General features: G+C 35.4%; 1 protein-coding gene across 3 annotated transcripts; it reads right to left on the reverse strand.

Moving 5' to 3' along the window:
• Positions 1-21,610: 21,610 nt before the first annotated feature.
• CDH8 (cadherin 8) lies at positions 21,611-145,373 on the reverse strand. 3 transcript variants are annotated; one of them, XM_042877037.1, is made up of 11 exons: positions 145,111-145,373; positions 107,379-107,673; positions 91,805-91,924; positions 80,506-80,673; positions 76,037-76,224; positions 73,070-73,323; positions 69,518-69,654; positions 52,965-53,086; positions 46,716-46,833; positions 23,620-23,871; positions 21,611-22,572 (listed from the first exon to the last, which is right to left on the reverse strand). In XM_042877037.1, the coding sequence occupies exons 1-11, from the start codon at positions 145,360-145,362 to the stop codon at positions 22,079-22,081; spliced, it is 2,400 nt and encodes a 799-aa protein (XP_042732971.1). In that variant the 5' UTR covers positions 145,363-145,373; the 3' UTR covers positions 21,611-22,078. The 3 variants fall into 3 exon arrangements, with proteins under 3 accessions (XP_042732971.1, XP_042732972.1, XP_042732973.1); XM_042877038.1 differs by lacking the exon at positions 91,805-91,924 and having other exon boundaries at positions 145,111-145,179; XM_042877039.1 differs by lacking the exons at positions 46,716-46,833; positions 52,965-53,086; positions 69,518-69,654; ... (4 more) ...; positions 107,379-107,673; positions 145,111-145,373 and adding exons at positions 38,612-38,736; positions 43,652-43,696.
• Between the last annotated feature and the right edge of the window lie 142,985 nt (positions 145,374-288,358).

The following is a 288,358-nucleotide window of genomic DNA, read 5'->3' on the forward strand; positions in this document are numbered from 1 at the left end:
TCATTGAAATAGTCTGCTTGGTTCCAATCAGTTATAATCGTACACTAGGTTACAGAGGAGACAACAGGGGCCTAATTCAGCAAACTGTCTCTTTACTGCTAATAATAATGCTTGAGATGGCGAAAGAAAATCCACCTGTGTGAATCTCAGAATACAGCCTGAGTTTTCCGTACTGTCAGCTAGGTTCCCATTCTGGAGAGTAATACAGTGTGTAAAGACCCATCAGGTTGCAATAACAACTGCTGAAATGCACCACCCACCACCTCAGTGTGCTAATGTGTGCTGCTTGGCCTCAAAAACCGTTCATCAAGCATTGATGAATGTCAGTGGGTACAATTTTTTTCTGCATGGAGGTATTGAATTCCATACCTTTGCTTAATCCATACTTTCACATCAGATGCCATTTTGTTGGACCACCTCTCTACTGCAACCTGTCACATGGCAACCAAATTTAAAGGAGTGTTTTTGAGGAGGTTCAACTTCTGCTGCCCTACCTCCAATATTGCCCCTGATGCCATGGACCAACATTATAAAATAGGAGGCATTACTTTCGGAGCAGCCCTCCTACATTGTAATTGGATGGCCCTATTCTTAGCTGCAGTGGCAGTCAGTGTCTTGGAAACAGTACAAAATTCAGTAGGTGGTATTGATCTGACCTAAAATAAACTAAGCTAAATTATAAAAGTCTAAGCTAAACTCATACAATATACTACAACGTTAAAGGTTGTAACCTATCACATATAATGGATTTCTTGTGGTTCCTAAGTAAGCTTCAAGTATTGACTGTTCGTAATAGAATCTAGCACAAATTAGGGCGACAGAGGAGTCTCAACAGACTCCAAATTCTAAAATACTCTGCATTTTCAAAAAATATGCAGGAAGCTTCCTTACAAAAGAATTAAATAAAAGCAAGAAACAAGGAAGAAATTAAAGAATGCTTTCTGGGAAATTTCAACATAATGATACTTTAGCCTCACTAATAAGCAGAGGACTGACTTACCCAATTCTGAGAGATATCCTCCCACTTCATACAAGAATAACGTTTCTAGCAAATACCTAGGAAATGAAATTATTTCCCTTCTGCTACCACACTTTCTACAACTTATGTGAAGTTCTTCACAAAATTCACTCCGTATAAGGATTTGTTTCCATTAGGAAAACCACATTTCCCTGGAGAAGGCATTAAGGATGTCTTATCTGCTATGGCCAACGTTAGAAGAATATGCAGTATGTCTTAATTTGCCCTTACACTCCCAAAATGTGAAATAAACAGTTTTTACAGTAGCTGAAGACTTAAAAACAGAACTCTGAAACCAGAAGCAAATATTCTCTACTTACTCATACGAAATCTTAGCAATACAACTAAACTGTTCTCTTGTCCTCAGGATACTTTCATAAAAATTTCTCTCCATTACAGTTCATTACACAGAAGACTCTATCTGAGTAAGACATCATTTTACCTTACAGAGATGAACTACTGTTAACTTTTACATTTCTTCTTCTCTTACATACTTCTCCAAACTTTGGAAATGATTCCGTTTTTTATTTCGACCTGTGAAAGAAGGATGAGACCTAAAAGCTACTAAAATGCTACATTATAATAAGAGACTCAGCAGTTTAATTAAAGCTATTATTTCTCCCAATAGACCTTGATTCTCTTATGTTCTTACACAAATCTCAGTATGACTACTGCACTCTTTAAAGTTACTTTTCTGCTTAGAATAACCATACATTTAAATCTGCATTTTAAGTAGTGTGACAAGCTTCTGTCACTTCAACATACTGAAATCAACATCTTTCAGGAGCTCAAAAAATACTGTCATCTTCCTTCAAAGAGAACCAATTTCCTTGATTATAACTGAACCTCAGTAAACTTCACCTTATTCTCCTCACTTTGTTACTAGCCAGTGCCCATAGGAGAACAGCGTGATATATAAACAATTTTTTTCTCACTTAAGATCAATAAATATGATCAAATAAACAGATTAACTGGGTAATGAAACTGCCACTTTCATAACTACCTGTCAGGTGAAATCAAAGTTGGGAACACTTCACAGTGATGTTTTAAATATCTCTGCAAATATGTACTTCCACTGCCCAATTTTTCTCATTGTTAAGCACTTTTTTTCCTAATGTCTGATTTAAATATTTCCTTTTATGCGGTAATTTCACGCTATTGCTCCTTATTATGCCATTTCCAGCCTCTACCAATAACACAACAGGGATTCTTGCTGCTCAATTATTTGTAGACAGTTATGTCCCTATCATAGCCCTCCCCCCCCCTTTGACTCCTTTTCTCTTGGTTCTGCATATCAAAGTGTGATTCTGTCTGCAAAGTGTAAAGTATATATAATGAGATATGGTATTTATCATCTATCATTTGTTTTTTGTACAAAAATGATACAACATTTGCATGTCAAAAGCCTTTCTCCCACTTCTCCAACTGCTAGAGCAGCAAACTCAGTCTGGGCTCTGAAAGTCAAGCTGTGTTCCTTCTGCTTCATACATCATCTTTCTAATAAAAGTGAGACCCAGCTGCAATTCTGCTGATGACGCATGCAACAAAATATATACCAGCTCATAATACCATTGGCTCTACAGTCATAACAGAAGTAAAAACTAGCTGTCATTCAGTGACTGTGAGTGACATGAATTAATCACCTGGGACCAAGCAATGTTGTCAGTACCTTATGCCTAGTATCTAGCAGAAGTCTTTCCTGTAGACAATTTAATTTCTGGAGCTTAGTACTGTGTACAAAAGAATGGAGAGGAAATAGTTTCAAAACCTTTTCACTGGGTTGAAGGAGTGTTTCATATTTTGCTGTTTTCTCCTGAGTTGGTTTCCAACCTTTCAAAACTGTCATTAAATATAGTGCCTTCTTTAATGCGGACTCTCACTGCGGGGTTTAAAAAACGCTCTTCTGACATATAATGGAAAAAACGAAGAGAATCTTAACCAACAGCCTGTTTCATTTAATTCATCTGAGAGCTACCCCACAGTACAGAGCACAGGTCTTTTTAAAAACTTTCTGCCAGGATGAAGATTACCAGCAGCCATCCACAGGTAGTGTTCAACCACTAGCAAAATGGTGATTCTCTTTGCTGCTGTAGGTACTGGAGGCCCTGCATTGTTCCCAAGTTTTCCCTTTTATAGCAATATTAAAGCATATCCATTACTTGAGAAACTGTCCTGAATATGATTAGGAACATTCTAACTTGTATTGTGTAGACTGTGCTAAATGTTAGAAGGAGTCAGAGAAGTATAGACCATATCCTTCTTACTATGAAAACTTCATATCCTCCTTGACTTCTTGCTAGTCTGTAGATAGATTTACCTTGACATGGAAGCACAGGAGTAAGCCCCCACAGTTCACGAACCAATGACTCTTTGATGACGTATCTATTAGTTCCTATAATCTACTTTGTGAAACTTCGTTGACTGTGGTTTTATTTTTGGTATACTGACTTAAATGGGGGATAAGAAGTCTTCTGTCTTCATTCATGCGACTTATCTGTAAGCTAAGTTGCAGATAGAGACAAGCATTTATCTTTTCTGTTAACAAATTGGTACTGTAGGAAGCATGAGCTAAAGCTGGAATGATCCAGAAAATGCCACTGAATGAGCTTTAAGCTGCGACTGAAAATTTTCACCCTAGATAGTGCTGTGGGATGTATACAGAGTGGCTTTATACTTACTGTCAAACAGAATTTGAAGTCAAAACACCACATTAGACAAATCCTTAATCAATGTAACATCTTAAAGAGGAAATACTGATTATAAAATTGGAATTAAAACTCAGCAATATTCATTCTGGTGACTGCCAAACAGTCACTGCAGCCAGATCTTCAAGTTACTGAGAACATTAGAAGTTTTTTTTAAGTGTTTTTGTTTGTTTGTTGTTTGTTTGACAGTCCAGTACAGGTTATTAATGTACTTATCTGTTTCATCCTATATAATCCTGTAAAGCCCTTCTATCAAGTTGAAGTTGTGAAGAATTACATTTTTTTCTATAGTAATGCTGGAGCAAGTATTTCCTGTCAGAACTTGATTTTGCATTCTGCAACTCAAGGCAAAGCAATGTATCTTGCTTACCTAACAAAATCAACCAAGCAACTCTCCCAAAAAAACAAACAGCTGGTGCCTTACCCAAAATCTGCAGAAGTTTCTATTATTTCTCCCTGTTTACTTCTCCCACATTGAGTGTATATACTGTGCAGGCAGACATATCTGTGTGAAAATATTTAAGATGATACAATCTAAGGAATCCAAGGCTTTTATCAGAGCTGATGGCTTCCTTTCCTCCTTTTGAACTCTGTCACAGCTTTGCAGAACCAGTACATTCACTAGACATAAAGTTCTCCCTGCAAATTAGTGAGTATATATTCATACTATGTGATGAATTAGAATATTTTTATGGGACATTTTGCATCCTGCAAGACATTTTTGGTGCACTTGTCATGAATTTAAGCATAAGGTTAGCAAGTAGACTGGATGTTGGTAATGTTCCATGTTACAGGATCACCAGACTTCTCAAAAAATTACAGACTTTCATTAAAGATGTGAAATTAATTAATTGATTGAAATTGATTATGGTCCCATACGTTAAGGTCTCTGAGGTTTGCTGACTTGTTTAGAGTATGACACAGATTATTTATAAAAGATTTCATAAATTACATTTAGTTCCTATGAAAAGTGACTGAACATTTTTTCACTTGCACTTAAAATATCATGTTGGTTGGGTTTTTTTGTTGCTTTCTTCCTCCTTAAGCATCTAACAACACAAATAAAATAATAAAACTGGAAAAGTCTGTGGGTTTTTTTGTCTTGAGTAAGCATCTAACTCTGGCTATCTTTTCCAGAAACAGTTGACTATAAGGAACTTTGGAATTCACAGAGGCAGCCTTCTATTTCTCTGCCTACACATACAGCAACATAAAGCGGTCAGAACGAACACAAAGAACAGTGAGTAACAAAAGATGATTTTATTTGGAGTCATTATGATGCAAATGTTCCTAAAGGAAAAATAAAATATTAGGATTGGACTGTTTCCTTCACAAAGACAATAGTGAAAAGTTAAAAGCAGAAAAGTGAGGGGAGCTGAAATAGTGGAAAAATAACTTAGAATTATCAATGTAGTACATAATTTGAATAAAACAAAAACTGTACAATTTGTATGAGAAGGCTAGTACTTACAAATGAAGTATCTGAAAAAATGATGTCCGAAATATTACATCAAAGTGTGTAAAATAAACAGTCCCTGCGATGAAGTGCTTGTACACTTAAGTCACTGCAAAACAGCATCATTAGGCATGTTAGGAATCTGGTCTGTGTACTTTTAAGAACATAGCACATATGATGTCACAATGTATTTATTTATTTTCTCAACAACTTGCTTGGGCTGCCAGGTTATTTCAAACAATACTACTGTTTTCAAAATGCAAAGATGAAATCCTTTCCTAAAGGTATCTTCTCAGATTATTGTTTCTTAAATATATTTAATAAAAATTGTTAATGGAGACTGTAAATGCACTACTGAGTTACTTTCTATTTGTGGTATCTTAAATTTGATTGAAAACAATTAGCAGAAAAGAGAGATGCCTGTGTGCATTCATTAAAATGAGGCTTGTGGATTGTGACTGCTGAATTTTCACTGTGCATCTGGAGCTTTTACACTGATGGCACAGTTTTTTGTCATAATAAAAAAGGGATTGTTCACTGTAAAGGTAAGACTGGCAAAAAATAAAATGTATTAAATCCTTCCAAAACTTCCCATTGAAAAAGCAGCATCTTGTTATCCAGGGGGAGTTTCTATATCAGATGATGATGGCTCATGGACAATTTAATTTGTTGTTTAGTTTAACAGCTTGTAAATTCCTGTCCTATAAACAACATCCAGTTGTAAAAGTTGACTGCCAATGAGATGGTTGACCCTAAAGGTTATGATAGCACAGTCCCCCATTGTTTGCTTAAGGATTTTCATTTCATCTAACTACATTCAAACATAATGTGATGAGAAATGGAATACATATAGAGAGATAAACATATATATAGATGTACTTTACTGGTAGAACTATGCTATTGTTTTTTCTTTGGGAAAAATCTTCTGGTTTGTATTGAAATGCTACTAAGGCAATGAGCTGATGAACACGTGGCTCTCAAATAGACTGTAGGAAGAAATAACTACACTGAACGTTATATTAAACAAACAAAAACAAAGGAATACATGGAAAAAGTAGGCTGTTTTTAAACAAGATAACTTTGTTCAAGATTCCATCTTTTGATTACACATTTGAAAATGCAATTGTGCTTTAAATGGGCAATCCATGCCTTTTAGTTCATAGCAAATTAACGTATGCTAACAAAAAGGCTAAAATCAGAAGTAGTACTAAAAAATTATCTGACAAAAATTACAGGCTGTATGTAGGTAGATGATACCTCATTTTTACATTTATGCATATTCTGAACTTAATAAGAGCTGTGTGCTCTGCATGTCCCATTTACATCTCTAAAGGTACAACAGGGTATTCAGAATTCAAGGTCTCTATGGCAATGACATGGGTTGAACATCTTTTTGCTCTGAATTAAAAAAAATATTAAAAACTATGGCCGTATTTTTGTTCTACTTGGCATTGGTTATCTCTGAGCACAGTCACAGCTCAGATTTCTTCTCAAGAAGAAATTCTTGATTTCTTCATCATATTTTCCCTTATATACATTTTTTCTTAGAAGAGATCATATTAATTGTTAGAAAGGAAAAACAAAAACTGCTTGACAGAAAAAAAGGGTGAAGATTACAATAATTTTCAGAAAAGGTCTAGTTATATTCTTGAATTTCCTGTTCAAAGGTAATCAGATATTCAAATGAGTTCAATTTCTTTTTTAATTTGGAGACATTCAGTGACAGGCAAGCAGTATCACTTTTTCTTATTCTTTTTTTGCCTAATTTTCAGCAGAAGGGCTGCTTTTTTCCACAGTTTCATTCTCCACATTGGTATTTTGTTTAGAAATTGTATAGAGATGCCTTAAACATCCATAGCACTACTGCATTAAATGCAACTCCTAGACTCTTTTAGGAGTTTGCTTCTTACCTTGCTGGTGTCTTGCACAGCCAAGATTTCACACTGTTGTCCCTCTATTTAGGACTTTACAGTTCTGCTTCTGAGGACTTCTTCTGTTTCTCTATCTTCTTTTCCCCTCTCCTTAATAAAAGAGAAGATCACAACATGAGAAGACCAACTAGACTGAAACTTGTATTTCTCAGAATAAAGCTGCTGTAAAATGAATATTTTCAATTTCCTTGAAATTTGTCCCATTTTACTGCCCTAGAAACAGGAAACAGGAAACGGGTTTTGTGGACTGAAACCTGGAAAGGAGTAAAGAACGAGAGGTGAAAGTATCACAGGCAAACATAGGTGTTTCAGCCAAAATAGTGCTCCTTTCTGAATGCCATTTGACTTCTAAAAAGTCATGTGTTTTTTATCAGAAGGCTAAAAAAAATTTAACTTTCAACAGTTTTTTTCTGATACTTTTGATTTTTAGTGAAACACTGCCGGTGATTTCCATTCCTTTGCCATTTTGAATATAGCATATATGGACACTTCATTATGTCTCTGCATATCTGTTTGGAGTTCTTAATATAATGAACTACATTTATACTGCTGCAGAAAACAACAAATAATACCATCAAGGAAAATGTATTTCTATGCACCATATTTATGGCAGAAATTTCTGGTAAAATGAAGAATTGTCTGCAAACAATATTTAAATGTAAAGAGCAATTGAAATATTTTCATGACAAGAATTGATTGTTCAGTGTTATTGGAGAAAATAAAATAATCTGCAAGTTTTTGTGTTATAACTATTTGAATAGTGCATATGAGAGATAGCGAGATTGAGAAAGAATTGGACACTGATAAGTACTATACAGAGGCCTTATGATTTTCTTCAGTACCAAAAATTTACATTAAATCTCAAGTCACCAGAGTTCCCATTAGATGCCAGAATGGAAACAAGCTCACTGACTCTGTCCAGTGTGTATTTGAAGATTCTCCCACAGCTCAGTCATGTCAGCTCCTTCCTAGCAAACATCGCACTTCAGCAGTTTCACATGGCAGTATTGAAGATACGAGAACGAATAGAAATACAATAGAAAATCCTTCCATGTGTCACAACTGGATGAATCCAATTTACTTGTGTAAGGGCAAGTCAAATCAAGAAGGGGGTCACATCTCAGCTTTGATGGCACATTGGCAGTATGCAGAAGAATCTTTGCAATAGGTTGAGTTTATCTTAATGATCCCTTTCCTACCAGATGTAGGTGCTGCTTTGGCTTATCTTGGTTCAGCAGAAAGACCATTGTTAGATGCTGATTTACAGCGCAGTTATGCAAACAATGTGATCTCTTTACAGAGCTGTTCTTCTCTTTCTTCTTAATGAAAATTGTCTTCTAGTTAAATAATAATGGCCTCGATCAAAGCTGCCCAGTTGTTAGCATTTTTTAGAGTAGGAGTTGTTAACTGCTTGTTCTCTGCTCAGGAGTATGTTGTTAGGTCAGAGCCTTCATTTATAGATCAGACTGAGAAACCTAAAAAAGCACAATAAAGACCTTGAGTGTTTTTACCAATAAGAAAATAAGTATCTGTGTCTTGGATAATTCTTTTATTTGTAGGCTAGCAACACAGTGTAATACTTCATCTGAAAGAATTATACAAATGATTTTATTGGACTAATGGGAGCCCCTGGTGAACAGACCTAATTACAAAACTGCCATGGAAACATCAGCACAGTTCCCAGTGATTGATAACTTCTCTTATTTCCAAAACACAGAGAACAGGGAGTAGGAAATATTTAGGTAAACAAATAACAGGGAAATGTCATACCTTTAAAGAATGTAACTCTTCAAGGAGCTACTCTTATCCTTTTATCTATAATCATCACAAAAAGCAAAGAAGAAGTCATTTGAAGACATTCTCTCCAGGCCTGCTGTTTTTCCTTAAAAGACTCAGGAATAGTAGGAATAGTACCTAGGACCTTTTCTTACATGGGACAAATGAAAAAAAAATATGATGAAAGCAAAATTGCTATCAAGGATAGCATTTGTTACACAGATGTTTCCAGGGATCAGTGTCCATATAGGGGCATGATTACACTGATGTAAATTGAGAAGTAGGATAGTAGGCAAGCTCACTGATGTCAGGTTTCTTTTTTTAATTGGCTTCAGCTAGTTTTGGATCACAAATTCACTTCATTGACATTACTGAAGATTTATATTTGTGTAAGAAATGGGTAGGAATCTGGAAAGATTATGGAATTTCACGTGTCTAGAAGGCTGTTGTTTCATCCACTTTCTGTAGGCTAGTTTTCAGCCTGACACATTGTAACAAAACAGAAGACTAGCAAGGTTGTCATGCATGTTGTATTGCAAAGATTTAAATGCAAAATTTCTTGCAGTTTTACAAGGACTGTGTTATTTCCTTTCACAAAGACACACCCTTTGTGTTGTTTCCCCCCAAATAAGGTATCCTGTGTTACCTGCTTGCAAATCAGCTAAGAACAAGTGATAATGGTCATTTGTCCAAGAACTCCATGTGTCAAAGCAGCTCAGTCCCTAGCATAGCTCCTTGATGTTTATGCCAGTCAACTTCAGAGTAGATGCTCAGAGGGGCTGAATTACCCAAGGATTCGTCACATTCATAGTGCATGCAGGGCAGAGCTAAGCTGGATGTTGCTGTTGTTTAGAAGTCTTTCCTTCTCTATTCTTCATTCCCTCAGGAATGGGAATGACTAACCCATAATAAGTATATTTATTCTCTGGCTTGTGGGCAGCACATTCTGGATTCGGGGCATGCTCAAATCACTACTTATCTGTATGTCTTATATCTAAAGTACAAGTGTGTCATTGAAGTGTAAAACTTCTAAGCATAGGAATGGAAGCCTTTGCCACATTATCTCCACAGAGATTGCTTCAGAGTGAATAAAAGACAAATTCAAACTAATGTGAAAAAGAAATAATTTTAAATAGAGCAACCTTCATCTTCATTTTATCTCATTGATGTGATGCAGAAAAGTCCTTTTAGGATGCAAGGATGATTCTAAAATTTTTGAAGGCATTTTTCACATGCATTTCAAATGCTTGTCCAAAGCATCTTTTTGGTATAAAGAGCAAGCCAGAGTCATTTTCTCATCTATCGAGACTACCATCCCCATTTGGACTATTTTTCTACACAGTTCCATCCTACTCAGGTGCCCCAGAGTGCAGACATGCAAATTATTAATAAAAAATAAATGAATAAAATCAGGATTTTGAAGCAAGCACAAAATTTTAGATACGAGGCAGATCATACATCTGAACAGTGATCTACCATTAATCAGTCAGTTGCACTGACATTAAACTCAGCAGAGGACTACTCTTCAGTAGAAGTGGGAGAACATCACAACAACATTTAAAAGAATAGATTCCTGTTATACTTTCGGTGTATTTTGTTGAGTAGTTTAAGCTGATGTAATAAACAAACAACAGACAGAATGGTATTTGCCTTAGTAAAATGCATCTACCTGTGTGTCAGAGAACAGGGTAAAGATTGACAGGGAGAGGAGAATTGGCAAGGGAGGGGATTTTTTTTTTTTTGCCACTTCCCATTAAATGAAAGGTTCGGTATCCAATACATTCTACAGGAATATCAACAAAGCACACAAACAAGCCAGAAATAGTTTTTGAAAGAATAACACATAAAATAGGACAGCACAGAGTAAAAGGTAATGAGAAATTGACCATTGTTCGGAAGTATCTACTTGGGAACTATATAAATCCTCCTTATTGATCCATGTATTACAGTGACAATTCCTAGTCAAAAATTCAAGTTATTTATAGTACCATAACTTCTTTAAGCTTACTGCATATGCATCTATATATATATATATTTCTTTTTTAACAAAACAAGACCTGAAAACAAGATCTTTCTTAAATCTCAAAAGGAATTAATCTTGCAACAGACTAGAAACATTGTTTCTTATCTTCTGTGGCTCTGATTCTGATGACTTTACTCACACTTAGTTATGCACTCAGTGCTACTGTGAGAACAAAGTCATTTTCAGGTCTCCTGATGAGACAGGATAATGCTTTTTGACCAACCTGAACTCATTTATGCTAATCTAAATAGACAATGCCAAGAATGCTTCTATGATTCACAGTCCTACTTCCATGTACAGCCTGTCCTCATGCACTGATTTCCATGTAAAATCATTCCAGACTCATCAGGAAGCCACTACATAGTTTGGACTTACTTGGAACTTGTACCAACTGGGTGCAAATCTCTATATATATCTGAGAATCTTTCCCTTCCTCTTCCCATACTTAACTGAGATGCAGGATTCTTGGTGAATTGATTTCCACTTTTCTTTTTCTGACTTCTTCTTGAAAATTTTTAATACTTCTTCAGGTACATGAACACTAATTTCCCCATTAGCCTTCTCTTTTCCATGGTAAAAAGTGTTTTTTATTCTCCAGCATGATTTTCACAAGTGAACAGAATATTTATATATGCAACTAAAAAGGGCTTGCAGAGGGTTGGATGCACAGAGAAGTCATGTAATGTTGGATATTTTCAGGATTTAACTACATAAATTCCTGAACATTTTCTAATTTTGAAGTTTTGGTCTTTGAACAGGAGATTTGAATAGAGACCTCAAGAGGTCCCCTTCCAAAATACAATTATTATGATTCTATAGAAGAAAGAAGAACGCTCTCTGGCACCATGCTTCTGTGGTATTCACTACCTGCTATGCACAGGCAGCTGTGCAGTATGGATGCTTATAACTCATAACTCAGTCATAGTCCTGTCCACTGTCTGTGTATTACTCTGAAGAACTCATTGTCAACCAAGATCATTCTTAAACCTAGAACTTCAAGAAAAATTCTGAATTGCCCCTCTCTTTTCTAGTGTCGATATTAACATCAGGATCATTGTAGCTCTCCCTGGTGTGAGTACAGATTAGTGTTGCCAGGGAAATCCATCTGTTTTTGAAGACGATTCCGTTTTAAGCAGCATAAAAATATATATATATATCCTCAGATATATTTCCTTCAGGTTGCAACAGGAAAAAACAAACAAACAAACAAACAAACTGTATAAATATCAAATCAGAGATGAAATACCAAAACATCAGAAAGAAATAAGGATGTTTGATTGTCACTACCCTCTGATGAGAGGCAACCTGAAATATGAAACCCTGTTTGAAGCTTGATTAGATGACCAGATGTATTTTAGTGCTCAGATTAACTGTGATGGTGACTTGTTTTAAAACAAGAAAACTAGAAATTGCTTGTTTTACAAATAAGAGCAGTGAATTAAAAAGCTTAAGCAGGCTCTAAAATTTTCAATTGTTAGCTACTTAGAAAGGAAATATTCAATGATTGTGGAAGCCAGACTTTTATTCCTGCTTATAAAGACAGAATGTCAGGACATTAAACGTTCATGCTTACAATTATTTTTCAAATTATTTTTCTTTGTTATTCTCTCCTATATTCTGCACGCATACTCCCTTACACTTTAGTATATTTGGGAGAAAGAAATTCATACTATGCTATTCTCTTTTATTCTGCTTTCTGCTCTGCTACTCATGCCAGAAATCACTACATTCCCAATCTGTTTTGGGTTTTACTGCATACACACTAAAAACAATTATATTCAGACTCAGATTGCAACACAGTGATTTGATTATAAGTGACACCTTATGTTTTAGATGTTTGTTCACTTTCAACTCTTGTACATTATTTGAATTCTCACCAGCTGACTGGCACAATTTTGAACATTTTCAGCTTATACTGCACTACAGAATTGTAAAGCCACTGAGTAAAGGCATGGAAGTTACAATGATATATGAGACTGCCAACATAACGGCAATAGCCTGCAAGTTTGAAGCTTATTCTCTACGTTTATGTCCTCAGAGAAAATCATTGTAGTGCTGAGGGCTTAAGAGTTGTGGTTTTAAGTCTTAATTAAGTGGTATATAGGTCTCAGCCTGTTTCCTTGAACAGGGAAGTTTTATGATTTCAGCCAGGTGAACAAGTCACAGCAGGGTTGAATTTTTGGGGGTGGTTCTGTTGTTTTCTCCCAGCTGCACCCCTTTTTCAGTCGCCCTCCACAACTTCTAGAAATGTGTTAGAATGTTTTACATGAATCATCTAGAGCCATGAATATAAACCACATTATCTACATGCTGAAAGATATTCTTAATTTGAATTTCAGCTTTGAAAAAAAAAATAATAATAATTCGCTGTGCTGTTACGTGATTGTGCATTGCATCAGATCAAGATATGCTGTACTATGACTGGCTTATACCAGTTTTTTTTTCTTGATCCGTTTATTGTGCTTCACATTCCCCATAAAAGCAATCAAAAGCAAATATCAAAACACAAGTCTGTGGTTAGCATTTTTCAGGCTAAAATACTCACACTTTTGTGCAATGGGCCCTTGATAGGACTACTAAATTTGTTACCCTGTTACTCATCAGTCACTCCTCTCTTTTAGGATGCTAAGTAACAAAATGCTTACTTAGGACCCCAAATTTATAACTGATAGAATCCTAAGTTCACTTCTTGAAATACTGATCAGCCTGCTGCTTTCTAGACCCATACGGAAATAGAAAATTAGCATCAGGAAGTTTATAACAGCATACAGGAGCACTACCTAATTTTTAGTTATTTAAGCAACAGTGCCAACAGATTACTGAAAACTGCCACCACTCCAGTAAAATTCTTCTCATTTTGGAAAGAAATCATAACCATCTGTGTCTTCCCAACATTTCTTTCCTATATTCTGTAAACCTGTTTTATCTGAAGTTTTCACAGCTTTTACCTGTCCTGACTTCCAGCAACCCAGTGTAACCAAACTATCCTTGAGGACTAGAGGTCACACAATTCCTTTCTGAATACCAAATAGATATAGGGCTATCATTTTTCATAATCCATATACAAGGATCATTTGCAGCAATAATGTGTGTTCCTTTAATGTAAGTAATGTTTCAGTGACTGTCAGTACCTCCACTAATTCCCACAGAATATTCCACAAATCACACTTACAATATGATTCTGTAGTCACTGCTCAATCTTTCTTAAAGACACTAGATTTCAGTTTGCAAAAGAATTGTGTGTATACTGGTGCTCATAATTAGGTTTGAATGATGTAGGAACAACGCAGCAATGGCAACGTGGTTTTCAATATAAAATGCATTTACCTGAACTCTGATAGGTCAGTCTGAAAATAATGCCACAACCATGGCTTATTTCCATGGAAACTACTATAGCTGTAAAGAGCACAGTAACACTATTTCATAGAGCTAATTCTCATCTACAAAGCATTAGTTTTCAGCGTAGTCACTGTTAGCTGATTTGCATATATGATCTGACTGAAATACTCTTCATTTCTTGATATGAAAGCTTTACATGGTGTTCTAGAATATGGCTTGTTAGTCACTGTCATCACTGCTGAAATGCACCACCCACCACCTCACTGCCCTCGCATCCACTCTTCTGTCTTCATAAATATTCAGCAAGCATCAATGAATGTCAATGGGGGGCAATTTTGTCCACATGGAGGAATTCAGTTCCACATCTTTGCTTCTTACACCATTGCATGTCAGACACCATTCTGTCAGGCTGTCCCTCTGCTGCCATCTGTTGCACAGCATCAAAATTTAAGGGAATATTGCTAGGAAAGTTCAACCTCTACTGCCATACCACCAACATCTGCCTCTGATGTTGTGGCCCAACATAATAAAATAGGAGGCAGTACTTTCAGAGCATTGTGTTACCTTCTGAGTACAGAATAAGGAATTTATTTGTGTACTCTGTTCTACAATGCAAACATTTGGTTTAGCATTTATTTCTTGGGGCAGTTAGCCAGCAACTATGGATTTTGCTACATGTAGCTTCTAGAACTGGAATTTATATGTGGAGTTCAAATTGAAACTGGACAGAATCATTCTGAAGATTTAGGAGAAGTTATCTTTTATTATTGTTTTTTAATGTCTTCTACTTTTCTTCTTTCCATTATCAACTAGAAATCTGTTTGTGACAAAAACAAAACAAAACCAAACAAGAGCTCTTCCCATCATTTTTTCCTCATCTGACAATCACAGTAACATAAAGAGAAGTAAATTTTCCTCGTTAATAGATTCTGTTTGTGCCACATTAGGGTTGACAGAAAAAAAAAAGAAAAAAAAAGAAAAAAAAGAAAAAAAAAATAACAACCAAAAAACCACTCACCTAATTCTTTCTTGTATGTTTAACTGATAAAATATATTCAGAAACAGAAACTGTGAAAAAACATGAAAAGCAGTTATTGAGGCAATCACAAATTCGTAAGAAATTGCTTTTCTTCCCTGTTATTAACACACTGCCTGAAAGGAAGGGTTCTTAACAGAATCTGAGTCAAACAGCTCTAAAATGAGCTATCATGTGGAAAAGACAAGACAATGCTAAACATAATTAATGGCTAAAACAAGACAGAAGTGTTCATGAAGATGGGACAGAGAGAAGTCAGTAATGTAGTCTTCTGCTCTGATCAGATGTTGTTCTGATTCTATACCATCATGGGTATAGAATGGAAAAAAATCCAGTTCGCTTTGTAAATTATAAAAGAAGAATAGCAGGCACTGTGACAGTCTACATAGAGACCTTTTATCATCAGTTGTTGCTTTTATTTAAAGAAGAAATATTATGTACAATAAAATAAATGGCTGCTGTTTCATGTGAAAAAAGGGTTGGAAAATATCTGTTAAAACCCTACAGCATCTGATGATTCATACTTGGCCTTTTTCTGTAGGGATTAATTGTATCTCCTGCTCTGTGTTGCGATGACATTTTACCTAACAATACTCTGCCTTTATTTGGTATAACAGGTTATACTGTATTGCTACAGCTTGGAACAGTTAGACCTGAAACTGCAAAAATTGAAAAGAAGCCAGTGCTGACTGGAAGACTGTAAGAACTGCGTTAATACAAAGACTAAAAGGCTACATCCGCACCTTTGTAGACATCAGACTCTTGGCTACCTTCACCACTTTGGAACTTCCCTGGCAGAAGCCTAGATAACCTCCTTCAGTAGCCTATAAAATAAGCATTCACTTGATTGCTGCAACAAGAGCAGTCTGTGTGGAGGGGGTGAGCATCGTATGCATTGCCAGAACAATCTGTCACTTACCTTCAATTATTTTTCTACTTGCTTGTGTCACACAGCTGAGATCAGGACTTTGGTATTCAGCTGTGGATTATACTTGTACATGTGACCGTGAGTCTGAAACTATAGTTTTGTTCATCATAAAGCCATCTTTTTCTTTGACCACAGCTTTAAGTCATGATGTACTTCTTTGATAACATATAGCTAACCTATTTCTCAACAACATCTAAGGGAACAAGTTACCTGTGCTGTCTGCCTTCTGTCTTCCTGTTTTTTCCAGATATCACAAATCAAAACCTTTCTACCACAGTAAAGAAACACAGCTACGTGTTCATGAGCACCATGGAGTGAGTCTGTATATGGATATATTCCAGAGAACAAATTTCATGAATGGGAATTTGAGATGCCAGTATTTAAAGAGTTGTTTGGAAATGCACAGGAAAAGAACAGTTCTGTTTTGTATATGCTGAAGAGAATTTTTCCTTGGATATATGTGGGGTGTTGACAATGCCCAAGAAGAACTTTTCTAGAGTTTCTATTTTGAGTGAATTTTAAGTAGAGCGTACTACTGCCCTCAAAATAGAAATGGTCCATTCATATAAGGAAAGAGGTAACCTCTACTCATCCATTCCGTCTGCCTGTTATTATCACATAGATTTCATTCATGCAAGCCTCTGAAATACTGGAAGGAAAAGAAAGGGAATATTGTAAATTATTACAGATTCCCTCTGAAGGAAGGCTGAAATTTTCATTTTGTTCATTTCATTGGTTTAATTTTTGTAATGGGTGAGGTAGAAAGAGGGATAAGAGAAGAAAAAAGAAAAAATAGTTGTGTTGCAATGCTAATGAGCACATTTAGAAGGCTCTGCCAGAAACTGTGTGCTTCAGCTTGCTTTTATTAGCCATTTTGAAAGATATCTTACTTGCAGTTGTACAAAAAGCATTGTCAGTGCTTTTATATTTTCTCATTTAGAATGCTATGACATTATTTGGAGAAGGACTAGTTCTGCAGTACATAAGCCAGTATCAGTATTGTATAATGCAGCAGCTAGACTCATTTTGCAGTGTGATTACAAAACCCATCACAGTGAATTATACTGCAAGTTAAATTGGTTTCCACCTTCTTCAAAGCCAGAATATTATCTTGCACAAATAGTGGACAAATGTAGAAATAATACAAGTCCAACTTATCTGAATGATAGACTACAGAAAGCTTCTACTGTTCACTCCATCACTCTGTGCTGCTAACGACACCTGCTACATTCTGAAAACTAACAATGGTGAATGGTCCCACATTTTTTTCTTTATTAAGCTTCAATTTACCAGGGCAGCCTACCACTGCAAAAAACTCTCCAACTCTGAAAATTATTATTTTTTTTTTCAGTAACCTCCTTTCATTTCTCTTGGTCAGAAATACCTGTGAACATGTGATGCTGCTGTATATTCTTTCAATGAACAAAACATTACCATCATTGGCTTTGGATTTTTCAGCATCATTTTAGGCACAGAAGCAGTTCTTTGGTATAAGTAACCAAGACTGTGAACTCTAAGTTCTCCTACAACAGGCTTTGTACTGCTTCCAATCATGGTGGGTTTTGTTGTTGTTGTTTTGGTGGTTTTGTTTTCATATTTTTTAAATGTGGTGCTTGAACTCCCTGAAGTGACAGCACAGCCCTGTGACTACATCTGAAAAGCAAGTTGCTTGTATTACAGAATAAAAATATACACCTGTAGTTAAAAAAATTCAAATAGAATAAGAGAGATTTAAAATAGTTTTGTGAAAGTGACTGCTCTGGCTTACCTGTTTGCTTCCAGTTACTGAACATCATCTGAAACTGGCTGAAAAGAAGAGCTATGTGGTCATATTGAACTTACTGACATTACATTCATGGTATCACAGCTGAAGACAATGGAGGGGCAGGGAGGAGAGAAGCAGTCAAACAGCTCAATTAAGACAGAGGTTATATTCCAAGAAAAAACATACACAGCACACAGCAATTTCCTAAAGCTGGACAGATCTTGGAAAAGCTTTGTAAAATCCATCTATTCCTTTCTAGCATGTAATGACAATGCAGGCAGTTAAAATAGTAATAATTAAAAAAAGAATCCATACAAACAGAGGTATATATACAACTGCATGCATAGAATATAGTTGATTTAGTCTTCTCTATCAAAATCAGCAGGTTTATCTGTAGTCGAGCTGTACAAATAAATGTTTTTAGAACGTACTATTTTGCAGACATTTTGTCTGATCTCCAGATTGAGAATTGTTACTGCGACGCTGAGATACAGTTGATGGTATTTGGAGTTGCCATAGTGTTAAATGCTTCTTCTGTGATCAGCAACTGCTGATTTAAATGAAAATCTTCAGCCATTTTCTCTGCTGCATATTTCACAGTCATTTCAAATTCATCATAGACAAAAAGGTATAAATGATACCAGATAAAAAATACATTATATCTAAATGAGCTTTCCATGATTTGTTTTCAAGGTCACGGCGCACAAATAGCATCTGCTTTCAGCTGCTTTACAGAACAGAACATGTTGAAGAACTTCAGTCATCTGAGTTATAATTAGTAAAAATGTACATGTTCACTTCACAGCAGTTCCATATTTAAATGCCTGAGCTGAATTTCTGGTCTGGACAATGTCCAGGCCAAAAATGCATAATCCCAGCTTTAATGTGTGGGATGATTTACTTTAGCAGTTCTGACAAATGCGTGTGAGGCATAGCTAGGTAAAGGCAAGCCAGAATCAATGGGATTCTAAGGCGCTTGGCACTTGTAAAAGATTTTCAGAATTAAATTCTCAAATTTATCAGTATTAATAATTCTAATTTAATGCATTTTCCTTGTCACTTACAATGACTCAACTGCTAATTAAAAGTTGTTGAAGAAGATGAATTACCATTCTACATGCTTAAAAAGAATGTTACTAATATGTCTAAATCTAGATGTCAAATGTAGAGTGGCATGATTCTAATCCCCCTAAATACCATTGTTATCCAAAACAATTTTACACTGAATTAATTTCATTGTCAAAGAAAGGAGCAAATATTGGACAACTCAGTGATCCACATTTAAACTTCTACTATGTACTGCTCTAAGATTTATATTCAAATGACATTGAATTCGTTTGCAGAATGAGTCTTTTTCCTTTGGTGGGGTAGCAATGACTCAAAAAAATAGCATGTGGCTATTGGCAGAGTCCATACATTTATTACATTTTTTCTCCCTTGTGCATTTTAAATATTCATGTTTAAAGCCTGTATAAATGCACAGTTTAAAGCTATGCCTACCAAAGTAACTACCATCTCTGTTTGACTGACAATGATGAGATTTCTGTCATGCTTTGCCTCTCCCACAGTGCCAGTGATGGGATTTTTTTTCTGAAAATCTTATTACTGGATGTGCTGTCAAGGTCTCAGATGGAACTTTCAATCAAAATGGCAATCAGAAGGTTATCTATTTGTGAGTTTTTCTACAAAGGATTTTTGCAAAACTCTACAGTGAATACTACATAACACATAGTCAGAGCTACTAGTCCTAAATGATTACATGACTATAAACAGTAATGTGATCCATATCTCACAGCACCTTCCATTGTCCCAGGGTTGATGAGTTAATAGTATTATTAAAATTGCTTAGAGATTCTCAGATACAGAGCTTTTAAACAATACATAATTTAAATGAATTAGATGCCTCATTCAAATAAAATTAATATAGAAGTGGTGTTAGCATATAAGTTGTCTGCAGTCTGGAGTCATTAACACCTGACATGCCAAAGCTGAAGCAAATTCTTTTTTTGTTTTGAAAGATAGATAAACTTGGGGATGATGCATCCAGATGTTTACCTCTGTGGAACAGATGTTTCTCAGGAACCTAAGGAGGAAATGTTGTTTTTATTTCCACTACTTGAAAAAAGAGAGGAGAGGAGCGGAGAGGAGCGGAGAGGAGAGGAGAGGAGAGGAGAGGAGAGGAGAGGAGAGGAGAGGAGAGGAGAGAAAAAAGAAAAGAAAAAAGAAAAGAAAAAAGAAAAGAAAAGAAAAGAAAAGAAAAGAAAAGAAAAGAAAAGAAAAGAAAAGAAAGGTTATTTTTCAGCATGGTGCAGTAAATTAGACACACATAACTCCTGTGGTCACAGCCTGCTGCATATCTAATTTTCCAAACACTGTCAAAAATTGCTTCAAACATTCTCCTTTTTATTTTGACTGTATTCATCTAATAAATAAATGATTTTGGAGAAGCTACATTCCTCCACAGACTATGAAGTTATTCAAGCAGATTCCTTTCTGCAGTGTACAGGTAGAACTGAAAGAAAAGCAATAACAAGAAAAGTATTTATAAAAATATATTTCACAAAGTAGGAAACAATACAGGAGTTTCTCTGAATACAATACATGGAGTAAATAAACAAACAGTAATATAGCATCAAAACAAAGTAGAAAATTAAAATGATTTGCATGTAATACATAGTTTTATTATACAATTGCTACTTCTAAATGGCAAGTTTGCATTACAAATTGAGTATGCTTGCAACTTCTAGTGCTGTTCTTTCTCTGTGTGCAAGAGCCCTGGTGCATCACTATGAATATTATAGAAAAGAAATGCTAATAACATAAGCAGTAAAATTATGTACACACTGGTTCCTGCTCTAATACAGTGGAGAACTATAAGCATGTTTTTTTTTTACTGTACTGTGTTATGTGTGGATTTCTAAAAGTCTATAGTTTAAATATTCACATGAACCAGTTTACTTCCAGCTGTTTGTGCTTGTATTAAAAACACCAGGTATTAGATTTATGAAGAAGATACAAAACTGTCAAAAGTTTTTTTTCTGGGAAAGTTTTATTTCCTGCCATCAATCTCTTAAAATTCTGCTACTGCAAATGGAGAGGTTACTGCTTTAACCTACAGCAATTTGTCATTTTTCTTCTCAAAATGTACATGTAGTAAACATTCACTATATATAGAAAAAAATCTAAATGATACAATTTAGTTTTCTTTATAATCTTATTCTATAGATTATCAATCTTCATAAATAAAAGCAGTAATGGACACCGATAAAATATTTATTTCAAAGATTAAACAAATAAATCCGATCTTTAGCAATAAAATCAGTAATTCTTTCATATATGTAAGTCCATCCCCTTTCACAGTTTTTCTTTCCTTTCAGAAGTACAGGATTGATCCTTCTTTTAGAAAAAAGCTCCTTTCGTAAAGCAAGGTTTTGGACCCCTGCATCTGAATCTTTGCACGTGAGTAGGATTTATTACCCATAACTGGAATGGATTAAGAACATGTGAATATTTTAAGGCTTGACACAATATTTAAAGATGATATTCAGTCTGTGGTTATGTGGCCAACAATTACTGTATGTACAATGCATGGTCACTGCACAGTAGAAGCCAGTAAGGATTTCCAATGCTATTTCTATTCAGCATTGCTAAGAAGACCAAGATATTGCTTTTAACATTTCTGAGTCAGGATCTTTGTTGGCAATGCAGAAACAAACCATTAGCTTTACACATACTGGCAGGAGCTACTGTTCAACAGTAAAATCCCTGCAAGTCCATTTCCTAAGAAAGCACCAATTCATTCTTTTCAATTCACTGAAGATAATCAAAGATCTAAATCTCCATCTTCAGAGTGGTCAAGTGAATATCAAATATCCAAAGACTTCTAGACACTCCACATACTTTACTTCACACTCCACAAGACTTAACCTCCTAACATATACTTTTTTATTTGGTTCAACATTACAATGTAGTTGATTTTATAGATGACTGGCGCTAAACTTGCCTCTAAAACAAAAAGCCACATTAGTTTTAACTAACAGCAGTGGCCCTAGAATATTACATGATCGTTAAGTCAACAGTGAAAAAGTTTGTAATCCACTGTCAAGTCTCTTTGTCACTTTCTCCAACTGAGTAAAGTTCTCCAAGTCTTTTAAAGCGAGGACCCCATTCACTGAGGTAGTCAAAATTCTGATCTGAGTCTGATGCAGAGGACTCCAATGAACTAAGGGAACCAGCAGCTGAACCTCTTCCTTCATAGCCATAAATCTGGATAGAGTCATATGGTGGAGCTGTGGGATCATTATCAGCTTCATGAAGCCTTACATTAATAAATTCATCAACATCAACACCATTAGGAACAGGCGCAAGACCCTGCCTGGGCATAAATTGAAGATCAGGTTTAATATCCTTACGAGGCAAAAATCCATTAATTCCATCTGGATTTTGCAGCGTTGCAATGTCAAAAGCTTCTGTATCTTCTTCTCCACCTCCTTCATCATCATAGCGAATAATATTTTCTCTCACATCTTCATCATCTTTGATGATTAAAGGCTCATTCTTATGTCTTCTTAGTGTTACAAACAGCACTACAATGACTGCAAAAAAACATCACAAGCCAATTAAGTAAAAAAAATTCATAAAATTCAAAAAAAATAGTTAGGGATGATAATAGGTTGCTTTTTGTGAAAATAAACGTAATAAGGGTAGAAAAAAGAAGAAAGAGCACTTCACTGAAGTGATGAAAATTTGATCAGAACCTCTGGTTTGTCCTGTTTTTTATTATCAGTTCAAATTTACATTTGATACTCAATTTTTAACAAGCAATAAGATAATGTACAGTTCCACTTTCGAATCTCAAATTTAAGCAACTTTTCCCTTTTTCCATTTGAAAAAAGATACAATCTAGGTAACGTCAAACTAACATCATTCAATGAACTTCAGTCTATAGTTGTCCGCACTTAGGATGAAGTTTTCAAGAATTTGAGGGTGCTTTTCTGAAAACAGAGCCCTAATGACAGAAGGAAATTGGTGTTTCTGATATAATTGAAAAGAAAATAAAACAGCAAGAGAGAAAGAAAGATCTCAGATACATCAGTTCCAGAATCATGGACAGATGCATAAGCTCTGAATTGGTTATACTTGCTGTTTTGAAGTTTAATGTTAAAATTTCAGTTGCTAAAGTAAATCTCCATTATAAACTGAAGCTGCTAAGTACAGAAACTGTCTTTCACTGTTCTATCAGACATGTTTTATTTAATTAAAATACACAGTGCTTCTTACCTTTTAAAACTGTAATATCTCTTATGCCATTACAATCCAGAGTAAACTCATACAGGTCTAACAGGTATAACAAAACTATTTTCATTTGGTGCAGTTTACACTCTGTTCACCTTTTTACTTATGTGAATTGGCTTTTGGTCTCGTAATTTTTTAATGTATTTTATATGTAACACCCTTTCAATCTGGGATTTTTTTGGTATGCCTTTCTTCAGTTCTTAGTACAGAAGAGGCACAGTTCTGAAATGTCCTTCAGTACTGCTGCAGATTCCATTAGATTCTATGTCCTTATACGTGACTTCTCTGCTTACAGCTGCCTATGAATCAGAAAAATTTTGAACATCCGGTGTGAAATGAATACTTACCTAATAGCAAAATGATGCATGCTAATATTGCAATTAGGGCTCCCATGCTGAGTCCAATAGGAAGTACATATGCTTCAACATTACAGGACTGGACAATACCATCACTGCTGCAACCACAGACTCTAATAGTAAGAGTGCTAGTACTGCTCATGGGAGGATTTCCACTATCGCTTATTATGATTGGCAGTAGGTACACTTCTTGTTTCTGCCGACTGAATCCATTGTGCTTTGCCAAAATGCTGAGAGTATTATCTGAAAGAGGGAAAATTTGCATTGTTTCACTGCATAGCATAACTGCTAAAGCCACTGCTTTTTTGTAACACATTCATCAAAACCTCTACGCAAACAAATGCATTACACAATACTCATCAAATCATCAGCATGTGATAGAGTAGCCATTCCCCTCCCTGTCTGGCTTGCCCTGCCCCGATTGAATAAGTGCAACATATGCATTGTTGTGTCAAGAGTAATGAACCTAATGGCAATTCCTCACTTTCCTCTCTGTGCACATCCTTACTGATGTTTTTTCATCATTATTCATCACTGATTTTTTGAGTTACGCAGTCATGTGTATGCTTGTTTTTACTTAGATGCACTTGTTTTCTTTTTTCTTAATGGTTTAATACCATTTTAGTAAGGTACTAAGTTGAACTTTTTACAAGATGCCAACAGAGCATCTTAAGTTCAGCCTTAGAGCTAAATACAGCAATGACTGGAGACGTGATGGTATTAAGACTGAGTCCATTTACTTGCAAATGCAGACATTTGCTTTTTCTGTGTGTCAAGCTGAACATTTGATGTGTTAACTATACATGTACGTTTTCCCTCTTTCTCCTACACAGTTAAATTTCTTATAATCACACCGATCTCAGTGTCATTCAAACATGGTATCTCTGATACTTTAAATGCTATTTGAAATACTAAAAATTGTAATTGATTGCTCCAATAAATTATCCCAATAAATTTGATTTTGCTTAGAGAAATCATATAGGTTATATCATATATGGAATCATAGAATCATAGAATCACCAAGGTTGGAAAAGACCTATATATGTATATATATATATACACCTGAGATCTTCTAGTGTCTTTAGGTAATTAAAGGTTCTAGCAATTTAACAACATACTCCTTTCAAATATCAATGGTCAGTGAGCATGTCAAATATGCAAGCCACTGACTTGTTTATTTATTTGCTCACTTGGAAACATGAAGTAGTTTAGAGATGTTTTATTTGCACTGATTATGATCACCACAAACATTTCTGACAGCCCATGGTATTTGTGCAGCATATATCACTCCCACAACATGAAAGACACAAGTATGTTCCAAAGAGCTGGCTGTTCATGAAGTACAAAAGAAAGATGCAGAGAAAGAAGGGGAAAACATTCAGAAAAAATAATACTGTATAGACGTTTTTAACACTACAGCCTCTCTCCCCCTCCAACAACAACAACAAAAATTACATGCAATATCTTATTCTTGATGTCTTTTGGATATATATTAGTAAGGAAAATAACAGCAGTTACAGAATATGGTTACTAAATATTATCACGGTTTGGACCTGTATCAAGTTGAACCTGTATCAGTGGACAACTGTTAATTTATTACTGACATAAAACCGAAGATGAAGGAAAACTTTATGATAGTTAAGAATATGGGGGAGCTGATTCTCACAAAGGAACACAGGAGGCTTGCTTTCTCATTCAGTGACCATGAAACTGAACTTTAAACAGTCTTCATCTGAAGTTCAGGGTCTTTGGTTTTTCTGTCTTTCTGTCTCCCTTCCTTGGTGGAAGAACTTACCAATCACATTCAGACAACCTAGAGAAGTTCTTCCTACAACTTACTTACATCACAAGTTACATATTGGTATCAGAGATATTCATAGCATTTAGAATGCATAACAAGTGAAGATCTACCTACAAATTAACTACTTTGTAAAGAGGTATTCATATGAAGACTTCAGAATTCCTTTGCAGAACAAAAAGAATTCTGAAGACTTTTCTTTCCAGGAATGCAGAGTTTTTATCTATTCCAAGTTAGAAGCAGTCACATCACAACTGATAGCACCCTGGGGCTAAGTAAATAGACCAGTCCTTTCTTGTGCTCTTTTTAAAATTAAAGGAAGCATATGTTTCTACTACAGATAAATTTCAGAGAGTGAGCTCTTAAGGATTCTGACAATTCAAGCAGGATGCAACTCCTTGATGATAGCCCATTATTTTATCTGCTTCTATGATGAAGTAGAAAAGACAAGTATGTTTCAAGTCAAAAAACTAGCACACCTTTCAAATTAAGAAAAACCTGCACTCCTTCTTGCTGGCTGAATGTATTGATGATTTAATGCATGCATGTGAAAGACATACCAGTCTCAAAAAGTTATGTTTTCCTGAATATCAGTATATAGCTTTACCAAAATACGTGACTAATGTGCACTTCTTATGGGATAGCATTCTTTTCCTCCTCAGCACTCACACATCATTTTCAAACATTGAAAAATTTGCCTGTCCACTTGACTGTCTCCTGAAAAATTAAAAATATCTCAGCATGAGTTGCAACCTTAATCCTTTCACTTTAACCTTTTAAGAGAGAAAATGGTGTGAGGCTCAGTTTACAGCTCTCTGTGAGAAGTCCCACTCAGAATACACATCTGTAGTCATTTATTCAGAACTCCAAAGACTTCTACAGTTATATTACACAGAGATTTTATGTTCTGGAAATCCACACCAATATAGCTTCTTCCTTCCTATAAGCCTGGTACAGTTCTTATCTGTCCAAGACAGAAGAATGGATTGATATGCTGAACACTCGCATCTTTGCCCTTTACAGACATGTTGAAGAGGTATGGCACCTCATTTAGAGAGAAGTGACAAAAACCCTGCTCTTGTTGATGACAACTTTACTTTCTGAATCACTCGCTGCTATTCAGCTTGGTTCAGAAAAATCTAGTAAGCCAGAAGAAGAGAGTAAAAAGAAAAAAGAAAAAAGGAAGATTATTATAAGTGACAAAAACAAGAGGACTGAAGTGGGATAGGGAAAACAAAGTGCCTATTTCTGCCAACCAGTGAAGCTATGCTGTGTATTACAAACTACCAAGCACCTGTAATGGTTATCAATTCTGGTTCAGAAGAAATGAGATAAGGAAGTTATTTGGGACATCTATCCCCATTATTTAAGTGTAAAAGATGTTATAATGGCTGAATAGTTAATATCATATAATAAGGTATCAAGAGAATAGAAGAAAAAAACTACTGTGTTAGACAATTTGTTTTCTCAAGAGAGGAAATAAGCAATAGCAGTAAGAAGGAGCCAACAGGAAAAGAAAAAACAAAACAAAACAAAAAACAACCAATCAAACAAGCAAAAAAGCAAAACTAACCAAATAACTTTGTCAATGATTTTGTTTAGCAACAAATGTTTTCCCCTTCTTTGCTGTCTTCTAAGACTAAATATCCTTTGATGCTGCTGGAAATAGGACTCTTGAGTGAAGAACAATGACTCTCCAATTGACTTTTTAGTTGATTCTCAGAACTTGCAAATAAATTCTAGCAGCTGATTTGCAATAAACTCAATTTATCTGATTTGCTTTCTATTCTCTGTGGACATTCTCTTTACCCATAGCTGAGAAAACAGCAGGAATCTCCTCCAGGAATAACCTCCAGCACTGCTGCATGAATTAACTTGGCAGCAGGTTCTCAGCAGGAGAGGGGACGATCACTTTCCACTCATCTTTCCAATTAACCTGCTGATCCTTCATTGTAGCGCTGTTCAGGTTACTTATTTATTCACGTTACTTTTAACAAAGCGGGGAAAATCACACATAGACAAAAAACCTCAACCCTCTCTATTAACAAAGCTCTGAGGCAACCTGCCACTGGTAGAGAGAGACATTAAGTCCTTACTGACAGGCAGGCATATTCAGAAAGTTCTTTGACATTCTCAGTATCAAAGTAAGCCTCCCTAAATGCTCTACTCTTCTATAAGTGAAAGGACTGAAGAACTTGATTGAAATGCCACAGTCCTTTTAAATTCCATTTCACTGATCGTGTACCAAATCCACAGAATGGACTAGTATCTGTATTCCATCTCTCAAGCTTAAAGGATAGTAAGTTAAGTGATCTTAATAATTTTCTTAACTCATCACAATTTTTTCCATCAGCATGAGGTCACATAAAACACATCTCCAAAAATACATAACTAGAACTTTGACCTGCAGCTCATTTTTACCATGTTCTTTAAACTTAAAATCAAATCAGTCATTTAGATAACTCTCAGTTTCCAAAATCTACAGTTAATACAAAAGAGCTGACTAGGACACCACGATATCTGTGGATCATGCTGTAAGCTACTTCTCTCAGAGGATGATGTTGGTATACTAGTAATGCATTCAGCGAATTTCACACTGTTTCCTTTATTTTATGCAGACTAACGTCTGAAATTATTTGTTGTGTTTTGAAGTGTTTTGCTGATTTCTGAATGGCTGAATTATTTTCCATGCTATTAAACAAAGAAACATTTAGGAGGTAGAATTATTTTTTTATCAAGGAATACTTCAACCAAAAATGAAGGAAGTAAAAAACTTATGAGCAATTAGAGGGTGAAACTGTCAGGCACTGTTATTTATTCCAGTTCTATAATAAATTAACTAACTGCATACAGTAACTAGCCGTACCTTACAGTTTTCCCCAAATCTTGGTTTAAAATCAAGATCAATGAATACATTTCAGTTTTCTCTGGAGTCTGCTTCTACTAGATCTGCCTACAAGCAGATTTGTGAAACAACCATTAAATAGACTGCTGTGGGAATATCTCTGTCACAGCTGAAACAAAGCGTGACAGTATGGTAGCTCTTCAGAAGATGCCCAGTGTGATTTCTAGATAAAAGTGGTTTCAATAAGCATAACTGAGGCCATGCTTAAAACAGCGCCATGTGCTTAATGCAGATTTCCAACTGTTCTCAAGAATCCCTGATCTCTTTTGAGAATTTTGGATAAAATATTTTGAAAGTAAATGTAATATCTTTAATACAAAGCAACTTTTGTATTTTTCAGACATGAGTGACTCTAATGGCATTGACACCAAGCTTGATGTGAAATTAAGAGTCAGGAGTCAACTTTTTCATCTCCCACTTTGCACTAGACACATATGTTGCAAGTTTAAGTCAGATAATAAAATGGTAGAACAACAACAGAAAAAGAAAAACGAAAACAGAAGCACTCACTTTATATCCTAGTGTCATTTTCTCTGCACACACTACTGCAATTCTTTAATTTCCTGACGATTGCTATAATACTTTTGAGATGAGCGGACTTTCCTGATGTTCAACCTTATAACTACACAGCCATTTTTCTTTCTTTTTCTCTATCTGTATAATTTTCTCAGAAAGATCAAATCATTAATGGTATTAATCGTGGTAGAAATCTATGCTGCCTATGTTACTTACATGAAGAAAGAAAATCGTAGTTGGAAACTTCACAGCTACATAATCCAGAAGAAAATTAATGTGTTTCTTTATGTTTATTAGATCTTCAAAACTATTTTCAGAAGTCATTATCTTAAGGGCGTTTTGTGTACATGTTTAGTGTAAAAACAGAGGGTGATTTGGCAAAAATAGAAGAGCAGAAGGAATATCCATATTTGCCTTTATTCTGGCAATAACAAGAGCAGTGTGAAAGAATATTCAGTACCTGCTGATCTAGCACAAAAACAGAGGAGGCAACACAAAGCATCAATTGTACATCATGGAGAAAAGAAAGCTGTGGGGAAACCACAGTGTTGCCTTTGTATACATATACTGCACTTGTGAGAAAGACACTGAAAGGCTTACAGTAACTGGAGAAGGGGCAATGGTTTTAAACCGTTCAGTGTAGATTCGCTATCAGCAGGAAATTTTTCATGATGAAAGTGGATAGACACTGGAGCAGGTTCCCCAGAACAGCTGTGGATGCCCCATCATTGCAAGTGTTCAAACTCAGGCTGGACAGGGCTTTGAGTATTTTGATCTAGTGAAAGATGTGCTCCTGGACGGGACTAGATGACCTTTAAGGCTTCCTTTCAATCCAAACCATTCTACATCAGTAACATCAGTAACTTGCTTCCAAAATAATGCTTTTAATGTGTTTTGAAAGATACAACCGTGTTTGTGTTTGAAGACAGGACACATTTTGTTCTGTCTTTGGCTGTAACACTACAAGAATACCTTATTAAAAGGGAGTGATTCTAAGTTTGCTTGTTAAAAGGTTACCAATCATTAGTAGGTGAAGAAAACATTATTTGTCCATTAGTATAACAGTTTTGTTTTATAACTAAACACAGTACATATATCAACATTGGTGTATATATTCACAAAATACAAAATTTCTATAGAACTTATGTTCACAACTGTTGTGTGAAATTTGACATATGTGCTAGAGTATGACCAGAGAGCATCTCAAAATAATAATAATAAAAGGATATTGTTCAAACAGGCACGCTTTTTATGAATGTCAAAAACCTGTGATATCTTCCAAAAACTAGATTGATGACTGCTATCGTGTTTGATTGCAGATGTCAGGTTCAAAAGTAAAAAAGCTTTTGTGCTGATCAAACTCTTGGCCGCGCCGTACCAATGCACAGCGACAATTCACAAAACATGCCTGTGACGTACTATCAAACATCTTAATGAGCTTCTATTTTTCTAGTTATCTAGGCTTTCTATACTCATTTTAGACATGAATAAGAACACAAGAAAAGAAAATATTTCATGGCAGAAAATATATTGATGAGGTAAAGAATCAGAACGTGGAATGCATTTTGTATTTTGATTTTTTTCTTTACCAACTGAGCGAAGTAATGATAGCCTATCCCAGAATTGAACTGCTGAATCGAGTAGTGAATAAAGCAACCAAGCACATTTTCTTTGCAGAAATAAAAAGTGCTGTGGAGAATTTAGGATCATGAGCAAAATAATATTCAATCATGTACAAGGTTACATCGTTACATTAAAATTTCTTGAAGAGGGAATAATCACGTTAAAACTAATGTCACACAGAACGTGCAGTAAATAAATTCTTGAGAGAATTAAAAAACAAACACAAAACCAGACATATAACAGCAAAGGGATGGCATAGGCATTTCCCCCTACCTTTTTCCTTTGAAAAATGTGAACTTTAGATAATGGTCTGTATAATTTCTAGTTCTGTTCCTTTGGAAAAGTCTGAACTTTAGATAATTGTCTCTTAAGTATTCTAAAACTTTCCTTTGACCTTTAGTACAGCAGAGCTATAATCAAACATATCTATATGGTCACTTGCTGTGCAACAGCAACTATTGGATTTTTGTACTTTGGTTTTTTTTAACCCACTGAAGGAAGGAAAATCCCAGTTGCTGAAATAATCATGTTGAGGCATGCATGGAATGAAATATTACTAGTTTTATTATTAACAGGGAAGAGAAATAATTAGGATAAAATACTTCTTTTCCCTCTCTCTTTCAATTTACAGGTAATAATGGCAAGTCAGAAAAGGAAACCTTGGGCTCTGGGTCTGTTCAAGCTATACAGTTACCACAGTTCTCACTGAACTTTACTCACCAGCCATGATTTCAATCTCATCCACTTTGATTTTATGCCTGTTTATCTCTTCCAAGTTCCATTGTGCCAGTTATGATTGACACATATCTGAAGAAAATTCAGGCCAGTGAAGATGCAGGATACGCTAAAACAGCACTGGCTTTTGCCTCTCATTTTTCTGCTTTGGATTCAACAAGCCAGTCACAAACTTGTTTACTAATAATCACATTGCTATGACATGCTTTATTTTATTCAGATCACATCACTACATGGCATGTGCATTGAATGTTACATCTGTAAAGTATAAGAATTAACGCAGGTTGCCAAGCTCCAGTTTAGAAAGAGAGATGAAATGGCTGTCAAATGTGCTTAGCATTAAAAATACATTATTAACACAGCAATTTGCATAGACTGATGGATCATTTTTGAAATCTACATATTCTAGTTAATTCCATTATCTTGTTATTTTAACCAAAAAGTTTCAGAAAGTAATACTGTGTATTGTGATGCTTTGATGGAATAATGGCAATATTTTCCATTTAAACCAAGAATTCTTTTTTATTGTTTTACCAGACTCCAATAGGATACTTAGAAGATAAATAGAGCCAAAACATTCCTAGGGTTTGTCATCTGTATTTCTCTTTATAGATAATAGATTCTTGTGCTTTCTATAACTGCTTACTTACAAGTGCAATCTAGGAAGTGAAAGAAACTAATGAAAGACAGATATTTAAGCCCTTTAGGTCACAAAGATTTACAGTTTTACACATTACGTTGACTTGGAGATCTATTATGTGTAATGATAAATCTCAAGGAGATTCAGTGAAATTTATACTATTTTTGATAGCTGATGGAAGAGTTCCAAGGATCCTATGTTCCTCACCTTCCTCCATTCTCAATCCAGTGATTTAATTCCTGCATCCACAAAAGTTCAGAGTTTTCAGGAAAATTAATGCAATCACAGATGTTTGAGATGAATTCTTTTCTAGAATTTAAACTATGAATACAACATTAAAAAGAAAACAATAAAAGTAGGAGTATCTCTAGTTTTAAAATGTGACACGTTTTTGGCATTTAAGTGAAGTAGTTTCCCACTAACAAAATTAACATGCACTTCCCCATGCCACAATGATTATTTTTTCCATCCCTATGCTGTGGAACATGCATATGCACACCACAAGAGTTTAGACTAATTCACTGGTAGATCATTTAACACTCCTTTAAAACTGAATCTGGAATTAGACCTATGAACATAGAACTAGTTATAAGTCATAGACATATATTCAGGCCACACCAACGTACTTCCATTATGATGTGGGGTTTTTTCTAACCATGGATTTGTTAGGAAAAAAAGAAACACTCAAGAAAACCCCGATCAAACGAACATAATTAGCATCTACAGGAATGCTGCCTACTGGTATTGGTGCAATAAAGGTCTTGTCAGAATCTCCATTACAAAACAACAATTTTCTAATATTTATTAATCTGACATAACAACTTGCTATGAGAAGAAATCTAGAATGTGTGCTCTCTGCCAAAGAGCACTGAAAGCTAAATGCAACTTACTTTGGCTGAGGCCCTTTAAATCAAAAAAATTACTTAACATTTTCTTCAAATGGAGTGGCTTAAGAAAAAGCGTGGCTTTGATTTTAAAAAGTGCCAGGCCATGCAGTTTCTGTATACACAGAACTCCCTTTAACTTCAATGAGAAAAATTTCTGTGAGAGGCCTGAAAGAAGTGCTATAATATGTTTTTGTAAATGTCATCAAGAGTTACATTAGCTTTCTGTAATTTGAAAGACTTAAATGCTATGGTAGAAGATTGCCCCCGGGCACACAGGCAGACTGATAATGACTTTTTGAAGACAGTCTTATATGCAGATTGCATATAACAATAACAATTTTTTATCATCATAACATTAATAGCAGTAATTTATACTCCTGTCTTACACCTAAAGCATCCACAGTAAGTTATTATGTGCACACCTCTCAGTGAGGACAAGTCTCCTATGGTAAAGATTAATGTTCGGTTGAAAGACTGGCCACGGTAAAATACATCTAAGGGAATATCAGTAAGTGGGAAAAAAACATTCCTGCATGTAGAGTGGAATATATGGTATTACATTTCCAAACAAAACATCCCAGATGCTCTCAGGAATACTTGTACACCCTGTAAGCATTATGTACAGACATAGCCAGAAACTCCAAGCGAGTACGCAAAGGTTACTGAGGTCCACAGGAACATATGGGCACATCTGTAAATTTCAAGACCCATTCCTACTATAGGACCCTAACTTTGCATACATGCTATAAACACCATAGCTAGGAAAGAAGGAGAGAAGAGATGCCGGCATTCGAATTCTACATCAAGCCATGGAGTTATTACAAACTCAGTGCTTATATTGATAAATATTATAGCTCTGCAAGCCAATTTATAGCATTAGTCCATAAGATCTAGAATTTTCACAGAATCAAATTGTGTTTAAGCAGGGCATCTACAGCAGGAGAGTGTCCACATGCCTTTTAATATCCCCAGTGACGGAGATTCTGCAAATAGTAAAGACTGTCAGTCACAGTTGAAATACGCATGCAACAAAACAGAAAAAAAAATGTTCAGTCATTTTCTTCACATGAATCTGAGGATTAATAAGGGAAAAATTCATAATACATCTCCATGCAAAGAGAAAAGTTGTATATCACAGTGAAATTGTTTCCTGTTGTCTTCTAATTCATGATGAAGAGTCTGCCAAAGCATAAATTAAGTGTATAGGCAAGAGCTGCAGTAAAAATATGAAGCAGGGTCATGTAATAGCATCACAAGAAACTGGGCAATTCTACTGCAAAGGAGAATACATCTCAGTATAGCAAAGACAATTATGATTGTGAAAGAAGACTGCAGAAGTGCAAACAGAGAGCAGAAAAAACAACAGACACTTTGAGAAAGATAAGTTTCTTTGCTGCGAAAAAAAAAAAAGGAAAAGAAAAAAGATGAATAAAAATGGAATTAAGTCTAGAATAAGCCAAGTTCTTTATACAAAGTTTTGAAGCAAGTGGTTCTGGTAGACAGATTGTCCTTAAACCCCACAAAGTTTTTAGCAAATACATCTGTGTGTTAGAGAAGCACAAAACAAAGGAAATATGTTTTAAGACATTATTTTTCTAATTAAAAATAGAAAATGGTTGCACAAGGACAGAAGCTGTGGGATAGATAAAGACAACGTAAAAGGTGACAGATGGTGTAGAACTGAGTTTAAAGTACCTTCCTCTGAATTTAGTATTCCAGGTTTTCAGTCTGGTCTCCGTCATTTCCCTACTTGAGCTATAGAATCACTTTTACATGTTTTCAAATTGGGAGATTCAGAAACAAAAACCAAAAAAGACACCATCACGCACTCTTGAAAATCTCATTCCTTAGTGATGTATAGGGAGCAGCTAATAGGTGCTATTTATGTCATATGTGAGCATCAGAAAAACCTTTTAAAAGAACATCTGTACTGTATGCATGGCACAATGACAAACACAGATTTTACAACTAGGCTAATAGCCTACAGAGTACAAGCAGAGTACTTGCATCATCATTCCGTGATTATTCCTAATGTTCCTTTTTAAGGTTTATGACTGCAATGCTTACACCATTCATAACTACGCATAATACTTTATTTCTTATTATAGAACCAAATCCATGAAAAAATTACTGTAGTATAACAGTTACTCCACAACATAGCCCTCAACATACAGCAAACGTGAAGTTTATTTACCTGAGCACACAATTAGAGGTTAGATGAAGCGAAGTGATGTGACTTTCCTATCTTAATATGGCCAGACAGCTACAACTGCTCAGCTGATTCATGTTAATCTGGCTACATATCCATTCATGCTACATTCCAAGGATCCCACTAGCTCTTCCACTCCAACACTACCAAGCTGAAGTCTGGAGCTTTTCTTGAAGTTCTTCTATTTATCTCTCCTTAATAAGCTGCCTTATTACCTCACTTCAAACAAGGGCCCATCTTCAATCCCTGTAATCGGCACTGATTATCAAGTATGCACATCTTATCACGTTAGCTACTCTCTCTGCCTAAACTAGAGAAGTCAACTTCTTTTTCATTTACTTTCTGTATTTGGTACAGAATGTAAAATGTTGGCAATCAGGAACATCAAATCTCCTACCTTCTTTCCACCAGAATGCATCCTAATTAGAATTAAATGAAGACCAACAGTGTGACTCATTTTATAACAAGACCACCTAAACAAAGTAAAAAATCATAAGTTACTGGAAAAATATTATAAGTGGCACAAAAAGAAAAAAGAAAAACAAATACAAGAACCTAAATAACCAAAGGGGGCTTTGTCTCTCTTATTCTTTAAAGCTTGGCATATGAAAAACTGGCCAACATGTTTAAAAAAGGAAAAGTCACTGCTGTATTTTTTCTTGGTGGAGAAATACAGCCCTTTGCTAAATAGTCATTTCTAAGGGAGTGAGGGTGAAATGTGACTATATGAGACAACCTCAGGAGAGTGCACAGACGCAGAGTTCAAATAATAATGAACGTAATAGTCACCCCCTATGAAGAATGACTATAATTGAAATAATTCCTTCCTTGCTATACATCACTTGTGTAATTGGTTCAATATGAGATGCAAACTGGAACATATTCTTATTTCTTTTAATTCGCATTAAACTGTTTTGCAGTAGTTTATCTAGACGATCCTTTAGGCTAAGAGAGAAAAATGAGTGCCTTTTACCTTAATGGAGGAACCATGTGCAAATAGTCTGTATGCTTTACATTTTCTGTATGGTGGATTTATTAAAATTGTTTTATAAAATGAGAATTTCACTAATTAGTGGAAATCTTTAATAGTTAATAGGTGATGTTCTCCTCTTATGTTGTTTTAATTTTTAGCCTTTTTAGATTCTTGCTGTAGTGGAAGAGTGGGTGTTTTCTTAATCTTTACTATAGGTGAAACTTTCTAATTAATCAACAGGATAAATATTCAATTAAAGTAAATAATAAATTAATTGCATTTTTTCCTAAACAGAATGTATTAGAGCATGACGGAACAAAGTATGCCGTAATGTGAGCAACCAGTACATTTATGAGGTTCAAAATCAGGAAGAATAGGGCTTTGTACTATCATTACCAATAAGCTACTTAGAAAATGCATATATTCAAAACAGAACAAAACAAAACACAACAGTGAACTGAAAGCTAAGGAGAACTATTAAAATAACAAGGTTATATTGTTTAGATGGTGAATATATTAAGATATTAAGATGGTGAAAGGGTAGGTTGATGCCCTACCAGAAACTTCAGCTCTAGGACATCATTACTCCTACACAGCGAATCAAACCTATTTGCACTGCAGGAGGTGTTTCCTGCAAAAAAATGTGGAAGAATGAGATCTATCTACAAAAGCAAAATTGCTACTTTGGCAAACAGCTGATTAAAATTGTATAAACTTCTCTCCAAATATTCTACACGCAATTAATAATAAAACAACAATAAAACACAAACAACCAAGAAAAAATATACAAGGAATGGTGGAGAGGATTTCTCCTGCATAGTCTGAGTTCTAAATGACACAATTCATTTTGGAGATTCTAAAATTCTCTTCAACAGATCCTGTGATTTATTTTGGTGAGAAAGATATTTCTTTTTAGTAAGAACCTTATATTCTCAATGCAAACTGTCAGCTAGCAGAAGAAATACTTATATCATTCAGAGAACCTATTAATCCTACCCAACATGACAAATGATGGCACAGAACAATTATCAGGCTTCTCCTTTCACTGTCATTTGATTAAGACCTGTGCATTCAGAAAATTGATCTGCCTGCCCATGTAGGACAACAATTTGGCTAATTCTCCTAACATCAAAGCAACATGTATGTCAGAACATTTTTGAATGTAATGAGATAATACCAAGCTTACTAGCCTGCATATATAATCATAGTTAGAACACTTGTGAAATGCAAAGAGCCATGTAACTGCTGTAGACATTGGAAACTGTCCAAACAGATATTACCATGTTAAAAAGACTGGAACTTGTTTTCCAGCTTCTACATGCATAAATTTTTGTTCTGTCTTGTTTGCTTGTGTAAGAAAAATAAATAAATTTAACATTCATAATAAAGCAATGAATTGAGAAGCAAGAAGAAAGAGAAAGAAAATTCCATTTTGATACGCAAAAATATTTCACAAAATAGATGTGTTTGGTGTCATATTTGACTAGAGATTGGTGATTTTAAAAGTTGATGTACATAAGAGAAGAGGTAAATACTGCTATGGAATACCTTTAAAGTCCTAGAATGTAACTAGTCATGGTTGTTTTTTTTTTGTTTCAAGAAGTTATGTTTTACAGGAGCCTTTAAAAATTCCAGAGAGCTGGTACTGTGAATCCTGCTGTTGTCTTGATAACTCTTAGCTTAGAAGTTTTGTGGTCGGTAAGGACAAGGACTTTCTGCTAAGTACTGCAGTCTCAAGACACTCTATTATTACTATTATTTTCTCCACTATGTTGCTGAAATTGTCATACTGAAGATTTTATTTGTACCTCTATTATTTCTTTCATCCATGTTCTACATAATCACTACTAAAATACTTTTATTTTTGTGTTAATTATCTGACCAAAATCTTCTCTTTTTTTCTGTAACCTTTTATCACTTACTTGCTTTTTTTTAAAAGTAATGTCAGCATTGCTTACCTCCCTTTACTTTTGTTGTGAAATTAAAGAAATAAGCTCAAAAAAGAGAAGTACGTGACACCTTCTGGGCATGATAAAACTCCTACAGCAGGAAAATTCACAGCTGTCCAATCCATCTCTTCATCATGAGTAAGCACTGTCATACATATGGTGCACAACACTGACCTCAGATCTTTTTCATTCAGTTTACATCTGGTTCTTAATTAGTTTGATTTAAAAGATGAAACATAACTGATGCCTTTGCAGCATTATGTTAGTAGCAGCACAATTAATAAAATACAAATACGTGAAGTAAAAGTCTCTTTGGTGATGTATACGTAACGGTATACGGCATATATACACTATTATCTTGTGTTTCATCACTCACATTTTCTGCTGCTTGAGCTGGGTCATGTTTACACAAATGTACCAAAATATCTACCTAATTGTGATTGATTCATAGGATAAAAAATGCTTTTGCTGCAAGAATATGATGCTGTGGAAATGAGTTTTACTTTCCACTCTGTACATATAACTCTTCTCTAGTTGTAGAAAAGTTTACATTTGTGAGGGTTGGAAAGAAGTTGTCATCACAGAGATAAACTAAAACAGCACTGAAAAGTTAAACAGCATTAGGAACAGAACTGCTCCAAAAGAATTGCATTGCCAGCAACAATACTGTGAAAGTACAGATGTGCTGGGGAACACAGAAGAGCTGAGGAAGAGCCTAAAGATGCCTAAAAGTGGACAATTGGCTTACCAGATGGCCCCCTCCTTGCTGGTTCATTCATCAGGTTGGCCTTTCCAGTCGAATGAAGACTTGATGGATCACTTCTGGCTTAGGGCGGAGGAGAGAGGGAATCTGTCTGTCTGGAGCCCTGCATCCTGAATACAGGAGAGGAGTGAATAAGGTTTCAGATGGACAGAATAGGCAGAATGGTCAAAGCGTGGAGGAAGCTGGTAGCTGAGTTAGCCTTTGAGGAGCTGATCCTATTTTTCTGACATACACATTCAGCTAGAGTAGCTATGTGCACCAAGAAGAGTTCACCTCTTTTTTAGCTTTTTATCAAAGTGGTGAAAGCACATAACCATTGTAAGAATGTGAAAACCATCTGGATAAGGCTGAAAAGTATGTTTGCAGAGGAACTGCACTTAGTCTTCACCTGCTCTATGCTTCTAATTAGACGGGAATCCAGAAAGAGCAGTGATCTGCATGCAAGAAGAAAGATGGGAAAGACAGCAGAAGCAGGTGTCAGTGGAGGAAGTGGCACGAAAAGAACTGGAGTAGAAAAATGCTGGTTTCCCATCCACATTAACGGAATCTTCACTTCAGAATATAACATCACATCCTTCTATGCCAGCAAAGTTGTTTCAAATAGCACTCAATTGATATTCAACATCAAGGGAAAACAGAACATCAGAGAACAACAGAACACAGTCAATAGTGATGATAGTAAAGAAAGAAAGGGAAAAGGAAGCAGAAAGCTATTAGCTATGAAAGATATATACTGAGAATATTTTCACTGGCATTCTTAGACTAGATGGGACTAATAGTGCTCCACCATGGAAAACAAAACCTTGCTAGGACTGCAAAACAGTATAGTTGAAAGGAGTTGAGTACAGTACTTCAACAGGAATATGAAATCGTACAATGGTAATGGAAATGCATTCACTATCTGGGAAGACAGAACTTCTGAGTGCTACTGGAATGCATTGGGGTCCCAGGTTAATATTACAATTACCTCAAAATTCTGCTCTCCTCTAGCATTTTAGAACACTTTAAAGACTTCTAGTACTGAAATCCACCTTGTTTCACTTATCGCCTTATCATTAGCAGAAAGGGCTCATCTCTTTCAGTCATTAAACTTAGTCTACTACTTTACAAGTTGACATTACAACTTAGAATTCTGTCAGATATGTATACAAGAAAATTATTACTTTTCCTACAAAGAATGACTTAACGTATTTTCTGATCCAAATCAGTTTCAATATGGCCAACTAAGAATGAAGGAATCTAAAGTTTAGAAATATGGAACTGCATTTCCTCTGTTGTAAAAACAAATTATTCTAGGGATCCAAATCTTACCACCTAAGGCACAACAACTGTCTAGGAAAAGTATTTGCACTGGCTGAATATCACTTCATGAAATTAACGGATTGGAAGCTAGAATCTGTCCTTTCCTGTCAAGCCAGGATCTCTGTCTGCCTGCTCCAGTTGTGAAGGAGGTAAGGTAGCACAGTGTTTTCTTACCACCACACCACTGGATTACAATTATTACCTGCTTTCCAGCATGTAGACCAAGAAAGATTTGAGACATTTTTCTATGAAAGGTGCTTGGATCCTGGAGTGCAATCTAACTAGTAGATCATCCATAGAACATGGTGGTTGGAGCCAATAAGTCACATTTTTATTTTTTAATCAGAAAGTTAATTATGTATCCAAAATGTACATAAGAGCTTTCAGAAATACAATTTCACATCAGAGTATTCTGAGTTGACAAAACTAAAATGTTTCATGGAACTTCACTATCTATTACATTTTTTGTTTGGGTAAAACTGAGCCCTTTGTACTCAGAAAAACATCAACATCATCCTTGTACCTTCATCTTCTAAATTCTGTAATATATCATTTATAATAAAACAAATTAAAGTGCTTATAAAAACTTTCAACCAAATTAAAATAGAAGTATTTTAATAATTTGATATTAATCAGTACATCATTAACTGTACTGCTCCTAAAAATAGAAATAATCTCTTAACCTCTATTTATATAAATGTTAAACTTTGCTATTTACACAGCTCTGGTTTTAATACCATGCTGAGGAAAAAATTGATAGTATGATATTTATAATATCAATTTTTACTCTATGAGCAACTCCTGGAAGAAACATGACCTGTGTCTGTGGATGGCAGACCTGGAACAGAAATGCCAGATTATAGAGCAGTTTGTACTTGTTGATTGTTAACACATAGGCATAATTTATTTTTAACTCTGCTACTTTTACAATGGCTATGCAAGTGTTCCCTGTGATTTCCATTGACAAAACTACATCCATTAAGGGAGAGGTTGATCAATATCGTACCTCAGATTATGCAACACATTCCTTTATAATTTTAGCTATGGCCTTTTAAAATGCAATTCCATGCCCCTAATACTGATAGAAAAATAGTTTGTAAGAAATAGCACTAATTATTAATTTTACTTTTCAAGAAAACAACAAGAACGTAATTTGGCACATTTTAGAATCATACTTTGAAAGTCCGGATATTTATGTATAAAAAATGATGATGATAATTATATACATCAGAAATGTATAAGCATGTGCTTTCCCTGGAGAACTGCCATCATGAAACATCCTCTGGCACGGATGGCAGCTGGGCCATGAAGTTTCCTGAAGCTCATGAAAAATTGCATGAAACTGTAAAAAAAGAGAGGATTTACAGCTAATATCTAAGGGACCATATGGGTGTTGTTATTCCAGATGCTCACTGTACATCCATCAAGAAATGATGGGTTTAATGATGTCTTTGCTAAGGCAATTTGTACCAGAGGTCAGTGGGTTAACTTTGAAATTGGGCAAAGTGGAAGGAGGACAACGAAGTAGTGGTGCCACCTCTTAGCTCTGAGGTACATATTTGGAAAGAAAAGTCAATCAAAACCACAGAAGGCACTTTAGCTCTAGCTGAGACAATGGCAGAGAGACTTATGAAGAAATGCGAAAGGCAGGGAAAGAAACTCATTTAGCATGAGTTACTCTCGTGGGAACAAAAGATTTGCCCTCCAAATATGCATTTGACAGACGTTGCTAAAAATATTTTCAGGAAAAGATGTGGAAAAATTCTTGGTTTCATTATATTAAAAACACAGTGATATAGAAGAGTGTCAAAAACTAATCTGTTTTTTTTTTTTAATTATTATTTAGAATATCAAAAAGAATGGTTGCATATATCATGTTTCTGGCTATTTCTGAACAGTTTAGAAACATTTTTTTATCAGTAGCAAAGAGGTGACGAGAAATAGCAAATTTTGAATAAGATGTGCAATATTATAGAAATGCATGCAAGCCTGTTAGTGACTGAAGTTATTATGCTACTACGTTATTTCCTTTTAAGTGAGTGACATTTTGCCTACTACTTTCAAGACACCACAGATCAAATGACAGATTAGACTTGCTGGATGGTAAGCACAAAAGAAATGGACATTTAAACATGAATATTCTTGGAGCTTTTATAGATATCCTAAGTATTATAGACTATGCATGGTTGAGAATAAAGTTCGATACAGAGAATCAACAAAACAATTAATCACTGAAGTATATATAATACTTCAATAAAAAATAATAATAATACTTAAAAGGCAAACTAACAACCATTTTCATTTTTACTCCCAAAAATCAAATTGGCCGAAATTCAGAGCTCAAATCTCCAGACACACATTGAGTATTCTAGTTAGAGGACAGGCTGATTACTTACAAAGCTACTGAAGTTTTGCAGGAATACAAATGCATGCCATTAAGGTGGTTCATAAGGGTAAGGTCTGCCCATGTTCCCAAAAACCCTGTGGTTACTGCTGCCCATATGAGTCCTAGTTTTAGGTACATAATACCACATTTATACAGTAGTGATGCACCATTACTTCTGTCAGAAGAGCTGCGCATCAAAGGCACCGTAGAACATTTGATTCAGAGTTTATTCCATTCCAGGAAACAGAATTTGGCATGAGAAAAATGGAAATGCAATGGAAACACCTTTTGGGAAAAACTTGAAGTCACTTTACGGCAAAGATGTATTTGCTAGCTTTTGAAAGAAAAATTGCATTGGCAGCATATCAAAATGTTTACATCTGTGGAGAAGCTTTTAGCACAAAATTCTGTTCTCACTTGAACAAACTAAAGAAACCATAAGAATAGTAGGAAGTGAATGCTGACAACAGGTACTGCTGTAAGCATATTGTTTGGAATGCAGGAGACAATCCATCTACTGGCATTAGGTTTTAGGTTACACTTTGTGAAGATTACTCACCTTAAAAAAAAGCAATGCCAACAAATGCTAATTCCATTTCTAGAGGCCTCATTTCAATTTTCTGATGCCATGACCGTACAAAATACTTAACAGTCATCTGAATTCCCATCAGTTTTTTTGTTATTCATTGTGCTCCTACAGCTTTTCAGAAGGGTTAATTACATTCAGCTATGGATTCAACGACACATTGCTAGAGTATATCAATTCTGTCTAAACATCAGATATTTCAATGTGAAGTTTTAGGTTCTTGCTGGTTTGAATTTTGTCAGAAGCACTACACAAAGCACTTACTCTCATTTTTCACACTTCTGCTTCTACATACTGGCCCAGCGCAAAGAAAAGTGAAAAGTAAATGATCACTGTCTGAGCACGCAGTCAAGGCATTGATATGGCATAGACTCACAGGTTTAGTCACCTGCATTAACACAGATAGTATTACATGACTTCTGTTGTATTAACTTCTTACATTTTTACCACAATTTCATTATTTATCTCCTGATGGGCCTGAATTTTATGCATCTGGCAAGATAAACGAGCATCGTTCCTTGCAAACCAGTTTGAGACAGTACGTAGGATCAATTGATTCCATATTAGTAGCTGCCTATTTAGACATGGCACAAAACCTAAGAAAAACTACTCTGTAATAGACATTTGAGCTGGAAAAAGAACAGGAAGAACAGATCAGGAGCTATGAGAAATAAACACAGCTGAGAGATGACGTACAGACATTTGATGAGATGTACGATGACAGTTAAACTTACATTTTTACATTACTTACTTCGGAAAGGCACTACAGCCTCTACGGTTCTTTTAGGACATCCTGTCTACACAGAAGAGATTGTAAATATGCAAGTTTAACAGTGGAAACAAAGAAAGTATGCCAGTATATCAATTAAAGGAACAGATTCTACTACAATCATGGGGTAATTTCTATAAAATAACTTAATTTTAGATAAATATTTGGGTTTTTTTTTTTTTTTTAATTTTTTAAAATTTTTGTTTCTGATGAAGATACACCATTTTGTCATGCCAGTAAACATATTTGTTAATGACAAAGTAGTTACCAGAATATTTGTAGCATAATTGGGCAGCACAGTTAATTACTGAAGTATCTTGTGAATTTGCCTTGGGGCAATCTGGAAAGATTTAACAACAGAATTATCCCATAGGCAACAAACTAAATGAATTAATTGTTGTGGTTATGGCCCAAATAGCAGAATAAAATTCCAAAATATATTTCTCTTAAATATTCTTCTGTATGAAGGATGGAAACAGAGCATTAGACTTCTTCCCACAGAAGAAGCCAGATTGCATAGTTTGCATACTAATGCCATCAGATAAATAATGTCATTATTTCATGAAGTACAGAAGTAATTGCCAAATGCCACAAAACAACAACAATAACAACAGAAACACAAAGTAAGAATCCAAAAGGGTAATACCATTTCAGAAAAGCTCTTCAGGGGTGTTTTTGTTTACCTCTGCTCTGGAGAGAATTTTGTAGGAAGGCAAAACTTGAAAAACAATTTAAATAAATTTAAAAAAATCATTAATGCTGGCAAATAAAAAATGATATTTCTGTATTAGATTTCCTGACATAATGGAATTAATCTGTAAGATCCAGAAGAAGATAGCATTTCTTCAGCAGCCATCATGGTACTCTCTACTGCCTTGAAGAAATCCACCAGGAGGCCAAGAAAAGGGGAGGAAGGCAAAGCTGTGATGTCAGAGGAAGATGTGAAGAAATTTGCCCACCAGCATGAGGAAATGTTTTTCAGTTCCAAACCTAAGCAGCTTGTGCACTGATCTAATCCTCAGAAAGAAAATTCTTCAGAAATCAGAACAGGTTTTGTTATAGGCATTTCCTTACAAAGCAAACTGGCTTTTGGACAGCCCATACATGCGTTAGTATGAATAAGGAGAATTTTGACTTGTCACTTCAGTTTTCTTTTTTTTTTTTTTAAAGGCACAATGGACTTTTTCAATACAAATAATTGCTCATGCTTATCTGGCAGATATATGCAATACAAAGATATGATCAAGTTCAGTCTTTAAGTGGCATAACTAAATAATTTATTAGAGATTTATTATATTTAAATGACAAGAAACCTCACTTCAACCAAATTACACTCTGATTTGGATTTAACAGGAATACCTGATTCTTGTGGGAGATCATGTTCTAGCATCAGCCATGGACTGAATCACTTGCTGAGTGATCTTGATAGAAAAGAGTGGTATGAGTAGAGGAAATTTTATTAATGGATAATGAAAGATTAAATCAGAAAAGTCTCTTGAAGTGGACTTTTACTTTTGAGAGATTTCAGGTGGTAGTTATAAAATTATTTACATATTTAACCAATTAAAATGCATTAAAATGTATCAGTGCAAAACTGAGTAGTGATGTGGCAATAAAACTGGACTTATTTTTTTAGAATGTTGTACAGAAAGGTTCCTCACTCCTACTCAGGTCAGGTGCACTGTGACGAGAAGTAAGAGTCAGTCTTAAATACGTAGCAGATTGGAAGGACAAAGCTAATTAGTTATGGGAGCTAAGTATTTAAACATGATGAGAAATGCTAAGACCTTTGTGGATTTTATGCAAAGCAAGCCACCTAACATTCACGATGCTTAATTCAATTTATGTTACACTACTGATGATTATGAAATGGATTTTGAAGAGAATTTTTAATCTTCTTCAGTAAATGCAGAAAACATTGAGACATTTCCCACGTGAAGTACAGGTATAAGTAGAGATATACTTAGTGAATGCTGCAAGAGAAAACATCTAATGAAAGGAAAAAAAAAATCTGTATATATTTAAACATTTTTAAGAATTTAGGTTTTTACAGTAGCATTTAAAAAGGATGCCATCATTCTTCTTCGTTGGAACGGCTAGAATAATAAAAATGAAAGCAACAGTTTCTTTTTATTTGACATTGAATACATTACTCTTACACCTGTGCACATATGCTGCATAAATACATATTATAACAAGGATTTCCTCCACTGTCCTTGCAAATAAGAGAAATAATAGAGTGAACTTAACTAAAATTCCCAACTGGGTAACATTTATTTTAAAACAAAACAAAAATCCAAAATGGAAGAACTTTTTTGAATATTCACTTAAGTACAAATACATAAAGCACTGTTTGTAACATTCTTGTGATCATTCCCAGCTCTTTCTCATATGACCTTTAAGTATGTGTGTCAAAAAAAAAGGATCAGTCTAATGCTGCTGTTTAACAATATTAAATGGGTATTTTTTCAATTGTGCATGAAATTCCACTTCTGTAGTACTACAAAATGATATCATGCCCTTTCAGAAGAGCTCTAAAGCACAATGATACAAAGTGCCTTTCGGGGCTTTGATGACTAAGCAAATTCCTCTTTCTAGTAAAAATGCTCAACTGAAATACTCTGGAACCCTTATGCAGACAATGAACAGGCTTAAAATGTGTTTCTTCTGTGGGATTTAATAGATATTTCTAGTTATTCTCCCATCTACATCCCTGTAAGACCATTTGATGATATTTATCAACAGTTTCAGAATTTCATTTTAGAGTTTATCTCTGGAATTTCAACTTACTAGAAATACAGTTGATTCTTTAAAATCTTATTTAAAACAATGAGCTGTTTGCTGGATCTTAATTTTGCATACATTATACTTTCTTTTTATCCACACTAAAGATACCAGGAATGGTGTAAAAGATGCAATTAAGGTACCACTCAATATAATACCTACACTGATACTGCCCAAGGAACAAACTGGTAAATAAACTTGAAGTCAGTCAAATAATTCAAAACAGTTATTCAGGTATATAAAACATATATTTTATATTTACCTTCATTTTTCTTGATAGTAAAATTTGGATTGTTGACCATTTCAGGAAGAAGACTATACAAGAAATAATGCCCATTTTTAGGATCATCTTTGTCAACAGCACTGATAATCTGAATTACCTATAACAGAAAATAGTTTCATAAATTCACACTCAATAAACATACAGTATTGCAAAGAACACTTCATTCTGTAGGACATATCCTTGCTTCTTTACACGACAGGCTAAAACTGCAAATGTATAAGCCTGCTAGGTTGTTAAAGGTGTTGGATTAAACATTTGGAAAATGGAGAGTAGATCTAGCCCATTACATTGTTTTTGGAAAAAGGAGGTTGAGAATAAGGAGAGATGGGTACATAAAAGGGGGCAGCTAAGACTGCTGAAGTTTAGGCAAGTAATAAATTATTATTCATTAATAAAGAAGAGACAGAGTGTTTCAGAAACACTGTATTTGGAATTTAGAAGAAAATAGGATTTTTTTTCCTTAATTTTAATGAAACCTCAACTATTGCTATACTAGGAATGCAGGTGGATTTTTATTTTTTTTTTAATATTATTGTCAGCATGTGATTCCCAGAATAATGCAGGATACTAAAGTTAGAATAGGAACAAGTTTGGATAGGCTGAATACCTTTGAATAACTCTGTATGAAGTACCTTGTACGATTTATATGATCAACCACAGCATCTGCAGTGCATGTACCTCAACTATCTACAGCATCACTGACATTGTTCACCTCCAGCACTACTCAGAATGATACTGCAGTTGATCATCTTCAAATCATACAAGGCTGTATGGAAAAAGAAGGGATGAAAAAACATTTTAAAATAATCACTAAAGTGTTTTGATATATATATTTTAATACAATAATGCAGTTGCTTCTCATTCCATGTGATTTTCTATTGGAGTAGAAACAAAGAAAACTATGAATCTATATCCAGCGTTCAGACATGAATTTCAGTGGTGGTTAGTTCATGCTAGAAGGGGTTTATTAGACATTTAATGAGAATTATTGAATTTTGACATGTTTGTTGAGTTTAACAACATTTCTTTCTTGTGTATTTATTTCTGTAATGACTGAAGCCGTTTACCAATAATTTCTTGGACAATTAATTTCAAATTACAAAACAGTACAAATTTCATTTTTAAAGATTAGAACAAAAAATGTAAACAAATTAACATACTTCAGATCTTCAAAGCTTCAATAAAACATGCTAGAATTATGACTATTCAACATGTATGTTACATATAAGATAGCACTCAGTATCACACTTTGTCTTCTATGTTCTTCAAGTCTCAAAGAAAGCACAAAATCTTACTAGACAAACACAAGGACCAGCATCAAAACATAAATATTTAATATTATGTATGTAAAAATATTTGAGCAGGTTCTGATATAAGGATTCATAATGTGTAGGATGTTCTAGGAAAAAATCCAAGCAGTGAATTCCTTCGTTGCCAAATATTACATTCTGGACAGGGCAGACTTATGATCAAAAAAGTATTGGAAAAAAATGTCGATGGTTTAAATACCCTTTTTTTGGGGGGGTGGGGGGGAGAGTTAAATCTATCTGCCAAGTTTAAACCTTTGATTGTCATGATTTCAAATGCATGTATTAGAAGATACTGGGGAAAAAAAAAAATCAAGCTTTTGGTTAAAGAAGCAGGTCTCCAATTTAATAACTGCATAATGAGTACTAGAGAGCTAGGATTTCACCTAGAGTGTGATAAAATGTAACTGGCTGAAAAACTATATGCAGACACTCCATTTACAGGTGTGGAACATTCTCAGCTTGCTCCTTGCAGACACATATGGTACTGAAATAGCTATGTGTGTCTGTCTCCAGGTTGAGACTAGGTACCACAAATTCTGCATCTTAGGTAAGTACAATCTGGAATGAAATTTCAAACAGGTAGTTTTTAGACATGTATGTTTTAGAATCATTCAAGTTCTCAAACACTGCTAGAATGTGGCAGCATAAAGGAAAAAGGAAAATGGCACAGTGAAGTGCACTTAATAGGCACAGTTTTTCCAATGGTTTTGCAATTTAATCTTCACTGTTTACATCAGTGTTAATTCTTTCTTGCATTATTCTAGACTGGAAATTTTCAAGAAATAGAATCTGAATATATATATATATATATATATATATATATATATATGTATATGTGTATATTGTTACAGGAAAAAGAGATATCCCTCAATTTTTCCAACAATTCCTCTCACTGTTTACCAAATCATTTGTTCTCTAAAAATGTACATAACATCATGTGCAAAAGACAAGCTTAGTGAAATACTACAGTTGTTGGGTTACATGCACACATAAAGGAATTAAGAGTTAGTGTTCCCATAGCAACCTTATTTTTGTGTGTGCTTGCATTAACACGAGGGTTTAAAAAAAAAAAAAAAAAAAAAAGACGTGAGTAAAGTCCAGTGGTACTCATGACTACATTCTAGTATGCTGATGAGCATGATTTATTGGTCACTGCTGTGTAATCATTTAATGAAATATTATTTAAGTAACACTCCAACTCTTGACTTGTTGTTCATAACATGGTAGATTGCTTTTTTTTTTTACATGTAATAGCATACAGAACAAATGCGTGTTACTATAATAAAAACGATCAATAGTAACCAAATGAGAACAGATTTTTGCATTGCTTATCTCTAAGAACTGGACTGGAAGTTTATATCTCTTTAGCTGTTCAATCTTGACATTTCTGAAATTATCCCATATAAAATTTCAACTTTGATGTTGTATTAAAAATTCATGTATATATTTGATTCTGTACATATACTTACTGGGAAAACAGTAAATGAGCATATTTTGCTCAACAAGCAACTTAGGATTGAAAATAATAGTTAAATGATCCCCTAGGACAACTCATCATTATAGTCTGCAAATTTGTGTTGCATTTCTACAAAGCCACTGTGAAATAATACCTATAAAAAGATTACCTGTATAATGAGAATGAATGATGCAGAAGGATAAATAGAAAAACAAAGTTATCACCAGTGTTATCAATGCATTATAAATATTACCTACGTGTGACTGTTATATGTGGTACTGTTTAAAAGTCCTTCCTTGTGATGCAGCTCAGCAGATTGAATATTTCCTAATAATTAGTACATTGTTCTTCCAACTCTGAAAATACTTCTGAAGTGACAGTATTGTACATGATTATTTTTAATTACTTTGCAGGTCCATAATACTATGAGCAGTAGACTTATGATAGCATTTATACTTTACTTTGCATGTAGAGCCAACCCTCTACAAGGATCTACAACGATCTATCTGACAATTTCTAACATTAGAAAAAGCCAATCTAATAAAATAGATTAGAAGAACTAATTAAAAAGTGACAGAGGCTGAGAGAGAATTGTATTCTGTTTTATACTGCTCTAGTTTACACACAGGTTTGCACTCTGGTACATCACTGCCTATGCAATTGAAGTGGTTGAAATTCTTGTACCTTAGTTTTGAGGAAACGGCACTTTACTGTGCAGGAGGAACCAGCAAAACCATGAATGTTCTGGCTTGAGTTAGTGACTTGTGTGAAAAACGTAATAAAGGGAGAATTATGAGCTGCTTTATTGCTAAATTGGAAGTATTGTAACATTATGTTCAAGTCTTTTTTCCTGAGACCGACAGAAAACACTTATGACAACTTTCCTTTGTGTGCAAAAATGTGCAAGGAGCACATGAGAACAGAAGAACACATCTCCTCCCCCCCACTTCCACTTCACCCCTCGTCATCTCCTACTGGCAATACTACCGTTACAGGTAGGATAAAACAAAGCACACACATCTGGTAACATTATATGTCAACAGTTTTTAAAACATTCTGTCACATCATCAGCAGCTGCACTTGCCACTTGCAATTATATCAGAACCCAAACCAGAACACTTAAGAAACTGAACTGGATGGTTCAGTCGACACACGTAGGGGCTGCAAATAGGGTTCCATAAAAGGTTTGGATATAATTCCTTTATGTTGATTCAAATACGATTTAAAGTTATATTTAATTTTATAAATCTAAATATATTGAAATATCAAAACTTGATTGTGCCTTTCCTGTACCTGTAATATTTCAGTTTAAACTTTGGAGAACTATCCAAATTAGGCTTTTGCTCCTGTGTGAAAAGGTATTTCTACTCACATTTTGTAGCCGAGACATACTTCGTTTTTGGAATTCTACAGCTTGACTGATTAATAGGATTTATTCCTATATGAATATAGAGAAAATTTGAATATAAAATACTAAGCAGGTGAAAAACTAATCCAGTGGTGCAGATACTAAACCCTTTACAGGAGCAAATAAATTTTAAATGACAAATTCAGAATCTAACCTTGATTACTTGGGACTGGTGCATGCTTAATGTTCTCGTAATTTTGTTTGTTTAAAACATTGAATTGCAGAATTGGTGTCACCTCATCCATGCTGTCAGCCAAATACTGAAAAACCACCTATAAGGTTCACAAAAGAATTCACGCTCAACAGACATCTGCCATCAGAATGAGAGCATGAGGTAGATGGTAAGTCGAACATATTTCTTAACACAAGTTGTCCATAAGTGCTTAAACAAAAGCCTCTTTTATGAGCTTACTCCCAATCATCTTTTATTTTTCAAATAAAAATTTGGTTTTATTACAAAGTGAAAATGTTGGGAAGGTTTTTCAAGTTTTTTAAGCCATCTGAAGGCTGATAAATATATTCAGAATACACTATGCAGCTGAATTTCTGAGTTGAAGGAAGCTTACCAAGTTCTGGATTAAAAAAATTAAAGAAGTATACTCATAGCAATTTAGGATAGCATACAAAACATAACTATTCAGCCTCTGAAATCCACCTGAGCTAAACAGAAACCCACTCTGAGCTAGAGGAGCTTCAGTACCAACAGTAACATAACTGTTTCCTGAGAAATGTCTGCCCATAAGGGCACATTCCAATCTTTTCAGTGGGTAGAAAGCATTCTTATTTCTTAAGTGACACACGTTTGACATCTTTTTATTAAACAAATAGAGGTGCTAGAAAGTTAAATCAACAGTAACAATCCAGCCTTGGTAGAGGTAGATTGTCATGTACTACAATGGAGTTGTCATTTAGTACTAGTAAAAGAAAATCATTTCTAATTCTATTGTCAGGTAACCTACTTTGGAAAATAGTGAATTCAATGCCTAACACCCACATGAGACACAGGAATAGTTGGATTAACAAGTCTAGTGTCATGCTGTCAGCTGCTGTTTATTTAAATAAAATGTCACAAGCCAGAAATAAATTAGAAAGTTTCAAAACAGCAAATTGCTGTAACATGCTGTTTTCCTCAAGATGGACAAAAGTTAAATCTTTATTATGCTGCTTTACTTTCTAAGTTTGAATATTTTCTTGAATTTTTATCTTGCAGTTTATTTGGATATGATACATTCTTCCCTAACTCTGTGCACTTGTCTACAAAATAAATGCCTTTTAAGAAATCTGCTTGATTTCCTTTGAAAAAGGCTACACAGGTTAAACTTCACTTTTGAAGTCTAGCTAGGCATATTTCACCTTGTAGGGTGTTGTATACATTTCTCTGCTAGCACTCTAATTTCATCAAATTATGAAGGAAATAACCTGCTAAATCAGTTTTCTTTTTCTCCTCTGAGATATAAGGAAAATCTCAAACTCAAGTTCTCCAACACTCTGTCCCTCTTTAGATACTTTAAACTCAGTTACAAATCACTTGACTTTCCATCAAACTCTGTTTGGCTTGCTTGATTTCTTTTTTCTTCCCAATTATCTTGGAAAAGTGAGTAAGAATTAGATAGACAGAGACATAGGCAAGGGAAAATGGTTTGATTGTTTTAAGCGTTACTCCTAAATTATATATGGGACAAGCAGCAATCCAGTTCATTCCCTGAGATTCAGGCTGGATTACACTTTTAGCTATTAAAGTACATGAACTTACGAAGGAATGAGCTCCATCAAGAATACTGGAAACATGGGAAGCTTACAGACACTCAGCATTTTTTCTGGATATTGTTTCAAGATACCAACCTCACCTTAAAAATCTATATTTCAAAAACATATATGTTCATATATAAGGAGACATACCAGGGAATGATTATAGATATATCTTAAAGGAATGTTAACAGTTACCATGAACAAATAGGCACATATTTTTGGATTAAAGATAAAACGACAGGGAGAAACTGCACCCCATTCTAACACTCTAAATTATACAGCATAAAAAACATGGAGATATTTACTTGTCCAGGCTTCCCATTCTCACATAAAAAGGCTTCATGCTCTGATGCAAATTCAGGAGCGTTGTCATTTACATCAAGAACTTTGATAGTAACAGGCACCCGGGACACTTGACTGTGGTTCCCTAAGAAAAGAAATCATAGCATAAAAGGTAAGTATATTTTATTTGGGTTTTATATATAAATTCTTAACTAGAAACCATATTCTTTCTTTCCTTCCTTAATTGAGTTGTCTTATCTGTAATGCTGTAACTGATCTGTAATGATGTGACTTGTAGTTGGAGCATGAGATAAAGAAGGATGGCCAGTATCTTGTGGCTGAAAAGAATAAATACATCCCTACTGCAAACAGTATTTGTTGGAGATTATCTCCATGAAGACCTTTCTTGGACTAAATTGGTAAGATTTTTCTTTGATGAAGTTTGTATTGTTTTATTGATAAAGTCCATTATACATGGAAAAAGGAAAGGCTGTAAACAACATAGATTTATTTCTTTGTTTATCTTTCACAGAGCACAGAATGCTTTACTCTATTAGTTGTTCAGACTGCACATCTATTATTTCTCCATTATAAATACTATTAATGTGAAAACACACAGTGAAAAAGAAACTGCAGATTGACATAGGTAAAACTAGATTGTACTTTGGATAAGTTCTGATTCATCTACAGCTATCCAAGAATATGACCTGTGAACTTCTTTCTTTGCTGAAGTAAAGTCTCATAATTTGTAGTGTAAAGCCATTTTGCGTAAAGAATTTTTTTTCATTGCAGAGTAGAATAATCTTATTAAGCTGTAAGGAAAGAAAAGCTAAAGCAACAGTTCACATTCCACTTTGAATAAATTTCACAGTCACATCCCACTGTCTTTCCTCCAGTTCAGCATAATCATTCTAAGGGATTATTAATAAATATTTTAAATTTTATGATTTTTCTTCAAAAAGCAAATACATGAATTCCTTATAAACTCAGGTGATCAGCTGATCTGAGGACTCAAGAAATGTTCTATAGGACATGCGTACATTTACAAGTAATCCAATCCTAGTTTCAAAATCCATCTCTTACTGAATATTATTTTACAAACACAATATCTTGGTTGCGTCATCAAGAGTTCTAATAATTGCATACTGCAAATTAAACTGTAGGTTGGACTTTTTATTTAACTATATGCTTTTGCCTGAATTGTTACCGCAGGCAAGAAAGCTCCTGCATCAAGTCAGGCTGTTAATGTATGCACAGCTGTGATAACTTAGCAGTCCATTTGGGTTCTAGTCTCTGGCAGTGCAGAAATAGCTTAGGAGAAGACAGCGTTAATTCTGGGGGCAAGACAAAAACTATTGATTTATACTCAATAGAACTGTAAAAAGAAGTGTCAAAAAATAGAACTAGTTAGGCTATGCCAGTGGGCTGGAGGCTAGTAATGTGACTTGTAGCAGCTCTACAATTTGTAGAGGTGAGTAGAGGAAGAAACCACAGTGTGTATTTTTTTGTGATTTTGATTCAAGTTAACTGTACTGTAACCTAAGCATATCCTATGTCTTGCATTCTTTTTTTCCTTGTATGTTAAAACAAGACATTATTTTGAGGTTTCACTGACAAATCTAAATTCGTGTAAATTTCAATATCTCTAATAACATTAATTTTAAATAATATAAAATTCTCTATTTCAAAAAATAAAATCACATTACCACTAAATGTACTTGTGCTACAAATAAGGCCTATACATTTTCTAGATAGATGGAAATACACAAATTCTATCCATGTAGGATATGGAAGATTACAAGGCATCAAATTTTAAATGCTTTCTAGTCATAGGACTCACAAGTTTTAATTTAGAAAGAGATGTGTCACAGAAGAAAAAGAAATCCCTATCAAAATACTGTAATAGTAATATTTATGTCAGTTTCACGTGATATGATTTTCTTTATTAACAGGTGAAGTGAACATACATGTCATCAAATAAACACTAATATGAAAATCAAGAAACTGAAAATATAAAACTCTTTTTAAAATCTTGATAAAAATACAGACTATAAAATCTCTAGCTTATCAGAATTCTAAGCACTAGTGTCATATTTGAACACTAAAGATTTGCTTTTATCTAAATTAAAGAAATGATGGCAGTTCAAATTTTAAAGACATTACAGAGAAATGTAATTAATTAGATAAGCTTCTAAAGAAATTATTCATGTCTCTTATGACTGCCCCCAAAATGTTTGTCTTTCATCAGAAATACAAACACTAAATTTAAAGATATTATAATTAGAAACTTGATGAGAATTCATTAAATAAATTAATTTACTAAACACAAGTGAGACCCAACTGGTTTGGAAATGTCTGAACAAGGGGATATCCACTACCTATTAGGGTTCTGGTGACTATGATGAAGTTTATTGCTGAGAAAGAGAGGGAAATCTTATCTACTGCTTGTACTGCCCACCACACTGAATACATAACATTATTTTGTCATTGTAACGTTTTCAATATTATTCACTTCATGCTAAATGAAAAATAATTAATAATTAAATAAGGATCACAGTAAATAAAAAACACCCCATGTATACGTATTATGGCAAGTAAGTACCAAGCACTGACAAGACAAAATGGTTTCACCTGCCTGTTTTCAAACTTAAAATGACTGCAAAGTTCGAAGCAGTAAAACACTTTGAGAGCTCACTAAGAATTTCAACCAATTCCACTGAAGCAAACTTGATTAGTTTCACAAAAACAAGGTCAAATATCCCTCTAGTTTTATGGTTTTGCTGCTCTCTTTTCTTTATGTTTTAATAAAAAATATACAGAAAAAAATACATATCCACTATACTGCAGCTGAAGACAATTGCCCTTCACTCATTTGTGGCCCAGGCAAGCAAAAAGGTTGGAAACCCGTTATGTGAAGTATATCCCTACATACTCCCAGCAGTGAATGAAGAGAATGCTAGATCCTTGCCATTGTATACAGCTTGTCTTCACACTGATCAGTAACGTTCCTTATTTGTGAATAGTCAGTTATACTCTAAAATAATGACAAAATTAAATTTCAAATATTTTTTTAAATTTAATATCTTGTTTGTTTGCTTGCTTTTCCATTGAGCCACAAAGTCATCTGAATTAGAATTAGACTAAATCATTCATTTTTCAGGTAGATTGTAAGACTGGTTACCGAAGTTGCAAAGAGTATAAAGATAGTCATTATCTGTTAACAAACTAACTGAATTTGTAAAGATTTCATCAGCTGTATTTATGGTGATGCACAACTTAGACACCTACCTTTGGTCTTGCAAAACAAGTGCATCACTGGGACTGTCACCTGAGAAGCAAAAGCTTGGTTTGAAAGTTTAGAACATTGAGATGAAATATCTGAAAATATTAAGCATATCTCTACTTGATAGTCACTGGTCTTAAAAAGCAGTGCTCACTAAGAAACAGAATTGTTGTCTGTCAAAATAATGTAAGTTCATCATTTATTTAACAAAAAGAAATCCAGTTTGATCCACTTTTCCCTCATTTAATTAAAGCACCCATAATCACATCAAGGTTCTCTTTAAAAAGTCATAAACCGTCTTGCATTTTAAGTAAAATGAAGTACCTGTATAGAAGTAGACTCTTGCAGAATAATATGTATTTTATTGATAGTATCATCATCATATGGTCTTGGAAATGGTTATTTCATGCTTCTCTGATTCAGTGAAATTTCTACTCTAATAATATTTTAAATTAGAAGTCCTAGTTCTAACAGAGAAATCAAAACAAAATCTGAATCACTGACTTAATAAAAACAACAGCACTTGCTTTATATCTCTCATACTTCAAACTTATTAAGTTGTATTTTAACTGTTCTATTCCCCAAGCCTTTATCAAAGTTTTATCCAATGACATTAGTAAGGCAGTCTAAATGCAGGACAAACTTATCTTCCCTTTATGTTTTTAAGTTGTTGCTTTCTTTGTGCAACCCTTTATCTCTGTAATACTGCTTCTACAATTCTTTTGCCATATGAAACTGGCAAGTCTAACTTCAAGTATCCTGAGAAGCAGAGATGATACTGTAAAACAGAAATTTTATTTGTGTTGATGTTTAACTGTAGAAATCACATACTGCAGTAAAAGCTGTGCTCATTTGTCTGAAGTGTTGCATAATGATCTGATTCAAAAGAGATTGACTGCCTGAAACAGACTCTGAAATTGTCAGGAAAAAAACAACAGTAATTGGCATAACTTCTTTTAAAAAGAACGGACCATAAGCTATTTCTCAATTAGGATAAAATGTAACCTTCAAACCATAAAACAGACAAACAAATGGGTCTCCATGAAGATTTCAAACCTCACAAAACATTCTTAAATTTTTAAAGAACAAGAAAATACTGAGAGTTGTTGAATATCCGTATGTGCATAGATCACATCAATGCATAGTAGAATGGCTTCTCTGTATGAAGCTGAGACAAGAAACAAGCTCTTCTTCAAAATTAATCTTCAATTTATATTTATTTCAGCTCACTGGGACAGATTGTGGTGAATCTCTGCATGTACAAGTGTGTAGGAGGGAGGGAGGAAGAAAAAGATGTGAAACATATTTATCAGATTTGTTCCATAAGTCATTCTTTGGAAGAAAAATAACAATGGCTTTCAAAAGTTTTGCCATCTTTCAATTGATCCCTCAGTTTATTTCTTATGGTCTCCAGAAGAAACAAAGAATAAATTAAGAACAAAGCTACATTAAATTCTGCTTCTATTTCAGCACTGACGAACTGTTGCAAGTTTCACCAAGGACTTGCTCAACACCTCTATCTCTTTCGTTTTTGTTCACTTTTCTACCTCTATGCCATGAAAAATAATCAGAAAATGCATGTTCTCACAACAACGATGGCCGCCCAGCTAACATGTGAGAAGTGTATTTTGACTGCATATCCTGGACAGGACAAGGAGAAGGGGAAACTGAGGACAGAGCATATTTTCAAGTAAATGACTTCAAAACTAAATATATACTTAAAAGGTTTCCAGATCTCAGTAGCTCCATCTGTAAAGACTGACTAAGATAGGCCACCTACCTACTTTAATCAATACGTAGATGTATGATTTGGGATAAAAGGCCATATTACTCTTTAGGCTTGCTGCTAACACAAAAACAAAGAGTAAAATTTCTGTGATAGATGCAAAAGCAATGACAGAAAATGTTACTTACAGAAATTCATATTATTCAGGCCTTGTTTAGACAAAGTCTTCACTTTCATTTTCTGTGGGCTTTTTTTTTTTCATGTAAGACAAAAATTATTTAATACAGCCCATAAAGAATAGAAAATTTGAAGCAGTTACCATGAATTTGCAGAAAAATGAAACGTCTGCAAAAAGACCAAAAAGATCATTTTCTTATTTGTGACACTCACCTAACCCAGCGCAGAGTTCTCTGCTTGCTATTGTAGTAGCCAAATAACTCAAACTGACTGCATTTGTATTTGTTTCTCCCTTTCACTTCAAGGCCTGATTTCAATTCTGCTGAGGTTAATCAGCTCTCTTCTACTCTGGATGCTTAATCCAGTCCTTATGTTTAATTACATTTCCTTACATTACATTACATTACCTATTTCCTAAATGTTAAATAATACAAGATTTAAAATTTAAATACAATTTAAATTAAAACCAGGACCTCAACTGGGTACTTTGTTAAATTCAAAAATTTATGAAACTGTATCCTCTGTATCAAAGAACGCTTTTTAAAATATTCATATATTATTTTCATATAGACACAATATATATTGATGGAAACGGTTAGCTCCCATTTTGCATAACTGGAGGTAGGCTATAATTTGATATTCAAATGCAACCTCTTTGTTATTTTTCATATTCATTAAGCTGTGCAGTTATTCAGCAGCCTAACACATAGTTACTCCATAATTACCTCTGATCCTCAGTAAATTGAAAGATCCGTTTGCATAACTGGGAAATATTCGTAATTTTTTGTAGAAGTTCCATATTTTGATTGGTGTGTATGAATGGCATTGTCTTCTTTGAATGTACGAGATAGATAAAAGAGCCTTGGGAAGGCAAAACTAGCTTAGAACAGCAAAAGAACACTCAAATGTAGTTTACAGCTGTGAAGAAGGTTTCTTCTACCAGAACTCTAGCTATAAGAGGAAATCAAAAAACATCGCTTTGTTTAAATTTAACTATGCAAGTTAAGAGAGGAAAAGTTCTCTGCTGCTGCAGTGTGTCAGAGAAGAGAGGCCATGGTGAGCTATAGTTTTGTCCTTAAAGGAGCTGAAGTAAACAACTGATACTAAACTACATTGTATTCACCTAAGAGCTGGAGGCAAATGTCAAGCCTATGCAACTCTCCAGCATATCCAACAACCCAGAAACTCAAATTTCAGGTTATTATAAATCACATTGAATGGTGACCTCCCTTAAATCACCATACTTGTGTTTCAAAAAATCCAGTGAAAAATCACCTCTATTTTTTCTCAGACTTTGTAATGAAGTAGACAAAGTAAATAGTAGATGTACTAGGTAACATGAGTCTCATTACATGTAATCTACATACTCCATTACAAGTGACTGCATTGGAGAAGCACTAGGAGAGAAGGGCAGTTATTAAATTTGGGGGAACAAAGAGATGGGGTAAGGCTTGAAAAAAGATTTAGAAGGGGCATCCTAATCAGGAACTGTAGCACCTTTTCAATATTTGAGTACCAATTATGGGTACTTGTCTCTTGTCAGAAGCTCTGCTTGCAAATAGTATGTCCTTAGAGACTGTACTTCTGCATATCTAATTTTGACCACAGTGAGCTTTATATTCACAGTGACACATAATCAAGATATATGTGACACATCAATATGAGTAAACAAATACATAATTCAAAATAAATTATTAGTATAGCTGCTTGAGCGGGTTGTATTTGAAGCTGCTACAGTCACGTCAGCTATTTGACAATGAAAACAATGCTGTTTTATTCACAGATCCTAAATAAATCCTTAGGAAAAAAAAAAGTACACTGCTAACATCCTTCCACCCACACATCTATCCAGAAACCATGCTAAAACAAATGTTGGCAGAAAACAATCTGTATTTCCGATACAGTATTGCATTGTTGAAAATTATTTTTTCTGTTGAGAATGCAAGCCAACCTGCAGATTGCAATTATGCCACTTTCAGTAAATTAACTGTGTTACATATGTAAGTGGTGAACTGTTAAGGAGTACAGAAATTAAAAGTATGGTCTAAGGCTTAACAACCATTAATAGTGGACTTGCAAGCCATAAAGAAAGGCAAGCTAGAAATGTTTGAAGTTTTTTTTTTTTTTTTTTTTTTTTTTTTTTCCTCAAAAGCAATGTAAATAAAAGAAAAATCAAGTTTGTTTAACATTATAAGTTACTTCAAGAATAAGCAACAGCAAAACTAACCACAACTGTGATCTCTGGATGCATTTGCTAGTAGGACAATTTTACAGTTTCACAGGCCCATAATTGTAACAGAAGGCAGAGCCCACTATAGGCTTCTGAAAAGTTGTTTTCCTTCATCCTTTCGGCGTCTACCAGTAAGGACAAAAGAGTCAGACAACAGGAAACCACATCTATCTGCTACCTTTATTACGTAAGCTTCCAATAGCAACAGCACAATGGAAATGCTGCTAGATCTTTGCTTCTTATAAATCACCACAACCACAAACTAATTAAGATTTCAGAATTTCTGAGGCAGTGTAACGTGTAAATTGTTGCTAGGAAGTTGTAAGTTTTCATTTCTAAATATCACACTGAGAAGATGTCCAGAAAATATGGTACTACTGAGTAACTGAATAGGATCGGTCTCAAAAAAACAAACCAGCAAACAGGCTGGAAGCAAACTGACGAAAAGTTTAAGATGAAACAAATGTACAATGGCATGATTTGCTTGATTCCAAGTTAATCAAGAGCGTTGCGCTAGCATAGAAAAGTCAGGAATCTGGCCCACACTTTAGAGCAAATACATTGTTAATATGCTAATGCCTCATGCATATTAAAATGTTATAAAATATTGACTCAGATATGCAAGGTCTTACTGTCAATTTTAATTAGCTTTGAAATTTTGTAATGACTAGCAGCAATAATAACAACAATAAGCAGAGTGATTGAGAACGTTGGGAATATTTGGGGATTTTGATTTTAAATGATTTCATGATTAAAGAATAATAGTTAATAGTTTAAATTAAACCCCTCTTTTTCTTACTGTTAGACAAAACATCAAAACGCTTTAATAAAACTTTTTATCAAACATGTCTTTATTACAGAAGTATTTAAATTTCATCATTTTCAGAGTTCATATTTATTTCTTAGCAGTGCTATTCACTGATTTTATGTTTCCTTCATGGATAAAACTTTGCTAGATGTGCTAGATATTAAATCAGGTTCAGAATTAAACAATTTTTACTTGCACATCAATGGCAAAAAGACCTCATTAACATATCAGTATGTATCTTTACAAATCCTCTGTTTGTCAGCCTGACAACACCATCATTGCCATCCAGCAACTTCACATGCTTCCCTGACTCTTTATTCTAGAAAAAAAAAAAAAGTTCTCAAAGAAGATTGACTAAAGCAAGTCTACTCAAAAACCTCTACTCTGACTTACTCTCATACTTCAGTCTTACAGGAAAAAAAATAGATGATAGTCACATCAGTTCTTATCAAAATAGAAGAATACTGCACATGATTTTTAAGAAGAAGAATATTTGCTAGAACTAAGATATCTAGGCCTGAGAACAAAGATGAAAGGAGCTAGACTCTTGATGCAGATCTCTCTGTTCTTATGTTTACTACCTCTTCAATTTTTCACCCTTTTAATTACTCAGATGCTTTATTTGTAGCTGTCTTACATTCTTTTCTCTGAAATCAGAGATTACAGTCTTTTATTTTGTTCCTCATACCTGGATTTTAATTCTATATTCTAAACTAATGAGTCTACTTTATATACAGATTGTTTCATTAGTGCCCTCCTTTCCTATTCATATTCCTTCATAATACAGCCACTCCCATACTATTATCCATGTGGATCCTATTTACTGCCATTCATGAGCTATGAAAAACACTGATGGGAAAGCCTGCTGCATATCTTAATGTCATTTAATAGCTAAGACCAGCCAACTACTTTACACATCATGCCACTCCTCCACTGAATGATTCTCTGCAACCCACTAGAACCTATGGAGTTCAGTGTAGTCCTCTATTTACACGCCAACGAATATAAACCACCGTGCTACACTCTGTTAGTGCAAAAATGATGTATTATCTAGTTTGAGTTCCAGTAAGTCAGAAAAAAGAAGTGAAGTGAAAAAGGTTAATATTCTTACTCAGAGGTTGGTGAGGCCGTGGCAAAGGCTGCCCAGAGAAGTTGTGGATGACCTATCCCGGAAGGATCTCAAAGCCAGGTTAGGCGGGACCCTGGGCAGCCTGATCTGGTGGCTGGCATCCAGTCCAAGGCACCATTCACCTGTTTATACCTCCATAATGGCTTATTTCCTTATCTTTTTAAAACTTACTGAGATTTACTCAGCTCTAAATTAGTGGCAATTACATAATACACCAAACTAACCCCTTAAAATGTTGGAATTATTGCAAAGAATGCCTATAGTCATTTTTACAATAAAAGGCTAAATAAAATAAATGAAAGCATGAGCAAAGGTTTTCATGGCATTTAAATACATCATAGCTGAAGGCATATTCTAAAGAGTAATTATGTCTCTTTTCCTTTTTAATTATTGCCTTTGTATTTTTTAAGGTAATATAAAATGTAGATAACTTTATTAGTGCATGTGTTAGGCGATGATTCAATTATTGCATTTATATTCTTGGTAAACCATAAAAAGTCTTCTTGGCTTTATGCCTTTTCCCATTACGTGATAAAATTGCCTCATACTTCTTCATTTCAAAAGAATGCAGTTGGTATATGGGTAATTACCTTCGTCAAATAGAACCCGCAGCTTTGTCCTTGAGATTCCTATTCTCCATGCTTGGAAAATATTTTATATGGTCAAATCACCATTTTGATTTCAAGATTTTGTCTTTATTTTCATCCTCTGCTTTGATTAATAATTCACCAGAATTTCCACTAGTTGGGGCAGCTCTGGTACTTTGCCAGACATTTTGGTGGAGGGAGATGGACGCTAACAAGCCAGTGGCATGCTTTTTGTTTGGCAAGTGTAGCTGCATAACAAGGGTCTCTTGATAAAAGCAGTCAATCAACATCAAAATAATAGCTCCATGACTACATTGTCTGGAGTGTAAGGAAAACAGAAATTCAATTAAAAACCCTCATTCATAGATTTACAACTCAGCTAAAAGGATTGCTTTAGGCTAACAAATATCTTCTCCCATGCAGTCCTGCACTAGGCTTGGAATTGCCCCAGTGACTGATTTGCTGCATGTCTGTGCATGTGTGAGAAAAGAGAAATTCTGGAAGAGACTTTGTGTAATCTAATGAAGCTCAAATGGATGCACACTTCATCCCTCTATCTCCTACTATATCTGAAAAGGCTGGAGTCTATACTAATTATAAAAGAACTTGTCTATGCTTGAATATGCTCACAGGGGTGTATCTCATAAACTGTTACAGAGATTTGGTCTGAATGCAATCGAAGAAATCCAGTACTGCAAATGGTCAGAAGAAGGTTGGGAAGAAAACACCAATCTCAAACTCTCAATCCACCCAGTGCTACACCAGAAAGCTTGGGAAATATAAAGGTATCATCATTTAGTTCTGTGTAGAGTCTGTGAGCTATGATTTCTGCCATTTGTTGGTGTGCTTTTCACAAATCTCACAGACTACAAATTGAAATATGTTTAGAAAATTTCTAGTTAAATCTGTGATATTATTCAATAAATTCCCACTGCGTAGTACACACATGCTTGAGAAAAGGTTTACTTCACTTTTAAAAGAGAACTTCAGGTAAACAGGATTCATTCTAGCATACTTAAAAAAAAAAAAAAATAAATAGAATCCTGTATCAAGCAGATCTCAGATATAGTTTAAGAGGGATGAAAATGCAAATATCAGGATATTCATATTTAAGTTGGAGGAATATTAATTGCATTATGTTACTAATACACACCTCTCTTGCCTAAGTTAGCTCTTCAGGGATAAATCTTGGTTTTAGTTTCATTACTTCTCCACTTATTGTTGCTCTTGATATATCAATTAATCACTGAAGTACAGGGTGTTCCTTACTATTAATGAGTAACACAGTGAGGACACTGAGGAAATATCGTCAGTGTAGTTAATGGAAATGGGAATCCATGGAGATGGAGGCATATAGTTGACAGAGTATAATTACTATATGCTTTGTGCATGTATGACAATTTGATAGCTTGCATGATCTGGATGAACTCCATTCAGAATCTGTGCAAACTGTAGCAAAAATGTTCTAATAAATAAATCATGTCTATTTGATTTTCCTGTAGTAGCTGAGAACCATTGACAACACATAACTCCATAAGTACTGCAAAACCTATATAAGAACCTGAGAGAATACTGAGGAGGTTAGCTCAGCTTGAACTCTGCTCTGCTTCGCTGCCCAGCAAAATTGCCAACTAGTTAATGCAAGCAACACAAGCATGTCAATGTGAACAGTAGTTACAGCTATAATTGTACCTTATACAAACTAAAAGCTGTATTTATGTGTTCAGATGAGTAGGCTTACATATGACTATATGGATCCCCACTTTTCTAGACTTTCCTGAATGCCAGAAATTCCATTACAAAAAAGTACCAAGTAACAAAAATGTGATATGCCTTTGTGGACATACATACATTTAAAAAAAAAGACAACAAAAGAAATGTCTGTAAGTTAATCATTCATACCTACTGCACTGCAGTTCAGACTACTTGTGTATGCCCACAGATTTTTTCTCTGTTCGGAACTTAGCTTCAGAGGGCCCAAACATATGAGAAGTAGATACAGCCCTGACTTACAAGGCAAGGCTATATCCATTCATCGTTCTCTCAAGCATCCAGCTCAAAAAACCTCACAACTGTGGCAAACAACTTTAAGCTCCTTAGCCTTCAGTCATATAAGTCCTAACCATACAACAACAACAAAAAATCTCATTAATTCAGTATTTAAAATCCAATCAGAGACTGAAAATAAAGTTCACCTCTCACATCCACAGATCAGAAGGTATATTCAAAGGAAGAGTCATTTTGCCAATGAGCCTGTTTCATATATGCTGTGAGCTCCTAGATACTCACACTCTAGACTCGTTCAGCAGGGTAAACTTGGCTGCATGCCAATGTAGAAAGAAAATTTAAGAATCAATTCAAAGGTTTAATAATTTTGGATATCTCTCTTGCAATAAGCATTAATCTGTGTATTTCTTCAGTGAATTCTAAGTTGTATTTAAGAGTCATTTTTCAAAGAGGTCAAGGTTCTTTTAACATTCTCTTTTCTTACCAATCCTGTGATATAATTCATCAATATAGTGGCGTCACTACATGGCCAGAGAGAAAAAAATTCAAACCACAAACAAGAAAATATTAATTTAAATATATAATGAAGAATGTAAGGATTTATTTACATTTATTTATTGGATATTAGGAGAAACTTTTTCTCTCAAAGGGTGGTCAGGCAGTGGAATGGCCTGCCCAGGGAGGTGGTGCAGTCGCCGTCCCTGGTAGTGTTCAAGAGGCGCCTGGATGAGGAGCTACGAGAAATGGTTTAGTAGCTTGTGACACTGATAGGAATGGGAGGGTGGTTGGACTAGATGATCTTGCAGGTCGTTTCCAACCTTGTGATTCTGTGATTCTGTAATTTACATTAAATATGGAGATCAGTGACGAGTGGTGCCCCGCAGGGGTGAGTACTGTGGCCCTTTAATATCGTTATCAATGATATCATCAGTGGGGTCAAGTGCACAAAAAAAGTATGGCCAGTAGGTCATGGAAGGTGCTCCTGCCCTCTGCTTTGAGCTGGTGAGACCTCACCGGGAGTAGTGTGTCCAGATGTGTAGTCCTCAGGAGACACATGGATCTGCTGCAGCACATCCAGAGGAAGGCCACATAAATGATCCAAGGGATGGAACACCTTTACAAGGACAGATTGAAAGAGCTGAGGCTATTCAGCATGGAGAAGAGAAAGCTCTTGGGAGACCTGATAATGGCCTTTCATTATATAAGTGAGGGCTATAAGAAAGAAGGGGATAGACTCTTTAGCAGGGACTGTTGTGATAGGACAAAGGGAAATGGGTTCAAACTAAAACAGGGGAGTTTTAGACTGGTTATAAGGAAAAGATTTTTTATTACGAGGGTAATAAGGCACTAGCAAAGGTTGTCCAGAGAGATGATAGATGCTCCACCCCTGCAGACACACAAGGTCAGGCTGGATGGGGCTCCAAGCACCTGATGGAGATGTAGGTGTCCCTGTTTATTGCAGGGGAGTTGAACTAGATGACATTTAAAGGTCCTTCCAAACTCAAGTATTCTATGGTTCTATACAATGAAAGCAACTAGAAATCACTTCACAGAGGCTAGAAGGTGTCTTCCAATGATGGGAAAAAAGCAGGGAAATGCTTCCAAAATCTACCACTTTGCACAGGTCTCAGAATAGGAAGGTAATACTATATGTGACACCAGTAGTACAAATATATTTGAATTAGAGCTAGAAAGATGCTTGCCTGTGAATAGAAAATGTTCTTGTGAATGAAAATAAACTAAATCACTTTTTTGCCTGCCAACTACTTACATTAAAAAGTCCCCATTAGCTCATGCTTTCTGCTCCTAGTTTCTGCTTCTAGTTTTGCTAGACAAGGAAGGTTTAGATTACCATCTGGGAACTCAGAAAGAATAAAATCAAGTAACATTTAAAATTATCTGAATTTTAATCTCTCCATCCTCAAGCTAAATGAGGTAACTTCTGAAAATGCAGAGGTAATCTCAGTCCATCCAGAGCAATCTCATCCAGAAAGATTCCAATTCAGGACAGTGGTTGAGGGTTGATATAAAAGAATAGCTCTGTAAAGCTGACAGCAGAAAACTTCAAAAGTCTTTCTTAAGGCACAAATGTAGGTGCAGGAAATGTACCAGCACAAAGTTCCAAAAAAATTATTTAAGTTTTGGCAATACTTGGTGTCTATCTATGAAAGCGTTGATAAGTCAGGATGTATGCCCATTGTGTTGGCATTCATGATGAAAAAAAACCCCACTACTTATGATTGGTAAGCAGTTATGATGGCAATGAAATGGTCCAATCATTGCCTGTATGAATAGAGGTGAGCCCTGAACTGAACCTGGAAAGGAGCCTGGTAAGGAAGAGAAAATGCTCCTGTATGAATGATAGAGATATATTTATGGGAGAGATAAGCAGTACATTAATGTTACTCTCAGTAAAAGCATAGAGATGACACTGTTTGTATTTTCATTTGCTGCCTGTATCTGCCTTTAACAGATTTCTGCTATTTTATAGCAGAGATCTTGCTTATTACTGTGTTGTAAAAAAATTTGAAAATGACCATTTTACCCTGCTTTACAATTCTATGAACACATTTAGTTTCTGCATCAGGAGTTTATAGTATTGTCTCTTAAAGAAGCAGACATAGCAGTCTATGAAATTCAGCTCTTGTATTATGTAAAGGTCAGATAATCATATTAGGAATGTAAAAACAAAGCCAAAACAACAATAAAAACCCAACTCAATCAACTCAGTCATGAGCAGGAACTCAAAAGCTTAGCTCTGAATTGGCATTATTATTTTCATAGCCAGTCTGAAAAGAAGCAATTTTACAACACTGATAGGTGTTGAGGCTCCAACAAAGTTTAATGATAAGGCTTACTTCTTGAATACAATAATAATTCTTAAATACAATTACATTTTTTAAATCTGAAGAAGGCAGACTTTATTCTGATCTGACTTAGAAAAGTGGAATTCTGTTAACTTTGTTCTGGTACACGCATATAGAGGAGGTCAAAGAAGTGAATTGGATTACTTTCTTGAAAAATTATTCTTTTTATTTTTTCCTTTTCAGACTTTCGGAAGTAACTTTTAAAGTTACTTCACTTTACATCTTTTGATGTCTCAAATGATTTGAATTACAGATTAACAATTCTTCTCTTGATGCTATTGGTAAATCCTACAATCCGAGATTGCTCAAGTCTTGGGAAAACTGGCATGGAGCTTTTTATACCTTTCTCCTTCAAAACTAGCTGAATTATTAAGTGGCTTGATATCAACTTGGCAATTGTTAAACTGCCAGTTTAAGAAAACTGGAGCTTGCTTTCTTTCTTTATGCAATTTAATTGTCTTGCCTTGGCTTTCCTGCCAGTATTGTCACAAATTTATCAAGATAGTGTTTACACATAAGATTTAATAATAATTATTGAAGCATTGTTGGTATTATTGCACTGTTAGCAATGAAATGCACAGATTATTAAGATAGATCACAGTTTACAGAGGTTATAAATGGAGAGCTTATTTTATATTCAGACATCTCTCTCTCATATATACATGCATTTCAGTTATCCCTCACAGATCCCTAACATGTTTGTATCTAAAAGCAAGTACCATCAAAAAATATTGGAAAAGTAATCATCCAATATGAGCCAAGTAAGCAGCTTTTATTCTCCCATTCATTCATACGTTCATAGGTACAGCACTATGATATTGAGCACTTAAAGTTTTGGATCATAACACTATATACTCAAAAAAGATACTCTGGGTGAAAAGAAAGCATCAAAATCATCTTGTTTTCTATACGCAAGGATTAGCAGCACAGTTCATCAAGCTCTAATTATTCTCACAACAATGTGTCCAGTGTGCACGTTCTTATGAGAATTATATATACTGATTGCTGAATAAATACTTTAGCAGAAATATTTTCTTAGTTTGTGTTTCAGACAGATGACAGACCTACTTCCAGAATCCGTTTTTTGCTGCGCTATGACTGCAAAATTTATAGTATAAAATATAGAGCTAATATTAATCATAAATTATGGTGGCTTATCAGATCCTGCCAACAGCATGAATTAATCAAGAACTCTTCTGGATTACAAATCTAGGACCCATATTCCTAGGCAGGGTGACTCTCCTGGCTCATGCCTTGGCTTGAGAATACTGATCAGTCTCAATAATGCGTGTTCTTGTCTACAGCTGTGTAATTTATTCATAGGCATCAAAGAGAGCTACTTTCATTCACTATTACCCATGTACTTAATCATTTATTGTATTGAAACAAAATATTTTTCAGTGTAACGAAACTGTGGGTTGAATCTATGCTCTACTTCCACAGTATCAAAGCTTTATTTCTTCTGTCTTATAATAAAAACTCACTGTGACGTTTTTTTCTTCATTTACCCTATAAAACCTCTACAAATGTCATCATGTATCTCTTCAAACTCTATATACTTTATTCACTGAAACAAACGCAGTTTTGAAGAGCTAAAAGAAACAGACCTTCAGCAGAAATTGTTCTCTTAAAAAGGAAAAAAAAAAAGTTGTACTTAAAAATTCAGTTTCACTTTTTACAGTTATGTATTGTTTCCACTGCACACACTATTAGAAGTAATGGCAATAAAACCAACCAAACTCCAGTATATACAAATACTTACTAGTTTCAGTAGCTACAATCGTTATATTGTGCCACATATTTGTTTCTCTGTCAAGTGGTGTTGCCAACGTTATTTTTCCATCTTCTGCATTAATGTTGAACTGTCTCTCAAGGTCAGTATGACGATCAATGGAAAACCTGCAAAATACACATCCCTGTAATCTACTTAATGAAGTTAATGAATCCATACAATCACAATACATTTTATGGAGCCCTCTGAGATCTGCAGTTTTATAGCCAAATGGATTGAAAAGCTCAATAGAATAATAATTTATAAGACAATATGACAAACTCAGACTAAAAAACTTATAAATTATTGCCCAAGGAGTGATTAGCCATATGGAACCAGTATGAAGGTCATAAAATGCCCTCAGGTTCACTAGGTAACATCTTTGAAAGACAGTGCCGATCAAGAGTTAATTACATAATCCATCATATTTATTAGACAGTTTCTATGACATTTCACAGTAACTGCTGATAATTTCAAGTGTAATGCATTAAGCACACAAAAATAGTGGACTTCGTGGTTATTTTTAAAAAGGATGAAAAATATTATTTTAATAATAAATTTCAGAGTAACGATCTGTGAACTATTCACCACACCAATTATTTGGTTACAAATCAAGTGGCTCCATGGGCAGAAGTCAGTCAGTGAATCACTGCTTACCTGTAGAACACTTGAAATGCTGAAGGAGTGATTGTTTTATAGATTGACATCACTGTTTTTTAAGAAAACAAGTTTTCTCTGACCGGTAGTCAGTTTGCAAATGTAAATTTCTAGGTAAATTATGCAGCCGAAACAGAGCCAAAGAATGTTGCATTTAGATGTTTGTGCAATGCATTTTAAATACAACTCACTTTCAAAAATTAGTTCAAAGTTATAGTGTAAATGTTTAAAGACTGTGTTTATTAGCAAGGCTAGCATAACCACACTGGTGAGGTGTGATAGGACTTAAGAATGAAAACCCATTTAACTAGGAAGTTTGATCTGCTACACACTGAAGTTTTCTGTTTTTAAACTATCAGAAGAACAAATTTTACTCTTAAAAATGAGGTGTTTCATAAAAAAGTATGATAAAAAATATGAATTCTAATTTGAAGTGCATGTGCCTAAAGCTAGGCACACACATATTTGGACATTCAAGTAAACTGATTTTCTAGAGAACTTCACACATTCAGTACTCAACAGTTTCCTACAAACTGTACTATCCTCAGCAGTTCTGAAAATGAGGTCACTTCTGTGGAGGAATAAAGCTGCAGGTGCCTAACCTTAGGCAATCACATTTGAAGATGTATCTTAACCTTACTTTAATGTCTCCTTAGTTCCTAGGTAAGTATTACAAGTGGAAACTGTGATACTAGTAAAGTTAGTACAAAAAAAATATCTTACAGAATTATATGTTTAAACTTACAGGTCTAAAATTTCATTCAAGAAAATTAGACAAAGACAGCAATTGAGATAATTATTTTAAAGATACCATTACGTAAACCTAATTTTTTAGTTCTTGCAGTTTATGTAAGGCTGCAGAAATGACTACCACAGCTCTGGTAACAAACTTTTATGAAATTCTTACATTACATAAATGAAATAAAACATGAAATGCTTATATGCTATTTAGTTGACTTGGGCTTGACGTAAATTCCATTAAGACACATTTTTTTCTCCAAGAGTCAGTGCGTTTTTAAACTTCCATTCGCAGTCTTCCTTGCAGTACATTTTCTGAAGTTACAGAGGTGTGAGTGTAACATCTGTGAGTTTGTTGTACTGCACTTTATCTCATCCCAACAGTATGTATTCACAATGCAAAAACAGCATTCGAAAAGAAAGTTTTGTAACATCAGTTACTCAGGTTTACAAGACCATGAAGAGGTAAAATGCTCTTCTGATTTCAATTTGATAAATATTTGGTACAAAATAGAATAAAACAAAATAAAAAATCTGCCAAGTCATAAATGTGGGAAAACTAATAATACATTCGCAGTTTCCTTTTCATGCTAATTGTATTATAACTCTTTTTAATGAGAGCGTATTGTCAGATCCATAAGCTAAACATAAAATGTACATTTCTCTAAAAATGAGAGAAGAATATCTTGGGACATAATATCTGTTTTCAAATTGCCATAAAACCAGCACAAGTTATTGAGAAGTTTGAGTTAGTTTATGGATCTGGTATGGCAATTATAGGAACAACTCCAAAGTGGTTTAACAGAAGACTTAAAGTGATTCTCAGTCCTTCTGCACTATTAATACTGCTGTTATGACTTATTTTGGTCTATTCTTTATCTGCACAAATGTACATAAGAGCAAGAACTATTTTTGCTGCACCTACTGAGATTCAAATCAGAAGACTGCTACATTGTCAGTGTTTAATCACCACTGTCAGTTAATGACAGGCAGACAGGACATGCTACTTAGTGACAGATAAATGGCTGTGCTGTTACAGAGGCAGAAAATATAGAATCTAGGTTTTTAAGGACTGCTGTAAATTAAGAAAATGATCCACTACTGCTGGAGATGAAATCTCTTCCAATATGAATGGGGAAAACCTGCCACTGTGAAGCTTATCTCTCCACAGAGAAAGACACTGAAAGGCAGTGATTTATAGGAGGGCAGAGACAGCATAGGAGGAATGATTATTACTCATGCTTTTTGCTACGCACTTGGATCAAGCTTTATCCAAGATAATTAATAAGACAATAAGCCAGAATTTACCACCCTTAGTAAACTACAGCAAAGCTCTACAAGTAGCTCAGCTGAGAATTCACTGTGTCCTTTTCCAAAGGGAGATGCATGTAGTCTATATGCGGTAAGAGGTGAGCCTGGAGACACGACAACACATGCTTCTGAAATGCATATACTGGAATAAGACCACTAACCAATTATTAACTACATCAGTACACCTTTTTTCCCCCAAATTTACTTTTACTATAAATATGATGCTATGCTGTTTGTTTTCATAATGTTTTTTGCAGTACAATGCATAGGAAATAAAATATGGTTTGGTAACAGACACCCATGCTATCATGGAAATGAGACAAATGACACAGATCTAATGAAACTGGAACAATAGATTTTGTTCAAAATAGATAACAAGGGAAATCATACAAAACGAAAGTGCAAAAGTCATATGGGCATCATAATTTCTGATTTCCTTTAACAAAACCAGGGAAGAGTTTCGTCAAATGAATACTGAATATGATTTTACAGTCTTACAGCTGCATGGAACAAACTCAGTATTGTTAGTGTAGAAACTAGCAGATTATTTAAAATAAATACATTGAAAATTCAACCTATCAGACCTCTTACCCCTTATTTTTTAATTTCATTGCATTCCTACTGTTTGGTAAGATTATTTGTGTGGAAAGGAATATTTTTGTGATTTTGAAAATGATACAAACTGATACGTCTAAATTCATAAGGCGATGAAATCCTATACAAGCATTTTATAGAATGAGAACAGATGGAGAACAGCATCATACATACAGTGTATAGAAAAATATACTTAGTACTCTGCCAGCAGTTTTTTCTATGAGAACTTTAAAGCAGCACTACCTTATAGGACTGGAAGACACGTCAGGGTCATGGGCTGTCACCTGACCAATCACAGAGTTAATAGCAGCATTTTCATGCACTTCCAGTAGGTATGTAGGTGATGAAAAGACTGGTGGCTCATCAGCATCCTCTACTACAATTTTTACTGTTGCTGTATCCTTGAAAGGTCCTCCACTGATGAAGCGAGGATCAATATGAATGTTGGCTGCTTCTACCTTCAGAGTATAGGATTTTTTGGTCTCAAAGTCCAGGGGCTGTTAAGAATGACAAAGATAAATGTCTTTTACTAATGGCCGCAGAGAAAGAGCAAATTAATATAATGCTGATGGATGAAAGTTATGTGCATTTAAGCACATTCAGTGAGTTTTTATGCAACCACTTCCTACTCCCAAAAATCCAAACGGCAAATTTTCTAGGCATATATTGATACTTGTTTATTAACCAGCCTCAAAGAAAACAAGACTCTGTTTTCTTGCTTTTCACTATGAACTTATCACAATACTCTCTTTCATGAATTATACTACTACAATTACATACCAGATAAATAGAGCGAATTTGTTGGTGGTGATGTGACTTGCATAATAATCATGCATTTAATCAGTGCTTTGTTAGTTGTAGATAAGAAAATACTGTATACAAGATATTATTGCCATGAGGAATAAATATTTAATTATTTCCAGAACTACATAAGAAAGGCAAATATCTAGCAGTTATAATTTGTTGGACATGAGAGGCATTAGATGGAAAAACTTAGAGCTAATCATATAAGAATGTACTTCAATATTATTACACTTCAGATAACTCTGCATTTCTGTTTAAAAGGGTAAATGAGGAAGACATCTCTCAGGAATTTCTTCCAACTGTAGCAATTCCTATTTCTACATGCTATATTTTTTTTCAGAGGTAGAAACACGAAACTGATTACTTTATTCTACCAATATATCTGCCATGTCACCACTGTTTTTACTATTTTACAGCCACATATTAAAACAGAGAAGATGAAAACACAGTGGATTTAAAGAAACGAAATGCCAAATAAAAACCAAATCTGAAACAGTTCTGAATTATAGAATTTTTCATTATATGAGATTCAAGTTTGTATCTTGAAGCACACCAGTATATTCACTGTATTATTCTCTTGTGTCTCACAATGATTCAAGTTTCAAAGATGCAAATTGCCAAGCACTGGAAAGATATTAAGATTTGCATTACAATGTCCCAGGGATAGAAAGAAAAAGACATAGAAACTCTGAATCTGCAATGCAAATACCAGCAAGAACACAAATAGGAAAAGCAAATCTTTCTGTCAAAGCATTAAATATGTGCACTTTTGAATTTTGTTGATTTTTTTTTTTTTTCAGGTATAAATCAAAGTCTAATGGGATTTGCTCTTTCACACAAACTCTAGTAAACATGAGAAAACCATGCTTCTTTAGTAGGTCTTAAATTAGCAAGCTTTAAAACTTATGAATTGTGATTTATAAATCCAATATTCACAATTTGCCAATCATAGCTCCTGTATCATTTCTTCAATTGCATTTCACATGCTTTATAGAAATGACAGCACCTCAATACACGTAGCCATTCTTAATCAGACTACCATATCGAAAATTTACTCTTAATTGTCTAAAACCCACAAATTTGTGCTGGAGAAATTCTACTGGTGAACAATACCCTACATCCATCACCTACTGCGGTAGAACCAAATTGCCGTCAAAATGAATATTTGAAACAACATCATCTTAGAGACGTATTATGAAATGAAGTCAAGGGAACTGGGGCAAAAGGCTAATTGCCTTAGTTTAGAAAGGAAACCACAACATACGATAAATCACAAAAAGGAAGATCAGGGATGTATATCATCATTTACTCTTTATGAAAACAGATCTAAATTTAGACATACACCATATTATTATTTTTCTAGGGTGCTAACTGCCTCACTGAGAAACAGACAGCATAAACTTCTGACAGCTATTCTGTCTGACCTCTTTAATCACAGGTAAAACTTGAATATTCGTTAGCAGTACTCACTGGATTCCTCTTTTGTATTGGGATGTCATGTTTTCTTTTTCACTTGTTTTTATTTATTTTAAACAAGGAATCATTTACTGTGCTTTATGCTACATATTTAAAACTCTTCATACCAGCACTATGAGTTATACTCAAATCCTTCCTTAGAACAGAGCATGAGTATCTGCTCTGCTCTCCTTCCACAGAAAATAATAAAAATCAATCCTGCAATTACTATATCATTGACCTTACTAGCCACATTGTGTTCTAGATTTGCTGTATCCCACAATATTTATGTATATAATTGAATGCCCCTTTGGTTCTGTACACGTAAATACCACACCACACATACATTAAGACTGTAAGCATAGAAAAGGAAACAGAGATGTAGTTTTTCCTCAGGCCCAAATTTGGCAGTCCTCATTTTAAAATTGAAAAGGTTCACTGAAATCACTATTCCTTGAGCAAATAGAGTTCAACAAAATAAAATTTAGAAGACTGAGCCTATTATACATCGGGCAATTTACATAATAAGGTATGATACTTTTTTTTTCTCTAAGCAGTATTTGACCAGTAATATAGCAAATGAAATAAGTGAGAGAAGCATTTGATGAGTACTCATCTAAGATTTTATGAAAATTTACATCACCAACTAGGCAAATTCTGATACACTCTTCCCTTTCAGAACCAAGGAAGAAAAACATTATCATCTGAGCACATGAAGCAGTGGCTGGACTCAGGAAGCCCAAAGCAGATTCAGTCACGCCCACAATAGAAAATACTGCCATGGAAATCTTCCCAGCTGCCACCTAAACAGCAGTTCCGATGGACATTGCTTATACATCCCTACTTTTATCAGTGTGGTTTGACATCTCGTTCATAGATTAAAGGACCTTTGGAAATCCAGCATGTTCCCATAGTCTTAGAATAAACTTTTACTTAAGAGATACAATTTACCTTTCTCACTCTAATAACGCCATCTTGAGTTTGGGCATCTGTAGTGATTTCAAATATATCCATTCCATCGCCCTCAATAATATCATACGATGATTTAGCATTTTCTCCAATATCCAGGTCATTTGCTTTCACCCTTCCTATGGGTTCACCAAGAGCAACATCTTCCATTACTGAGAAGTGATACAGACCTTAAGAATAAGAGGAAAAGACTAAACATTACATCTGATTCCAATATCTCTGGTGTGCTCTTCATTTGTTTGTATTTCCCCAATACAAACTCCTGAGATGTGCAAATGATACAAATCATATTTACAGGAGTTCTTTACTGAAAGCAGCAAAACGTGTTTCTTTCATAGGAATACTCAGTTTACTGCACATGAATGTTCTTTTCATTACAATTGCATTCCGCCTCCTATTGCACGGATGCTCACTGTTGCTGAACATAAATATTAAGCTAATTTCAACACCACAAATATGTCATATGTCATCTACTGCAGGTACTGGTGAACTTACCTTTGTATTTACAGGCTTGCAGCTATGGTTTTGATGGAACTCAAATACAAAACTTTGGTTTTTTACACAGTAGTACTGTAAAGATGTCATTTACAATTTCTGATCTTTATTAACCTTTTTACCCTTAACTTTCACTTTGATCTGGTTTTGGCTTCAATCACTTTCTATGTCACTTCTGTAGTAAAAATTACTCAATAAATGTTCAAGGAAAGTGTCACGGAGTTGACCAGATCAATCTATGTCCATGACAGGGGCGACAGGCCTCTGCCCTCCCCCCCCCCACCCCAGTCCCACAAAATGGGAAGGAAGGAAGGGAGGAAAAGAGCAGCGGCAACAATCTATGGAGGAAAACTTATTTTACTATAATATCGGAATACAAGATAACACAATATATACAATTTAATTGAAATTGGGATTAATAAATCAGACAAGATGAGAGAGAGAGTTCCCGGGACCGATTCAAACCTCAAAAGCTTGGAACGGCCAGGAAAGCACCTCCAGCACCCACTGCAAGGCAGCAAGAGAGCGCCCCCCCCCACCCGGAAGGGCCAGATCCCGTGACTGCTGTAATGTACAGGGATAGGTAGCTGGGATTGGGCATTAACACTTTAATACCCCGTACACTACATGATGTTTTGATGTGGAATACTGAAACCCAAAAACAAAAAAACAAAAACAAAAACATAGAACCATGACAGAAAGCCACCAACTTTATACTGTAAAAGAAACAATAACTTCTCATTCTGTTGATTACTGCATTTATTATTTGTAGATTTTGACTAAAGTCTGATAGAAAGGGCTGTTCAAATCCTCAGCAATTTTTTTTTGTACCACACTCTTTAACCCATCTGACTTAAAAAGGCACATGCATGTTTTACATTAAAAAAGTTTTACAGAATGCCTTTTTTAAAAAACTCGATCTTAATGATGTGATGGTTAATATACAATCCAACCAACTGCAGTGATACTTAGTAGCTAAATTAGTCAATAAAGAACTGAAGTTTGGGAGGTAAGACTGTTAAGAACAATATCAACACACTTTGAAGCTGGACTCGTTTTTTTTGTCACAGAAGTTCTACGAAATCTTGTAACGTGCAACTGCAAGTTTTCTAAAACCAGATGTTTTCCAATGCTTTCGTTTAAAGTGTTTGTGGGCTGATTACCACAGCAACAGTAGAAAATAGGAAAGAAACCATAAGAAATGCACAAATCAATACATGAGCTTTATGTATAGCCTTTTCTAAGGTGATTTCTGTTTCATTTCAATTTCTAGGCTAAATTACTGGAGATAATTTGGAGACTATCAAAATTGCTCCAGAACATTCAGAATGGCTCACTAACAGGAAGCTGGTAAGCAGCCCTAGTACAGAAAGTGCCTCCGTACACGAAATTATGTATTGTAATTTATGCTGCTACCCATGATTTGTGGATTAACTCTCCAGATAGGTGGCTGCATTTTTGGTTGATACATTTTTTCTCAGATTTACTAATATAGTTTACAAAGTACTGTAAAAATGTTATTATTATGATGCAGGTGACTCTTTTATATAAATTATTCTCAAGTATTATGAAATGTCCTGTCAAGATATCACAGTTCAGAGCTGACCAAAAATAAACATTATGCATCTCTGAAAAGCTTTGATTTTCACAGCAGTTCACATTTCTTCTCAGTATAATCTATGGTAAACTGCCAGGTTAAAAACTTCAACGACTTTTAAAATGCCTCTAAAGTGATTTTAGAGAGATCATAGAAGTAGTGAAAGTTCATCTTTTTCATTTCTAAAACCCAGGAGGCTAACACTCTTTGAAATCTAACTATAAATATACATTTCTGTCCTGCCTGGAAACAATAAACCTATAAAACACACTGCTTTCTGAGTTCATTACAATTTATTGTGAAAGCAGCATGTATTACATCTTATGAATTTCTATTTCATTCTGGTTAGACTCTATTGTAAGTTTGATCCTTTCTTATTTTCCTTTCCAGGCAAATGCAAACTGTGCTTTAACAATGTAAAAAATGTTACAGACTTGATCAGATCTTCTGCAAGGTTAGAATCATGACTAATCTGTAACGTTTGGCAGCATGCTTGGAATACTCAGTTTTAAAAGCAGAATTTGTAATAGGATCTACTTATAGAATTTACTACAGCATGCTCTCATTAAATGCATTATATACATATTATAAAGCTATAGTACACACAATTTTCTTTTTCTAATGAAGTTTTACAATCATCAGCATTGTAACAAAGTTGTTATTCCTAGATGGCAGTTTGAATTCTATGCTGCAACCCACTTGCTATAACAGCTTTGAAGACAGCAATTCACTCTTTGTTGAAGGAAAACTAAACTACATTTTCCATGCAGAAAATATATTTCAGGGATTTGTGATGCAGCTTTCCTCATCCTACCCAGTCAACATGTCACTGTATGCAAACTATAGGAGAACAGATATGAGTAAACTGCACAGGGAAAATACAGTTTCATCTCCATATGCATTCAATCCTGTGCTTCCTGCTGAGCCCTTCAGCAAATGTACCAACTAGCATCACTTCTGTTGCTGACTTTTTGATCAGCTTGTTTCAAACTGGCTGGCAAAGGCTTTTTCACACAGAAGGTAGTGATACAAATACAAAAGCCAGGCAAGTTGGTAGAAGTAGATCCACAATCACAGGTAGAGCTACTGTACACTGCTGGTGTAAAAGAAGTGTTCCTCTGCTTTCTGGTGATATGATTCAACCAGGAATCTCATCTTTAGATGTGTATGTTATTAGGGGACTTGTCATCATGTGTTGAAAAACAGTACTCCACAAGTGCAAGCCATGCATTCTCAGAATAAAAAATACATGCATTCATCTTTTATAAAGAGAAAACCATTTACTGTGCATAGAGTTATCTGTTAAAAAACACTTCAATGTGTTAATTTTCTTTTTTTTCCTTTTTTTTGCAAATAGTTTTTACCTCTGCTTATTTATTTTATAATACTTCTATGTATATATTTTTATGTGCTTTTTTATGGGGTTAACATTTATCACATGCTGAGTAATGAGTCAAGTCCATTTCTCTCTTTGTGCCTTCAGAACACCACAAAAGTGGACTTTAATTGATGTACTTATGGAGAAGAAATAATTTTACATATGGTGTATAAGTACCTTGTTACAAAAATATGCTTCTACAAAAGAAAAAATTACACAAAGTTGAGATGTAAACACTCTCCTAACCCAATACAGACTCTTAATATTATACAAGTTTTTTCAGAACAAATTGGATAACAAGGTAAGTTTCTGATAGTGTATTAGATTGTACCTGTTCCAAACAAAATCGAACCAGTCATTATGCTCTTTCCTTTTCTATTTTTCTTTTTGTCTTCATCTTTGAAATAGACTACAAAGCTTGTTGAGAATCTCAGCAGGATGCCAAATCATTTTAACCTGGCCCAGCAAGATACGTATTGGAACCACAGAAGTAAATATGGATTTTGAATTAGACATCAACAATTATCTAGATTCAGACTTACTTTGTTTTCTTCACTGTTACCTAATTAGTCAAATCTTTCTTTCTTTTTATCAGTTACATATGTCTTTTACTGGTACTGTCCTTCGTCTGCATGAGATGGAAGCACATATAAAAGCAACTAAAACTGCACTGAAAGGAAAACCACCATAATAAAAAAAATGGAAAAAAAAACAACCCGAGGTCTTTTGTATGTATACATAAGAGATAAGAAGGAAGACAGAGGACTGTGTACATTGTAATGGGCATAATCCCTTCCTTCCTTATGCTATTAATCAGATAAAGGACTATTAAACTTTCTCTGGTACCAGCTACATATTTTTAAATTACATTACAAACCCAGACAATATGATGATTAAAAAAACATCTAGATTAAAAACAATTATGAAAAGTGCTATATAACATTCTTATAAAAGAGAATATATATACATAATGGCACTTACTCTGTGCAAACTTAGGTGGATTGTCATTAACATCAGTGAGTGTAATTGTCACCGTTGTAGTTCCAGAAAGTCCTCCCATATGTCCTCCCATGTCTTTTGCTTGGATAACCACAAAGTATTCTTCTTTGGCTTCTCTGTCCATGTTGGGAAGAGCTGTCTTAATTATAGCTAGAATAAGGACAGGGGAAGAAGACCATCAGCTAGAGATCCAAATTCATTTTTGCAGGTAATTTTATGTACATAGGTAAATTTTGGTATAAAAACACTAAAGGTCCAGTTAAGTTGTCTTTTAGTTCCAAGGACAAAGAAGAAATTCACGTTTTTTAAAACAGTGTATTAGTGGTTTTTTGCTTTGATTTAATTAAAAAGGCAAGGAAATTATAGTCAAAACTGAGAATCTTTTTTCTTGATAAACACTTTGGTTCCTTTCCTATCCCTCACAGAAATCAATCATTTTCCCACAGAATTAAAAAATTAGGAATAATAATGATCCACCCTGCAATTCACAGTTTTAAATGAGTTTGCCATCAGAATTTGGTCTACGTTAATTTTTTTCCTTAGTAGACCTGAAACATTATTTCAATTAGTTTTGTATTAAGCCTATTAGAAGTTTTTTCCATTATTGTTTTTAGGCAGACAGTTTTACTGTTTTTATTTTATGTCTTAAAAAACCAACACTGTAATTTACATTGTAAAACCAGGCCTACAAAGGACTTATTAAAAAGATGCCACATTTACTGTTCTTCATTTTACTCTAAGACTCAAGTTAACTCAAGTTAACTATTTCAATGAAGTGATCATTTTTTCCTAGGCTTGTATTTTAATTTGTCATTTGATGTATAAAACTCTACACCCCTTGTCTATGGCATGAAAGATAAAAGAAAGATTAAAATACCTTAAAAAGTATCTGCATCAGAATTCCAGCATGCAACTTTTAAAGAAAAAAGTTTTAGTTTCTGTAGTTTAAAAGTGAGATAAGAGAATTACTAAAAAACTAATTTAAGGCACATAGACGATGTTGAAAATTGTATTCAGAAAAGTTATCAATGGCTTACTGTCAAAATGGACAGAGGGATGAAGTGGTTCATATGGTTTTTTCTGCTTCTAGAATCACTCAGTGTTTATTGAATGATGGAAGACAGCAAAAACTTATCAAGTCTTTCAGATGGCACAAAGTTGGGAGTAGTTGCAATCACTGGAAGAACAGGATTAGAGTTCAAATAATTCTGACAGATTGGCTAGTCTAAAAAAGTAGGGTGTAACTCAGTTTGGCAAGTAAAAAGTATTTTGTGTGGGTGGAACAATTAACTTCACAACTACAATGGAGCAGATGACTCATGAGAAAGAAAAGAATGTGGTGTCAAAAAGAGCTGAATATGAGTCAACTGCATTTTGTTGTAAAAAATGTTCAAACCTTTTCTGATGATATATTATCTAGAATGTAATGTGCAAGAACGGTGGAACAATCTTTTCAGTCCACTTATATTGGTAACCCTACAGCTGGAACAGCATGTCCAGTTTTGGGTGTTTCTCTTCTCTATTGCAACTGACAAGGAGCGTCCAAGCCCATGAGAAAAAAAAATCTTCTCTGCATCATTTGGGGAACAATGAACATAGACTCTGCAGCCAAATATGTGAAAATTACTGAAAGCTACTTTCCTATCCCACTGAGGATAAGAGGGAAAATGATGGACCTAAAAAGTAAATGAAAAAATGGGTTTAAACTGAAGCATATCAGATTTTACTAGAACATTAGAACACTTTCAACCAGAGAAGGCTAAGTAAGTACAGATGGAAAAGGCTGCTTGCAGAATTTATAGCATTTCCATCACTGAAGGTCTTTTAAGAACCTAACAGACCAGTATAGGTTGAGAATGAGAAGGGGCAGATCTGATGATCTGGGGGTAAGGGTGCTCACTATGCAGTGAGGCCTGTCTTCTTAAGGTCTCTTCATTTTGTTTAAGATAAGGCTTCGTCTCTTTGTGCTCTAAAATAATTTACAAACCTTTGGTCTCCGAAAAAATGCAATGGACATGTAGGCCAAGGAATTACAATTTGGCTACAGATCCTCTAACTAAAGCTGGAAACATGAGGAAATGGGCTGGAAAATAAATCAGGAATATACTTGAACGCCAAAACTGGGCACACAAGAATATAGTGAAATGTAACAGGGGCAAGTGCAAGGTGTTGCACTTGTGTCAAGGCAATCCCAGATATGAATACAGACTGGGAAAAGAACTGAGACCTTGGGCAGCCAGATCTGGTGGCCAGCAACTCTTCGCCTGGCAGGAAGTATCCAACTAGATGATGGTGCCCTCCAACTTATGTGATCTATGATTCAAAGCTATTTCTTCAAATAATGAGAATATCCTCAATCTTTGAAGTTACTCTTTCTTTTTTTTTTTTCACCGACTTGCTTTGCCTAAACAGCTATTGGTGTCACACTGCTCAATAGCAAATAAAACAGCTGCAGAATGGGATTTACTTTTACAGTGATCCTAAATACACACACTGAGCAATTCACACAATCTGCCTCACAACTTGAATCGGTTAAAATGCTCCCCTGTGGACTACTTTCAAGAAGCTATTTGGAAAAATATACACCGTCTCACACTGAAAAAGATCAGGGGAAAAGAAGCAATGTTACAGAGGCGATAACTGGTGAAGAGGAAGAGAAGCAAGAAGAACGACAGGAGAAGGGATTTGTTTTCCACTTTTCAATTTCCTCTTCTTTTTTTTAAGAATCTCTTTATAATAACACTAAAAAGGTACACATAATAATAATTGAGAACATGGAATAAATCCAAGCAAGCACTATGCAAAATTGGAATCTGACCCTGAAAGGTGGCCTTAAGAATCTCATTTGTCTCACGTGTTTTGATAAAGACTTCCTGCTATTTCAACTAGCATGCTTTGGAACTTTCCCTTCTTCATTTTGGAAGAGCTAAGTAATTACTTTGATCTTCCATGCTAAAAACTTCATAGAGTTTCTTATTAAATACAACAGCCATTTAGGACCAAAACTTCTGCAAAATCAATCTTGTGATTTCTTCAGAGAGCTACAAGATACATTCTTTGTTCTCCCCTGAAACACACTGAGTTCAGATATTTTAGAGCCCATAAAAAAATATTCACTTTGAGACCTCTGGAAAACCAGTAATATAATTCCTAAGAAGTGAATAGAGCACAACTAAGTTTCTTGAAATTTAAAGAAATTCAAGTCCTTTGAGGATGCCATACAAGCATGCTTCTACTATTTTAAAATTCAATTTACCCTTCAAATAAATCATAATCTTTTAAATAAAAATTATCATCAAATATTCACATTTCTTACTAAGTTTTAATGCCTCTAGGACTTTTATTCTAGGAAGACAAGAAAAATATCTGTATTTGCTACATAAGTTGGTTAACTTTGTAGAAAAATTATCAATTACAGGAGTATCTGAACTACCTTCAGATGGAGATGTATTTAAAATCAAAGCCATTAAATATATTAAAAATAGTGAGTAGGAGAGGAATTGAATGCTATGTTACACCATTCCATGTGGAGTGATTCTGTGACATCTTAAAAATTATTTTAAGAGAGAAGCTAACAGTGTGCATAATTTATTAAAATGTTTACTTTTTAAAATTGTATGGGGAAGGTGGCACCATCTGTCTCTCTGCTAAACAAAGAGAGGAAGGTCGAATATTGTTCTATTATGTCTGTTACTTCTTATGTTACCTACAAACTATTTTATCTTCTTTTTCAGTTCACATTACCTCCATTTATGCATTTTTTCTATTTTCACTTTCTTTTTGAAGTAGACCTTGCAAGCTTGCCATTGTGAATAAATGAACACTACCTTTCTTTCACTAGATATGTTATTGTTCAAGAATATCACAATCAGAAAGAACCTACTATAGTACTGCCATTTCCATTTCAGATGATCTTGGATCTGAGTTTTATAGCAAGGAAAAAATGCTTTCATCTCCTACTAGAAAGTTACCAGTTCTTTTTCCCTGGGAACAAGTTTTCATTGGCATAGTGAAAGGGTCACCCTCTCACCAATCGGGAATGAGTGCAGTAAATAACCATACAGCACAGCACTTAGAAACTTGCTTTTTTAGGATTTCATTTCTCATGATTTTCTAACAATTCTCCTAGACACTTTACAGAAAGTAGCTTTTGCTTCTTTTTCAGATGTTTTCCAAATCTAGCTGTGTAGCTCAATTCCACTCTCTCTTTCAGCCTCTTGAAAGTCATTATTTATATATAAATCCCCTGTTTTTCTTCTCAGCATGAGGAAAATTGTCACACTAATTATCTCACTAGCTTTCTAAAGTGATCGAGGTATTACTCTGAAATGCAAGACATAAATGTGGTATCCATTTTTTTGCTACTACTATTATTAGATATACTCTAGGTGCAGAAATCACATTTTTCAAATGTCAGTCTGTCTTGATCTTAAGTCACTCATCTTTGCCAACCACAGCCTGTCAAAACTGTTTTCAGATCACTCCAGAATGATGTTACATTTTCTTCATTAATCAGAAAAGACAACTTTTCCCACTGTTGAAGGACCCAATCCTACAAACCTTGCCCATAATGGTTGCACTTTACAAGTAAAAAGCAAGAACTGTAGGGCTGACCCTTGGGTCTGCTGCACCAGCAGTTTATCACTACAATTCTCTCTCTAATGGGCTGTCACCAAGACAACTCTCAGAATCATCAACAGTTCTCTGTACAAACACCCTGCCACAACTCCAAATGCTGCACAGCATATTCAGCATGTAATGATAAGAAAAGGTTCCTACTAGTTTGAAAAAATACTCTGAATATACTCTGTTTGCATTATTGCACCTAAATGCAGTAAGTTCTACACAGACAGAATGAAAGGTGCTGTAAGCAAGTGTTAGTGATCAAATATATAAACTCCAGAAATCCAGCATGTGTTGGAGGTGATCCTGCTACATTGGGAACAACACTATTAGGGCTGCATGAACCTATTTTTCATATGCTAATGCACACATCTGCCTTCTTGCCCAGGAAATTCGTTCGTACATCTTACTAGCTAAGACAGAACAACATCTACCCATCCCAGCTTGTACTTCCACAATTGTTTCAGTTAAAGATTAGTAATTGGCAGGGATATCACAGCTGCTCCAGTTAATGTACAAGGCAGTAGTTTAATCCAGGCTGTGACTAAAATTGAGCAAGTTCTATCTCTCCACCAATCTCACCAGAGTTTAAAGCTAAACTATACGGAAATCAAGCTATTTAGAAGAAGTCTGTTGACCATGAATTAGCTCTGTTCCTAAAAAAATCATGACTTCTCTTACAGCTGAATGTTATTTCCTGTATCAAAACTATTTTCCTCTCTCTCTGTAATCTGAAAGTGCTACCTTGTCATTTTATGATTAGTAACTACAGAAACAGTCTCCATGCCTCTCTTTTCCTAACACCTCTCAAATATTTGTAGAGTGATTTTATATTCTCCTTCAATCACCTTTTACCCAGTTTATACAAATTAAGTACAATCAATCTTGTATTCTAAGTCATGTTACTTCATCCCTCTCACCTTAGCTATACTGCTTTGAACTATCTTCAGCATCTCAGTACTTTTTATGATGATGATGTGCTTCATCAGCACTACATACAGTACTGTGAGGGCAGCTTGTACTACTATTGATACTAGCATTAATAAAATGGGCATTGAGAATTGGATAGAGAGACAGTACATAATATCACAAAAACACCAGAAGCTCAAAAGTTGCGGACACTTACTCTCATTACCTTAGTTTTATTCTGCTGAATTGTATTTCAAGGACTCGATATAGGAAGATAATAAAGACTGCAAATAAAAACAGAACATTCAGACCTGACTCCAGCTGAATGCCATTTTCAGTCCTCCTTGGCCTACAATCTTATATTCTAAATTTCAGAACCACGGGGAGTCTCACATTAAACACTGTGGTCCAGACAGGGCCATTAAAAGTACTGCTGAACATCTCTGTTGGTGATCTGGATGAGGGAATCAAGTGCACACTCAGTAAATTTACAGATGACACTAATTTGGAAGGAAGTGTTAATCTGCTTGAGGGTAAGAAGGGCCTATGGAGGAATCTGGACTATCTGAATCAGTGGGCTGAGGCAATTGCATGAGATTCAACATAACAGTCAGGTTTTGCACACTGGTCACAACAATCCCATGCAACAATACACGTTTGGGATGGAGTGGCTGGAAAGCTGGGGATCTGGGGATATTAGTCAAGAGTTCTTGACAGTTGGCTGAACATGAGCCAGCAGTGTGCCTAGGTGGCCTAGAAGGCGAACCGCATCCTTGCTTGCAGTGTAGTCAGCAAAACTAAGAAGGTGATTGTCCCTCTGTACTTGGCACTAATGAGGCTGCACTTCATATACTTTGTTTAGTTTTGGGTCTCTCACTATAAGAAAGAAATTGAGGCTCTGGAGTGTTTCTAATAAGGACAACCAAGCTGGTGAACAGTCTGGAACATAAGTCTTATGAAGAGCAGATGAGGGAACCTCTTTCAGGAGGCTGTAGAGAATGATAAGCTCTCCTCTGAGCCACCCAAAAGGAGTTTGTAGAGGAGCAGGATTTGACCTCCCAGGTAACTAGTGATAGGACAAGATGTAATGGCTTTAATTGCACTAAGGGAGGTGCAAGTGGATATTAAGAAAAAAAATTTCTGAAAAGGACACTGAAATACTGTCACAGGCTGCCCAGGGAAGTGGCAGAGTCACCATCCCTGAAGATTTTCAAGAGAAGCATAGATGTGGCACTGAGGGACATGGTTTAGTTGGCATGGTGATGATAGGTTAATGGTTGGACAAGGTGATCTTAGTGTTCTTTTCCAACCTCAATAATTCTATGATTCTATGATTTTAAATCTGCTCTTTTTCATATATTGTAAGGCTTTATTCATGAATAATACATTGCATTTTCCAGTGCGTTTTGTGTAATTTGCCTTGTTCATATATTTCATGTATGTGTAGGAGTGACATTATTTAAGTAAGTTCATGTGAAATGTAAATAAGTGAGATACAGCCAAAAATGTATTTTCTCTGCCATTTCTATATTGTAGAACACAGTGTCACTTCATATTATGTTCCATTATGGTAATCTTATTTTGAAGTTGACAGTCATGATTTAATACATTTGAAAAAGCTTAGAAATGAGAAGTATACTTCAGTTACTTCTAGGAAGCCCCCCTCTCAGCATTTTGACTGTCAGTGTTTTGATGACAAGAGAATACACACAACTTGTATAATAATACACAGCAGTCAGCAAACCTGACATCAGTTAGTCAGATGAAACAATAATGACTATATTTTAGTTCACTGTGAGTTCTGTTATTCATATGATATCACCAAATTGCAAGCACAGCTTTCCATAGAAAATCTGAATCTTTGTAATGCATTATTTATGTTTTCTCTCTAACCAATGGTCACATTATAATTCACCTGTGATAAGGGTAAAAATATTCAGAACAAGCCATTAAAAAAGCATTTACCCTAAGCCATATTCAGAGTACTGAGTGAAAAATAACTTCTGAATTACCTTCTTTCATGTGCCTATAACTCATACCAAAGAATTTGCAAACTAGAACTGCAGCAGTATATGTATTTTTCATCTACAGTAATGGAAAATTATTGTTTTATGGGTCACTTACCAGTAATTCTTTCTGCACACCCAGTATTATAGAATTGTTTCTGTAAGGAGGTTGAGAGTACTGCTAAAATTTGAACCAAGAATTGACTTACACAGGAACTAAACCTAGTTAATGTTAAGTTAGCAAGAGAAAAAAAAGAAAAAAGCAGAAGAGTATATAACTGCTTCCTTCTTTGGATTTATCCTCAGGTGTTGCAGCTCTTTCTACCATAGGCATCAAGGATGCCATAGGCATCTCAGACCTCTACTCCCTCTTTTTGATGATGCTCAAGTACTATGGAAGAGAAACTTTGAACTATTCCTGGTGGAGTACTGTCTGTGTGCCATTAAAACAAAGCAGGGAGGTAAGATGATCTTTACTTTGAGCCAGCAAAAAATTATAGGTTATCTATAGGTAATCTATAGGTTATTATAGCTTATCTATGCCTATCCTGGTGTTGGTAGCTGCACAAGGTCTAAATCTAGTCTTGATTTCTACTAAACAAAGCTAATAAAAGTCCATTTGTCTAGAAAAAGAGTTAGTAAGTAGCTATACTTCAACATTTGAAGCACTCCTATAAATGAAAGAAAACATCTACATCCTTAAGGGGATCACTTTAACACAGTCCACTTCTTTGAATACTGATTCAGTTCTGGGGAAGACAATATCTGTGTTCAAAATCAATTTTGTTTCAAATGTATTGGAAAGACTTCCTACTTAAGAAAGCTCCTAACTTTTCTGGTCTTTCACCATAGTGTCTAAGCACATTCCCACATGGAAAATTTAACTGGGTTCCTTAGTGCTACAAATGAATGCGTAATATAATGCTCTTTCTTGGCCTACTTACTAGGAGAAAAAATACTAGTTGTGGTTCACACTGCTGGTGTTAGATAAATATGAGGAAACAATTGAATACCTATATACTTTCTGTTTCTTTTGGAAATATTCTTTCTGTTAAAATGCACCTTCTACCCTGTCTGTCCATGGTAACAGCAACACTGTCCAAATAATACAGCTGCTAAACAAGTGCATGCATTTTATGCATCACTACCTCTAAAAGGTAAAATATTCGGTGCCACAAGATACTGCAAAGCTATCTTAGTTATCTTAGTATAGTACTGCTAGCATTTTGAGACTGTATGTAACAAATCACAAACTCTGTCTGGTATATAATAAACCTTATTATACCCTTGCTCTAAAATTCACTTATTACCAAGAAAACGAACTGTGTGGTCATATTCTTCTGAAATACTTCAGACAAACCAAAGACTTAGGTTGGCTGCCTTTTAAAGCAATCCATTTCATCATGCACAGTATATGGCTGCAGTATCTACAGGACTACCTACAACTGGTTTGCTTAGATTTTTATGTATGTTTGTTGTTCATAAAGTCTAGACAACAAATGGATGCTGGAGGTCTATCCCTATTTTTACATTTAGTATAGCTAACAGATTGCTAATTCTCCAAGTATTTAAAGATACGTCACAAATTTTGAAAAATTTAAAACATTAAGCATTACAAACAATGAATAAAACCTTTGAATATGACAGAAACAGCTGCATGCTCTTCAGTTTAGCAAACCGTCCTGCGTGCAGCTGTAAGAGTAGTACTGTAGTTGTATTACAGATGAAGACTGCTACATGTAGATGGCAAAGAAAGAGAAGATGGTCTCAGTACATAAACTTATCCAGTTGTAATGATTTACAGAAGAACATAATCAATGCTCTACCAAAATCTAAAAAAACGGGGAATCAGGAACCATTTATTCATTCCAAAGCAGCTCCATTATATGGAGCCACTTACTCAGAGACTGTGGCAAATTCAACAGAGACTCTGTTGAATTCTTTATGATTACATTCCCTTTGGAAAGTAACATGTTATTTTCATGGTAGCTGAACTGCTACTGAAAGGCATATTTATAACTGGAAATGAAGGTAGGAGGAGGAACTTAATGCTAGTGAAACAGGAGAAAAATCATGATTTTCAGGTTCACCAAAAAGCTTTGAGTTTTCTCTGGCTTTCATGATAATGTAAATGACTTTCCAGTGCAATGAACGGTTATTTTGTTGGATTAAGCATAAGTTTTTAACACAATGCAAATAATAAACCAGAGTCAAATTAAACAGTTTTTTAGGTCTGGGAAATTTTCTTTCAGGCTATTTCATGTGAAAGGATTGAAAAATGTTTTAAGTAGTTGGAGAATATACTCCATTTCAACTGATGTGAAGGGTTAAAGCAATAACAGTAAGTAATTTATGAACTTTCCATGGTAGAAACTGTGAAAGAGCCTATAGTTAATTCTCCTCTAATTAATACAGCTAACACAAGCCATTACTGTAGACAATAATTTGTAGTAGAAATGAAAATAAAATCATGTAATTTGACATTTGATGTCAGCGAACTTAGCATAGCTGTATTTCCACGTGACATTTGACAAGTCAGTCAGTATCAGCTTCACTGATAATAACCTCTTGATGCACATATTTTTGGAATAAGCAAATGTTTCTTCACAGCACTGTGCTGGAATTATCTTTTGCAGAACTCTTCTTTTACATTCAGCATAAAATCAAGTAATGAATTACGTTTCTGAGACTGTTTTTAGACTCAGAACAGTTTTCCTTCAGCCAGAAGAAAATAATTTAATGGATGAATCCCATTTATTGATCTACACTACTTACCTTTTTCCTACACAGTCTCAATAAAAAGTATTAAAGATATCCAGATTTTAAAGAGCGCTCTTGTTCAGAAAATCGTGCACATTTGATCTATCAAAATATCCTTTAATAATTTATCCTAGTATTTGTTTCATAACCCTGTTAATCTGCACAAGCACACGAATATTTACTTCTGCTTTACTTCTTTATGGCTGCATAAATTCCGTTGATTTTCTGGTATGCTATAAAGTGAGTTATAGTTTTATTCTCTTTAGGAGACTACAGCTGCTTTACTCAGAGTGATTAAAAGCAGCATCAAGTAACAAATGAAAGAATATAACAAATAATATTATATGGCTTTAAAAGAACACTTCTCAGATATAACTAAGTGAATTCTCTTTAAGTGTGACATATGTACAGCAAATGGACAGGAATGGATTTATTACCACCTCTTTCAGATGAGTCACTCAAGACTTTAAAATCACAGAGAAATAAAGTCATGCATGCTAAATGCATGCTAATAAAACTTCATATATTCTGTACCATGTTCTTTCTTTCTTCAGATCCATCCAGTCAAGAAAGAAAAATATTTTTAATAAGAACACACAACATATTCAATGAAATTCCCACGCTAAACAGTACTTTAGCTGGAAATACTACTGTCTCTTTTTGAAAATCACATTGTGTTCATTAAATTCCTCAGGCCAAGTCTTCTGTACGTAATCACTTATAAGTCACACAGCACTTCCACTACCTTCAGTTTTGCTTCAGTAACTTCTGTAATAATATCATTTCTATTACTTGCATTATCATTAATACAGATTTTGCTTTGTCTTTTTACATGATCAGTCTCTAAGTGTGAGACATGTTATAACTCAGTAATGCTGACAGACATATACTTACGCTCCCTGATCATGCGCATTATATGTACCATGTAAGAAGTACAGTCATTTGAGTAAATATAACCCATGGAATCATATTCAGTTGCCTACCTGTATGTGGTTCAATAGAAAAGTAAGGCTGTCCTTCCAGAATGCTATAAACCAGCTTGGCACTGTTTCCATAAACTGGATCATCAGCATCTGTAGCTGTTACTTTAGTAACAAAGGTGCCTAAATAGAAAGAATGGATATGATTAACTTTTACAGTCTTCCTAGATATGTGCCTAATTTATTCTAAAATAATTCATTTATTTGAAGCTCTAAAGAAATGTGTAAGGTATACAAAGATTAAAAATAAAGAAAATCCACAATAATAACCTAAAACAATATTCACTGAACTCAAACGTAACGTTTTCCTTCCAGATGATATATGCCACTAGACTGAATTTCTGAGCGAAGGAAAAAACTTTCTAGAACCTGTATCATTTAAGGTTTCTTTGTAGAATGAATTTAAAGCTACCTGGTAGATCTGTATAGACTTCAAGAATCCTATCAAAGGAATATGAAATACAAGGTTAATAATACAATATAATATGCTACATTTAAGATTTGCAAAATTACATTTGAAAGAACCTTGCAAAGTTACAGTGACTGCACAGAAAAGCAATAATGAAAGGGATTCTTTTTCTTCTCTTGGCTTACAGCCATATAAATGGTTTGATGTGGCCACAGTAACAGTGTAAGGACAACATTTATTGTTTCTGAAATGAGTTGCCGCCACTGAGGGGTCCATTGCCTAGCCAGAGTCATAAATTCCACTCTATCCAAAAACAAGGAAGAAAAATTTAAAGAAATTACCCTATTTACTTTTAGGCAACATAGCATATTCAATTTATATAATTAGCAAAACTGAATAAAACTCAGCAGATTCCGTTAAGCTTGGTGCAGAAAGCTTTTCTTTTTTTAATTTTTATGATGACTTAAAAAGACAATGATGACATTAATTAGACTAGCAATAAAGACAGTCTCTACAGTGGACAATAGTAGGAAAGAGCTTCAAGGCAGAATCACATTTCTCATGTTTAAAAATACTTATAGCTCCCAACAAAATAATTTCCCTTTCTAGATGTGCCTGTAAAATGCCTCTTCTTCCTTCTTAAACTTTGTGCTGCTGAATCCAAGTTATACCTCCTTTTTGGGCAGGAACAGTAAACTAGAAGTGGAAGTAGATCCCTTTGGCATGTTACTGCATTGTGTTCTTCTCGCTCCGTATGTCACATTGCTGCCATGGTTTTGGACAGTTCTGAGTATTAGAGTGCATGCAAATTATTCAGAGAATATTTGCATATTTTGAGATAATTTGCATCCCAACCAATAGCTTCCATTTCAGGATTTCATATTTGTCCATTTCAAGCAGTAGGGCAAAATATACGGCTGACAGGATTTGGCCACAATGCTCATGGATTGGAAGTTCTGCAGAGCCTGAAGTTGTGGAAGGTTTGCTGCATGAGATAATTTCCAGGGGAGAGAATATGGGTAGAAGAGTGGAAGAAACATAGCTCATTAGAGAGGGGGAGAAAAAAAAAAAAAAAAACAAGCACTGTATTGGTCACTAATTTTGGCTACAAATTTATTCAGTCTTTCAAGAGGGAAAGATCATCAGCCAGCTGTCATGCAAGCTCTACCATGGCCCCATCAGGGAAGAAAGTGCCCCACCAACTTCTCTCCTGCTGCTCACTAGTGTCCTGAAGAATCAAGGTGGCCTGCAGCAGTTGTACACAATGTGGAAGAGGAACACAATGCTGATGAATATCAAATTGCTTCTGGCTTAGACAGATATTTGCAGATTCTGTACACAAAAACTTCTACAGGTTATCAGTTTTGAGGCTTAGCAATTTCTGATGTTGAAAGTTGGGCAGCTTACCCTTTAACCTTCCACTGGGCACAATGAAAGGACTTTATCCTCAAGTTGATAGTTTGATTGTATGGAATTAACACTGGAAGTTTGTTCTCTGACCAACTACAAATTACAAACAGAGAATACCTGCAACAAATACAGTACCTACAGACTACAGATGATGAATGACATACAGGAGAAGAAAAACAGTGACAGGGAAACAACCACGAGGCACACTCAGAGGCCATCGTGCAGGCTACAGTAAATGAATGAAATGGGTGACAATGGAGAAGAAGTATGTATTAAACTTGAATTTGGATACTGCAGGACCAGAGGAATAAAAGGATCCTCTGTGACTTGACCACGGTAGTCTCAAAGCATGAAAAGTTACTAGAATTGTCTCACATATTTAAATTGTGTTGGTTCACCTTATACAACTCATATTCCAACTGAAAATTTGTTACTTTGTAGTTCCTACAGAAAGCAATCTCCTATCAGTTTGTGCTTTCACTTATGCAGAATTCAGTCTACAGCCCTAATAACCCAGCAATACATGTCCCACAGTTCAGAGCTGCTGTCCTGCATGTAATGCTAATTATGATTACAGAAGTCAGTGCTTCAACACTGAATGAAAACAGGTGATGTTTCTGTGGGAGTGGCAGCTATTATGAAATTTTTGTTTTGTAACCTAATAAAACAGAAGATGTTCATGAAGAACATCATACAATGGGACACGGCTGGAATATGATAAGGTTCATTCACAGAACAATGAACTTTTTTGCTAGTGTATTTTCTCTAGTGGCTGCACCATTTTGTTTCCATGATATTCAATTCTATACACAAAGGAAAATAAAGAATTGAAATAGTTGACTTCTTTGAGACTGTGTTTGATTTTCTTAGCTGGCTTTCATTTCAGAGGACTTTAGAAATAATTACATTGCTTGTTTAGAAAGATTTGATATATAATGTCTTTTCTTTTCTTATTTCACTAGAGAATTCCATAAGACTTTTAGAGATATTTGTTTCAAGATTTCAAAACTTAAATGGGTATGCTGATTCTTTGATAAATGCATCCTTTATCCCAAGTGTTCGTTAGACATTAAAGTTGAATGTCTTAATAAAACAAGCAATCAGCGTCTAGCAGCTTTTCCAATTCTGATATTCCAATATTAAGATTTTTTTCTTGTGATAGAAAATAATGTAATCCCTTACCGAAGCACCAAGCTAATCCAGAATTTATACATATATAAAAACATACATAAAACTGAGTATTCCCATTCACTGTTCGTTATATAGATAAGAGGAGGCAAAAAATAGCATACCCTTCTTTTCCTTTTCCAGGTCACTTGAAGTGTGGCTATAATCTTGCCTAATAAAACTAATGAAGGGAAGAGAAAAATAAAGTATTCTCCCAGCTCCTAAAACCAAACTTTTTGACTGCCAGTCTCTGCCACTCTGCACTTCATTTCCTACTATCATACACTGTTCTGAAGTGTCTGAAATTCAGTTGTTTGCTCCCCACAATCATATAGATAAGAATTGTTTATAAAAGCAATCATGAAACAAAAATTAATTACCTCTACTACTGAAATTAGATAGTTAAAATTTAAGCTACGTTAAATCTTATCACCTTCCATGAGAACTTTTGGTTTATGCTATTATTCATGTCTTGTGCAGATGTGAAACATGCCACATAAGTATATTCACACTGGCAATAGTAAGTACATAAAGGAGCAAACTAGGTTCCATTTGTAGATGCAGAGTATGTTGCTACATAGTGCTGCCCTGGTCCCACTGCAAGATGCTCAGGGTCCAGAAGAAATAGCACCTTATGCCACTGAGTGACAGAGCCTTTTTCAGCCAAGCATGAACTGAAGATTTGGAGAATTGAAATCAGAACTGAGGGTGCAAAATAACACAAAAGAAAAAAAAAAAAAAGAAAGAAAGAAAGAAAAAAAAGGAACTCAGCCACCATAGATATTAAGCCATCTCTAATGCAGCAGAACTCCCTATGCCTTGGACTAGATTTTTGGATTATCAATATTTAAAAAGCATTTTACAGCCCTATAGACACTGTAGTTAGAAACTACATGTACAGAAATATTTTTACATGCATAATGTACTTAAAGTTTTAAAGATAAAACTTTTGCATTGAAAAAGCAGTAAGAATCCATTTCTGTAGTAAATGCTCTTTAAAAAGCAATGTTCTGCTGTCTACTCAACAAATAAAAAGCTAAGGTTTCTGTTTCTGTTTAATTTTGACTGCATTTGGCTTGTGTTTGCTTCTTCATCAATGCTACAACAAACTCATTTAGCTAGGGACTATAAATTTGAAATGGTGCCATTTTTACAAGAAAGCTGCTATTATAGTCCAAGTCACTGTTGCCCTAATTACAGTAATACAGCAGGTTTATATAATCTGGCCCAACAACCTAATCACTATTACTTCTTTTTTTATATACTTAATATTGTCTTATGTAATATAAAACATTTTTTTTTTTTTAGATAAATGATGCAAATTTTAAGATATTCAGTTAAAAACTTTCTGCATTTTTTTCTAAGGTACACTTTTGCAATGCTAATGACCCTGCGATTAAGTATGGACTGTGAGGAGTTTAATCAGATTTTAATTAATGAACACTTCTAACATGATTTAGCCATAAACCATTGCTGGATGTTTTACCCTGTTAGAGTCAGGTTTCATAGCTTCTCTTTGCAACAGGCTAGCAATCAGAGACAATTAAAAATAAAGGCATTTTTATATGGTTAGGTAAGAAAATCTGTGTTTGCTGGCAAACAAAGATTAAAAGCCTTCATAAAAGTAAGATGTGTGCTCAGCCAGAGCTCTTCTGTTGTTGTGCATGTGTTTTTATGTGCAAGTCAGATACAGATTCTGCACATTAGTCAGAAAGAAAAATGCATATGCTGCCACACAGAGTAGGAAAGCAAAGATTTTTTTGAGTGGAATGAAACAAGTGCACTGAAAAGAAATCAAACTTGCATGTTTAGAGGATGTAACATACAGTCAGTGCCGAAAATTTACATGAATCCATATTCAATGAGCCAACCATTTTGCTGAAAGACTGCAATGGCTGGTAGAACTGAAAAATGTGGCCATGATGCAAGTTAGTAGGACTATGTTTTCTCATTTTCCACGGTACTTCTGTTTTCTTTGCTTTTCTGACGTCCTTTTTAGTCTGCTTTCTCTCTCTCCTTTTCAGACCTTGATGGGCCAAAATCTCCGTTTCATTCAAGAGATCTGATTACAAATCTGACAGGGCATTAAGAGTATATTTGCATGAAAAAGAACTACCATTATTTAACAACTGTTTTGTTTTTCTAAGAGGATCATTGTGCTTCAAAATCTCCAGCTACATTTTGAGTTTGACTGATAGTAGCCATGCAATCATCAACGGTCAAAGCAAAGCATTGTTTGTATTCAGCAGGTCAGATAAGCATTCTTTCCAAAATGAAGCTTTTTCTTCACTGTCCTTCTTTGCTATAATCTCACAGGTAGCATGACAGTTGTTGTCATGGTAACTATTTTTTATTGAATAAAACTACAATAATCTCATAAAAACCTGTATAACTTCTTGACATGTAAATTATTACTGCCTCAAAGCTGGAGAAAGTTATTCTTATTTGTTTTTTTTGCTGTCACTGATTTTTTTAAAATATAAAACCATAGTTTTAAGCTTTATTGTCCTATGTTATTCTGCAGGAGGCCATTTCTTAAACACAAAATCTATGAATTAGAATTTTCACTAGCCAAATAAAGAGTTTACATATGGAATAGAAATCTGCATAATGCACTTTAGCACTTCCTAACATATGCAAAATACACACATAATATTATGACTGATATTTTAAATTGCATATCTTGGTGCGTATGCAGATACATACGCATATTTGAAGCACAAACTATGTAAACATGCATATTATGCAGGTACACTGTATGAGTGTTTAAGGGCTCTTTTGTATGTTATTTCAATTCTACCTTCTAAATCAGTCCTTTAACTTATTTTTGTTATTATTAAGAGCTTTTTCATTTCAAAGGTCTAAAAGCCCAAGACATGCATCAGATCTCACAGTGCAAGTCCTCTCCCAAAGATTCTGTGAGCTGAGTACCAGGAAAGGCTAACTGAGACGGCAGAAGAGAGACAAAGAGATGACAAGAAGATGCAAATCACTCAGGGAAGCAATGCTGCCAGCACACTATGGTGCTGCTTGACCTACCTCTCAGGTAGAGCTGCCGATACGTAGGCATTATGGAAGATTTTTAAGGATTGATTGAAAGCAAATGACAGAACCCTTCTATAAGTTTTTCAGGAGATCACTGCACAGTTAGAGCAAATAAATAGAAAGGTATTTGCTTTTCAAGTGTCCAGCAGACACTTTGCAGTGCTGGAGATTTAATGCTGGTGGAAGAGGGAACTCTGAGAGGTGGTAAGGAGTAGAGTTATGGGCCAGAATGGTCCATAAAAAACAAACAAACAAACAAAGGACAACGTATGCTTGTCATGCTAGAAAGAATGGAGGCAAAGATCAAAAATCTGTACTATTATATCTATAGTAGAATCCTGTACACAGCCACCCTTAGAGGGAGAAACGAGAAGGAAAATTTGTGTACTTTACAGACGCAATGGTGTTATGTGGGTGATGAGAACCATATAAATACATAGATAGATACAAGCATTCACTTAATCTTCTGCAAAGAGAAAAACAACAGCAAAATCTTCCCTACAATGAGATATTGTACAAGGAGAAATAACTCCCCAAGGGAAATAACAGAATCCTTCTCACAACTCACTGGAAAGTTCACTTTATTGCACAGGATGCTAGATAATGTGTTCTAAAGGAAAACCCTAGAAAGACAGGAAAATTAACTAATAGAGTAATTTGTCTTTCCTGGCTATAATTTATTTGACTCTAAGTAGTGAAATACTGTGATGCTGTCATGAACTTGTTTATGATGATTAAGGAAAGGAAGGAGGAAAAGAGCATTATTCATACAACGCAGCTTAGGCTCAACTGGCTAAATTAGACATCTGGTTGTACTCAGCTTCTTCTATATCCAAGGGAGGGAGAAAGAATTTATCTGTTTCTTGGTTGACCATATATAAACCAAAATTACTGCTCAGATAACACAAATGACTAAGTTTGAGTTGTATGTCTACTCTTTTATATGCATATATATCAAAATAGATCATACCAGTCCATAACACCTCCCAGAACTTCATTCAAGTATGCTGTCACACCAGCATGCAAGTGCAAATATTGCAATAGTTTCATTTACATTATATTCCATATATACATACCTATGGGAATTTACATACTAATACAAACACATACATATTTTCTAAAATGGACTGCATTTGATATATTTAATAATCAATTAAAAATTAATCTTAAACATTCAAGCAACAAAGTACTGTTTGCTCGTTTTGAGATTTGAGAAATCAGTACACCACAGACCTACAGACAATGGTAGATACCAAAAAAAAAAAAAAGCGAGTTTAAGAATTTAAGAAAAGAAAAGAGAGTTTAAAGCAGAAGTTTGAGTACATCCACAGCCTCGATTAACAGAGAGACCTGGATCAAACAGGATCAGCTTGGTCACTAGCCAAAATTATCACTATGATAAACTGTGAAATAACACGAAGGCAAATTAAATAAACTGTTTCCACTGGGAAAACTTTTTCATGAGTGTGGAAACTAAGTCAGGATTAGATTCTTAATGAGGAGAGGAATCCAAGTTTGCTTCCTCTAGATTGCTTACAAAGCTAATGAAATGTTTTTAAAATGTTAATGTGCAGCTCATGTGTAAGTCAAGATCTCTGAAAAACTGAATACTTTACAACATGTTAGAAACTTTCTAGATTGCTCATATATGATTTTAAGGATGTTTGATCATGCAAGGCAAATTATGAATAATATACTGTATGTAAATACGTAAGTGTAGAGGTATGAAAGATAATTACTAAGCATAGGAGAAAAATCCCTTCTGTACATCCCACAGACAATGGAGCAAACTGGCAGCCTTCAGCATTTTGTGGCTGTATAATGAGGACTGTAGGAAGCATGACTGTAAAATCTAATAAGCTGCATATTTTACAATGTTTTTATGCATAAATTAATTGTTTTGAGAACTCTGATGTTTCCTTTTTAACAGTACCTTCTGGGAAATAAAATTGTTTTACACTGAAAACACATTTTTAGATCTAACGATAGAAATAATTCTTTGGCAATTATCCTTACTAATGTTACTTACTGCTCGGATTTACCTCACATATATCTAATAAGAAAGGACACTATTTTCAGTTTTAGGATTGACAGCTTGTTCCTGTTGCAACTTATAAAATGGTGCTATTAGAGAGCCTGCAGGTATTCCTTTATAAATTCTCCTGGGTAACTGTAAGGATTAGAATAAAGTTTGTAACACCAGTAACAGCAGAAGTGTAAAATACATTCTATATTCAACTATAAGAGTTATGTTTTCTTTTCAGTTACTATTTATTCTCCGCTAAGATATCACCTTCACTATGGAATATTAATTGAAATTCGCAAAAAATGTGGGAAACAGTTGTTCTTTTGTTCAGGACTTTTGGAAAGATTGTTTGTCTCTAATCAATTGGCTGTTTCATCAGCATTCAGTCTGTGTGAGGTCCCCAGGCGAAGACAGTAAAATTGGACAATCACTGTACACTTTATTTCCAAGCAGAAAAAATGTACCATAAGGCTTGCTGACTTCAATGGAAGTTTCAGGTTATGCTCAGGTGTATTATATAAAGAAATAGAAATAAATTAAAAAGCAGTCCTGGCTGTTTACAGCAGAAATTCTTTCATTTATATCTTTCTGTTGTGGAAAGAGCAAGCGACTGGTATAATCTTGCAGCTTTTTTATGACGTGCTTGCTTTGTTTGGTAGAGTGTAGCCCAAAATGCCAGCAGTGATAACCCAGGTTGCAACAGCAGAGTCTGAACTATTGGTTCCTCAGGTCATTGTGAAGCAGGCACATGGCAGCAGAAACCACTGCCCCTGGGAAAGGTGCAGTTGAATCAGCTGCCCAGCAGTATTCTACTGGGCAATTCATGAGAAAGCCATAGTGACATCAGATCCACAGGCAATTGCTTATCTGTATTCAAGAAGAAACATTAAGTACTGCAGATTCAGCAACTAAACAAAGAAAGAAGTACCAGTTCAGGGGAGGGGTGACAGAAAAAAATGGACTCTAAATTGCATCTGAATCCCATTTTCCCAAATGTCAAGAGTGTCCATCAAAGAGATGCCTAAAAAACTCAGGTCATCTGAATTAGCAGTGCTAGAGGGGTACTGGTTTTCAGTGCTGTAAGGCTAAATCTTTCACATTAATAGAATGACGTAAGTAATCCTAATGAAAGTTTCTATGAGAATACTACCACACTGAACATAATTTTCTGACAGAACTTTCTACCCTGTAGTTAGACTACTTTCCTGCAATCAAAAAACTAAGAGAACAAATTCCAGCCCTTAGTTCTGTGGCATTTAAAAGAACCTCAGTATGGCAGAAATCTGCACTGGTCTGCTTCCTCTCATCTGTCTGTTTTCCACTCAAGCATTATCCATTGGCCAGCAAATGGGCTCATGTCACAAGCATATCTGTCCAGAAGATGGAATGGCAAACTTTCAAAATCAACAAAATAAGAACCCCATTACCTCTTTAAACATTTTTTTTTAATTAAGATTTGGAATTTGAAAAAATTGTTGCAAAGAATGGATTTAAAGTTGTAGCCAAAAGAGAATGAATCAGAAATCTGAGTCAAGGATTTATTTTTGCATTGTCACAGAGCAGAAATTCAAGCATGTAGAAATGAAAGCAACCACAAAGATGGAATTTCAGATGCAGAACACTAAGAACAAACTGTGACTGTGTGAATACAAGAATCTTCTGAAAAAAAAAAGAAAGAAAAAAAAAAAAAGATTGTAGAACAGATTACAGATTCTTGTCGATTACAGAGAACTGGAGAGGGATGTACCTAAGACTGCCAAAATTCTCTCTGCTCTGGCATCATATGATCAATGTACAGCTATGTCTGTCTGTCTTTCCTCATTCTGTGTAACCAGAGCACTACAGGAAGACAGATTCCCCTACAGGGAATGCCAGAAGGAGCTATGACATTGATATGATTCAAATGGCTTTTTCTTGATGAGTTGATGGAAAGACAGAGGCAAGTTCTGTCAAAGAAACCAATGTATGAAGTCAGTGAAAGAGTTTGATGTGTTGAGGACTATATAGGTTGGTAAAAGTAAAGGGTAATATTACAAATCCCCAAAGAGAAATATCATAGCCCCATGCTCATAATGGTAATTTAAAACCAATAAAAAGATAATGATGTATTCAATCAGATCTCATGAGAAATGGAGAGCACACAAACAAAAGCAAATACTTGGAAATAAGTTTTTATAAGCCTCAATAACCAGTCAAACCTGGGAGAAGACAGCCCTGGTACTGAATATATCCTAACCAATTTCCTAAGGTTATTTGTGATTGTACCTTGGCAATTGTCTCAACCGCACAGAACGTACAGAAAATTTTAAACACATGCACAATCCCTAAAGAAATCTCTAATGTAAAATGTTCTTCAGGAACACAGATCGTGAAGCTGATTATGCACAAGAGAAACAAGCAGAGGAACAAGACTACAGGAGAATATACATTTTCCAACAGCTGTTACATTGTTGCCATATTTTACAACATCTGCTGCTTTCCTCCTTAGCTTTTGCACACCCTTTTACATTTACCCTTTGGGCTAATTTGTAATTGACCCCACTAATACAGTCCTTTTACTCTACAATTTTGTGACAAACTATCATTGATTTAACAGTCATGCTCAGTGCCTTAAAAATCAATGAATACATAGGAGGGAAAAAATGAACACAGTAGGAGTGTGGTGGACTTCGATAACATTTCAGGTCAGATTTTTATCACAACACTCTGATGTACAAGTTACTTTATCACTATTCATACCAGACACTGCACGTTGATATCATAGTATTCAGCAGATTCTGTTCTTTTGCAAGCATTTTGTAAGAGAAATAACAGGTTTGGGAGAATGAAAAAGAAAAACTGTGCTATGTACTTGTGCTTCTAAAAAAAAAAAGGTTGCTAAGTAGATGTGCTCATTCCAAACTGGAAATTGTTATCCTGACTCAACCAAAACTCTGGACTCTTTCTCATAAAGACATCCTCCCAGGGTGAACAGTTTTCATGGAAGCACTTAAGGACGGAGATATTGTTCCAGCTTTTTCACTTTTTTAATATTTCCAAGTGTTAAAGGGGCATTTCCAGAGCACTGGCACACAATGCCACTCTGTTATTACCTTTTCTTCTGACTGGCAGGGAAATTCTTAGTATTTGGAAATTTTTAAAATTTGCCTGTTTACCTTAATTCAGGCAACCAAGACATAATTCTCTCTGCTTATGGCTTTTGTTCTTTTTCCATCTGTGCCCTTTCTGATTTCACTAACACGTTTGTCACTCTACTTCTGTCTTCCCATCATTTAACATGACACCAGCTGTCTAAACATTCTTGTCTTCACCAAGAACAAAATCAAGAAATTTCACTTCTCATTCCTCTGTTCTCTCTTCCTCATTTCATTCTTAATTCCTGAGGAAAAAAAGATCCTGAAGCTATCCTGTTGGGAGACAATATCTGCTTTTGCTCCCATATCACCTCTGCAGAGCTTTAAGGGATTTCATGAATCCTTGAGAGGACAACACAGAAACAGAACATACTGTTTTTTGCTGTTGTTCTTTCTTTTTTCTTCTTTTCTTTAAACAGGCTACAGGACCAGTTCCACTTACCCTTGTGAATCTTATCTTTTAAGATTGCTCGCTTATTTACATAATATGCAAATGTTACAGGATTCCTCCTCCTAGAAGCTTAGCTGAATCAATTTCTAAAGGGTTTTTAACTGGGTTTCATTCCCTGTGTGTCCTTTCATATCTGGAAGTGATTAAACAAGATTTGTTGACAAATTATTTCCTGTTTGTAAAATCCAGTACTGTTACAATGAGGTGATTTCGTACATTCTGGATTTTGCCCTTTCATTCCCTAAGAAATATCAGAATTAAAAGATTAAAATGTTCAATTTCAACAGAGAACAAATTCCCCAAATACATCATTAGCTGTCACAAGTAAACTCATCATTTTGGAATTGGGATACAGATTTAAAATGCTGGATTACTTAGGAGTTACTTAAAAAAAAAAAAAAGAAAAAAGAATATGTGGATGTAATAAGGGAATATTCAATTTTCTTCTCAAAATGTTTTTTGGAATGTGTCCCTCTTGCTCTTTAAAGAGAGAAATAAGTTATTTCAAGATAACTCTGAATACATTGATGATACACATCATTCAGAAGGTGTGTGGGTGTATGTTCTGTGAAGACAGCTGAAAAGTGAGCATCATTCCTACTGGAGATAACACAGTGTGATGCTAATCGTCTTTGCACCAAGTAGTGGGAATAAGACATGCAAATTCATTTCTTTTGTCTTAGCAGAGAAGCAAGATTTTCCAGATATCACTAACAGATACTATAAGAAACAAGGAGGCTGGATCATGGCCAAATCAGTGTGATAACCTTTCATGTAGGAATACAAATACACACATGCTCATCACGTAAGAAGATCTGCATTATATCGTGGTTTTCACATCCCCTCCCTTCAGTATATCATTCATGTACTAGATATCCATGCAAAAATACCACTGACACATTCATCTCTTCTAGCAAGGAACATAAGACCAGCAGCTGCTACACTACAGAGAACATACCTACTAGAAAAAGCATATTTTGCTAGAAGCTCAACAATATACAACAAAATAATGAAATTCTTATTTGTTCATGTGCATTTTATGTATTATTTTTTCCATAGAGATCCAAAAATAAAATACATTGTACTGCATTCTCATTACATAAATACTTTTTATATAGCACATGATTTCCACTTTTACTTCAGATAAGTCATTACTTGTATACCATTTTGAGGAAAAAAAGGTCTAGCAGAACTTTGTTATATCCTGAATAAGAACAGTGCCTAGTAATGACTGTGTTGTATAAATGTCAAGGCTGAAATTGGCAGTGGGTGGAGATCTCTTTAAGGGGAATTAAGTAAGTGGATAATGGAGTGAAATACTCTTATTGTGAAAAAAAAAAAAAAAAAGAAACAATCCTTGAATTCTGAAAGGAGACAGATTACTCATAAGCAATCCCAAATTAATTTGAAGAGGACTAACAAAATGTAACGAAAGTTGAAATAATTTACAGAGAATCATTTGTACAGCTTTTAAGACAGATTCTGTCTGTGAGCTGAAGAAGGCTGAAGAGAATTTTAACAGCAAAACTGGTAAAGGTTTAACCTTCTCATGTTCAGCTTTCCAGCCTTGAAATTTGCTTCCATCAGCAAGTACAAGGCAGGCCTGACTGCACAGATTTTACAGTTATTCCTGACTCCAGTAATGTTCACGTTCTCTGAGTTTTGAAGTGATAGTTCAGAATTTGTGTCATTTTTCTATGAATGAGCAAAAATATATAAATATTTTTTGTTCATATTCACTGAGGCAGCTTGAAAACATACATCTCTAGGAATATCATACAAAGACCATAGAAGGATCAAGCATAAGCATGCAAAATTAGCGTTGTTTCAGTAATAGAGGAAATCATAAGAGCAGAAGTAAAGGACAAAGATTAAATCTGGGAAAACTTGATAATAGGAGATTGCAGAGGAAATGACTAATGCTTGGTCCTAACATTTAGCAAAGCTTGTTAGCTTAGGGGATAGTGAATGGGGATGACTTTTGGAGGATTTAAAGACAGGATTTATCTTGGCAGTTCCCCTCAACATGGAAGAAAACAGGAAAGATACGGCTCATCACTGAACTACATCTGAAACTCTGTACTTTTGTGCATATTCCTATGCAGCCTGGAAAACATGGTCCAAAACCTTTTCACATTAACAACACAAACAGAGGCAGAAATTTGTGATAGATGACCTCAGAGGTCTTACTCTTGCCATCTCTTGTATTAATGTTGATTTCTTCTTTTAATTTCTTCCTTTCTTTGCACCGCCTTTTAAAACTTATGTTAACAAATTTATTATGTTTTAATTTGTCTGATCTTCTGTTCAGTTTCCTGTCAAGTTTTTTTTTCTTACCTTCTTGATAGTGAATATTCCTTGGAGAAGGGTCTTGTTTTTGATAGCCATTATAAAATATTGCTCATATGTACAGATATAAATTATTTTTATTATAGCCTTTCTGATCAGAAACCTTCTTTCTGTGTCTGCATTTATTTTGTTTTCTATTCTTCCTAAAATATCAAACAAATTATTTCCATGAAGGATTAACAGTCTTTAGTTTGGCAAAAATATCTTCTGAAAGCAGGTCTGCTTTTAAGTTGCTATATAATTAAAAGTGACTTCAGAAATTAATACTGTGTTTTGGTAAAAGAACTGACATCATACTTGAAAATCCACATATCAGTTTTGCCACAAGTAATTTAATACAACCAGGATATGAAGATTTGGAGGACAAATGTAGATAAAAATATGAAAACTCCACTACTAGTCTAATCAGCACACCATGCTTTCATTTGAAAATGGTCATGTACAACACATTGTACTGTACATGAGAAAGAGGATAATTCTGACTCCTCATATTGCTCCTCTTTTTAACCACGGTAAAATCGAGAGGTGTTTGCAAAATTTTGGTTGCCATTTTGTTTTCTAAAGAGACTTGGCAGCCCTTCAATTACTGTGCTTTCACAGATGCATTCAAATGGCTGAAAATCATATTATCCTCAACCAAACATTAAAAAATATTAGCAGTTACTTAAACATTCATGGTCAGATTTTGATATCTTTGCCTACAATGAATTTTTGTATTACCCTGAAATTGACTCTTCTGGTTGATGGATTTACTTCCCTTTTACTTTTGTGATAGCTAAAGATACTGCACTGGATATACATACATATCAGCAGGGAGTAAAAACCTGAGTAAACAAATATGTGAGAAGGAGTAACTACGCAAAAACGAAAAAAGGAACTAATATATTAATCCATCAGGAAATAGATGCACACTAATCTCACAACATAAATAAATACAAGTAAAATGTACTAAGATTATTTCCTACTCCTTTTTCTCTCCTCACAGTGCACAGGCTTAATTTCCCTTTTCATCAACTTTTTACATAGCAGTCTTTATTCTTCCCTTCCATTTTTCCAGCAAATCATATAGATATTTGGTTAAGTCCACTCTAGAGTCTAACCATCAATTCCCAGACACAGCATCTTTCAACTCACTGTTTTTGGATGATTGCAATTGCACTTAGAGGAAAACAAGTAAGTATTTATCAACATACTGCAACTTCTAAATCTGTGTACAAAAATACACAAACAGATAATTAAACATCAACATATCAATAGGATTAAAATGTCAAGTTGGAACAAATCTTGATAAATCATTCTCAATAGCAATACTCTAACCACAACATCATAAGGGGAACATAAATTTAGATCATTAAAGTGCTGTTGAACAAATAAAGACACATTAATATATCCGTTAGGCATTTTTCTTACTACTAAGGGATTCTTCTATTGTGCTACAGATGAAAGCTTTGGCTAAAAAGAGATTTGAAAACATGCAAATTAACGCTATCAACATAATAAATATCTTATCCATCAAAAACTCAATGATATACTGGCATATTTTAATTGCAAGGAATCAAAATGGGTTGATATTTAGACATACATACCAACAACAGACATCTCTGGAACTGTGGCATGATAAGGACCATCAACAAACTCCGGGGCATTGTCATTGATGTCTTGAACCTTTATAATGAATTCCGAAGGAGGCTCCAGAGGTTTGTTTGTGTCCCTGTCGACTGCTTGAGCTGTTAGAGTGTACTCAGCTTTTTCCTCCCGGTCAAGCCTTTTCATTGCATGAATGTCTCCAGTCTTGTCATTGATCACAAAGATAGTTCCAGCACCATCTCCTGATAGGATATACTTGATTTTGCTGCTGCCAGGATCCAAGTCTGTATGCAACTAAAAGGTAAAATAAGCATTTTAGAGATAGAAATTACATCTGATTTTCTTTTTCTTTTTAGTTTGTTTTTTTTTTTTTTTTTTTTTTTTTTTTTTTTTTTTTTTTTTTTTTTTCCCATTGGTTTAGCCATACATTTTTTCAAGCTATTCTTTTGTACTTTAATCTTAGCTCCAGTGATCCATATCTCAGCTTGAATATACAGGGAGAGTAGGGATTTGTATGCATACTAATCAAATGTGAATGCAATCACAGGCATAATTAGACTTTCTATTTAAAAAGCAGCTGTTATATATATTTTAAATCTCCATTCTAAAATTTAAATGTCTTCAAAACTATTATCAGCTAAAATGAACAAGCACAAAATGTCCTCAACCTCAGATCAACCTTAGATCAAAGGGTGAATGAAGGATTAAAAATAATACGTAGTTTAATCTAGTTGGTTACTCTAAGGTATTGCTTTCATCTTGTTTTCAAGGGACTTAAAATGGCTGAACACTGGCATCTATGCAAATGTTTTGAAGGACAGCATTCCAGAATTTTAGAACTGTATCACAGGTCAGATGGTAGCTTAACTTAAAGGGTCCTATTGCTTCATCTGAAATACTTTTAAAGTAGGTTTCCAGAAATATAAGAAAAAGCCCAACATATATCTACCCGTTTTCCTCAAACCATTAGAAGAAATAATACCATTACTGAGCTTTTCAAAAAACAAGGTAGGATTAAAACAACCTAAAACAGCATAAGAAAAGCAGGTATTTTTCTTTGATTTTTGCTGTTGTTGTTAGTTCAAAACCTAAAGTGAGGAACACTAGAGAAAAGACTTCCACTGATTTTCCGTAGCTTCAAAGCCAAGGCCTAAATATCAGATTATCTCCAATAATTTTTAATTTGCAAGGGCAAGTGCACTAAATGGTTTCATGTAAATACATTTAAAAATACAATAATAATTTAAATACACAATAATAATGTTTAACTACTATTTACTGTTTAACACACGTACCATGAAAAATAAGAACAAGTGAATAATATAGCATTACATATATACATTGTTTTATCATTACTTCTCTGTACCTCACAAAAAGTATTCTAAAGGAAATACATAGCACCGTTTTAGGATGGTTTCAATGTGACTTAGAACTACCACTAGACTTGTTCCTGTTTGCCTATTTTTGTGCAGACAGCTCAGCAGAAGTTGTTGCTGGCCGTGTATTTTACTCTTAAATGGAAAATGCTGGTTGCTGTTCCAGGTTGGACCTGGAAGTGTTGTCACTCGCTATACGAACTAGCATGGAGATACTAAAATTGGTGTGAAAATAAGACTTGTAGACTTGGCTACAGCCAAGCAACAAGTAGATTCTATGTTATACCACAAGCAGGCTCTGCAGATGGGTGCTCATATAAAATCATACCTGACGATTGTTTAGCACCAAGAGCTAAATTTAACACATTATTACCACATCAGTATTTCAAAAAAGAATTTTTAAGCAGCAAATATGAATGACTCAGTCCAGTTCACTCTTTCTACTCACTCCACATGAATGTACACACGGACGCCACGTGACAGCTGAGTCCTCTGTTGTTTTTTCTTTCCTACTGTAGTTGCAATCAACTTTTACTTGACAACAATCAACAGAATCAAAGTTAACCAAAGTTAACACACTCTCCTGCAGACTGGTACTGCAGTTCTGCCTGCTAAGTGAGATATATTTATTAAAAAAGTCTTGAAGGTTATTGTACTTATGGGAGGGATAACGCTTGATCTAGGTAACATAAACATTTATTTCCAGGGTTCCAGAACCTGTCAAGAAGCAATCCAGAATCTGTGTTTTAAACAGGTTGTTTATACTTTAAGCATCTGTCTGATCCCTGAATAAAATCTATGTTATTAACATTGCATATGAGAGTTTTGGCAGAATATTCTTAGCTGAATTACAGTGATGTCATGTAAAAACATTGTCAGGACACACGCAGTTCAGCAAAGTAATTGGGAACACCTCCAGTTCACCCAAGTATATAAAGTGTTACAGTGAAAAACTGTATTCCGAATTTCTAAGGCAGCATTGGCTGGATAAAATAGATATTCCACATCAATATTTGAGAATGCACAAAGATCCTGCAATTTACTATCTGCTAGTAAGTAGGAGAGGCTGTCAGTATAATCTCCAGTGTAAGTTTTACTCATATTATCCAACAGAAGTTATGGTTCATAAACCAGTTCTGGGACAAATGAATGTAAAGCAATAAAACCTTTGCAGTGATAGCAAGATACTAGTTGTTAAAATGAGAGAAAAAAAAAAAAAAAAAGGTATATGATTAGTATTAACTGCTTCTTCTAGTAAGTTAAAGTCCTTTCAATCAAAAGAAAGAAATACACATTGCTTTTTGAAACACTACAAAATTAAGAACTAAACAAAATTAAGAATTAAACAGAAAGTGAAAGTGCTATAAACATTTCATAATGTTAAAGTTGAACCTGAGTCTGATCAGTGAAAATCAGTTTTTTACCCAAAGATTAATAGCAGTTAAAAAGTTTCAGTTCTGTAATAAAAAATGAGCCATACACATGGCATTTACTGAAACCACATGCACTTGTGGTGAGTACCTGGGACGATATATTAAAAGATCTTTTCCAAGTTTTGAAGGTCTTACACCTTACTAATAAAATATTCTAATAAATGACCTCTAGAAAATCCATATTTTCAAAACAATTTCATTATTTAGATTTAAGATTAAAATGTCATTGTCTTTGTCCAAAGTTAGAATTTCACTTCAGTTCTGTAATTTAAGGCAGAAAGCATAATATCTTTTTAACAAGTAACATTTTCAATCTTCTACCCATTGGGAATGATAATTTACAGGCATTGTCAAGCTTCAGCAAGCTGCGTTCATGCAAAGGTTAAAGATCATTAAACACATAATTATATGAGGTTAAGGTGAATGATACAGAGACATAATGAATATGATAAATGAATATCAGTTTCTGTAGAAAAAGCCTCACAAATGCAGCAAATGTGAAGCTGCTTTTCCACACTCTAGCTTTATTTGTTGCGCCTGTGCTTGAAAGTTGACCTCCTGTTTATCAGAGCAATACTGAGAAATTAACAAGAATTTCTATTTAAAATAAAAAGGGAAATCTACAGCTAATCCCTATGTTTCACTACTCACTAGTATCCCAAAATGAAGAGAAAATTATGTTTACTGAAAAAATTCAGTATGTTCAGAGTGAGTCAAATTCAATTCCTTTATGCGAAATTCAGTTAATTAGACTTCAAAAGAAGCAGTATCTTCTATCTCCATTGCTGCCCTGACTGTGGGACTGCAAAAATCAAACATCTTTCCCTTAAAGTAGCAGATGGAACCCCATCACCCAAATTCTGCATTGATTTATGGCAACAAGAGAGGTTTTAGATCCTCTCCTAGTGTTAATGGTTATGCAGATGCACTGCATAATGTATTAATACCCAACTAATGGCTACCATGTAGCCTCAGCACAGGCTCTCTCCTAAAATATGAACTTCACTCAGAATGAGCCCTACAGACACAATTTCTAATCGCTATTACTTCCTTTGTCATTCTGTGTTATAACACAGATAATGAAGTCAGTATTAATGGCAACAGCACACCAGAATACCCACAAAACTAACATTATTTTCACTAACACTGAATGCATATCTGAAAGTACTGCCAACACGCTATTCAAATATATAATGTCTTTATAGTCTCCCATGCACATACATTAAAGGCACACATAATCACAATTAATGCAAGAGAACTGCAGAGATGAAACTCACTCGGAGAGTCTTTATAATCGTTAGACTACTCTGCAACAAAACAAAAACACAAAAACACCTTGAGAATATTACTCATATTAAATCCTCTTTTTCTACAGGTAATCATTTTATTTTCAACCACATTTTCTTAAGAAAGATGCTGTTTAAAACCAGGCACACAGCCAAGACCTTCATGCGTAGACCAAAACTACAGAAGCTTCAAGCAAGGTTCATGAAGATCTTTCACAGTTCTGGGCACACAGTGAGGTTTGAGTGCCTTCTGCAGATGGAAAATGTCTCACCTGCTCTCCGTCAGCTACCTGGCAAATCAACAGTAGCCAAAACAGCTCACTCAGCACAAATTCAAGCCATGTGCTCACCATCAGGAAAGTACACAACACTCTTGGGTCTGGTCCATATCCAGAATGAGCAGAACATGGCTGACTGGCCTCTGTGGTGGGACTGGGCATTTGGAGAAGTGATGCCCATGCAGAGATGCACCATCAACGAAGAGACTTGTAACCCCTATTTTCTTATATTAATAGAAAAGTTCAAATTCATCAAAAATTCACACAAGTAGGAGAAATCTATATGCTATAAAAATGCACCTGCATGTTTTTAACTAAAAAAAGAGAAGGCAGTACTATGTAGTTCAGTTTTTGTTTGAGTTTGTTAGAAAGTAATTAATTTATCCTCATATAATTACAAGGGAATTATCTCTTCCTTGTTCCAGGAGAAAAGGCATAATCTATCTATAGAACTTCATTTTAGATTTTGCATCATTTTTCTTTTTCCTAACTCAGGAGATGTTTTTAAGGGTATAATTAGAGAATCACTGATTTTCACCAGATGTAACACAGATATGCATACAACACACCTACACTATCCTAATGTTATTCCTCTGTTCCTTGCAATAAAATTCCTCATTTCTGAAGTAGGACCCATTTAGGAAACATACTTTTTGGTTTTTATCACTCTTATCCAAAACAATTATGAGCAACTCCACCATTCTCTCTCATTCATCTCTCATTCCATAAGAGCACGGAACTATTTTAGTGGATTTTACAATCATTTATAAATATTAAAGCTTTCAACAACTGTAATGCACTTTACAAATTACGTACTTCTTTCTGCATCTGACTGTTCAGTCATTTTTCTAAAAATGTGAACATCATCAGGTGTTCCAGAAGGTTTTTGTGTGTTGACAAGTTCTGACTCATAACAGACAATCAGCACATTCACTGATGACTCTGATTTAAAAATAAATAAATATAAATATAATCAATCATAATTAAACTATTATAGATACCATCAATTCATTTTCATAAAATGCAGAATTAATAAATTGGACATGATGTAAACTTAACAGAATCTTCCATTCTCTCCAAGGATGGGCTGGTCCCATATTTAGTAATGGGAATTATAGCTGCACAATGGGGAAGAGGAAAACCAAAATATTCTGCATTATTATTCAGGGTAATGACAAATTGGAGCACAGGCTTGATGTACCTGACATAATGTCAGTACTTGGAACAGTTTCAGAAAGGAGACAGACATGTCCATGGATGATGAAGGTTTCATTTAAGATATGAGAATCATGTAACTTGAAGCCTCTAGAGTAACTGTCAAAATACATTGCTGCTCACACATCTCAGCTGCAGTTTCATAACCAAATTCAAAGAGAATTAAAGCAATAATATCCCTAACACTTTCATTTAAGAGTGAAATAACTGCTTTTGTCTGCCTCAGTTTCCTACTGTGTCATCTGAGAATCTTTGACTCCATATGGCTTCGTTTACATTTTGGTTTATTCTTTGTTACTGTTGTGTATTTTTTTTATTCTACTGATTTGTTAATTTTGTCTCTGTTTATATTCACACTGCAACTGTGCACAAACTGCTTTTTACTGCTTATCTTTCATTATTATCTTAAAATACACTAGAGTGAACTACTGTTTATAATCTGGAGACAAAACTGAGATCTAAGAAACTGTTTGCTCTAGTTCAGTGACTGTGACCAACTGATTCCAGAAAAGAGTTGAGGAATCTGATCCTAGTCTTTCCTCGTTAGAGCACCACTGATCCTTTCCATACATCTGTCATGTATTATCTTCTTCATCAGGCTGAATTAATGATCTTTAATAAATATTTTCACTCAACATTTTGGTAGAAAAATGACAGTTCCCCTTGCTTTTACAAAAGATAAAAACAGAAGAAACATACCCACCTTCAGTCTCACAAAAAGTCATGTCAGGAAAAAAAACACCAAGACCATAGAACTGCCCAAGCCATTCCTAAAGAGCACTACATATTTATCTCCACTTCACCAAAGTACTAATTTCTAATTAAAACAGTTATGTAGTACTGATGCTGTTTAACAGAAGAATCCTGACAGGGAAACTCCCTAAGAGGGAGGAAACTGTGCCCTCAGACACACAGTCTTCCCCAATCAAATATTTTTCTTCAGTGGTTGTGATGGCAACAAAGACAAGATAATCTGTTTCTTCTCTTTGCTATCTTCATTCCAGTGCATGGTCTTAGATTGATTTTTCTGTATTTATTACATACCTTGTTTCTTCTGAATCCTTATGTTAAGCCAGATGATAACGAAGGCCTTCTGTTTCCTTTGCTCTGGCCTTGGTCCTTTCCATTTGGGGATACCATCTGCCTCCCCTTCTGTCCTGAGAACACAGGCACCACATATGACCTGTGTCCCACTACAGCTTGGACTGTTGCCTTTCCTTGATGCTTTCTGCTGCAATTTAATGCCCAAGTGTCCCATGTCAAGTGGCCTTAGATGCTTGGCACCTTTTTGTAGTTGGCTTTCTGCCTAGAGTTCGTGTAATTATTTCTGAACCCAGGCTGCTGTTCCTTTCTTGAGTTCTCCAGCAGACATGCCTCCAATAAACAGGCCTTGACTTTTTAGCCCAAGTGTTTCTGATAGATGGAATCATACAATGATATTATATCACATTGCCAAATACAAATACTGCATGCAGTTTTGGTCATGTAAAACAGTTTCTCTTCTGCATCTTTACAAGGAAAAATATTACCTCTCTGTCATTTCCTACTCTTGGGGGTCAAGCACACTTATTAACAATTCCAATATTTCAGGCATTATAATTAATAGTGCTACCCATGCTTGACACTCTTTCCTCACCTCAGTGACATGGCAGTAAAACCTTTTATTCCCTTCTCCAGCTTGCCAGTCCCAGACTGAAGTTCTTACAAGTCCTGCTGCAGTTTCTGCTTCCTCTAAGATGGTGTGAGGTCTCCAAACAAGACTTCAGAAAGCTGTTCCATTTCGGTTGCTAACTCCTATTGCCAGTATATCCTGTCTTGGTTCCCTTTTCTCCATACAGACAAAAGATGAGGAAGGCTATAAAAATAACGATCTGTGGGAATTTCCCATTCAAAGTGATAGCCAGAGGTTGGGCAGTTCCTATATACCAAATCCTTCTCTTTCATTCCTGCAATCATCATCCTCTTATTCACACTGTTCTAAGCTTTTCTTCCGTGTTGTTTGAGCTGTATTTTTCCTTTCCTCTTTAAAAGCTTATTATACCTTGCTAGGCTTCATTCTCAGGCAGAGTACGTTGCACTTGAGCACTAAGACCTCTTTGTGTTTTTCAAATGATTTTCTCAAGTGACTGGTAGAACGATATCTTATAATACGTACTTACTCTTAGGATTGCAGGAGACGAATAAAAAAGTTAATCACTACATACCCACAGCAGTAATTTGAAGCCTGCTTACAAAATACATCACATTAGACAAGCTATATCCTAGATCAGTGAAAGAAGAACAAACTACAGTAGGAAAGTTTGGTCAAAGGTGAATGAATATTTCTATTTATTTATGCATATTTAAGTCGTCACAATTTTATAATCTTTCAAGACTTTGCTGTCAGCTGCTTTGACCACACTGCCTTTTGAACATGCTCAGCACACAATGATTAGCAGGATCCCAGAGATAATACGTTTAACCTGTCTTCCTTTTTAATGCAAAATTTCAAATTCATGCAGAATACATTATCTTATTTGATAACATCATAAAAAAATTGGAAAGCATTAAAATATCATTTTGAAGGTTATTTTTCAAACTTAAGACTGCTTAGAATACTTCAGCATCTGAACATAAGGAAGTAAGTACTCTGTCTAAAACCACATGATGTGTAAAGCTGGCAGTGCAAATAGAAAGCTCTTTTCTAGCAATTGGCTGTCAAACATCCACAGAGCAGAAATACAAACATAGCTATGCAGCCAGCTTTGAGCTAAAATTGAAAACTGTTGAGAAGGTAACAGAGTGAAATGATGAGAACTGAAAAATTAAATTGTGAGTACCTACATATTGATTCTTACAAATTATCTGCTTCCATGTGATAATGTACTTATCTTTTCAGTGCACTTACAATAACCTGTGACCTGTGCACCCGGGTAAAGTATGAGCTTTTTCTCAACAAACAAACATACAAACAAAGAAATCAGGTTATTTGGAGTGTGAAAAGAAACATTGCTAGGAAATGCTACAAAGCAAGTTTCTTAAAAGATGTCAAACCAAACGATAGTTCTTCAGAGATGCTATGTTTCTAGTTACTTACTATCATCAGAGCATTGTTTACAAGAATTAACAGATATAAGATGTGGATAATTGGATTATTTCTCCACATTCTCTCACAGCTAGATGTTCATTAGAGATAACTCATGCAGAATTACATGTTATTTGGAAGAATTTGTTTGAAAGCAGTTACTATGATTTCATGCATTTTCACAAAAAATTGTCTTATCACTTGTGTTGCCTCCGAAGTTTCCTAATGTAATTTCTCCTATGTTTCCACCAAGTCATGCATTCGTGTGATTGTCTTACAGACTGACTTATTAACGTTATCTGTCTGATGCAAACAATTTGTAACACCATTAAATTAGAAATATTCTGTAAACCAATAGAGATAGATCACAGCTTATGCCTACGTTAATGTTTTTTTCTGGAAGAACTGACAGAAGAGTGGAGAATAGAAAACATTCCTCTTGATATGCAGAAATCATCAACTGCAGTCACTGCAGTAGGGTTTTTTATGGTGATGTATCTCATTCTCTAGCAACTTTTAATGAGCCCTGCAGTTCCTTTTCTCAGTACATGTGGAGACTAAAGTATCAGTAACATTTATCACTTTTTTTTTTTTTTTTGGCACATCAGATAACCTGAACTGTTTACAACAAGTGAAATAATAGCAATGCTAGGATTATAAGTGTGGGCAGGTTTTGGAGTATTCATATCATTTGCTGTAAACATCTAACCTGCCTGTAATTCACTGGGGTCCTGTGAATTATCAAAAAAGAAATGCTGGCTCATGATGAATACAGATAAATTGTATACAAACCAGTATCACAAAATCTGTATACATGTAACATATGTCATTCTCAAAACATCCCAAATCCATACAGGCTTAGCAGTGATTCAGGCTAGACCTTCATCCAAATTGTCCATGCTCACAGTGAAGATTACAGTTGGAAGCTGCAGAAGTCATCTGTACTAATTTAATGACAGTTGAATCACTGTTGGATTTCTCTACCCACACAAGCTTATAGTGCTCATATCACTCTGTGGGCACAGAACAGCCAAAAAATATATAGCTGTCTCCCCACGCAGCTGTCCTTTGCATTTCTCCAACGGGGCATTCTATCAAAGGGTAGTTGACCAGCTATCCTGTGTTAATACCTTTAGGGGTCAATGGTGGAGAAGATGCACAATGCTCAGTTAATTGAAGTTAACAGGTAGAAGAACATATTATGATTTCTCAGGACCTCTTTTCAGCTGATGAATGGATTCCCCCACACTCAAAGAGCTGCTTATAGACATCCACCTAGAGAACACAATGCCTGGAAAAGGAATATCAAAAAAGAGAAACAGTTGCATAAGGCAGATCCTTGAAGAACTCCAAGGACTCTGCGGAGGTACTTACTGTAATGAAGAATACACACAAAAATCCTTCAAAGACCTCAGAAAGAGTTATAATATTGAGAACTGAGGTTTATAAATGATCCACATGATAACATAGATACGAAAAATGACACAGAATCCTGCTATCTTACATACACTCCTTGCTATTTATCTTAAAGAACTTTACTAACTGAGAGAAAAACCAAATGACATCTAGTTAACTGCACAGCTGACTGCTTGAGGAGTCGGTAGTCATTTACAAATAATGCTTATTAATTGCTTGTATCACAATAGCACACAGAGATTCTCGTTGGCAGTACCAGTCTGTTCTAGAGCCTGCTACAGCATACATTGGAGAAAGATCAATAGCTTTTGTTCCTCTCCCCATTTTTTGTGTAAAAGCAGTGAGGAAGAATGGACCCAGAACCCATCATTTCAGAAGTGAGTTTCTGAGACACTGTCTAGTTTCTGCAATTACTACCTACAGATTCAGTATGGCTCAAAATATATGGAAAAATAAGAGTGAATTCTGAATACTAAAATATTTTAAATAGTGCTTTTTTTTTTTGCTTTTTTTTTTTTTTTTTTTAATTTGAATGGTTTTAGAAGCTGTTCTAAGGAATAGCAACTCAGTAGGAGTCCTCTGTCTGAAATTTCCACATACACTGGACAAAACTCTGTATTTGAAACATATATGGAGCTGCAGAGAAAGACAACACCAAAGAGTTCCACTTTAAAAAAAAAATAATGCAGCACAGGTTGTGAAATGAGAAAATTAAGGCTGCTGAGTTCAACCTTGCCTTCATCCAGCTTCCAGTAACCTCCACACTTATCTTCAGGTATTTGATTAGCTTCCCAAGATCTTAACCAGATCCACTCTACATGGCTTCCCCATGCTTCTTCTCCATTATCTAAACATTTGTATGGCCTGTCCCAAAAATAACAGTGAAAAGTAAAAATTTTGAAGCTTTCTAGGGAAGGGAGCAGAGACTGGTTAGGGGTTGGCCTTCCTGATGACTGGGACAGAAATTATACACCTGAGATGCTCTGCCTGACTAATGCTTGGAAACATTTTTCCACTTGATAGCTTAGAAGCACAGAAACAAAAAGCCTTGTCTCCTGTATGTTGTCCTAGGTGAGAACCTAAATCAATCACTTCTCAGCATTCTGATTTTCCAAGTTAACAAATTCCACTTAAAAATTTATCTAAACTTTGCCTGACCAGCTTTAAATAACATCTGCTGAATTTTCAGCTGGTGAGATTCTTATGGCGTGCTGTTTATGATATGTGGTTTTTCATTCATATTATAACTCCATAATCCATAGTTAATTACAATCGGAGCTTACCACTAGCATACTTTTAAATACTTTTCTGATAACTAATACATCAGGTGTAACTGACTTTAATATAAACTAGATAAATAATAAGATTAACAATTATCTGACTGTGAGATAATAAAGCACTGAAAATAGCAAGACCTTGAAGTAAAGTAAAATATTTGAAATTATTTATCAAGCCAGTAAAGCTGCCTTTTCACATTTACCCAAGATATAGGAAATAGAATATTTTGTTTGCCTTTGGAGATGAGATCATTGGGCATGTAAATGAACACTGATGACAAAGTTAACTGGAAAGATAAGCTTCTGTACTACATTCTTCAGCAAAATATTAGAAGTATAAATGTACTACTGCTCAGTTCCTTTACAGATATTTTGACACTAAAACTGATACAGGTAACCAGCATGTCTTGCCTTAGAAAATGTTTCTATTTTTTTCTGAAACAAGCTGAGATCATGGGCAATCAAATAACAACCACAGCATGATTAAGCCAAACCTTTTCCTCCTCCCCATACTGAAAGTTTGAAACCACGTGAAATATCTCATTGCAGACCACAATTGGTTTCTTAGTTTGTATACTCATATCAGGTATGCTATAGTCCCGTCTCAGCTGTGCCAGTTTCACTAATAGGTAACTTTTCTCAAAAAGAGACAGAAGCTCGCAGGAAGGGAATGCTAGAAGCCATAATCTTCTCTAATGTGGTGCCTATCTGCTTTGGATTGTACAGCATCATGTCAGCAATGAGGCAAAACAGGAAAACCTCAAACGCTCTGCATTTTCCTTTTTCATTATGTGCTCTGAGGAAGTATGACGTTGTGGTAGAACAGGCCAAACACTGCTTTCAAGAAAAAAAAAATTAATCTGAATATAACCCCATTCTTTTAACCAGCACAAAAATCAAGGAATCTCAACCTGACAGAGAGAACAGAAATAAAGAGAACAGCACTTCCAGGGGGATGCAATTCTTACATTTCCTATAATAGAACAGGAACTCATAGGAAAAGCAGAGTCCTTGAGAGAGCTATAAGCTCTGCTTTTGGTTCATATATTATTGATGTGCAGGTTTAAGAATCAGTTTCAAAAGTTGGAAGAAATCCAGAATGATTGAAAAATTCTTATGTTTGTCAATTGTTGTGAATACACAGATCCTGAGCAGTCCCTTACAGACGAGCTGCATTTGCAGAGACTTCAGTATGCATAAGTATTGCTAGAAATCAGCATTTAAATATTAGTTACACTTCTTTTTAGTTGTGAACACCATGAATTTCATAAAACTAACCTGTTATTTCAAGTCTTTGTGCTTCTTAAAATTAACCTGTTACTTTCAGTCTTTGTACTCTTTTTGCTAGTGTGGTCAACCCCTACTAAATCCAATGCTAACAGTTTAGGTGATTACTGTATTAATTTTAACCATCTCTACACCTGAACAGAATATGCAAAGCAATGAAAGATAGTGGAGAAGTTGTATATATACGGAAGAACTTTAATATAAGAGTTAAATAATTAAAAATCTGACCAATGAAGTTATGCAGATTAGGTGGTCGATGATAAAAAAGAAAATGTGAAAAATTTGCAAGAACTGTCATCTAACGCATGCTATGCTGTTACAAGAAAAAAACCCTCATATTTCAACTTTCTTCTATCTGTTGGATACAGTCCCAGAAGGACATAGGTAGAGAAAGATAATAACCAAACCAGTTTGGAGGGCACAAAATGAAACAAAATATGACATAGAAATTAATCTACAATAGATGTAAATGTGAAAGCAGAAAGGAAACAGAAGTATGCAAATGCCCAGTGTAAGGTTCATACAAACCACATACCGGAAAGTTATATGACAGTTAGCAATTTGAATTTTACCATAGAGAATGAAACTGAACTTCCAGATGTCGTTTTACTGATTACAAGATGGGTGGTTTTTTTTTCATTCAGAAGCCAGGAAAAAACCTACAACATTGAGGAACATCTCTATGTGCTTGTGATAATATTAGCTTTATTCATTCTTTATTCGCTTGCTGAATATTTTTCCTTTCTTTTTCCTGTTCTTACCTACATATAAAGGAGGGGCTGGGTGAAAAGGCAGAATAAATGAGATTTGACAGTAACTGAATTTTTAAGCCTGTGTGGAGAAACACTAGAGAATCAGTCCCTCACCACCAAAAGGATAGGAGATTGCTTGATGCAAAGAAGCTCATGCAAGAAATCTGAATGAGGACATTAGCATACACTCCTAAAAGGTGGGCTACAAGATGTTTGCAAAGATAACACAGATTTCAACATTTTCACTGGTTGAAGATGAGAGCTGATGAATGGATACAGAATATGAGACCAACAGAAAGCCTAAAAGAGTGTATTTTTTGCTGCTGTTGTTTCTTGGTTTTGTTTTGTTTCCGTAAGTGCTGTCTGATTTGGATCTCACAGCACCCAATAGCAAGTGTGCCTTTTGATAAGAATACTTCCAAACCTCATTTATTCTGCCTGGAATTCATTTCTTCTCACTGAAATGCTGAGTTCCTTTCTCCTCACTTCTCATCGCCAATGCTCTCTTCTGGCCTGATTCTCTTCTAGAGAATGTTAGACCAAGCAAAGAATCATCATCAAACTGGCCATGTCTTTCAGCCCAGGAGGCAACGCTGGAAACGGTCATGCATCCAGCAATTCACTTGGAGCTTTTGCACATAACAATGATGGCCTTTCTTTTGTCTTCCTCAGTCAACGTAATGCTATTGGCATTTTAGTATTGATGCATGGAGATACATAAGTTACTTCACCACCTCAGGATATTACCATATTAATTAAATTGGCATTGCCACACCCTTGTTAAGCAGAACTTAGTTTTAATTCTCTGCTTGTGGTGGAACACAGTCAGAGGAATGAAGGGTTCCAATATACAAAGCAAACCAAATATTTGAAAGTCCTCAGGACAAGTGCTCAAGATCACTGAGGCCCGGCCAAAATTCTGCCTGTATTTTTTGGACAAGAGTTGAGATTCAGTGAAACTCAGCCACTGCACCTGCAGATTACTGCAAAGTTCATTTAGGAAACAAATACAGGATGAGGAAAAGAATAGTGATGCATTTTTTCCTGAATCTTTCCTGACCCAAATGCCTCTTAAGTTATTCTACATTCAACATTCATACCTGCACAGGCATTAATTTCATTTTTAAAAACAATTTACATTTTAATATGCTAAAATTATGTGAAGCAAATGTTGCCTTTTGAATTCATTCTACTCTGTACCATATTTAGAATTTTGTTTGGATATAACAAATATGTTATACCAATCCCAAAACATTTTTTGATATTCTAAAAGTTCATATTGACACAGAACTAACTTTTCTCCCCAGCTTTTCAAAATTGAGCACAAATTGTTACTTACCTTAGAAGAAATAGTCACGTTCTAGGAGAATTTCTTATTCACTTTAAAAGCAAAATCAGCAAAATCATTCCTGCTGCCTACACAAACTCTACAGTTTAATCATTTCTTCCAACAGATATAAAGCAATTTAATTCATTTTATTTAGCATAATTGAATTATTTTTCTTATTACTATCAGCTTCATTTGGCTTTTTCAGTGTTCAGTGCTATGACTCATTCTGTAGATACCAGGAGAACTTTATGTCATGCCTTTACTTAAAAAGCAACACAAACACAATTAAAGCATATTTACAGTGATTATATTTCAGCATACAGATCACCATATATTTTGCTCTTAGGTATACATTCCTTATTGTTCACATAATTACTATGAAGAAATAATGCAAATGAGCCTGCTGGAGACAATTATTGGACTTTCATTTTAACTTTATATCGTTATAAACAAGAATTGACATTCCACCCAGGGGTGGACAGCAAGCAACTATTTTATCGAATGCTTGAAACACTTGAAATTAACAAAATCTAAGCAACTGTTGTAATCGTTCATCTAGTACACACTGATATCTCTAAAATCAGAACTTAGGTTGTGCTTTAGAATTTTACACAGATCAAGATAACTCTGATTAGTATATCTTAACCAACTGAATTAAGTATCTTGCTTCTGTGATAAAGGACATCACATCTATAACTTGACAGCTGTCTGTACAATTTGAATAAGTAATCAGAGCAGGATGAATTAAGGCTGGAGTAAAATCCACATTTATAATACCTGCGGAGAGTACTAATCAACTTGTGTAGGTTTTAGAAAGACCTTTAATTTAAGTATCCTTTTGTAGTATACAAGTAAAGTCACTGAACTTTATCAGCGGTTGATAAACATCCCTATACTACGTTCTTCTGCATTAGTTGCCTCTCATTCCCAAGGTCAGATTTCCCCTCTGTACCAATATCAGAGGCCATCCTAGACCAATGATCTCTTGGACACGAGCACCACTGGCTCCATCAGAGTGATCTGTGAGGCAGTACAGGCACTTCCTTCAGCTGGATCTTTTTCTTCCACTCTAATTCAGTGAAGGCTGAGAAACCATTTGCAATTTTCTTCAGGAATGGAGAAATATTATTTTCAAAACACACTCTCGTCTTACATGGCACACTTATAAGGAAAGCCAAATTTTGGTAAATATCGAGTACTATAAGAGAGCACAGAAAAGCTAACCTGAGCCAAATGGTGCTTGCCTGAAAGCTGATGGACTGAGTTTTGGAAAGCAAAAATACAGGCTCAGACATGATATCTTCTTAGTTCTTCAAAGGTCCCTTCCTAAACTTTTTTTCCAGCTTACCTCGCACAGATTCTAGCTTGGCCCAAGTATTTTGGAATATACATTCAGGTGTACAAATACAATCGTGTGCACAGCACATCTTGTAAGTAGTTTGGAAACATTTTGCAAGCAAATGTATTGAGCTGAGTTTGCTCTTGCTATTGAAAGTCTCCAGTTCTAATTTTTCAGGCTGTTTTGAAATGACAAGTTTGTGAAGCAGACTATATTTTTGCCCTTTCAATAGTGCAACCAAAAAAAGGGTATCAGCTCAACTCTGAATATGAAATTACTTCTAGCTGACTTGCAAACTATCAAAAACAGAGATAAAACAACAACAACAAAAGATTAAAAGTTTAAAAAATAAAATAAAAAAAAAGGCTCACCATTTCAAATATAGAGAACACAGAATATCTCATTTATGGTATGTGTGGTAAATTTTTGTCCATGCCTATGCTGAACAGAAATCCAATTTTATAATTATTCCAACATTCTAAGAATCTTTACAAATGTCTGTGCTGACAGAATTTCTCTCTGATGCTAGATTTTGATTTTTATTTTGGTAGTTTCTTTATTTTAAGCAGAGGATTAGGGAGGAACATAAAGTATATTTATATCCATGGAATAAAAAAGCATTTTTTTGCAAAACTAAAATTAAACTTGAAGGACTTTGATATGGCAGTTATTTTTGATGCTTCATTGCATTGTAAAAGTGGAAAGGAATTTTTACTTGATTCAAATATAGATTCCTTCAAGTTCTGTAGTATTTGAGTTTGAATTAAGTTAGCATTATCTTTGAAATGCCAAGAAATGCAACCACAATTTAACTGTTCAGCCAAGCAGTGTCTGTGCTTGGTTGAAGCCTTTAAGATCAAAAGCTGAGACTGATAAGATGAAACCAGCCACATCTCCAGTTACTTAGGTTCCATTCAGTCCAATCACACAACATATTTCAGATATTCTTGCACATTTTAAAACAGTATTACTGTGGGGTAGTAAATAGTAAGATTGCAGGAATATTGAGATCTCAGAGCAAAAAAACAAAAAGAAACACCCAGAACAGTGTTTCCTAGTCTCTTGTCCCCTAGAATTGTTGCTACCACAATAAATTCATCATTGTGAAATAAAAATCCCAATTTTGCTGTGTAGAATTTTCCCATAGAACAGGGGAAGTTCTTCCCAATTATCAACGCAAAAGTAATGTGAAGAGAGGAACAATGTCTTTCATACATTACACCACCATTACATTCAATTGCCCACATCATCAGAGGTACATGTTGGTGCTTTGACAGTAGAGGCTGAACCTTAAGTTAAATGTTGCTGTCATGAAAAAGGTGGCAGCAGTCTGACAAAATGATGTCTAACAAGGAAGTGGTGGTGAAGCAAAGGTGTCTCACTGAATTTCTCCATGTGGAAAAAATGGCACTCATTGACATTCATCAACACTTGCTGAATTTTTATGGAGACCAAACAGTGGATGTTAGTATGGAATGCAGGCTCTTGTTCATCACTAGTGAAAACGGACAGCTAATGGTGATGGCTTTATTGAAATACACTGTTTTCTAGCTGAGAATTTGCTCTATTAAATAAAGTTATTGTGTTCTTTATATCTGTTGTGATTTCCATGGAAGCAAATACAAGGCATTGTTTTTGGAGCAACCCATGCACATTGGGCTAAGATCAAGAAATGTGGCAGGCTTACACTGCGCATAAGGGAAAAGATAAGCAGTGGCATTACCCTGCATTAAGTTCTCTCTAAGCTAGGAATTGAGATGAAATACAGGATGTGAGCTACTTTAAGTTACAGCATAGTCTGGTATACTTACCTGGAAAAAAAATAGATTGCTGGTCCCCCTGCTCTGCATTTGAAGATGATTGGAATGAAAGACACTGGTCAAACACTTCCTTTTTAATAGTTAAAACTGCCTTGTGCACGATACCACAAAAGAAGTGGAATAGGAAATGCTACATCTATCCCACTTGAGTATTCTCAAATACCAGGACAATCAAGACAGAAATGAATCTACACCATCATGCTTGCCCACAGTGACCAAACCTATTGAGTAAATGTTTTTCAGCAATGTCTGGCATAACTCAGTTCAGCTTCATCTTTCTCTCCCTGTGGATAAAAATGAACATAAACTGTAGATACAACTGGTCCTGCTGTGCCCTTACCAAAGTCAATGCAACTCCACAGTGCCAAAAAGCTATGTGACATCTTTTAATTAAAACAAATAAGCAATGAGATGAAAATGTAAATTACAAAAAAAATATAAAATTTTAAAAATTTTAAAAACTCTAAAAAAAATCTAGTAATTCCATCTTGGTTAGTTTTTCTATGCAGCCACCAAAAGCACACAGGTAATTTAGTTTTTCAAACTGATTTTGCAAATAGATTAGTTGTTAATGTAAAATTGTTAAGCAAATCATTTCAGCAGAAAGCCATTCTGGGATAGTTATGGGAAGAGGTCACATATGCAAAACTAGGCTTTGCCCAATTGATTTCTAATTATAAAATCAGAGGCTCTAGAGCCTGTGGTTAATAGTCCTTCCCTTTAGCCTGAAAAAATAAACTTACAGCATGAGCTCACACACAAACACTCATACATATGAAATGCTTCTCATTGTTTTAGTAAGCAAGTATGTGTCCTGGCACTATTTCGCTCAGAATGAATCATACAATGTCTAACTGAAGGCCAACTATGGAATTAACTCTACAATGCCTCTCACGGCCAGCTGTGATACAGAAAATTGCTCCTTACAATAAAGCTACAATAATGTCCATTCTGGAGGGTGGGGAAACCACGGGCAAATTCTACAAGAGTTAAGAGTTTAAATGCTAATATTGTATAATTATATAATTTTATGTTTTCCCATGTAAAAAGATAGTGGTTAAGAATTTTACATATTTAATTAATTCATCTTTTAGCACCAAGTGCAGACTGTTTGGACATCTGAGTCTCGTCTCATTTCATCTTTGCATGAAATTGAACATTCACGGGGTGAAAGAAAGCCAAATAGTACAATTCTATTTATCAAGTGTGCTCAACATAAGGATGTTTTCTGATAGAGTGCATTCTGCATCTTCATCATAGAATAAAGACAGAATTAGTTATTATATGATGTGCAAGAGCATTTGTGCACAGGTCTACCAATCCATTTCATACAAAAGCTACATTCCGTGCACATGCATTAACTACATATTACGAACTGATGACTTCTTCCGATTTTATAATTCTTAAAACTACTAAAATGGTAATGCACTCACAAGTACTGTATATCTTTTTCTTGGGGAACTTAAATTTTGTCCTGTGTTGCGTGAGAACTCAAGTAATAAATTACTACTTCCCATGACAACAAGAGGGAAATTGAAGTCTATACAGCTTGTCATCTCCATCACTTATATTTAGAAATGAATGCATCTACAGCTTTGGCTGTTAGAATTTGTATCCTGTAATATTTGCTAAGCCTTAGTCTTCATTGTTTTTCATCTTAAAGATGTTAAAAAAATAATCACAAGAAACTGCTTTCAAAACATAATAATATTTTCTTCACAAATCATTACTTTCAATGCTGAGCTGGATTTTCCACTGCATTATTCCACTCACGCATCTAAGAAAGTTAACAGAGCAGAGATGACATTTTTTGTAGAAACTGGTCTTTCTTTGCTGTGCTCCAGCCCTCTTATCACCCACTCAAAGTCACGCAAAAAAATCTGGAAAGCAGTGCCATCGAGTTCAGTTCATTTATCTGAGTATCAGGCTTTTAATCACGTATTACTAGTAGACCAGCTTGCAAGCCAGCAGTCAGATATTGTGGTGGCATCACCCACAGATGTTTCACAGAAAGTGAGACACAGGGAGTTGTCAACACACTGTGAATCAATTTATTCATTCTCACCATCCCTCCAGTCAATTTCATCCTTCAAGGTGCAAATTAGAAATACAGATGTATTTTCTGAAAAGCTTTCCAGATTCAGTTTTTCAAAAGCAAGTTAAGAACCTGTTGGCTCTCATCCAGCATAGTATCTGTTTAACACTGGAGGAATACTTCCCAGGGAGGCACATCCTGAACTTTGATGTGAACATTATGAACATGTATTTATATCAGTATGCCTCTGCAGACCCAAGTCCTAGAACTTACTACCCTAAAGTCAACACCTGACAAATGTCTTCTGACTTCCAGAGACTTCTATAAGTCTAAGAGAATGTCACTGTCCTAGAAATTTGTCAGTACTGAGGAACAGAATTTGGAGGACAGCAATAATTCAAAACTGCTGCAAGGATGAAAAAGAACTTAAGTATTTTTTAAGATAAATAGAGTAGTAAAATATCTTGCACATTTATCCAAGATAAATTCCATCCGCAATTTCATGGAATAAAAGGTCAAAGAAAACCGGAAGATGAGTCAATAAACTTTATAAATAAAGTCATTATAGGTCTGTGATGTGATGAACAGTAACATCTGTTGCATATGCTCTAAGCCCTGAGTGGAACTATCCGCTTTTAATTAGTTGGTATTTCAGTGAGAACTCTTGTACACGAGTCAACAGATAAATAAGACAACAATAAATGTCTACCACGTTTCTCACTATCCTAAAATTGAAATATTTTATTCTAACATTTTAGAATGATATAAATAATGGTGAAAGTTTAGTTTGACTGCAAGAAATTCCTAGAGAAGGTGTGGATGCCCTATCCCTGCAGGCATTCAACACCAGACTGGATGGAGCCCTGGGCAGCCTGATGTGGATGGCAACCCTACCAACTGCAAAGGCATTGGAACCGCATGATCTTTCAAGTCTCTTCCAACCAAAGCCATCCTATGAAAAAAGATGGAATTCGCTTGCAAAATTATGCCTCACCTTGTCCTAACCATATGCAATACAAAGACCAGGTGACTAATCCCAGTACGGTACACTTCTATTCTGGGTTGTTAGCTGAAACATTGGTTTATCTTTAAAATATATTTCAGAAGATAAAAGTAGAAGACTGCGGTTGGAAGAAGCAATGAAAATATTTCATTCATAAAATACTACCCCTTTTTATTTAGCCAAGATCGCCTGGAGCATTTCATTCCAGCTCAGAGATACTGCTAAAATTTTTATTTATATGCATTCTTCCTTTCCAAACTTTCCAAAAATTCAGTCTGAAACAATATTACTCTGGATTCTAGAATATGACTGTAGCTGAGAAGGTATGATTTTCTATCAGCCACAATGGCAGCACTATCTCCTCGTTTTCACATCCTTTATTTTAATATGCAGATAACAATGATCCATACATACATGAATATAAATACCAGAGAATTCATGTTAATCCGGACACATAAAAAATGTATAGAACTGTAGACACACAGAACTCATACACATACATATACAGCTTCAAGTTTATATCTTTAATACTATCAGTGAAAGCTTGACTTGATCTTGCAAATAGCCAGAGGACAGTGACTCCATTGAGGTTAGCATCATCCACATCCAACCACAGAATGAAAATGATGCATGCACATTTTGTCCACAGCACAAGAACAAAGTCTTTTCTAACCAAGGCTCTTTCAAGAGTATGAAGAATACATGCTACAAAGGCTTTAGGCTGCTCTATGAATGACAGCTTCCTTTTGAGCTACAGAGAAACTTGTAATGGACTTTTCTGTCTCTAGGGGAACTTTTAAAGCCTAAGCAGAATTTCAATTATATTTTTCAGCTAGTATGAAATTGTTGCTCTAACACTAACTGCAGATGCTCAGATTAGATTTAAGCCATATTTTTAGAACAAAGAAGTAAAAAAAAAAACACAACAAAAACCAACAGTTTTTCTGTAGCTTTTATCCAAATTTATAGTGCAGTGCATGCAGCTGGTTGACTTGCTGCTAATATGGTACTTTTCAGGGCTTTTAACACACTTAACTGATTGTTTTTTCAAGGCATATGGTTTGAATCAGCTGGGCAGTGCACAGTACAGCTGGCAAACTGGATATCAGAATCTGGCAATAAGCCTTAGAATTATGTGTCACTATGTATCAATTTTTCCTGAATTTTCTGTGACAATTCGTACTGTTTTAGTGTAAATTTGAAGTTACTTCACATTCTACCATAAATGCCATTGCTGCTTCCACTGTTACAAGAAGAGGATGTAGCAGACCCATGCTGTGGAGGAACAATGTTAAGTGCAAAGGCTTTTTTCGTCAGGCAAAAAAAAATCACAAAAGTTTTTATTAAATGATCTCAGTATTTTCAAAATGGGGAAAGGATCATTTTTTTCTGGTACAAAGATTGGGAAACAGTGACAGGTGCTGTTCCAAGAACACATTCATTTCAAATCAAGCAAAAAATTGGAATTTTTTGGCAGTATGTCCCGTTCTCACTATTGCCTCCCATAACTGAAGTTAAATGTTTTCAGCCTCAGCTGTGACATTCAGAAAGGTCTAACAAAAATCTCCAACAGTATCTGAATATAATTTTTGTATTATTTAATAAATGAAGCATCATTTTTAGACTCTCAGCATAATGAACTCTCATTTGCACTGAGAAGATTCATAAATTCACACTGTTAGGAATTGTTTTCATCAGAAATGAGCCAGCCTCCCATGGTGTCCATCCTGCAGTTCAGAACTGGAATATATCCTGGCTGCGTCTGCAAGTCACCAGCGTTCAGTTATTATCACTGAGTTTGCATTACTGCTGCTTGAAAAGCCAATCTAGATACTGATGATGACACTCTCATCTCAGGGTACATACAACCATATATTTCTGAGCATATATTCCCAGTTTTTAAGGGAAGTATCACACTTCTATGCTACATAAGCTCAACATAACGAATTAAGATAAATACTAAGAGAAATAGAGAAGCAGAAAGTTCCCTGCCAGAAACATGCACAGCTATATGAAAAAACCGTATGTGTTATAATGCACAAGCTTTACTGACTCAAATAGCTCTTCAAGAACAATGCACTTTTCTAGTAAAATAAATAAAATAGCACATAGCCTATTTTCACCACAAATATGAATCTCCTGAATTTAAAAAGAATCTAGTTTTCAGAAATTCCTATCTCCAACAGTAAAAATCTCATTAATTCGTGAGATTCATTAACATCTGAAATAGCATCGATTAGATGGACAACTTTTAAAAATACATTTCAGTAAGTAACAAAAGTTTTGGAGTCTTCCTTTTTTGAGATTTTTATAATTCCTTCTTCCCATTGCCTAACCAGTACGAATGAGAATACTGTAATAGAAGAGGTCAACACAAACACTGTACTAGAACCAACTGAAAGCAAGTGGTAAAAAGAAGAATTTTTATCTGTTTACTTATTCAAGTCTCTCAAACTTCAGATTCCTTATCAGCATAAAGGAATACAAAACGAGTGAAAAGTAAGTCTGATGAAAAAAGTTTGTGTATTCTTATAGCAGAAGTACAGCTGTTAAGTTCATGAACCTTTTGAAGATGATCCAGTGAATAATGAATACAATGTGCAGAAAGACGCTTCCATATGATGAAAAAAAAAAAAAAAATCCTACCATAATAGAAATGTCAAATATATTGAACTGAAGTTTGTGGAAGTTCATTTCAGCAAGAGTGAAGCACGATAAAATTGGAAGAGATATATAGAACCATTTCTCTATCAGCAAATGATACAGTGTGCCTGTACAAGTTTGTGGAGAAGCTCTTGAGAGAGGTGGTATGGCATATGTTCTGGCAAGTGTATGCCACACCTCCAACTCTACTGCTGTGGCATTTAGAGGTGCACTCTAAGGCTGCTTTTTCTTTATTCTTAAACTGTATTTTTAAAAATGAATGCATCATCAAGCCCTATGGCTTGACAAATTGTACCAATATGCACTCCCTTACCTGAAAGGCCTGATTTACAGGCACAATCTGAAGTACATATAAGCTTAGCAAGAGCAACTGAAACACTGAATAACATTAAAAGCAACTACATGCAAAATGGAATGAAGTATGGTTTAGGGAACAAGGAGAGGAAAATAGGGAATGTCAGAGGTCACATAACCTACAAAGAAGTGCCAGAAGAGGATTAGAAAATTTTATTTCTTAAGAGGCTCACAGGTCAATTACCTACAGGATCATTTCAGGTCCAGCATCAACACAGAAGTTAGCGATGACTTCTTAGATTGCCAAAGAGGCTTAGCAATCTATCCACAGCTTTAGGCAACTGTATCTAAACTGTATCTGTAGCCTTGAAACAACTAAGTGCCTTTTCTCAGGTCTGTATAAAAGCTGACAATCCTCCGTTTTCACGGGTTTCAGCCTTCCACATCACTTAGGATATAAAAATAGACACCCTCTCACAGAAGCCCAGCTGACAGGATCCTGCAGCCGACTTGCAGAGAGCACGGGAAACATACTGCCAATTTCCTCATCCCACATTTTACTCGCACTATTAGGCAGGTATTTCAAAATGTTCTGCTCCTAAGATCAGAACAGCAAAGCACATTTTTTACCCTTTTAAATTCCCTTCCTCACAGTTACACCATTTCTCCTTTTGCTTGATTTTTACTATGTTCACCGATGCTGAATTTTTTATGAAAGGGGAAGAACTTTAAAGATGACCCACATCAACCTATCAAGACTCCCCAAAGTACGGCCTCCTCTCTTTTGGAAGAAGAGTACCAGCCTGAGCTAAGAGCCTACTGCAATCAAGGCCCTATCCTGGCTCTGTGCCAGGGGTACTTTCTGCTTGGGCTGAAGTTCCAGGCATAGCCAGGTGGTTTGATCTATCATTGGATACATACATATCCAACAAATTATCAGAACTATTAGTCAAGTTAGCTCATCTCCACTGGTTTTTACTGAAGTTAAAATCATAACTTTTGTATTGAGGTTAGTAGGTTTTTCTGTTTGGTTGGTTGTTTTTGTTTTTGTTTTTGTTTTTGTTTTCTCTCACCATATTTACACCAGATTTAAAAAGAAAATTGCTGAATATTCCATGGCCAAGAATATTCCTTTAATTAAGATCTTAATGACCAACATCTGCATTTAAAGTTGCAACTAGCATCAAGCCAAACTTTTAAACTAGAACAGAAAGATAAGAAGTTTCACTGTGAAGGACCTAGCAGCTCTAAAACACACACTGTAAAAATGGCAGCTGCTTTGCTGGATTAGACACCACCAGAGCCATAAATAAATTGTTTACAGCTAAAAAGTTGTGTCGTCTTTTCCTGGGTTTTGTAATTAGAAAGGTCCTTTGTACTGAAATGAGTGAGAATAGAAATGAAAATGTTCAACTCCACAACAAAAATAGTCTGAAAGCTTTGGTTGTAGGTCTACTACATACTGGCCTTGAAACTGTCCCATTAATAGATCTCTTTCCCTGAAACCATTCCTTAGCTTTGTATCTACACGGCTTTCACTTCCTCTCACTTCAGTGTGATTTATGCCAGAAGATACACAACATATTAACTGTTCTACAATGTGCTGCAGTAAAGATGATTCTAAAGAAATCCCATTTCTTTCCTTTTTTTTGTTCCCTAAACAATTATCTTGTTCTTGCTAATAAGACAAAAATCTGTATAGAGATGTGGTTTTGAGCTCTACGTAGGAATAAAACAACAACAAAGAATTATTAAAAAAGGGAGTAAAACTCCTGCTATGACCAGTGCTGACTATGCCAGACAGATCTATACACACACACACATGCATACACTCAGCCTAATATATATATTCCCTTGCAGTTCTGTATTAATCAAATAGAATACCCTGTAGAAGAAATACAGTACTAAGTAGCTCAATACAGCACTTCTGTTCAAGTTGCCTTGTACAAGCTTATTTGAGTTCTAATTGAGAGCTGAAATTCTCTCTTTTAATGCTTAGGCCCGTTTGAAGGTTACCTTTTAGTCCCATGGAGATAAAGGAAAATGTGCCAACATTTGAGAGATTTGATTACCTGTATAAAATTATGCTTGCTCATTTTTCCTAGGCAAGATACTCCTGGGTAAAGTTGTATTAAAGAGAGAATAGAAAGTGTCCATACAAAGAAAATATTTTCCAATTATGCTTCTCAAGATGCAGAAAACATTACTTGTGACAGAGGATTATGAATGAGATAATTATAAAAACCTAATGTACCTAAATCTACAATAAACGAAAGAAAAAAAGAACCAAAAAACATTAATAAGTGGTTATTGACTGCTTTTCCTGCACTTCATAATAAATGACAGTACCAAGGACAAATCTTTCTACAATCATAGTGTGACACATTATACACAAGAATACCTCTCCTACTTACATTAATTGCTACACATGAAACTGTATCAGGTTTTATTTGACAACCAAAAAACCTTATGCCTTTCGAAACAAGCTTGATCAGAAATTTTCATATTAAGAGACAATTGAAAATAGTGATTTAGAAATATGAAGAATAAATGTTTCCCCATTAAAAAAAAATTTGACTCGTTTCTAATGAGCAATATGCACTTCTGAAAGAATTCTGTCTAATGTTAGAAAGGTAAGGTATATAATGATATAAATTGTAATTTCTTGAAATTATTTCATTAAACTATGTCTCCTAACCACTTTCCAATTCTACTAAGAAGTAATTATTATTACTGAGAAGCACTAGCAAGGAATATCTGAGCTCCTACATGCAGTATTTCATCACAGGTGTCATCAACTGGGAAGATTTTTAAAAGGATTTCAAGCAGTGGCAGCTCTTTTCCTGATGCACAGCAGAATGTGGTACACCATGCAAAATTACCTTTGGTGCACTACTTTTGCAATTTCAGCTCCCAGTACTGCTGTATCAAGTGTGAAGGCACAGTCACAACAGAAAAGGTTAGCAGTATTTCTAAAAGAATTACAAAGGGTATGGAAATTGCGGGGATCAGAGTATGTGGGCAGGAAGCTGAACGCTATTGCTTTCTTATGCTTATCCTTTAGGGAAGAGCAACAGTTTCAGTAACACAGAGCATTCTCTGTACCGATTATTATTACTGGCCCTTTTTAGCAGGAAATCTTTTAATACTGCCTTTGCTATACATACCAACCTGCACATATGTACACCAGTTTTCATCTCGGTCTAATTGTTCTGTTTTCCCCCCCTCCCCGCCAACTCCCAGCCTCCACCAGATGCTGCACAAACTGGATAAAAGGTTTTGCAATAAGTGCATTAAGACAGATGTACTGCCTAGTGACTTTCCTATCCAAATCTGGAATGAATTTGGTCTATTAGATCTGAAAGAACACAATGTATCTGTAAGGTTGGATTTTCCCTCACCCCTCCCAAGATAATTTTTTTATCAGTTAAAATTGGTACGGTAAAGCATACAGCTTCACAAAGCAGAAATTCAAGCCCTATAACATAATGTATCACATATGGCATAAGAAAATGTATAAAAAGGACAAGATACAAGATAAAGTAAGCAGCTGAGAAAAGAATAAATTAAGGTTTAACTACTGCTGGTCTTTTGGTCTTCCTGAGAATTCTCAAACAATCCTGACAGATTTCTTTTGATGGTGTCTCATGGGGACAATGAAAGATGCCAGTTCCCTTAGACTGCACCAAGGTTATAGCAGTGGGAAGGTTATGAAGGGAATAGACTCTGGAGGTCGGTTACTTTGTCCCACAGGAGTCTCAACTCTCCTGTGTTCCAGCGATCCTCAGAGCCCTGCATACAGCACGGACTACCAGAGAAACTGGGATTTATATTCTTACAGACTTCCAACCTGCCTCAACCAAAGGGACATCAGAGGTTTTCTCTCTCAGAGACACCACTTTGAGTCTTACAAAAAAGTGAAGCCACACTGGCTTGCTTCAGGCTTGAGAAAGCATCTCTAATGATTCCCAATCTTTCTGCATTTTGCAGAATTTACAAACATGCTTCTAAGTGTTCACGTGACTTGTCTGTTGACATATCTTGTATTATTGACTCAACTGTATTACTATTTTTTCACCTTACAGTATGAAAGTGTAAATCTCAGTAACACATTAAAATGTCTGCAGTGAGCCAACTGCCTCAGAAAAGGCCTCCCGTCCTGCTAGCAGAGCAACATTTTGCTTTGCTTCTGTCAGATTTTGTTCCATGGAGAATTGTTCCTTGCAGTGTTTGTGCATCACTCATTAGATGTAGATTGAAATATTCACCTACAAAAAGTTTCCCTAAAAATCCCAAGATTTATTTATATATATTTTTATACTGCTTGCTTCCTAGCATTCCCTTGCTTATCTGTAATTTGCAATAACAAGCAGGTGGTCTTCTGGAGAGGCAGAATTTAGTTCAATTACTAAATGATTACCTAATGGGATGATCGATGCTGTTGCTTTCTGCACAGAGGAAGAAGCCTAATTCTGCCTAACCCTTCAGAGTTTTAGTCATTTTCTTTCTTTACTTTAAGACAGTGTCAGTGAATTTCACATACAATATACTTAAAAAAAAAAAAAAAAAAAAAAAAGTGAATTTAAACTTAACAGTTTAAATTTTTATCAAATTGCATAGTATACATCTCTCCCAGAATGCCCCACACAGTTGAAAAGTAATTATGTGGTTTCTCAGCCTTCCAAATGATGTACACTCTGTAACACTGCCACTGGCTCGTAGGAGACAGCAACATCTAAGGAAATGGCAGAGGATTGGAAAGCTTTCTCCACAGCAACACCAAGGTACTAAGACCCAATTGCAGACATTCAAAATCACTTCTCTGCCCATAGTTTTCTGTATGTATGTTTTCCTCCTCAGTTGCAATCTGCATATCCTATTCATTGCAGGAACAGCTCTGAGACAGGAATTGGCTCCTACCCAACAAAAAGGAGAAAAATTGTGGCTAAGGTTTTGTAATACAAATGGCAGCATTAACAGCTTTCACATTTACTGACACAGTGCGCCATTCCTCATGTGCAGTAGTTCACTTTATAAAAATACCCCCGCGAGTTCTTTGAGCGCATGTACAATGTTTTCAAAATTCACTCAAGTCCACATTGAGATTCTTTAAAAAATACACAGGGCTTAAATTTCAATTATGTCTGTAAATCTTTTTCTGACAGGTAAATTCCTGGTATATGCGTTAAACCACTTTTGTACTGTCATTCAGTTGTAGGATAAATCAATAAAAAGTAATAGTCTGTGTGTATTTAGCTCAGCACCTGCTGTCAGTTTATCAAATATTCTAGCAATTATGTGGGTGAATTAATAAAGACCCATTAATTAGCAGAAATAACCTAATAATTTGAAATATTGTATTGGCATTAAGTCTTGCTTCCGATGATTTCTCAAGAAGGAAGAAACACAAACATTTTACCTCTTTTCTTGTCTGTGTGACAAGGCAACAATAGGACTTGGAAAGTGTGCCAGTGGTCGCCTTTAAATGCTTTAGACTACATAGTAATTAGAGAACAAGTTGCCTACAAAATAACACTTTAAAAAAAAAAAAAAAAAAAAAAAACAAAAAAAAAAAAAACAGAAAAATAGGAGTGAAAAATTAATAGTAAATATGTTGGTAAATATATTTAGAAAAGTTTTTGTATAAAAATATGGTAGATCTTCATTAAGCTGTTGGAGTTGAGTAATATCACAGCTAGGCATTCTGCATCCTGCTATGGCATACAGGATCATGATGCACGATTACTTTGTAGACAATCCCAAATTAACAAAAAAAATGAGTTTCATTTTCCATTAAATTTAATTTTCTGATTTCTTAAGGTTGAATGTAAAACATGCATAGCTCTAAATGATGTTTGTAGTTTGATGATCTTAGAAAAAAATGTGACAAAACAGCTATGGTTTGTTTGAATGCCCTTCACTTCTTCCCCCAGAAAGCTTCCCTAATCTTGATTCTTCATGCCTAGATGCCTCCCCTCAATTCTACATATAATAAAATCTACCTTTCCTTACTTGGTGACAACACCTCCATTCTATGTAAGTCATTCTCTCCCAGTGAGGGAGAAGAAAATGAGATAAGGTGGTTCGTGGATTTAAACCAGCAGACGACTAGAGCATTCTGAACTGCTAAGAAATATATTTTTGGAGTCTACCTATAACTGAGCTCCTTGCCTGATTGTCTCTGAGTCTTTTATTTCGTACATTCCGTCTCATAGAGGCGATCTAAGAGCAATGCACAGCCCATCAGGATGAAACGCAAACGCTCGGCTTGGCTTCTATTCATCAGGGGCTGGGTGTGTAACAGTTCCTGAGCTCAGAACCTGAAACAAGAAAAGGCATTCCTTATGTTGCTCCTAATGATTCCTCCACTTAATTCAGGAGTGACACAGTCTCCAGGGAGAGCTGCACATACTTTTTCTTAGCTGCTGGCACAAGTGCTGTAAAATAAAGGCTTTGAAAGAAATTATGGATAGGGAATCTTTACACTAATAGAGTTTCCTCAGGAAAAAAAGAAAGCTTTATTTCATACTGCGTCACCACAGGTGTTCCTCAAGGATCACCAAGAGGCTATTCAGATACATAAATATTTGCTGAAGTATCTTCAGGAAAATAGTCTACATCTATTTTCAATGCCAAATGTTCTACACATTACTTTTAAATAATAGCTACCTTTAAACATTGCCTTAAATACTTATTCCAGCAAATTATCTCTGTAATTAAGCTGATTGCTTCACATCCACATTAGGTCACACAGCTCTGGCAGCTCTGAGTTTGTCCAAACAAAATACCTTCAGCTGGAAGTCCTCTGCTGGTTGCTCAGTGTGTGCTATTCCCTCTTATATCTCCTCTCACTTTACTAAAGGAAAACTTTAAAAACAGAGCTTTCGAGAAAAAAAAAAAAAAAAAAAGCAAACTCATTTCTGATATTTTCACACACAAACTGTATTTTCTTGTCATGACTGTGAATGTGTATTTATTACAAACTAAACAGGCAGAGCCGCCCACCACCTAAAAGACCAACCATTCCCACGTAATTCAGCCCATGAGATGCTATGCACTTAGGTTCCAGAGATCTGTCTGGAAGCTTACAGACACTAAATTAATTAGTCCCAAAATATTTCTCACCTTAATGTAAAATTCCTTTGGGGGTTTTCATTATATGAAGCCTTGAAAAATTTACTATTATCACTATCTGATAATAATAAATACATCCTTACTGATCAAAAATGTGTCCAGTCACTTTGGGGAAGTCATTCCTATTTGATAGCTTTTCAGTGACTCATAGGAAATTTGTTTGCCCAGTTGAGAAAGGACAAACTTTTATCAAAGAAACACCATCACAATTGGCACTAATTGGCAGTTAAATTGACAACTGGAACGGAAGCACCCTGACAGCACCAGGGGAGGGCCCTATAGGTAGAAATTGAAAACAATTTACAAAACCAATGTTGGAAAGACCAAACAATTATAGGGCATCTGCAGAATATCAAATGGAACGCTCTGCTTAATTTTTCATGCTGAAACTTCTGCATTTTCTTTGAGAGCTTGGAAAATATTTCAATTCATAGAGAGAAAGATAAGATGTTTAGATCAATATATTGAGCAAAACTTAACAAGATTCTAATTCTTCACAAACAAAAACAATTCTCAATAATTTTTTTTCTTTTTTTTTTTTTTTTTCCTCAGAAGATGCCTTTGTGACATCAGAACAATATGACAAGGAAAGTGATGATAATGCTGAAGTAACATCAGGAGACCCAAATTATATACATTATATATATCGTTCTTATCTTCATTGTTTAAAATAAAAACAAAACCGAAACAACTCTTTAAAGTTATCCTATAATTATTGTTTAAAATTCAAGGTGCAAATCACATCACAGAGATGTTCTCACTTTATTAGAGAAAAATACAGATGGCTCAGAAGGTGCCTGGTGTTTCATAGGTGAACACTACTGTGCAGGATTCATAAGCGACCTGATATTCATAAAAAACTTCAAACACTCCTTAACTGCTTTTCACATACAGATATTTGCCACTTTCGTACATTACTGCTCTACCAGCAAAAAGCAGAAACACAGGAGCCACCTGATGAAATGCCTCTTTGAAATTATTACCAGTCCAGTTATGTTAGCAAGTGTTCTAAGTTGTAATTCCACTTAAATTGCGCTTATAAGTCCCAAGATTGGAGATGCGGGGAGCATGAAAGTGTTCAGCCTTAGCCAGTGGTACTCCCTGAAACATACTGAAATGAGATTCAAACTATTTGTCCTTGTTTAAATTTATTACTTTTTAATAACAAAATTCTCAGAGCTTGAAGCTAGTAAAAAAAAAAAACACATGAAACTTGTGCATACTCAGGAATATATATATATATTTAATAAAAAATACTACTTTCACCAAGCTTACCTAAAATGTTGCATACTATATTTATTGGCTTTGTAGCAATATTTAATTACGACGTGCTTTTTTCCAAGCTACTTATACTCCTGCTGACTAAGCTGATTTACAGTATGGAAACAGGAGGGTTCTATGAAGTATATAGTCATCTCTTCTCCTTCAGAAGCACAAAAAAAAAGGCACGCAGAATTAGTATTTTCTATAAGGAATACTGTAGAAAAGTAAGTGATACATTTCGACTTCCGGGAGTCTATGAAACATAAGTAGGCAAATTACTGTATAATTACAGTTGCAAAAGAACAAAAATCTAGAGCTTAGAAAGCAATGTTGACTTTGCAACATTTCAGATATTCAATATTTTATAGCGTATTTTTAAATCATAGCTAGTAAATATACAAGTGTAAATTAGAATAGAATCTTTATGGTGTTCTGATGCTGTGAGTGAGAATATCTAAGGTATTATATTGAGGTACCTAAGTATGAGAACTGACAAAGTCCATTAACTTAGAACCATATAATACCCCATGCAAACTATACTAGAGTTTTATTACACCTATATTTCACAATGATTCCTTCCATTCAGGGAAACAACACATAATTTATACCCTGATGTAATGAGATTCTTAGTTACATACATTTCTATTCTGTATCTTGAATACTACAACATTTTCAGGCAGTCATGATCTCAAACTTTATGCAGGAATCAAAAGGAAAAACATATGAAAGGAATTTGTTTAATTAAAACCTTGAATACTGTGCATATATGTATTGCCTGGACTTCAACAGAACAATTTCAAATTTTTTAACAGTAAAACTTTACCATTTTCTTGTTAAGAGATATAATGTATGTTGGCAATGAAATCAAAGATTGCATAAAACATTTATAATGTAGAACATACAGCTTGAAGCTATTTATAAGTGCTCTCCACATTTCCAGGTTTGATTTTTACAGTAGCACAGCCTGAAGCACTTAACTGTAAAAACATCATCATGCCTCTCTACTGCTCCTCCTACAGGAAAATTACTTCTGTAAAGGCCTGAACCTAAGCCCCATATATCAAGGGAAAAAGCTTCATTGCTCTGAATGGAAAGAGCTGCCTGGCTCCCTGATTCTACAAATCATAAAGACAAAAAGTTTTGCATTTAGCAAAGTGAAAAAACACATATTATTTAAGACGGAAGAAAGGAAGAAAAGCCCCCCCGGCTACAGATTAGAAACAACTAAGTGAAACTCCACTGGGGGTAAGAGCTGATCAGGCCACATTCTTTCTGTGTCTCACTAATTTCTGGTTTGTTTCTACTCCTTTGCAGAGCAATTTCACAAGAGCTAACACAGCTCTGCCACCGACTACATGCTGCAGATGCAACACAGCAGCTCTGCCTGTGACAGAGGAGCTGGCCTCATCTGATCAGGTCATTTTATGAATCTCTCACAAAAGGAAGCATGCAAAATATGCCAAATGTTACCCTGAGACTGGAAATAGGTAAATGAAAAGGTCTCAGGAAGGTTCTAGGAGGAACTGGGAAGTGCACCAGAAGTGATACCACGGAAACAGCACTGATCTGACTGACAAGCTCTGTTCTTCCACGTCTGAATTTAAGTGCCAATTCATTTAGTGTTGATGATGATTTAGGGATGATTTCTGTCACTTTCATTCCCTTTTATGTACATTGTACTTACAAAGCATAACAGTTAACTCATCCACTAGCCTGAGATTTTTCTTGAAAACATCTATTAAATTGGGTCCAATGCCATTTAAAACATCACAAAAAAAAAAAACCCTCATGTACCATAAAAAGAAAAAAACTAAAATCCTATACCTCAATCCTACTTTCCTAAAGCTTCTTAATGATATTATCTATTTCATTGTGAATTCAGTGGCTGTTTCCAGTGAAAGAACAGCAGCATTTGCTACACCACAGATTTCATAGCACATCTGCCATGGTGCTGTAAATGCATGCAGAGGAGACTGAGAAAATGCAGCAGTGTATATCAAGTAAAAGTTCTTTCTAACTAATCAAGTCCACAGGGACAGCATGCAGTGTCACAAAACATATCACTCTACAGTTGAATGAGGTTGTCAGCCACTGGGAGGCCTGCAAACTGCTGACAGCAATATGCAGTATGTGGAGTCTTCTAAAGTAGATCGAATAGCTTTGGAAAGTTCATATCTGCTTCTACAGAAGAAGCAAAAAAAAGAAAGAGAAGTAAAAAGGATATTTGTAAATCTACCTTTCTATGCTGTAGTGCTGTGAACAAAACCAAACTCATCTGAGTATGTCACAGGAACATGAAAAAGGTTACTTTGTAGGTTTCTCAAAAATGCACGTCTACTTTTTTCATGCATAGATCAAAACAATATGGAATTTATTGCGATACCATCTGTCAAAATGCAATGCAATATTAATTCTGACAAAAAAGGGAAACAAGAAACCTCAGATTCTGAAATCACAGAGGAAGCATGGATTCATATACTTTTTTTTTTTTTAAACAGATGTGAGAACTCAAGTAGAGCTGCATAAGTTTAAGTTTGACCGTACTCAAACTAATGGTGAAAAGTGACATTAAAAACTTATAAGAAGTTCAAGAATAAAAGCAAAAGTTTTTTTCCCATCCTTTACTTGTCACTGTAGGAAACTACCATGCTTTACATGGTACCATGCTTTACATAAATTTACAGAAGAATTCATATAAAATTCTCATATTAGTCTCACCCCAGATTACTGCATTTACTAGAGCAAATACATTGGGAATGCATTTATTAACACGTACTCATGCAGAATAGAAACTAATACGTGACTTTGAAGACACTGGCTGTACTGAAACACTTAAGATTTTGAAGAAGTGTCTTCCCATCTAGAAGCTGCTTCTCCTGGAAAAACCTATCAGCCTTAGGAGAGATGCCACCTCGCTCTCTGTCTTACCAAACTTTCTCTGTTTTCAGAAATTTGGGTATGTGAGCTTTACAACTCATACAACGAAAACATAGAATTTATTTTAAATGGAAGCCTGAATATGTGATCTGCATTATGTTTAGATTTAATTAATTTAAATTTTCAGTTTTAATTTGATGATACTAGTTGTTAATCACATGCTTCTAGTCCCCACCTTTCAGAACACTGACTCAAAAAAACATTACTTAAGTATCAATTTTATCCTTAGCATTTCCCTAGTGCTGAACTCTGAGTGGGCTTTGAAGGCGTATTTGAAAAGATATATCAAGTTATACTTGTGCATACACTATTTCTGGTAGGGTAAAAACATTTATTTCTGTTTTTATTTAACTAGAGCAGCTAATGACCTGCCCATACCAATTATATGTGACTACGAAAACTACTATGTACACGCCATAGGACTGTAGAAGGAGACAAAAATGAGTAACCTAAACCTACATAATGAGATTTGCTTCAAGAACATTTTCTTTGAAGTACTGAACTATCGAGGAACGTATTTATTTGGAGTACTTTGAACATGTGAAAATAACATACAGGCTGCACTGTCTCTGTAATGGCACAGAACCACATCTATACCCAGATGCTGCTTCTTGTGCTCAAGATGATCCAAATATGGACCTCTGCTTTAGCTGGCACTGCCTGTTTAACAGCAAGCTGTTATGTGTAGATACTTTCTGCATTTATCTGGATAGAGTGATAAACTCAGGCAAGATTTACAAAAATATTTTAAGCTATTTTCTGGAGTAAACCATGGATTTCTTCCTGTAAGAGTGAATTTCATTTTTTGCTCTTTTCCATCTAAATCATGCAGTGTTTTAATTACACAGCAGTCTCAACAAATAGATTGTCACAGCATTTCAGACTATCAAATTCTATTCTAACTGCCAGCAGAAGATGGGATAATGTCTTCATTGGTTTGGCTTAGTTTAACCCACCTCTTCTGTTCACTGATGAAGTGAACAACTCAGGACATTATATCCATAAAAACAAACAAACCAAATAAAACAACCAATTTCTCCTCAGCCAAAACTAACAAACAAAACCTTATATTGCAGAAATCTCAAGACATGGATATATTCTGAAAATCAAACTGCTACAAAGTACAAACTTGGGACTTTCTGCAGCCAGTTAAAAGCAACTAAAAATCATTTGTAGATAGATAACAAAACATTGTGAAAATAATATGTTGGAGAAAATAAGAAATAAATTTAACATCTGTAATAAACATAGTGCTGTTCCTCTGAAATTGAGGGACCAACTACAGAAAAACAAATGAAAACAGACATACAACACCTGATCTACATGCAAACTAACATAGCCCTCAAAAGGCACTGAATCTAAAGTTTATTATTCTGTCTGACCCTGCATTTAGATAAGAAGTGGCTACATTAGGAAAAATTCAGGAATACACTTGATATGTAGATTCTTTGACGATTGCTACAGCAACTGATACTCCCTAGGTTATACTACATGCTGTTCATTTTTCCAAAATTATCATGAGATTAATTGACATCCATCATTTCTGTTTGCTAGTTTGTTTTACGCAATTTTAGTGGCTGGGAAACGCAATGACAATATATTTAGTTCTTCAAAAGGAACTGATTTTTTGCAATAAACACACATGGTATTTTTAATTGCTCACTATAGGCCAGATGAATTTAGAAGCATTTTCTAACTGTATTTTCTAACCGTATAATTTTCTAACTGTAATTCTAAGGTAATTCATTCCTCATGAATGCAGATGGAACGTAATCTTGTTTCAGAGAAAGTGCAAATCTGATTCACAGAATAGTGGCAATACACAGTGATACAAACAAGCTAATGCGTGGTAAAAATCAAAAGTTTCAGGCAACACTCAAACAAGAACACAAGGAAAAACATTAACGTTCCTTCTGATCTTTTCATCTTTCTAACTTTGAAACTAGATTATGCAATCTGTGTCAATAATAATAAACAGGCATGTATATCAGGACTTCTCTGTAAACTAGAACCCTACGATTTGCTGTTTATACCACACTTTCGTTTTTATAATTTTGATTCTTTGTTTTGCTGAAATTCTAGCAAAGCTGGAGGTAGCAAATGACCTATAAGTGGAGTAAGCTTTTTGAATGAACAAATAGGAACAAAAAGGAAAGTACTAAAAAGCTATGTTAGAGAAAAGTCTTCAGGTAACAAAGATAGAAAGCGTTGACTACTGATACCAAAGAAAGATGTGCACACATCCATGTATTTCTGTCCTAAAAACAAAATTCATAAAAATGAAATAAAATGTAATTTTGTAGTAAACAGCAAGTTAGTTAACCAGAAAAAAAACATATATTTAAACAGCAGTATATTTAAAGCAGAAATTTATGAGTACTAGAGAAGAATTTTAGAATAATAGACCACTTCAAATTTGAATTTCTTAGCAGAATGAAATGACAGCAGACCTTGGTCACATGCCATACACTTACGTATTCAGAATAAACAAATAAATAAACAAATAAATAAAAAGAATCTTGCCTTACCCGGCCAACTAGTATTGGTTCAGGTCCAGAAAATTCTTCTAATACAAACATTTGATTCCAAACCCAGCCTCTCTTGGAACGGTTCAAAAGTCTTTGCTCTTCAGTTAGCCTTTTTAGTCCTGTACTGGATCCACTTGGTAGTACTTGAGATTGATTCATTGGAGCCATATAAATGGAAGGAAGTACAGTAATCCATAGTATTATTAATGGAGTCCATGTATCCATAAGCATTTCCGTTAGTCTTTCTGGCATTGTACCACAAGCTACGCAAATCACCACAGAAATGAAATTATTATTTTGCTTTCCTCCAGACTGTAGCAATCCAATTCATCATGCAGTACAGAACATTTACTTACAGCTCCTCCATGTGTTTACAGCACAGTCAACGTAAAAGTAGCTTAGATTATAAAAACATGATCCATTGAGTTTTCCAGTCATTAAGGATTCCTGGTGGGGGGAGAAAAAACAAAGGTCAAATCAGTGACTAAGGAGCTTAGGAAAAACGTTTTAAAAAATCTTACTTACTTTAATATCACAAACAAAACTTGCTAGGATTTAAATTTGTAATATGCGTACTAGAGTGCATTAAACAGGTTAAAAAGAAAATGAAGTGACTCTGAATTCCTCCATTGCCTGCAATAGCCAAAGAAGACTCAGGTGAGTGCTTACAAACACTCAGGAATGCATTTTACTTCCAGTCTGTATTGGCACCTGATGCAGCTCTTGGCCCTCTTACTATCCTATACTTTTTACATAGTTAAATTTCAAACATTTAGTGTGTCAAGTAACAAAAAATTTGAATAAAGTAATGTTCTTGCATATGGAGTTATCTTCTTTTCCTCCACAAGAAAAAAAGATTTACTCCTGGTAAATGTATAAAGCTCTGGTACTATGTTCTTATATCAGCAACCATGAACCTGCAGCAGCACAACAGCTCAGCAAACCTTCACAATTCAACAGAGGAACAAGGCTGGTAATTCCACTGTGAAATGCACGAATCCCAAACCACATCTCTACCAAAGCCCCAGTAAGATGATTTACACACATCTGCAGTCCAGGATCTTCAGCGTCTCTCTCACTTTCAGACAAAATACACACTCAGATTTTATCTCAAAGACATTCTCCTTCATAGGCACTTGGGAGCCCTTTGTCTTCCTTTCCCCACACACCCCTTCACATATTAGAAGTCCACATCAGGTTTTAGCTCAGTGTAAATATTCCCTGAAATGGACAAGCGGGTTAACATAGCAGGGCTTGCTAATGCCATGCTGATAGGCAAAACGTGAAAGGCAGCCATAGATCACTTAGCAAGATAAATGCAGGGTAGCTCAGGGAGAAGGGCTACATTACAGCTACTCTAATGAGAGTGGAGTTTTGTAAAAAGATTCCTGATACATTTTCATTGACTGATTCATATCCAAGCAATCTCAAGAGAAACCACTGTTTACAAAGTAGGTAGAACTGCGTATTCACAATCTTACACTGTACCTTAGGCTGTTTTTTCCTTTAAAATGAGTTTCTAGTGGATTTTTGTAGGACTACCAAAATATTGGGGGGGAGACGGGGTTGTTATTTTTGGCACTGTGTGTGTTGCAGTTTATATTTTTTGGATTCAGGCAAACTCATGGAGGAAAAAATTTGAAAATGTGAATAACGTCAATACATGTTAGCTGTTTTTTTAAAAGCAAACAAAGGAAGAAGATAGTTTTTTAAACTTGAGTAATTGCCAAAGGAGCTGTGAAATCTACTGCATGAAAATCTGAAACTGTGAGAAACTTGTCTTGTTAAAACGGGAGAAGAGTTGTTATCAAACTAAAACTCAATATCTCAAGTGCCATGGAAGAACAGTAACCTAATAGTGCAGCACTTTGACAATGCATCAAGAATGAGGAGAATACTCATTACAGAAGTAACCACGCAGCTTAGAAACATCGTTTAGGCCTCATTGCTAACTGAGATGGAAAGAAAGGAAATGGAGAATACAAAGTGCTTTTGCGAGGGAAACGTGAGAGAAGAAGGAAAGACTTTCCATCTTTCAGACTTCTTTAAATCCCAGAGGGGAAAACAAGGAACAACAGTCAAATCGCTCAGCAGGAAGGGTCTGCCAACACACCCTCTGGAAATGCCCCAGGCCAGGGAATTGAAGGGAGGCTGCTGCTGCCACTTTCTGCCAGGTGTTACAATGCCATTTTCCAGGGGCAGTGGTAGAAAGCATCAGAAGAGAGAAGCAGACAAACTTGCAATGACAGCACTAAATACTTTGTTTGTGTGGGGTTCTTGTGCACGTGAGTGGCCTTGCATGTGCATACATGTACCAAGAACGAGAAAAATCATTTTTTCAGTAGAGCAAGATTTGAAACAGAGGAGAAATAGAACCTCAGTAAAATAGAGCAACAGCTGTCATCTTCAATGAGTATGCAGGATTAAATTCAAAACTGGGGACATAAACTGAAAACACAACAGCCTTTCTATAGCTGAGCATTTTTGGTGTTAATATCCAAAGCAATGCTTATGCCAGAAATGAAGGCCCATAGGAAACAGCCAGAATGTTATTCTGTAATTCCAGAAAGCCTTACAATGGACCAAAGTGGGTCACCTTCTTACTAGCAATAGTTGAAACTGCTGAAGATTTTCTTTGTATTCACAAGACCAAATAATAATAAATTAAAACACCTTTTTCATATTCAAAAGGCTTTTTGAAAACATTTCCTAATTAATCTGCACAGGCTCTCTTTTCTAAAAGAGATGAAACAAATGAGATAAAACACTATGATGCTCACAGAAACACTTCTGTTTGAAGCAAGAACAGGATATTTGTTTTTCAAGCTGCCTCTCTGAATCTCTGGCAAACACTATGTTCACTTCAGCACACCTCTCTCATTCCCCTCCTCCCCAGACTTCTTATTACTCTTCACTTACTCCAATCACATTTAGGTTGTAGCCACTAGCAATAATCCATCAAAATTCACTGTGACTGGACCATCCTCACAGTAGTTCCCTATTGAGAAATACCTTAAGGCAACTGAACTGAAAGTACACAATAATGCACACACCACGTCACTGAACCTCACTAAATGACATAATCCAGCAAAGAATATAATTATGCAAGCACGTAAATACAAGTGAATGAACATGGAACTGCAAGAAATTCTCAGGTACCAGCAGGAAAATAGGCAACGCTAGGCAGTGCAGGGTAAATAAAATAGGTAATCTGATGGGGCTTTTGCATGCATCTGTGTAATGCAGGGGATTATGACCAGTGTTTAGCAGTATAGCTGGGTATGAATACCTCTACAACTGGACCTAGACTGTTGGAGCCTTTAGAGATTAATTTGAGAAAGAGATTTATTTGGGCTTCACTGCTCTGTCAGTCAATCATGGCATTTACTTGGTGCAGTGCATGAAGACTGTACTGTCCTGAAATGTCTTCAACAAATTTGGAAATGATTTTTCTTCTCCATTAAATGCTTATTCCTGCATTTTCATATAGGTTATTACAAGAAGCAAGAAGTACCGAGTAGCTCAGTTATAATCCGCTGGATTAGATGTGTAGGAGCAAGTGATATGGTTTCTGAATCAGGCTAGTGTAACATTCTAAATAGCCACTTGTAAAAGGAGATTTTGCAGTCAGGGATAGCTAACAGGACTGTTTTCCCTTCTGCTGTAACACTGGGGTCTAGAGGAGCAATGACCAGAATGACAGCGAAGTTACTGCAGTAAGGCCAAAGCTGCCTTGTACTAAGCAAACAGAAGAGGACCAGCACCAGACAACAGTCAAGTAAGTCGTTTCATCCTCATAAAATTCTGTTGCTTTTGATAGAAGCATAATTTTCACTTTGAATTTTCAGGTATTCAAATGCCTCTGGGCTGTTTTCTTTAATAAAAGTTCATAATTCTTTTAAGTGATTTCCCAGCAAAGTGTATGATATGTAGAACCACAGATACAACTCTAATCCTGCAAAACTGTATACAAAACAGCCTTTGTCAACCATGCATATCTGACAAGTGAAAATGCTATATAAAACTTAAAGAATGCATCAAAAAGATGAAAGAATGTTAACACCATGTCAGATAGCAAAGTCAGAGAAATGTCTCATTTCAAAAACATAAGACTGTATTTGTGAATTTGGTTCTCCATGCATAACGTAGGGGGAAAACAAGGATAAAGCCAAGCCGTTTGTTTTCCACTTATTCTCTGTGCTGATGAACTTTTAGGAAAAGATTATTCTATTGAAGGAAAATGCACGATGGAGCACAACTCATGCCTAATACTGTACAAGTTTTACAAAAGAACAAACATAAAATGACTACCATTAAGTTCATAAGCTAACACTGCAACACAACTCCAGCCTACTGACTTCTGAAATTACCATAATACACACTGCCACCTCCTTTGGAACTAAACTCTATGCAGATTACTTGTATAAGTTGCCTCTACAAAGTCAGAATCAGGTACGACAGCAGGCAGTTATAGCAGATATTCAAATTGATGACAGTTCTCATTTTGTGTAATGTGGAGTGGGAAATTATATGGTTGCTGGTGTATTTGCAACAACTAATTTTGGAATATGTGAAACAAGTAATTTCATTACAGCTATTTTAAAATCATCTTGTAGTGCTACAAAGTGGACACTGGAATGCAGGAAACGTTTAAAAGATGAATAAAGTTTTAAAAGTCGTTTAATACATAAACTGCTCACTGAAAAAGAAGCAGGGCAAGATCACAAAAAGCTCTAAAAAAAATCAATTTATTTTTAGATTTCAGACCACAGAATATCTGTCTTGTCATGTAAACCACTTTATCAACAGGCTAGTGCATTGATTTACACCATGATCCTAGCAGAAGAGATTTAGCCATTCCCATATTTCTTCATTTAAAAGGGGATTATTTTATGATTAGCAATCAAGTTTTTTTCTTTATTTAATTTTGCATTTATCTGAGTATTCATTCTGATTATAAGTAACAGCCAGGTCATTCAACCTCACTGTTTCATTAGGGTAGATTTTGACAATTGCAAAGCAGCTGTTACAAAATTTACGGCAAACAAATCTTAGAAGCAGTACTTTAACCACAGAAATTACAGGAGGGATGCCAGTCAAAAATTGATGATCTTTGCCTAAAGCAACTTTCTTGTAGAGTTTACAGAATCTTCTACATGTTGGACATTAAATGACTCCTTCAAAGTTCATTCAGAAGGTTAGTATGAAAGTGCCACAAAATCATAAGGTAAATGATACATAAATTCAATGGAGTTTGAGTGGAAATGTTTTAGATCTCTTTATCCATTATCTCTACCTTTGATGCTTATTCAGTACGAGCATCACAACTGAAGCAGCCTCCCGCAGCTGATGAGAGGTGTTCATTTACTGATCACCTTGAGAGTTCCAGCTAGCATTATGCTACGGGACAGCAGGCAGACAGCCTTTACATTTTGCATGCTTCTTTGGAGCCTTGAAATTCCATCTGACCCACGCGGGCTTTTGTGTCCAAAAGAATAAATTTAATTTCTAACAAAAATAAGGATTGCTATTCTTGCAAAATAATTCAAGCTGTGGGTAACAGCTTTCATACAGAAAAAGAGAATAAAATAGGAAGGTTAATAATGTGCCCTTGGACAAAAACGTACATCTCGTGACTTCCTTTGTTTGGAATTCATTAAGTATTCCCACAGGTTGTGACCAGGTATTGCATTCCCCTCTCAATAGGGCTGCAAACTTGGGATGCTCAGGAGCTGTACACAGGCATAGATATTTTGTACTTTTTAGCATTTCCATTGTTAGCATCCAAGTGATCTTTCCCCCCTCCTTCTTTGTTTATTATTTCTCTCCTTTCTATGTTTCTGTCCCTACAAAAGCTAAAGCCTTGTAGGATTAATAATTCCTACTCATGAGAGAACTTCAAAGAACACTTTAACTTGTCATAAAAGCAGAACAAAACCCAAGTCCATCAGAATAGATTAAGATGCCACAAACAACAAATTGTCTTTGTCCCCTAAATTTGCTACGTACCCATCCTGTTTCTAGCACATACCCACTACATCATACCTGAATTTGATTTTAAACTGCAGCTGTCCCATATTTATCTTGCAAAAGAACCACTTTTTGCTAAATAACTATTATTTTTTATTTCAGTTTGCATAAAGACTATTCCCATGCAAAAATAAAATAAAATAAAATATTAAAAAATGGTTCTCCATCTCACAGTAAAGTGAAGGGAGACTGAGGCAGACACCAGACATGCTATTGTGGCAGTAGCTAAGGTTGTGCTTGCGGTGCCCAGGGCGTATGCCCTGGCTAGACCTTACCGCCTCTTTGTGCTGCCAGCGTAACTACATGTGTAGTCACTCCCTAACCCAGTTCTGTCAAAATCATCTCGTTAACTTAAACACTTTTAATAGGAAAGTGTCTTATAAACCAAATTATTTTGACAGAGCTGGGTTAGGCCATTGCTCATGCTATTCTTCCACCAACCACAATTTCAATTTAAGAGGCTCTTACAGGCCCCCCCCCAACATGCTAGCTGCTTGTTTCCAGTCATCCTTTGCCATTCTCAATTTTTTCTTCATTGCAATTCACTGTCCTCTCAGTTGCACTATTTGTCAGACAACACTGAAAGCCAGAGCAGTGAAATGATAAGAGTGAGAAAAAAAAAAAAAAAAATTACAACAAAGCCCCATTTCAAGAAGTCTTTTCCTTTAAGTTTATAACCCAGATCGTTGCACGGATCTAGTTTACAGCCCGGCTGCACAAGCTGTTGCATCAGCACAACTGAAGAGCCCATAAACTACAGGACAATGACAAAGTTTTGAAAACAGCTGTGCTGCCTATATACTTTAGAGAGCGGTGAGACAAACAGTTGAATCAACAAAACTGAGCAGAAGGTAACTTCTGGAAAAAGGAGGAAACAAAAAGCTAGGGATAGAGAAACTACTGAAAACTCCAACAGACTCCTAGGATATACCCATGGCAGTCTGACGCAGGCAGATTTAGGGACAGAAATCTTTCCCATTGACCTCCCACAGCCAGATGTGCTGTTTTGTTGGCCTCCATCTGGAGGGGAGCTCCTGGTGGCCATGTGCACAGCCAGAAAGGGCAGAAAGTGGCAGAGAGCCAGCCGCCAGACTCTGGGCCATGCATGTTCTAGGCATGCCCCCAAATCATAATTATACTTTGTAGTTGCTCTAAATTTCACCGGCTCACAGTGATTTTAAGGGACTGTTATGTCACCTGGAGTTAAATGTAACACACAAAAGCATTATTCACACATCCTTTCCCTTGGTCAAGCACCTGAAATTTCAAAGGAAAGAAAATGAGATGGGAAATACGATGCTAAGTCCATCCTACTGTTCAGGGTGACATACACTTGAATTGTATTTTATGTTGTTAGAAATACGCAGGAAAGAATCCTATCAGTTGGTGCAAATCAAATGTCTGAGTTTATTTTTAAGTATTGTGTGGCAATTTGCTTACCGTCACTCAGAGAATCAAACACAGTTATCCAAAGAACTACTTATTTCAGCAACAATGGTAGCAGACTTCCTCTTTCTTTTGGTCTTAGAGGCTGTCTTACCCACAGAGGCATGTACACACAGAGGAATTCACTGTGCAAAGACATACCACCTAATTTTCTAAGCTTAGTCATGCATTGTTGCTCTTTAAAGTTTAAGACATTTGAACACTTCTTCGGGTTATTAGGGGAGTTTTTATTCTTCTGTCAAATGTTTAGGCAATGTTCCAAGCAGCATTTCTCATCCTTACACATGGCAAACAGCTGATGGAACACAGGTGCTTGCACCAAGGCTATAGAGACACAGATATACACAAAACAAGTGCAGGAATACATTGTAATTTATTAGTTTATTACTAGTAAAACTGGATTACTTCAGTTTTAGGGGTACATTTCAGAGACAGAGAGAAGGAAGTTCTTAGTTTCCTTATTTTTCTCCCTTAACGAGAAAACACCATAACCAGTGTTCTGGAGAGGAAGCTACACAACTAGACTAATGCATTTGGAGAAAATGGCATGTACATCACACTGAAATGCATCTCCTTCAACCAAATAATAATTTTGTAACTCATCGTACATTATTCTTTGATTTCTTAACATGACACTTTATCATAGCTAAATCTCATTTATATTGTTTGGCAAATATTTACTTTTAGGAAATTCCCCTTTTTATTAAAGAGTGCTTAACTTTTAATGGAATCAACAGAACTTCTTATCAGGGGTATTTTTGTTATGCTTTGTTAGTAGAACCAGTAGAGGCCAACCTTAAAGCTGCCAAGGCTCTGATACTTTGGATATACACCTCTCAGTCTATGCAAAAGTGTTCACTACTTTAGAGGATCAGAATGCCTTGAAATTAAAGTAACGTAACAAAACAAAAAAACACACCCTGTACTGCTACAGTTCTGACTACTTTTCTACTACATTTTTTTATTATTTGCATTGTGTAGAGCTCAGGAATTCCAGTCATGAATCCAACTGTGCAACTCATTGTGCAGATAGAGGACAAAGAGGCACTAAGCGCTCCACAGAGTTTGTAATTGAAGTAATACGACTAGTTTGATTGCTTTTCCGCATCAATGATATGAGTTTCTGTAATGCTTCAGGTGGATGCGTCTCTTTGTCTGTTTTTTTTTTCCTTTTAAATGGCAGATGACACTAAAAGAACAGGCATTAAAATGACAATATAGCTATTTTAGGTCCACTGTAGAACAAAAGGTACTTGTGAACTTGCTGTTCATTCTCTCATACTTAGAAAAAAAGAAAAAGACTTCTTTTTGGGTATATATAAATAGTCATATCTGCATTGTTTTCATTCTGTAGTAAAGATAAAGAAACAAAGATATTTTCATCTCTACTCTTTATCTACTGATTAAAGTGATTTTCCATGACTAAAATAGAACTGAATTACGTATAGATTTAATAGCTTCAGCTCATGCCAACCTCATCTCTCAAACTAATGCTCATTTTTATGAGGGTGTATTACATAATTTGAAGACCTATAACACTTAAGAAGGAGAGAGGGGGAAAAAAGGCAAGTTGTGCACAACATGAAGACAGCTCATAAAAAGGCAAACAGATTGGCCTGTGACTGAGAATTAGGTGTTAACCATGCTCTGCCTAGGGCATCGTTTATCATGAGAATTTCAGCAGCTGGGATGTGCTTATTCTGTACTTGCTGAAAAATGTTTAAATATTAATGGAGGACATAAATATCTTGCTTTCTGAGCTTCCTTTCCAGTTTTGTTTTTATATATATACAGATAGATTTTGAAGCTTTCATTTTCACTGGTTTACTTTAAAGAATGTCAGATATTCTGTACATAATTAAGTAAAATACAGTAATTAAGGAAAAGCCCAAAAGTTTTTCCTGACAAGTAATCTGATCAAACTAAAAATATAAAACCATGACTGCTCCTCATGATTTAGTGAAGCTATATAAACTTGGCAGCCATGTACGCAAATGTGTGCATAGATTAAAAAAAAAGTTAAAAAAGGAAAAGTGTGAACATAACTGGACTTTTCTAACTACATAAGGCACTGCTGCATGAAGCCAGCTCTGATCTTTTTGATGAAACATATAAGTAAGATGCAAAAGTTTTTAAATTTGCATCAGCTTCGATGAATTGTATGGGAAGAACAGAGGCTTAGGAAATGAAACTATGAAACTTTTTTTTTTTCTTTTGCAGTTGTGGTTCAGCTTTTTGTGGCTTTGTTTGCTTGGGTTTTATTTGTTTGTTTTAAATCTGACTTTTAGAGAAGCATAAAAATTATAGCCTGTGTAATACAGACCTAAACAAAAATTTCAGTGGCCTTAGGAAGTGAGTTCTGATGGTTTGTTCTCAAAATGCAATTGTAGCTGCTACACTCCATCCATAAGATGGGTTCACAGCTGAAGTGATGGGTCAGCTGCAAAGTACAAATAACAATCATTACCTCAATGCATACAGTCCATTTGCATTAGCATTTAGGGACTTTAATGGTTTTATACATACATATGATTACTGAAGTTATATTTATATATAATAATAGAAACACATATATGATTACAATAATCAGTGACTGCAAAGAAAGTGGATTTAAATAGTTACCTGTGTCCATCAAACTAGGCTAAGCATTGTTTCCTAAGATACTTCAGGTGAACATATAATACATTAAAATGTTGAAGCTGTGAACCGGCGACTGCAAAGACTGACTGCTTTTGGGACAGTCAGAACTCCCACTTGTAGGTTGCAAAGACCTGAGCAAGGTACCCTGGGAAGAAACACCCTTCTGAGCAGGTTTATAACTTAAGTACCACAGGGCTCAGCAGACACTTCTCATGGATGGTTTTGCTTCTTTGGATCTAAGATTGGTTCACATTACTAATTTAAAGTCCAAGCCAAAGTGCTGATCATCCTCAATTTCAAACGATTTTCACAAGACATATCATGCCCAACACCTTGGAGAATCGATTCTACATGAATTACAGTTGCAACTCATGGATAAAGGTTACTCTCATGGCTGGAAAGTAGAAATCACTCTGTTGCCTGGAGTCAAGCACTCTAAATTCTATCTATTGTTACTAAACTGGTTCAGAAGCTACCTTTCCATTTCTGCTTGCGTGTAATACTTCAGTTCCCAGTGTTTTTTTGGGAAGAAAATTGTATTTATAAAGACAAAATGCCACTGTGTTGCATTTTGTGTCAGCATTTACTTAGCTGACAAAACGAGAAACATGCTGAGCAGATTCCAGAACAAAAGGAATATGGGGTATATCTGAGGGGGGAACAAAGATGTATATATCAGTTGAAATCTTAGACTGAATTGGACTTGACTGTTCTATTTCTATCTACTGCTCAAACAGTTATGTTCAGACAGCTATGAAGTAAGCTACCTTTTCTATGGCAACAACACTAAGAAAAATGTTGAGTTTCATCATCTAATTTAATCCTATTGATGTGATTTTATGGTTGCGATGATGCTTAAAGTGTTCCAAGCTCATAATGCTATATCATTTCCCTCCCACTGAAAGAATTTGGTTTGCATTATTTTAAACTCATAGTTGAAAGACGCTTCTATGATTTTCAGGAATGCAGATGTAACTCCAGTGTATAATGTAAAGATAAACTTGTCATTATTAATAACTCAAAGGTCAGATTCTAATGACATCATCAAGGAAAACAAAGGAATACAAAAGGAATGCTGCTTCTCAATGGTTATTCAATATGTGATGAAAATACCTGTTTATACTACATGGCATTGACAGCAGCTTTCTGTTGCAGAGCATTCATAATCATCACTTGGAGATGTGCAACACCAAGAGATTACAGCATGCATTCACATCTCTTTCATGTTCAGAATTTTTTTTCCCCTTGAAAGTCTCTCAACTTTTGAATATGAAATCATCTGTATCAAGGGTCAAGTGGGAAGGTTTCAGGCCCCTCATCTCAGTAACTGGCTGAAAAAGTCCCAGCTAAATTCTGTAGAACACTTAGGTCTTCCAAAATGAGTATTTTCAAAGATAGAATCTGCAACTGCATTTGAAGAAACTGAGTAAAAATTCAGGGAGTACTTCAAGGAGTAATAGACTTAAATATATATTCACAGTTGACTGTGCTTTTACCTGTAATAGTTCTGTATAATGAAGAAAGGATTTAGATGTATTTTTTTCCTAGCAAAGAAGATTGCAGCATACATTAACAGTGATGCAAATGTCTAAATATCATTTAAGGGATTATTTTTTTTTAAAGTGCAATATTATCAGAAAGCATTTAAAGAAAGCAGCTGACAAAGAAAGTAAATTTAAATCTGATATGGGACTACTTCCCCATTTGCAACTCTGTTTTGTACTTCAACAGCAGGTGCCGGTGTGAACAAGTGAGGTATACTGAAAAATCACAAAGTGACTGTCTAAGGAGGATTTCATCTTCCACAAAGATAAAGACTTCTTTTTAATGAAAGGTAAAAAATGACTACATATCCTACATAGAGGTACTTATCAAAGCGGATGTATTTGTTAAGAAGACACACATTTTTATTGATTTTTTTAATATTGCAAGCAAATAAATAAAAGTTATTCTTTTGGCTAGTGGTCTGCTCATTTTCAAAAACTGCTCACCTGCATACTCTAAGAACCAACTTTCATGAAATACTTCAACTTCTGAGTATAGTGAAGACCATCAGCTTACAAACACGCATGCAAATGGAAGTTCTTTGCAGCCAGGATGCAAGTTTTACAAGGAGGGAGAGCTAATAAACAGCAAGCTTAGGAGAATGTTAGCAGAAGGTTGCGCTCAATGTGTATGCAGTGAGGTAGAACAATAAGGTGGAGCGGATGAAAACCTTAGACTAGAATATTACATAATAATCAGTTCCCTTCCTGGGGTTTTCTTGTCACAAATATACAGACAGTTAGGCTGGGGAGGTGACGGTACAGGAAGCCTTTGGTTTTTGATCTTATTACATTTTATGGGTGTGAAATTTGATAATTTCACAAGTATGTAAAACACTAACTTCTTCTAGCTGCTTAATCATTTTACTTAAGGCTGATAAAATGCACACTGGGGTAATTTTTCCACCTTCCAAATGTATTTATTTATTTATATTTACTGAGAAGCCTATTATGAAGTCTCCTCTTGTTCCTACCAGTCTGGTATTGAACGTAGATGAGGTATACCACTCATACATAAGTACTGCTTATACTTCTCTTCATCCTTATTGCACAGAAACTCTCCAAGAATTTGCCAGAGATAAGGAGTGAAGTTAAGAAAATTCTTTATCTATAGCCATTGTACTTATCAGCTCTATTCTTTTATTGAAACTGAAGGGAGCAGCTGTTAGCTTCCCTTTTATTAATCACTAATGTGGTAGATTCAAAACAATAAACAGTTAATGCTATTTGATTTCTTACACTCAGCTGCCCCCCAAAAAACATCTGGCTGCAATACTCAGAGACAAATAGCTAGACATTTAAGCGATCAATTGGCTGTCTAAAAGCATCAGCTTTTATGAAAACTGTATGAATATTTATTCCTACATTCAGAGCAAAGAAAGACAGAACCATTTGCATGAAACAGAGCGTGTGTGTTTGTGCCTGTCTGAAAGAGAGCAAGAGGGAGAGAGAAGTGAGTGCATGGAGTTTGATACCTGTTGGCAACACAAGCAGGTCTGTTCAATGCCGTTATGTGCCAGGTTGGATAGATTCCACTCTATTTAGTCTGGTACTAAACATAAACTGTTTGAATTGAGACAGATTCCAGGCACGACTGAACAGCAATGAACCACAAAGGAATTCCTGCCTCTGTTAAGCGGTGTCACCTTCATGGCGGTAGGCACTGTCTGAATAAGGATCTGAGTTAATCTCTTCTATAATATCCACAGAGAAACTGCCATCGGTTTTCCATGCAGAAGCTTTGCAGCACTATACCCTGATCCAGCAACTCCCAGGTTCCCCAGCCAAGCACTGCACACAGGTCTGATGCTGTCTAGCAGGGATACTGTCTGACAGATCTGCTCTCCCAACTGGGATGCTGCCACCCAGCAGATACTGTAGCCAAACGGAATTTAAGGATGCATTACTCTTCTGCCTTACTCAAAGAGAAGATGAAGCATTTAGTGGAACTGTCAGTTTCAGGGGTCGACAGATGCCTGCATCTCTTCACTGGGAGCCTTGGCAGTGATGCAACTAACGAGCTGCTGGAGCTAAGGGGTTTTCTTCCTCTCCGAAGTTTCAGCTGGCTACATTATCTGTTTAGTCAACCAAAGAAAGGGAAGGAAAACAACTTGTGGGACAGAAATGACTCTTGGCTAGTTAGAGCTAAAGATTCATTCTCCTCTCAGCTTTTAGGAGGAAAAGTAGCGTTTCTGAGACACCTTCCTTTCTGAAAGTAGGAAAGGAAGGTGTCATACTGTTTCTATTTATTTATTTATTTGAGGGGTGCAAAGCTTTGGGGGAGACAGCAGTGATAAACCACGGGGATTTCCCCCCTTTTGACTCTTCAAACCTCCTCCTTCCTCATTTACATATCTAGCTGGTGGGTGATTTTTATTCTCAGCACGAAAACTGCAATTTCAATGCATGAATGCAAACCTGCATCTATTCAACACAGTGAAATAGCCCAAAGATTTATGGTACTAAATAAGAAACCAAGGAGAAGAAACAGGTTCTGTAGCATTAGAAGCAAACCTCTGTGATGCAAAGCCTTCTCCATCTTTCATAGGAAAAAAAGAATAATTTAAAAAAAAAAACAAAAACCCCAACCCCCCCACCCAAGCCCTCCTCCAAAACGAAACAAAAAAAAAAGAACAAATCCCAACTAGCATCCTATGACATTTTTATGATTCAAAAGATTAGAGTTAATGAGTCACTCCCGCTCAGCCCAGGATCGCACCTACTAAGGAGGAAGGCACTCGCACAGCGCACCTTGCAGGGACACACAGACAGGCACTAAGTCAAAAAGAAATCTATGGAGAGACAGCCCTCTGCCAACCAGACATAAATAATACTAATAAAATGAATACTCACTCTTTCAAGGACCAAGGAAACAGCCTGCTGGCAGCCTCTTCACACGCGGATAGAAAGGGTGAGGTAAAACAACCATTTGCCAGTCCCTGTGAACAGGCAGGATTCTCCCGATTTTCTTCTCATGCTTTTTGATGCTGGAGGAGACGCTGGTTATTTCGCTTCTCGGGTTTCTGTGGCTGCATGCTCAAGTGCAGTTATTAATTTCTCCCTTTGCACAAGCCAGCGGCAGCAGCACGTCTCCGTGAAAGCGGGGATATTCCACATAAATCCACTAATTCCGGGTCTGAGCGCTCCAACGTGCCTGCCTGCCAAATGTAACTGTGAAGTGATGTGGAAAAGTGAGCTGGGAGCCTCCCCTGACAGCTCTTATTGGGCTGATCTCGGAGGCAGGTCTAGCGCTTGGAAATTCATGTAAGCAGTTTGGGGCGGTTTTTTGTTTTGTTGCCTTTTTTTTTTTTTTCCTCCCCTTCTCCTTCGCACCCCCCTACCCAGCCGTTCAGGCGGTAAGCGCACAACTTTTCCACACACCGCCGAGCCCCGCGCTGCTCGGGAGCGCGCTCGCTGCGCGCCCAGGCATCTCCTTCAGGCAGGGCGAGAGGGCGGGCGGCAGGCGGCACCCGGCGGCAGGGAAGCGGGAGAAGGGGGGGGGGGGGACGTGCTGCTCGCCGAGGCCACCGGGGAGGAGTCCGCCGGGAACCGGTGCGACCGAGCAGCACGGCAGAGCCGGGACTTGCGCCGGGAGGGAAGACCAGCCAGGGTAAACGCCCCGGGGGACAGCGGGCGCGAGCCCCACGGCGCTGAGGTGATTCCCGGGGCTGCGGCGCGGGAAGCGAGGGGGGAAAGGACGCCGGGCTACGGAAGGGCGAGAAGCAAGGGGAGCAGCGGGGTGGGACGGGAGGCAGGTGTTCATCTCCACCACAGAGCCTGCGGGAGAGACGGGCGGACGTACTGGGGCTGGGGAGGGCATTATTTAAACACCTTCTCCAAACAAACCCCTGAGAACTTCAGGCATTTAAATTCTCTCCTGTACTGCTTTCGAGGCAAGGGTAGCAATGAAATGTTACAGCAGGAGCCTGAAGCCGCATAAAAGCAGAACGCAGCCAACACGTCTCCATACAGAAGGAGCTGGAGGGCAACCCCAACACAGACGGGTGGTCACCATCACCCTGCTTCCACCTCCGATGGTCCGACCATGTGAAGTACTGCAAAGAGGTTAGGGGACAGGAAGCACACTCAGCGCCAGGTGCCTGCAAAAAGCTGAAGGTGGCTCTAGGCAATGCTGAGGAGCCACACCAGGCAGCAGCAGTGACCCCTGTGCCCACCTTCTTTTGAGCTTAAGAGTCCTCTCCCTTTTTTATGAGCTATTAGCAGATGAAGTGCTTTTTTATATAATCATTACATACATCATGACTCTACTGTTGACACCACCCCTTTTTTTCCTCACACATTTCATGTTTACTAATAGAGAAGGGGTCAGTAGTGTGCTAAAGCAGAAGGAATAGACGTAGTCACGTATAAACTGACTTATATGGTTCGGCACTCAACTAATATCATCATGGTAACTGAATTACACTCACTTCCCTCGGCACTTTACACCTTTCCCTGACCAGCTGCATTTTGTTGTGTTTAAGACAAGCACTGAGTGTAGTTTTGCCTTACACAAACTGGTTTGTTGTTCAACTGCAGGTGAAGTATCATCTTCAACTCATTCACTTGAAAATCCTTTAACATGTGAAGATGCACTAAGGCCTACAGAAAGTGGACCTTAATATTCCTCTATATAGTAAAAATACAGTATAATTCAGTTTCATTAAAGTTAGTCTTATTTTTCATGCTGATACTACACGTGCTTTCACATGAGACTGAACAGCAGAAGCACCTGCATTTGAAGGTCCATTATATGCTTTTTTTTTTTTTTTAATAATCTTGTATTCTCCAGTAAGTTATCACAGATAACAGGTACATTTCTTGTACAAGTGTTCATTCTGCAAAGTCTCAGCACGAGAAAATGTACCTGGAATTTGACATTTTTCAAGGGCAATAAGGAGATACCTACATATTTCTTCCCTCAGCCCAAGAATTTGCTTTCCAAGCTGTGAACCTGGGATGATTCCTTGGAGAAGTACAGATACAAAATATACAGTACTTGACAAAGCAGGCACAGAGCCTTGAGGGAAATACATAACATTTTGCAGCGTAATAGACAACATCAGAAATGTGGCTTCCCTTTTCCTGGGGTTCCACTGAAACAAAGGGTATTTTTTCTCTCCTTTTAGGAATGGAACAACACAAAGAGAATATAGATGGTAGAGCAAAGAAAGATGAGGATGCTTTAGTCTTGTTTTACACATTGGAATTAATAAGTTTGCAAAGTTTTTTTTTTTTTTTTTTTTTTTTTAAATAAAGTTTCACTAAAAGTAGTTGCACACCATGTTTTCATTCCCATTGAAAGACACTCCATGAAAGCAACCAATACAAGTATAATTAATGAGAATAAGTTAAATTTCTTATGTGTCTCTGCTAAGCAAGTTGTATGGGGGACAAAAGCTAATGGTAGAGGTTGTGCCTCCAAGCATAAGATTTTGTTCTGATTTTATTCTTTGAGTCGTGATATTCTATTCAATTTCATGCAATTAGGAAACGCTGGGGAAATGCTATGCTCTTTCATCCTCAGTTGTACAGAAAGGTGGTCAATCTCTTGTTAAAACAGATTATGTCATCCATGGATGCACCTAATGGAAAGCCTTTAAAATGATGCATAAGTCTTGACAGGAAAAGTATGTGAATTCATCATAAATTTAAAATAATCTCAGAACAAAATATTTACAGCTTTCTGCATCCTATCCAAATTTAATGACTTAATGTATGTTTATCAGAATGATGTACACGTAATATCATGGAGCACTGATGATTATGCTGGCTAAAAATGGTTTCCTTAAATACCTTAAACAAATCATCTTCCTCATAATATATATTTATCTCTTGAATGGTCGTTTTATTCTGCAAGCAGAAAGCATCTCTGACTCCAGTTGAAACAGGCAAAGATTTTCAGTTAAATTGCAGAGAAGAAAGGAAATTAGATACAAAATGTACATGACTGAATACAACCTGGATCAAACTGGAATTCAGTCTTTAAAATTATATATATTCATACATAATTTTTGAGCAACTGTGACTGATAAGGACAAAAAAATAACCTCTGCTTGAAAGAGAATTTGGAAATTTTCTTCCATCTTAAGAAGGATTACAAGCTTAGTGTGCCTTCTCATTCACATACAGACAATGTCTGTTTACTGTCTAAAAATGTTTGGAACATAATGAAACAAGTATATTTTCACTCTTTCATATTTTTGCAGAAACAGTTGTGATTGTACTACATAGTTCCTCAGCACTGCAAAGCAGTATAATAAACTGTTTTCTGGAGACAGAGAGCTCAGACCCTACTGCTTAAAAATATTCAATAAAAATGACTTGAAATTAGCTTTTTAAGGTGTGACTCAGTCACACAAGAGCCTTACAAGGGTTGCTGCTACTGATATAGATGTTTATCGTCATCTTATCTACCTAACAATGAGAAAGTCAGGAACCTGAAGGCAATGGGGAGGAGACTGGAGAAAAGCATGCTTGGAAAAAAAAACCATTGTGGTAATTCCTCATACTCAAGTAGTAATGAGCTACTTCCCTCAAAGTAGCTGATTTCAGTTTTTAATACCCTTTTTAGGGCCTGATCCAAAATAACCTGAGGTTAATCAGCCTGCTGTGAGTTAAGATAAATTATAAGTTTACAGCAAGCAACTTTTGCTTACAGGGATTTTCATGCCACTTCAAAGTAATAATACTAATATAAAATTAATAACTGATTTGAACCTTCTGAAGTGGGTTTACACAATAGGCATACCCTATAATTGTTTCATTAAAACTTTAGATCAATCTGATGCATACAATATCCAAACGCTCTGTCTAGTTTGTAGTTTTTCCTCATGTTATGTGAGGGATTATTTCTAAATTTTGTTTGCTTCAAAAAGCTAGAATTCACACCCCATAAACCAAGAAAGAAATAAGTCCAGAGCATTTCTGAGTAAGATATCTCTTATCAGTTCACTATGCCAGCACGGATAAGTAATTACCTTTAGAATATTGGTTCTTATCACTCTCTTGCCACTTTCAAAGCCTGCTTGTATACAGTTATCACAAATTGGTTATCATGAAAAATAAAGATCCCCTGTGTTTGTGAAGTCAATGAAGACATAGAAGTTCCACTACATAATGTTTACAATTGATGCTATAAAATTAAAACAAAGGCAATCGTACAAAAGGTTCATAAGAGAAGAAGCATGGTTTGGGTTAGGTTTTGTGTTTGCTGTTTTGTTGTTGTTTAATTTTGTATTGGTAGAAATTAATGGTTTTATTTTAACTAAGACTAACTAGAAGCAGAATCTTACATGAGGAATTTGCTGCAGTGGAGTGCCTACTATGCCTTTACAGAAATATTGTTGAAATACCCAGTAGTAAAATAGAAAGCATGAAAAATCCCATGGAAGAAGGAACAGATCACATATCAGCAACACTCACACATGTGGTAAAAATTATTCTTAATCACATACCATTTCTACTTGCCAGTCCAGACTTCTGCCAAACATATAATCAAAGTCCATTCTCTTGAAATTCTCTTTCTTGAATTTCTCTTGAACCCACTTCATGAAATAAATGCATCGATTGTGACTAAGTTTCTTTTGCTTTGGTTGGTCAGATGAATTATATCCATGCAAATTATATTTCCAGACCATGGACTGAAGAAGAGAAACAACGGTTTAATCCAACAGCAGCAACAGGGCCTTCGTGTCATTAACACAACGGCTGTGGTACTTCTCCCATCCCCAAATTACTCCACTTTGTAAAACAAAACACAATTCGTTCTGAGACTCCTTCATTATCTAGATGTTTTGAAATATAAATCTCCTAGCTTCTAATTTGTGTGCCATACACACCAATGATATTATGGAGTGCACCAAAATAACAATAACCATCAAGTTGAATTATTTGCAATTTTTATCAGTTACTATCAAGTGGAATATCAGAAAAAAATAATCTTTGTTTTATCTATCAAATACTAAGATAAAGACAAAACAAATTATATCAAGAAAGACAATCAACAAAGTGCTTTTGTATAGTAATGTTCTGAATGCAATTTCAATGGGTAGTGTTTGCTTTTAGTTTTCAATATGGTTTGCCAATACAGGTAACTGGATCACTTTCGGTAGCTCTGGAAACATTTTTTGCTCTACCTCAAGTGCCCTCTAGTGTGCAGTAACTAAGAAGGTTACAATTATTCCTTTTTCTTCTCCTTTCTCTCTTTGCTAACATTCTTCTAAATACCAAAGAAATGTGTGACACTGCTTTTTTTCCTCAGAGGAAAGAAATTAAACATTCGCTGCTTTAATTGTGTGGATGTAGATGAATTATCTCCTTTACGCGAAATCAAATCACTGCCTTTATTGTTAATTTTTTTATTCTGGTGGGTATTATATAAATACAGCTCGATAATTCTTTTGTCCATTGTGCAAGTGTTGTTGATATACAAACAGCTTTCAATGTTATCAGAATCAAAACAGGAAATTAACATATTCATCAGCAAAACATGACCCTACAACAAGATTTAATGCAAATCTCCCAATTATGCATCTATATATATTTTTTTCCCCAATGCTGGACACCACTGATAATCCTAGCTCTGAAAATTATTTTTAGCTATTCTTGGCAAACAAATTATCCACTAAAAATATATCTACTAATTTGTGAGAAATTGAAGTACTTCTTTATAGATGCATATATCCCATTCTTCATTGGCAAGTGGCTAAATAAGGCCAGAATGAGAGAACTTCAGGTCACCAGTTTACAGCATAAGTAATTCTATATCAATCCAAACAAAAATTGCTGAAATGTGTTACAAGTTCTGCGTGTTCTCATCTCTTCCTAACAGTGTCATTGCTCTGCCCTTCTGCTACACTGATGTGCGTGGTGGAAACGTTGCAGTTCCCTGGCTGGACAAACTGTGTCACGCCTGTCAGCGACAGAAGTTCTGCACAGTGCTGCTTTTCTCGCTGCAGGAGGCAACGTGTGCAGCCAAGCAGTTTTAGCTGTGTAACTGCCACATCAGCAGGACAGGGGAGAAGGATGCCTGACAACGAAAAGAAGACAAGGAGGAAAGGAGGAGAGAGGATGTTAAGAGGACTTGAGAGAAAAAGTATGAAAGTACCTGCTAAGGTAATTTCACTTATCTAACTGTATTTCTAAATAGCTGCCCTGTATTTAAAAAAAAAAAAAAACAGACAATACATGAAGTACCCTCTTTTCTCTACTGTACAAGTTAATTCTGGGGGAAACCACTGATGCAAGAAGTATTTTCTGATTTCACTGTGGTCTGACTTCAGTGCCAACTATTCACTTTCAAGGAGGATTTACCATAAAGTTCCATGATAATAGCAAGCTTAAGCTCTCTAAATAAAACAGATTTTTAATGGACTTCTGAGAGCTGATGTAAAAAGGACGGGTGGATCCCAGAAGAAATAGAATGCTTGCATGTATTAGAGATATGCTACCTGGTGAGGGAATTGAACCTTTTGAAAGTTCTGAAATCAGTAGGACTTTGTATAGACAGAGAGTTATCATCCCTGTGTCTGAGCTAGGGCTGTGGTTTCTAAGTGAGGGACTGAGAAAAGCAAACAGGATTGTTTCCAGTTCAACAGCTCAGACTCTTCCTTGCTTAGCATGTTGACTCTTTTGAATGCCTTCTTTTTGCAAATTCTCTATGGATTGCATGAGGGATAGTTAACTGTTTGCTAACACTGTTTTGGCATTCCTATGACACTAATACAATAGAATGCTAAACAACACAGCCTGCCAGTATGCTTGGCACACTTAGTGGCCTGTTTTAATTTACCTTATGGCCAGCACTGAAACCAGGCATGGTGGTAGTAATGAAAACAACTACATTTATTCCATTAACAAGACCAGTAAAGTCACTTTCAGACTTTGGAACAAGTAAAGACCTAATGTATATCTTTGTAGTGACTACGTGGATCTTGAGAGTGGTTTAGGAAAATGAACTGCATTCATTTCCATCAGATTTTTATAAAGTTAATACAGACTTCATTCAGCTCGTCTTTGCAGTGCAGAAATACATGGATGACCTGTTACTACAGCAGCAGCAGAACGTGCCTGCTATGGCTACTACTTCTAAAACATAACAAAAGGAAACAGCAAAAACAAAACAAACAAACAAAAAAAAACAGTCACTGGCAAGGATATCTCCTTGCTGTAAATTGGACAGGTTTTAAAAAATTGACAGCACTACTCCTTCTGTTCTGAACAGGAGATCTCCAGGTTCAGACCAACTCATCATAAATGTACCTTCCTTAACTAGAGTAGAAATCACATATTATTGGTCCACAAGTTTGTTTGGTGGTAACAAATGGGAGCAGTTATATGAAATTAAAGGCAGGTGTGATTACTAACAAAAGCAGAAGTAAAAAAAAACTAGCACATGCCAGGTGCTGAAGAAACTCCCAGATAGGAAGTTTTGCATACACCCTGAGCCCAAATGTAATCACAACACATGCTGAAATTTGACTGCTAGTCCATATCATATATGTTTCTTCATTTTGAATACAGGGAGGTTATAAGTATATGCTTACTTCTGAGAGTAGTCCTCCAGAAATTTGCTTTGTTTCTTTATAGAATTATGAAGGTAAGTCAGCATATTGCCCATAAAGTCATTTTTTTTCAACAACTACTGACAACATAATTTGGCAAATTGATCTTAAAAAGATTAAGTAGCAATGCTGTGGTAAAATAAAACATCCATTTCCCCTAAAAAATATTTCCTGATGCATATGCAACAAATATCACTAATGAAGGAGAAAATAAATCATTTAAATCCCCAGGACTTAATGCTGAATTACTTTTCTTTTTCAGTAAGTAGCTAAAAAAGCAGAAGAGCACACAGACAAAGAATCATTTTACTGAAAAGAACTAGTTTTAATTCCAGTAATTTAGGGAATCGAGTAAATACCTCCTGAAATAGTTATTCTGTAGTCATTTTAGATCATTGGTAGGTTGTTTTTATTGCCAAGTAATAGTGAAATCGAGCAAATAAGTATATTTCTAGTACTTCAGTCTCAGAATGTCTCCCACAGGAAGCACCATGAAAATAATTTGGCTAGTACTTCCTTTATTTGTTGACCCTCAGCTATTTTGCAGGCCATTTAAATAAAGAGACAAAAGCAAAAGGCAGAATTTCATGAATTACTCAAGTCAAATAAGCCAGCTGTGGCAGAACTCAGAAATAGCAAGGCCTGATGCACTGTTTTGTTAATTCCACTAATTCTAGCTTAATACCGGAGTAATACTGGTAAAAAGCGACCCATATTTTTATTTAAATTAAAACCTCTAATATTCATCTAATATTTATAAGAATATATAACAAATAATTGTGGCAAACATTGCATAATAAAGATGAAAGGGAAATTAACCTTGTGAATTTTTTAGCTGAAGAATAAAGACCATTACATTAATAAGACTTAATTATATCATAAAATATTTAAAATTATGTCCTCTAATAAATGTTGTTTTTATTTAACATATTTCTTTTTTATCTATTACTTTAGTAAAACGCCTTTAAGATGGAAACAAAAGCCAGCAGAGCTTTCTTTTTTTGATATCCATGCAATAGGATAGGAGAGAAGAAAGGAGCCACGTGTCTTCAAGGTCAGCTTTCAGGACAGAACAACCTTTACTTCTGCAAGCCTCAACTGCTGGCCTGGAAGGGCTGGTGAGGGGTTGCATCTTCAAGCTTCCCTCTTCCCTCCAGTAATGCCTCGTTTTTTTAAGACTAGGTTGGCTCTAACCACAATAATGACTTAAAATAATACATGTAAAGCTCATCATTAAGTTTCTAGTCTTCCTCTTACCATGTAACATTACAAAAAGAATATGGAGGACGGCATTCAAACACCAGCTTCTATTCTGCGTGGGTAAGTTCTCCCTTACTACTGCAGACAAATAGCTGGTGTAAAAGCAACAGTAGGAAATGATAAGGAGACCTTCAGTGAAGTTAGCATCTTGAAAGATACAGAAAGGGTTGTTCTGTTTGCAAAAACTGGAAGGCATGAGCTCTGCAAGGAAACGACTGACTCCAGTATCCTTGTGCCCATGTCACAAGTTCTTTTCCTTACATTAGTTTATCTCGGCTTATTTCTCCAGAAATTGCTAGTGCTCTTCAAAGACAAAACCTAAGAAGTTGCAGTGAAAATCAAAGCAAACACCAGGCAATTATTCAACTCACACCAGACAAGCCAAAGGTCCTGGAAGAATTTTTTTCTCTAGCACACCTCCATAACTTTTGATGTCTTCCTATACTTACAGAATTTCGATACAGCATTTCTTGAGCACACTGTTCTTTGTGCCTTGTCTATGCTGCATATCCAGGTAGCCTCAGTTTTCCAGTTGAAAGCTATGCGCTACATGTATTTGCAGAAACACTGATTAAAATCAACTGCAAACTCTAACAGATCAGATCTACCACATCAACATCACAGATTTATCACACTAAGGCTACAATGTAATGGTCTTTCAGTGGAAATTCTCTTCATTTACAATCCCACAAATATGAGGCCCTATCCATGCAGCTGTTTTGCTTTTTTCCAGCTAAGTCATTCTTTTCTGTTTACTACAGTAATGCTGTTTCTGATTTCATCCCTACAAATTCTGTTTATTTTTGTAATATTCTTTTGATTTGTCTTCTGTAGATTATGTGTTTTGTTGCTACAATTGTCTTCCCACTATCCCTCACCATTTCCCACTCACATATCTGTCATCATCCATACTGTAATTACAGAAATGTTATTTGCTGGTAGACAGATGCATAGGGATGCTGGCAGAAGTACTGCCATTATCCAGTGCAAATAATGTACAGAATATTAAAGAATCATAGGAATTAAATTTTACTAAGAGTATTCTGCGAGTTACCAAAACAAACACTGAACTAAGTCTGGTTCTTGTTTACACATTGGACAACTGTCATCTAAAACCAAGTAAAATTTATTTCAATCTGGCAGCTCCAAGTGCACTGGAGATACAAAGTCTTTTAATTAACATGCATGGTACTGCAAATATAAACAGGTGTAGACATCTTTCAGTACGTATAGCTGAGAGTCACATCACACTGCTACAGCTGTTTTTTTCCTTTCAGTGAACAAGTGGAAAACAGGGTTAAAAAGCAAACAAGCACTGAGCCTTCACTTCAGTATCTTCCTGAAAACAAAGCATGACATTACTTGGAATACCTACCAAAATGAGCAGTATCTTTTTTGAGCAGCACCATATTATACTACTTTATTAAACTAAGACTCAAGAAGCAGCAGACATAATAAGTAGGCTTCCATTAGAGACACTATTTATTTTTTTAAGAGTTGTTTAGCTTTGCTTTAAAGTTTTCACAAATAAGGCACCTGTTTCCAACTGTCAAGAGAATCAAGTTACATAGTACTTAAGATTAAAAAGGCTAATTTGTAGAACAAATAAGGAATACAGCATCTACTATGGGTAAAATGGATCACTGCGGAAATACAAGGTATAGAAGTCTTCCTTAACATACGTACAAACCAACATAGTTAAACCAAGAATGAAAAACCCCTGGCAAGTGCTTATCATCATGCCACTAAAATTTCACCTGGGAATATGTCTCAGCTATACACAACAGTGTGTAAAAGGCTCCACTGCCATATCTAGCCTCTACGTTCGTTAAGCTGGAGAAGAAAGAGTGAAGATACTGCCAGTACAGAAAAGAATGATGGAAATTGCATCGAAGATGCTTTCCTATAGTAATTCTGCCTTTCCCTTTGACTAGAGCTAAAGTAGAAGATTCTCAGCAGCATGCCCCATGCTTTTTCCTCCCAAACACCAGCCTTGTAACTGCCAAAACTAGAGGCACGAGTACACAAATGCACATATAGACTGCTTACACTGTAGAGGCTTACAAGTGCTCAGTATATTGTAAGATCACTTCTGAAAAGCCAGCAACTACTGTCATTGAACAAGATAGGATTTACCACTTGCTTTTTATAGTTCAGCCCAGACATGTTTAGATGAGTGTATGGTTTTCACATAAAGCTTTCTGTTAAAGTGCTTTCAGACAGACTTTTAGTCTCCACACCACAGTTCACTGCACACCCTTACTGAGTTGTCTCATATATAATTTAAATGTTTAATGCAAAGTAAAGCTAATGTTAACAATACATATTTTTGAAGACTGACAGTATAATGCTTTGTTTCCTAAAGGAATAACTAGAGTGATCCGTAAGCAAATATAAACTCAAGTAGCACTGTCTGAACAGACATAAATTGTGGTCATCCTCGAGAAATCTTAGAGCACACGATTCTCTTCCTCCTCCTTAGCTAGGCAAAGTGCGATTTACTGTGGCTTTCTTTTAGATGAGGTATTAAAAGCTGCAGAGCACTCTCTACTGTATATGTATGAATGATACTTCTAGAACTGTGATGTCTGATAAACACCGTGTGCTGCTGACTGATGGCTCTTTCTTGCCCAGAATGATACTTTGACTTACCAGTTTTGTGTGAGCTCAGAGCAGAGGTTAAGAACATTTAGAAGCTGAGGATTCTAAATTAGTATAAATATCACATTATTTAAATTAATAGTATTATCATCAAATGCCATCCTAAATATTCCTTTAGGGTTTTCCCTTGCAGGAAATTATTGGATATTATCCTAGCATGGTTCTGGACATTCTTTACTGCTATTAGTTCTGCAAGCCCAGAGATGACAATCCCCATGAGCAGGATCAGAGACAGCAGTCATCCTCCTTGGGAACATGCACATTCTTTTGTCCCCTTGCTGTAAGAGCCCCCAATTTTTTTTTTTTTTTTTTTTAATAAACCACTGAAAAGCAGCAGTTCTGCTAACTGTATGATTAATAACTGCTCAATCAGAAGGTGGTATCTTCCACACACAATAAATGTAGATGATTGTGACAGCAACACTGAGAAAATGACTTAGCAATGGGTAAAAAGATAACTTAGAAGATTAATCTTTGGTAGTCTTTCTTAAACTGTGTTATTGTCTACTGTGTTTAGTAAATACATGTTAAATAAAAGAGAACTTTCTAGCTAATTTCAGATTTTCTTGTCAATTTGTTTTACTATAATAGTAATACTGAAAATAACTGTACACTAGAGCAGGCTGATGTTCAGCTACAAGATTTTAGCTACAGCATCTGACATGTAGTAGTAGTTATAAACACAGCAGGCTGGAGACAACAGAAAGAATTGGCTGTGGGTGGGGCTAGGAAATGAGGCGGCTGTTAGAGACTGAAAGCTATGAACAACTCAGCAGTTCTGCGATCAACGCAAATGCTAGCAGAGCACTCTTTACATAACCACTTTTGCACTGGCACTGAACATTAGTCATCTTGGCAGTCTCAGTAGAGAGGACTCTGGACTGGTGGCCAAACAGATTCTCAGGAGCAGCCTCCTGAGGTCAGGTTTGAGAAATGCTGGCAGGTTAACATGGGAAGCAATTGGTGCTACTGCCCACACTAAACCTGTTGTATGAATAGACAACTTCATTCTCTGGTCTTGTCCATCTGTCACCCAGAAAAGAGTGAAAGGAAAACTAAAAGGTTATGATGTTTTCTTCTACAAAAATAGGATTGCATTCATTCCAGAGAAAGGCTGTGCTTGGATGTTTTTACTCAGGCTCTGAAGTCTGTTGATATCTCCCTACTGTCACCAGAACTGAGCTTCCTTTCGGCACTGCTAAAGGTCACAGAGCAATAGGGCATGAGGGGATACCTTTATTTAAGAGAACATTAGGAAAAAAATGTTCAGAACTGATGTGATGGAGAAAACCAAAGTTTTTTTCTGTTTCTCTTTGTAGTTGTTGACAACATTAGAACAGTCATGCCTTTCATTATTTAGCTTTGTCTCAAGTCTGTTGAAGACCAAAGGTCAGTTCCTATAAAAGATGCTGCTGACTGAACCAGTCACATGGCCTACTTCTCTTACATTTCTGAGAAAACACAGAAAACAAGATGCAAGTCCAAAAAAAGGCTTGTGGAAAGCAAAGCAAAAAGAAAAAGATACAGTAAGTATTGAATATTACTTGCAAGAATGAAATTAAACAACACTGCTAACCACTTTACTTAATGATATAAATTGGAAGAAAATCCTCTGGTATGAACGCAAAATAAGACCACAACAGTTCCCAGGGCAAAGCAGGGAATAACAACATTAAGTTTGATGCTGGAATGCCACATGGTAGCCTACAGGCACAGAGTACTCAGCACTTCTGAGTACTTCTGAGGGTCAAGCCTTTGGAACTTCAGTATTTGTGATTCAGTCTGTAGATTAGGATTGATCTCCCCATCTCTGCTTTAACGAAAGAAAAAAAAGAGTAACCTTGAAATTGTCAACCAAACCTGGAGTTCAGCCAAAATAGTACTGGAGACAATCCCTTGAGAAGCAGAACAAAACAACCCCAGAGGTCAGTACAGATGCAAATAGAAGCAGTAGATTTTGATATAACAAAGAACTCTGCAACTTAATTTTTATTCAAAAATTAAAAGCATAATTATTAATTTTCCTGAAATACAGAACTGGATCTGTCTCTACTTACAAACAGATACTCACAGAATATCTCAATATTCTTTCAAAAGTGAAAATAGGCAAAGTCATATTTGACAGCAGTCTGGTTATAGAAAACAATATTCTTATTCTATGGCAATATGATAATATTTTGCCACCCATCTTTTTGGGGGGAGAGCAGAAAGAGTTGGAAACAATTTTAAAGTTGCACAGAGAAAGCAAGGCATTGTGAAATTAGGAATAGCACCCACCAGCTTTCTAAAAGAGGGAACAATATAAGTAGTTACACATTTATGCTCTACTGCAAAGCAGATGAGCTTGAGATGGTTGGATGTTACTTTTTTGTGTGCGTGCGCTTTAGGTGAGGCAATACACCAAGCTCAAGCGAGTAAAGTTGTTGCAGGATTGGTTAGCACAAAAGCATAAGACTTTATTTCGAAGTCACTGTAACTGAGGAAAACAAAGACCATAGAATGATACTTCAAACATTCATGCTTAAGCACAGCTTATGACAATGTGTTCGTTGCATATTATTTCTTTGTTTGCAGTGAGGCAGCACTGCACCAAGCAAGTGCTCAAATGTACAAAAAATCACTCCAAAGTCCCAGTGGTTAACCAGATCTCAAGTCCTATACATTTCAAGTTCAGACTTGCAGAATTTCAGACTAAAGCACAGAAAAACACCTGGAAACAATGCAATAGTATATATTAGATATAGGTAATACCTACAAAGAACACAGATCAAGAGACCCTCAAAGATTCAGGCCAGGGAAAAGTACTGTAAAAAAAGGAATAAACAGATAGAAGCAAATGTTTTGATTGAAAGTGTGGGCAATTTGACCGTAATTTGTCAGTAACTACAGTGGTTATACAGTACACCTACCAGGACTGTATTTTATTATCTAATATTTATCACTTTTGACGGACACAGACATGCATACTTCAAAAGGATTTCAGCAAGTGCCCCTAACTGTGTGACATCTGGATACTGTCATTGCACTAACAAGAGAGAGCTTTTTCCACTAGGCTCTGCTCCGGCAGATGTGTTTTTACTGCCACTGTTCATTTCCTTCCCTGTTAAAATGCAAAACATTAGCTTTTAACTTACAAATAGATATAATCTGTTCTTTTCTGCCTCTACATCACGATCCTTATATGTAGTTAGTCCAACCCAAAAAATGCTAAACATGTTTTACCTGCTAGAATACTGGGTCAGATTCTCAAGTAGCAAATTAAAGTCCGTGGAAGTGTGATTGGTAGTGTTTGTTAAGCATCCTTATGTCTGTGCAGATATAACAAGCTGCTCTGAGATAAGGTAGAGCCAAACTGGCCAAAACTTACACTATTTTGTAGAAAACTTTTTTAAAAAAACAACAACATTTAACTAAAAGCTCTTTGAAAACTTTTGGAATCCTACATGTAACTTATTAAAATTTATATTTTAAGTCCCAGAGAATATCAATTTCATCCAGCTGCTCCAGAAGGGAGCAGAGAGGCATGCCCTGGGGACCTCAGGTTCTCCACTGCGCTTTGCCAATTGGCTTTTCTACTTGGTCTAATCAGTCCTATGCCACTGACTTTGTGATTTCATTAGGGATTTCATCTCCAGAATAATCTAACACTGAGCAAGATCCCTGACCTCAGCTCCACACTGCCTCACGGACAGCTGCCTGCAGAACGCAGACCATGAGAAGGGGGCTGCACCAACAGCTAGGAAATCGGATGCTCACTGTGGTTCAGTGAGCCCTGCTGAACGCAGTATGGTTTTGTAAGATTGCCTGTTAGCTACAAAACTTTCTCCTGATGAAACCAGTTTTTTTTTGGAAGAGAATGTGATGAAAGACATCTATGTTTGGTTTGTTTCTTTGTTTTGCCCCTGTCGTCACCCCCCCCCCCCTTTTTTTTTTTTTTTTAAGCTAAACTGTTCCTAAACTAACTTGTGCTTTATTACTCTTTGCAAAAACAAAAAAGCACAGAATCTTAAAGGGTTATAAAAAATATACATAGCTAAACAGTAATCTAGGTTACATTTGTAATATGTACTATGTTTTATTATTAACCGGCAGAAAAAGACTAAAAAAAAGTACTAAAAAAATCCACCAGAGATTTCAACAGCTGAGCAAAGATGGAACAAGACTGTTATGAAGTCAGAACAAAATATAGAAGAACATTCAAAGTACTGCAGTTTGTATATAGCTAAAACATGTTCACAGAACTGAATATAGATTTTTTTCAATGTAAATATAATGAACTCTGAAATATACCACAAAACTAGGAAAATTCCAATTTTATTTAAACTATTAATACCTATTTGTCAAGTTAGACAAACTATGATGACAAGGATGTAAGTTCTTTTCTCCAAGGGTTTTCTCCTATTACGTTACATAAAGCATTTAACAATTCTGCACAATTCTGCAGAAATTAAAACCTATGATTATCACTTGTCTAACGGCATCAATGTTAAAAATTAAAGGCTTCAAATAATGGCCAGCATGCATTTCAGCCATATTTCATACTTTAATCCATTTTCCACAGACCATCTGACAAGTTCACAATTTTTGATCAAGCCTTACATTATATGTCATCTGTATTATTTTGTTCATCTCATACCCATCAATTTTGTTCATCAAAGCCTAGGACTGTTTAAAACGTGGAAGAAGTTTGGCATGTTATGTGGGTCATTTATGGAAATCAAAAACATGATTTAGTGTTAATATACATAAAAATGACTAGAAATTATGTCCTGCAAATCCAGATCAGTTTGAGGCTTTTAAAACATTACTGTATAATACAAAGCATTTTCACAGTGAGGGACAGAAAAATTCATGTGGAAATAAAAAATGCAATTACAAAATGGAAATCTAGCTTAGTTGAAGCTATGTAGTATGTTAATGCTACTCTCATCACAGTAGGACACTGGTAAATAAGAATTATAGCTACGAATGTTAATTTTTAAAAGCAAAACCTAGCCCTTACTTCAAACACACACCAACTCCTGTGTGTTTGAGTGCTGCTAAAGTTTACTGCAGCACTGTATAGCACCACCACATAAGGGTGAGCTTTTTCTTTTTAAAAAGACTGAAGTAAAGAACGCTTATTACATTAACCAAAAATAAAAAGGCATGCTACAGAAAGTTGTCTTCATTTTTTGGGAATAACTGAAAGGAGATACTTGTAAAGCAAGTGCCTTCTCACTGCAATTATCAATGCAGTGCAATTACGATAACAACGCTTATCGTGTGCCCTCACAGTGTGGAGGCCTCTGCAGAGAACGTAGCTGTTCCAAGACAATGAACAGCGCTGTGACACAAGAACCAAAACCTTACTTTGCTTTTGAGTTTTGAAGAAAGATCACCTCTGAGCATTCAGTAAGTTAAGGATGACAGCTAATCTTTGTTGGAACAAATCTGTACTTTGAGGCAAGTGTGTGTTTGGCTTTTATAGCACAAATATAACTTTTATATCCAAATACAGATGCATCAATGCTAGCTGTAGGTGTATATCTCAAATGTAAGCCTGTCCTAACTTTTAGTGCTACATTTGTTACTTCCAATGGCGTAATTTTCCCCACTCTGTGATCCAATTCACTATAGACAAGAGCTGAAACAGAAGCTTACATGCAAACAGAATGGATCATCAAGGTCCATATCTATGTAACATGGTTTATGTAGATTGGCAACATATTTCTCATTACTGCACTGTCTTTCACTACACTTACTACATTTTTGTAGAAAATTTTGGAGAGATTTAGTAACTGCTAAAGTGCAATAACTTGGGGACAACAGTATACCTGCACAAAATGAGCACAAGGTATAGGCCCGACCATTAGCTCAAAGTTCTGCCTTCATGAACATTTTCTAAATCCAGTACTCAGAACAGCACACATAATATCAGCTAACATTCATTCTCTTTTAAAAAACACAGCCAATTTTTCCCCTTGTTTTTCTCATTTTTGTCTTACAGGAGTGGAGGGATAACAAAAAATCAATCACATCAGTCAATTTAGGGTGGTTTTTTTAATTCTACATTATTTCTTCCAGACTACTGCAGTCCATCAATCTCATACATCTCTTTATTCTTTGTGTTATCTGTACCTTCTTGACTATAGTTGTGCTTTTGCATCATAATCACAAATAGGACTGTCATAAAGACAATGATTTACACATGCATCAAGTAGGTGAAAACTCTTAACTGCTTGAAATACAACTAACAAATTGCATGCAGCATACTGTACCAGTGCAGGACAAGTGCAACAGGACCACCAGAAAACCAGAGGTGCCTTAAAGATCAGGCACTATAGAGGCACAATTACCCAATTTCCCTCTGAGTAGTTAAGAACAACTGGACTTAAATTCCTCAGCTTCTATCTACTGGATTGCATGCTTCAGGTATAGCTTCTCTCTAGAGACTTACTGCTCAACTGCCACACCAATGATGTGTAACTAGGGTTTCTCAGGCTCATGCCACCTGTATTGCCTTGTCCTGACTCCCTCCTCAGCATGAGAGGCATAAGCACCATTCCCAAGCCTGCAAACATCTGACTGCACCTTATTTAAACCAGGAGCCAAGGGCCAGTATCATGATGACAAACAAACAGCTGGGTACTACAGCTGGATTACAGCTGCACACAGCCACTGCCCTGCTACACTGGCACTTGGGCCTTGGCTGTTTAAATAAAATACTTCTCACTATATAGGTTTGCACTAGGAGTTCAGCTCACACTACCTTTATCCCCAGAGGGGTTCTGCTGCAGCAGACACAGGCTGTAATGGGATTACCAAGGAAGTGGAGGCTTCTGCAATACTGCTGCTACCTAAGTGCTGCCAAAGCAACTCCCGCCCTTGTTAGAGGCTTACAAACACTGCCCATCACATAACTTGTACTGAAAACACATATCCTCAATCACACCTGATGTAGTGATTCAATTTTGCTAACACATACATACCTGTATGCATCCTGCATCCTCTTTTACACATAACAATACTATGTCCACAGACTTATTTACAGGAACTTGTTGCCCCATATAGCAGAACACCACAAAAAGCATAAAAAAACTTTGCCAAAGGGCTGCGCAGTGTGATTCAATAATTTAATTTCTGCTGCTTTCTTTGCTTGATTTGACTTACTTTCCTGTTCCTTGACAAATACTAACTATGACTCTCTAAGGCTCAGAAGCAATGTGTAGAAGATAAACCATCTATAAGTAGCTAACGGTCAGTTTTATCTTACTCCTTAAAGGAACCAAGTATGTGATATTTAGGACCAAAGTATATTTTGAAGCATGTTCTTATGACTTGCTGATAAAGCTCTTTTAGATAAAATAAAGCACGTTTTACTTAGGAAGACTCAATGTGCATTCGTCCTAACAACATACATAGAACAACACCCCGCAGAAGTGAATAAAATAGATATTTAGATACAAGTCATCAAAAAGGATCAGGACAAACATCTTCTGGGATGTATTTACTGCAGATGAGTGCTTGAAAATATAGTTTTAACAACACGCTATGGTACACAAAAAATGTTCCTCAATATGGTTGGAATCCTCAATGGGAAGGTTGGAAGAACAACAGGAGAGCAACAAAACACCATTCTTTCAATCTCCTCTAAATTAGATACATTGGATTTCTGGATCTATAAACTAAGATATGACTATTACTTAGTAAAATCTACCGTTTGTTTTGAATTCACTACTGCTCGTAATACTGCTTTGAACCACAGAATGCAAGATCTACCTCCTTAAAAATAAACGATATGGAAGGCAGAGGGAAAATGTAAATAATGAAACTATTGCTGTGTTTTTCATCTTCTTTTGTAAAAGGAAAATGAATCAACAAAAAATAATCCTGCAGTCTGCTGTACTGGCTCTTTTATCTATTTTTGTTTAGGTTTTGTTGAAATCAACACCTTCTATCAGGGTAAGAAATCCTGTTTCATTTGTTTGCTCATTAAGAACAAGAAAGTGCATAAACCAGAAGAGCTTGATGTACAGATGAAGCTGTCAAGAGCAATAGAAATTCTAACAGTTTCTCAAATGCGATAATTACTATTTATTTCATAGCCTTACACATGACATCCCATTATTAAAGTAACTCCCACTTCAGCTTTTATTATTAACCACACTTTTTCAATCTCTTATCGACCCCAGGCAAAACTGTATTTTTCTGCAAGCAAAAACAGAAAGCTAGCACTCAACGTTTACTTTATTAGGAATTATTCTCAGCACTATTTCTACATTTTAAAAGGTACCTCATTTGAAAATACCAATGGCATCCCTTAGAGATTGCAATTGTCCTTTAAAATTGAGTGGATAAATCCTCATACTGTAGGGAAAACCAACAGGACTTTCAAAAGCATTTGGAGCTAGTCCAGCTAAGGTTCCATATAGATCAACAGAGGGTTTAACACCACCTTTAATGTCAGCAGCAGTTAGAAGGAAAGAACCATGCAGCCTCTTCATACAGAATTACGTGCCTTTACAATAGATTGTTATGAGGATGCTATAGTGCTCCTAAAAACCCTATGCCTGGCACAGTCAGATCAAACTACAGTTACATTCAGAAGCACAGGAAGAAGTTTCTTGCCAACAGCTGATACAATTGGATTGCAATTTGCCATAGGCCCCTCATCAGTATTTTCTGGCTGCAGATCCTCTCCCTATCTATTGATCATTAGTACTCTATCCTCCTTAAATTAATAATTTTTCTATGTGACCTGTCGCAGTTCTGGTCTAAGGCAATATTCTCCTGCATGCAGTTTACTACTGCACAAATAAGTAGCACAAGGGTACCGCCCCCAAAAAGCTACAAACCCACAGGCAGCCAAACTACTTGAAAACGTTGGAAGTAATCATGACTCTTCCTTATGCTTATGAAAAGGGACCACTCACATGGTGAGAAGAAACCAGGGAGGTGAAAACTAAATGGGAATAAATTCAAATCCCAATAAGCACAATACAAGTGAGAATCTCTTGTAGAAAGTGAAGAAATAGAAACCTGATGCTTTGGGTGATAGAGGAAGAATAAGCAAAAGGGAATCCATTCTTTTTATGGATTTCTCTGCTTTACTTGTTTTCATACGCTTTATTCTAGTCAACTTTTCTGCATTTTTCAGTAATTGAAAGTCATAGTAGAATTTTAACAATGTTAATTTTTGGTGAAAGAACACTTTTTTGGGTCTGAATTATAGTAATTACATTCAATGCACTCCTTTATTGCAGCCTATCATCCAGATGGCTTTGCTGAAGAAATGGAAAAGCTAATATAATACACACAAAGATGAAATTACCAGTAGATCTGATATTGTTTAAGCACTGAAGATTTTTCCCCCAGACAGATAAAATGCAGTATCCTTAAAAGTAGCACCCGTGTTTTCTGATGGAGAGAAAAGCAGAGTTTTTTAAACCTTTAAGCAGCACCTTTGATGTTTAGGTTTTTGTACTCCTTTGATCAGAGATTAGTTACTAAAAATGCAGAAAAAAGGATCACTTACTGATACACAATGATCTTCAAGAACTACAGTGGAAACCGTACCTGACCCCCCTACGCCCCAAATACATAATTTATTGCCCACCACAGCTGGAATAGAACTCAATTTTAAGCATGAATAAGTAGAAGACTAATATATAATTTCACCTAAAACATTTCCTAAATGATCTTTTTTTATTTAACTGAAGGGAATATGATAAACAGGTCTCAAATGAGCACTGGCATGCTCTACTATGAATTTCATTATGCCAGTGAATTCTAATGTTTTGGGAGAGGTGTCACTTAGAACTTAATTAATATTCACCAAAAAATGGTAACTGCAACAAAATTCAGAATAGGACATAACACCTGTCTTTTACTGCTCCAGAATATGAAAAGCAACACAGAAACGTCAAAAAATACCACTTCCCATCTTAATTCTGCATTTCCTAAATTTTTAGGTTTTGTTTTGCTTTTAAAAGCAAAACATCTCAACACAAAGTCATCACACTGAAAGAAACAACAGTCATCACAAGGACACAGAAATGGGATGCAACTTCCTAAGATTCCATTTAAAGGACTATTGAATTAACACATCATTACTATATCAGTCATCACACTTTTTTCCTATTAAACAGTAGTTTTCTCTATATACAGCAGGCATTATACAACATCCATGGTGTATAGCTCATGTTTAAACATATCAAGAAATTGTAAAGTTCACTGTTCAATGGCTAGGTTATATATACTTTTTATAAATCTTATTTCATATTGTTATCCTGTATGTATTCAAAGACATACACATATGTATCTCAGAGCTATTTATATGATAGGGCTGCATCAGAAGGTAGAAGTAGAACAAATTTGAGGTTGTTCCTCAAGAGGCCGAACTCTGTAATTTTTGCCATGCCATTTTTTTTTTTTCACAGCAAGAAGAGCTGTATCACCTTCTTACTTCACCACTAGATTACATTTGATTTATTGAATAAAAGCTGCTAAAGAAGTGCAAATAATTTCTATTTTAAAAACAAGGTTAAGCTCAGAGTTGTACTTCAAAAATCTCACAGTGCTCTTGTGACAATCTTAATGAATATGGAAGACTAAGATTTTGGATGTATGCATAGTATTTATTGAAAGGGAAGTTTGCAGTTCTGCCTTAATTAGTGCCACAGGTGTAAATAAATAAATAAATAAATAAATCAGTTTTGGTAATCACCCAAATGCAGAATCCTGAATCATGTTGATGGCAAGAGCAAGAACAGCACTAACAGTTTCAACAGTCATCTCCATCCAAGCTCTCTTACAACATCACACTACTTCCAATGTACTCCTCACTTTTACTGGCATAAAATGAACTGTCAGACTATTTTGGAAAGAGAGTGGAAGGAAGGGCCATAAATGAAAGAATTTAAGTATTCAATAAGTAAATAAATAAAAAGCCCAGAGCTTCTCAGCCCCTATTCTCCATTCCAGTATGAAGACATGAGAGCTGAACTATAAGCCATTAGCTCTGCAGATCCAGCTGTGGCAAGGGGAATGACAAATTGAGAGGTAGTAATACAGGCTGTTACTCCTGTTTATTTTTTCTCCTGTACTTCCACATTCACTTTCAACTATTTGAACACACTGACACATTCAACTGTTTCCAGTATATGTGGACAACAGTTATTGATGATTATTCAATTTGACAACTCCACCAGCAAAACAGCTGAGAAACAAATGGACTCTAAAACCAAAATCCCTTCTCATTAAGTGAGATGTATCCTTCTTCAAGTTAATAAAAACAAGAAAGCAGGCAGCAACAGGCAGCCACGAAGTAGTGCAGAGTCCATACTATACATGTTATCCTTATAAGGCCATTTACCTTGCTACACTGCTTTTATTGTCACCTGGAAGAAAAAAACTAAAATAATTTGGGAATTTTCAATTATGCTGAGTCCAAACTCATCTCCTCAGTGAAATTTTTAAGAATAAAAACCACACTTAATCCACCTTTACTATGGATTTGTAAAGCAAGTTAGCTGCAATATTTTGCTAATTATGTTATTTTGTCAAGTGGATCTCATCCAGTCTGAACCGAAGGATGCTGCCCCCACATCGTCTTGCTAGCTAGATAAACAACTGCGTGCAGCATGACAAGGTAACATTTTTGTGAACAAGCCTAGTGTCTGTGATCCGCTTTCATATGAAATTAGTTTCTTCCCAAATGCCTGTTATTCCAGTTGTTAAATTACTTTAAGTCATGCTCCAAGGCATGTATAGTATACTACAATCAAACAGGAACAACACTTTGCATATCATTAAATGCCAAATTCTTTTTCCCACTCTAGAAGCAGAACTACAGCCAGAAATGTGTGCTTTCTATGCTTCTTTGCAATTCCAATTGCCAGGTGAACATAGGCTGCCAAGTGTCAGCACTGCGTTAATATTGTTATTATTCTCTGGGAGAGAGGTATATAATGCTATTTGTTCCAAAGGCCTTATTGATACCAATTGGCATCACAATTTGCATAATTACTTGCAATGCCCACAGGACTTCAAATCATCAAATATTTATCCAACTCAGAATAGATGACAAGTTATTTTAAAGGCCTTGCTGGATTTTTGTCCAGAAACAAAAGCGATCAGATCATATAGCAAATTCAAAGCATAGTATGGTACTGTTACAGGATGCTTGAGACATATCTTTGCAGAATAGCTGTCTTGGCCTCTGAGTGCTTGCTCCAGAACTGACTGTCCCAAACTTACTGTAAGTTCTTGACTTTACCAACACAAGTGTGGGATCAAGGATATAGATCCTATGCAGTTTTTGGGCTTCAGGGTCACAGCAATAAAAGTGCATGCAAAGAAAGGCTCCTCCTACAAGCTATTCAACTATTATTAGTACTCTTAGGATTAGCCTTGATTCACCTTTCAACTTCCCCATATTTGTTACTTTTGAGAAAACAAACAAACAGAACCTTAACAGAAAATCTCCATTTTCAAACTACTGAATGTTTACTATTGAGTACTGGATGTCAAGTCACTACAAAATTAAAAGTCTTGATTAATTAACTAAATTATAATGAATACAAGCTGTCTTGACAAGTAACAATATTTAACTAAAAACACTAAACAACAGTGATAATGCCCTTGAAAAGCAGTCCTTTCGACTTCTCAGACTGCAAAAGAAAAGGCCTATGTGCTACCTCAGAGTAGTTCATATTAACTGTTAGAAATACTTCTTAAAGTTACTTTTGAACTACAAAGTACTTAATGCTTCCTAAGTCTTTATATATGCAAATGTAATTGCTCTGTCACAGAACAGCTCAGTGAACTATACAGAGTCGTTGATCTTTCCTTTGCTACATTCCTGCCTTTCTTTGGAGACTTCTGCACATCCTTCCCTCCAGCTCAGGGAGGTCAGCTGCTTTATCAGCAATAAAAAGAGTACAGCACAGCCAAAGCTGACACCAGACTACCACACTCCTTCACAATTTAAATTAGCTCATAAAAGGAAAAGTGGCCCTTACTTTTTTAGATGAAACTAATGACTCTTCAGATTAAGACATCTGATGTAATAACTTTAGTATGACTGATATTTTTTAAATTAAAACCCCTGAAAATACCAACGATGTCGGTATTTTTATCCTCAAGCTGGAAAGCAAAATGACAATCACAAAAACAGCCATAGGTCAGAAACAACAACAACAAAAAAAACTTAAAATACTTTTAAGATTGCACGAATTGTTTCACTTTTCAGACAAATGTATTATTTGATCTGCTATCTCAACTGCAAGTGCTGCTAAGAAAAATGTTTTGCTAGGACTTTCTGGCACAAAGAGCAACTGAGACGATCAGAAGTCAGCCACAAATTACTTAAACATGCAGTGCATGTTAATAAACACACACGTGGCGAAATACAGCATAACAGAATAATTCTGTTCACTTCTAATTCAGACTTAAAAAGACCTGTGGAATTGTTAGAACAGGAAAGACCATTACCAGGACCTAGTAGCACTTCACTGGACACAAGAGCAACTTGCCACAGTACTACACAACCACAACTTTAATACCAAGATTGAAGGAGAAGCAGTATAACCACGGGTAATGTTAGCAATGCTTTGCAAGATGATCAAAAAGTCTTATTTCCATTCCTCAGTGCCTTTTACTTTAAGTCCTCTATCAAAATAAATACAGGTAACATTATTTCTGCAAATACCAACATTGTTCTGAAAACCTCCCTCCATCTGTAACTAGATTTATGTATTTGTAAAAATAAATAAATCAAAAATAACATTTGCTGCCTGGTATTTTAAACCTTTTTCCCTTCAAAACATAGGCTACTTTTAACAAGAATTGTGAAACTGGAAACACTAATGGAAGCAGTGTTATATTCTCAGAAAAAAGTTAAGACAACATGACAATGTAGGTGGTGCACGACCTCTCTTCCACAAAGTGGGTTGCTATACAAAGCAAGTCAGGTCTTCAAGTATTTCCTTTCTCAGTGAGGATACATTAAAGTCACTTTGGAAGTTGCATAGCTAATGTTAGTTTTCCAACTCCAGCAAGATGAAATAAAACTAACTCAAGCAGAGAACATGGCCCAAGATTGTACCATACTGAAAAGCAGTCCATGTCAGAAAACTCAGATGACCAATGTTTATTTTAGTTAAACATGTGAACTTATTACCGCATAACAACTCATATATACTCTCCACTAATACACATTAGTAACAGCAACTACTGAACAGGGAGAAGATCACTATTTTCTAACTCTATTCTAAGTCTATTCTCTTGTTAGCTTGTGTTAACCAAAGTTGTATCACAGTAATCACAAATGACTTCACTATCATTAATGTTACTAAACTTGACAGAGAAAGCAGTCTGCGGGGACATTAAAATAAAGTCAACTTTTCAAAAGAAAGACTCAAGAACTTGTCCTCATGGCACTGTAATGCTCATTAATGACAACAGGTTTCTAATTGAGTGTTTCTCTTAGTTTTAAATTAGAGAAGATGCTACATGTTGGGCTAGAGCACATAAATCAGTCAGGTATGGATTCGGAGGAAGAAATAAAAATAATCAGGGGCTGGCAAACAATTCAGTTCAATAAAAAGGTACTGAAACACACTCTTCCACTCTGGAGATGAGATTTACACCAAAAACTTCATGTCACATGGCAGCAATTAGAGAAAGAAACAAATACAGAACAGCCTTCTGGGTCAACAGCAGCAGTTACTGTAATTTTGTATGAAGTCTCTTCCCACTGATCAGCTTTGGTTTCCTCTTACTGCACCTCTTACTGCATCCTTACTTGCATGTCAAAACTCCTGCCCCTTCTGTAGCTGACGCTGAGCAGCTAAAAAAGTAAAGCAACGAATCTTTGCATTATGTTGTCATCATATGATACCTTATTTTGCATCTGATCTGACTTTAGCACATTTGTTGTTGTTGCTTTGTGTTTTGTTTTTCTTTTAGTCCCTGTTTGGGGGGGCCTTACAGATGCAATGCAGTAGCTGACCAAAACAGGAATGACATATATGGTTGTCTAGTATACAGGTCCGGTGTAAATAGTCCCTACCATTTCCTTTTTAAATGAAAAACTGTCTTAGTAGCTCATCAGAGGGTTTTTTTTGTTTGTTTGTTCGTTTTTTTAAAGCTCCCTTAGATTTGATATAGATTTGAACGAACGAGGCAAACAAGACGATTATCTTCTATCTCAGACCTCTGTGAAGAGAACTGAGCCCTTCTCAGATCCTGCTTGCTTGCAGCTTCAGTTACATCAGCACGTCCTTTGCACTGGAAGAATCTTTTTACCCTCCAAACAAAACTGTGTCTGTCCTCTTTGTGGTACCGCACAGAGCAGGAACACAACCAACTCAAAGCTTCCTAGAGATTTAAGTCTAAAACAAACAAACAAAAAAAGCCCACAACTTTTTCTACTTAGAGATTCACAGGTAAGGAAAAAAACAAAACCATTCCCAACCCATCTATTCTGCCCCAAATTAAAGACAGTTGTGGGTAGAGGAAGAAAAGGCAAGTTTAACAGCATTTTAGAGAAGAAAGAAGAAATCAGGGATTGAAACAATCTTTCCCTTCTTAATCAGTTGACTTCTCTCCTGATATTCCCCTCCACTCTCACCTGGGGATCACAAAATCCTCTCTGACTCTTCCAGTCTGCCCTTATACTACAGCTATACACCTTCAAGCCTTCTCCAGCCTCTACAAAAGAAACAGCTTTTCTTCCCTGTTTTCTCCACACCATGCACCCTTTCCAGCTCACACCAAAAAGAATGGAGTAAGATCTACAACCTACTTTTTCTTTCTGGCTCTTTACTTCATGAAGAAAGATGTACACAACCAGAGCAGCAGTCCCATAAGGTTGATTTGTAACTGTAGCAAAGGAGCTGCTGAAGTTTGAAGGAGTAGTAAGAGTTCTAACAGTTGTAAGTGCTAGAAGAGCTGAGCTGGAAGCAGCCAATTCAAATCTCCTAAAATATCAAATTAATTTGTCCTTCCATCCTACTGTCTAACTTTGCTTATGCCTTGAGCCTGTGCAGGATAACTCCTAGCTTCACTTGTTCTGTACAAACCAATGACATTTCTTGAGGCTCTACTAGGTCCTAATGATGTGGAATATGATGTGTGACCACTGGATGCAGTTAAGAAATATGCAAAAGAGAATGCTTAACTTGGAAAGAAAAACTCCGTTTTTGCATGCTATTAAACTAATCATGCAAAAATGTTTATCTGCTATAGTTATTAAACAAGTTGGTCTATGCTGCAGTGCCACAACACTTGTACACAGCGCTGCAAGATTTCTCTAAAGTTGTGTTGAAAAAGATACATTTAGCTAATTAAATTAATGAGGTTTAACACTTCCTTGAAATACAGGTTTTCAGCACAAATTTGCTTCATTATCACAGCTCTGTAAGCCTTGTAACACATAATGGTCACTGATCCTACCCAGAACAGTGAAACATGGCAAAAGTTTAATTGTACATGCACCTACATTTTAAAGCAAATAAGGTAGTCTCAGAAGCTATTAATATAACAGATGTCTTTTATAATTAAATGGATAATGTTCAAAGATTAGCTGGAAAGTATTTTAATTCAAGTCTGTAAATTACTGTTGAATTCATCATAACACTGAAACTCAATGAAAATTATATGCTCAATTTTGCAACAGTACAGCACCAACACTCTTCTCCAATGTCTGCATCACATAAAGAGCCCCCAACTTGAATATCCAAGTGCTTACTACAGTACAAGATAGGTGTTCCTCATATATATCATCTGCATGGTACTCTGAAGAGCCAAGCAACTCCCGTGCACTGCAACACAGACTTGATTTATTCTGAAGCAGAATACTTGTAATTTCATGCAAAGATATTCACATAAAATGTCATTTTAACAAGTTCATAAAAGTATATTCACATAAAATATAGTATTAGCACTGGAAAACACTTTCTATGGACACTAGTTTTATGAATGGATAAAGAGGAACAGAAGGACTCAATAACTTTTCTTGAATGCATTGCAGTATAAATTCAAACCCATTCCAGGAAACCTATCCAAAATCATATTACAATTGCTCAATTTATTACAGGTTTACAAGATCTTTGGATAGAACAAAGTGACTTTGGCAAGTAGTTAACAAAACTAATTATAAAACCACATTTTTCATTCAGACAGAGACAGGATTAAGCTCATCTGTTCTCTTTTTATATGAAATTTAATGAGAACATACATTTTTTGTCTATCTTGTCAATTTTAAATTATTCAAAGCAGCCACATGTGACATCAGACTGCATTTCTACAGTTTGCTCTATGCTGCTAATATATCTATTCTTACAGTCTTCAGGCCATTCAAAGACTGATAAAGATCAGACAAACCCAATAGCTTCACAGAAAATATGCACATAGCTTTTAGAGAACTGACTTAATGATCCCTGAATGGCCAGTAACAGTTTTATTAACAGGTGCTACCCCTCAGGAAGCAGTGAATACCCATGTTTTTGTACTATTAGTCAGGATAAGTGACAAGAAAGCCTTTAAAGCGGTAGCAGTGTGTATATGTAACCGTGGAACCTAGAGATGAAGTTATTTCTCTTTGCCAATGAGTGGACCCCCAAGGTAAGAAGGTAAATTTAAAAGCAGGAAACAGACACATTCAGCGTGCCATGCCACATACTACAAGTTTATCCTATTTATAGCCAGTGGACAAATGAGGGAGTACTTTAGGCAGCATTTCCCTTCCACTAACACTTGCTATTATACTTGCACTATGTACATACACTGCAGTTAAAAGAGCACAAACTAAAATGGGCCTTGAGCTGATGGAAAGGTCAACTATAATGCCTTTCAGGATGCGTGCTATACAGTTCCCAGGTATCTTCGTTTTCCAGCTTCATTGGGGAACTATCCCTTACCAGGCTGAATCCACTTGAACTACTGTTATGCAATTTTTATGTGACAGGCATCTTCTGAACTTCAGTAACAGCAGGAGTATTTTTTATTACTTATGCGTTAATTCATCATGAGTCAGCAGACAAAGTTGGATTCTGTTTACTCAGCAGGAAAAGCACTCTAGTTTGTGTACTACAGGTTACACAAACAAAATTCTCGTATTAGTGCATGTAATTGGTGTAACACTGATTTGAAATTTCATACAAACTTATGCACATTTACAGTGCTTTACCTTTCTACATTAAAATTACTGTTTCTACAACGATAGGCAAAGTTGAGTGTCAAAGCTTGCTGACATACAATTCATTCCAAAACACTGGAGTTTATTACATGACTTTCACCTCCACAGCACAAAATACCTCCTATTGAGGCAAAAGCTGAAGCTGAGGTATACCACTGCGATGAACATATATCTAAATGCAGCGTTTGAAGTGTTATTGATTTCTATAGCCAGTCAGAATATGTTCAACAAAACTGCTGTTCTTACTGTTTGGGACCAGCACTACTGAATCCATTTACAAGAGTCTCTGCATTTCAAAAAAGTATTTAGTGGGAGACTAGAAGGAATCCATCAGAGATCAGTGTACATTGAAGCTGCTGCAATTAAGAAAGGAGTGTGAATAGAACCCACAATGCTGGAGCTACCTTTCCACTACAAAACATTTGAGTTTCATCCAGCCAAAAATGTCTGGAAATCCCTAGAAAATTATTATAGGCATTCTTGAACCTCTACTCAGGCTTTTTCCCCACAAATTAGTTACACCATTCCCAATTAACAGTAACTTGAGATTAGTTAAAATTGGTAGAAATCCTCATATGTTACATTTGCTTCTCTTTCAAAAGCTGCTTATAATTAGCACTTAATATTTACTTAATACATTCTACTACAAAACAAACAAACAAACAACACAAATAAGGATCCTTATTAATTTAACCAGAAAAAATATGATATTGTGTATTCAATTGCTAAATAAATTCAATGCATGTGTATTTTGTTGGCTTTCTTAGGACTCGACTGTATTTTTCTCATGCTGGGATAATGAGTCTTCTAAATTGCTATCTGCAATAAATTTCTTGTGAAATGGTTTGGTTTCCTCTTTCTTCCCCCTTTCATTTTCTGTTCTGAATAGAGAACCCTATAGTGAGATAGAGATTGCAAAGAAAAACAATTCAGAGAACACAAATCACAACAGAGTTTGGAAGAGGATAAAACTGACGGGTTCAGTGATTACAAATGCACCAACTGGTCATTTCAGTTGTATTCACACAAAGCTTTGTTTCTAACTACATTTCAAAAGTTTGTCAAGAATGTCATTAGCTTTCATAGGTTTTTTTTTTTTTTTTTTTTTTTTGCTTCTCTCTGGGTCTGAATCTGGCTGCTATACCCTACTGAGGCTTTTTCTCACAAGCACACCATCTACTCTGCAAGAGGCCGACTCCACTCTCCTCTATAATGGCTCTCTGGGTTTTTTTGTTTTTGTTTTTTTTGAGGAAAAGCCACTACACCATCACCACCTGGAAGCTATTATTGTCTTCTTTTCAAGTAGGACCATTTTCGTTACTTTTGAGCAGTTAACTCCTCCAAGTCGTCATAAAGATGGGTTTTCCTTACGACTGTCTTTTGCTGTGTAAAAGTCACCTCAAAAAATGCAAGAATTGTACAAGAAATGCACAGATCTCCTCTGGAGGGATAAATCATAAGCCTTCTAAAGATTCCTCTCTCACACACACTTAAGTGACAACATGATAAACAAGATATTCAGTAGGCACAGAAACTAACACGGTAAATCTCCTGTGGAGTCAAGTAAGTGCAAAGACCTGATTTAAAAGTAAGATTAAATGAAATAATGCTATGCCAAAGACCACACAGAAAAAAAAGGCAGCCCAAGAATTTTGTTTTCTTGTCCTTGCCACCCCAACAGAATTAGTAACAAAATACTTTACAACTGTCACAGGATCTATAGATTTACAGTGAGCTGTTCCATTTATGACCATATTTCTTTCAAGCTAGGCTCTGTTCAAGTCAACTTTGTAGAAGCAACACTGCCTTAACTGCAAGGGGATACATGTAAGAGGTGTAAAAGGTTTTCCCTTCACTCTTTTTTTTCCCCCTTTTTCTTTATTCCCATAACAAGCTACTGACCCCCGCTGAATAGTGATCATACAAATCCTGCAGTTTAAAGTTTAAAAGGATTTAAGTATGGTGCATCACACCTTTAACAGACAAGTTACATTTCAAAGGTCAACAAAAGAACTGCACTCATTCACACCAGGGCTTGGCTCCTTACCTCATGGAGCATTTGATTTCAATATGCAGAATGTTCACACTCTGAATGCAGCTGGCTGATGAAAGCTATCACCTATACTAGTTCATTAAAACTAATTTTGATTCACCAGTCTTACCTCAGATGGGTCAGTTCCACCACCATTTTCATTTTGAATGCAGATGTTTACTTTCTATCCCTCACTTTAATTACTGTGTTTGACACAAATGCAGGGCAGAGTACAACAACAAGACTGCAGCACAGATGTATTTCCCTGTTACAATTCTAACTGTGAGAAGGGGCAACCACTCTCCACCTAATAGTGCAGTGTTTCCTTTCAAATACTCACATTTTTTTTCTAGCAGCAACAGAAAAACAAACAGTTCAGCTAATATATGCCAATTATTTCTAAAACCATTCTTATGTCTTATGGTCCTTTAAATCTCAGTAACACTTAAGAGTTCACGACCTTTCTTTAAGACAGATATTATCATCATCAACACTATCATCCCTTAAATCACATTGTCCTATTATCTTCATTTTGCTTCCTTCTCCTTCTACGGCAGGCAAGTTTCTAAGCTGTAAGAATGCTGCTGCTGAATTTTTCTGTTTTTCCACCACAGTTAACAGCATCTCTTTAAGTAACATTAAATATGTTACAGGGAATTGCTACTAAAGAGAACAAGTTATCCCAACAGTGTGAATTACCTTTTTTTTCTTCCCTAGTATACTCAGCTAAAATGCCATTCAGCTTTGTTCACACAGTTCCGTATTTAACAGTATTTCATTACTTTGGAAAAAGGGCAAAAGGCTTGATCCCTAATTCTCTTTCTTGTCACCTGGTTTGAAAGTGAGAAAGACTTGTTTTGTATTATTTATGTAGTCCATCTGTCAACCAATACAAATATTGATTAATAACTATTAGAATATAACAAAATACACTGGAATTTGATGTATATGACAAAATACACTGGAATCTGAATATATATTGCTTTGCAGTAACATTTTTTATACAGAAGATTCAGGTAAGGGAAGATGAAAGTGAACACAACAATCTCTGAAAAGAGATAGATTCAGATGTACTGTTTGCAAACATGCAAACGAGTCAATGTGATGATTAAATTCACTTCTATGAGTCCTCCCAACAGCAACCACTTTTACCATGCCTGAAGTAATTCTTTTGGAGGACAAAACCCATAATTTCTTTTTAATTGAAACTATAGGAAAACAACAAAAACCAATTTCAAGAACTGCAGGATCTCAGCCATGGAAGGAGTGATCAGTGAAAATGCTGCATACAGTTTTGCAACAAGACACCTAATCACACGTTCTCCCTGCTTGTGTGATTTATAAGGCTTAAAATTACTTACACATTAAAATTCAAATTGACTGTTGTTTTCTCCTATTCATGGCATATACAGGTAGAAATAATTTCCTGAGCACACAATTCACTTTAATCCATAATACAGTTCTAAATTCATAATGGAGTTAAGCAGTATCAGGAAAAGGAGGAAGAAGAACAAATGACATACTCAGGGAAAAAAAAAATCAGACAACACTCAATAGGGATATATATAAGCTCTCCCTTTCCCACCATCCTCATCCAGTTCCAAGGAAAAAAGTGATCTTTGTATAAGGACAATGGTTCTGAGAATACATTAAGAATCATCCAACATTAGGAACATTCATTTACTGAGATGTTTTTCCTGCTTTTTTTCCTAACAAGCAGTTAATTATAAGCATAATATTTTAAGGCATACCAACTAATTAGGCAATTGAAAACTCTAAGCTTTAGCAAGGCCGAGTTATAAAGTAAAATGACTTAAATTAATCTCATCTTACCTCCTTGAAAGATGAGCACAACCTGATTGGTTATTTGATTGCACTGTTTAACTGTGGGGTGATTCTCTCTCATTTCCTCCTCCTCCACCCAAAAAAAAGAAATGCACAACCCTACATACTCCATAGATCACACAAACAATTCAACATTCCATAGTACTATTTACTCACTTTGATTTAGCACGATGCTGTTTTTTTTTCCCCAGGATTTCTCATCGTTTGGCTCTTTGCCTTGTTTTTGCAATCAATACCTGTATAACCTGATTTTTAATTAAACAAGCTGATCCCATACAAACATTGTTTTTAAATTTTGTATTTATATACACACATAAAATAAAAGGTGTAATCATCCACTATGAGCCTTATTCACTCATCTGAAGTGAACGGAAAGGCTTGTGATTTCCTTCAACTTTGAAATAGATCCTAGAAGCAAAAACCATCACAGATCCATACAGTCAAGCAGAAAAGAAATCAATGTTCTTCTTTTGTCTCTTGGTTGGTCCTGCCCTGATTGTACCAGAAAGAAAAATCAATTACTATAGAAACAGATGCTCCAGTTTATTCAATGACTGTTGTGGAAAATGATCCATCCAAAATTTTACATTGAGTTAGTTCAAATTAAAAATGAGTGAAGAACAGAGTGTAGGCTTTCAGTGTGCGTGTGTATAAATAAAAGATAGTCATATTTGACAGTTGCAATGTTGGAGGAGGCAGAACATAAAGCACAGAAAAAGTGACAAGACCGGCATGAAATGCAAGCATAGATTTACAAACATTCATTCAGAATATTAGCAACAAGCTGTGCAATCACACTGGAAGACTGAGCAGAAGGCAAGGAGTGCAAAGGTTACAGTTACCTTCCAGATCAAGAACTCCTGTAAGCAGTGCAGCCATAACACTTTCAGATAGAAGCATAAGAAGAGCAATGACAGTTGAATGAACTGTAGTATCGCTCCAAGGATATTGGGGCAGGTAATCTTATCACCACTTCATAGTGTAGAAGCCCACAAAAGGGACTTTCATCAGTTTATTTTCCCCTCAGACTGTCCTATAGGCTACAAGGTAGAAGAGTATTCCTAAAGCATTAGTCAAGAAAACGAGTGGTGTCAGAGGAAAAAAGCTTCCACATCTGCTTTTCTTCTGGCAGTGACTGCTGTCACACAAAACTCAGCAACTAAAACCTTCCTCCAGCTTTGTTCTGCTACAAGGGACTTAAACTCCATTTCAGTCCTACTCCAAAGGCTGAGCTATCACGCTGCTGAGAGTGAAACAGTAACAAATATTAAAATTTGAACTCAAGGCTTTTGCAAGGTTGAGAATGCAACGTCAGCATGCAGAAGAGTTAAGCAACCCGTGATTTTCAGCATGACAAGTTTTGACTTGGAAACTACTTCAGGTTTAGGATGCTGCATCGTGTATCTGCAAAGAAATCTCATGGTGAGGTGCAGCTTCACGTGACATCCTACAAAGGCATTCAAACCAGGATCTAATATACAGTGTTCAAAAATGCCTTTTTCTCAAATCCACTCCTTAAGACACACTCTACAATTCTATAGTGTATAAATAGTTTTGTGCTAATGTATACAGAATTTTAAAAAGCAAATAAAAAAAAAGTTCCCATTAAAATCTACGTAAGTTTTTTTTTATTATCATGAGTATTATTAACTCGAGATACATATTGAAGAGCCTTTAATTATAAGCATATAATTTTCAAAAAGAAGTCATATCTTCCAAGTAATTACAGGCAGCTCTAAAGTATATTATTGTATTATTAAATTAAAAAAAAATCCACTAGTAGAAAGATCAGAAATTAAATATAAAAACATCCAGTATTCAAAGAAATAGTCAGCATAGACAGAAGTGAAATAAAAAGAAAATGAAGAAGTGAAATAAACTAAATTATTCAGATTTAAAATACCAGAAAGCAATTTTCACACAGAAAAATTATATGCATCAATAGCACACTGCTGCAGTTTTCTACATCAGATGTAGTTACCAGCAAACTATTCAGCTCTCATTTATATGAATAAAGAAGAAAACCCAGTTTATCCTGGAGAGCAGCCAGAATATAACTTCTTTTTCCTCCTCCCCCAGGGAAAATATTTCCAAAAAGATCCTACTCCTAGTAAGACAAGGAAAACAAACAGTGAGACACAGTGAGAGCACAGCACAATAAGCAATATCACCTAACCTCTGCTCTTCAGATTTGTATCTGTCTGATATATGTCCTCTTTTTTTAAGCTGAAAACCCAGAACCCTTCATACTGTCCAAATGTACTGACAAAGTGACTCAACAGACGTATGTCCTACCCCAGATGGATTGAATTGGTCTGTAAAGTCTTCCCTATTAAGATAGCAGCAAGCCACATTACAACATTTTATCCAAATCTTCTTTCAGCCCACAAGAGAGAAATCTGGCTGTGTAATGACCACTGAGGACTTGGACTCCCTTAAGTCATGCTTCTTCATTTACCTTAGCCTAAAATGCCCCATAAATTGTACTACCTAGTCATAAACCAGTGCAGTTTTCATTCTGCTCTCAAAGTCAGCAAGGCTTACCCTGAATTAATGATGAGCCTTAATGAGATGGAAAACAGTACAGATTAAAAGGGATCTAATACTTAAAACTACATTTTGAAGCTGAGCTGCATATAGACTTTAAGGTAGTTGTTACTCCTTTTACAGTAGTTAGAGGATTATCACAGAATCATTGAGGCTGGATAAGACCGCTAGGATCATCTAGCCCCTATATGGATACTCCAACTTCATATATTTTTTTAAATAACTGACACCAGTGGGTTTTGTCCTGATATCGCAATTTGTGTTTTTATGTTCTCTTAGCTTTCCTGGAGAGAAAGGTAAGACTTCTGTGAAATACAGATCATTTTCTTCTCCTTGCATCAGCAACATAAATGAATACATTCATTGTTATTTTTTTCCTATCGTACTCATACACTGAAGTAAAAACAGGTTAAAGTGACCAAGAGTTTATTCAGTCTTTACATGAAAGCCATTGTACCACTACAGAAATATCAACTACATTTGTACCAACATGAAAAATAATTTATTAGTAGCCTTAACTCTACGATTATAAAGGCTGTTAAATTTTACAAGGCAGCACCACCTTAGGAAGTGCTTGAAACATCTATCCACCCTCCCAATGACTAACTGCCTTTGGTGGTACCTCACTGGGGAAACACATAACCTGTGTCAGTTGGCCTATAAGAAAAAAAGCACACTGGTTTCAGACTCTTACTCCACAAGCATTTTTATTCTGGCTAATACAAAATGTCATCAGAGTGGATTAAAGAGAAGGAAAGAGAAAAAGCAAGAGAGAAGGTAAATTAATTCCTCCATACGAGAAAGCCAACTTTCAGTCAGCTTTTCCCTGGATGTTTGTATCTGCAAGCCTACTGAGGATTCCAGCAGAAGTAAGTCTATTAATTTTCCATGTACTTGTTGACGAAAAAGCTATCAGGATTATGGGTTGAATATTTCTAGTGTAGGGAAAGTAAGGGATGCAATTAATCTCTGTGAACTAAAATATACCTCTTTTCATTAATCTTTTATTGTAAATGAGCAAAGTAATTGAACCAGTACCACACTGTCAGAATAAATGCAGTGCCAGTGGGATATGCATGAGAGAGCACATACTGATTGAGTATTAAATATCTAACGGCAATAATTTATGGTTCATTACCTCTTTTTGGAGTTCCTTAGTTGCAGAGTGCTTGAATTTTAAGTAGACAGACTTTCAACAGAAACTGTTTTCAAATGCTGAACATAGCAAATGTGCAAAACCCTCAATCTACTTCATTTTAAGAGTTTTGTACTTAGTTGAGCCAACCTCTGCACTGTCAGAAACATGCAAGCTATTTGCAACTTGAATTAATGCAATTAAAGATGCAGTAATAAATATTCCAAGGATCAAAATCTATTTTCATTTTACATATAATTAGGAACTTGTACGTGTGCAAACCTCACGTACAAAATGCTATATGTTTTCATATGTGAATACTTCAGAAAGATTGCATTCTGGATATAAGAGCTACTGAGATGCTAGTGTTACATTGTAGAATTTCTAGAACTACTGCAATTGTTCAAGGAGAAAATGTCAGGTATTCACTTGCATAACTTTAAGTATAATCTGTGATCTCTTTATTATTACTTGATTGTTCCTGATAGCACCATTTTTACAGAGAACTGTGGCAATGTGAAGAGCTCATAGGAATTTGGCCTCTGGCCTCCCTAACTCTTCTCAGACTCCTAGCAAAAGCATCGGCAGAGGGAAATGTCACTTTGTCAAATAGACACACTGTGACCTTCTTCACTAGCAGACCACCTGACATATCCAGATCATCCTCCTCTGGCAGACTCTTTCCAGGTTCAAAAAAGATCAAACAAATTGGGTAAATGCTTCTTCTTTTGTACTTCTTGATATTGACTATGCAAGAGTGATTAAATCAGGGGCAAAACAGACAGCAGTCAGCCCAGACTCAAAAGGTTTAATTCTCTTTCTTAATTTTACTCCTGGAATGCACACAGCACTGGGGACCCTGGAGCTGGGTGAATTCTGCTCATCTGATGAAAATTAAACTGTCCTATTCAGACATTGCTCACTTGGCAAGAGACTGCTCTATGTTTACTGTTTATTGATTTTTGTTAACTGGGACTATAGAGGAGACGCATTTCAGTTTCAAAGTCGTCCCAGAGGACACTGGCAGGTTACAATCATTTATACTGGAAAAAAGCATCATGTTAATTGACTCTATATTTACATATTATGAATGCATATTTTAATCTGTTTTACATGAATAAGTCCTCCACAATGAAGATTTCATTTCCTTTTTTAAAACAACATAACTACTTGCTTTATTTGAAGAGACAAATCTCTTCTAAATTGTTTTGACCTTTCCCAGTGTCCTTTCTCAAAGTGGAAGTTGTATCTGCTTTCTCGCTTCACGAATTTCTTATCTCTAAAGCAAAGGCATGAACTCAACTTCAAACTGAAACCATTCCATTGTGCTCCTTCTGGTTTGGCAATTCACCCTATTTGACTTTACTCAAAACAGCCAAATTCTTGACTACCTCAACTAAATTATTTTTAGTCGTAATAGATGAAAGATTGAGAACAGACCAGCTTCAGCAACACTAGAAGATGTCTCTGGTTAAAACTGGGAAGACAAGGAGACATCCTAGGCTAACAAATACAAAGGTCAGGACATTAATCTTGTCTAGAGCAGAAGTGACTGAACATGGCACTCTTGCATCTTGGCAGAAGCATGTCTGGCTGCTGAATGACCTGCTGCTGCTGCTTAACATTTTCCCCTCAACCTTGGCAAAGTTTTACTCTCTCCCTGTGCAAATCTGAGTTTAAGAGCAGCTGCATTAAGATGAAATACCTCTTATCCAGCTCTAATTTCATCATCATGAGATCAAGTCTCAGTCAACAAAAATCTGATTCCTCTGTAAAACAGCACACATTTATTCAGCAGTTCCTGGCCTCAAGGCTTCATTTTTAGGTGTTGCAAGTTCTTAGTGGAAGTCATCTCCAATACTTAGCTATATGACACAAATGAAAGTTTACAGAACTCTATGCACATATTTAGACCATGCGTTTACATCAGTATAAAGGGCTGTTTTTCTTACATAATTTTTGCTTTTGGTTATGCATGAAAATGTTTAGTTACAGAAACTAATATCCAACATTTAAAAAAAACCATCAATAAATCCTTTGCTCTACCTTTCGATTCTATCAGTCAGCTATGCCCCAATTTTTTTTTTTTCTTCTACAATCACAGCAATATTAAAAGCTAAATGAACTACACTCTGAACAGAGCAAGACAAAGGTATCCTTGGAGTATCCGACTTCCCTTGAATGGTATCCATTCATTTTCATACACTAATAGCTAACACAGAAATTTCCCACCAGCAAAGACAAATGCTTCTGTCCTAAGACTTCTGGTGAAATCCTAATAAGGAAACATTTAACATTTCTGTTTGTCAAGATCTGCATTTAGAGCACTGAAATGAAACAATTAAGCACATTCACACTACAGCCTTATAAGTTATTGTTCCATTGCTTCATTCTCACATCACTCCCTATTCCTCTAATAAATATGTGTACTCCAGGGGCTTATCTGTTACTCTTCTATATCTTTACAGCACCTCTACAGCAATCTTCTATTGTGTTCTGAATTACACCCTGAAGAAATCGTTCTCCCTGTCACTGAGACAGACCAATTCATTTCATGACTAGAAATCTTTATTAATGCCTTTTCTGTAGTACCTGAAGATGCAAGCCCTCCCATATCAATGCCTGTATTTACGGAGACAGTAGAACGTGCAAAGTTTGTAGCAATTTCTATTCTAATAAGCAACCACCTAACGCTCAATGGTCAATACAGGAACATAGTAATGCACGTTAAATTATGAACTTAAATGTAGGCAAACAAAAGTGACAAGCAAATGCAACAGAACATTATATAGCTTTCTTCTAAAAGCCATTTGAACATCCTAGCAGCATCAGAATGGAATAGTAGCAGAGTGCATATGAAATTTAATTTTGAATGATATTGAAAGGTCAGTACAGAATTGCTCAGCTCATATTTTTGTGAAGATAACATGTGTGAACTAGCTATTTCCTCCCTTTAACATATAATGACCTTGTCCATTGACTTAATGAGAAAATTATACATGCTGTACTCAGATTTAACAAACTCTTCAGAATTAAAGATATACCAAAGGAAGGAGGAAAAAAAAAAATAATAATAATAATAAAACACACACACACACACACACACACAAAAACAACACAGAACAAGACTGAAACCTCACACTTACATTCCAACCATCTGGTAGAAAAAAAGCCCAGAGATACCAACACAGTGACCCACAGAGCCTGTATTATGACACCTGCTGGAGCAGAGACAGGAAAAGACACCTGTGTGATGCGTTCTTCTACCACATGTGCACTGACCTTATTAATGCAATATAAGGTGAACAATCCATATGGTTAAAGTGCCAAGTCACACGTGTGCTGCTGGTAGCAAGGAATGGAGAAAGACTCCATCTGAAACAGGGAAGTGTGATTACAGTTTGAGAAAACTTCTCTAATGTTAATTACACTCAAATTGCTTAGCATAGGCTAGGGCCATCCATCTCAGTTCTAAAGGTCCCAGTGGTATTCCACATCACAGAAAGAAACACTCATTCGTTAATTTTAAAGCATTTACATTTCTGATCAATTTGAGCAATAAATTGATTTCCTCATTTCAGTAACAAAAAATTGAGACTTCATATAATAATAGGATACTCTCAAATGTTTAAAGCTGGAGAAGAGAGAATAATAACTCCTAATTCTCTTTCTAGCTCTGATATAGCCACTGTATAACTATGCTTCTTTTATTCTTTATGCCTTTAGCCATCTGCAAATTGCCAGCATTCAAAAGATTTGAAATTTGTCCGATTAGCATCCCTAGGCCCTGTAAGAGAGAACTAAGTAATATAACAAAGTAATGATCTACACTTGCTTTCCATTGCTTCCTAGTCACAGCTGAAGAAATCAGTTTTGAGATACAGAAGCTTAAATAGATTGATAATTGCTCGCGTATCTCCTTTCCTGCTGAGATAAATCAGCAGTTTGGACATGCTTGTGAGAACTGCTCCCAGATTCAATAGGCAAAAGACAAATTAATGAGTGCTCACCAAAGGCCACGTTTCAAATATGTGGCTCTCTTGTTTTATTTTGGATAGGATATGACCAGGCTCTCATTTACTTGCCATGTACCAAAAAATGTCTTCATGTGGTAAAGATATACTCTGTATTACATAGCCCTTGGTCAAGGGACACCTGCACTCAAGTGGCTTAAGTTACAGCCTCCGTAAGCGATCCCACTGTGCCGTTGTATCAGGAACAGGGAGATACAAACATGGGAGCACAGCATCACAACAGCACTGCGTTGGTCACAAACCACATGCTGCTGAACAGCCACAGGCTGCATGAATATTGGACTCAATTAAATGTACAGGTTACATATGAAGCCTGAGTGAAAGAACTGGCTATTGAATTTTATTTTTCTTTGGAAAAAATTGAAAAGAATAAAGATACTAAATATGTTGGTTCTTGTATTACCCACTGCTTTTCAGATCAAGTTATTCACAAGAATATGAAAGTTTCCCAAATACAAGAGCTAGATTCAATGAAACAAAACAAAACCAGAGGAAAAAAGTAGTCATGCTGACATCCCTGTAGGTATCAACCTTATTCAAACTTGTCATCTGAGAGAGAGTAACAAGGACCAAAGCTCTGCACTGTGGTTTTAGGGGTCCAGAGATGAGCATCTTGCTGATGATCGATCTTAAAAGTAACCACAGCGTGGCAGTGTAGCATTCCAACTGCAAATGTGCACTTATTTCCTTAGAGCCAGATGACAGAAAATGGAAAAAAAGAAACACAGAAAAGCACATACGGGGGATGATAAGTTCTCTAAAACAACTATTTTGTTCTACAGTTCTGTTTCCATCAGTCTGCATTATTGGTGATCATTGACACTGCCAGGCTCATAATCTAGAGTCTCCTGGGTTCTCATTTTGTATGAATGTTTCTAAAAGCAAAGGTGCTATGTAGTGCTAGGTTACTGACAAAAGCTATTGGGATATGGAGCTGGGACTGTGGAAAGGGAACAAAGGTAGTTTTTCTTTAGCTCCGAAAAAAATTCATCATCCAACATCTTATATTTGGTGAAAGACTTCACTTTTGACAAATTTATACTTTCTACCAGAAACAAAGAAATGAAACAGCTTCACCTTCAACATCAGCAAGTTACATGAAACATTCTTGGCTCGCTTTCACGAGTATTTCAGGATCATGGCAGAACACTCCACAAGCAGACCTTGAATTCTGAAGCAAATCTGCACTTGAAAGTCATGTGATAAACAAATCACTTAACATTTACAGAACAATTTTTAAAAAATACTTCAGCTAGTTAAGACTGCAAAAGACAGAAACTACATATTTATCAGAAATTTGTATTTATGGGAAGGTTTACACGGGTTTTATCAACCGGTATGCAACCAAGCTTTCCAGGAGTTCTGTTCCCCCACCTCAAAATAATGAGATAACAAAAGCTACAGTAATTCATAGTCTCTCTAAAAGTTGTATGAGTTCATATTAAGCCAACACAAGACCTGTTGGCAGCAGTACTTCACGCATCTCATGGCTTTCAGTTGAAATACTGATCAAGTCTGGTCCTACCGCATATTTACAATTGAAGTTTCAAGGTGATATGATATGGCATAACATTAAGTGTAGATTTCATTTGTCCTTCATTATTAATCAACCTTACAGTCAAAAATCCATTAACATGAACTGCATAATAAAAATCAACAATTTTAAATGAATTCCCATATGAACAAAACATTTCAAATGCTTCACCGTCCTCTTTCGCCAGATCTAGTTCAGTAGCACTCTGAAGTCTTCATAATGCTTTTCATCTTTTGAAAGGAAACATTTTTCTCAGACTTTTATATCATCCTTATCACCCTACATCAGTTTCAAATGTATTCCCTTTCTGTATTACATGTCCTCCAGCATCTCTTTTACAGTTTTGCAAACAAAAAACAAAATCTGTCCTTTGAATCTCCCCTTTGTATTGACTCAGAAAAAGAGGCATTGTTCTAAATTAAATTACCAGAATCAGATATTGAAGGCAACCTTCCTCTGCTTAATGGGCTGGTAAGTACACTAAGTGAAAATTCATAGATAAAATGCATAAACTCAAATTAACAGTAGGTTTGCTAAATATAGCTTGTTTTGGTAATATAGGCCCTTGAGTATCTCCCACTGATATATTGAGTTATAAAATATACCTTCAACGATGAATTTTTTTTTTCCTCTTCTTTTTCACTGCCCCCTTGATTTCATTTTCTGAAGCAAATTCCATCTGGTATACACATGTAGCACGTTATTCACTTCAAAAACAATGTTACCTTCCAAAGAAGGAAACTAAACCATTCTGTTAATAAAGACTTTCTTACCAATTGTGACTGGAACCTCACAAGATTTCAGATTTAACTACTTTTCATGGATGCGAACAGCATGATTGCTTATATTCTACAGAGTAGAGGTGACTTTGTCATGCTAAAAATCTGTGCTTTTTGATGTTAACTAACTTCCTGTGAAATCCTGCGAATGCAAGATAAGGAGGCTTTTACCTGAGAGCAGTGAAAGCTGATAAGGGAGGCGTTTGATTAAGCTCAACTAAGATTATGAGAAAGTTATTGATGCCTTATCTCAAAAGGACTATACAGTTAGACAGCTATCTCAAAAAGAAGCCCTCCTTTTTCTCAGTTTCAGACAAAGCCAGAATCTAACCATTTTCAATCCAATCACAGAATGCAGACACCATTCACTTAATTCAGCTGAAGTTGTAACATTTCTATGGCAGACTAGACACAACATTCATGACAAAATCTAGAACACAACATATGGAATCCTCAAGCATTACATTTTAGACAAAGATGTCTTCATGTTTTTAGCATTTCCCTACCTTATACTAAATGAATTTTTTAACTTCAGGATTCCTAGGATGCAAATGGTATCCTATCTCAAGCATTTGCAAGGAGATCATTAACATTCCAATTAATAACCCATTGTTAGGACATAAGCAGTAGAAAAATTGTTAATCCTACAACACACCTCCTTCTCAGATGCCCCTTTGTAGAGCAAGTAGCTATGCTCCCCCCGTTGCTGCATTTAAGTTCAAAAGTCTCCTGTTGCCTGTACAGCATCAGCAATGCCTTTAGACAGAATCCTGTTTAGAGAAAATACTGGCACTGCTCTGGAAATGGAGCAGAACAAAAGACCCTTGACAGCTATGCTGTACAACCAAAATGCTCCCTTTTTCTTCTGCAGTCCACAATGCCCTTAAAACAAATCTAAAAAAATGATCTCCACATCTTCTGGACTCAGCATTCCTTTCCCGCCAGTTCCTCTAGCTCAAGGTATTGGCTTTTTTGCAGCACCTGTAACATACATAGTACTTATTTCTCAAAACCATACTTACCCACTAAGCAGTTCTGAGCTGCAATTTTTAGTTTCAGGATGCACAGTATGTGTTGCGGTTACCCACACTTCTAAGGAACATGATGCTGAACTGATGTGAGACTGGGACAGCTACTGAACTTGCTGATCCCTCTCTTCTTTTGTAAATTGCCTCACACATTGCTCTAAGTACATAGACTTGGTCAAGCAACTATAATCATCAAAACACGTGAAACTGGATATGTAATTTGCACTCGATCATCATTCTTTCGTTTTCATACTGTTGTGAGTTGCAATGCTGCAGATTTGAATTACATACCATTTACTTTGCTGTTCTTGCTTAAAGCAATAATCTGTGAGGTATCCCACTTAAATTGCTAAATTCCTGCCCTAACATATACTTATTTTTCATCTTAAATTCCAACATTAGCTGCCTTAACAGAAGGCAATTTTGTTTACCACTAGTTCTGAACTATTCTTCAGACTGTTTACTTTTATGCTCATAAAGTGTATGTTAAAAGTGTTTTTTTAATATGTCGTGGTTTTATGATTTTTGGTTATCAGTACTCCACATCATAACATCATGTGGGTCCCTCCACCCCACTAGTCACAGAACTGGGATAATTCTAGCAATTTGAATATTTTCAAGATTATAATGACCAAAACAAATATGATCTCTGGAAGTTCTGCAAATAACTAAGCTAAAGACCTAAGTAGTGCTGTGCTTATCTAGCACAAATGTGTATGTTCCTCAAATAAAAAAGAAAGTATTGATTTGCAAGTGTTAGAAGATCTGTTTCCTCTAAGCACAACTGGCTTAAAGCACTTTCTGCAGTATACTATTGTTGATCATCAAATACAGCATATTCCTACATCAGCAGTGTAGGAGGTAAGATTATTCCTCTGAGAATTACTGTATTCAAGAGGCAAGAGATAAAAATCTTCACAAAATAGACAAGTTACAAGTTAAAATGAAATAAAATAATGCACCAGAGGCTTCTGCTGCTAATAATGCTTGTTTTTCATCTCCCAGACTTGTCTCCTGCCATATGGGATAAAACAATGTTTCACTCCCATTATTTTTAATTTAAGTTTATAAAAATTTTCGTGAACACTTCTTATATCTTTCCTTTGCAGACCTAAAAAACAGTTTGCTGAATTTGTAGAGCTGTACCACAGACTGATTTTCTGAGTTTATACAGTATACAGCTTATACAGAGTAATATTAAAGTAGTGTAAGAATGCCAGAGACTTCAATACTGTTTATCTAATGAATTCTCTTTAGGCTTAATTTCTTCATTCACTTTTTTCCTCATACTGGAAGGAAGGCAAGTCATTCTGCATGCGAACAGTAACCATTTCAGTTAGCATGAAGAAACTACTTCAGACTATCAACAGCAACTAGGGGAGCCTTGAGATAGAATGGAAGGCAAATTGACCAAACATTGATTTATAACAACAGCCAGCCAAAGAAGGCAGAAATGTGAAAACAGTAGGAGCAGAGTGTGAAACAAAAACCTGAACTGTCAGGGTACTGAAGGAAGAACCAGCTGCTTTCCTCAGTGACATAAATTGAAGTAGAAGTCACCAGGCAGAGATATAAGCAGTTCTATTGCAACAAGACGTAAATAACCTCGACCACTTCAAAAGAGTTGTTCTGTAGAGCTGAAAGCAACCACTGGTTGCTGGATGGATAAATCACATTCACTCTCATAAGGTAACAGGCTAGAGGATGCACTCTTCAAAGAACAAAAGCTATGTAGAAGAGTGGGAATATTCTCTCTTACTAAAATATCTAGACCACAGAAATTCTGTATTTAGGGTCTGAAGCCGTGCCTATGGAATAGCTGTTACTGGCACTGCTCTTTCAGTGTATACCAAAGTACTGCATAAGCATTGCCAAAATAGAAAGACAGAACTAACAATAATGTCATATGTAGGTTGCTCTGCAATTAATGACTCCTATTTATTTCTGTGAAATCTACATCTGATGCAAGAAGTACAACAGCACTATTTGAAAGAATAAATTCTCAGCTACAAAGCACTATTTTTCACTGTAGTCACCACCATTAGCTATGCATTTTTCACAGCAATGAGTTTGAGCCTGCATGCCACGCCTGTAAAAACCCTCACCAGTGGACATGATCCCCTGTTGCTGTCACCACTGCTGAAACTCAGCACCTACTGCCTCACTGCGCTCACACCCACTGTTTGGTCCCCATAAACATTCAGCAGTTAATAAGGATCAATGGTTGCCATTTTTTTCTGCATGGAGGAATTCAATGACACACCTTAGCTTCATCCATACTTCCATAAGACTTGAAAACAGTCAAAGGAAAAGGCGCGTGGCCATTTTGTCCACTCTCTATAAGCAGTCCCTTTAACTACAAAACTAAGTGGAAAGTGGTCCACTGAATTTTCAGAGTAATTATATCAGAAACAAGGAGCATACTGTATTTCAATGCACCTCCCAGGAACTAAAAGTAATTCACTCACTTCTGAGACAGTTTTGCAGTTTCTTACACTCCTTGTTTTCTTGACTGCTTCAATTTTTCTATCAGATGTGTTTTGGCAGGTAGATCCATTTACAACTTTGACAATAGCTTGTATTGTTTTGTTCTGTTCCTCTTTCTCAAACATGCTGAAAGATATGCCTTTAAGAAAGGTTTGATGACAACATAAAATGATGACCTTACACTAACACTCAAAAGAGAAGTTGGGCTAGGATAACATGCCTCAACCTGAAATTCTGCACAGGAAAAAAAAAAATAGAAATCAACAAAAAAAACCAAGCTTTTTTGTCATTGTCACTTCATCACTATTTCACCTTTAATGTTTTATCTCAATCTACAGGGAAACAAGAAAACAAGATTAAACTAGACTTAACAGACTTAATAGACTTATTTTCTTTAAGAGAAAGAAAATAAAATACTACTGATTGATAATCAGTTTCAGTGTCCATACACGCATACAGTCTTAGTAATCAAATGAATATTTCTGCTAAATCAGCTGGGAAACACCACAATATGATTACATTTGTTGAATTATTGTACATGGTACACCATGTTCTGAGTTCTCACAGACTAACAGTTTCAGGTAGCAAGAGCAAGCCAGATTGTAGTGCTTTACAAACTTACAAACCAGAACCTTCTTATCAACAGACAAGGAAGAAAGGAGACATTTTAGGTCAATGTCTCAGATATTCTGTTGAATTATTAGTTTTTAATCATCTCAGGAGAACCATTGCTCTTAAAAAAGTTTTAAGTCTGATACATGGTGCCATAAGTCTTTCTGCCTTTGTGCATTCCCTTCTGTTGGTTTTTAAACAGAAGGGCTGCCAGGCTTAGAACCAAATATTCCAGTTTGAGTTAGATTATCATTAGAAAAATCACCTTGGAAAGTCAAATTATATCAGGATAAAAAAGAAAATCATTATTTCTCTTCACATGCATACCACTGATTTGTAAACCCATAAAGCTGATGAAAAAAGTTAAGACAGATAGTCACTTCTGAAGATTTTTTGCATCAGTAACCTGCCTCAAAGCACCATAAATCTAGTCAGTGGACAAATGCCTATAAAAATAACTAATTGTAAGAACACTAGGACAGCCAAAATAGCTAACCAGTCACCCATCTGCAAAATTAAAAATAAATTCACATGTGCAATAGATGTCGTCATCACTTCTCTGCCATTCTAAAAAAGGATGAATCTTCTTACCCCCACTGAATGCAATTAAAGTTAATTTTTCATTTTGGAACCAGGCTATCAGTCAAATGGCTCACATCTAGGCATCTAAACTTTGAAAAAAGTATTTTAAACAAAGTTGTTTGTTTTTTTTTTTTTTTAAATTTTCAACTCAAATTATCACAGATGCTCGTCTTGTCTGACGCCCTGGAAAGGGCATCCTATGCCTCTACATCATTAACTCCCTCAACAGTGCAGCCATGGCTAACACGCTCATATTCCCTACTGTCTTCTTCTCCCATGAACTTATAATTGCTAAATAGTCACACATCTTCAGAAACAGCTGCTCAGGGTACCTCAGCAGATTGCATTTGGGGTCCATAAGTTAGAAAGAAAACCTATCTCTGAATGCCTTTAGTGTCAGGAACTAACTTTAGCAGCAGGAATCCTACTTTCACAGCAAGTAGTCTAACGAATACGATATTACATTGAGTATGGTATTACATAAAATATGAGATTGCTATAATTTAAGAGAGAAAATCATGTTCAGTTCTTTCAGATGTCTTTCAGGCATTTACTGTTAGAAAGTTACAGATCTGTTATCAGTCTAATATCCAGGCTCCAGAAAACAGAGTTGAGATGCACGACTCTCTTTGGCTAGCTGCTGGCCTGTTCCATAGTGTAACATAGGTACTGTCCACCAGAAGCAATCAGCACTGGAAGAAGGCTCCCAACCAGAACCCTCCCTTAGGTCAGCCCTTGTCCTGATGCTGCTGGCATGCCCCATTCCCAGGCTGCTCAGTATCATAGCACCAGGCTCTCATCAACCAACAGCCTGAGCCACAGTTTGCACAGTGTTCCAGGTACTAAAAAGCCCAAAGTAATGTGAAGTTTTCTATTCTCTTCCCATGCACATTATATATAGCTCAAAATTTTTTTTTTTTTTGTACTATTTCAAATAACAATCACAAAAAACACAAGTAGATATAAATTGCAAAACCTTACATATGTCACAAACTGAAATTTGTTGCTTTAATTAATTAAATCATTAAAGACATTTTTGGAGAAAGAAAAAAGACTGATATTTTTTTTTTCCTCCCATATGATCATGCAGATAGTTCTAATAAAGGATAAAATTCATCTCAGGGATAAAACATTTTAGCAACACTAATAGTAATAGCAAAACTACATCCCTCAAAGTTCCAATTCTAGCTTCCAACACAGGAACATGAATAAATCAAGCAATTTTATTAAAGTCAATTGGAGAAAAATAAAAATAGAAGCATATTTAGCACCTTCCCAATCAGCCTGTTATTAAGATTAGAATGCTAGTGAAGAAGATCCATCCTCTTTTCTTTATATATGGCATTTTCTAAAAGAGCCTAGCCATTTAGCCACTTGCTCTACTTGGTCTTTGCAGAGACCACAGATTTATTCTCTGAATTCAGAAGGAACTCAACTGTAGAATACTTACATTATCCAAATACATTTTAGACATGAGTGCGCAGAAATAAAAGTGACTTCAATGAACTTCCCTCTTATTACTCTTCCTAGGTGAAAAACTCTGTATAAGTCAATAGGTATCAGCAACAGATTTTAAATTCAATAATCTAATCCTAATGAAGATTAATATACTGTTCTCCTAAATGGCCTTTTTGGATGCAAGGCCTGCTTTCAGTGGAAGCCAATTGCCAGGAATTGTGTCACAAATTAGACTTCTGAGAAGTAAGCAGCAAGTTTGTTAATTACTGGGATTAATTTAATGCGCTTACTCTCATTAAGGTTTATGAGCCATGCTGTCTATAGGAATGTATTGAAGTCCACAACAGCAACACAAAAGTACCATGAGGCAATTAAGGCCACTGATGAGTTTTGTAACCGAGGAAGGGAATAGCAATGCACGTGTTTTGTGGAAAACAGCATTATTACACAAAGTTAAAGGCTAATAATTGAAACAATTAAATAAAAGTGATTTTAGTTCCAATAAATTTCCAATAAATTATTTTCTGAAAAGAGGAAAGCATACACTTCGACAACAAGGCACAACCCCTTCAGTGGGGACCTGTGTAAAAAAAGGCTCCCATGGTTGATTTACTTACCACCAAAATCTAGCTACTATTCATTCATTTGAATACCAAAACAAAGTCAGCATTCATACAAAAATGCTACTAAGGAATAGCATTTAATTAAATGCAGCAATAAGATATCTTCTTTAGTGCTTCTTCAAGCACTGATTTTAAAAATAGGTGCATTTTTAAAAGTCAAACTTAACTATACTACTTATGAACCAAAATGGATGCCTCCAAGATTTACACCACCAAAGAGCAAAACCAGCACAGACCAAAATTACTACAGTTACACAAGGAGTTACACAAAGCTAGAAGGCCACGGCTTCTGTACTTAGTCCACCTCATAATCTTCATAACCTCCAAGAACTTTCAACTTGACATATCTAAGAATAGAATAACTTCCAGCTTCCCAGCATGATTTCAAAAAGCTTCCAGGAGAAATAAATCCCTCCTACCACCTCGGAAAACATTATCTTTAACACATTATTGGTTGAAAAGCAAACAAGGACTACTTTGGACACACCTCTGCTTTGAAGGCAGTCTGAAGTTCTCTAGCACTCCCAAGTGTTGTCTGGAACTGAACTCCCTGCTTCTGTTTCATCCATCATAAAAGCAAAATAGCTGTAAATTTTCTCCTAGCATAGTTTTATAGGTTTGAGTGCAGCTCCATTAACCTACTGCAGCCAAGCCTGGCCTCAGCTGAGGCATGTAACCGATTAATACACCTGGGTTTGTGAGGGGACTGCTTCCCATGGTCACATCTTGGGGTGTGACACAGCAGGTGGTGGTACCTCTGTAAAAATGCTCTTATTAGACAGCAAAATGCTTTCAATGTAGGGGCAAGAGTAGAAGGAATGAACTTGTGAATGTAGAGGGTAGTGAAGAAAAAAACAGGAAGTGTTGCAGGGGGTCTGTGAAAAGGACCACAGTGGAGCTGCAGCACTCCATGGAGTACCCTGTAATAACAGGGCTAATCAGCACTTGCAATAGCAATTTCTGTGTGGAAATTAAGTACAGATAACAAAAATTAAGTGCTCTATTTCTGTGAGAAGCTGTATTGCATTATTTACAAAGTTTTCAGATATTGCTTTTATCTTCCAGGGACTGTATTTGAGATCCAAGTGAAAAAAAAGGTACTTTCCCCAACTTCCCTCTCTAAATAGTTAAGACTAGATATTAATGTTTGTGTACTTAATGTTTGATATTCTCTTAGCTAAGATATAACAGACCCTATATTTATCTTGCACTGGTTTTGAGAGCTTAAGATATGAGGCCCACGGGTGTTTAGGTCAAACACAGTAGGAAGAAAGTAGCAGGAAGTGTTTTTTAGTATGAATACAAGAAAATGAGTGGGAGGTGGAGGATAAATCTTTAAAATGGCTTCCCTCAGGGAAGAAATAAATATATTGCAACAGTATTCTGTTTGTCTAACATATGGTATAGATAAATGTCTGATGCTGTTAGCAGCCTTCTATAGGGAATTAGTAGAATTTAACTATCTCTAGCTTTGATCAGTACACAAATACCCAGATATTAAATACTGACAAGAAAAAAATAGACAAGTACTACGTTTGATCTCATTTAAATACATGACTTCATGAAGCTAAATAATTTCAAATGGAAAGTGTTTTCAAATTTTACACATAACTGATAATTAGCTACTTCAAATACATTTGAAAATCTTATCTTCTCCCTTTACCGTAAGTTATTCTATAGCTGTGTTGGACTCCAATAGGACTTTTTTTAAAAACCCAAATGCGATTTGTTTGCTGTTTTGAGCTTCTGCTGGGTGTGTGGGTAGAACGGAGGTAGACACATACAAAAGAAGAGCATTATTTTTTTATATTAAAGCAACCATAGGGCCCCACAACATAGAGGCCTACCCCACACCATTTACACAATAAGTTGATTTTGCACTGACTTGTAGAAAACATCACATTAGACTACTACACAGGCTGAAATTTGTTTTAAAGTTTTAATATCATAATTGCTATGAAAAGAGAAAGCTGGAAAACAAAAGGCTGCCAGAGGACTGCCATTTATTAAATATATAATTTTACTTCACACTGTAGAACTCTTAGATGAGCAATAGGTGTGCTCTGAGTCCATCCACTCAGCTACAATGATACTTATGCTCTGTACAAAAATCCCTGCCTCAAATAAAAAATTCTCCTTATTTTTAATGAGTCATTCCTGTTCTGCTAATCACCTCAGCAGAGGGTTAGCATGGTGATTTATTTGTACTTTTCTACTGGCACTCTGGAACTCGGGTGTATTTGAAGCATTTGATGACAGAAATGCTCCTTTCTGAAAATAATCTTTGCAGCGTGTGCATTTGTGCGTGATTAAATATGTATATATACATGCTTAAATTCTGTCAGAATTGAAACAAAGGACTTTAGAAATAAAGCTTTGATGGGTTTCTACAAAGCTGCATGCTGCATTTCCTCTTTTATTAGCAGATGTCACACTACCTTGTAGGAATTTCTACATCATGATTAATGCTGTGATTTTTTCTGTGAGGAAGAAATCCTCCTGTTTGTTGTTGCTTCAAAATAATTACAACATAAAATAAAATGATATGATATGATGCTTGTTTGTTTGCATATGATAGATGGTGGTTCTCATCTTCACAAAAAAACTGTTGTGCACATTAAATACAATATAAGAGTCTAATCAAAAAGAAGGTCCTTTCAGGGCTGCTACTATAATTATAATTCTAAAAGTTCTAAGATTCACATCCTCCCCTAGAATAATAAGTGCTTAAAAGTACAGAATAATGATTTCTAAGGAATGTGCATACAACTCTTTCATGGTATTTAAGGATTTTTTTCTGTTTGATGAACATTACTTTTACTGAAAATGTGAACAAAACCTTCACAGTACAAAGTCCTCAATGTATTTTAAAATCTGTCCCAGGAAGAGTGGAAAAAAAAATGATGACTATGGAGAGAAAATGCAGTTAGGCTGACAGAAAACAGTACTGCAGAAACATTTAATAATAAGATTTAGATAAGGAGCTTTCAGTAGAATGACTGGGCATAAAGCTGACAAATCCTAGTTTTTAAAACAGGTTATATGGAAGTGGTTGAAACAGCTCTCAATTTACTTGTATACTGACATCTAGCTAGAACATTTTATTTATTTATGGAGGTTTTAGAAACGCAGTCATTTAAAGCAGCAAAATGGCTCTTTGCAAAAGCTGCCTACTCCACTGATATGTTAACTGCCTGCTGTTGGAAGTATGAAGAAAAATGCACAGAATCTCAAGACAAGGTTTCAAAGAAACTGAATTAATCTTTAAATAGTTTTTTGTTCCTTTTGTTTTCCAGGATCATCTTAGGAATATTAATTTCTTTAGGGTGTTTTATTAATTAGTATTAAGTGTGGAATTTTAACAGTGTAGTAGAATTAGTAGGAAAACAGGTGACAGATAGTGAGTTTTTTGGGGTTTTTTTTTGGTTTTTTTTTTTTTTTTAATTACTTTGTTTATAAAGTGAGTAACTGTCCACAAGTGATTCAGTGCAAGTCAGTGCTGGATTGCTGTTCCACAACACAGGGGACAGAACTATCACAAATCTAAGAATTAGTAAAGTTTTCTGATTTTTCATATTTCTGACAGCACATTATGGGAACAAAACCTTCCAGACATAGACAAAAGGAAAAGTAAAACCTACTGGAACAGGGAATATGAGGGTAACAACAGCAAAAACATTAGTCTGATTGAGAACAGTGAATTACAAGTTGATAGTTACCTCCCACTGCATTCCTTCTTTGTATCTACTAAGAAAATGGTACTGGATTCCTACATAAATGACTGGATCTAAGTAACTACTTGAAATGCATTTCAGCCTGTCATTCCATATGCGTAATAATTAATGACTCAAAATCATAAAAGGATTTAAGAATAAAGAAGATTGGAGCTGCTATATTTTGCCTTCATCTTAAAAATAATTTTTCATTTTTACTTGACTCTATTTTTCATCCCGCTGACGAGTAATGATGTTTATTTTCATTTAAATTAACTTAGGTAAGGATTAACAAGAGGAAATACTTAAATGAAATCTGATTTTATTCTTGATATTCTGATTATAATGTAGTGCAAGAATCACAACTCAGAAAATGGATTTTCAAGTATGTGGAATATAGGGTATTGACTTTCAATCATACCTCTCAAATCTTTCCCCATCTTGGATGGACACAGTAGAGCAAAGCTAAAATTTACATGGTAGCTAACAGCAAAATTTCAAATTCCTGCAGAGAATAAAAAGTGCTTATTAAATTCACGGGAAGGTTTGTCTTTTTCAGATTTCAGATTTTTCAGATTAGGATTTCATAACAAGGTTAAATATTGGTCTATCAGCTCAACTTTTCCAGTCTTTGTTCAACTAAAACAAATCTTTCAACATTAGTTCATCAATAACCAGCATGTCCAAGACAAAACATCTCCAGTAGCACCCTCCTCTTACTGCACTGCCCTTTGTATTGACCATCCTCCCTTGGATTTGTTCCCTCAGAAAGTTTCTTTACCTTATTATATATTTCTTCCAAAGCATTTATCAAGTATATCAGCCAATATATTTTCAAACAGGCTATGAACCTGATCTTTTGTGCACCTGCATTTATATGTTCAATTCCTGAAGTCTTGTCCTTCCTGTTTGCCCTCTGTCACTGAGATACAATCAAATTCTGTACCTATTTCAGTACCTCATCATTGTAACTTAATGATCTTGTGGATTAGTCTTTTATATTTTTAGGTTGATTTAGATACATTAGTCTTTTGAATATGTTCACTGTGTATAAAAAAATGATTTCTTAAATGCCCTAGCAAAATGCAGCTAGGATTCTCCCACTTTTCAGAAGAATTTATAAAATGAGTTACAGTGATTTCTCTTTGATCCATAATCAAATAATAACTTTCCGTAGCCTCTAGAACCAAAACAGCCATTCTACTCTTCATTGTATCCAAACTACAGCTTTATTATTTGGACCTTGATGTATTAAATAAGAAACGTTGTTTTTTTTTAAACACTTCAAAGGTGAAATGTTATAGCTCCCTTTACTCATACCTGGGCCTAGGAATAAATCTTGATTAAGTTCTATAGCAATGCAAACTTCCACTGATTCTTGATAGGAGAGCATGATTTGGTTAGGCAATCTATGTAGGTTGCTCTGAAAGTCATGCCTCCAATTTATTTCCATGGAAACTGCAACTGATTCAAAAAGCACAATAACACTATAGAGAAAATCATCATCATTAGCTATGCATTTTTGGCAGTGATGAATAGGTGCCCGCATGCTATGCTTGTAAAAATCTGTACCAGGGGAGTTGTCCCACTGTCACCACTGCTGAAACAGACCACCCACTGCCTCACTGTGCTCACATTCACTGTTTGGTTTCTATAAACATTCAGCAAGTGTCAATGCATGCCATTTTTTTTTATTTTTTTTTCTGCGTGGAGGAATGAATTTAATTCCAAGTCTTTGCTTCATACACACTTCAATGTCAGATGCCATTTTGTCAGACTGCCCCTCTGCTGCCATCTGTCACACGGCAACAAAATGTCATGGAATGTCGTCAGGAAGGTTCAACCTCTTCTGCTATAGCACCAACACCTGCCACTGACATCATGTGCCAACATAATAAAATATGAGGCAGCACTTTTGGAGCAGTTCTCAAAGATTAATCACAGATTTGTAGGGGTTGAAGAGACTTCTGGCAACCATCCAGCTCAACACCTCCACTAAAGCAGGCTTCCAAGAGCAGGATAAACAGGAAAGCATCATTGATGATCTAGACATGGGGATTGAGCGTGCCCTGAGTAAGTTTGCAGATGTCACCAAGTTGGGAGGAAGTGCCTGACAGTAGGAAGAGGGGTTTGGACAGGCTGGATAGCTGGGCTGAGGTCAATGGGAGGAAGATGAACAAGACCAAGTGCCAGGTCCTGCACATTGGTCACAAAAACCTCATAAAATGCTATACAGGCTTGGGACAGAGTGGCTGGAAGACTGTGTAGAGGAAAAGGACCTGGGGGTGTTGATCAACACTCAGATAAACATCAACAAGCAGTGAGCCCAGTTGATCAAGAAGGCCAATGCATCCTGGCTTGTATCAGTAACAGTGTTGCCAGCAGGAGCAGGGGACCGATCACCTCCTTTACACATATCTGGTGAGTTTGCACCTTGAGTACTGTGCTCAGTTTTGAGCCTCTCACTACAAGACAGGCATTGAGACCCTGAAGCGTGTCCAAGAAGGGCAGAGAAGCTGGGTCTGGAGCACAAGTCTTAACAGGAGCAGCTGAGGGAACTGGGATTGTTTAGTCTGGAGAAGAGGAGCTTCAGGGGAGACTTCACTGCCCTTTATAACTACCTGAAGGGAAGTTCTGGCAAGGCTGGGGCCGGTCTCTTCTCCTGAGTAACTAGCAATAGGGTGAGAGGGAATGGCCTCAGGTTGTGCCAAGGGAGGTTCATGCTGGATACCAGAAAAACTTCTCTGAAAGAGTTTGCCCAGGGAGGTGGTTGAGGTACCATCCCTGGAGGCGTTGAAATGTAAAGATAGGGTAGAAATATATAAAAATACAGTAGAAGAAATGTGTAGATATGGTGCTAAGGAAAATGGTTTAATGTACAGTATTGGTGGTAGTTGGACTAGATGATCCTAGAGGTCTTTCCCAACCTTAATGATTCTATAAGATAACCCCTTAGTCAGACAAGGTAATCCTGATATGTTATTTTTCCAGTAATAAATTATGCATTTTCTTTAGGAAATGAAGAATCTGCAGCTTGTTCTGAGACATACGCTTTCCCTTCACACTAACATCTGCAAAGCTAACACAGAATTTTGTTAATGTTCCTAGTCTCCTGAAGCCTTGATACTGTGAGTCTTCTCCAGTCTTCTTGAGGGTGGCCTAGTGCATAAAGAACCTTTAAAACACTCGTTGCATTTGTTAGCTCTTTGCTGCTTGCTGTCATTCTCTTCCAAAATGCGTGACTTCACAAAGGAAGAATTTCTGATGCCTACTGAAATACAAGAGTAGAGAAGCACTCCAATAGTGTTTTTGCTCAAGGCAAACTCACTACCAACTTTGTGCCATCAACTATGAATAACAATCCTGCATTTATGATGAACAAGTTATGACAGATAACACAGCAGTCATATTAATCGGCCAACCCAATAGTCAAAGCAATCTTGACTCATTGGCCTATCTGAATTTACTGTGTGACCTCAAAAAATGGATTTTAAAGTTGATAATCTGAAGTATAACCATGACTGTGATCAGACTACCCCTGTTTTTATTATCTCCAGAGATAATACAAATGTGCTCTGAAAATACTGTAAATGTGAAAAATATAAAGTTAAAATTCTGTAAAAAAATAAGGGAAAAGGCAGCTGAAAACTACTGCAACAGGAATTCAACTATATACATTGGTCCTCATTACTTATCTAAGTTTAGCTGCACTGAACACAGAGGTGGACAGAATACCACCATCACCCAACTTCATTTCTCTTCCCAAAGATTATAATCACAACAGTTAAAAAAAAAAAAAAAAAAAAAAAAAGATATTATCAGATCTGTTGCCTGTTTACACTTTCTGATTAGTATTACTCCTCTCATGCAGCTTTACTTCATTGTGACTGGCACTGCTGCTACTGTATCACTACTACAACTGAAGTAATCCATTCAGTTTAGGCATCAGATACCTAACACAGAAGTAATTACTATATGCTATCTAGTCTGCAATTTCCTGGGAGGATATCAATGAAGTAAACTCAGCTGTAAAATGTTCATGCAATATATATACATATATTTACTTTCTTTCAAAAATGGTCTCATCTTTCCTAAACCTTTGATTAAATCATTAAAAAAGTAATGGCACAACATCTCAAACATTCTCATTAAAAGCTAGTAAGAAAACTGCAGAAAAGATGTTTCTTCTTCACTCTCTAGCTGACCATTTTTTTTCAGTTGAATAGTATCATTGCAGAAGTCGTTCCAGTTTGCTAGACTATGAGCATCAGAGAAAGTTTAATCCTCTAGAAGATAGGTACCTTACTTTTCTCAATGTCTGCTACGTCCCTTTGTCCTTTCTAAAGTATTTGAGAATGTACATAACTATGATTTTTGTTCTGCCCAGTTTTTCCAGTACATTTGTTTTCAGTGAGCTAGCACCAATATCCATTTTTATTGCAGTTTCAGTCACTTTTACCTGCTGGTTTTCTAATGTCAAATATTCAAGTCTACATACTGAGTTTCAACAGAACTGTCTGACGTGGATCCTTATCCTCCTGAACTCTTCTGCACACAATTGTGCGCTTTCTCCTTTTCTCTCGATAGTACGACAATGCTTAATTTATATCTACTAATTCAACTCCAAGACAATAAACTTGAGTTAACTGACTTTCCTTAATATTGAATTTCTTAAGCCAAATTCTCCTGAGAAAAAGCTTTCTGCTTTTCAAGTCTATTTCTGTTTCACCCTAGAAAAAGAATAAGCCTATTCTTAAATCAGTCCTCAGATAAGTTCTGACACATTTTACCCATCACTGATCAAGCACTTCATCTAATTAGCTCTCTAATGAACTACTCAATTGCAAAGCTACAGGTACGCTGCATCTTTTCTCTAAACTCTTCAGTAGCAAATCTTTTAAGAATACAGCACACAAGTAACAAGATTTGTCTTTCTTTTCTCTCCCACTATCTGTAGGGATGGGAGCCTACAAATATGTATTGTTCCAGGTTTAGTTGACACTTTCTCCTCTTAAACTTCTGGCAATTCTTCTCCAGTACCTGGCTGTATGTCTCAACAGCCTTTATCTACCAAAAAGTGGCAGATTTTAGCCACTGAATAAAAGTTATATATTGGATTAAAGTAGGTAACATACTGATCCCATCAAACTGCAGAGCACTAGTAAACTTCACCATTTCATGTAAATCATGTCTCGCAAAATACTTGTGGATTGCACATTCATCAGCTTACCAAGGAGTTCTGATGTGCTGCTAGCAAACAGGCATGGGACCAGCTAAACTGTGCTCTGCAAATCTGACTTGATTTGTCTGCCAAATAACATTATTCATCTGCTTTTGCTGACCTTTGTGTGCATGTTGTGTAACACAAAAAAGGTCTTCTGTGGACCAGTTACAAACAAACAACTTTTGTAATAAAATAAGTAAATAAATAGTGATCATCATCAGTTGCTATGAAATTTGAAGAACATTAATCATTTCTGAGGAGAAGGCCATTTTAAAAATTCTAAGCACAAATTTCAGTATGACTTATGTGTTCTTTTTAAACACATTTTTTTAGAGTGTTAATTTAAAAAACACACCAAAAAAAAAAAAATAATAATAATAATTATAAAAAAAAAAACAACAACAAAAAAACCTGGCCAAAATATCACAATGTAGGGATATAATTTGGATGATTAATGCCTCGGAACAGTGCAAAAAAAAAGGCAGCTATAAAGCATACAACACGCTTAACAAGAAGCCACAGGCAAGCTTTGAGCACAAATCCCCTAATCCTATTGATCCTGCTTCTGAAAAAAGTGAAGCTTTTCTATGACTCAGAAGGGTGACAATATACAGCAAGAGCACATGGCAGGCAATGTATGCTTCAGGAAACTTAATCATATAACCTTCTTCATTACTTGAAAAATCACTTCTGTCAATACTCAAGCCACATCCTCACTGCTGCTGTTTAAGATGCTGTCAGTCTTCCGTATGATTTTGTGAACCAAATAAATTCCAAGTCATTTAAGGCATTATTATCTCTACTGATTACATTACCCTGTTCAGGATTAGCAGAAATAGGAAAATAAAACTTTAGTTCTGGCAGTTTCTCAGTCTCCCAGCATTAAAACATAAGGTTAGAATGTAGAACTGGAGAAAGAGTATTTAAACATATCCCTATAAATGTACTTTTGCATTCAATCCATAATATATTTCCATTATAAATCAAACAAAAAGGGTTTTTTTAATAGATATAATTATCTTTGAAAGCACATATTTCTCTCATACCGATTATCTGATATGCTTGTACAACCTGTTTGGTTAATTGTTCTGTAGATTATAACACTTGATTTTATACACATTTCTCAGAAGAATGTAAATTCATCTCCCTAAGTTATTAGCCATGTCACAGATTCCTGCTGCTTTATATGGTTTGATATATCACTTAAACCAAAAATGTCATTATAAAAATTACTGTTGATTCTGATTTGATTAAAAGCATATTTAAGAACTCCCCCATTTGTGAGAAGAATTTTATCAAAAGCTTTTTCAACTAGTATAATGCTGCTTAGTTGTTTGGTGTTTTTTTGTTTTTTTTTTTCTTCAGAACTTTAGCAATACAAAATCCTTATCAAAATGGAGACTGAAATTACTGCATTAATGGTAATTACTAAATGACTGTTTCAGAAAATAAGATATTTAGTTTATGGAAGGAAACTAGGGAAGAGATTGTAAATACATTTTCTGACCCTTGAATAAGAAGGAACAATTATCTTATGTAGTCACAGCAGCAAGGAAGAATAAAACATGACTTTGATCATTACAAAATATGCGTATCTCCCTATGCTGCAGAGGAGATAATCTGCCCAACATTTCACATTCTTTGTGTCAAAATCAAGGTGAGTGATAAAAATTAAAGAAAAAATTACTTATCCTTTTATAGCTCTCTACCTATTATGAGCATTATTTAAAAAAAAAAAAAAAAAAAAGGTGATAATAAGATATTTGTTCTGCCAGGTATATCGTAATTATTTGCATATCCAGCAAAAAAAAACTGGCCCACTATTTATTCCTACTTACTGTTCTGGAAAGAACAAAGAATCATAAAAGGTGAGGAGAAGAAAAATAGGAGATGATGGTTCATCTGTATCTTGACTCAACACACAGTCAACAAGTGGCATATATACGTAAAACAACAGTGCAGAAGTTATTGACGGCTTTGTCACTACATGTGACAAATTTAACTACTAAATTTAACTATTAAATTAACAATTATTTATTTTATATTAAATTTAATTTGAATACATAGAAAATAATTAAAAATATCTTCCTGGTACAGTGGAAAGAATCAAATTCAGTTCAAGGAATAGCAAAGAAACTACAGTCTGAAAAAGGCAGGCATTCTATATGGTTTTTACACAGAGAGAAATTGATAGACCTTGAATCAGATCTCCAAGGTGAAGGTCATAAGAGTTTGGGATGAAAACCAGACTACAGTAACATGATTGTGATGCTTCTAGAAGATTATCAATAGAAAAATCAAGCAAAAAATCTTCTATGGAAGCTTCCTATTCTCTTCAGCAAGCATTATGTCATCCTGCACTGGAAGATCTGATTTGCAATGCTCAGATAAATAAATACAAAATTCAATTAGTTATTTCAGCCTTTCCTGAAATAACTTCCCACCAGAAGCCTGCTTCCATGAATTTCATATGGACCAAACATTCACCTATGTATCTGGCAAGAAAAAACATGTCAATATTTGACAGATGGAAATATAAAATGCCAAAAGTCATGAGATCAGGAATGTTCAACAGCACAAGAAAGATTACCATCTTGGAGATACTTTTCCCATCCTCTTAATACTGCATGAGAATAAAGGATGTCGAATTTTTTTTCCTGCATTTACATATTATCCTATTTCTCTTACTGTAATAGTGATGATTAGTTAAGCATGTAAAATTGGGTTACAATGCCCTTGAGGAACTGAGGACCTTCTTTCACCATTGCCACATTTCCTCCTCCGGAGTGGAACATAGCAGCTGTCTGTATGACAGAAGACATCACATAAAATAATTGCTGGAGAGATTCTGGGTAAGGAGGCAACCCCTAGAGCTGGTGAGTAATTTGAAAGAAATAATTACCTAGGCAAATTTAACCTATTTTCAAGCTTAGTACTTTTCACTGTTTTACAAAAATTCACCAATCTTTTCAGGTTATACCAGAAGATACACTGCAAATTGACATTAGTTCTTACAAAACATTTAAGTTTAAAGTTGGACACATAATGGGCATTCTGGTAAAGTTTGAGTGCAAGGATACTTCTTGAGATCTATTAAAAAAACTTACTAAAAATAGTGATACATTTGCTTTGAAATTTAAATGAGATCTCACCACTTAATTATTGCCCAGTTCAGTCACTAATTATTTATTAGTGCTAACAATCACTTGACTTGGCTACTACACCAAGGTTAATGGTCAGGCTCTTAAAAGAAGAGATCAATGGAAACTCCAGAGCCTACAAGTGGCTATTTAATATCATGTTGGAAAGGCAGTGCCTTCATTGCTCTCTATATGCCAGAGTAAGACACTGTTCTGAAGAAAAAATGGCACTTATTGAAATACCTTTCTGATTTTCTGTGGTCTACTTAATGACTGTCCAGATTTCAACTTCTGTTTGGCAATGATGAAACAAGTGTCTTAGAGATGGTCTGTGCCACTTTCTATTCTCCAGAGAAACTCATTGTGTAGTGGAGTTCTGCATGAAAACAGGTTGGAGCTGAGATAAGCCAGGAAAAGCTGACTGGGTCAGAAAGACTAAGTCTTTTGGAAACATTGTATTGGGGGAGCAAAAAGTTTCTACAACAACCTACAAGATAAAGCTCTTTATTGAAGCTGAGGCTGTTTTCTAACTATATAGTAATTACTTGTATCAGCAGTAAAATGGTTTGAAGAACATTATTTGCAGTGAATCCTACTGACTAGAACTGAAACCATACTAGAAACAGAAAGGAAAGGAAAGGAAATAGGAAAACAGCCAAAATGCATGGATTTCAGGTTTATTTTATTTGCCCCTTTATTTCATCTTAAAAAGATCGTTCCCTTACTTAGTCTTTCTAAACTAAGCTTCACTCCAAGTGGAATTTCCAAAGGTGTCATAAACCTCTGAAAAATGGGGTTTATAACATGAATGTTGACAGCTGGCCCTTAACAATAGCAGAGTTACCCACTACTACTGTAATGTAGTAGTCTCTAACTACTCTAATTCTAATGAAAAGTTACTGTAATGTGACTCCCTATCTATAATAGGCCCCACCATTTTTCTTCTTTATGAGCCTCATTATAGTAAGGAAAATGCATTTGCCCCGAGAGAAAGCTGGTTGAAGAGGATCTGAGTACTTATAAGCCTTGTTTAGTTTTGTTTCTTTCACAGTGGTACCTGAATATAAAGTTAGGAGATCTAATGTGCTCACTGTAATGAGAAACATTATCAACACTCCTTAGAAAATGCAGACTTAAACATACTACAGAATTCTCACATAAGATAATCTACATTGCTTTTTATCTTGAAGGATTCCTAGGTGTTTTAATAAGTACTATCCCTGGTTAACTTCACTTATCCCAGAAAACACAGCTGCCTGTGGGATGGACAAAGCATCTTTTTTCCATCTACAATACTGTAACTCTCCCACAGAGGAGGAGGGAAACAGAAAACAGGTTTTGAATTGAACACAGAGCTTTACATAGAATATACTTCTAAAATTAACTACCAAGTGGGAGGCACAACAGTTTTGCATCAAGTGGTCTCCAGATAATTTCTATATGTGAGCCAACTGGGTATTTGTTTTTATTAGAAAACAAAATTCCTAGTGTTTATTCTACCATTCTTTGTATGAAACAGCTGCACAATCACACAATGCCACTGTTATAACTGTGCAGTTGCACTTGCTGTTTTTTTTTTTTTGTTAAAAAAAAAGAAAAAAAAAGACAAATGATGTAAAATTATTTTTGTAAAGTTAAAATAAAAAGACGTTTCTACATTACTCTCTCCCATGCATTTTAGTTCACTTTTCTTGCACTCCTAAGTATTAGATATTTTTGACTTCATGTTTGTGTTCATGAACACTACGTATTTATATGTGTGTTGGAGGGAGGGAGAATTTTTGCACATAAACTGTCATTTCCAAGTCAGATTGTGAAATGCAATTGGTATTAATGACAGTAAACAACAGAGGTAGATAAATACGGGTTGCTTTTAGCAGATGAGCAGCTTAGACCATCGTTCAGTATTTTTTAGAATAGACAAAACTTTTTGATGTGCAGTAGAAAACTAGCAAAGACAGAGCAAAGTCAAACCTATAATCAGAATGTACTGTGATTAAAAAAGAATAAATCAGATGGATATAGGAGATTATGACCATCTGTGTATTTTTGCCTTACAGGCTACTCCTACTCTTCCTTAAGGCCCCAAAGATCTGATCCCCAACATATTTGCCAAGAATTCCCATTTCAACTTTGTTGAGTAACTTCCATTCAGTAAAACATGCAGATCCAAAAAGGATTGATCAACATTAATATGTAGTCAAAAAAGGGAATTACTAGGAAATTGAGCATTCCAATTGTCTGCACTACATCACCTAGCAAAAATCACCTTCACCATGAAGTAAAACTTTGTTAAATGTGAATTATCTGATATCAAATCTATAATTGGTCTGGCCTGTTCAATCATGAATGCTCTTGGACAGTACTCAAGCATTCATGGTAATTACCAGTATAATTCAATCACAGTGAGCTGTAAGTACAATGCTAATTCTACACAAAAGATAGAATGTTCTGTTGTTCCAGTCTATTTCACATTTTGAAGTAAATGCACCAAATTATTTACTCTCTTCCAGTGTGTGACCAGACCTTTTAATCTTTTTTTAAAATCACACAGCCATGTGACACAAGTAAGGTCACTTACATAATTAGGATGACTCGTCTAGCAACGTTTGGCAGATCAGCATTTTGAATGGAAGATTAGACTTTTTTGCTAGGAAAGGAGACTGCAAATTTAGACTCTGATCATCAACCACTGAAATATTTGAGAACTTTCATAAGCATCCTCTCCCTACTTGAAGGATCAAATAATCCATATTTGTTTTGCTTCTTCATTAGGGAAAATATCAGTGGCCAGCTGAAAGTATTAAGGATTTAAGACTACATAATGTCAACAGGGCATATCAATGTGACAGTCGTATAGATAATCTAAGTAGAGTGTATGATGCAGCTGAATCAGGAGGCTTATATTGGAAACCATGCTTTAGTAAAATACTCCTTATGAGTTACAATTAATACAATGTAAGGTACACATTTATTGCAGAGGTAAAAAAAACATTAATTATTTGTTACAGTTCCTAGCAGAATTACTTTCCATACATTTTTCAACAGTAGGACTAAGAAACTAACATACTTAAATTACTGAAAATTTGGTAAGAAGGTCTACATAAAATACTGTTGCATTTAAATAAAATCATGCAAACATATTTTTAGATCTTGGGTACTTTACATTTATTAATAAATATTTTATGAAGTTCTACCACTGATGCTATTTAAACATATGATAAGCCTGAATAATTAGTCTACAGCACATATCATGTATAAAAAAGATTACTCAGAAAAAGAAGGAAAAATGCCAGCTTGCCAAAGACACAAAATGAGGATCTGAGATGAGGCAGTGAAATGACATTAACCTTGACTAACCTTTACTGCCTAAAACTGATTGTCAACACAGGATCATTCATTGCATTACTCTTACTCCTGCTCTTACAGTTCATCTTAATCTGAATGAAATTTTAATGCACTTAAAAAAACACATTAATAATTACACGAAAGAAAGAAGGTGTTAGAATTAAATATAAATTCTTCACATAGTAATTTTCTCTTCATATTACTCTCCCCTCTGCAGTGGCTTTATTCCATTAAAGCAGGACTTGTCCATAACTGTCAGGCTACGTACAACAATTTCAGAAAGAGTTTTTTGGGTCACTCAGCTTTGACCATCTTGGATCTTGTTTTTATGTGAGAGCTGGGTATCTGACAGGCTGACATGATTACTGCTGTGTTTTCTTCTGCTTTTTTTTTTTAAGCTTATCTGCAAGACACACTGGCTTTGAGACCCTGCCTTGCTAACATCAGCCTGACAAAAACCATCCTGTTAGTGACTGATTACCCTCCCTGCCAAGCTGCAATGATCAATGAGTGGATGGACTTGTCAGACAGTTCCTTAGACATCTCTACGGCAGGGTGTGTGGCAAGTGTAACTATGGAAAGAAAAACATTTAGGGACATATTTCTTCTGTTCTAATGTGTTTGCATGGTCCTTTGCTCCAGAGCCAGTGACTTCAACCTGGCCAGAGAAATGGCTTTGTATTTTAGAAGGCAGAGCTGCAAGCTAGATATGCTTAAAATATTCCATTGTAAATGTCTGCAGAACTGTAGTACACAAAAGCTATGGGCTTGCCAGATGTTGATAAAAAGAAAGACACAAAAGAATGGGACGAAGGACATGCTAATTGTAGTACTAGTGAAGAAATCAAGCAGTGAGAGAATTTGATTTGACTTTGTGATGAATAATGAAGCCTTAAAAACTAGAGAAACTGAAAAAAATAGTAAAAAAATAAATAAATATTATTAGAAAACATAAGACTTTCTCTGTGAGGATAACTCTGATGCTATGTGATTTTCTTTTATGAACAAAGTGGAAAAGCTATTATGAATATACAAGCAATTTAAAAACAGAAAGGAAAAAAGTCACAACCTTGTGTCTGCAAGTAGTTCTATTAACATTTTTAACCATTTTTAATATATGGATAAGAAAATTTGCCTTTCTTTCTTGCATTATTCTGCTGGAAAAATCTCATACTAAGAGCAATCACAAAATCTTAGGCATGAATTAAGTCCTTCAGCCCTGAAAATAAGACATAAGTAGAGTAGTCATTTTGCTGGTCCTCCACACAGACATTCATTTCATCAGGTTTTTTTTTCCTAATCTTAAATGGAAGGAAGAGAATTAGTATTTAACGTGAACGAACAAAGACTGAACAAACACTGTAAACAAATCTGGTCTTGTTTTTCTTTCAGAAGTCCCTAAATACATCATGGATTTACTCTTTAAAGCATCTTGATTACATATTTCAAAATAAGCATTTATTTTGTGGCCAGCTAGTCTTGTTTTGATTTTAGAGTTTTGATATTTCATGCTTGGATGTGATTACTCAGTGTCTGCGGCCTGACTAGGGAACACTGATTGAAAGAGAATGAAAATTAAGCTTGATGAAATAATATGAAGTAGCTGATCTCAGATTTCAAAATGAAATTAAGACCTCTTGTTTTGGATTATTTATTGTTATTTTGGTTATATTTCTAAAACAGTTTTTTAACACCTAGTCTTTCTGTTCTTACTACTGACATTCCTAGAACTGCTTGATATTTGTCAGCTTCACAGATGTAAGAGCATCCCTAGTTAAGAAGCAGGGTGAGCAAGCCTGCAGTATGGTCAATACAAGGATGCTCTGGAACTATGTTGAGAACACTTCAGCTGAAATGCCAAGGGTAAAAATTCAGGATCTAGTAAAAAAGTGTGAAGCAGGCTTCAACAAAGCTACCCTCTGAACCCTGTGCTGAAGATATGTTTGTCCTTTGAATGCACGCTCTTTCCCAGGCATTTTGAACATAAAATTGAAGAGGTTGATGTGGATATGCCTCTGTGCTCATTCATGGGAACTGGAGATGTCTAGAACAGAACTTACTGATATCCTTTAGGATTCTAAGGTTCCTACAGTGATTATGAGCACTGGGTAAAACTCTGTGTCCCATCATTGGCTCTAGCACAGCTGGAATGTGTTACATTATGTATCGCAATACAATTACAATGAAGTTACAGATGAATGAAGCAATAGATCTATAAACTCAGAAACTACCTAAATAACAATAGCTGCAATGGACTCATCAATGCTAGACTGCTTTAGACATGGTTTATGAGTTTGGCAGGCTCATCAGCTCCTGGATTGGGATGGGAGCCTGCAGAGAGGAATCCGGTGTCCTGGTCCTATGGGGGGAGACTCAGATCTAAAAACAACTACATGGCACAGAACAATGTCAGAATATTTTGTGTGGGTTGAAATAAAATAGAGGTTCCACGGTTACGCACGCTCATTCTGTTAAGACTACTCCAGGTATAATTTTTCCTTCATTTTGAAAAGATTCAAATTTCACTACAAAGTACAGATGCTTATATCACCTATCAGGACTGAATTATACCTTGTAGGAGCCTCACAATTTTAAAGAGTACAAGATTTATCCATCTTTCATTGTAAGATTTTTGCTTTCCTCTAGGCTTATTAATTTTTTCACTGCTTCTGTAATGTATTCTATCTATTTCTAATAAGTAATGTTAACAAAAGGCCTTGACTACAAATGCATATGCACACATTTATTTCCTTGACTCATTGTCACGTCTATTTTTAGCTTCCCAACGAATTTAGCTTTTTCATAATATGCACAGGGAAATAAAAGACCAGAAAATCCACAGTACTTTAGACAGAGGTAAAGCAAAGAGTAAATAGATTCATTGCTTTCCTCAAAAGAAATGTATTGTGCAGCTCCTGAGGAATACAATATTGAGATGAAAATGAAGCTGCAATGGAAATGGAATGAGAAATAGGTATTTGCTTCTGGGTGAGCACAACAAACCTATCAGCTACATAGTTAAAGAGCAGCAGCCCCATCGCAACAATTCCTGATGACTAAATAAACTCCAGGTAGAAAGACAGGGGAATAAGACAGAAGGAAAGAAAGGAAATGAAGCTGCCAAATGAAAGAGAAGTGTTTCTGCGAAGGTCAGTAAAGGATAAGATTAGTTTGGAGTAAGCCAATACTACAGTGTAATTTGCAGTATTTTCAAAAGCTACAGAATAAGCATTCCTTGCTATTTCTAATACAGGCTTTGAGCCATGACTATCTACGTAAACAGAGTAGGCATTAAAAGTTCATAGGGCTTGATATTGCCTGTAAAGAGGGAGCCCCTACAGAATTTTATTTTATTACTAACCTTTATTAGTCTTGTAGCCAATGCTGATTAAAGTGTTGTGGCATATCTGTCAGCATGCATGAATGCATAGAGATTATTAGCATCTGCATTTAAAAGTCTAAGAGCCAAGAGGTAGAGTCACAAGCCTGGAATACTAATTCCTATTTTATTCAATGTAAACTGTCAAAGGGATAGATAATAGCATATTTGCCTCCTTTTATTGGCATGTTTATCTATCCTTTTGCTCTTCTCTCTCAGAATGTAACTTAGACAACAGAAAATAATACAAAGTATGAGATAACTATGCATGGTCCATATAGATTTCAATGCAGAACATCCAAATTTGGATGGTCAAAATAACAGCCTTTCTGGGCTGATGTCTTTGCTCAAGCTGCTCACAGAGAGATTCATGGAAAATCTGGATTGTGGAAAGGCAGACTTTTAATATAGACCTGTAGACACATCCTAGAGTTTTACTCTGAAGTATTTGGTGACTGTGGAGGCATAGCTACTAAACAGTGAACTCAATTTTTTTGCACTGAGAATACCCAGACTTCACAATTGAAACTGATCTTCACAAACACTTCCTTGATTCACAGTCCATTATTTTGGTTTAAGGAGTGATGACTTTAAAAATTACTTAAATTATCGGTTATAATTCTATGTTCATTTTTTGTGATGTCCCAAAAAATTTTTGTTCCACAGTTAAGTTACAGCAAAATGTCTGTTTTAGTCAACTTTCAAATGAACAGTACTTATGAATTCAAACCAAATGTAAATAAAGAAGGTAGCAATCTGGTTCAAGGCAGAAGCCCACATGAAAATGACTAAATGTTGGTGAATAGTATCATTTGTTATTTGTGATGCTCCATTCAGTGATGTGGTTCATAAAATCCAGGGACAAGTAAATTTAAGAAAACACTCTGGGCACAGTTCAGATAACGTAACTTTCTTGATATACACCAGAGCTGTTTTCAACTCTGTGGAAAGATAAAACCCTATGACTGGAAACATTTCTGTCTGGCACAGAACAGAGCCATAAACCACTGCTGAGCATTAATTTAAATGAACAAAGAGATGGCTCCTACCCAAGACAAGCCAGTTATTCAAATGTGAATCACAGTGGTAACTGGAGATCACCAATGATGTTTTTGTGCTGGATATTCGCTTTTTTTTTTTTTTTAGAAAACACTTCATTTTGATGATGACGAGCATGACAGTGTAGCACAGGGTCTCAAAGTTTTAAAGAAATGTTCTCTCAAGTTTCCTTTCAAAATATCAAAGAGAAAAAATAATGGAATAACTGCAACTATGCGGACCGCAAAAATATATAGTGTAACCTTAATTAGTTAAATAAAATTAATCAAGACAATACACCATGTTAGCAAATTTATAAATTAAAATGTGAATAATTATAATGGAAAATGTTTCTGAAGTTAATTAAGAAAGCAGAATGTAGTCTACAAAACTGTGTGTGTCTCACTATTCTATTTCTGAAAGTGTTCTGTAATTTGAAGTTGACTGACAACTTTCTTCTTTTAACATATAAGTAAACATTCTTTCATCTTGAAAATGTAAGCCTTGTTAATTTCACATTCTTTTCTTCTTTATCACTTAATGATTTTTATGTCTGTCTATAATAGTTTAGGATACTTGTAATTCCAATTCAAAGTTACATTTTAATGTGTTTCTGTAGACAGTTAAATATTTTTTGTTATCTCTATTCTAACATTCCCTAAAGACACTAGCTTAGATGAAATGCTCCTACTCCAGGCAAACTATATTATAATCATATAATGTCTAATCAGTACATGGTATCACCCCAGTGATCTTTGGATCCAGCCATTAAAAATGGTTGTAGATCTAAGCTTGACAGACAACCAATACTCACAGTAGCATCTAGATATGTTGATCTCACTTCCTAAGCCCTTAACATTCTAAGATGTCAGAGGAATTAATATCATGAATCACTACTGTTTCTCTCCTGAAGAAAAAAGTAGTTGAATTAAATTTCCCTAGTGTTTTCCAATCCTCTGTAGCATTGCTATTATGCTCTATCGTATGGATTACTGTGATTTTTCTGCTTACTTTAAAAAGAGCTATCTGTATTATGGTTTTTCATTTCCTTTATGCACCGCCATTTAGAGACCTCCTTGTCAGCTCATCGTAAAACTTACTGTAAAGTTCAGATTTATAGTTGATGTATTCATATTCTTAATCCTGAATATCTACATAAATTCTATCCAAATGTCTGACTAATGTATCTTCTTAAAAAATATGAAATCTTTGTTTCATGATTTTGCTTATTTATCAGCTGTGGTTTGCAGTTCTATTTACTATCTACTGCTCTTATTCTTCTGTTTTACTTCCTTAAGAGCAGTTTCTTAATGGCCTCACCACATGCTCGTATCTGATAAACTAAGAGTTTGAAGTGTAAATTTAGATCTAAGATTAACAATTTCTAAGATAGGCTGATTTTGTACAGCCAGTCAATGCTGCATCCATAAATATATTGGGTTTAAACTGCACAAGAGCTGTGTTTTCAAGTAAATGAGTCAACATGAAGACGAATACCAAATGAGAGGACAAATGTTTTTTAATTAATGTAAAAGTTACTTAATGTATGTTCTTTCATCAGTTTGGCAACTATATCAGTTTAGATAAAGTAATTAGGAGTTTAGATGAAGTGTTGTTGTAGCATGGCCTGCAAAACTCAAGCTTCCAAGATATTTTCCTTAGTGCAAACACTTATGTTAATCTGTTGGCTTTGCCAGAAAAAAAATATTTGAATTCTTCAAAATGCAAATATTACTTCTTTTCTTCCTCTGATTACTTCTTTTCTTCCTCTGTATACCAGCTAACAGAAGTTTTATCTTCAAATTTTAGGCCCATCTATCCTTTTCTGTTTAACTCAGATTTTCTGGCAAAGCTCGCTTACAAGCCTGCAAAAAATATGTTTAGTATATTGTGAAGCAGAATTTTTATTGACTGAAAAACAGAGAGGAGATGCACTCCTTTGGAATTTTTACTTTAAAGTATCTGCAGAAAAAAAAAAACAACCAAAGTGGATTAAGTCAAGTTACATCAATAAGTAACACTTTAAGATAGTTTTAGAATAAATATTAAGACTCTAGATATTTCATTAAATCTTTAACACAAAATTCTTAGCTGCATATCTAATCAATGAATCTCATGAAGTATGTTTCTGCTGAACTTTTATCTGAATTAACTCTCTCTGATATGAAATCAATGAACAAGGCTACAATGTGTTCAATTTCAGTGCTAGCATACTTTTTGGGCTGATGTTTCATCTAACCTAGAAATGATGACGTGAGTAATGTCAGTACACTAAAGAGCAGAAGGACATTCAGTGTTTGTGTCAGAGACCTTTACCTGTGTTCATGAAAGAAGAAACTCTTTTAGGTGTCCTTGTGTAAGCCACTGCACTACCCAATTATTTGAAACTAACATTTATTTTTCAAATATATTGAATTTACTGCATGCATCTAAAAGAATAACCAGCAAAAATTTAGTTATATTCAATGGCTACATTAAGAACAGTCAAAAATTGGAGGTTACTTCTTTGCATCAGAGATTATAATGTAAAATGTAGAAGAAAGCAGGCCTGTTTTAAATGGGGATCTAATTTTGCAATCCACATTTGGTCCAAAACTGAACACAAACAACTGAGGGTACTCCATTTTGATCCTGGCTGACTACCAACACCCGCTCATTTTACTCAGTTATTACTATTATCATTATTTGATACTTAATAGTGCTTTCAAGTTCAAGTTGTAGCTTTGTGTGAAAATCAGATAAGAACTATGTACACTGAATTGTTAGGTCTGTTCTTCTGGAAATCAGGGGAAATATCTTGCACTTTGCTGGATTTTCTTACTATAACACACACAGATGCAGAATCTGTAAGAATTCTGTATTACACTTTTAGACAGTTCATTTCTAAATATTTCATGAAAATGGGAGGAGGTTTTCCTCAGTTTCTTCAGATTCCAAATTGTGTAAGGAGTATTTAAACTTTAACATTTATGTTCTTTGTACATCTGCACAGCACAATTCCTGGAGCACTACAGTTAGCTCCTGTAATCTTGGTGGGTAGAATGTAAATTCACTTATCTATAGATAAATGTAAATTGGATCATATATTAAAAACGGATTAAAAATAGAAATATAATTATACTAGCACATCTCTAAAGATGATTGCTTCTGTTCACTTTAAAAACACATGACAACATAATGTGCACTTTATTTAGCTGTTGTGAGAACAGTTTTAGTTTCAAGAGACCTAATGAGAACACATATTACACAGGTTTTATCTCAGTGTATTTAAAATGTATACTAGACTTTAAAAAAAAAAATTATTTCAAATATATCAAATATAAAGAGACCCATCTAAAACTCAAGCAGACACTAAAATTAGTTTTTATTGCTACTGTGGCAAAAACTATAAGAGGCAAACCAAACAGTATGAGGCAAACCTTACTGATGTCGTTCTTATGTTGCAGATGGAACAGCAACTGCATTTTTTCCATCATCTCCATTTCTTAAATATTCTATTATTTATCAGTATTTTTATGGAAGATTCGTATTCATAAGCTTGTAATGGTGCATTTATTAACACTGATGTTAATCATATTGCCCTATTTTGCATGGTTAAGACCACTTGATATGCTTTCCTGGACAAGATGATCCTAAATAGATTTGCTTCCTATTCAGTTGCCTTTCCCCACAATACAGAAGGTACAGGTTCAAACTGGAACTTAACTTCAGTATAAAATCTTTTTCCTGTGAAAAATAAAGTGGCCATTTCTTTCCACTCTTTTTTTTCCCCCTAAGCTGTTATTGATTTGTGAAAATGCTGTCTTACACTACCCAGTCATAGCTTTTCAGTAACTTCTGTGACGCTGTCATTGGGCCCTAAGGAGTTTAAAAGGTCAGGTGGTTTTCCTTTACACACTGTTTCACTGACATCTTCAGTTGATGGAATTCCAGGATTAACAATGGTAAATAACTATTTGCTGAAAGCAGAACACTTCAGACCCACTTTTCTGGTTTTATGACTAATTCAAAAAATTAGAAGCTATTTGTTGAGTAAAGGTATTAAGTTCATTGTTCTCCTAACTTTGGGTCACCTTTTACTTATATTTAGAAAATAGAAAATATTACTGCTACAGTTCCATCAGAATGTCAGTCTCAAAGCAGTACACTCCTATGTAAGTATAGCTGTTGCCTCTCTCTCCAAGTTCTTAAAATGACAGGCTTTCTCTGAAACTAAATAGTTTATCCCAATATAAATCAGCATTTTAACAGGATACATTTTAGTATAGAGCCATTGTGCATCACATAAGCTATAGAACAAACAACATTTTCTAACCAAGGAGTTGAAATCCAATGTTTAATTATTGAAATGAAGGAAAATACGCATTTCAGGTACTCTGTGAGTTCCATGAAGCCTTGTTTGCTCCTTAATTCCTCAAGACTGTGTCCTACCACCTGACCTATACGGGTAAGCAGAGTGAGGCTCTGCTTCTCAACAAAGAGATGAACACTGCTAGCTAAGGAAATTAGTTTTGTTTCTCCTTTTGCTTCTGTACAGCCTTTGATTTTTTATTTCTCTTTTCATTGAACTGCTCCATATCTCAATGCACAAGCTTTTATTTATTTTTTTTTCCCAAGGTATTTTCTCCTCCTGTCCTTCTGAGGAGGGGCTGTGAGGAGCGGCACACAGATGCTTAGCTCTCTGTCAGTTGTTAAACAACCACCAGAAGTCAATTTTATGCAATCTGTAGCAACTGAGTGTCTACACCTGATGACTCCTCACCACTCCACATAGCACTGAGGACTCCATACGCCTCTGTGGTCAATAAGTAGCTGAAAAATGTACCTATGCTGAGTACTTCAACATTGTCAAGTGGTCGGTCTGCATTTGATTACAACCTACCATGGTATGCAGGCTCCTTATTACTACTCCAACTGCTCAAGGAGCAAATGTCTGCTGAATCACACAGCGGTTGGCAAGGTGGTATGTGAAAGAATTTCTGCTTTTTGAAAATGGAGAAAACTTTAACCCTAACGTTCAGCTTTTCATTAATGGAATTATATTAAAAGAGCTTTTCAGACAACTTTAATTCCAGCACTTCTGAACTCTTGACTGTCTTTGAAACCTTAGCTTTCTTCTAATATATTGGACAGGGTCATGTTTTCTGGATTAGAACAAGTTCTTCCAAAAACACTCATTCTTTCATGTTTCTAGGAGCGACACTTGTGAAACTTAGATGACAGTTTTTACTTTGCACAGCCCGCACTTTAAGGTAGCACAGTATTACACAGAAAGGGAAGGCTTATTTATCTGCTAATTTAGGAGGATTTAAACAGCTGTGAACTGCATAACCTTTTGGACATGATACATGTCAGCAGGGTCACACACACACATACAAAATCCACTGAGATGCCTTTCAAAGGCTGCAGAAAAGCAGTCTAGCCTTCATACCTACATTTCAACAAATACAAATATTTTATATCACCAAATATTTAGTCTGAAACTGGAATTGGACTATAAAAATATTAATTCCCGTATCTCTTGTGCCAACAATTTTTATTTTTTTTTTCCTGGAAAATCCCTCTCTGAACACAAATGGATTAGTATCTATAATGGTATGCCCTTGTTCTCAAAACTTTAATATGGAAAGTGCTATGCTAAGCCATAGCCTACTTAAAAATAAATGTTATAATGAAAGAGCTTTGGTTGTAGATGTACACTTCAAAAAATCTGTTTAATGCAAGGCTTCACAATACACAGCTGGTGATTTTGTATCCAGTAAACACACTTGTCCTATTTCTAAAAATGGCGTGTGGATGGACTTCTTATTATTTACATTATGTAAATAAGTACTGTAGCACACTTTTCCACTGAAAGATAGTTTGGTATCATGCTTATAAACAACCTTCATATTTATCCCTACAGCCTTATACTGACAACTTACTTGCTTCATACCAACTAAGAGAATGAAAAGATATTTTCTGGCAGACTAATTTTTTATTTCCCATCCTCTAATACAGCTGACTTGGACTATTTCATTTTAGTTTCAAAATCTGTGGATGAAAACACAAGTTGAGAATTTTCCTAGAAGAAATGGATGAGAACAGAGACAATGAAGTACTACTGTTGCTACGGTGCATACATTTAAGTGAGTTCGTGCAGACTTTTAGAGGAAACAGTGGTTAAAAAAATTTACTGATGGATTTAGTATATAAATTCATCTTCAAACCCTAAATAATGAAATACAGTCACAAACTAGAAAGTAATAACATATACAGATAATAAAAAAACCCTAGGAACAGATTCTAACATTGATCAGTTATTTCTGGATAATTTGTTGTTTCATCAATAGTTATGAAAGATGGTAAGAATTGATCAAATACTGTGCAATATGAGGCTATCTTGGGAAATATATATACACAGATCCATTTTTAATTTTAGAGATACTGTAATCTCTTTTTATGTCAGTATACAATATGCTGATGGAAGGTTGCAAGAAAAAATGCAATTAGGATTACTTGTTCATACAATTTTCCTCACATAAATGAATTGATTTTCCTACTTATTTGATTTGTGACTTTAGAGTTCTCTGTGGTTTGTTCAAGAATGTAATCTCCAAAATTCACAGAAAATTTGGCAATGGGACTGACACTGAAAATAATGAAAAGGTGAAAACTTTTCCCAGCATAGTACTGATAAATAACATAATTACTTTTCCTTGTAGCATTCTTATTCATCTAAAGACATTCCTAAGCCTTGTTCCAATGTTCTCTTAAATGAATCTTCAAACACAGGGACTGAGATTCCAATCCAGGTAATCTCCAGGTTTTCCATGTATTGAGATATTACAACCAATGTATCTGAATGTTACAGAGAGAGCTATAAAGACAGAAGTTCTGATTATTATTGATCCTTTAGCACAATTTCCAAATTATTCTCTTTAAGAATTACCAGCATGTATTTCCACAGATAACTCAAGGCTATAAGCATACCACCTGAAGGAAAAAATGGTAAAAGCTGAGGAAGAACCAAGACAAAGAAGGAGGGCACTAAACTTTTCAAGACAGGCTTGGAACATATGAGCCAAATAAAAGAGAAACCAAAGAACATCAATAATACAACACAACTATCCAGAATTTGAGACTTAGTTGTAAAGGTGATTTGTTGCTACTTCTAATTAATAATCACAGTGAAAAATAAAAAGAGAAAACGTGGTTAAAAGCAACTGTTCTGAGAATTAGTAACACTTTGGGGAAATGAAGTAAAAATGAACATTCCAAGGGAGTGCTGGCAGTCTGCTGCTGACAAAATGATATTTTTATATGGATTTGTGTAATGCTAATATATGAGACCTTATTTACCAACACAAGCTTCAGAACAAATACTCCGACTTACACCATAACGTGTTTTTACACATAATAGCTATCAAATCCCTTCAGTGACAGGCCAGGGAAAGAACTTTGATGATTATACATGCATACTGTGTTTAGGCCATGGTGAGATCCACGTAGAATAACATTCCAGAGAAATAAGACTTCAGGTAAAGTTATTACACAAGATATCAGTTGTGCAGAAGAGTACATTGAGGTAACTTTCCAAGTGAGCTTATGTATTACAAAAGTAAAACAATGAGATAAAAAAGAGGAGAGAACAGAAGTGTGTCTGTTACTCAATCATTTGGACGAAAGACCGCTTGGATTTTGACACAGAGAATTCTTGAAATTTTCTGGAATATGGTGCAAGCTCTGATAGGTACCTAGCTGTATTTACAAGTGAGCCTGAAAGTCTATTTCAATTAACTTTATTTCTTGGTACATTTTTTGGCAATGTTAAGAGCAACGTAAAAAAGGTAGGAAAAGGAAGGATAAATCCATAAAAAGATTACTTTTAAATCTCTCCCACAGCTATGGCAATCTACTAATGGTTTTTTGTGGGATTTTTTCTTTTTTTTGAGTGGCTTTGATGTAAGTGAATTTCTCTAGACAAATTCACACTACAAAAATAACTTGATTGTAAAAATTTCCAAAGCAATCCTGAAGTCTTAGAAAAACCAATTGTGTTTATTAGTGAGCAATGAGCACTAGTTCTGAGTGGTCACAAGATTCCTAGCAATTACTACAAAAGCAGTAATTTGAAACTGAAGGTTAAAATTACTACAGTGAAGGAAATTGTTGTTTATATTTGAAAAATAATAGACCAGAACTATTTTGTCCCATGCAAGGTGCTAGCACTATTTATGAAATCTTGAAAATGACTAAAACTGAAGCCAAGAGTGTCAATTGCATAGAAATCTTCTGATCAGGCTATATTAAGTACAATTGAATCCTCATTAATGTCTGGTCATTGCTATCAGGGACCAAAAAAGGTGCAAAGACAACTAACTTCTGTCTTTCAGGACAGCCCTGATGTAGAGCATACATTTTGATAACATTTTTGTTAACAAAACAAAACAAAACAAAACAAAAAGAAAGAAAGAAAGGAATGAAGAAAGAAAGAAAGAAAAAAAAAAAAAGGCAGCCTGACAAAAACCTGTAAGAAATCTTGCTGAGGGTCCATATTTAATCTCAGGCCTCTGACCTGGACCTTGACTGAGTTACAATGGCAGCATATCTGTGTCTGGCCATGCACAGTGCTGATCCTGCTGCACACCTGCTGATTTGACTGCAGATCCACCTCACTGCAACAGACACGTCTGGCAATCACTGGGCTGTTGGCTGACCTTGGTAGCAGACCTGCCATGCTCCTCTTTGTTGGTTACTGTGCGACTGAGCCTCTTGGTGGTGATCTGTGTGACCAGCAGCTCTCAGCTCACCTGCCCTAGTAGAGCTGCACTCTCATTTGCTGCCTCGCTGACACTGAGCCAGGGAAGTAATTCTCTGTTAAAAGCTGTTTGTGTTGACCCACATTCTGTCTACAATAGTACACTATCTCACAGAAATTAATACTAAACATTGCACCAGTCTGTAGCTTCCCAAAAAATAAGAACTGTAGAAAATTATTCTCTTCATTGCTGTTTGAGGGATTGCAGAGATGCTTATTGTTACTGTTGGTGCCACGCAAGTGTTACTCTTACAGCTGAGAGACCAATTTGCTCTGGAGCAAGCAACAGAAGGTTGTTACCGTCACTGCAGTTTATGGGAAAGATCATCTTGGGCAAATACTCTGGACATCGTATAAATACTGAAACTGCTGAGCACAGCCAAAAATTCTTAGCTGCTCTGGAGAGCATGGGAGCTCTCTGATGTCCTTCTTCTTGGAGAACAGCATTTGGGCAGCAAAGAAACACCACATACAATCACATGATTAGCTCTGACTGCATGTGTGTATGTTCGTGTGTGTATGCTTATGCTGGAAGCATGGAAGAGTGAGAATAAGTAAGACTTCAGTATCTGAATTCCTAAAAGTAAAAATTCTATTAGCACTTAGCTAGTTTTTCTAGAATTTGAGAAGAGAAATGATAAAATGAGGAAAATTGAAAACAAAAAAATCACCAGAGGAACACTGGCTGTGTATTAAAGCATTAGCAAGCTGAAGTGAAACTGCAGTCTTTCCTCACACTGCTATGTTCAGTTAATAACTTACATTTAGAGGAGTCCTCATCACCTTCTACTGATCACTGTATGGTACTGAAATTGCCAAATCTGTAAAATCAAACAATCCCTTCCCCAAATCAGTCTTGTGCTCAGAATGCCAATAGTGTTCTTATTTACACAATATGCACAGCTAGTTATTTGCAGGTTCCAAACACAAATTAATCAACTCGAATGGTACCTCTCTTCAGTAAGCTTCTTATATTTTAAATACCTACTAGATATAGGGTATGTAAGCCACAAGCTTAGAAAGGTCTCTGATCTCTTACAGAAATGGACAAAGGAAAAGATAGAAGGCTACCTCGACAAGAGAAAAAAAAGTAAATTTATTATGTTGCATTTTCAACATTCTTAACATCTGAGTTTATTTAAAAAGACAATATATGTCCCCCTCTCTTTTTAATGAATGTGCCATGGTTTCTAAAACCAGTATTCTCATTCTGAACAGAGGTTTCTGCTCTTGGAAATAGATATATTGAAACAAAGAAACTTTACTGATGTTTGGGAACAAACGGCTGCCCAAAATGTCAGTGAGAACTTTCTTACAAAGCTGTCCACAAATCTCACATTTACTTGAAGCAGATAATGCTTCAATCTGCATTTAGGACTCCCTCACAAATGGCAGACAGCACTAACTGCAGGTGTTTTCCATCCAAGCACACAGTCACAATGGAATAGGCTGCAATTTTCTGAAGCTGACCCTGCTAAAAGGCAATGCGTATGTATGTGGAATACAAAGTGCAGAATTCTTTCTATTGTAAAGCTTGTATATCTGGCAGAAATTCAGGTCTGGGCTTTTCTCTTGTTATTTTTTACTTTCACCTTGTGGCCTCAGAGGCAAGTAGCAAACACACATTAATACAATGGGCAAGAAACAGACGTTGTGGCTGACACAGTTGTTGTTAGGTCATGTCTGTAATTTCTTTCTCTTGGACTTCCATAATTTATTAAGCAATATCCTGAGAGATCCAGGGAGTTTTTACATAGCTACCTCAATTAATATATAGAAGGGAGAAGATGATCTCATTTAATTGAAACAGAAACCTTTTTGCAAGTTAATTTACTGATACATAAATTACGTTTTTATATTCCACTTGCTGTTTTCCGCGTAAATAAAAACTGACCTAACTTACACTAACATCTAAATTTATAAACTAACGCGACATCTCAGTGATGACAGAAATGAATTTGGAATACAGTTACTTTGTAAAGTGCTGTCACTAGCTCCATAGACAGTGCATCTCCCTGCAGCAAGATGAGCAAGGAGAAACCTTGCTACATACCTATGGACCGGAAACCGTTCTCGGAACATTTAAAAAGCTATTCTGAGACATCTTTGGATATTGATCATCAAGAGGGAATTTAATTCAGATGTTCCATATAAGTGTCAAGGTCTGAGAAGCTCTTTGGATCACAACAGCAGCAATTAACAAATATACTGTTGGCAGTCAAATTCATCCCACAGGGCATGGGTTCAGAAAAAGCACAAATCTTGCAGCTGTTTTACATTTCATTTTTAGTGACCTAATTTTTAAAAAATGCTTTCATTTGTAGCTGGATTTCTCTTTCTCACCCAAGAAGTACTCTGTACTAAGTTTGGAGACCAAGGGTATGCAAAATCTTTAAACTGCAACATTTCTATTTATCCAACACTGCAGTTTTGACAGGTCTCAATAGGTATAGCACTGCATATTGAGCTTAACAAATCTGCAAACACTTCAATCTGCATTAACTACTGGGACTTTTTATTGTCTAAATACTACAAAGAAGCCATAAAGTTTTGCTGACATACCCAGCACAGTCAATACACTGCGACTTTAAATGAACTGGTAAAGCTCCACTTCAGGTGCCTGGGGTCCATTAAGTGTCACAAGTAGCCAGTCTTCTCTCACAACCATAGATTCTGTATTATTTGGCACATTTACCAAAGTGATTGTACTTATTCTGTCATTTCAACTAAGATATTACAGACAAATACAGATGCAAAATCTCTTTTTCTGTAGAACAATACAGAAAGAGCTTTGCACCGAAACTCTTCCCATTCCTTCAGAGAGTAATGACAGAATACAGGGTGGAAAGAAAGGAAATAAAGTGCCCGTACTAAACTGTGGTTATGAGTAGCCCAAACTAATTAACAAAGCACCACAGCCTATCTTGATCAAAGAGACAAGAACAAATCCCTATTAAGGAAAGACTGAAGAGATGTAAGTGACTGCCTCGATGTTATTATGCTTAGTGTATAAAGAAATTCAGTAATTTGATTTAACTTTTAGTAAAATCAATCGAGTAAACAAAATGTATACCTTTACAGAAGGTAGCAACATAGCACTGGAAAGGGATGGAACCAAGACCGTTACTAATGACCAGCATAGTTTTTAGAAAGGAAATAGAATGTCTCATTATCACTGATATCACACATGAACACTCCTTCCAATTTAAAAAAAAAAAAAAAAAAAAAGCCTTTAATCCATAAATTAACACTTCAGCTATTTTGTTTCCATAAAAACAATCACAAGGTTTTGTATTCAATGAGGAAGAAACAGTGGCAAAATTTCAACAGCGTCTGCAAAAAATATTCTCTGATCTGCTTTACTGAAAGGCAGTCCTCTGAACGGCTCTAGAGGAGAGGAGGTCATTTTGAATCAAACGAGATCATGATGAGATATTTTGGAAAAGAAAACTAATTAAGGGTACTAAGATAAGTTACTTGATTTCTGAGGTTTTGAAGCTTTATGTTTGAAGAAAACCCTTGTTCTGCATCCCGGCATTACTTCTTTGGGCACTATTTTACAACATTAACAGAACGAGAACGGAAAAGAAAAGCTACCTGAATTAAATTAGTACTGCCAATTATGTCTCTTCTTGGAGTATAAGTAATGAAATGGCTGGAAAAGAAGTACCGTGCTCTGCTAATGCTTTATTAACAGGCTTAGGTCCTCTGTTAGTTACCAGAATCAGTCACAACAAATATTGTGTTCATTTTTCCCAAAACTCAGAGAAAAAAAGTGGAGAAATAACAATAATATCTCCTGGAGCTGTCAATGTGACTTCTGGTGACTTCTGGCCAGCAGTGGAAGAATAACTCCCTGCAAGGCTTCATCTTTTCTTTTTTTTTTTTTTTTTTTTTTTTTTGGTCAGAATTAATGTTTACTGTCAGAGTTACTTTAACATTTCAGTGATAAATTAAAGGCCATAATTATTGCTTTCCATTATGTTCCTAGATCAGGACTTTATGTGTACCACTTCAAAAGAATACTGGACTCTGTTGGGTATTCCTATGTATTTGTTGCACCCTTCTACTGAGGCAGTAATTGTACCTGCTGTTCCTTTGTGGCTATGACCTTTCATTATCCAAAATTAGTCTAGATAAGGCTATGCCTCTGGCACAAACATTGCTTTGGCCAACTCTTTTGAAAAGGGCAGTACCAAGGCAAGACACAGCCTTGACGAACTGAAAGAAGCCACAGACAAAATAAACTTTTCATTTAGGTGAGATCTGACTAATGAATCTCCTAATTAGGGGAAATTCTAGGAGAAACAATTATGCTGATTAGTGATTTGGAAACTGTGAAGATACGGGGAATTCTTTAATCATAGAAAAAGAAAAAAGAATATGTAAAGTGATGGCCATTTTAAATATTATTGGCTTTAATTCACAGTACCATATCTAACTTGTAATTAACAAATAATAATAAAGTTAAAAGCCACCTGCCTCAACATTTTTTATTTTATTTTAGAGTCAGGGCTTTTCATATACAGGTCTCCTCACTAGAAGGGGTCTGTGCTTATCACTAGCAGTTGTCATATCCGAAGGTTTTTCCCTCTCGGCACTTTTAGCAGAGTTTATTCATTTAGTATTTTACCCTAACAGTTCAGATTTTATTTAACCTATTTATATTGTCTATTTTGATTTCACAGTTTCTTATCCAGAGAGAGAAAACTCGTCAGAATAAAAACCAAAATCTTTTATTTCCCAAAACCAGCGGTGTCACAAGTGCTACCTTTCTGGATATCTTTGAATTATCAGAAGATAAAATTAATATAGCAAAACATGTAGATGAAATACTGTCAAGGTGCTCTTGATACCAGGCTGGGTTGCCAGAGGCCATGGAGAACAACTTTGCAACTCAATAATGCATGCATATCTTTGATTATTTTAGCATCTCAAGTAGATATCTATGGTTTTACTTTTCCTTAAACTAAATTTTACGCCTTATGTCATTTCTAAATTTAGTTCACTGGTTCTAATTTAAACTGGTAGGTGGGAGTTGTCCCACGTGGACTGCAGCTGCGGATGTCAGAATTTAAGGAGATAGAATTTATATTTTGAGAAAGGAGATTGCAAAAACAACGGAGTTTTTGTTGATGAATACTCTATACACATAGAAAGCAATTGAGGGGGATGAAAAATATGTGCAGTAGATAAAAGACTTTAAAAAAAGAAGGCTTTTTTTAATACAAAGCTTATGTCATAAAGGGAACAGCAAATCTCTGTATGTCTGCAATAGACAACTCACAAAACACTTCATAGAATGACAATAAAAATCTTCACTGAAGAAACATATACTCTGTTTATCTGAATTACTGCAGTGAAATACTCTTCCTTTTAGTTAAAAAGCCACAGCTCCCTCCACTTCCCTTCATACATTATATGCTCCAGCCCCTTAAGTATCCATGTGGCTCTACACTGGACCTGCTCTTATTCACACGGACTTACAACTACATAAAACAATCCAAGAAAGAGTTTTCCCTCTGTAAAATTAGAGGAAAGAAGTTATTTTACAGCAAAAATGCAAGCTTCCTTTCAAGAAACAAACCTTTTGTACTAGTTTTTAAATACTTGCTACATAAAGCTAGATAAAATCTACTAGTACTGCTTCAAGAAATCTGGCATTGCTACAGAGGTAAGGGTAGTCTGAAGTAGTAAAAGTTGATAAAGATGGACCATATTAAGTCATTTACCTTTCTTTTATGAAGTCTTTCACATGAATTACTGCAAGATTTAAAAATATTATGACTTAATTGTATTCTGATATGTCCAAAACACGAGACAATACTTCAATCTTAGAAAAAAAAAAGAGTTGAAATGTGCAAGTGTGTATATATATATATATACACACACACACACACACACAGGTACATATGTACATAATTATTGATTACAAAAATTCTCAAGTAACCACTTTAGATCATTCAAGAAATTTTTTTTGCAGTCTGAAGTCATTAAAATATGCATTAGTGCAATTGCTATGAAATGGAGCACGTATATGTGTTCAAAATGGTGCTAATACACTATATTAACCAAAAAAGATAGGAGGGACTGTATTTTTAGTATAATGAAAATGATAAAAGGTTAGGTCTTTTGTTGTATTTCTTCTGAAGTATATAATTTGTTACAAGTTATATTGTCTGTGAAAAGAATCCCTACTGCAACTCTAATGCGTTTTTTTAGTATCAAAAACATAAAAGCACACCAGAACACATCATGTGCAAACCATGGCATTAAACAGATTAGAAAACTAAATGTCATACTGTAACTTGACCACGGTTTTTTTGCAGTTAATTTACAAGAAAGACAGAAGAGCTCTGCAGGAAACACTTTCTCCAAATATACACCCTGCAGCTAAGATACTTCATATACATTATTGTTCTTACAGGAGGGGGAATATAAAAAAAAAAACCTCCCCCATTTTCCTGCCCTCCCCCCCAAAAAGTTGACTGAAGTGATAAACGTAAAGGTGATGCAGATTTTTAACACGACTAAATGAATTCCAAGTGAGATCGTGTAATCCAAGCATCAAAAAAAAAAAAAAAAAAAAAAAAAAAATCACAATTTTAGCTATAAAATACTTTGCACTGCAATTCTATTGAAATATTCTTAACGTTCTGAATACTTCAATTATTAGTAAACTTCTTAGTAAATTGCTATTTAATTGTATTTTATTCCATGTCCTTCTGTGATATTGGGTTTCTGCAGATACCCTTGAGAACTAGGCCACTCTATAGTCTGTTCTTGCCACAAAGACACTGTTATTGCTTTATTCACTAACAAACTGGAATTTTCAGTATTTTTTGTTACCAGACATGGAGAAATTAAATGGGACTCTGTACACTCTTGAAGAGACTTCAGTAAAAGGCCATCAGTCTTCTTAATTAAAGCTTTTCATGAAAGCTGTGCCTGAAATCACATTAGCTGTCAAGTTCTCACCTGATTCTAATTAAGCTCCCTGGAACATTAACCTGGATTTTTCCTTGATTCATCTCATTAAGAAAAAAAAAGGTAATGACTCAATATTTATGGTGGCCTTCTATTGGAGTTGGTGAAATCCTTGGATTGGGACCTTAAAGTAATTTTTCCTTGGAAATTAAGAAATCAATAGGTTTAAGAAACTCCCTGATGAAAAGGAATAGTACTCTACAGTAATTAACTGTATAATCACAGTGCCCACTCCATTTTACTTTCTGACAACTACACATGTCAACAATTCAAATCTCTCTTTCAAGAGACCTGGTTGAGCCAACTACCAAGAAGCATCCTATTTAATTAAGACTTTCTGCAGAAGATTTATACTCCCAATCCAAAACCACATGATCTCACCTGTGAATATAGGCAGTCCTTGAAGCTTAATAGACAACATGTGTTTGAAATTTGAGAACGAGCATGGGAAAGACTTCTCAAACTTCAAAGTAAAGAGAGAAATGTTGTTCAGGTCCCAACCCATTTTTTGTTAGTAGGGAAAGATATATATATATTCATCTTGTAATTTCAACTAGGGAAAGAGTTTGGTGCTTTATTTGTTTCCTTACTTCCTTATTCAGACTTTTGACATGCTAAACTGTATTATACTATGGAAATGAGATACAATTTTTTTTTATTTTTTAATCCATGAGTGGCTGGTGATTTTTTTAGTTTCTTCTATTAAAATTCTACTTACTTTAGAGACTTTTTGAACAATAACCATTTAGCCAACTAAATGACAAAGCATAATTGCTTCCAGCTGTTACAAGAAAGAAAATTTAGTCAATCTGAAGGAAAAAAACCACGAATTTGGACCTTGTCAAAACACAGTAATTTTCAAAGCTGAGTGAAAACTACTTTCCTTTTGTTTCACAGATGAAAATAGCAGAAAAAGTAAATAAGTTAGGGCAAGCTGAAATGAATCTTCCTTTTTCTATCAGTAATTTGTCTCAGGTCTAATGAACATGGTATTGGATTCAAAAAGAAAAAAAGTTTCTAAAAATGATATTGTAGTATTTTTTTTCAACTGTATGGAATATTTACTACAGCAATTGTGAATATATGCTAACCATCTGAAAGCTGTGCTTTTGAGTCACAGAAACAGTAGGCTAAAGACAAACATTTCCATTTTGTTCACAAGTCCAAGGAAGCTGTCCTAACTACCAGGCAGTAAAACCACTGTTTCACTTCTACAAATGAATGGAAGGCCTAGCTGATGTATGCTATAGCATAATTCACAGTCACATCTAGTATAACCCTCCACTCCCAATTTTTTCTTAATTAATATAAAGAATGTGTTTTCAAAAATTTTGTGTTGACGCGCTTGCAAGATCGCCATATACACAGCTAGTCTAGTATCAAAACAGAAATCTTATTAGAGATGCTTTTCTGTTATCAATTAGGTTTAGCACTATTTGAACAGAACGTGTTTGTTGTTTTTTTTTTTTTAAAAAAAAAATCCTTTTAAGTGCTGTGTATAGATAAGACATGCTGAGTTTGGTTTACTAATAATTGAAAAAACAATCTAGTTTTTCCACTGAAAAAGGTTCAACAGATAAACCACCACTCCAGACTAATTTATATTGCTAGAAGTAGCTGGGACATAGATGTCAGAATTTTTAGAAAGTTGTTAATGAACATCTTGGTTTATACCAGTTATTTAAGAACCTAATAAGAGCTCCTGATTACTAAGAAACAAGAAATTTTTCATTTATGGTGTTCAAATAATTATATTCTTACTTCTGCAGAAAGCGTTCTAAAGACAGTATTTGCCAGAGAAGGAAACCTGCTTTTGTAGCTGGTAATTTTACCAGAACAGCAATAACAAAGAAAGTCTCTCTGAGACCCAAGGCCTATGGCACAGATAACAGTAGTGAAGATAATATTGGTTCAAAATATAACAAACTTGAAACATTATTTCTCATCTATATACTCTCATCTATAACATTTGAGACTAAAATTCTGTCTGCTCTGAGCTTCTTCTGTGGCATGATATGTTCCAACCAGCATTTCTCCTTTCTTGTTTTCCTTGATCTCCTTCGTATTTAATTATACTTCAGTTCTTTTTCACTGAACACGTTCTTCCAGTGTAAAATGCTGAATAAGTTTAAAACACATTAGGAGATAAGTGAAAATTATTTCTGTTTCCTGTGATAAAATTTTCTCTCCTAGGGAGAAAGTATGATAAACATTTTTTGTATTAAAGAGATAGTTAAGGGCAGCTGCTGCTATTTAAAACTTTTTGTTCTAGTTTATGAACTATAATGTGAAAAATGATGATGGCAGTACTAACAAAAGAAGAAAATTTTGGCTTTTCTTAAATGTTGTGAATTCTTTTGGAAAGAGTATTATTGCATGTTAGCTACTATACTTGAATATGAATTACCACAAGTTGACAAACATATGTATTCATAGTTATATTTAACTCCTAAAACACTTGTGTACAATTCCTCTGCTATTTCAAATACAACCTTCCTATGTACCCCGAAGAATACTTTTAACTTAGCCTATGGTCTTGAATGATTTGTGGGATCTACTGTTTCCCTCACATTCATAAACACAGAACTCAGAATTTGAATGATAAAATCCGCAGTTCCAAACAGTTTAAAAAGTTTTTATTTTGTTTACAAAATAGCTCGTTTACAACACATAATATACACATTTTTAATGTGTGTATGTATGTATTTTATGTGTTCCTTAAAATAGGTATGTGTTTGTGCCTGAATATATACACGTACAAAGAAAAACCCTTGGGTAGAAGTCTAGCAACAAAACTGCTATGATCGCTTGCTGGAAGCAGCTGTTTATTCATTTGTTCTATGAAAACTATGTATTTAATGTGGCTATCTCTGCAAACCATAGTACTTACAGTACTTCTGGGATAAGAGATTTTCTTACAAAAACAAATACACAGTGATATGTGTAATTGTTGAAACATGTTCAAGGCAAGATTTGATATTCTTCTCTGAGGGGTGGCTTACGGCTGATGCAGCCTTTTCTGCCTCAGCGCAGCACAGTAAGGCAGTCTCTTCCAATTAGGACCAGGCAGGATGCCAGTGGGAAAAAGAAAATGCTATGAAGACTTCACTTGTTGCAAAAATCTTACCACTATTCATCAGGTTGAGGACTTTTTCAGTCTGTTGTGTATTTCAAAAGCTACAAGCATGAAACTTAGGGAAGCAGGGGAATCCTCCACATTTCTGCATGAAATCAGGTTCCCTGTCTCACAAATAGATGCTTGCAGACTGCAGGTTTTACTCTGTTATTTCCTACATTAAAGGACTCTGATTTGTAATGCCTCATTGTTTAGATACATTTATATAACCTGTATACTATCTAAAGCAGGTTTCAGCTGACAATTTAATTAAAGCAAATGGGCAGAAGTGAGAGAGAAATCTGATTAACTCACTATGGTTCCAGTCTGAGCAACTATCACCAACAGCATTAAATTGCCATATTGCAGCTAGTATTCTGGAATCTCCAATTTAAGGGAATCCCTGTAGCTGCATCTGAAACTACAGCATTTGCTCTTGACTTAAAATACCCATTAGTTAATGCTTATAAAAGAAGAAAAGAGGAGCATTATGTAAATACTAAGCACCATTTTATTTGAATGTGTTTTTTAAGAATGTTCATGATTACGTGAACATGATTATCATGAAAACTGAGAGGACTATCAGCATAATGTTTTCTCTTAATAAAAAATAGATCTTGTCTGCTAAACCGAAGTACTGTGGACAATACTGGTTGAAATATTTTCATATTGAATGCACTGGTAAAGATTAGTTTAATTTTTGTCATATAGGAATCAATGGCTTGTTTTATCAACTTCGATATGGATTAAATCTTTCTTGGGGAATAAATTTCCAAATCCCTCTCCATAGCACAACTAAAATAACAGGTAACAATCAATGCAAATAATCTGATTCTGATCACTTATGCTTGTCTCATACTCCCAATCTATTTCTCTCATCCACTTCTTTCAAAGGAAAATTCATTGTTCATGTGGAACAGAGGTCAGCCACACTACACAACCTTCATTTCCAAAACTTGCAACACATCTGAGTAATATTCCAAAGATAAACAAAAGTGCTAAACTAACATAATCAATTATGTGTCAATAATAGCTACTTTCTTCCTGGCAATTTCACAAACAGTTCTGATGACTGAGGTTTTTTGTTTTTGTTTTTGTTTTTGTTTTTTTTTAAATATTAGAATACTTTCAAGAAGTCTGTCGCATGTTCAGTTTTGATCTGTCTTCTCTTTCCCTCTATTTGGTCCTTTGCGCTCAGTTTGGTCTCTTGCCTGAACCATCCCTTGCCTGCAGTCTTATTCAGAGCATCTTTCAAGTCACTGCAATTCATTCAAAACCCAAAAGGAACGTATGTCTCAAGATTTCCTTTGAGAAGAAATCTAAGCCTGCAGTGCTGTTGTACATTTCACATGCTGTCCTACTTCGGTAACCCAGCATTTCCTTATATCTTCAGTTTCAAGTCTATGGTGCCAAGAGTTGATCCAACCTGTGCAATTGTCTATGAAATAGTAATTTTTCTCATGATGCTTTTTAATGATAAGAAAGTATAATGCGCTCAGAAATATTAGGGTAGGAACTTGAAATTTCAGTGGTCTAGCCCTGCTCCAAAGAAAAGCCTAAAAAAAATAGGTGGGGGGAAAAAGGAAGGGACATGCCTGAAAAACTGCAAAAGTCATGAATGAAGGCCACAGCAGTTCTCATCTTCTGGAGAAGCTGTTTCTTTCTTTTGCCACTGTATTCAGTCCGGCTCCCAAATCTGGGAATCATGTCAGTTTCAAAAACTACTGCTAGAGGGATTAAATCACCACTTCTAAGGCAGGAATTTTGAAAAACCTTCTAACGCTTCTTTTTTTTTTTTTTTTTTTTAACCTCAGCAAAGCTTTAAAATCCATGTTAGTAACTGTAAACATTTCTCTATCCAGCCCTGATCACTGACATAAAATTTTAATTCTCTAAAATGCACGTATGTCTATTAAAATGAAAAATGATATCAAAAGAATGCTGTTCATTCTGCCTTTTTCAGTCAAGTCCCACTTATTCTTATCTTTTATTTACTTGGATTCCTACTTTCATTTGTTTTGCATTACTTCTGTTATAAGTTACCAAAATAAAATCACTGTATTTTACTATTCTGAATAACAAACCTGGAAGTTTACTGTAATATCTGTGATACTGAGTGAGTTTATGAATACTGAAATATTTCAGGTTCTTCAGGCAACAGTGGGAAGACTATTTAAATGACTATATATATATATATATACACACACACATACACACACACACACTTTTTAAATAAAATCTTCCAATCACTGAATTGAAAATAAATCAGGATCTTGTCACTTTATATACAGTTTGCTTGTTAGTGGTTTCTGCATGCTTATTATTATGGAAAATCATTTCTCTTTGGATATAATTTCTTTTCTGCACTCACAGAAGTACACTAAGTTACTTTTTTGTTTTTTTAAGTGGAAAGACAGAGGAAATGGAAGAAAAACAACTTGATTCTGAAGAATTTGATTCATAAAGAAGGAGATTTAGATGGAGAAGAATGAATTAAAAATAATCAAAAGTAAAAAAGATGCATATGTAAGATATGACATCACTTAGGAGGAAAAAAACCACAATGAATCTGTAAATTTGAAAAACGATTACAGTACAGGAAGCAGTGAAATGTAGACTGCAGTCCAGGAAAAGATTAAATAGGAAACTTTTAACTACAATGCATCAAAAATAAAATGTCAGGGAATAAGAATGAAAAGTGTGGTAAAGGACATCTTCCTGACATAGATAATCTTGTAAGAGAGACACATTAAAATAAGAAAAAAGAAAAACCAAACAGCAAAAAGAAAGCACTAAGAAACTGGATATTACAAAGATCAAATATGAGAAAACAAGCATAGCCACCTGAACTGAGCTTGAAACTATTTTAATGTGGAAGTAAATAGAATATATTTGGTTCTATACTACACCGTTCATTAAAAAAAAAAAAAAAAAAAAAAAAGCCAAAAACAACAGCAACATTAACATACCTTTAAGATTTAAGTTGTGGGTCACTTTATATTCCACACAATAAATATTAAAAATAGTTCTGGAAGAAAAATAGTAACTGTTTCCAGTAAAGTACTGTCTGCTTATGTTTATCTAACCTTATTTTTAAATATGAAGGTTAATGAATACTGAACAAAACCACTGAAGGGATAAAATTCTCTACCAAATGGTATCAGTTGAAATGCAAGATATGGCTGTGGTTAAAACTAGCATTTTTGTTGCTGATCATGACTTCATAAGAATCTGAGAGTCAATCTTCTTCCCACAGCTATGCCTAACTGCTACAAGAAATACTCTTGTCACATTCTTTGATAAGATACGTTGATAAAGAATAAGAATCAAATACATCTTATAAATATTCAAGGCAAGTAACAGTCCTAAAATGCCTCTGAGGAAGTAAAGTCTTTGAAGCTAGTTTATTAATAAGCAAATGCATCTCTTGGCCACTTAAGTTTTCAGTCTTTAGTTTCCATAAACATGGAAGCAAGCTTTGTGGAGAAACTCATCTCAAGAATTCTAAATAAACTCTGAAGTAGAACAAGAAATCAAATGAACAAGATGAGACACTGAAAATCAGATCATGACTATGCAGTACTTTTTCTGCGCTAAAACCATGAAAATACTCACTGGATGGAGAGCTGTATAAAAGTAAATGCAATATTACTCAACCTATACTGATGATTTTCTGCATTCATTGACTTATTTGCATGTCATCTTATCAGACTAAAAGAAAAAAAAGAAGGGATGTTCAGAGACCAATGAATATAAAGAAGCCTTGATGACTGCAGTAGGACTTATTGTAATTTTGAAAGGAAAACTATGTTATCTGACAATTTTCATAGTGGTGTTTTATTACTGATTTCTAAAGCAGGAGAAATACAGAAAAATTTCTTACAATAGACAATGATCGTATAATTCTTCCAACAGTGCTTTGGTGGTGGTGAAGAGATCCTCTCACACTGAAGACATTGAGGTATAATAAAATATAATGTATATTAAAACCAGTAACTTGATTAATTATTAACATATTAATTATATTCACCAACACCTGATTTGGACACATCCTACATACAGACATACTGACCCTACAGTTTCACAAGTTTTCACATGTTCATTTGTATATGTGCCCACTAAGAAAAAGTTATTTAACCTGTCTATTCTCCCACAATTAAAACAAGTTACATAAAGTAAAACTAGAAGAGACATCTGCATGCACCTTTCCATCTTCCACCTAATCACGGGAAGAGCTTGAAACCGAGTAATAGTTTAGACTGCTTCACTTTTTATAGGTAGTGCTAGCATGCTAAAGAATATCATTTTCAGTAAACAAGTGTCAGTGAAGAACATGTTTTGACTGTGTCTCTCCAATTGCAAATCTGAGCTTAGTGACCTCAAGTTCATGTCAGAACAGAAAGCACAGAATTGACAGCCCCTTCTGCACGGGATAGTAACTTCATCTTTCTTTATCATACAGATAAGTGAGGTCTTTGATACTCTTGTTTTGGTTATGCAACCAAAACATAAGAAATATACTGCTACTTCCACAAAGAGTCAAATTTCCTTTAAAAAAAAAAAAAAGCAGTACAGAGAAATCCTATTTTTGAGTATCCTCATTTTCTACATAGAATGGTTAAGAAAGTAAACATTCATAACATAGTGATTCCTTGTTCCTTATTTGATAATGGAGCACAACTGTTATCTTCTTCTTAAATGAAGGATTAGAATCATTTTACTCTTCTTATGTTGCATCATAAAGCACCAATTTACTGTGTTGTCACTACACTGAAGTATTAAAAACAAATAATCACATTTTATATCTGGAATTCCAATTTATGTGAAAAAATTGAACTATTTGTTGTTAATACTTGAATGTAAGAATGCAGGAAGATGATACAAATTAGATCTGAGTGTTTCAGCTTTTTAACAAACGAATAAGGAAGAGGCTAACTTGGTAATTACAAACACAATACAGGCAATACAACTGACATGCTGAATGCATGTGACATTTTTCCTTATTTCATTAATGTATTTAAATAAAATCATACTAATTTAGTGTGAAGCTTTTTCCTATGCAATTCTAGTGTTTGATACTTAGAATACGGAAATTTGCTGACCTTTGACTCGTAGAACATAGAAGATACCACCAAGCAATTTCTGCAAGACCCCACATGTACTGGCTACAACAAAATACACAAAGCACGGAAATAATACAGTACTTTAAAATTGTATGAAATGATGCAGGAGTTATATAAAAAAGTATTTCAAGTCTTTGGAGTAGCTTGTGTAGTTTCCGAAGTATTGGAATGACCTTAGATTCCCTTCTTCTCTTGTCTTGAAAGACTTAAGATTACAGAGTACAACCAGGACATACGATACAAAATAAGGCAGATACTATTCTAGTACCTTTCATTTTTCTCTCCACTTTCCGAATGCAGCAGAACACTTACTCCCAGACCTCGAAGTACAAGAGGTAATGAAAGCTCTTATGCTTCTAAGCTTTTATACAAGGAGACAGCCTTTGACTAAGAGACATTGTTATACATCAGCAAGGAACATTACTCTCTATTCCCTGCCTATTTATTTATATGTCTTCGGTTAATAGGATGGTAGATACTCCATAATTGCTCCAAAAATTGTCCTCTAGTGGTATCCCATAACACTTGGATGATAGGACATAATAAAACAGGAGTCAATCATGACCCTTGATTTTATGATCTGAGTTCATGTATGTATGCTGATATGCAATAGGTCCCTACTCTATTTATGGCTGGAAAAGAGTAAATAGCACCCAAAAATGTAATGCCAGCAAAAGCAATTTCAGCCTGTTCAATCTCGCAACCTCTGTTCTTAAAATGTCTTCTTCATCTGCCATTCATGAATGTGACATAAATGTCACAATCTAGTCCAGTAGCCCATGGAAATGAGCACAAAAATATGCTAACACCTTTGTAATCTGAAAGGTACAGTTGAATTTAAAGTATAGCAATAGATTAAAAATCACTTTTCACTCACAGACTTCAAAGTAAATTTAAAGTAAAAAAGCCCTCTGACTAGAAATATTTTACCAGAATTCCTGGTAATTCCTGGTAAAAAACAAAACAAAACAAAAACCACCACAATTCATGGTAATTTTTTACTTCTGCAGTAATTAAAAATAACAAGTATTTGCGCTAAGAATTCAGAAATCCTCTCTCTCTCTGGTGCGTATCTTTAAATAGATACAGAAATAAAGATGAAACTTTTAGTAATTCCTTTTACACTGCTTTGTAAATACGATAATCTTCTTCAGTAAAGCATAGATTCACAAGTCTTCAATTGATCCTGTACAGGTCCAGTTTTACTGTGATACATCAACCAAAAGTAGAACTACAAAAAACTCAAATAATAGAATTTCCTAATTCACTGACTACTTTGGTTCAAGCTATCACTGAGAGCTACAAAATGTAGGTCTTGACTTCTAATGTCATTGCCCACATTTTCTGTGACATAAAATCTTAGATTGTAATATGAAGGAAAAAAGCATGTCTCAAAAGATAAAGTAACTACATAAACACTTAATTAAGCTGAAGTTTTGACTATAACTTGGTATTAGAATTCCACTATCAGTGTTTTGACCATTTAAAGAAATCCCTGTCAATGTTTTATATAACCTACACCTATTACTTCTTTGCAAAATCTAGTCCTAAATGAAATCAACAGCTGAACAAAAAAAGCACAGTTCCTGGTAAAGGCTTACTTGTAGACTCCAAGTATTTTCTGCAGTAAAACAAATGATGCTTGCAGAGACATTATTATCTCACACTGAACACTCATTTTTAAGTACAACTACTTCCCATTTTCTAGTTCTGTACAACTACACTGGGAGCAAGTGCCACAATCACTTTCCATCCAGTTTCTCACATATGTTCTAATTCGCTTGAGAAACAATTACATCTTCCCACCTAATAATTATCTTATTTGGGAGAAAGACCTTCTCAGTGGTTACAGCTGCATCAACGCTCTCTGTGTACAACTTGAGCGCTACCTTCACAGTAAATGTAAGAACTTGCTCTTCTTAGTTAAGAAGCAATCTCCTACTACGGAAGTTGACTAGCACTCAATGCATGTTAAACAGTTAACCACACTGCACAGTTGACTGCCTAAGACAAACCTTTTTTTTTTTTTTTTTTTAAATGATGAAGAGCTTAAACAGGTGCCACTCACTGACACTTGTTTACTTTTCCCCACCATCTCACATCACAGAATTATTAACAATACCGAACATTATTATCAGTGTAAATATTCTGAAGATACAATACGCTTTTGAGTATTGGTGAGGAAATGCAAAGTAATTACCACCCATAGATGAGTGCTCAACTTGCAGAAACTAGAAGTTCATTTAAATGTAACAACAATATTACCCATCATTTATGAAAACAAATTCAAAGACCTTTAGGCACAGTGTCACAGAGTCCTCCTGTCAGTATAATCAGTACCACCAGAGAACACTTTTCCATGCTGAGGAGTAACAAAGCTCAGAAGCTTGGGCAACTGGGTACTGAAAAAACTGGTTATATGTGAACACTGAGAAAGCATCTAACCCACAAGGAGCACGGTGGCAATAATGAAGAAACAGAATGCTTAGAAGTAGTTGGAAGACAAGTTATTCGCCACTTGCCCTACTCCAGCAAATAACTGTTTTTAAGTGTTGACACTCCTTTCTTAGCTCCTATTGACACTAACCTCCATCATGTTTACTCCATGCTGTTCCCAAGAAATGCTGTGTGGTAAACTAACACTTTTCAACTCCACAAATGCTTTTTCATACCTGGAACTTAAGGGTCACTGCCATGAGGAAAACTGACTATGTTATTTCTCACTTGATTCACGTACAGTTTTTTTTTTTTCATCTGTATGCATAGAGTTGCACTTTTGTTTTCATGTGCTGTAAGCAGGAATCTGATCCAGGCCTGGTTTCTATACAACACTTGACTTACACAGTTCCAACGTTATTAACGCTAGCCTTCTTACCTTGAAGAGCTTTTAAAGTTAAGAATTGGGACTGGGGAAGCAGTAGGCTTGACTTCTTACCCTGTCATAGACTTGGGCAAGCACTTCCCTGTGCACCACTTGTAACTGTCAACACATTCAAACTTATAGCAGCTATTAACATTAAAATTTGTGTGCCACAGCTAAGTGTTCACAAAGAGTACTAGATATCAATTTAACACCTAAGTATTTTCAGCTTGAAAGGTTCTTTGCTTTAACTTAAGTAAAAACCTCTTCTGGTAGATTTGTTATTTTCTCTTTTAATTACATTATATAGAAGAAATGAAGGATAAAATTCCGCTGTCAAAGTGTCAGTTTACACCTTGAAAATAACTGTGGCTACTTTCTGTAAGAAGCACAACACGCTTCTTAGTCACTTTCTCTTCCTTGACACTTTCCAAAGCTAAATAAAGCAAAATTTCTTTAACCAGTAAGACACCAGTCTACAACTTTGCCCTTTCAGCCAATGAAGACAGTGTTTATGGATTTTTTTTTTTTAAATAAAGGAACAGCCACAACTAAAATATGCCCAGAAATCTGGCATCTGTTGCTGTGTACGTGAGCTACAGAAAGCAGCCATAAGGGGGAACTTGGCAAAACACCAGGTTTACTACATACCCACTTCAAAATTTCATGAAGACCAGCTATTAGCCATATCATCCTTAGGAAATGAATTCACTGTGAAAATCGCTGATATCATAAATCAAGTTTTACCATTTAGAGATATTTAACCTGATTTATCTCTAATTATTTCATTACTTACAATAAATTGCTAAAAGAATAATTGTAAATGACACTTTGTGGCTGATATTGTGGTAAATTGTCACCAATGCCATATTGAGTTTATGGAGATGCTGGTAAAAATGCAAAGCCATGTTGGATTATTCAGAATGATCATTTCAGAATATTTTGTTGGGGTTTTAGCAAAATTGTTCTTTGCTGACTAGTTAAATAGAATTCAAATGCATAGCAAGTGTAGTTATTTCTGCTAGCATTACTGTCTTTTTATGATAAAAAGCAAATGAAAAACTACTTTTTACTCATAAATTCTCTTTACACACAAAACATGATATACTATTACAGATAATGGCCTTTAAAATTGGTGGGCAGATTAACTCTGGAGTGTCCTTTTGAAGATATCAAGTGGTTCCTACTGCTCTGCTGAGTAATTTCCAACACTGTTTTCATCAACAGTAGCAACACAGTGATCACTGGTACAGCCTTAACACAAGAGACTTGTTTATCATCTTGCTGACTAATCCTGCTCAGCTAGTTTAAGGTACTGATAACTGGAATAAAGAACCAGTCTGCCTAAGCCTCATAGTACTGATATAAATAAACAATGACAAAAGCATGGGATGTAAACAGAGCTATGCAGAACATTGAAAATAGGTATCGTTTGGGAGCATAATACATTCAACTGCCATTACATAGCTCTTGAAAGTGAAGATCAGAATACTTTGATTGCAGGTTAAACCCACAGAAAACAGCTCACAGGTAGAAAAATCTTCCATGAAGATTGACATTTTCACTTCAACTGCATTCACGAGACCCCAACCAAAACCAAGCTATTTTCCACTAGTTGTAAAGCAAGCACTATGATGATTTTCTTACTTTTTAATTAACAATGCAGTTCACCTCTTCTGCCATTTGAAAAATTCATCCTTTAGGGGCAAGAGAGACCTGGAAGAACACAAATTGTCTTAATGTGCTCACACAAACACAAGTCACAAGTGGTGACTCCTAATATACACTGATTCAAAGAAAAACTGTTTTCCTCCTTATTTTAGGTAAAATGGAGAGTAATAATGATTCCTTTGGATCCAGAAAAGGACAATCCTGCTATCTGGAATGTTTCATCACATCAACAAGGTTTTTGAATTTATAGAATATAACTCAGAAATGTCAACCATTCCATCTTTCTACTAAGTTGACTGTCCTCCATATTTTATCTGGAATGAGTAGTAAAGGACTTAGAAAGTTTACAGAACCGTAGAAGTTGAATATTTTGTATTGAGTTAAATAACTTCTTAACATAAATTCAGTCTCCATAAACTGTATTTCTTCTAGTTTTGTAGGAGTGCCAGTCAACTGCTGTTACAATTTTTTTAAACTAGAATCTACAAACTAAAATCCACAAATTAGGATGAATTATTTTTTCTACATTTCTTTATTTTAACACGGAATTTTTTTTCAGCACCTGAAGCAATCCTATACAACACATCTAAAGAGTATATATAAATACTGTGATACAGAAAATGCTGCTCAATCTGAATAATATTATTTTACCTAAAAAACATTTATTTTATAGTAAATAATGCCTTTCTAAATTTTACTAGAATATTTCTCACAGCTGTCGCAGTCAAGCAGCAGACAGGTAATGAGAAAATAGTATCATGTTACCAATTCTAATTAGCACTGGGCACAAAGATTAAATATTGATCCACACTTGAAAGAAATTAGACCAAGCTGTACCAAGGTGTTTGCTTAGAATATGAATAAGAATTTAGAGATTCCAGCTGATGGGAACCACCCCAGTTGCACGTATTAAATACTGTGGCAGGTGAACACTACAAAGGAGACTGAGGCAGCTCTGATACATATCAAATGAGGACTGAATGGTAAGGGTTGAGCTTAAGCAGAGCCCCAGCGCCCATGGGCAGAGGCTTGGTAGACACCCTAGCTTCCTGTGGAACAAGGCCATTAAAGTCTACTTATGCACTCAGGACACATATTAAAGCACATTTAAAGAGGAGAACTGTGATAAAAGCAAATTGTTTTGTGTAGCAGGTACAGTTGAGTACTACCTAATATCAGCACTCTAAATTTGTTGTTTCCAGGCAGAGCTATGGACTGAAATCCTTTCCATTCAATCTATAACATTATTTTTATTTCACTGATGCATTTAAGCAGTGTCTTTTTTTTTTTTTTTTTTCTTTTTTTTTTTTTTATAATACTTCTTAAATTTTATGTCTCACCCCTGAAGGTGTTCAAAATCAGTTTGCATCTAGTGGTTGGTGCCTCTGCCCAAGGCAAGGGGATTGAAACTAAATGATCTTGAAGGTTCTTTCCAACCCAAGCCATTCTAAGATTCTATGATTTTTGACTATTTGAAAGGAAACAGATCAGGCTAACAATTATAATGGACCTTAAAATAACAAACATTTCACAGATCATACCTCCTTAATCTCCTCTCCTGTGAATGGCAGGACATGATTCAATTTTCCTGAAGCAGTAAGCCTCAAAAGAATGAATGGGATATGCACAGACCAATGGACAGCAAAAGCAGTTGCTAAAAGTATGCTTAAGCACAGCAAAAATATGGTCAGTACATAGGTCTACATATTGTGCTTTATGCTTCCGATTAACAAAGAAAACAATGAAGTACAGAAATGCCTCACATTCTCTTTCTCTGCTGTTCAGCACAGCTATTTATGTGTATCTGGTTGACTGGAAGACCTAAGTTTCTCCTTTGCTTCTCACTGTCTACAGCCTTGATTATGAAGCACATATTATCAGCAGGCAGGCTGAACAGTCAGTGCTTACAGTGAGAAGAGTTTCCTTGATCAAAAATACTTGCGCCCATTCTGGAGTAAAAGTCTTCATTAGATAACGAGCATGAAACAAATTGCAAATTTCTATGGCTCTAAATTTTTTCTTTATATGAATTGACCAGGACCTTAGCTTCTTCATTTTTCACATTCCTATTTCTTTATCCTGCCACTCAGTCCTATCTCCTAATTAATGTGAGATACCTCCTAGAAATAATAGCTTCATATTCAGTGTAGGAGTGCTGGCTCTCCTACCACTATCCCTATGACAATGACAGAATTAGTGAATTAAGTCTACAAAGAAGGTCATAAAACAGATTGCGTATGCAACTAGCACAGACTGAAGTCAAAACTTTTTGTTATCTATAGTCTGTGAGCTGTATGTGTCGCAACAATGACTGCTAAGTGAAGCAGTTTTGCATAACTGCCCTCTGTTCACTGGGAAGAGTCTGCAGAGGAGATACAGCTAATGGATTAGGTTCCTAATCAAAAGATGGGAATTCAAGAAGACCTGTAGAAGATACCAAGGATCTGCCACATCATAACAGGAATAAAATGCCTTTTTTTTTTTTTTTTTTTTTTTTTTTAAGAAGCTAGGGAACAGAGTATTTAGCAAAGGTAATCACATTGGTTTTTGTTGGTGGTGGTTTTTGTTTGTTTTTTAATTCTGGTTCATTTTGACTTTGTTACTCTTACAATTTGATCACTATACTATCGCTGACTTCAGTGGAGTTTAACTAAAGATGTGGCCCTCAGTTTTACCTGACTGAAAAATCTGTGTAAAGCTTTTGTTTCATGCTGTTTGTAGTCTAACCCCTAGATGAAGATCTGATTGTAAACAAGCAGATCTCACAAAGCAGCATGTTATAAGCTCTTTACCTTGCGCATATATGTGTAAATTTCTGAACTAACAAACTTTCTGAAGTTACTTTTGATGAACTGAAAACTGACTCTGAAAGTTGCTTTTTAAATCACAGACCAAATATCCATATGTCCTTGCAGTCTACAAAAAGTTTTTACAACACACAATAAAAGATGAAATTGAGAAGTCAGTTAATTAATCAAACACCGACTAATACATGATAGCATTCACATTATCCTAATTCAGCTCTATTTTCTCTGTGCACTATTACATTATTACATAACTATTCTTTTTTTCTTTCCCACAGGACCCACATCTTATTCAATAAATTGCAAGTTATTCATAGGTCTTGTAATTCACATAATGGTCTGTAGTATACAGGTTAATGACAGAACTATGCTGAGCACAACAGTATTAATTTCCTTGAGACCATTTCCTTCTAACGAAGTTATAGCTCAGTATTTCTAAAGCTTTATTAACTGCTGCTTCACAGCTACCAGCAGTGGTATATTATAGAATTATCTCTCTTTAATGCTGAGCACTGTATTACAATGACAGAAAAGCTAAATTTGCCAGAGGTTTTCAATAATTTTAATTGCCAACTTAAATATTCAGAATATGAGGTGCTCAAAGCACTTACCTTTTTTATAGCCATGAGTATATTCAAAGAGCAGTTGCCAGGATTTCGGTTGCAGTTGTAAGCATTAAATCGCACTTCAGAAAATCCAGCTGTTAGGAAAAAAAAAGAGCACATTTTAGTTCTACTGAAAACTTTTATTTAAATGTGTAGGGTTGTTTTTTTTTTTTTTTTTTTTTTTTTTTTTTTAACATATGCAGCATAAAGCAGAAGTTCTGTGCCAATATATTGGGTGCCTGTGGTAACGTTTTGGTAGCAGGGAAGCTTCAGGCTTGGCCTGTGCTGAACGCTGGGACACTGCAATCTCTGGAATGGACCCATCCCAGGACACAGCTGAGCTCTCCGAGAAAAAGGGAAACCAGTGCACAGCAGTGAGGAGTGGAGAACACAGAACGCAAGGAGCAACAAAATAGCATTTAGTTCACTACCCAGAGCTGTCCAGTCTTTCTGAAAGGGGCTGTTATTCAATAAAAAACACCATCTCAAGAAAATTAACATAAATATGTAATTACTCATTCCCTGGCTACTGAATCCTAAGTCACAGTCCTAAGTCTCCTTGGTCCCCTCTGAGCCCTGTGAGTACTAAAGAAACAGTTCCAGTGTGGTAAACATATCACTGACCATTTGGCTACCATCAATTCCTATGAAAGTCCTGTATCAGCTTTTGGAGCACAAAGCTAAAGAAACTAAGCTAGAAAGCTTCAGTATATATGACTCTGTTGGTGAAGGATCTTATCCTGAAAGGGTCAAGCAAACTTTAAGAGGTGCCACTAATTTCATTGCTGCACAATTCAATGCAGTCAAGAAAAAAAAAAAAACAAGTGGATTTTATGGCTTTAGCTGTGACACCACAAGAAACACAATCTTCATTTTTATTAGCCCAGTAAATGACAGATATAGACTATATGCAGCTATAAGGAACAGTGAACTTGGGCAGAATGCCTTTTCTGAGCGATGCTGTTCTCTTAGGAGTGCTTTGATTGCAAATAAAGAAAGATGGCCACATACCACAGGAGCTGCTGTCTAGTAAAAATAACCAGTGTAACAAAGCCATCCTTAAAAGCAGATTAGCCTTTGTAACTCAGGCCCCACCCTGTCATACAAGATAATGCCTCTTTGAAGGTTATGTTCTTTGCTAAGAACTACGACACTGTTCCAGCAAAAACGAGTGAGCTCACAGTAATAGAATCTTTTGTTGAAAATAGTAGTTTGATCTTTTCCCACTCCTGCTTTAAATAATGATAAATTTTTCTCTTGAATAAAGAATTTAAAGTTACAGATGGGCATTTAAAGATACACAAGTTTGTGCTGAGCATATTTTTATTCAGTATGAAAAACACAGGAAAGCATCAAAAAATTTATAGGTACCCACAAATAATAATGCTTTCCAGCTACCTTACAAGCTTTCTCATCTTCTTCTGTGAACCACAAATGAACAAAGTCATATTTTATAACTCAATTGTGGAAAATGAATAAGAATGAAAAAATGGTTTAACTGAAAGAAAAAAATTATACATATAGGAGTATCCTGTTGTGTGTAGACACTGTGTCTTTTTCTCCTTTGCAAACAGAGACAAAATTCATCTCCCAGTGCTTGCTTTATATGTCTGCTGTTCTTGAATAAAGGATTAAAAATCCAGGCAGTAAACTAATTAAACTGTCTCAGAAAAAAATAGTCATAAAAAAGTAAAATGTTTTTTTGATATTTATGTTTGAGTTACACATTCCGAACATGCTCTTGGAGTATGTGCCAGTTATCAAGTGTAATCCTGGGAGGGTAGATTGGTAAATGATTTCTACTCATTTGCACTTGTTTCAAAGGTGACTTCATCACTGCTATCTGAAAGACGCTCTGCCCCTCAGTAACAAATGATTACAGCTAAATGAATCCCAGAGGTTTGCCACTAATGCAGAACAAAGGCATAAGAATGAGAGCTGTGGTTCAAGATCTATTTTTTATACTAGCATAATTTTTTGCTTCACTGATCTATCACTAAACAACAGCTGCTGGGGTAGAGACTTAGTGCACTGCAGGAATGTTACCAAATCCTTTAGTGACTGGTCACATGTGTTTGCCTCAGGCCTTCAAAAAAGTCAGATTTTTGAAGAAGGGCTGGCAGGTCCACGTCACCCATTTTCTGTAAAGGATTTGAATGGAATGACAGCTTGAAGTAAGACTGAATTTCTAATAGACTTATGTTGTGATTTAAGCATATGAAGCTAACCTTTGTCGAAAGAGTAAGTGATGGGAGGATGAGGGAACAAAAGAAAAATAAGTAAAACTGTACACATATGCACATATACATCTTAGAAATCCAACTTCCACTGTATTGTTACGTTTGATGGCATTTTAATTTATTATTGGTTCATTCTTAACTATCACAAACCTTATTTCTAATTTCCAATTGAAATAACCTTCATATCACAGCTTCTTCTGGGAAGGGCTGTCTGGACATAGTCCTGAGCAAGCAGATCTACGTGGACCTGCTTCTGCTTGGTCTTCAGACTAGATGACCTCCGAAGACCCCTCAGCCATTTCAGGATTCTTTGACTCCGGGAAGACCCAAGCAGTCACTGAGGCCACTTTAGGTTGGCTGTGGCAGGTTACAGCCATTGTCTGCCATGTTACAGCTACCTATCCTGTATGGAGTCCTTGCTACCCTTTGAAACAGTTTCAGTCAAAGAGTGAAATGCAAAATCATGATGTTATATACTTGCATTTTTTATTTTGCATTTCTTACACCATACTTTGCCACTGCACCAAGTGCCAGTATTGGTTGTCCACCTATGTGGCCATAACTTAGGAGAAACTGGAAGATGAAAGGGATTAACCCCTTGATCCTTCTAGATGATTCAGAATGATGTAAAGACAAAGATCTAAACAGAGCTAAAGAAACATCAAGAGCAATCTGAATTTTATGTTATTTCTTTGCATTCCTCTTCTCAACAGATGATTAGAAAGCTCTACTATAAACTGCACGGAGAGGTTACTTAAGCTTATTTTCACAAAGAGAAGTCTGATGGCCATTCAAACAGGAGATACACATAGCTGATGGATCAACTGTTCAGCTGTCCCTAAGTCATCTAGGGAGTAAAAATTATTCTTTTCCAAATCAGCACCTAGTACAACAACACTGGATGCTTAGAAACCTCAAAAGAGAGATGACAGAATACCTGTTTGGGAACGTCTGTAAATAAAGTGGTTTGGGAATGCTCTGGACTTAATTTGACAAACAGGAGATAGTAAGAGTTCAAAAATCAAATACCATGCATTGGGACTACTACACAGGAAAAAGATTTGATATAATTTCCTCAATTACTTTTAAGCATCAGAAAATGAACATCTTGATGTCCATTCTAACGCAGAAAATGTGAGCTGAAAGTACTTCTGTTTGTGAAGTGTTTCTGCACAGCATTTCTCTAAGAAATTCACATAGTTTTTTTCATGTCAGTTTTGTGATCTGACAGCTATCTGCAAAAGATAAAGAAACAAATTGCCGCTGCCTATAAAGACCTCCAGTAGAAGTAGCACTGCAGATTTGGCAGTAGTTGCTATGGAGAACTGCAAGGAAACAAACCCGACTGAAACAACCGACTGAAGGAACACATAAATTTGACTGTACCTTACATGTGCTGGTTCCTCCTGCTGGAGGATACAAATGGATTTGGAACCACATGAAAAACTGGGATAGGCAAAGTGATGAATTATCTCTGTGGAGAAAGGATGTCTGCCAGGCTGAGTGCTTCAATTTCCCTGTGTTCTAACAAATCCAGGTTGTGTTGCTCTGAGTGACAATGAGCACAGATGTGTGGCTCCAAATATTAGTACTGTGCGAAGAATTGTGAAGTTCAAGTTGAAAGCTCAAAATATTCACTCTGTCACATGAAACATTCCAAAGTTTTCAGCAGCTCTTGACATATTACACAAAGTTTATCTTTAAAAAAAAGTCAGAATTTAGTTTTGCTACTGCTCTGATGCACAAAAGCATATTAAAGCCAGAGTGCCATGTATGTGCAACAGTGGCACTCCAAATTTTTAAGATGTAAAAAGGGAAAAAAGATTGTGGGGATGCAATGAGCAATTGCATAGGTTGTAAGACCTAGTTTATAATTGAACTTGCTTTCCGCTCTGAAATAAAAGATACATGTAAAATGTAACTCAAATATAGCACTAAAAAACGTTTAACTTATAAACTCAGGCTCAATAAATGAATTCAAATTGGTATTTACAAACTTGATTATTCATATCTCTACAACCCCAGCTTATCTAATTATCATACGAATGCTTCCTAGTCTCTACAGAACATCTGCAAGCCATATAAAAACGAGTGACTATGTCTCTGCAGTCGTAAGCTGTTAAAGCTCTCATGACCAATCATTAAGCTATCTCTTTTGAAAGAGGAAAGGGAGTAAAAAAGGAAAATAGATGACAGGCTTTAAAGAAAACCTTTCCCTCCGGCTAGGTTACTCCATCTCTCAGACACTGATGCATCTTATTCTTCATGACTTAATGCTGACTATAAAAGAAAGTCCACGGATCTTGTATAACTGCCTGTTTTCATTTCTTATTCACAGAAGTGTAGCACCATCAGAAGAAATTGAGGGACAGGCAAATCACTGTACGGTAAGTAGAAAAAGCAAACTTTTTTCTTTCAACATAGTTATCACTTTGAATTTTTTTTTTTTTTTTTCATTTGAACTCCAGTAAGTTCTACATAGAATCACAAACAAGGAAGGCCAAAAAAGGTTTGAAGCACAGCTTACTTAAGGCTTAAAAAAAAAAACAACCTAACAATAAAAGCTTTTTCAAACACACAGAAGCAGAAAGCCTGCCAGAGTTGGTCGATCTGACAGATGATCAAGGAGTGAAAATAGAACAATTAATGTTAAGACCACAACAGAAAAGCTAAACAGTCTTTCCACTATGAAGGAGGTTAGAGAGATTTTTGACATGAGGGCTATTCTTCAAAACCAGTGAGTTCTGGATCCACCCCAGTCTGACATGTCAGCGAAGGAAATGACAGAAAAAAGGCAGATAAAATAAGTCAAAGATTAAACACACAAGAAACCACTCACCTAACAGTTCAAAAGGAATTATATACAAAATTACTAAATTTCTAGGAGTGATCTGTCATCTATCAGCTAAATCTGATCATCTAAACCTTCAGTAGCTGAACAGAATTTGGTAAATGGCAACTTCCATTTTCAAATAGGATCCAGGAATGATCCAGCTTTACAGAATTCCTTAAAGGACAGCAGAGGCAGGTACAGAAGGGTGACCCAGAGCATTCCTTTTAAATTTTCAAAAAGTACTTTTTCTAAAGGCTGTACAGAAAACATGAAATTATAAAAGAAAGCTCCTCTTAAGGACACTGACTATTTAAAAAATGGAATAAAAAGGATGAGAAGAAAAACTTCTCATAATAGGAAAGGTACCGATGGGATTAAAGAAGAATTTATACTAAGACATATGTTGTTATCATACAGGACACAGGAGAAGAACAGAATGATGAGGTAAAATGCCAAGGATAATTAGATATAATCCTTATGCTGAAGAATTTCAAAATTCTAAGCGGGAAACAAAATTAAGTAATGATAAATGCAAATGGAAAATAACAAGCATCATTCACTTTAGATTGATAGTATTCAAAACAGAATTGTTCAAAAAGGTAAACAGAGCATTAAAATTACTGCGATAAAAAAGAAATTACAGCGTCACTACACAAACTATTCACGAATCAACATTCCTGTCACTTCTGTCTTAAGTGGATAAATTTTCACTGAGACGTTCCCCCCAAAAATGAACTCCAAGTCAGAAAAAATAGTTACCAAAGCAATTTCAGGACGGTTACCAACTTTCTTTTCAACAGAAAATCATTAGCTTTGTCAGTGCTGGAATGTACATGTGTTTGCAAAGGAGAAAGATCAGTGAGGTTTTGTTTCTTTAAGGCCATTGTCTATTTTTTTTTTCCTACATTATCTTTGATTACTCCAGAAGAGGATTAGTATTTAGCAAATTTGTTTATTATCTTCTACATTATTTTGAGTCTTTCCCAATAAAGTGTATTAGTAACATGTTGTCTTAAATTTATATATGTTTTTGCTGAAGTTCGCTTCCTTTTTCCTATACGTAGACTGTATACAGAGAAACATTACAGATATTTCTTCAAATTACAATTCTCTATCTCTTCTGATTGCCCACCGGGTTTCACTACAATCACTGGCAGTTGAGCATGAAATCATGCTGCTGAGTAAAATATGGTGGCATCCTCATAAAAGAATTCTTGATTACATTTCTTTTACATATTTATTTATATGTTAGAGAGAAGATGAGGAGCAGAATGCCAGTCAGTGAGCTGCACTCACTGATTGGCAGGTGATATCCCCATGCCATTGAGCAACACCTGTGCCTACACAATGTTTACAGCAAATCAAGCCTTCGATGAAAATTAATTACTCAACCTAAACCTTGGAAAGGCCAAGTGACGCTGATTGGGAAATCAGAGCAATAGCTGCAATGCTACCTGTTCCCTCCTCTGAAGGCATACTGCTTTCTCATTACTTGTTCAGTTTTAGGAGTATTAATCGTATTACACAGTGAGCCTCAGCTACAAAGGTTCCAACTAATTCTAAATGCATCTGCGCAAGTTGTTCTTGTTTTACGCTGATACTAATACAATAAGCCTTCCTGAAAATCTTTTTATGGCTCAAAATTAGTCTGCAACACCAATCGAGGGAGTTGTCTTGATATTTGAGGGCAACTTGTCCATCAGCATGTAACTAAGTTTTATTATGACTCACTGAGACAGCTGAAATACTATGGGTCACGTTTAACTAAGACTAAGAAATGTACCAGAGAAAGAACCATAAAAGCCATAAAAAAAAAAAAAAAAAGAAAGTTTGGAATCCATTTCACTTTCATAAAGAACAATTTAAAAAGTGTATTTCCCTCAGAATTGTAAACTCTTATAAAATATCAGCTTGAAGCCCATAAAATTGTCAACTAAATCAAAGATGGCAAGCAAAACTCCAAACCTCTACATAGAACAACAGTACTTTCAACAGAAAGTTTGTAATTAGCATTTTAGAGAAAACCTATTTTTTAAATACACCCTTCCTTTCTTCATTTCTTGCTAGATTAAAGCACTTATAATCAAGAGTATAGCAAAAGAAGAAAAGGTAGAAGAAAAAAAAGTCACTAACAGATAAGTTTTCAATGTTCTGTACGGCAAGGCATGATGTCCTTACAGTTTAGAAAAACTTCCTAGATAACAAGTATTTTTCCTCATTTTTATTGAGATTCACTTATCTTCCCATGGAATTTGACTTCAATATTTCAGCTTTTTCTGGGAAAATCTTTCCACTTTTTATGATACAATGTACAAATAGTGCTTTATCAATACATGCCAGCATATCTTAAATACAACTTCCTAACTTAAAAAACAGGAATAAACAACATTTCACCTCTATTACTTTCAAATACATTAAAGCAACAGAAGAAAAAAAAAAAGAAATAAAAACCTACAGAACTCTAATGCTACAACGCAGCGGAAAGGACAACAACGATAGCAGGGTGGCAAAGTCCTAGACTACAGCAAATGAGGGTGAGCCCAAACGCAACAGCCATGGACACAGAAACAAAGGGAAGAATCTGCATACCCTTAGAAAGCCTCAGGTAGGCAGGGATCTCCAGCAAGAGCCCCTCACCTCCACTGCCAACCCTTAAAAGAAGGCTGGGAAGGGGTGCATCCTAGCTCCACCCCTTCTGGTCACTCAGGTGCATTGCATGTACTGAACTCCCTTGGGTTGGCCCTGCCTTCCCACCTGGTGCTCAATCACTGCTTCAAGCTCTAACTTAGCATTTCTGCTACAGGACACTGAACTATTCTCTCTCTATGCTAGACTGTAAGCAGCAAAAGTAGCTCAAGGTACTTTGAAGAAGAAAGGAAAAGTTCTCTTGGGTACCACTGGGCCAATAGTGCTAACTCATTCCACAAACGCTAAGATGTACTTGCTTTACAGGCCTAAAGGAATAAGTGTTAAATGGAAGTTTTCCACTACTGTGTAATCCAATTCAATGGAGAAATACATATATATGTATGAACTGTAAAGTGGGTGTAAGAACCAGAGACTAATACACGTAAGTTAAATGTAGGAATTTCCAGTGCCTACAATGAGAGAGAAAGAAAAAAGCAACACCTTAAAACTGCCTTGTATGTGCAAAATCCACATATCACAACTTCATGTTACAACTGTTAAATACCGTGTGTTCAAAGAATACGGTTAAATGCTTTTAGACATTGATTTTTTGAAGCAAATCATATTAAACTGGGACAGCAATTCACTTCTACCTTCCTCAAATTCAATACAAATTGGGTGACCTCTGCTGCCAGACATCTGAACATACATTCTTTATTCAAGAGGCACCTAATTTAGCTATGATCATATCATTCTCTGAACACCAGCACTTCAAATTACATTCAAAGTTCAGGAGCATTACTTGAACACCTAAAAGATGATGTAAATAAAACGCAAATATATAAGAATCATCATATAATCATCACACAAGAACATCAAAGATCATGGAAGGAAACCGCAGAGGTTTTACAATTGCAGACAAATACCTTTGGTAGATATGCAGTAAAAAGGGTCTCAGAAACGATTTTTTTCTTTCATTCTGGATACATATATATTTTTAAAGCCTTATTTTTTCATATCCTTAGTAAGTATACAATAAAGCAAGACCCTACAGAGATACTAGATTACACACTTTGTTGATGTTGATCTGACTTTAGACCTGACCATATCTAAACCATTTCAGTGGTTTAAATCTAGTGAATTTCTTTGTAGAGTAAGACTCTGTAGATTACAGTCATGTTAAGTAGAAATTTTGAAATAATTTTTTCTGAAGTTTAATGAAATATTGTTTTAAAAACAAATAATACCGTTATGATGGAGTGTGGTACTTTTAAACTCAGATTTCTAGGATCGTTGTAATATTTCTGTTTTAATATTATGATAATTCATTTCATGTTACACAGTCAAAATTTTTGTAGAAATCTCCAATCTTTGTAGAGCTTATTATATAGAAAGGTTGGAGGGGGTAGAGGAAGTTCTAAATTATCAGCAACGAAGAGAATACAGAAATACCATAAGACACGTAGTTCAAATGAAATCTTGACAGCTGCTATTCACAAATATTGCTGACATAGTTTATATTATATTAAAATCTAGAATTACTGCATTTTCATCAGTTTCTCATTTCACAGCTGGCATTTCATGTTGTCAGCATCCTGTGATTTACGAGGCTGTCTGTAGTACAAAAATGTTGTTTTAAATGGCCAATTTTCATAAGCATGTTTACTAATTGATACGCTGTGGGAAGTTAAAGTGTGAAAATACTGTGTGTTCCAAAGGTCAGACTGTTCTGCATAAGACACAAGAGCAGAATATAACAGCCTGAGTTTCATTAAACTTTTACGAATGTTACTTGAAAGCAAACATTTCCATGGAAATTTGAAAAGAACGTCTTAATTTGTGAGGCTGCTTTTGCAACATCAAAAAATGTAATGCAAAATACATTAAAACAATCGTATTGATACTCATTATATGATTTAGAAGCTGTTAAGCAGAAAGAGAATCATAATAAAGCCCTGTTTACAAACAAGGCTTACGTAGGATTAATTGTGATGTTTTCCAAAGGGCTATAAAGCAAACACAGAATAAAATGCAAATGCTCTATTCTAGCATATTCTTCTTCTTCTTCTTCTAATATATGCAGAAATGATGGAAAGCACAGCTTTCCTGGGAACTGAGTCAGTATTTCATACATTCCATTATGCTTTTCTATTCCAGTCTTCAGAAGGGATATAGGATACAACCTGTAGTCTTCCAGTTCTTAGTGACATAAAGTGTCATATGTTCAAATGCACACAAAATCATCTGCGGATAAGTGATGTTTTAAGTTTGGGCAGACCAACAGAATTGGATGGAATTGACAAGTATAACAGCAAAGTTAAAAACACTGCCCTTTCAAAAGCTGCCTAGTTCTCCTTATACATAGAAGCTACTATTTAGCAACTCCAAGTCTGGAATAAACACTGTGCAATTATAACACAGTTAGCAAGACAAATGTTTGAAAATTATCAAAAACCTCTAAAATCAGAGATATTACAGCATTAATTAATAGAGCTAAGAGAATCAGGAGAAAAAGGAGGCAAAATTTCTCCAAGCCTAAGCCTGCTTCCCTATGCAGTCCTTCTACTGAGAACACGCAGGGCTCTGAGGCTCTTCCTGGCACTTCCACTTTTTGTAGTCTTTGTGTTACAGACCATCATATCAAGGCCCAGAAAGGTAGCCCAGTGTCCTCAGCAAAGTCTTTACATTTCCCACACTTCTATTCACCAATTGATGGATCCCAGGAATTGTTTTCCTGGTATGAATTCAGACTCATAATTGATTTTATTTCCTAGGCTGCTTTTTGTTGTGGCTTTTTTTTTTTTTTTTTTTCTTCCCTCTGACACTTTATTTCTGCACAGCAATAGCAAACATGTTAGCCATTTCATAAGATCATCTCTGCAGATTTTTCTTGTAGTTTGCCCGGGGGCAGGTTTATTTTGATACAGCTAAAGCTCAATAGCCTTTGTGTGTCCTCAGTAAGTTATATGGGAATTAGTCAGCTAAAACTTTTGTGGCTATTCTTTCCATACACGTGTGTCATTACTGACTTGGTCTCCACCTTATCCAGAAAGTTCAACTCTTTTCAATAACATCTTTAAAACTGTTCTTCCTTAAGGTTACAACTAATACCACACATAAGCAGAAAAATGTCAGTATCTTCAACTGAATAGGACAATTAAAACCAGAATGTTAGCTCCAAGTCTGAAAGCAAAATTAGTATAATTTTACATAACATCTCCTTTTTGATGTCAGGTGGAGGTTGAATGGCAGCAGCCCCTGGCCTACATGAAAAATTATTTTAGTACAAACAAGCAGAGAACCTGCAGAAAATTCACTGTTTTACAGACAAGCTGGCAGTTGGCTATAACATGTTTTCCTCTTTTAGACAGGAACAGAAATCCAGTATGTTCTGCAGAAACCTAAGCATGGGATTTTCTGGTTGCTTTATGTATTTCGAACACGAATTAACTGGAATATGCTGCTATTAGAGTACCTAATTAAGTAAGAATAAACAGGTTCTCCTCAGCCATGACTACACAAGAGGCTTTTGTATTTTTATGAATTCTTTCAGAAGTCAGCATAGAGTTCTAATTATAATGAATTATGAATTAAAGATCTAATCATTTCCTTAAAGATAGGTGTTTAGGGGGAGAGATCAACAAATTACTTGAAGTACACCTTCTGTATTCAGACATTTTAACAGAATAAATATGGCTGTTACTCAGCTTTTTTTTTTTCAGGAATTTCTCAAGCTTCATTACAGGTTATTGTTTTTGATTAAGTACTGTGAAATTACTATCTTAGCTGGAATTTAGTTATCTCATTTACAATTATTATTTTTTCATAGTTTTCATGGCAGATTGTGCTTTTACATATCTGGCTAAATAGGGCCTTGAAGCAGCAAATTATAATATTTTATAATCAATAATGCTACAGCGTTAAGAACTAATGTAAGGTTTTCATTAAATTGGAGTAGAGTGTGGTTAAAGGAATGCTAACAAGTATTGATGTTTAGATTGCATTTATCAGTGTTGTTAAATCTCTCCCCACTGTACTTTCTTTTCTTTTTCCACATTAAAAATATTTTTTAGTATCTCCTGGGCTGAGTTTTAAACAAGATAAAGCACCAATTTGTGGCTTCTTTTCATTAAATTATCCTTAGCTGTATTGATTTAACCCAAGTTTAAAATGTATTTAGTTAAAAAGAAATAAAGCAAAAAAATCAAACAATGTTACTTGCTCCGTATTAAATTATGAGAGTCTATTCTTGTGGTATTACATAAAGATTTTTTTAATAAACTATTTATCTTAACCTAATAACTGTGTACCTTAGATACAGGAGGGAGCAATGCTCTAATATTCATAGACAGAAACAGTATTCTTCCCTATATTCTGACTGCTTTATTAGTTTCTCAAATACCATACTGGCAACCAAATCACATATTTGTGCTTGAAAAGCATAATATATTGGAGCATTTCATACTAAATTCAACTTAAACAAAACAACTTTCTGGAGTGTGAGCATTCCTTGGTTATAAATACACTTACCAAGAGTCTTCCATTACATTTCAGTTTTACTCATTCATATATATGTCGTTACCAGGAAACAGTTAACGGCAATCACAGTAAATACATTTTGATTAGAAAAAAGGCCCCATAAAGAGGTGGAAATAAAACTTTCCTGTTTAACCAGAGGTAATGCCTATACTCAGACCACAGCATGACATAACATTTCTAAGCTTTCATTACACGCTAAAAATAAGTGTTTGTAATTAACTTGAAACATTGTACATAAACCCCAGCTACTGTACAATTCTTTTTTCATATTGCATATACCTGCCAAATTCACAGAACTGTACTAGATTTTAATGAGATCTATGGCCTCATTCAATAATTTAATTTTTACAGTTGAAGGAAAAGTTCCAAATAAGATTTCAGAGGAAAATAGTTAAAATCAACCATGATTAGCTTTGTAGTTTGTTGTTTTTTTTTTCTTTAGAAGAAGGACTCAGTAGTGGTCTCAGTAGAACCTAGTGAGGTTCAGGTTCAATTAGACCAAATGCAAGGTGTTGTACTTGGGTCAGGGCAATTCCAGATGAGCAAAGCCTGGGGGCTGAACTTCTAGAGAGCAGTAAAAGAATTGAAACTGTTTTAAGAGATTCCTTTGATTTTAAATAACATTTTTCTAAGTGCTTATTTAACTTCAAAAAGAAAAAGAAGGAAAGGCTGTAAGGAGGGCTGTACCAACACATATTAAAGCACTACACTATGTAAAAACAAAGAAAGTTTAAGTAGGTAATAAATATTAACATGATAGTCAACATTCTAAAGCTTGAACCACTTCTGATGATGAAAACTTGTTTCTGTTTGTGTGAAGATGTATTCAGTCATTTCTACTTTGTGTAGTTCTTTGAACTTCTACTGTTGTGATCTAATCACAACAGTGGAAAATGTGGTAAAATGAACAAAATGACAGTTAATTGGTTCATTTGCTGGGGAAAATAAATTGTGCAAAATACAGTATGCGACACACATACAACATGCGGTCTGAGAAGCTACTCTGAAATAGTTTACCTTATTAACAACTAGCAGTTAACAGAATAGTCATCTTTTCTTGAAAAAGACCAACTATCGTAAGACCTAATGTGTATTTTTTACAACAAAATATGACACTTTACATAACAATTTCACATATTTTATTTATAGAATTCCTATAATTTAATTTCATATAATTTCAATTTATTTAAACAGTTCTATATAACATCTATAATAAAATTTTTGTTAAGTAGAGGTCACAGTATAATTGGAACAACTGAGAATTGTTGAAATCTGTAGTGATGCTTTTGCTGAGGTTACCAAAACTACATTCAAAAAAATATCACCCTATTAAATAAAATGAATTCAAAAGCCATTAAATCACAGAAACATCAACACAGATTATGTTGAATAATCTGTATAGGCACGTACATTGCCTATACATACCATCTTATATTATTGCTATGACTCTTAGAAAATGGAAACTTTTAAAAAAAAAAAAGTAGGTATTGTTATGAATCGCATGGGACAATTACTGTGACTATATTGACCTTACCTACAGGAATGCCACAGTTCTACAGTGTGGTCCTTATGAGTAAAACAGAAGAGGTGGCTTTTTTTCTGCAGTATTCAAAAGCAACAGGAATGACTGATTTTTAGAAGACTTCACTGCCCTATGAAATGGAGTGGTCCTCATTTCCTCCAACTTAACAGTGGAATGGCAAGGAAATTACTCTGAGACATGAAATGTCTCTGCCAAAAAAAGGTGATTTTTCAACGTCCTCATCACTTCTAATAGGTTCTTCATTCCCTATACACTACAGTACAGTTTGATACACAAAGAGCCATTACTATTTTGGAGTTTGGACTTATGTTCCCCAGAAGGAAAATATTCATTTACGGTCAACAGAAACTAGAGAATGTTTCTTCACTAACAAGGCACCATAGAGGCCAAATCCACAAGTTGCATGAATTGGCTTCACTCAAGTCAGTACAGAATATAGCACTTTCCATGAATAGTCATTTTAACAGAAATTTTACTATTGAGTAGCTGAATATTTTCTAGGAGAAAGAGTTGTAACAAGTGAGACTCTAAAAGTGCTATTCAGAAAAACAAATAGAATACATATCTGCTTAAGAACAGTGTCATGCTGACTTTTAGAGCAAAATTACAATACATCTTTCATCTTGCAAACTTTTAAGTATAGCCATAATTTCACTTTTCCTGAGTAATCCTGGCTCTTTCCTCCTCTGCACTTCCCACAGAAAATAGGATAAACGAGGTGTGCCTGTGGTGGGAGAAAGGCCTTACACCCTCACACAACTGGTCAGCATAACATGAATTATGATCCTGAATGTTAGATAGCTATAATCAAACAGCATTTGAGCTTTTTACAGAAAAGGAATTCAGAATGAATACTCAATGACTCAGAGATTGTCAGAGCACACGCATGAGCATTTCGCAAGCAGATAAAAACAAGGAAATTAAATGAATTATTTATTAGGACTCTAATATTGGAAGTCAGAAATCTTAAATTCTGCTCCAATCTCTACCACTGCCCTTCTTCGTGGCCTTGGACAAATGGTTTTATCTGTTTGTGTCTGTTCCCGTGCTGTTTTTTCTCTGTCCTGGCTAGCTAGTCTGACTTTTTTTTTTTTCCAGCTCAAATATTGTCCTTTCCTCCATGTTCATACAAACACTAAAGATTACAGTCTTGACTTCTGCCTTTAAGTATTAGGGAAATACAAGTAAATTACAAAAAGGGGTTAAATAAGACTAGACATCAAAGTAACTGAACACACATTTCATTTTATTTCTATGTAGGAAGGTACTTTTCTTGGAAGGTCCTTTTACTCTTTTCTTGCTACACAACATTTGAAGGTGACTGCAATTGGTCTGAAATGTTCACAACAGCTTTGAATAGTCTTTGGAAAACTCTTACAATCCTCCTGTGCAAGGACCATCAGTTAAACGTACACCCTAGTGGTTTTTATGTATTTAATATCTGATATACTGTCAATCCATTGGACCAACTGTGCAGAAGCTGTATTAGTAATCAGACAGTACAGACTGCTTAAAGCAAGAAAGGAGAAAAAAACCTCAGGATTCAGTGCTTGGAACGATATACATAAAATCTCTGGACCAGGAAAAGTTGAAGTCCCAAAGCTGATGGGAAGAATAGCATCACTGAAATTCACATGGGATGGTCCAGACTATAATTCTGTAAGCAGAAACCTGAGTTCAATGAGACTATTCTAAACTTTTTTTTTTCCCAACAAGTATGCATTATACTGAAAAAATAAACATGTTTTTAGATACAAGATGTATTTTATGTTCAAAACTGAGAAGATGGTCTCTGTGACCTCATACATCCCCCTCAGGCTCTTTTACGGTGACTGTGAGCATGTGACAAAGCTATATGAAGAATGGAAGGTCTTGCAAGATGTTCTGTGAATGTTTCCACATTAAATGAATGGAATATTTACTTAATTTCCATACCATAGCTTTGAAAAAGTTATTTAATGTAAAAGAGAGAACTGATGTTTAATTTTTATTTTACTTAAACTTCCTGAGGAAGATTTTCCTAAATTTCTTGGTTTTCTTTAATATTAGAATAGAAAGCAGTCCAATAGCCACCAAATTGGAATTCTATGTTAACTGATTATGACAAACCATAGCCACATCTTTGTTGTTATTTTCAGCTGAAGTGAATTGAAGCAAAAACTAGACGTAAAATAGAACACCAGAAAAAGAAAACACCTTTTTTTAAAATCATGAAACTGGCATTTACAGTATTTGCTATTTCTGCATTGTCTTCATCAGTTTGAGCTTGTCATATGTACTTTAATACATGATTTATGGTTATAAAATCATTTTCCATTCTCATTTATAATATGGTGTCACATTTTATCACAAGTGCATTTAATCATCTCCTGTCTGCATATTAATAGTTACAAATATGATACCGGTGTAGAGCTAGTAACCAGTGGCTGTAAATGTCTCAGATGGCATGGCTGAATGCTTGGAAAAGTAGTGATAAATAGATGTTTTTATATGTTTGTCCCATTTTAATAGCCAAGATAAAATTCCACTGCTTCACTAAATACTTGATTCTTCTGTCCTTTTGAAAATGTTTTGTACATAGGTTGTTCTGAAAGCAATGGCTCTTATTTATTCTTGTGAAAACTACAACAGATATGTAGAGCACAATAACATGATTTGATAGAGCACATTCTCAGCTACAAAGCACTATTTTTCAACACAGTCACCACTATTAGCTATGCATTTTCATTAGTGACAAACAGAGCCTGCATGCCATGCTCATATCGGCACTAGCAGAGGTGATCTACTGTCACCATTGCCACATGCTACTCACCACCTCACTGTGCTCACATCCACTGTTTGGTCTCCATCAATGCTCAGGAAGCACTGATAAATGTCAGTAGGTGCATGGAGGAATTCAATGACAGACCTCTGCTTCATATGCACTTCCATGACAAATGCTGTTTTGTCAGATTGCCCCTCTGCTGCCACCTGTCACATGGCAAAAAAAGTGTACTGTTCAGCCTCTACTGCCATACCACCAACATCCATCTCTGATGTTGTGAGACAATATAATAATATAGGCGGCTTTATATTCAGGGCAGACTTTATACTTACATGTCTTTAGAACATGTCAGTGCTGGTTTTATCAACAATGTTGATAACACACAGTTGTTGCTAAGCAGTGCTGTATAGAGCCAAAGATATTTATTTCTCAGCTTCTTAGACTGTCCTGCCAGCATGGACTGGGGGATCTAAAGAAATGGGAAGGGCAGAAGGAAGACCCGACCTACACTGGCCAAAGAGCTATTCCATAACATACAGCATCATGAGAACTATAATAATGAGGGAATTGGCCAGGGTGAGGTTTCCACTGCTCAAGGACTGGCTGGGCATTCATGGATTGCTGGGGAACAATTGTTTTGTGCATCACCTATTCTGTACATATGTATACATGCACACAAATATACATGTAATCACCATTACTGTTCTTTCTCTCTTCCTTTTCTACCTTATTAAATAGTTTTTATCTCAACCTATGAGTTCAAATTTGTTTTATTTTTTTGTCCCTGATTCTCTTCTCTCATCCCACTGTGACGGAGAAGAGTGAGTGAAAGGCTGGCTGGTATTTAGACGCTTGTCTAATTAAAACACAACAAAATATTTTCTAAATTACTACAATATGGTCTACTTAGCTACACTCAGAATAATCCACTTGAAGTCATTGGTGCCAACTTGTCCTATTCTTACAGAGAATTTGAGCCTACAGAAACTAAGCTTGTGAATATTTTTATTTGTACATTTAATTGAATGTTTGACACTTTTTCTGTGTTCTGTCAGGAGCAAAGTAATTTGTCATACTTTGTAACAGACAAGCATGTGCAACTGACAAGCCAAATTCTGTTAGTGTCATTCATGTGATATGTAAAGAACATCCCGCAAAAGAACAGAACCATAAATGTTTCTCACTATGGAGAAAGTACATAGTACATATTTGTCATAAGGCAAAAATAAAAAAATGGATTAGATATGTGACAGATCTAAACTGCTAAGTTTTGATTTTTACTTTATGCTTCAGAATAAAAGCTTTTCAAAATAGATTATAAATACAAGAACTGCAGGAAGTGCACATTCTGAGAGAATGCAGAACTCAGGTGAATGCCTATTTGCAATTATTAAATTTCACAGAGCATGCAAAACTGAGCAGAGAATAGGCCAAATTCAAAGTGGAAATAAACTACTGCCAAAATTCTGAATTTAAATTGCAAGGAATCAATTGCCCCACTGACCAGGAAAACAGAAGCGAAACAGTAGACGTTACGACAGCAATTATATAACAGTTATCTCCATGCAGAAAGATTAACATGGTCTTGCATTTATCTGAGGACAAAACTTTTGCTATATGGCCTCAGTAACAATCAGTCCTGGAGAAGTCCACCACTCAAGCAGTTGTTCTTAATTCATTTTAATTAATTCTCAAAGTTTTTGAGACTTTCACCATGAGAGAGTGGTGCATTTTACTTAAACAGCACTCTACATTTCGCGCTGAAACCCTTCCTTCTCAAATATTTTTTATGGTTCTTTTTTTCCTCTAGTATTCATCTATTTAATGCCAATATTTAATTAAAAAAAAAAAGTACGTCCAAGCTTACATGTGATATCTTCTCCCAAGTCTCACTACTGATAAAAAAGTGCCAAAAAATAATCAAACCATTACTTCTTAGAACTTTGTTTAACATAATTAAAATTAACTAATAGCATTAGAGAACTATCACTAAGCATCTTCACACAAAAATATATTTCTGTCAAAGAAATCCAGTTTTGAAACATCTACTGGTGGCACATTTTTAAGAAAAAAATGTCTTAAAGCCGCAACAAAATGATTTCCTCTTTGGACATAAATTCCTTGTATGGTCAGCTGCCTAATATGAAGGAATTCGGCTCTGTGGGGAATTTTCCTCCGGCAGAACTTTCACACAAAGTTTGGCCATTCCTTCACAGATTCGTATAGTTATAAGCAACTAAACCCAGAATCTTTCATTCAAGCGTTGTAAATTCTAATACCAGTATTTGCTCTATGTGTAAGGATAACACCACTTCAAAAAGCTGCAGTAACTAAAATGCTATGGTTTGTTGGTGGGATCTTCTATGCGTGTGAGGTTTGTTGCTGTGCTTGGTTTTTTTTTGTTTTTTTGTTTTTTGTTTTTTTGTTTTTAATGGAAGTGATTAAAAAATCTTTGAAAATGTGAGAGGTTATTCTTATCACTGTTCTGGAAGAAAAAATTGAACATTTTAATTATGCATGATTTTTAATGTGCTACTCATATCTGTTTCTCTTTATTCGTATTATTTCTTTGGGATTCCTCAGTGTCAGCAGTGTGAAGATATCTGTATTCAGAAGAAAGGACATAAGGACTAATCTAAATTTTTACCATATATATGCATATTCGTGTTTGCATAATGAAACTATGCATGATGAATCATGCATCACATCTATTATCTACTCTAAATACAGAGAAAAGATTACTGATAGATTTAGCAACAAGTTATCAAGTCTGGGCTTTTACAGATTATTCTACAATAGAAGTTAAGAAACATTCCTCCAGTTCTAGGCAATTGAAGATGAAACAGTTCAAAATAATCCACAGGTGTTTTCTACTGGAATTTCTTCCTGTATTATGTAACTAATAACACGGAGTAACAGTAACACAAATTATCTTCAGGAAACCTGTATCTCATTCTGGAGAAAAGCAGTTTCATGATAGCTATATTTCCTTTATCTAGTTACAGTATATTTCAAAAGTGTCTCATGGAAAAGTTTCAAATCTTTTCTGAAAGAAGTGCATTTGAAATTAAGGGCAGCTTGAAATGGAAAATATTTTGAATAAAACATAAATTTCAAAATTTGATAATTCTTGACCAGCACTCTTGCCTTTACCTATCTGATCTGTTCAATCTCCTTTAAACTTCCATCTTTTGATTCTTAAGCTTAGCTCTAATTGGTCATCATACTTACTATGTAATGTGTCTCAGTTACTCTTAAATTAACTCCACAGATAGGATACTTTCACCAGTTGCAGAAATGTAAAGAATTTCATTTCTCTGAATAAGCAGCAGTAATATGTCAGGTTCTGATAACTTTTCATGACTAGATGATAAATCAGAGTCCCTGATACAGTTCAGTCAGGAAGGGAAAAAAAAAAAAAGGAATGGGGAACACTTATTACTTAGGAGAAAACTAGCTCCTCTGTGTATTGAAAATGTCTGCTACTCTCTATTTTCATAAGAACATTTTGATTTTTTCTACTCTGCATCTTCTATGTTTTGTCTTACTAACCCTTATTACAATTGCAGCAAGTACACAGAATAGCCTCACTGAAAAGGCCTCTTTGATCCATATTTCCAGTCGGCTGACCTCTGAGGTATATTCCGTCTAGTGAAGCTGCATGTTTTAAAAAATAACTGTGAAGAGAGCAAGAGAATTGCCCAGACAGCAGCTGCATTTTCAGGTGTCATACATGTCACTTCACTGTGTCAGACAAGTAAACAAGAATGCTTTGCCAAGTTTTGTTGTTGTTGTTGTCACTCCTTTCCCCAGGGAACATGGTGCAGACTAATTAAATCAGCTGGATAACACTTTCTTTTGACTACATTCTAGATATTTATCTATACTACGTCTTTGAGCTGAGACATCCTCACTTACCAGTGACTGCATGGCACGGTGATGCTATGGCTGAGATAAACAGCCACAATGACATATTGACAGCAGTTTTCCTAAAAATATGTTCCCTTCAAGTTAAAAAAAAAAAAAAACAAAAAAAAAAAAAAAAAAAAAAAAAAAAACAAAAAAAAAAAACCTGCTATTAACACCTGCATCATTATTGTTCCAGTTTAGCAGTTCTTATTGTTTTTACAATCAGCCCAAGTTTAAGATAGCGAGTAGAGAGAGAACAAAATGCAGAGATGCTCAAACACAAAGCTGTTCAGGATGGATGTGCCACAGCTAATCATCATGAAACACATTGAAGAAATACTCCAACCAGTGCACCAATCAAGTTCTCTCTTTGCCATCACAATCTTGAACTGTGTAATTCGATTACATTTTTAATCTTGCCATAGGAGGTTAATTAGTACATGCAAAAACAGAGTATGTTTCCATATTGGAGTTAAATCTACAAGAAGTGTACAACTGCAAATTAAGTATACTGTTAACTCATTATTAAAGTTATCTAATGTTTGCAGCATTTTTCCTGGCTGGGCAAATTTTTAGGTTCAAGGGAAACAGGAAAGGTGTCCTTTTTGTGAAAATCACCTACTTAAAAGCTGCTTGAAATACAGTCCATTGTTGTTATATTGCATAAAAACCAAGAAGTAAAAATAATGATACACTATTAAGTGTATGGTAAGATTTCTTATGGACTGAAGATTACAGAATCTTTACAACTGAGGAAATTTGCCTTTGTTAATTGTCACTCAGGAAGACTTCTGGCCATGCCTTACAGCGGTGACTAGATCTTATATGATCATGTGTCCTAGCATTTCTCACATCCATAACATGCAACATAACTTCAGCATCTGTTTCCAGATTCTAATCAGGAATCTTGCTAGCGTCAACACAAAATGTGCTTCTAATGGAGTCACTGAGAGCAGAACTCACTGTCAGTCTGCTCCCTTCACTGTTTGCCTTTTTGCTATCACTCTTTATATTAAAAAGACCTTCTCAGCTAGGATAGCTTACGTGATCTCCGTATTTCATAATTTTGAAAACCAAAAGCAACAGAAAGAAATCTTTCTAAACATTTTTATCAAATAGACCTTTTAAATATTCACCCACCATTTCTGTGTCAACTACATGGATACCATTGATGAATAATACTGAAGTCTAAATTTCTGCTTGAACAGCATACCTGGAAGGGATATGGAGAAGACTGTTGCAGTATGTCAATTTGTAAATAAACCAACACAGTAAATATCAATTATTTCAATGTTTCCCTTTAATTAGAGATTCACTGACATATCTTTATGTATTTCAGCATGTTTGTTACCTTGAGGGCAAGGAGAAGAGAAAGGGAAAGCATTATTAAACAAACAACTCACACTTGCTTTATGTCTAGCTCATCATCCATTTCTTGAATGATCAATACTTTGAGATAAATATATCTGGGATTTTCCAGTATCTTTATTTTATAACTCAAGATCACAAAGGTCCTTCCTATAATTAAATTCAATACACATACTCAACATAAATAAGCTGAGATAATCATATCTTAAGTCTCATGATCAGCACTGTTAGTTTATAACAATCAGACCCTAGTCTGTGTTTAAAGGGTAATAGACAAAGGACAACGGCCTTCTACCCATCTTAGATGAGATCAGCCCAAGGAGATCTGAAATACAAATGCAGTGGATATCAGAAAATTAAGTATAATACTGTTAGGAAGGTATGATATAAAGTCATACATTTTTAAAAAGCTGTTCTTTAATTATTACTGCAGGTTCAAAGCAATATGTTTCAAGGACAAAGCAAAGACTCCACATTGAGAAAGCATAAAAATGGATCACAGTACACACATTATTTGTATCTCAATGTTTCTGACTACTCAAACATGGAAAACCTGATTTAAAAAGTAGAATTTGGAATGCATAATGTGCTTAATTGACATAAATTGCTAAGAGTTCAAAGCAGAAGAATTCAGAGAAAGAATTTAAACACTATAATTAGTTAATACAGGAAAACATCTTTTTTCCCCTTTTGAAAATCAGAATAGTTTTACTCTTTGAAAACAAGTTCTCTAAAAAGGGAAGAAACAAACAAAGGAGTGTGTTCCCTGTCCTGGGGAAAGATGAAATATATTGAAACTGTTGCTGAGGAAAGAACTGCTAACTTATTCCTATTTTACAGTTAAATTCTGTAACAGTCCAGGATTAGACTCCTTTGAACAATTTTTTTCCTGATGTCCAACCTAACTTTCTATATAATCACTCTCCATAGATCCTTCCAGTTAGATATGATTTTTCTAAAGATTCTTACTATTTTTATATTTATAAACAGCTTAATTATTTGTTGCTCTTTTGATCTAATTCATACATCTGGCCCTATTTTCTCCTCTTTCTAAAAACACGCAATATGCTTTTCATTTTGCACTTGTTTGGATCTTCAGCCAATATTTACTTCAAAGATAACTATGTATGACTCAAAACAGTTTTAATCAATTCTTTCAAGTAATTTGAGGAAATTTCTTTTAGATCAGCTGATGTGTAAGCATCTGGTTTATGAAGTCTATGCTCTGCCCCTTCCCTATTCTGTACCAAGTTCTTTTTATTTTTTCACTAATGTCAGTAGCTCAAGATGTATTACAGATGATCTTTTTAGTTCTGATTTAGTTTCTGATGCAGAAAAGACATTAGCACTTTAGTCTTTTCAAAACATCAGTTATTTATTTTCCTTCTTATCTAAGAAGCAGAACAACTCTTTCCTTCATTTTCTTCTTACTACTGATATACTGAGAGAATCCTGCCTTTTATTTTTTATGTTCTTTGCTAGCTGTTTGTAGCTGGTCTTTTGATGTTACTCTTATATATCTGAGCTATTTTATCAGATTTATGCTCTTACTACTCGGACACCTTTTCTACTTTCTATATATCTCTCTTTCACAATAAAGTCATTGAGGAACTAATTATTTAGCCAGCTTGATGCTTCACTGAGCTTCCCATGCCTTCATTGTTTTAGAACAATGGTTTAGGTTTTGCTTTTAGTCTTACTATTTCTTCTTTAAGAACTGTCAGCACCTCCAGAATATCTTTTCCCTGTAGACATTGGATTTTACCCAGTGATTTGCTGAGCTTACTGAAACTTCAGTTCTGTTTTACTTACTCACTAGTCTTCTTTTTCTCTTTCTGAGAATCATGAATTGGACAACTTTATTTTCATTCAGGTCCACAGAGACTGTAATTCCTTTGATTACGTGGTGAATTATACCACTGAATAAAATACAAATAATGCATCAGACAATACTGTCTGATTTTCTTTTGTTACACTTTCACAGCTCTGAGCTGTATAACTTGCGAGAGAAGTTTGGCTATCCACAGCAGGATAATGTGCCTAATCAGTAAGAACAGTTCTAGAGCATCACAGTTATGGAAATTGCAATGGTAATGTTTTAATCACTTAGATTTCCTATTTAGAAATATCTAAAAGCAGAAGTTGTAAAGATAGAGAAGGCTGGGGTTGAACTTAAAAGATCAAGAGTATCAGCCATTCTAGCTTCATCAGCTCATTTGATAAATGCTCTAGAACACTTACCTGAAAATCAATCCTGAGAAGTTTGGTAATGTGGAACAAAAGTAGGAAGCAAGTGAACATGGCTGTTTGTAGGAGACTCATCCTTTTATGAGAAGATGAACACAGCTGTGTAACAGTGGTCTCTCAGAAAGGAAAATGAAGTGTTTAAAAGACTATAATTTGTTTGCTTGCATTAGAAGTCCCACTGTCTTCAGTTTACCAAAGGAAGTTATGGCTGCAGATTTCTCAAATCTCGCTTATTTCTCAAATCTAGGAAAGCAGCTTAAGACATACTTTATTTAATATGAATATTAAAGCATAAGTGAGCCTTCAATTATACTGAATGGTACAGGGCAGTAACCAGTTTTTACTACTCCAGAAAAGACAAAGGGAAGTAACACATTTATAAGAACACGGCACAAAGAGCATCAGAATAACTGGATATTACAGAAAAATCCCATCCCCATCTGGAATAGCATAGTGGGTACACCATTACTTGTTCAGAAATTAATGAAACAAATCTCTGGCTTTACAGAGTTAAATTCCATGCACGTGCAGCATTTCATTTAGGAAGAAAGTGAACACTGTTTTTTGGCATGATTTCATATTCTTTATGTTGTTCAAATTTGGACATTCACATATGTGAAAATAAAGTTAATTTTCATGAGACAGGAAATATTGGTACTTACACTTAAGTACCTGCCCCTGCTGGTCACCAAATTTGCTCATTCACATGTTGAATGTTGTCTAATCCTGTGATCTATGAACAGCAGGAACTTTGTATTTTTAAGATTTTTAATTACAATCCATTTAATCTATAATGCTTGATTAAAAGCACTTTTTAGTGTAGCACATTAAGATCCAAGTTCGTATGCTACATTAACTTAAATAATGTCATAACAGTGACAAAGTAACCATGCTTTATTTATTCTTGACTTTTTTCAGTTTTCTGGAATTCTTGAGAATTGTGATTCTCAGTATGTAATTTTTTTTAAAGTCTATATTTAGTCTAGAAATATTTGACTAAGCCTCTGTAGTTCAATGTGTTCTTCAGTAATAGTGAAATGTTCTTCTTAACCTTGGTGTTTCTCCTGAAAGATGACCCTTGTTTGACAGTTTAAAAGTTAGTAGGTTAACCTTCCTCCATGAAGTTTTTTTTTTTTTTTTTTTAAAACTCCTCATTCCATCCTGTAACCCCACTCATGATTTTGACATTAAGCAAAATAAGAAATGTTATTTACTGAAAATGTTACTTGTTTTCACTTTAAGAGTAACACAAACAATAATTATAGAAGCTGTGACGAGCAGAACCTCCAATATATTATTGCAGGAGAGATACACATAGATTAATACAATCAGTACCCTTCTTTACATAATTTTATGCTATTCCTGGTTCCTATGTCAGCTATACAGTCATTCACTGTTATCCAGTTACCATACAACCGTCAATTCAGTAACACACAGTGCAAGTAGTTTTGTAGCACTGAGTTGTTCTTCAGTAAGTTCTCAGAACACATAATTGATATATTTTTAATAAGCAGTATAAATTTAACAGAAGAATACAAAGTTTTCTTACCAGAACAGAGATTTGACTACGTGTAATTCTTATTACATAAATCTTGGCTGTAGTGTTGTGTTTCTTTGTGTTAACAAAAATCTACATTAGAACAGTAATGATGCTAATATAATCTGATTTGATCTTGCTAGCATGCCCATCTTGGCATGCTAAATGATGCTGTGACAAAGAAACATTGCATGTATTGATGAAGTTCAGAGTGTGAAGTTTATTTTTAGACACGAAACCAGGATTATCAACTGCATCCTTATCATGCATAAAGAATATGGTAACTATAGTGGAAATAGAGCATGGAATCTGTCATATTCCCATGGATTCTATATATTTATACTGATCACAACATCACCTGATTTTTTTCTCTTCCTACGTATGCAGCTTTAATTTTTCCCTCTCTTTTTAGAGCATTTAAGCATGGTGTAGATCAGCGCAATAATTATTAAGAAGATAATCTTCAGAAGAAAATCAATCCTGTTTTAATAAATAGGAAACTCAATCAGTAAAATTTACATCCCAAATACTAGGTAATTACAGTACTTCTCTAAGAATAGATTGATGAGTACATATAGTACACTAAAAAAACTAATAACTCAATATGAGAATGAGAAAAAAGTCATCTTCGCATTATCAATACCCAGCTACCACTAAAAGGAGCAAGAAGCCTCCTTTATTTATGAAGAGTACACTTCACTTGTAGCATAAACAGAACTGCTGCTGACAACTCACTATATTCAACTTCCCACCTTTTTTCTTTAGGATAACTGGTACTGCCAACATTATTACTCAGAAGGATACCAA

Source organism: Lagopus leucura, unplaced genomic scaffold (assembly GCF_019238085.1).
Source record: "Lagopus leucura isolate 7727_CA_CO unplaced genomic scaffold, USGS_WTPT01 Super-Scaffold_100017, whole genome shotgun sequence".
Taxonomy (NCBI): Eukaryota; Metazoa; Chordata; class Aves; order Galliformes; family Phasianidae; genus Lagopus; species Lagopus leucura.

What these genes read in the sequence shown, in the direction of transcription:
- CDH8 (XM_042877037.1), bottom strand. Translation starts at nt 145,362, where the DNA reads ATGCCAGAAAGACTAACGGAAATGCTTATGGATACATGGACTCCATTA. An exon ending in TCCAGAGATGTCTGTTGTTG is followed by an intron (nt 91,925 to 107,378) that starts GTATGTATGTCT and finishes CTTTCTATTTAG; the next exon opens with GCACCTTTGTTACTAAAGTA. An exon ending in TACTATCAAGAAAAATGAAG is followed by an intron (nt 23,872 to 46,715) that starts GTAAATATAAAA and finishes TCCCTCTTTCAG; the next exon opens with ATAATACTCTCAGCATTTTG.